Source organism: Neofelis nebulosa, chromosome 7 (assembly GCF_028018385.1).
Source record: "Neofelis nebulosa isolate mNeoNeb1 chromosome 7, mNeoNeb1.pri, whole genome shotgun sequence".
Classification (NCBI taxonomy): Eukaryota; Metazoa; Chordata; class Mammalia; order Carnivora; family Felidae; genus Neofelis; species Neofelis nebulosa.
This window is the reverse complement of record NC_080788.1, coordinates 25,214,864-25,503,221: the sequence shown is the minus strand read 5'-3', so window position 1 is coordinate 25,503,221 and position 288,358 is coordinate 25,214,864. Positions and strand designations below refer to the sequence as shown.

Below are 288,358 nucleotides of genomic sequence, written 5' to 3'. Positions count from 1 at the left end.
TGGCTGCATCAGTTTTATTTGGTACTGTCCTTGGCTGCCAACATTCAACTGCAGTGAAATGTTGCTGCTATAATTTGAGGTATCTCTTGCCTTTTTAGTATTTCACAGCCCCAAACTCCCTGTTTCTGGGTCCCTAGGCAGCACTGTTCACGGGGTGAGGACATTACAAGTTTCAACAGGATGTTACAGTCACGTTTTGACACTCCACCCCACCCCGACCCCACCCCCACCCCCTCCTCTACCACCCTCCACCTTGAACTAGAAAGCAGCCTTGTAAATAAATATTAAAATGAAATGAGATAGTGTTGATAAATAAAAACTTCAAGGGAAATTAAGTGTTAATCAAAGGGAAGGTATGTTATACAAAAATGCCAGCCACATAGTTTCACCATCCCAAGATTATTAATTCCTATAAAGGCTGGCTTGGCTCACAGCTTGCTCTACCCAGCTCTTAACCAGTATGTATAAATATTTTCATTCTAACCTAAACATCTTCCACTTATATTTCTTAATCCTTTATTTCCTTCCCCAACTCAAGAGAAGTAAATTGCAGGTAGCAATTTTAAGCTTCCTTATGGGAATTTCCCATCTAACTCACTTAAAAAAAAAATTTTGGTACCTTATGAATCTGTACACACTTCACTGATGATATAAGAAAAATTCTGGAGACATAATAAAATCTGCTTTCTTTCACCCAGAATCAAAGCTCTTCTAATCAGTGTCAGGACTGTGGTATAGCAGGTAAACTTGGTGGTCACCTGTTCCAACCTCCTGACTGATCCCAAACTCTTAGATGTTGGCTACCTGAGCCTCAGGTTTTCCTCTGCACACACCACTTCTGCAGCTGTCTCTCAGGACAGAATCTGTCTTCAAATTTGGAAGTGACATGATGGGCTTGGAGAGAGAAGAGCATGGGCAAACATTGAAGTATATGACAAATACCTTTCTGATCCTTCCTACTGCAAGTTTCTGACACCTGCCCCATTTTGCCTGGTGCAATAGCTACCCCTTAAATCCTCCCTTCCTTTCCTCTCACCTGGATAATTGTTTTCTGTCTTCCCCCTTTCTGATGTATATTCTACCCTTAATACCTTCCCTTTAATCTACTTTCCACAGTGTCACCAGGAGAGCTCTTAAACAAAGAGCTTCAGGGCACCTGGGTGGCTCAGTGGGTTAAGCATCTGACTCTTGATTTTGGCTCAGATCATGATCTCATGCACATGAACAGTGATCTCATGGTTTCTGGGGCACAGGACTCAGAATAGTGGCTGGGCTCCACCTCACACTGTTGCCCCTCCTATCTTCTTTCTCGCTACAGGCTCCTACCCCAACTCAAGTCTCCTTCTCATTCCAAAAGACCAGGAGGAGTCATGATTCTGTCTTATGAAGTAAAAGTTATACACTGAAGCCAAAGGAGGAGGAGGAGAAGAGGAGGAAGACAGAGAAGAAGAATGGAGATATATATATCTAGATATAGATATATATAGATATAGATATAGATATTCTTTTTATTTTAACGTTTATTTATTTTGAGACAGAGAGAGACAGAGCATGAACAGGGGAGGGTCAGAGAGAGAGGGAGACACAGAATCTGAAACAGGCTCCAGGCTCTGAGCTGTCAGCACAGAGCCCGACGCAGGACTCGAACTCACAGAACGCGAGATCATGACCTGAGCCGGAGTCGGACGCTTAACTGACTGAGCCACCCAGGTGCCCCAATATATATATTCTTTTTAAATGAAAATATAGTGGACTGAGGTTCAAAACTACCAAGTACTGGAATTACCAAGCAGGCATAATGGTTATACAAGAAACCAAAAGAGTGAATCCAGAGGAGAATTCAGGTTTCTAAAACTAGAAATAGCAAACATTAGGAAATGTCTGGCACAAACTAGGAAGTAGGTTGTGTAAGAGAATCTGAGTAATGCATTAAAAAAAATGTACAAAAGCCAAGTTTAAAGCACCAAAAGAAAGAAGTCACTGAGGAATCAATAGTGGGCAAAGCATGAGAGCAGCCAGTACATTCAAGAAAAACAACCATTTGACAAAATTAAGACAACAAAACACAAGTTAATAAGTTAACCAGCATATAACGATGAAATGGCTGGCAAGCCCTATGTAAGCTGGTGCCATGGCATGTACATGTGTAACCCCCATACCCTTTCTCCTATCGCAGAAACACTTCCCCAAGCAAGTCATGAGCTCCAGAATTGCTGGCATGGAAGAGGGTAATTGGGCAAGACTTTAAGTGGGAAGGAAACAGAGACAGACAGAGCCAGGGAGAAGAGGCGTGGGTGACAGGTGGCATTGAACTTCCCATCTCACTGGTCTTTTTCTTTGACACCAACCTCATTGCCTCATGTGTTTCTGTCCCAACCCACCATGTTCTCTGCTTTCCTGATGGATGGAGAAGAACAAACATTTATATCCTAACAAACACTTGCATGGTGAGATAAGACGCTGATAACCAAGGTGTCTTTCCCTATATCCCTCCTCCCATTTCCAGCAACCAGGAAATTCTTGTTTTACCAGCTTAGGAATATTGGCCAGAAGGGTTGCAGAGATCCAGCACTTGGTTTCTCAAAACCGACTTTTAAAACTTTGTGGCAGAGAAAAACAGCTGAGAGAGACCTCAGGAAAGCTCATGATGAGAGTCATTCCTCTCTCTCACTCCCCCCTGATTTCACAAAGATACAGGAGTCCAGAGGGAGAGGAATTAGAGATAGACCCACAGGGCTGGGCCAAAGGAACAGGGACAAACTCTTAACAGTGTTTCTCTCACTGGCTCCTTCTTACCATGGACTTTTTCCCTTTTATTCAGTCTTTTGTCACATCTGTGTTTGTTTTGCTGTCTTTCAGTTCTACTTATGCCCCAAGATCTCCGTTGTCCTTTTCCTCAGATTCATGTATTACTATTATCATTAAGTATTATTTTATGTGTGTTTGTGCACACACACTTATGTGGGTTTATCAGCTTCTTATTCATACCCTTGCCCAAATGTCTCATGTATTCTTTCTTCAAATATTTATTGACAACATATTATGTGTCAGACATTATTCTGGGCACTACAGCTATAGGAGCAAAGCAAACATTTCTATTCTCCTATCATCACAGACTTTCCATTCAGATAAGTTATGGGCAGCATAGAAAGGGCATACAATAAACAAAATCAGCATGTAAATCATAATATCAGTTGGCGATAGGGGCTTTGAAGTAAATCAGAGAGACAGACTAAAGAGGCAGAGAAGAAGATGGGATTTCACATGTGAACAAGCAAATAGAGATCAGGGAAAAGGGACCTCTAGGCTAGGGGAGCAGCATACCGGGGGCTGAGGTGGGAGCAGACTCAGCATGTTCAGTTTGGCCTGTACAGGTGTGAGCAAGAAGGAGAGGAATAACATGGGGCCATGGAGACAACTGAAGACAAACATGCTGGGCTTTTCTGACTATGGAAGGGTCAATAGACGGTTTTGAACAGAGAAGTAACCTCATCTGATATACGTACTCAAAAAGATCACTCAGGCTGCTATGTAAGAAATAGACCAAAGTAGTGGAGTAGAAGCTGTAGGCAGAAGACTATCATAGTACTTTAAGGGAAAGATTGTGACTTTGACTAGGATGGTAGCAATAGACATAGTTACAATGAGGGGGGATGGGTTAAGGTATAAGTGCTGAACGTGTGGGATTAGTTTATATAGTGGATGTAGATAAAAGAAAGTGAACAGTCTTTTCCTGTCTCTGAGCTCTTCTGTTTCGCTTCCTTGAAGTTCCTCCTTTCTCCCTCTCTCTTTTTTTTTTAACTTTTTGAAACCAAAGATCTGAACTAAATGTTGTATATGTATTAGTCTGTCTCGAAAAAGCTTCAGGTCTTAATTTAAATGTGTCTTTTTAATGTTTTATAATTTATTTGAAATAAAAAATAACAAGGGTGCCTGGCGGCTCAGTCAGTGGAGCATGTAACTCTTGATCTCAGAGTTGTAGGTTTGAGTCCCATGTTGGGTGTAGAGATTACTTAAAATTAAAATTTCAAAGGGCATCTGGGTATCTCAGTCATTACGCATCTAACTTCAGCTCAGGTCATGATCTCATGGTTAGTGAGTTCCAGTCCACAGCAGGTGAGCTCAAGCCCCACACTGGGTGCGCTCAAGCCCTGCTTCTGGTGAACATGAGCCCCACTTAGGGTAAAACACGAGTTCTGCTTCAGGTGAGCCTCGTGAGCCCTGCTTCTCTCTCTCTCTCTCTCTCTCCCTCTCTCTCTCTCTCTCTGCCCCTCACTTGTGCCCTCTCTAAATTAATTAATTAGTTAATTAATTAATTAAATATTTAAAAATTAAAATTAAAGGGGCACCTGGGTGGCTCAGTCGGTTAAGTGTCTGACTTTAGCTTGGGTCATGATCTCACAGTTTGTGATTTTGGGACCCGTGTTGGGCTCTGTGCTGACAGCTCAGAGCCTGGAGCCTGCTTCCAATTCTGTGTCTCCCTCTCTCTCTGCTCTCCCCCACTCATGCTGTATCTCTCTCTCCTTCAAAAATTAATAAACATTAAAAAAATATTTTTAATTAAAATTTAAAAAAAATAAAATAATGGGGTGCCTGGGTGGCTAAGTTTGTTAAGCCTCCAACTTCAGCTCAGGTAATGAACTCATGATTTGTGGATTTGAGCCCCACATTGGGCTCTGTGATGACAGCTCAAAGTCTGGAGCCTGCTTTGGATTCTGTGTCTCCCTCTCCTTCTGTTCCTCCCTCACTTGCACTCTCTCTCTCTCTCTCTCTCTCTCTCTCTCTCTCAAAAGTAAATAAAGATTTTAAAAGATCAAATAAGTAAAAAATAATAAACTTACTGATGTTTGGTGATAGGATTGCTTTTTTTTTTAATTTATACATGTTGCTCAATTCCTTTTATTAGTGTGCCAGAAGTCATTTTTCTTACTTTTCATTCCAAGTAAAAATATCTTTTTTCTACATAAAAATATGAAACATTTTTATAGTTGCATATTAAGAAAGTTGCATATAAATGCAATGACCACTGCAGTAGCAATGAATGCCCTATCACCCAGGCTACAGTTTCTAAATATCATTTCCTGTACTAAGTCAGCAGGGATCTTTGGAGAAATGCCTTATTTCAGAGCTAATGTAGGATGGACCTGGGACATCATGTTATCCAAGTTGAGGGAAGCTGTCAAGCACAACTGGAGTTGTATTAAAAAGACTCAGAAACCAGCCTGAACTGATACTCACTGACCAATAACAGGAGAGGTGGAACACCAAAATGCTATCTGCAGAGATTGATAGACATCAAATGTGTTAAAATCCATGAGTTCATTTTGTTACAAAACAAAATACCCAAATTGCTCACCATTGGAAGATACTAGGAACCAATTCATTATTCTGCAAACCAATTAATACAGGAAATAATACAGCATTTTTTATTTTTATCTTTTTTAACAATTTTTTAAATGTGTATTTTTGAGAGAGAGTGAGAGCAGGTGAGAAGCAGAGAGAGAAAGGGAGACAAAGAATCTGAAGCAGGCTCCAGGCTCTGAGATATCAGCACAGAGCCCGATGTGGGGCTTGAATCCATGAACTACAAGATCATAACCTGAGCTGAAGTCGGACTTCAACTTAACCAACTGAGCCACCCAGGCACCCCAATACAGCATTTTTTTTTAAAGACTGACTGGAATGTCAATGTCCTTGGGAAATTTGATTTAGCCTAATGTACTGACAGTGGCAGTTAAACAGCTTGATTGCTAAGACTCATGAGATCCAATGGCAATGCTTACAATTATATATACTGTTATAGGAGAAGAATCTAATGTATTGCATACAACAGCAGCATTTAAAGTAAGGACCAAAAACCGACTCCTAGGAAAGGATCCAGAGAGGTCAGCAGCAGGCTCTTTTGTGCTCCCTCTGACAGGGCTGTGGCCAGGTGCACATTCTCTCTTTAATTAGGAACCACGTGGCTGGAGAGGCAAGTGGTAAGCAGGCTGATAAGACAGAACCAAGATGCAAAGCCAAATTGGGAACGCAAGGTGCAAAGATCCCCAGAGACTAAGACCGGGTAGCAGAGGTTGGATAGTTTTCCATTGTATTAATATACATTGAAGTGGTTTCCAGTTTTTAGCTATTTTCAATCAAGTTGCAATGAATAACACTTTTTATGTATATGTATTGTTGTTTCTCTAGAGTGTATGTCAAGGACTAAAATTGGAACAGATGTTTATTTAGTTAAAAACTATCAACTATGTTTCCAGACTAGTTGTTCCAGTGTTACACTCCCACCAGCAATTCATGAGAGTTCTAGTTGCTCCACATTCTTGCCAACATTGGGTGTTGTCATTCCTTTCCATGTTAGTCATTGTATGTGCATAATAGTACCACCTGGAACGGAAGTTTCCTTCATGGGAAGGATTTTGATTATGAACTTAATATCTTAAATTGATATAGAGGTGTTCATATTTCCTATTCATTTTTTAAGAGTCTTATTTCTTTTTTAAGTATTTATTTTGACAGATAGAGAGCATGTGCATACATTCACATGAATGGATGATGGGCAAGAGAAAGGGGGAGAGGGAATCCCAAGCAGGGTCCATGCTGTCAGCACAGAGCCCCATGTGGGGCTCAACCCCACAAACTGGGAGATCATGACCTGAGCCGAAATCAAGAGTTGGACAGTTAACTGACTGAGTCACCCAGACACCCTAGCTTCTCTTATAATGCATGTCAGTCAGTGACAAATTTATTTTAAACTACCTTTATTTCACTCTCATTTGGACAGATAGTTCTATTGGGTATAGAGTTCTGAATCAAGAGTTTTTTTCTTTCAGTGCTTTAAAGATATTCTTTTACCTGCTATTCTCCATTGTTTATGATACAAGTAGCTGTCGTTTGAGGCACCTGGGTGGCTCAGTTGGTTAAGCATCTGACCTCGGTTCAGGTCATGATCTCACAGCTTGCGGGTTTGAGCCCCACATCAGGCTTTGTGTTGACAGCTCAGGGCCTGGAGCCTGCTTCTGATTCTGTGTCTCCCTCTCTCTCTCTCTGCCCCTGCCCTGATCATGCTCTGTCTCTCTCTTTCTCTCAAAAATAAAATATTTTTTAAAAACTTAAAAAAAAAAGAAGTAGCTGTCATTCATATAATTTCTCTGTATATGTTTTTCTCTGGTTTTCAAATTTTTCTCCTTATCTTTTATTTTTAGCAATTTAACTCTAATGGCCTAGTTCTCTTTTTCTTTTATTCATCCTGCCCAGAAGTTTTCTAAGCCTCTTATAAGCTTATGGAAGCTTATGTTTTTACCAATTTTGAGAAATATTTCCCCTTTATTTTCTCAAACACTTTTCTTGCCCTGTCTCATCGCCTACTGAACTCCAATTATACATATGTTACATGACTGAATATTGTCCTATGGATCAATGACTGTGTACCCAATGTTTTCAACATTGTTTACTTTCTCTTTTTCAGTTTGGTTAATTCATATATACCTATCTCAGTGTGCTTGGAGTATATCTCTGTTACCTTCAATCTACTGTTAAGCCCATCCAGTAAAATTTTCATTTCATATATTGTACTTCTCACTTCTAGAATTTCCATCTGGTTCTTTCAATAGTTTTAATTTTTTTGCTGCTATCCCTTATTTTTTAAATTCATCATGACAATATTTTTCTTTGCACTTAAACATGTACAATAGCTAGTTTAATGTCCTTGCCTTCTCATTTTAAATGTGGGTCATAAAGGCTTGTTTCTATTTTTTGGTTTGGTTTTGATTTTGGTTTTTGATGGTTGTGTATCACATTTTCCTGTTTCATCTCATATTTTGCATGACATTGTGTGTGCTAGGTTGCTAAGAGTTGTTTGTGTTTTGTTTTATTTTTGTCTTCCTGAGACCTGTGTGTTTGATTTTTTTTTTCTGACAGGCAGTTAATTCATTGTTCAATTTCATCCACTTGAGGCTGTTTCTAGGCTTTGATATTGTATACCTACAGTAGCCCTTACTCATGGACTGAAATAGTCTGTCCCTATGGCATGGCCTTTCTGAGGCCATTTGAATGAATATTCAGGGTATCAGCATTGTATCTTTGAAGACAGAAACTTCTGGTGAATGGGAATTCCTATATTTCCCAGACTCTTGAGGATGGTGAAATCTCTCCATTTCTGTTTAACTCAACCGGCAGATCTGAAAATGTGTTCAGTCTACCTTCATCTGAAGTTTGCAAAATACACTCAGGTAGCAATTGAGACAATCTTGGTGTTCATCCCACATTCTCTCCTTCTTCCAGGGGTCACAGTTCAGTGTCTAAAAACAACTGTTTTATGTATTTTGTCCATATGTATAGTTTTTTTATGGTGGAAAATATACTGTCATATCAGTTACTCCATCATGGCTAGAATTGGAAGTTGCCAAGAGACTTCTTCCTTCCTTTAAATTTTTCTCTTTTATTAAAGTTTGTACTTTAATAATTCACAAACATCATCACATATAGGTTATACTTTACATAATTTTCTACAAATTTTAAAATAAGAAAGAAAATTAAACAAATGTAAAGTATGATAGCACGTTTTGAAATAGCTTGATATTAAAAAAAAGATTATTTTGAAGAAATTAGAGTAACAGAGCCCTTCTGCTGACTCTGCTTCAAATGCTACCTTCTGTCATGTCAGTGCATGAGTCTCTGGGTACTGGGGTTTAAAATGCATTTGGGGGGCACTTGTGTGTCTCAGTCTGTTAAGTGTCTAACTCTTGATTTCAGCTCAGGTCATGATCTTATGGTTGTAGTCATGAGATCTAGCCCCACGTGGGGCTCTGCGCTGGGCCTGGAGTCTGCTTGGGATTCTGTCTCTCTGCCATACCCCCCCAACCCTCAAAATACATAAATTAACATTAAAAAAATAAAAATAAAACTCATTTGGCATGGGGCACCTGGCTGGTTCTGTCAGTAGAGCATGTGACTTTTGATCTCAGGGTTATGAGTGCAAACCCCATGTTGGACATGGAACCTCCTTAAAAAAATGCATTTGGCAAAACCAGAAGATAAGTAGATGTATAGGTGTAGTATAAGAATAAATATATTTGGCCTTTAACCCTGGTTTCTGGCAAACAGCTCTTATAACCCTTGGAATTACCTGAGTATTAGCAGTGTATTTTGTCATTCATAAGGAGCCCCTTTTGAGTCCACCTGAGCTTTTGCTAATGAGGTGACATATGCCATCTCAGGATGGGGCTGGTCACTAGGAAAGCCAAGTGATTGGAAGGAACTTTCAGCCCCACCAAGAGACCCTTGGGAAGGGGAGAAAAAGCATTGCAGATCAAGCTCAATAAAAATTCTAAAATGAGATTTGATAAGTTTTCATATTCATGAACATCCACATGCTGGGAGGGTGCTGTACCCTAGATCCACTGGAACAAAGGCTCTTCCAGTTTGGGACCCTTTCTTCCAGACCTTACCCTATGTACCTCTTCATCTGACTAGTCATGTGCATCCTTTATAAGATCTTTTATAACTTGGTAAACCTAAGTAAATATCTTCTAAAGAACAAAAATTTCACCTGAGTAAATTTGAAGATCTAATTGGTTTTATTAATTGATTCTTGACTCAGGAAATATCTCATCTGGCAAGTAGAAGGGAGCTCTGAGGTATTGTACAAAATGGAAGGTTTTTATAGGAAGGATGGTGGGACAAGGAAGTTATTAGCCAAAGAAAAGATTGTTTCAGTCAAGGTCAATTTCTGTCAAGGGGACGGGCAGGGGTTTTTACGAGCTGGATTACCTCATCCTCTTTTGGGGAATGGAGAGGGCTCCTGTGACAAATTAACTCTGGTGCTGACCAGAAAATTCCTGACTGACCATTTAAGACTACACTTCCGTGGGAGGTTGAAACTGCACTTAGGCTAGATATTAAGCCCCTGTTTGGTGACTTGGCCTAAATGACTCCATTTTGGGCCTGTAATTTTCTTTTTTTTTTTTCCTTTTTTCTTTTTCTTTTCACCCACTCTCCCCTCCCTCCCTCCCCCACTTCAATACACATTTTATTCTCAGATTAAGAGTCTCTTATGCCTTTCCTCCTTCCCTCTCTTTAACTTTTTTCCCCTTCCCCCCACCATGATCTTCTGTTAAGTTTCTCAGGATCCACATAACAGTGAAAACATATGGCATCTATCTTTCTCTGTATGACTTATTTCACTTAGCATAACATGCTCCACTTCCACCCACGTTGCTACAAAAGGCCATATTTCATTCTTTCTGATTGCCAAGTAGTATTCTATTGTGCATATAAACTGCAACTTCTTGACCATTCATCAGATGATGGACATTTAGGCTTTTTCCATAATTTGGCTATTGTTGAAAGTGCTGCTATAAACATTGGGGTATAAGTGCCCCTATGCTTCAGCACTCCTGTATCCCTTGGGTAAATTCCTAGCAGTGCTATTGCTGAGTCATAGGGTAGTTCTATTTCTAATTTTTTGAAGAACCTCCATGCTGTTTTCCAGAGTGGGTGCACCAGTTTGCATTCCCACGAACAGTGCAAGAGGGTTCCTATTTCTCCACATCCTCTCCAGCCTCTATAGTCTCTTGATTTGTTCATTTTAGCCACTCTGACTGGCATGACGTGATATCTCAGTGTGGTTTTGATTTGTATTTCCCTGATGAGTAGCGACGTTGAGCATCTTTTCATGTGCTTGTTGGCGATATGGATGTCTTCTTTAGAGATGAGTCTATTCATGTCTTCTGTCCATGTCTTCACTGGATTATTTGTTTTTTGGGTGTGGAGTTTGGTGAGTTCTTTATAGATTTTGGATACTAGCCGTTTGTCTGATATGTCATTTGCAAATATCTTTTCCCATTCCATCAGTTTCCTTTTAGTTTTGTTGATTGTTTCCTTTGCAGTGCAGAAGCTTTTTATCTTCATGAGGTCCCAATAGTTCATTTTTGCTTTTAATTTCCTTGCCTCTGGAGATGGGTCGAGTAAGAAATTGCTGCAGCTGAGATCACAGAGGTTTTTCCTGCTTTCTCCTCTAGGGTTTTGATTGTTTCCTGTCTCACATTCAGGTCCTTCATCCATTTTGCATTTATTTTTGTGAATGGTATAAGAAAGTGGTCTAGTTTCATTCTTCTACATGTTGCTGTCCAGTTCTCCCAGCACCATTTGATAAAGAAACAGTCTTTTTTCCATTGGATATTATTCCTGCTTTTTCAAAAATTAGTTGGCCATAGTTTTGTGGGTCCAACTCTGGAGTTTCTACTTGATTCCATTGGTCTATGTGTCTTTTTTGTGCCATACCATGCTGTCTTGATGACTGCAGCTTTGTAATAGAGGCTAAAGTCTGGGATTGTGATGCCTCCTGCTTTGGTCTTCTTTTTCAATATTACTTTGGCTATTTGGGGTCTTTTGTGGTTCCATACAAATTTTAGGATTGCTTGCTCTAGCTTTGAGAAGAATGCTGGTGCATTTTGATTGGGATTGCATTGAATGTGTAGATAGCTTTGGGTAGTATTGACATTTTAACAATATTTATTCTTCCAATCCATAAGCATGGAATGTTTTCCCATTTCATTGTATCTTCTTCAATTTCCTTCATAAGCTTTCTATAGTTTTCAGTATACAGATCTTCTACATCTTTGGTTACGCTTATTCCTAAGTGTTTTATGATTCTTGGTGCAATTGTGAATGGTATAAGTTTCTTTATTTGTCTTTCTGTTGCTTCATTATTAGTGTATAAGAATGCAACTGATTTCTTTACATTAATTTTGTATCCTGCGACTTTGCTGAATTCATGTATCAGTTCCAGGAGACTTTTGGTGGAGTCTATCAGGTTTTCCATGTATAGTATCATGTCATCTGCAAAAAGTGAAAACTTGATTTCATCTTTGCCAATTTTGATGCCTTTGATTTCCTTTTGTTGTCTGATTGCTGATGCTAGGACTTCCAACACTATGTGAAACAACAGCGGTGAGAGTGGACATCCCTGTTGTGGTCCCGATCTTAGGGGGAAAGCTCTCAGTTTTTCCCCACTGAGGATGATGTTAGCTGTGGGCTTTTCATAAATGGCTTTCATAATGTTTAAGTATGTTCCTTCTATCCCGACTTTCTCGAGAGTTTTTATTAAGAAAGCATGCTGAATTTTGTCAAATGCTTTTTCTGCATCGATTGACAGGATCATATGGTTCTTATCTTTTCTTTTATTAATGTTATGTATCACACTGATTGATTTGTGAATATTGAACCAGCCCTGCATCCCAGGAATGAATCCCACTTGATCATGGTGAATAATTCTTTTTATATGTTGTTGAATTCGATTTGCTAGTATCTTATTGAGAATTTTGCACCCATATTCATTGGGGATATTTGGCCTGTAGTTCTCTTTTTTTGCAGGGTCTCTGACTGGTTTGGGAATCAAAGTAATGCTGGCTTCATAGAATGAGTGTGGAAGTTTTTCTTCCCTTTCTATTTTTGGAACCGCTTGAGAAGGATAGGTATTATCTCTGCTTTAAATGTCTGGTAGAATTCCCCTGGGAAGCCATCTGGTCCTGGACTCTTATTTGTTGGGAGATTTTTGATAACTGATTCAATATCTTCGCTGGTTATGCATCTGTTCAAGGTTTCTATTTCTTCCTGTTTGAGTTTTGGAAGTGTGTGGGTGCTAAGGAATTTGTCCATTTCTTCCAGGTTGTCCAGTTTGTTGGCATATAATTTTTCATGGTATTCCCTGATAATTGCTTGTATTTCTGAGGGATTGGTTATAATAATCCCATTTTCATTCATGATTTTATCTATTTGGGTCATCTCCCTTTTCTTTTTGAGAAGCCTGGCTACGGGTTTATCAATTTTGTTTATTTTTTCAGAAAAGCAACTCTTGGTTTCATTGATCTGCTCTACAGTTTTTTAAATTCTATATTGTTTATTTCTGCTCTGATCTTTATTATGTCTCTTCTTCTGCTGGGGTTGGGGTGTGTTTGCTTTCTGCTTCTATTTCCTTAGGTGTACTGTTAGATTTTGTATTTGGGATTTTTCATGTTTCTGGAGATAGGCCTGGATTGCAATGTATTTTCCTCTCAGGACTGCCTTCGCTTCATCCCAAAGCATTTGGATTGTTGTATTTTCATTTTCATTATTTCCATGTATTTTTTAATTTCTTCTCTAATTGCCTGGTTGACCCATTCATTCTTTACTAGGGTGTCCTTTAACCTCCATGCTTTTGGAGGTTTTCCAGACTTTATCCTGTGGTTGATTTCAAGCTTCATGGCATTGTGGTCTGAAAGTATTCATGGTATGATCTCAATTATTTTATACTTATGAAGGGATGTTTTGTGACCCAGTCAGTATAATGATCTATCTTGGAGAATGTTCCATGTGCACTCAAGAAGAAAGTATATTCTGTTGCTTTGGGATGCAGAGTTCTAAATATATCTGTCAAGTCCATCTGGTCCAATGTATCATTCAGGGCCCTTGTTTCTTTATTGATCCTGTGTCTAGAGGATCTATCCATTGTTGTTAGTAGAGTTTTAAAGTCCCTGCAATTACCACATTCTAATCAATAAGGTTGCTTATGTTTGTGATTGTTTTATATATTTGGGGGCTCCCATCTTCGCATAGACATTTATAATTGTTAGCTCTTCCTGATGGATAGATCCTGTAATTATTATATAATGCCCTTCTTCATCTCTTGGTACAGCCTTTAATTTAAAGTTCAGTTTTTCTGATATAAATATGGCTATTCCAGCTTTCTTTTGACTTCCATTAGCATGATAGATAATTCTCCATCCCCTCACTTCCAATCTGAAGGTGTCCTCAGATCTAAAATGAGTCTCTTGTAGACGACAGATAGATGGACCTTGGTTTTTTATCCATTCTGATACCCTATGTTCTTTAGTTGGAGCATTTAGTACATTTACATTCAGTGTTATTATTGAAAGATATGGGTTTAGAGTCATTGTGATATCTGTAGGTTTCATGCTTGTAGTGATGTCTCTGGTACTTTGTGTTCCTTGAATCATTTCACTCACAGAGTCCCCCTTAGGATCTCTTGTAGGGCTGGTTTAGTGGTGATGAATTCCTTCAGTTTTTGTTTGTTTGGAAAAACCTTTCTCTCTCCTTCTATTCTGAATGACAGACTTGCTGGATAAAGGATTTTTGGCGGCATATATTTTTCTGTTCATCACGTTGAAGATTTCCTGCCGTTCCTTTCTGGCCTGCCAAGTTTCAGCAGATAGGTCTGCTACTACCCTTATGTGTCTACCTTTGTATGTTAGGGCCCATTTACCCTAGCTTCTTTCAGAATTCTCTGTTTATCCTTGTATTTTGCCAGTTTCACTATGAGATGTCATGCAAAAGATCGATTCAAGTTAAGTTTGAAAGGAGTTCTCTGTGCCTCTAGTATTTCAATGCCTTTGTCCTTCTCCAGATCAGGGAAGTTCTCAGCTATGATTTTTTCAAGTTCACCTTCAGCCCCTTTCTCTCTTCCTCTTCGGAATTCCTATTATACAGATATTGTTCCATTTGGTTGCATTACTTAGTTCTCTAATTCTGCCCTCATACGCCTGGATTTTTTTATCTCTCTTTTTCTCAGCTTCCTATTTTTCCGTAATTTTATCTTCTAATTCACCTATTGTCTCTTCTGCCTCTTCAATCCGTGCTATGGCCGCCTCCATTTTATTTTGCACCTCATATAGCATTTTTTTAATTCTTCATGACTATGTTTTAGTCCCTTGATCTCTGTAGCAATATATTCTCTGCTGTCCTCTACACTTTTTTCAAGCCCAGCGATTAATTTTATGACTATTATTCTAAATTCTTGTTCTGTTATATTGCTTATATCAGTTTTGATCAGTTTGTTAGAGTTTGCTACTTCCTGGAGTTTCTTTTGGGGAGAATTCATCCATTTCATCATTTTTGGCTAGTACCTACAATAGCTCCAAACTGCAGGGCACTTCCCTTGTGCTGTCCAGAGAAACTTGTGTTGGTGGGCGGGGCCACAGTCAGACCCAATATCAGCCCCCATCCCACCCCTGGGGCCACAGTCAGCCTGGTGTGTACCTTATCTTCCCCTCTCCAAGGGGCAGGACTCACTGTGGAGTGGTGTGGCTCCTGTCTGGGCTGCTTGCACACTGCAGGGTTGTGGTGCTGTTTCTATGGGATCTGGCCAAAGGTGTATTAGATGGGGTGGATCTGCAAGGTGCACAGGGGTGGGAGGGGCAGGCTTTGAGGTCAGTGGTCCCTTGTGAGAGGAGCCCTGCAGCACCGGGAGGGAGGCAGACATATCGGAGGGATGGATCCACAGAAGCACATAGTTGGCCGTTTGTGTGGTGCAAGCAATTTCCGAGTCGGGAAGTGGTTCCCTTTGGGATTTCGGCTGGGGGATGGGAGAGGGAAATGGCACTTGCCAGAGCTTTGTCCCCCCCCTGCCCCCCAGCCCCAGCTCTGTCCTTCTGGGACTCAACAATTCTCCCTCCCAGAGTCCTGTCACCCTCCATGCTTTCTGAGAACAGAGCTTTTGACTTTTAACATTCCAGATGCTAAGTCCCACTGGCTGTCAGAACTCATGCAGTCCGGCCCCACCACTTTTGCAAGCCAGATTTTGGGGGTCTGCCTTGCCTGGCGGGCTGCCAGTCCACCGCCCCGGCTCCCTCCTGCCAGTCCGTGTAGCATGCACCACCTCTCCACCCTTCCTACCCTCTTCCGTGGGCCTCTTGTCTACGCTTGGCTCCGGAGAGTCGTTCTCTGATTTTCTTTTTCACATAGCTGAGTTCTGTGAGCCATTATAGTGGGGGCAGTCATGTAACCAAACTCAAGGAGTTGAGGACAAACACAACAGTCCTAGTTGAAGTATATGCTTTATTGCTTGTTCAGTCTCAGACCTGGGCAAGTTTAGTTTCCTAAGATGCCCAGAAAAGACCTCCCATACATCAAAGTGGGCTTAGTGCAAGCTTTTTCTTCGGACCTGCCCTAACTCTGGTTAAAGTTATGGGTAGCAGCCTCAACCAGTTTTCCTGAGTTTCTGACAAAACTTAGCTAAAGTTTTCCTTAAAGTTCTGTTATGTCTGGGGCGCCTGGGTGGCTCAGTCGGTTGAGTGTCCGACTTCAGCTCAGGTCACGATCTCACGGTTCGTGAGTTTGGGCCCCGCGTCAGGCTCTGGGCTGATGGCTCAGAGCCTGGAGCCTGTTTCCGATTCTGTGTCTCCCTCTCTCTCTGCCCCTCCCCCATTCATGCTCTGTCTCTGTCTCAAAAATAAATAAACATTAAAAAAAATTTAAAAAAATAAAGTTCTGTTATGTCTCACACTTTCTGGATAACTGTGTTCTCCAGGCAACCTGTAACTCCATTTTATCTCTAGAGCATGGAGCACACCCATGGTTATTTTAGAGGCAATTCTGGTCCATTATCATTTTGTATTGTTTTGGGAAGACCAAACCTAGGAATCACCCCGTTGACAACCTAATTTGCTTTTTCATTTCTACAAGGAGAAGCTTTCATCCATCCAGTTGATGAGGAAGCATAAGGCAAACTGAGGGCAAAAGCACAAGCTAACAATACCACCCCCACCCAGGTGGGATATGTGTGCTATTCTTCAGGCACTCCTGACTGTCCAAGAACAAAGGAAAGGGGAAAACCAATGATTAACTAATAACACAGGACCCCAGTCTCCATTAGTTTACAAATGTCTTAGTAAATTACAAGAAAAAGGCAATCTTATCAATAGCCTAATCTCCAGGAACTCCCTACTGTCTTAATGATAATGCTTTGGTAAAGAGGAAAATAACTGTAGTTTGACAATAGCTAGGCCTCCAGTATCCTGTGAGTCTTCTTTAGCATGTGAAAATCCCTGTAATAAACTTCCTCTTGACTCTATCTCCAACTCCATAGTATATAACTACTAACTCTTCACAGCTCCAGTGCATCTCTTCCTGCCCCCAGGTCCTGTCCTCTTGCTTTAATAAAATCACCCTTTTTGCACCAAATAGGTCTCAAAAATTCTTTCTTGGCCATTGGCTCTGGACCCCACCATCACTCCAAAACCCCATCACAGTGAAAGTATCTATGAAAATCAGGAGGTATTTATATCTTCCAGAGGCAGTAGGCATAACTGAAATCCACATGCCTATCTTTCCCATGTAAAGTTCCTCCAGCTGTATAGCTTTGGCTAGAGGTAGAATCAGCAGGTTAATTTGTATATCTTTTTTTTTTTTTACACAGTACATACATTTTTGTACAGCTTCCTTTATGAGGTCTCTCAATCTTTCTGAGCAGCTCACAGGCATGAAGATTGTATAAAATGTTATGCCCAGAATTCATGATCCCCAAAGACCACCAGGGAGCCGAGTCCGATGTAAAAGCAAAAGAGCCTTTATTTGAGCTAGCTCCAGCTCAATCCCCTACCTGCACCGACACAGCAGTGAGATGGGGGGGGGAGCGAGTTTCAAAAGGACAAAGGTTTTATTGGGGCCTAGGGGCAGTTGGTGAGGTAATGGCTGTGGCCTCAGCCGATTGGCTGGGGAAGGGTCTGAGTCCTGCTAGGCAGGTGAGCGGGAGGTTACTCAAGGGGAGGAGGCGTGGTCAAGGTGAAGGACACAGCACAAGATGGAGTCGGCCGGCGTAGGCCCACCCTTTCATAAACATGGGCTGTTGTGGCAATATTCTCTTAAGTTTACTTCAAGTTGTCTGTTTTCAGATTGCAGGGCTTCAAGAAAAAGGACAGCTCTAGCCCAAGTCAAAGAATGGGAGAAAATTAGAAACCTTAGTTTGGAGAATCATAGCCAGATAATCAGTGAAACCAGAACAATTCAGGATCCAGCCCAGTTTCAAAGGCAAACAACAAACACTCAGATACAATTAATCAGAACTAGAATCTAACATGCACAGAGGTGTGTTACTGAAATGTAATTTTTCTCTCTAAAATCACCCTCATTTCCAACCAAAGATAGACAAATTAAAACTAATTTGTTGTAAAACAAGTACAGTTTTAATGAACTTGGCCTATATATTTACATAGTGAGGCAAGAAATAGTGATTGGACATATAGGCTCTTTTAAATCTACTTTGCTGGAACTTTTCATAACGAATTTCAGATTGAACGGTTAACAGCTTCTCGAGGCTCAGAAGCCAAGCCAAATACTTGCTATCAGATTTGCCAAAATACCTGTAGATTTTGGATACTTCCTCTCTTCTTGAGGTCCTAAAAATATCTTGATGTTCCCAAGTATGACAGGAAGTAACCTTCCTTACTTACCTGGTATGGCTCCCTGGAAACTTGTAAGCAAGGAACCAGGTCAATTTTTTCAAGGGGCTCACTGGCTCCATAAAATCAACCTTAGTTCCTTAAAGCTGTCTGATCATATCTGTGCCTATGCATGTCTCTCCCAAATAGGATATTCCTGTCAAAGCCTTGGTAATATGACCAATGTGTCCAATGGTATTCTGTTACAAGGAGAACAAATTTTTATTGAATTCATGCAAATAACTACAATTGCCATAAAAGTAAGAATACTCACTGAGTTTCCAAATTCTGGAGTGATTAGATAGGGAGAAAAAGATAAATGTTTAATATTTGTTTACAAAGTAATATTTTACCAAATTTTTCTAAGTCATAGGTATCTTAAGAGAAAATGTTTCCCTAATCTGGAAGAGCAAACATTAGAGAACCAACAATGTTTCAAACAAGAGTCATAAAAATTATAATCATCTCAATTAATTCAGTCCCAAGTTACTAATTCTTGTTCTGTTTGAATGCAATTTTTTTTCTGTTAGTTCCAGAAATTCTTACTCGGTTTAGTTTTATGATCTTAACAGTATCAGGAGCAAATACTTTTTGACAGTATTTGTCAAAAATCATTTCCATGAATCTCCTTGAAAATAAAACACATTTGCAAAAGCATCAGGACAATAACTGTAAATGACAAAAGACTCAAAAATAACCATAGTTGAGGATCTGATGAGAGTACATTACAATCCAGTTGACAAGGAAATGTGTGACACATTTCAATAACTAGAATTACAGTTGATGACATTATCTCAGGACATACTAAGACTTTAGAAATTTCGTATAATTTCTGGAATAGTTACAGCATTTACCCACACAACATAACCTTAGAAGATTTATCATTTGTGTCACAATGCTTCCCAATGTAACTTAACATAGAAAAGAAACAAGCCTACTTAGTCCAAAAGACTTTTTAGAATTTGAATTTTGGAGAAGTCAGTTAAAAACCTCAGAAAGTTTTAATGTGCATGCCTAAATGAGATCACAGATATACAAAACTTAATAGTTAATAATCTATTTAACCAATGTGGCAGTGACAGATTCTACAGAAGTTTACATAGTTGTTAGCAAATCGTGGCTCTTTTTATTTAAGTTTTTGTTTTAATTCCAGTTAGTTAACATGCACTTTATATTAGTTTCAGGTGTATAGTATAACTGTCAGCACAGGGCCTGATGCTGAACCCAAACTCACCAACCTGGATATCACAACCTGAGTCCAATTCAGATTCTTAACTGACTGAGCCACCCAGCTGCCCCTAATTTAATTTAAACTTTTAAAATGTGTTTATTTATTTTGAGAGAGAGAGGAAGCATGAGTTGGGGAAGGGCAGAGAGAGAGAGGGAGAGAGAGAATCCCAATCAGGCTCCATTCTGTCAGCACAGACCCCAATGTGGGGCTTGATCTCACAAACCCTGAGATCATGACCTGAGCTGAAATCATGAGTCAGGTGCTTAACTGGCTGAGGCACCCAGATGCTCCTAATTTAAATTTTATTAAAGTAGGCTCTGCACCCAACATGGGGCTTGAATTTACAACCCTGAGATTAAAAGTCACATTCTCTACCGACTGAGCCAGTCAAGTGCCTCAAAACTTAGCTCTTTTAATATTGAGAAGATTCAGTTTTCTTAATTAAAGACCTGATAAAGAGAAAACATAGAAAGTTTGTTTTTACTGGGCATATAAAGAAAAAAATCATTGTTTACAATTTTTTATCAAGAGGAATTCAATAATCTAAGAAAACTTTGTCATTTTAAAGGAGAGAAAAATCGAATTCCAAGCCTATATACCAGTATTCTTTTAATTTTTTTGAAGTTTTTAAATGTTTTTATTTACTTTTGAGAGAGAGACAGAGCAAGTGGGAAAGGGGAGAGAGAGAGAGGGAGACACAGAATCTGAAGCAGTCTCCAGGCTCTGAGCTGTCAGCACAGAGCCCAACCCGGGGCTCAAACTCATGAGCTGTGAGATCATGACCTGAGCTGAAGTCAAACACTTGACTGAGCCATCCAGGCTCCCCTGTATTCTTTTATTTTTTTAATGTATTTATTTTGGGAGAGAGAGAGAGTATGAGCAGGGGAGGGGCAGAGAAAGAGGGAGAGAATCCTAAGCAGGCTCTGTGCTATCAGCACCAAGCCTAACTCACGGGCTCTACCAACTGAGCCAGCCAGGTGCCACTAAACAGTCTCATTTTAGGACAAAATGACTATTTTTTCTCAAAAAGTGTATTCCCAGGGGCACATGCATGGCTCAGTTGGTTAAGCCTCTTACTCTTGATTTTGGCTTAGCTCATAATCTTGTGGTTCCTGAGATCAAACTCCAAGCTGGGCTCTGCTCTGTACTGACATTCTCTCTCCCCCCTCTCTCTGCTCCTTCCCTGTTCACTCTCTCTCTTTTTCTCTCTTAAAATAAGTAAATAAATTTAAAAAGTATTTCTATTCCTCATATCTTTCTTACCCCTTGCATATAGGGTTATTTCCCCTATTTTTTCCAGCGGTCTTAATTACTGGACATTTATTAGAATTCTTAATACTAGTAAAAACTAAGTGGTAAACAATTGTGAACTCTGTGATACCAGGATTCTTTACATAGGCAAATTTATGAATACATCTCATGATTTCTAGGGATATGTATTTCTCCATAGTACAATCTTTCTATAAACATAAAATACATTTACTAACAGACCCAAATCGATCTTTAGTTTCTCTATGACAAAAGTAGATAAACCTATGTTTAATAATCAAAATTTCAGTATTTTATCTCACTTGGAAAAGACTTAGATACCTAGCGAATTCAACTCAATTTATCATTTAAATTTTTAAAGTTCTAAGTTACCAAGGATTTTGGAAACTATTTAAAAGTTTACCTATAGAAACCATTTATCTATTTAACCTACTTGTTCTTAACAAGCACTCATGAAAACGTCATGAGATAGACAAAACCAACCATCATTTTAAGTCATTTTTGCTGACAAATTCAACAGATACAACATGAATTTAATAAACTTAGATAGAATAAAAGTTGAGTATCTGTATTATATTTGATGCTAAGTCCAAAAGACATGCCTATTTTAATTAAACCAACAAGCTTACACTTTACCAGAGATTATCCCAGATCACATCAACCTGAAAACCACTTGAGGTAGTTACTATCTTTCTGAGTTTTAGAATGCCCAATTATAGTTCTTGTCTTCAAGTTAACTAAATAGAGCTCTTTTAGAATTAATTTTAGCAATACCATCTGGAGGTAGAAAATACCTTATATAGACAGACACAACAAAAATGTTACAGTTAAGAGTTGTATTTATCTTTGATAAGTACCTTATGAAATCTGTGGGATAGATTTTGAGCAAGGATGATTTTCTAGGCTGTATTTTAAAAAGGCCTGTTTTGGGGCACTTGGGGGCTCAGTCAGTTAAGCATCCAGTTTCAGCTCAGGTCATGATCTCACAGTTCATGAGTTGGAACCCTGCATCAGGCTCTGTGCTGACAGCTCAGAGCCTGCAGCCTGCTTCAAATTCTGTGTCTTTCTCTCTCTCTGGCCCTCCCCTGCTCATGCTGTCTCTCTCTCTCTCTCTCTCTCTCTCTCTCTCTCTCTCTCTCTCTCTCAAAAATAAGTAAACATTAAAAAAAAATGAAAAGGCCTCTTTTTCCCCTTTTTTTCCTTCAATCTTAGGAATGGGGAATGATCTAGATAAAACTTCCCAGAGAATCTGGGGGACTTTGAATTGTTTCTGAGGCTATATTTCTAGTTTTTGCAAAGATTTGTAAGATAAGGATAGTTGCTTTCAATCCCTCTAGGAATTGGGTTGCAACTCAAATGACATCATAGGTTGATCTACGCATCTGATTACATTTTTCTCAATTTGTTTCTATCCCTCTGGGTACATGTTTCCAATTTGGATTTAGGAGAGAAGGCCTTTAAAAAATTTCCTATCAGGTTCTGATTATCAGCTTCCAGTCTGGTCAACTTTTGACTACAGAGTTATCATTGCATTCCCAATGTAAGGAGGAGAATTTTTATTTTAATGCCTTGTTCTCCAGCATCTCATTTTATGGATAAGAAGAACGTAGAGCAGTAAGAAATACTGCTTCAGGGGGTGATATTTTTAAGCTCAATTTTGTCACTATTCCAGAAAGTTTCAGTTTCTTGCATGAATAGTATCCTGTCAATGTTTTTTTTAATTTTTTTTAATTTTTTTTATTTATTTATTTTTTTTTTAATTTTTTTTTCAACGTTTTTTATTTATTTTTGGGACAGAGAGAGACAGAGCATGAACGGGGGAGGGGCAGAGAGAGAGGGAGACACAGAATCGGAAACAGGCTCCAGGCTCCGAGCCATCAGCCCAGAGCCTGACGCGGGGCTCGAACTCACGGACCGCGAGATCGTGACCTGGCTGAAGTCGGACGCTTAACCGACTGCGCCACCCAGGCGCCCCTTAATTTTTTTTTAAATTTACATCCAAGTTAGTTAGCATATAGTCCTGTCAATGTGTTTTTTTTTTTCAACATTTTTAATTTATTTTGGGACAGAGAGAGACAGAGCATGAACGGGGGAGGGGCAGAGAGAGAGGGAGACACAGAATCGGAAACAGGCTCCAGGCTCCGAGCCATCAGCCCAGAGCCTGACGCGGGGCTCGAACTCACGGACCGTGAGATCGTGACCTGGCTGAAGTCGGACGCTTAACCGACTGCGCCACCCAGGCGCCCCTGTCAATGTGTTTTACAAGCTTCCAAATACCAAACTTTGTATCGTGCTCAGATTGTTTAGTTGATAGGCGGCTTTCTGGAGTTAGGTGTACAAATACACGAATTAGGTATTCCAAAGGATCTTCATTTAGGCCATTTGAGTGTTAAAATAATCTTTAGTATAATCCTAAATTGTTTTCTTTTTTTTTTTTTTTTTTTTTTTTTTTTTTTTTTTTTATCCCAGTAACATGTACCTGGTGCGTGCTTCCAGTAATCCAGGGGGCTCTTGCTTCTTTCACTTGGGGACTTCTAGGTTCCACCTGAATAAGCATTTAATCCACCAGGGCATTCACCTAAGGGGCTCTTTTAAAACAAGAACAATAACAAACAAACAAACAAACAAACAAACAACCTTTCCTCTGATCTGGATATCTGTTGAGGATTTGCCCCCAGCAGCCAAGGTCTATGATAAGGGCTAGTTGGAGACACAGACTCAGCTGTTCTTAGCCTACTGAAAATTTTCTTCTCTAGAGAGTAGACAAGTAAGCTCTTAAAAGCTCTTAAGAATGCCCACTCAGGTTGTTCAGGTATAGCGCCCTGGAACCTCTCTACAGACAATTTCCAGAACATGAGATTTATCTTACTGACGACTCCAATGATCAGGCATCTCCAATCAGCCTCCAGGACTTGCAACTCCTCAGATTCCCTAACAAGACTAGATCAGATAGCTGTGCAGATTCTGAGCCTTCCCCCTCCCATCCATAGAGGCAGAGCCCTAAAGCAGATTTGTGCCAATTACTTGCCACTCATTTCTCCAAAGTGCTCTCCAATTAAAATGTCCTAAGCAGCTACTGAGCCCATTCAGAGATTCAGGGTGTACAAATCTGACAAATCAGGTACCAAGATGGATTCTCCTATGCCCTTCCCTACAGATTCCTCAGCAACATAGATTAGTTCATCCCCCAACCCTCCACCCTCACTATGTAGCCAGCTGGGAGCTGGGGGAACTAAAAGGGGTTAGGTGAGAGGCCTCATTTGGGTCACAAAAATTTGTAAACAGACAAGCAGTTTGGTGCTTGAGTGAAGTAAATTGAACAGAGCCCAATGAAATGTTGAAAGCCCAATAAAATAAAAAGCTTTTTATTACTTGCTAAAAGTAAGAAGACAAGGAGATAGGTCTTAAAGTGTTGGAGAAGTAAATAAAGTATGCCAAAGATGGCCAACGGAGCTAAAACAGACTCTGGTCTCTAGCTTAGAGACCCCTCCTCCAGGTTCTTCTTCCTTTGTTTGCTGTGCATGCGAAAACCCCCACAGATATGGATGCTGACGACTATAAATTACCCTCCCCACTTGCATTCTGGGCTCAGACCTTTGGAGAAACTGTCTCCTCTGAGCCCGCTGGTGTTAAATAAATCTCCAATCCACCAAGACCTCTGAGTGCCACTTGGTTTTTCTGCCAGCGTTCCAGTCTGGTTCTGTAACATACTTGGCTCCCTGACTGGGAAACCCAACCGTGCTGGCCCATTGTTGCCACCGGTTTGGGAGAACAGCGAGATGGTGATGGAGCAAGGGATTGCAAGGGAGAAGGCATGCCCTGCCTGAATTTCAGCAGTCTCCTTCTCGGTTGCCTTGGGGTGGCCCCACTCTGTTGTTCCCGCCGAACTCAAGAGACCTGGTAGGTGAGGACCTGGACCTGACATCAGAACGGGTAAGGCTGGGGCCCCAAAGAAGTCAGGCCCACCCAAAAGGGTGGAAGGGGGACCTGATCAATCCCTGGAGGCCTTAAAAGGTCTCACAGGTAGAGAATTTTGCAGGAGTGAATATAATAGACTCTGGTGTGTGTGTGTGTGTGTGTGTGTGTGTGAATGTGCAGCTCAGCCAGGCTTGCCAGTCAAGTTCGTGGCTCCATGGATGGGCACTCTTAAGGTCCCCAAAAGTCTGCGGAATCTGAATGGGCTCTCCTGTGTCATGGTGAGCATATAAAGTCTAGGGTGGTATTGGATCAGACTCCAATCTCAAGTCACAAAGCTTAGGCTACTACAGCCAAACCTCACCTAAAGTTTCCTTCAGGAATGTGACCAGAGGAGTATCTGATTGGTTCTCTATCCAAGGGGATACTCTCCTTTTGTCTGTCTTTGTGACACCAAACACGAGAAAGAAATTAATAATGGGATCAAAACAGAGTAAGCCTACGATTTTAGAGGTCATGCTCAAAAATTTTAAAAAGGGATTTTCAGGCGAGAACAGGGTGAACATGACACCAAGGAAGTTAAGGACCTTTTGTGAACTAGAATGGCCCATATTCAATGTAGGATGGCCCCCCAGAAGGGACATTAGATGCTCAAATAGTGCAGCGGGTTTTGCTAATAGTCACTGGGAACCCAGGCCACCCTGATCAATTTCCATACATTGACTCCTGGCTTGAAATTGCCAAAAATCCCCCGACTTGGGTTCCATTCATCATTAGCAAGAGGAGCCAGAAAAAGGTTTTAACCACTTTATCTGGAGGCTCACCCAGGGAGCCAAAGAAGCGACCCACCACTCCTCTAATATTTAAAGGGGACGTGGCAGAAGATATTGTTTTTCCGCCTCCTTATGACTCGCCAAGCTCCCTCCCCACTGCTCCTGAGCTTGAAACTCCTCTCCCATCTGTCTCTCCACCACAGCGGTAGTCACTACTGCCACTGCAGTTGCTGCCACAGTTGCCATTGCAGTCACCGCTGCCACCACCACTGCCACCACAGTTGCTGCTGCAGCAATCACCAAGGCAGTGGTGGCCACCGCCTCCGCCACTGCAGTCGGCACCTCCCATCTCCCCAACCCTCTCGGACCAAGAGAACCCTCCCCCACAAGGGCCAGCACCCAGACTGCGCCCCAGACCCAGACCTAATGCTCTTCAAATGCCTGTAAGGGAGATGAGAGAGCCTGAAAGACAGAATGAGGATGAACAGTCCAGCCCAGCTGTTCCATGATGTATTATCAACCTTTCTCTACAACCGACCTCCTCAACTGGAAACACAACACTCCATCATACTTTGAAAAGCCACAAATAATGGTCAACTTGATGGAGTCTCTCTTCCAGACCCACTGACTGACTCTGTTTAATACAGAAGAAAGAAGAAGGAGAGAAACACGACAGTACCTAGAAGATCACGCACCTCCGGGGATTAATGACCCTGCAGTCTGGGCTCAAGCTGCCACACCTGAAGAATGCCCAACATGGGATTTCACCACAGAAGAAGGACAGGCCCACATCTGAGGATTCCAGGAAGCCCTCCTCCGGGGAGTCTGAGCTGGAGCCAGAAAGCCCATGAACATGACTAAAATATCATCAGTCATGCAGCAACCTGGGGAGTCTCCCAGAGACTACTATGAAAGATTATGTGAAGCATACTGTGAATATATCCCGTTTGACCCCGAGGCACCAGAAAGTCAACAGATGGTAAATACCTCTTTTGTGGCACAGGCTGCCCCAGATATCAGAAGAAAACTCCAGAAGTTGGAGGCCTTTGCCGGGATGAATATCACTCAGCTGATAGAGGTCACCAATAAAGTTTTCATGAACAGAGAAGTCACAACTGAAAGAGAAGCAGAGAAAAGACTAAAAAAAGAAGGCCACCCTTCTTCTTGCAGCAGCACTAAAAGAAACATCCACTGAGGAGACAGGACGACCCCAACCACCAAAAGGGGGGGGGGGAAGCCCAGAGCCTCCTTAGCAAGGTATCAATGTGCATACTGCAGAGAAGGGACACTGGAAGAATGAATGTCCGAATCGGAAGGGGCCCTCAAAACCCAGCCAATATGGGCAGGAACCTCAAGGCAAGAATCTCATTGGTCTGGCTGGGGTAGAATCACACTGAGGGGGACTGGGCTCTTTCTCTCTTGGCCCCAGCGAGCCCATGGTCGAAATGAAGGTAGGGGGCTGAACAATAACTTTCATGGTTGACACTGTGGCTGAATACTCTGCTGTTACTTCCCCCGGTGGCACCCTTAAGCCAAAAGAAAGCAACTATACTTGGGGCTACTGGGACACGAACGATGCAACAGCCCTTCTGTCAAGCTCGACAATGTGAACTTGGGGGTCACAAGGTCCGGCATGAGTTCCTCTACTTACCTGACTGCCCAATTCCTCTCCTGGGCTGGGATCTGCTTTCCAAACTTGGGGCCCAGATAACTTTTGAACCCACTGAACACACTAGCCTCCAATTAAACCCAAGGCAGAAGGAAACCCTGGTCTTAGCAATTACCCTGCCAAAGGAGGAAGAATGGAGACTATTCTGCACCCAGGCCCTACCCTATAGCCGCTCAGAATTCAGGCTTACATTCCGCTCCGTTTGGGTTGAAGATAACCCATCTGGACTAGCTTGGAGTCAGGCCCCCATCATTGTTGACCTGATCCCTGGAGCCCAACCTTAGAGACAAAGGCAGTACCCCCTTCTACTCGAGGCTAGATGGGTATACAAGAACACCTGACCAAGCTCAGAGAAGCAGGTATTCTAATTGAGTGCCAATCAGCTTGGAATACCCTGTTCTTGCCAGTCAAGAAGCCAGGAGGAGGATACCGACCAGTAGAGGAATTGAGGGCCATTAACAAAGTGACTGTTTCCTTACACCCAATGGTTCTGAACCTATATACTCTCCTCAGCCAGATTCTGGAGTGAGCCAGATGGTTTACATGCCTTGACCTAAAGGATGCTTTCATCTGCCTCTGCCTGGCTCCTTAAAGTCAACCATTGTTTGCCTTTGAATGGGCTGAGCCCATTACAGGGCGCCAGATGCAGCTGACCTGGACACCACTTCCCCAAGGTTTCAAAAACTCGCCTACTCTTTTTGGGGAAGCACTAGCTGCAGACCTCGCTGATTTTCCGAGGGAAACCACAAGGTGTGTCCTCCTCCAATATGTATACGATCTCCTCCTTGCCAGCAACACCCAAGAAGACTGTATGAAAGTTACCAAGACCCTCCTGCAGCTCTTATCCTACTTGGGGTACCAGGCCTCTTGGAAAAAGGCAGATTTGTCAGCAGCAGGTCTGATACTTAGCCTTACTCCTCACAAAAGGAAAAAGAGAACTAGGACCAGAAAGGAAGAAAGTTATCACCACACTGCCACAGCCCCAAACAAAATGAGGCTTGCATGAATTTTTAGGGGCCACAGGGTTCTGTTGCATTTGGATTCCCAGATTCTCAGCCATAACGAGGCCCCTCTATCATCTGTTTGGAGGGCCAGACTGGGAGCCCCTCACATGGACTGAGGAGGCAAGGGCTGCTTTCACAGAAATAAAGTTGGCTCTGGGACAAGCCCTGGTTTGCCTGACACAGAAAGGCCCTTTAACCTCTTCATATGTGAAAAGGATAAAATAGCCCTTGGAGTGCTGATTCAGAGCATGGGGCCTTGGCAATGGCCAGTGATCTACCTGTAAAAAAAACTTGATCCTGTGGCTGCAGGATGGCCACCATGCCTCAGAGTGCTAGCAGCCACAGTCTTGCTCAAGGAGGCAGAAAAACTCCCACTGGGAAAAACACTTAATGTTAAGGTCTGACATGCAGTCATGTCCCTCATGAGCACCCAAGGATATCATTTTCTCTCCAATTCTTGGCTGACACAATACCAAAGCCTTCTCTATGAAAACCCAAAGGCACTCTCAAAACAGTAAGAACACTAAACCCGGCCACCTTCCTTCCCACAGAGGAGGGAGAACCCGACCATGACTGTTCCGAAGTAGTGAAGTCTACACCAGCCTCCAGGACCTCCAAGACCAGGCTATAACAAGCCCGGAGATCACCCAGTTCAGCAATGGGAGCAGCTATTTACAAGAAGGCAGCTGAAGAGCAAGATATTTGGTAACCACACCACCGAAGTTCTGGAAGCCAAGGCCTTGCCGGAAGGATGGTCGGCACAACGGGCTGAAATGTACACCTTAACCTGAGCCCTGATCCTTAGCAAAGGTAAACGCGTTAACATCTACACTGATTCCCAGTATGTCTTCGCTACTGTGCATGTACATGGGGCCATCTATAAGGAAAGAGGCCTCCTTACTGCTGCAGGGAAAACTATCAAAAACAAAAAAAATACTAAAGCTTCTTGAGGCTGTATGGCTGCCAAACAAGGTAGCTATCCTACACTGTAAGGGACATCAGAAAGGAGACAACCCCATAACTCAAGGAAATCACCTGGTCAACAAAACAGAGCGGCCACCGGTGGTGACCCAGGCAAAGCTCCTACCTACAGTATGACTCTTGCGCCCCAGAGGGAAGCCTCCCTGCTCCAACGAAGAAAGAAGTTGGGCCTCGACAGAAGGGGAACATTAAGCAAAGAGGGATGGTGGGTCATGCCAAATGGGCACATCTTTGTCCTGTTGTCTATGGGAAAATACCTAGTGAAGGAATATCACCAACTCATGCACCTAGGGAAAACTGCACTGGAGGCCCTTCTCAAAAAAACTACTATATCAGCCAGCTGCTGGCATTATGCTGAGCTGTCAGTGAACAATGTGTAACGTGTGCCAGAAAGAATGCTTGGTCTGCCCCATGGGGCCCGCCTGGCATGCAAAGGATCAGGGCCGCCCCTCTCGAAGACTTAGAGGTGGACTTTACTGACATACAACCAAATAAAGGGTTCAGGTATCTTCTTGTAATAATCTGCACATATTTGGGATGGGTCAAAGCATTCCTGACCAGAAGGGAACGAACTTGCGAGGTGGCCAAAGTTCTTCTACGGGAGATTGTGCCTCGGTTTGATCTACCCTTAACCATACACAGTGATAACAGACCTGCATTTGTGGCAGACATTACACAAACCCTGACAAAGTCCCTCAACATACCTGGAACTGCACACTGCTTACTGACCCCAGAGCTCAGGGAAAGTAGAGCGGATGAATCACACCCTCAAGGAAACCCTGGCTAAGTTCCACCAAGAAACTAATCTCCCACCACCAGATTTACTACCACTGGCCCTCCTGCGTGCCCAATGCACGCCTGGGGCACTGGGATTTTCCCCTTTTGAGTTATTATATGGGCGACTTTCCCGTTGCCATGTTTAGGAAAACTCCCAGGAGACCTACACCAGATTGGAGACAAGGGAATAAGAGAACAGCTCCAGTCCTAAACTGGACTGGAGCAGTTAGGGGCAGTCCTAAACAAGTTACAGAAAGACACCAAAGAGAGGGCCCCAATTTCCTTAGGGACCCCATTCACCCCTTTCAGCCAGGAGACTCTGTATGGGTCAAAGATTGGAAGAGGGAACCTCTTAGACCACGATGGACTGGGCCTCATACTGTTATTCTAACCACTCCTACAGCCCTTAAAGTTTCAGGTATCATCCCATGGATCCATCACTCCAGAGTTAAGAAGGCCAACTCAGAAGAACCCACAACCTGGAGAAGTGATCCAGATCCAGTCAACCCGCTTAAACTGACCCTTAAAAGGGAAACTGACCCCTAAGACCTCTATCCTGCTCCAGCCACACCCCAGAAGCTGGCTGGCCTGTGCATGGCAGAAGCCTGGGGAATCAATGCATGAACCTAGCCCAGGGGTTTGGATGCAACTCTGCCAGCCCTTGCCACTTACTGGCGTCATAGCCCTGATCTTACTTCTTACTGTTGGGTTGATAGAGACTGATAGAGACAGATAGAGACTGTCCAACAAGCTGGACATGGGACAAAAGATGCATGCTGGGTCTCTATACATACCTCCTCTGGGTGGGAGGATTATTAAGTATTGCCTGCATATTATGATAACCTCTCTCATCCTCACAAAGGCCGCTTACCTACTTTGCCCCCAGCATTGTTATATGACAATAGGGTGTTAAGGGCGTTCAGCGCCTTCACCTCCCTCCACAAAGACTGCTACAAGGGAAAAACACCCACTCTCTGTCAGTCACCCGGTGCCCCAAGGGCTAAGTATTGGACCATAGAGATAACCCAAAATGTCAGGAACCCATGTCACAACAAGGGCCTCCAGAGAGGGAAGCGAGCTTGCTATACTTACCTTCCTCAGTGGGGGATCTCGGACAGGCGAGGGGTGCAAGACAGGGCCCCTCAAAAAGTTATAAAGATACCCAGGATAGGGTAATACAAGCCATAAAGGCGACCACTCCCCCGACAGCCTACCAAGGTTTGAAACTTTGAGCTCTCAATCAGATGCTTACCAATTCCCCACTACAGCATTGGGCCAACACTACTCTACAAGTCCTCCATAAAATAGATAATCACACCGAAACCTGCTGGATGTGCTTGTCCCTCAGCCGGAGGGCTTACATAGCCACTCCCACCCATTTGACCTGGGAAGCTCCTGAAAATCTCAAAACCAACACCTCTGTCTTAATTGGACCCCTGGCCACTGGGGTCTGTCTCATAAATGCCGACAATCTAATCTGTACAGTTCCTGAAGGTATGAACAGTACTTCTCTATGTGGAAGAAATATAACCTTAAAAAGGAATGCAACCCTGTGTTCAACCCCTGGGGTATTCTATTTGTGTTCTAATTCAGCCTACCAATGCTTAGAGGCCAACTGGACTCAGATATGTTATTCTGTCTTCCTGACCCCAGAGATATCCATGTACACTGAAGATCAGCTCCTAACAGCCTTTAACCCCAAGTCCTGGGCTAAACGGGCAATCTTGGTACCTGTTCTGATAGGCGCAGGAATTGAGACAGGAATAGGAACTGAAATAGGGGGCATAGGTTCATCTGTAGGACTATACCATAAACTATCTCAAGCGATAAATGAAGACATGGAACTGGTGGCAGATTCTCTGGTAACCTTACAAAACCAAATAAACTGTCTGGTGGCAGTGACCCTCCAAAATAGGGGGGCCCTCGACCTCCTCACTTCAGAAAAAGGAGGGACTTGCATCTTTCTGGGGGAGGAATGTTGCTATTTCATAAACCAGTCAGGAATAGTTACAACTAAGGTTAAGGAACTCAAGGAAAGAATTCAAGGTAGAAAACAGGAAAGTATCAGTCAATGGAAAGGATGGGATCTCACGGATTGGGCATCCTGGCTTCCTTCCCTGGCGGGGCCCCTCCTCTCCATAATTTTACTTGTATCCATCGGCCCTTGTATACTGAATGCTATGGTTCATTTTATTGAAAACACTGTTGCTCGCCAAACTACTGCAAGTATCTTAGCCCTCAGAGAGTATCAACCTATAAAAATGAAAGGTGATGCCTACTAAAAGTTGTTTTTAAAGGCATCAAAGCGGGGAATGCTGGAGAAGTAAATAAAGTATGCCAACGATGGCCGATGGAGCTAAAACATACTCTGGTCTCTAGCTTAGAGACCCCTCCTCCGGGTTCTTCTTCCTTTGTTTGCTGTGAGCGTGCGAAAACCCCCACAGATATGGAAGCTGAGGACTATAAATTACCCTCCCCACTTGCATTCTGGGCACAGACCTTTGGAGAAACAGTCTCCTTTGAGCCTGCCAGTGTTAAATAAATCTCCAATCCATCAAGATCTCTGAGTGCCGCCAGGTTTCCAGTCTGGTTCCATAACAAAAGCACTGTCGGCCCCCCACCCCCACCCCATGGGGTTAGTACAGGAAGCTTTTATCCAGTATATTAGAGGGCAGGGTGGGAGCTTGCATATACATTAAGGAATTTATGCATATTCTATTATTTAGGCACTTTGGTTCAATTGTGCATTCCTAGCATGTCAACATGCTAATGCATACACTGTATGTTTTTAAAAAATGGCAGAAAACCCTGCCCATAGGAGAAGATCTTAGTATTATTATCAACTAAAAGAAACTTCAGGACAACTCAGGTGGCTTCTGTGCAGATCCTCTGCTCCAAACCAGTTTGATCAGGCAAGGGGCTATCATGTGAAAACACCTAGCTGGCATCTTCTTGGTGGGAGCTGCTAGCTATACAAAATAAAACACATCCTGTTCCTGCTTTTGTCGTTCCCCTACCCCTCTCCCAGCTCTGCTGATAGATGTTAGCCCTCAGATTTTAGTACCTCTGCTGTATCCTAGCTAACAATCTGGGACTGAGCCCTTAACCTGTGGGATCTAATAACGAATAAATATTCATTTTTCTACACAGATACCTGAATTATACACATGAGGATATGTGTGTGTTGTTTTTAGTCAAAGTTGCTTCTTTGTATGGAAACTATTTCCCTTTATTTAACTGTCCCTAATGAGGCAAGTTTTTGTTATATATGAATTATCTACAGCAAGATGGAGAGGGAATTTAGGATTCAAATCCAGTCAGGAAATAAGTGTAATTTACATTTGATAGGTGAAGTACAGAGGAGGTTGGTGGAATCATGTTGCTCCTCAAGACGTATAAGATAAACAGAACTGCCATACTGACATAACTCAAAGGACACCCTCTTTTACCTGCCCCACCACCGCTGTCCCTAACTCCCACATGTTAAAGAACAAAAATCTCCACTAAGTACCACTGAAGATCTAACTAGCTTTATTAAGTGATTCTTGAATCAGGCAGCATCCCATCTACCAAGTAGAGGGGAGCTCTGAGGAGAAGTACAAAATAGAAGATTTTTATAGGAAGGAAGGTGAGGTGAGGAAGTTATTAGCAAAATAAAAGAAAGGATTGTCTCAGGTGTGGTCAACTTCCCTTAAGGGGAAGAGTAGGAGATTTATCATGCAGATTATCTCATTTTCTTTTGGGTGGGGTGGATAGAGAGGGCCCACGTGACAAATGACCTCACTGATGCTGATCAGAAAATTTCCTGACTGACTGGGTAAGACTACACTTCTGGGGGAGGTTGAAATTGCCCCTAGGTTAGATATTAAGACTGGGTTTGGTGACTCCACCTAAGTTGATGCCATTTTGGGCCTGTGGTTTTCTTTGTAACACAGACATACTTAAGTTCTTGCAGAAAGCCTGTAAATAGCTGGCTATTTTACCCTTTGCTTATACTGCTATCTCTGCTGTGTCCTGTTTTCAGGGTACAAGAGGTGGGCATCAGACCTGGTGCACTATTGTAGAGATGTTGGCATCCTATCTTGTTTCACTCTTAAACAGCTCCTGGAGGCAGCTCCTGAAAACCAGTAGAAGCAGAGTTAGCGCATGCAGGAAGACTACAATTGTCAGGAGTCTCACACGTTGCCTTGGTGCTTTTCTCTTGCCTTGATGTACTACAGCTGGTCATCCACAGTTGTCATCGTGAATTTTCTAGCAGAGTTTTTTCCCCGATATCTTGCTACTATTTTGAGCATTCTCAAAACTGTCCTGATAGACATCCTTTTCTGTTCAATAGAACAGGACACATCTGTGTTTTTCCAAAACAGAGGTGGTGTCCTTGACACCTAGAGGGGCAACAGTGGTGTGGAAAGGAAAACTTAAGCCTTAGCATGTGAATGTGGTTGGACAGAGATGATAAATTGTCATAATACATGTTTGTACCCCCACTCAACATGGGCTTCTGAGGGCAGAGACCAAGACCTATTCTAGTGTTATTCAATTAGCATATCCAACACTATTTGTCATTTGTCTGTAAAAAGAATAGGAACTTGCACCGGAATGTAATGTTAACATACTGCTTCTTTAACTGAGAACATTTTGTCTAATGAGCAGTGCACCAACACTTACACTAGCTATGCATACTTATAATCTTGCTAGTTATTACAGTATGCAATAGTAGGCACTTAATCATTATTTATTCACTTTGTGAAATAGTTTTCTGCATGGATTGATTGATCTTTAGGTTAATCATAAGAGGACCTAGGCCGTCCTGGAAAAGCAGTACTTTTTTCACTAATTACTTTCCTATCTTAACAATTCCTTCATCGGTAAAGTGGCACATAATGTATCTAGTATATATTATCGATATATATCTATTGATCAATATTTTATTTATGATAAAAAATAATATATATTATTGGTCCAAACATGAATTTGGTTATTCTATAAAATTGGATGTTCCTTCTTCTCTCCTTGCTGACTCATCTTCCTATAGCCTAGATATAGCAAGCATCTACTCAATAAATCATTAATTAATTAATCTCTCATGTTAGGGATTGCTATGGGTTGAATTTGAACTCCCCCAAATTTACATGTTGAAGTCCTAACCCCCAGTTCCTCAGAATGTTACCTTATTTGGAAATAGAGTTATTACAGATATAATTCATAAAGTGAAGATGAGGTCATACTGGAGTAGGGTGGGCCCTAATCCATTATAACTGTTGTACTTATAAAAAGGGGAAATTTGGAGACAGATACAAACACAGGGAGAGAATGCCATGTGAAGATGAAGGCAGAGATCTACAAGTCAAGGAATGCCAAACATTGCCAGCAAACCACCAGAAGCTAAGGGAGAAGCCAGGAACATATGCTCCCTGAAGGCCCTCAAATGGAACCAACCTTGCTGACATCTTGATGTTGGATTCCAGCCTTTGAAAGAATGAGGCAATACATATCTACTGTTTTTTTAAAAATTTTTTTTTAATGTGAGAGATTTATATTTACATTTGAGTGGGTCAGAGAGAGCATGAGTGGGGAAGGGGCAGAGAGAGAGAAGGAAACACAGAATCTGAAGCAGGATCCAGTCTCTGAGCTGTCAGCACAGAGCCTGACACGTGCCTTGAACTCGTGAACCGTGAGATCATTACCTGAGCCAAAGTTGGGTGCCTAACTGACTGAGCCACCCAGGCACCCCACATTTCTATTGTTTAAGGCACCCAGTTTGTGGTACTTTCGAATGGCAGCCCTAGAAAACCAATACAGGGATATATTGCTATATACTTTGTTCAAATCCCACAAATAAGATATAATACATATTATTACTGCACATATCATTTTCCAACTTCTCTTTTTCACTCATCAAGGTATGGGTGTCCTTCATGAGCACATTAAATTCTACCTCATTTTTAGAAAATGGCTGCATCGTATGCAAAACTGTGCATGCTTTTCTCTGTTAAAATGTTATTTACCTTTTACATGTTAATATGTTAAGTTTTAATAGTAAAGAAGGATTAAATTATGTAGCTGGTCTTGTCCTTTATGGCTTCTTTTTTTTGTTCTTGTTTAGAAAAATCTTCCCACTCCAGCATTATAAACATAGTACATTTCTATAATATTTTTTCCTTTTTAAAAAATTATATAATTAATCTACCTAGAATTTGTTTTAGTTTATGGTGTGAGATTAGGATTTGATTTTTTCTCTAGTCAATTTTTCCAACATGCTATACTGAATAGTTCTTTCTTTCCTCCATTGATTTAAAACTCCACATTTGAGGGCACCTGGATGGCTCAGTCAGTTAAGCATCTGCCTCTTGACTTTGGCTCAAGTCATGATCTCACAGTTCATTGCATCCAGCCTAGGGCAGAGCCTGCTTAGGATTCTCTCTCCTCTCTCCCTGCCCCTCCCACACTTGCACTTATACTCACTCTCTCTCTCTCTCTGTCTCTCAAAATAAATACACATTAAAAAAAAAACTCCACATTTATCACGGACCAATTCTCCATAAATACAGAAATTTGTTGCTTTTGTCCCAGTTATACATTCCTTCATGAAAACCATCAGGAAAAATAGCTTTAACTGACATGTAATAGGATATAGCCTTTTTTTTTTTTTGAAAGAGGAAATTATAATGTTTCTTTTTCTTTTTTTGGCCCACTATTTATATATTTATGTATGTATGTATGTATGTATTTATTTATTTATTTTTGAGAGAGCATGAGGTGTAGAGGGAGAGAGAGTATCTTAAGCAGGCTCCATGCCCAGTACAGACCAGTGCAGAGCTTGACACAGGGCTCAATTTCACGACCCTGAGATCATGACCTAAGCTGAAATCAAGAGTTGGATGCCTAACTTACTGAGCCACCCAGGTGCCCCGTTTAAACAAATCATTTGATATATAAACATTATATGTTAGATATATTAGTTATAAAGCATGGTAATACACTTGAATAATAGTTACTTATTACTAAAAAACAAATTACCCAAACAAAAATCACTTAAAACAACAACAATTATTTATTCTCTCTCTGTTTCTGTAGGTCAGAAATTCAGGAGCTGCTTAGCTGGTGGTTCTGGCTTGGGATCTTTCATGACCCTAAGATGCATTAAGATGTTGGCCAAGGCTGCAAACTTCTAAATGCTTGGTTAGAGCTAGAGGATCCACTTCAAGGATGACTGGCAGTTGGCAGGAGATCTGAGCTCCTCACCACATGGATCTCCCAGAGGGCTCCTTGGGTGCCCTCCACCATGGTAGCTGGATTTCCCTGGGACAAGGGATCCAGGAAGGTAGGCAGAAACTGCAATGTCTGTGACCAAGCCTTGGAGGTCACACACTGTCATTTCCTCAGTATCCCATTCTTTACATATACCATTCCTATTCAGTGTGAGAAGGGACTACACAAGGACATCAATACCAGGAGATGGGGACCATTGGGAGCCACAACATATAACACCCATGAACTCACCACCAAGACCAAGAAACAGTACACTACTGATAACTTGCATCTACCCATGTGTCCTTTCCTTACCACAGCCCCCTGCTTCCTGTTGGTATCATTCCACTGTTTTTTTTTAATGTCTGCATTTTCAAAAAATGTTTATTTTGAAACAATTGTAGACTCATATGCAATTGTGAGAAATAATAAAAAGAGATCCAGTATATTCTGCACCAAGTGTTCTTTAATGTTAACACCTTATAGAACTATAATACAGTATTACAACCAGAAAATTAACCTTAATGTAATTTGACTTTATTCACATTTCACCATGCACTCATGTTTTACATGCACTCATGTGTATGTATTTGTATGTGAATTTAGTTCTTTTAAAAAATATATTTTATTTTTCCATAATCTCTACACCCAATGTGGGGCTCAAACTCACAACCCTGAGATCAAGAGTCCCATGTTCCTCCAAATGAGCCAGCCAGGTGCTCGGCTGTATGTGAATTTAGTTCTATATGATTGTGTTGCATGTGTAGACTTATGTGCTCACCACTATAGTCAAAATACAGAACACTTCCATCACAAGGACCCCTAGCAATACTATTCTATAGCCATAACCACTTCCCTTCCTTTCTCCTCCCAAACCACCAGCAACCACATTTATTCTCCATCTCTGTTATTTTGTTATCACAAAACTGGAATGGAATCAGACAATATGTAACCTTTTGAGATTGGCTTTGTTTTTTGAGCATAATTCCCTTGAGATCCATCCACACTGTTGTGCATATCCATAGCTCCTTTCTCTCATTGCTGAGTAGTTAATTCCATGATATGAATGTATCACAATCTGTTTATCCATTTACCTGTTACAGTTACTTGATTTCTTTCCTGTTTCTATTATGTATAAAGCTGCTTTTATAAACATTTGTGTGCAAGTTTCGTGTGAATGTAAGTTTTAATTTATCTGGGATAAACATTCAGTAGTTTAGTCACAGAATTGCCTGGTAAGCACATGTATAATTTTGTAACAAACTGCTTTATTGCAGATAAAAGTAGTTGAACGATATTTTGCTCAGTATGTCTAGCATTTGGGATCTGTAAAAACAGTATTGCTATGTATATAGTCTTCTGGGACTTATTTTTTCACCTAAAGTTAGGTTTTTAAGATTCTTCCACATTGCTGCATGTATCTATAGTTCATTAATTTTCATAGCTGCACAAATTTCTCATTTTGTGATTACTGTACACAGTCACAAAATGAGTGTTCATGTGCAAGTTTTCTCTGGTGTATTCTTAGGGACAGGGGTGCTGAGATTTAAGGACTTCAGATGTTCGAACTTAAGATGGAACGCCAAATAATTAACCAAAGTGGCTGCACCCATTCATACTTCCAGTGGCAACGCTTAAAAGTTCTTCTAATCCACATCCTCTAGAGCCTTAAGTATTTGACTTCTTAACTTTTGTCAAATGTAGTGGGTTATTATGACTTCTTAATTTTTGTCAAATGTAGTAGATTATTAATTTCTTATACCCCAAAATTTTTTAACTTATTTATCTTCCTTTATTCTTCTGTTACTTGTATTCAAACTGACAAGTTGAAAACAATAAATCAGGTTGGAATTAGTTTGGAAAATACACAAAATCCACAGGTTAGTTTAAGAAGCAAGCCCACTCAGATAAATGGCAGTTCTATATTTATCCAGATCTTCCTTTACCACCTTTAGCAAAATGTTGGTAGCCATGTGATCACATATTTCTCATCTGTGATATGGGATAAAAATTCTCCTACCTCATGGAATGGCCAGGAGGACGAAGACAATCACTATAAAATGAGTAAGCACATGCCTGACAGGCATTACATTCTCTACAAAGGTTACATTCTCTACAAAGGTTATCACCACTTCTATTGTTGGTTTTTGTTATGATTATTTGCATACATCTTGAACTTACATTTTTGTTCTTCATTAGGCATTTTATATTATTCTAAAAATGAAATCCTTCTGTTGATCCATTATATTTTCTTTTTTTTTTTTTAATTTTTTTTTTCAACATTTATTTATTTTTGGGACAGAGAGAGACAGAGCATGAACGGGGGAGGGGCAGAGAGAGAGGGAGACACAGAATCGGAAACAGGCTCCAGGCTCTGAGCCATCAGCCCAGAGCCTGACGCGGGGCTCGAACTCACGGACTGCGAGATCGTGACCTGGCTGAAGTCGGACGCCCAACCGACTGCGCCACCCGGGCACCCCTGATCCATTATATTTTCTAATTGGCTCTTGCTTATACATGAGAAACTTATAATTGCACATTTTTATCTTATAGTTAGCTATATTACTAACCACTTTCCTAGATAAAAACCATGACATTGCAAACAGTGATAAATTGTGCCTTTTTCTTTTCTAGTATTTATACCAAAAAATATTACTATATGGTAATAATCTATAAATACAGTATAAGCTACCCCTGCAGCTCTATACTTTGATAATTTAATTTAAATGAATGTTAAGGCCTTGTTAATTACTGTACATCTGTGCCTAACTTTACAAATTACAAATTTCAGAATCTCTTATGACCTTTTCTTACAAATTAAGTACACTCACAGGGGACATGGGTGGCTCAGTCAGTTAAGTGTCCAACTCTTGATTTCAGCTCAGGTCATGGTCTTGCAGTTTCTGAGATCGAGCCCCACGTTGGGCTCTGTGCTGACAGCTCAGAGCCTGCTTGGGATGCTCTCTCCCTCTCTCTCTGTTGCATGTGTGCACTCTCTCTCTCTCTCTCTTTGTCAAAATAAATAAACCTAAAATATATATTTTAAAATTAGGGACACTTACAAGAGTAAATATTAAACAAATAATATCAGTTTAAAATATTATAGACTGTGATTTTTACTTATTCCATAAGCATTTATTAAGTAAGCATCACACCACCAAAGTAGTACATGAAAGCTGGAAGCAGTCTTCATGATTCTTTCATCCAACTCCATATATTTTTCAGAGAGAATGTATCATCCAGAGTCTCTTCTATTTACATTCTATCTGTAGGTACAACCTTCTCATCACACAGCTCTAAATCACAGGTATCTCCTGACATGGCCCAGATCTTTACCTCTAGTGCTTGGCTTTTCCTGGCATGTTGATATTTCACTATCCCTCTACCTCCTTGACATCTGTTAGATGTCAAACAGCCATGTCTACTTTAACATGGCATATGTTAGCTTTGTATTTTTTCCCCCAAACCTGTTTTTCTTTGTGGGAGTGGGAAAATTTTCCCTTCTTCCAACCTAGGTTCTTGGCTGTCCTAATAATTAAATTAACAGGAGAAAAACAAATTAATTTCATACTTACAAGGGCCCCATAAAAATATGAGGCTCAAAGAAGTGACCAAAGCAGGAAACTTTTGTACCTTTTAGACAAAAAGATAATAAATAAATTTGTGAAGAATTGACAAGAAAAAGGGGTTTGGGCTTGGGGTAGTAAATTGGTGAAGAGACAGGATCTGTTTATACAGCCTTCTTCGTCTTAAATTTCCTATCTCTGGTGATAAGGATGCCTTCTACTCTCCTGGTACAGGGATGGTACCTTTCACACAGGAGATTTGTTTCCTGCTTTCAGAGAAACAAAAGAGGGTCAGCATATCAGTCTTGCACTAACTGTTTTTCAGGTCACTTTAATTCAAAATAATCAATATGCCAAAGTGGCATATTTGGGGCTAGAGCATTCTACAATCCTTCATCCCCAAGTCATTAACTAGACTCTTGAGGGTTACTCTTGATTCACCTCTTTTCCTCCTCCAAACATCCAAGCTGTTGATCTATGATACTTGTAGTTTTCCACTCTATCCACTGCCTAGAGCCTAAGCCACCTCCTAATTTGTTGCCTTGACTGCTCCCACTGGGCTCAAAATTTAGCTTTCATCTTTTGAAAGGGATAATAATATCTTCTCACCTTATGCCTCTGCTTGGGGCAGTCTACAGCTTCCTATTGCAGTTGGAGCAAATCTAGAGGCCTATCCCTTCCAAAGGCAGCATGGTCCATGCATGCTGGCTCCTCTGTCCCCTTCCCACTACCAGCCACACTCTCTTCCACCCAGACTCACTCTATGACCCCAGACCTGTATCTCTGGCTGGGTCTCTCAGCTGAGCTTGGCTGTGTGCACCTCTGTCAGACCTCCCCTCCAGGGCCTGGTGACCATCCCAGGTCTGCCCCTCCCACTGCCTTCAGGCCCCAGCAACTCAAGATATCAGTTGCTTGGGCCCTCAACTCTTTCCTTATTTCATATCCCACAGCCAGTTCAACACTATATTGTGCATGCTTTAATATGGCCATGTCCCACCCTGCACCATGACCACTCCCACATGAACCACCAACTCCTCTCTCCAGGATTATTGCAATGGCCTCTTACTGTCTCCTTGCTACTGACCTAGCCCTTCTGCATTCTATTCACACAGCTGCTGGTGATCTTTGGAAACCTAAGTTTAGTCATAAGATTCCTATGCTCAAAGCCCTCCAAAACTTCCCTTCTCACTCAGCTAAAAGCCAAAATCCTTACTCTGATTCTTTAGGCCCTATCTGAGCTCACTATGGGTTTATCTCTGCTCAGCCACTTGGCTCTAGACACCTGGACCATCTTACTGGGCCTGGAAACCCACACTCTCCTACACTTGCTCATTTTTCCCCAAGATATCTCTGCAGTTTTTTCCTTAGGCCTCTGCTGAGGGCTGTCCCAGGAGGCCCCCTCTGACAGCCCAAGCTATAGTAGCCCAGGCACACCCTTCCTGCTGGGTTCCCTGTGCCCCTCCACTTCCTACATCCTTCTCGTTGGAATCACCTTAGGAGATATAGCATTCCTGAGAGCAGGGACTTAGTGGTGTTCTCAGGGTGTCTTGTTTAGTTGCTGCCAATTTTAAGGGACACTAATTCTCTTAACATGTGTTGTCTGTGGGGTTTTTCCCCACACCACCAAGCAGTTCCTTGACACCGCTGGGTGTCCTTTAATTCAACTCAATTGACACTACTTGGAGATAGCATCAGATCTCACGGGTTAAGGTCTTAGTTCTGCAAGGCTGCCTCCCAACACACACACACACACACACACACACACACACACACACACACACACTTCAGACACTAGTCACAAGTTCAGGTTGTCAGGTGCTTCTGAACAATTGGCTATCGATCAGATGTTCCAACAACCCCACCTTGGGTTTAATTCATTTGCTAGAGTGGCTTACAGAACTCAGAGAAACATTTTACTTACCTAATTACCAGTTTATTATAAAATGATATAACTCAGGAAGAGTCAGATGGGAGAGATGCACAGGGAAAATATGGGGCTTCCATGCCCCGTCTGGGAGTGCCACTTTCCCTGACTCTCCACATGTTCACAAACCTGGAAACTCTCCAACCCCCATCCTTTTGGGGTTTTATGGAGGCTTCTTACATAGACAAGATTAAAACATGGGCCGTTGACCATTGATTTGACCTCCAGCTCCTCTCTCCCCCTGGAGGTCAGTGGAATGGGGCTGAAAGTTCCAACTCTCTAACCACAGGTGGTTGGTTCCCCTGGCAACCAGCCCCCATGGAAAGTGCTTTCTAAAAGTCACCTCACTGGGGTGCCTGGGTGGCTCAGTCGGTTAAGCGCCTGACTTCAGCTCAGGTCATGATCTCACAGTTTGTGAGTTCAAGCCTCGCATCGGGCTCTGTGCTGACAGCTTAGAGCCTGGAGCCTGCTTCGGATTCTGTGTCTCCCTCTCTCTCTGTTCCTCCCCTGCTCATGCTCTGTCTCTCTCTCTCCTTCAAAAATAAATAAAAACATTAAAAAAAAATGAAAGTCACCTCATTATGATAAACCCAGGTGTGGTGCAAAAAGGTTTGTTATGACTATCAAGATAACTTTATCAGTCTCATCACTTAGGGAACTGGTTTAAGAGCTTTATGCCAGAAATGGGGATGGAAACCAAATATATACTTATTATTATAAACCAGTGTCATACTGTCTCTTCCTACTAGAATGTTAGATCCATAAGAATATCAGTTGTCATCAGCAATTTTTCCAACTTGGTCCCCAGTGCCTAGAACAGTGTGTGGGGAAAAACTGGGTGATGAATAAGTATTTACTGAAGGAGGACAATTAAAGTGACTTGTCTAGAGCCCAGCAGCAGGACCTCATCAGAGCTCAGTGGTCCAGACAGTCAGCTCAGAGTTCACTCAAGCCTGGCCCTGGCCCAGGCCCAGGGAGTCAAGAGTCTGAGAGTTTAACTGGCAGAAGACATCTAAGCTCAAAACCCCTGCAGAGCAATCTAAGGGAGGTTTACATACCAATGCACATAAGTCAGAAGAGAAGTGATTCCATGAAGTTCAATGGATCCTGCAGTGTGGAAACCTTCTGGGAGATGAGTTGAGTGAGGACTTAGCGGAAATACTGAATTTGGATTGGTGAAGAGCAAGTGGGGAAAGATTCTAGGCTTCAGGAGCTGCAGTGTGACTCATGGAATCTTGGAACCTTACAGCGGAATGTAGATGGGAATGAACAAGGCCTGTTCTGAGAAGGGTAAGGAAACCTCTTGCCCTGGGGCTGGGCCTGGGTAGGGAGGGGTGGAGTTAAATCAGTAAGTTGGTGACAGTTCCCCTGAGGGCCTCAAAGGACCTCTGCCTGAGGAGTCAGCATTTGACCTTGTAAGCAACAGGGGACTCCGGTAAGCTCCAGGGTAAAGAAATGAAGTGAAGGGGTCCAGGAGACCAAGGGACCACTTTGTCAACATGTGGATTGGCTGAAGCAAGGAGACTGGGAGGCAGGGAAACCCTCCCAGAGGGTTGGGGCCACACTGGGGATACCTACAGGGATGGAGGCATCTATGGAAATAGAGGCCCTGGGGCCTCACTGGGTTAGGTAATGGAGGAAAAGAAGAGTCCATGATGTCTTAGTCATTGGAAACCAGGGAAGTTGTAGTCCTTCATTTGCTGTTAACACTCATTTTGGGATGCCATTGGTTCATTGTGAGATCTGATTTCTTTCCCTGAAAATGCAGGTACTTTAGCCAAAATCTTTCTCTGACCCAGGCCTCTACACATTAATATTATACCCTAGAAATGGCACAGGGGAGAGGTTTGATATATGGCATGCATCATTTTCTTAGTACCTGTCACTCTACCCTCCTTATGCTGGATTCTGATAAATGCTGTGGTCTTTGGCAAGGCTCCCTGTAGAGATGTGAGACCCTGATATGGCTGGATGGTATTTGACCAGGGTACAGGAGGTAAGAGTATCATGCTGAATAGGTAAATGATTTGAGTAAAGTTTAGGAAGTGACTTGTAGAAGGCCTGGGAGGGATGAACCCAGCACTGGCAGAGGCTGCTGCTAAGGTGGTCTCTTGGGCAATGACTGAGTATCCTAATGCAAGGAGAGAAAGGTGGGGCTGGCCTACAGGAGGAGGCCAACAGCTCTCAGAATCAAAGACAGTGCCCATAATGGCTCTTCTCACCCAAATTCCCAGCCAGAGTCTCCTCAGCAAGAATCTCTGCTTCTTATCTCTGTACTTCCAAAGCAGAAGGCTAACTGTCACAGCTGTGGTATACCTGGGGGAGAGCATTACTGCAGGAGTGGGGACTCCCCCATATCTTCTGCCATACCCAGCATATTCTCCTACACCCATCGTTTACCCGCTCCACTCTCCAATTGCCCATCAGTACTAAGGGTAGACTTTGCCCCAAACTTCTGCCACCGCTGGTCTTCACCTGCCCTCCCAACAGCCACTTTCAATTCCCTGTCTCAGTTTCTCATAAAGGCCACCTCAAAACTGCAGCACACAGGGATATTTTAGCTCTCGGGGTTTTCCAGAGAGGAAAAGAAAAATACTTGCAAACCTGTCTTTCTTTTCCACTGCGAAATAGTCCTCCCTTCAATTAAAAAGAAAGAAAGAAAGAAAGAAAGAAAGAAAGAAAGAAAGAAAGAAAGAAAGAAAGAAAGAAAGAAAGAAAGAAAAGCCTATTTAGGGAAGTAAGGAAAGGCGGCTATGATCAGGGAAAAGAAAAAGTTCACCGAAGAAGTGAATCTGAAAGTAGGTGGAGGTTGAGCAGGGATAGGGAAGGGCGAAGAGGCAACGGAATTCCGACTTCTTGGGCTCTCCCCTAAAGCAGATATTCTCGATAAATAAGATTCAAAAATTGGAGCAGTGGTATGCCATGGCTCATTTTGATTTTGATTCTAGCTGATTCCAGAAGGAGGCTCCTAACCCGGGTCCCCAAACTGTTTCCTCGTCCTGGGCCCAAGAAGCAGGGCTGGCCCAAGAAGAGCCTGGCAGCTGCCAGGGAACTGCGGTGCCTTTTCTCTCAGTCTAGTCTGCAGCTTCCTCTCTCCTACCGGAGACAAGGCGCGTTCCTAACGTTCTTGGACTGAACTGATGCTTCTGGGAAACGAAACCAAACTGCTCTAAGTTTCCAGCTCGGGCTTTTTTTCTTTCCCGCTATCTGCGGTATCTCCAGCCCTGTCGTGGCGCAAGGCGGGGCCAGGAGCTGCGGCGGCGGAAATGGCCGGGAGGGCGCCAGTACAAGGGGGCTCTATTCGGCGCGCGCCCCGCCCCGCTTGCGCCCTGCCGCGACTGCGGACCGGCGGGCTGGGCGGGGCGGGCACTGACCGCCGTCTCCTTGCGTCCCGCAGGCTGGGAGCTCGCGCCGCCGCGCCCGAGCCGCCGGCGATGATCACCTAGGAGGCTGGCGCGGTCAGGCGCGAGCGGCGGAGGAGCCGGGCGCGGCGACACGCGGCCATGGAGCGGGATCTGGCGGCGGCGGCGGCCCAGGAGCCCGGGTCCCCGGGTCGTCGCCGTCGGCGGCGGCGGCGGCGGCGTGGGGACGGCAGGACGCGCGTGGTGCGCTCCAACCTGCTGCCGCCCCCGGGCGTCGAGGACCCCGTGGCGGGCGCGACCAAGGGTGCGCGGCGGCGGCGGCGCGGGGGCAACCAGCACCTGGCAGACAACCGGCTCAAGACCACCAAGTACACTTTACTGTCCTTCCTGCCCAAGAACCTGTTCGAGCAGTTCCACCGCCTGGCAAATGTGTACTTCGTCTTCATAGCGCTGCTCAACTTCGTGCCGGCGGTGAATGCCTTCCAGCCCGGCCTGGCGCTGGCGCCCGTGCTCTTCATCCTGGCTGTCACGGCCTTCAAGGACCTGTGGGAGGACTACAGCCGCCACCGCTCGGACCACGAGATCAACCACCTGGGCTGCCTTGTCTACAGCCGGTGAGTTGGGCGCTCGGAGCAGTGGAGCGCGGGGTCAGTTCAGGGCCACGGCTCTCCGATAACTTGGTGTTGGGCGCTGTGTGAATGGCACCGGGCGGGGTGTGCCCAGAGAGCCGCTCGAGTGGGGGCGAAGGGTCCGACCTCCATTGCTCCTGGGAGCGCGGGGGGTACCCTGTCCCTGATTGCTTGGCACGGAGATGCCGCGTCCGAACCAGAATGATCCCAGGGCTGGAATCCAGCGGCCGCTGGGCGTCCTCATCCCCACCGCTCCCGCCTTTTAAGTAAAAAGGAGGGAAATCCATCCCCCCTCCCTCCCGCCGGCCCCCCCCCCCCCCCCCCGTGCTCTGGTTTGAAGTCCTAGCCCCAGTCTTCCATGAGGCTCTATAGGATAGGTTGTTTAACAAGTTTAGCAACCAACACAGGTACCTAAAGCTCAGGCTTAGGTAACATCTCTTCTTGGAACAACAGTGAAACTGCCACCAAGTTTTGGTGTGACCAGCACAGACATATTAAAAAAGCAGAGGTAATAATAGCAGCTGCCATCCATTGATGTGAGCTGTGAGCAGGCCACCCACTGAGCACCATTCCATAGTTGACTGTTTATTGTTAATTTTCTAAAAATTAGCCCGTTTCTAAACGTAAAGACTGAGGCTTTGAGGGGTTTTCCAGCCCTGCCCATGGTTGGTATTAGGGAATGTCGTTCCATTGGGCTTTTTCTCACTCCCTGCACCTACCCAGAGTTTTGGACCCTCAGGCTCGGAGTGACTGGTGTCTTTTCTCCCTTTAGACTATCCACCCCCAAAGAGCCACTCCAGATCCATCTTGGAGCTGTGCCCAGTAGCTGAGCCCACCTCAACAATCCAACCCCTCAGGAAGGCAGATGGTCTGGACTTCTCTCCAAAGCTCATCCCATCTTTCCCTCCTCTTCACTTTGCTTGAATCCTGGTGTAGGGGGCTGATGTGGGCCGCTGAGTTAAGGACATTAGTCTTGTCTGGCTTCCGTCACATGTGAGGGGCTTCTAGGAAATACCTTGTGCTCTCAGTGGCAGATTGTTCCCCTAAAAGATGGGAGTCATGGTTATTCCTACTTTTTAGGATAACTTAGATGCAGAGTAGTATTTCTGACCCTCCCAGCAACATTGGTTGTGCTTCATACTTATTTTACAAATGAGTAAACTGAGGTTCAGAGAAGTTAAGTAACTTGCCCAAGGCCACACAGCTGCTACGTAGTGAAGTGGTACTGGAATTTAACCCAGGTCTTGTCAGTTTTACAGCTTTTCCAACATTGTGGTGCTTGTGCTTCTTAAATTTATATAAAAGTTACTTGAGGAGTTTGTTAAAAATTACAACTCTCAGGCTCCCATTGCCAGTGTTTCTGACCAAACTCATCTGGGATTGGACCCAGGAATCTGAGTGTTTAATTAGCACAGAAGTGATGCTTATTTAATGATGTCTCATACTTTGAGTAATGCTCTCTTGTTCTCAAGGGGCACCCACTGCCCAGTAGGCAAGCATGATGTGGATAGGGCTGTGGGATTTCCTGGCTCTTGGTCACAAGAAGCCCGAGGTTAAGAAGGGAGGGGGCATCTGTTATACAGACATCCTGTGTCCCTAGTGTGAGGATTCTGGGAGCTGTACATCTGCCTTCTGCAAGACAGAACTCTGGTGGGACTGTCGCAGGTTTGAGTCTTCACACACACCACTTCCTGTTATTAGTGAGCCAGTAGCTCCGGTAGCCTCCTTTTCAGAAATACTTAGGCCTCAGGAAATATAGTATATTTTCAGTTGACAGAGTGTTTTTAATCCATTAAGTCATTTGACCCTTAAAACCACCATCACCCCAAATGTGCAGATGAGAAAATAGAGTGGTACCCAAACGCAATTCTCTTTACTTGACTTCAAAAGGTTTCATAGGATTTTGAAACCTTCATCTTCCCCTTGGACCACACCTGTCCATGTTCTCCTCACCTTCTACCCTGACCAGACTGGGATTCTTAAATAATCAGTACAGCCCTCAGGGGCAGGTCCTCAGAGATAATGGTGCTTTCAGGAGAAGTTGCTAAATGTCTCCCAGCTCCCAAGTTGAATTTCTTGAATGCTTTCCTGGGCAGAGAAGGGGCCCTTTCCTTAGGAAGGTCCCATGTGCAAGAGGGGTGGTAGCTGTTTGTGGAGATGAAGACTATCTGGAGGACAGTCATCCTTGTTCAGAAGCCAAACTCTTCCAGGCCTAGAAAGTCTGTGATTGGTGTTTTTAGGACTGAGCTGTGAGTAATGTGGATTTCTGAGCCCTCCCCTGTCCTCTGAGAATGGTGACTTGTGCACCCATTGCATTCCAGGCTGTGTGTAGCTGCCTTGAAAGTTCTGTGCTTTGACTAAAACCAGTGCCCTGAGTTGCTCCTCACCATGTCAGGCCCTAGCCACACCCTGGGATAGAAGAGGAGGAGGCTGGGTCTTGCCCGGAGCTTACTGTGGGGACTGATTGCACTATGCAGGACGTGTCCATGGGCTGGGGCCAGGACAAGGCTCCTAGCCTAGCATTGCAGGATGCAGGTGAGGAGAGGCCTCCCAGAGGAGGGCATGAGTGAGGACCAGGGAGGATGTGGCCAGACAAGGGGCGGGAAGGGCAGATGCCACAGTTGAGAGAACACAGGATGGTGGTGGTGGTGGTGGGACACGTGACAGGGTCAGGGCAGCCTAAGACTGCAACCAGGCCATAACTTTTTTTTTTTTGGTGGTGGGGGGGGGTAAGGTGCATTCTTGAAGCCCAGGATCTCAGATGCCTGGCATTGGGACCAGCCAGAGTGGCCCAGAAGATGACTTATTTTATGTCAGGCCAAAGTTTGTTCCATGCCTTTGGTTACTAGAGAGACAATGGGAAGCACAGTTGTGAGCAGTCAAGGTCTGTTCTGTGCTGCATCATTGCTCTGGTTGATGTGCAGAGGGGTGTTTAGTCAAAGCATGTGTAAATGCAGAGCATGAGCAAAGTTTAGTTGGGGAAGCCTTATCTGCTGACACTGTCTCTGGATGGTGGCTTCTTTTGGACATGTCTGTGTTCTGACTATAGCCTGCAGTGTGTCAGTTATTTATATGGTGTTTCTCTCAGTAACATAGTCCTAGGGTCCCTTCTTTATGAGAATTCCCATCAGACTTGTGAGAAATGCAACTTCCCCAAGCCCCCACCCCATGCTTTCTAGCCTGTGGAGGTGGGAAAGCTGGTGTCTTCATCAAAGCTTTGTTAACACACAGAAGTTTGAGAAGCAGTCCTTTGCTTCCATGTCCTGAGCCCATTGTATCCTCTCATGGATTTCATACTGTGGTATTTAGAAAAATTCTCCTGAGCCATGCTCAGTGGGATGAGAGAGAGATAGAGAGGTGGGTGATCCTGGGGGTCGGGTCCTATCAGTGGCCTCCCAGCTGGTAGAAATGGTCAGTTTGAGCATCACTCAGTTGTGGTCTAGTGGGTTGGGGAGGGCGTAGAAAGGCCTTCTTGGTCATACAGACCATTTTGGTGCTGGCTGCGGCTGGCCAGAGGGTCCACAGGTGGAAAGAAAGGGGGCTTACTGAGCAGCCATCTGGGACAAGGCTGGTGTCACCAGAGGCCTGGGCTGAGAGGGGAACAAATGGTTGAAGGGTGCAAGATTGGCAGGGCTGAAGGAGGAGAGGACATGGGAACACAGAATCAGCCTGGAGAGTGGTGATGGGGGCAGGAAAGCAGAGAATAGTTGTCTGAGAAGGACATTGATAAGGAAGTTGAAGAAGCAACATTCCGAGAAGGGAATATTGCCCAGGAGAGCCAAAGGGAAGAAGCAGGGACCATGCATGTAAGAAAGCACTCTCATCCTTGTCTTCAATTTTAAGGGAAGTGGGTAATACTTCATTAAACAAGAAAACCTGATCCCTGCTCCCAGAAACAGATCAGGTCTCCTAAGGGTACAACTTGAGGTGGGGGTGCTGCATAAGCCCCCTGTCTCACCTGCACTCTGTTTCCTAAGTTGTCAAGTGGGCTGTTGAACCCAGGTCTGCATTCCCCTTCTGGCTCCCTTGTCCTGTGACCCTCTCTTTGCTCCATACTCTGCCTGAGTCATTGTATAATGTTCCCCTCCCCCCCTTTTGCCTTCATTCCCTTTGTAATGACTTAAATATAGTCTTTTTAAAAATTTTTTTAATTTAATTTTTTAAATTTACATACAAATTAGTTAGCATATAGTGCAACAATGATTTCAGGAGTAGATTCCTTAATGCCACTTACCCATTTAGCCCATCCCCCCTCTGACAACCCCTCTAGTAACCCTCTGTTTGTTCTCCATATTTAAGAGTCTCTTATGTTTTGTCCCCCTCTCTGTTTTTATATTGTTTTTGCTTCCCTTCCATCATGTTCATCTGTTCTGGGTCTTACAGTCCTCATGTGAGTGAAATCATATGATATTTGTCTTTCTCTGACTAATTTCACTTAGCATAATACCCTCCAGTTCCATCCATGTAGTTGCAAGTGGCAAGATTTTATTCTTTTAATTGCTGAGTAATACTCCATTCATCCATTGATGACATTCATCCATCGGTGGACATTCTTCTTTATCCATTCATCCATCGATGGACATTTGGGCTCTTTCCATACTTTGACTATTGTTGATAGTGCAGCTATAAACATTGGGGTGCATGTGCCCCTTCGAAACAGCATACCTGTACCCCTTGGACAAATACCTAGTAGTGCAATTGCTGAGTTGTAGGTTAGTTCTGTTTTTAATTTTTTGAGGAACCTCCATACTATTTTCCAGAGTGGCTGCATGAGCTTGCATTCCCACCAGCAATGCAAAAGAGATCCTCTGTGTCCACATCCTCACCAACATCTACTGTTGCCTGAGTTGTTAATGTTAGCCATTCTGACAGGTGTAAGGCGGTATCTCATTGTGGTTTTGATTTGTATTTCCCTGATGATGAATGATGTGGAGCATTGTTTCATGTATCAGTTGGCCATCGGCATGTCTTCTTTGGAGAAGTGTCTATTCATGTCTTTTGCCCATTTCTTCACTGGATTATTTGTTTTTTGGGTGTTGAGTTTGGTAAGTCCTTTATAGATTTTGGATACTAACCCTTTATCTGATACATCATTTGCAAATATCTTCTCCCATTCCGTCGGTTGCCTTTTAGTTTTGCCGATTGTTTCCTTCACTGTACAGAAGCTTTTTATTCTGATGAGGTCCCAATAGTTCATTTTTGCTTTTATTTCCCTTGCCTCCGGAGATGTGTTGAGTACGAAGTTGCTGTGGCCAAGATCAAAGAGGTTTTTGCCTTTCTCCTCAAGGATTTTAATGGCTTCCTGTCTTACATTTAGGTCTTTCACCATTTTGAGTTTATTTTTGTGTATGGTGTAAGAAAGTGGTCCAGGTTCATTTTTCTGCATGTCGCTGTCCAGTTTTCCCAGCACCACTTGCTGAAGAGACTGTCTTTATTCCATTGGATATTCTTTCCTGCTTTGTCAAAGATTAGTTGGCCATACGTTTGTGGGTCCATTTATGGGTTCTCTATTCTGTTCCATTGATCTGAGTGTGTGTTCTTGTGCCAGTACCATACTGTCTTGATGATTACAGCTTTGTAGTATAGCTTGAAGTCCGGGATTTTGATGCCTCCTGCTTTGGTTTTCTTTTTCAAGATTGCTTTGGCTATTCGGGGTCTTTTCTGGTTCTATACACATTTTAGGATTTTTTGTTCTAGCTTTGTGAAGAATGCTGGTGTTATTTTGATAGGGATTGCATTGAATGTGTAGATTGCTTTGGGTAGTATCTACATTTTAACAATATTTGTTCTTCCTATCCAGGAGCATGGAATATTTTTCCAATTTTTTGTGTCTTCTTCAATTTCTTTCATAAGCTTTCTATAGTTTTCAGTGTATGGGTTTTTCACCTCTTTGGTTAGATTTATTCCTAGGTATTTTATGGTTTTTGGTGCAATTGTAAATGGGATCGATTCCTTGATTTCTCTTTCTGTTGCTTCATTGTTGGTAAATAGGAATACAGCCGATTTATGTGCATTGATTTTATATCCTGCAACTTTGCTGAATTCATGACTCAGTTCTAGCAGCTTTTTGGTGGAATTTTTTGGGTTTTCTGTATAGAGTATCATATCATCTGTGAAGAGTGAAAGTCATAGCAGAGGCTAAGACTTCCAATACTATGTTGAAAAACAGTGGTGAGAGTGGACATCCCTGTCTTGTTCCTGACCTTAGGGGGAAAGTTCTCAGTTTTTCCCCATTGAAGATGATACTAGCGTTGGGTCTTTCTTATATGGCTTTTATGATCTTGAGGTATGATCCTCCTATCGCTACTTTCTTGAGGGTTTTTATCAAGAAAGGATGCTGTATTTTGTCAAATGCTTTCTCTGAATCTATTGAGAGGATCACATGGTTCTTGTCCTTTCTTTTATTGATGTGATGAATCACGTTGTTTTGTGGATATTGAACCAGCCCTGCGTCACAGGTGTAAACCTACTTGGTCATGGTGAATAATTTTTTTAATGTATTGTTGGATTCAGTTGGCTAATATCTTGTTGAAGATTTTTGCATCCATGTTCATCAGGAAAATTGGTCTATACTTCTCCTTTTTAGTGGAGTCTCTGTCTGGTTTGGGAATCAAGGTAATATTGGCTTCATAGAAAGAGTTTGGAAGTTTTCCTTCCATTTCTATTTTTTGGAACAGCTTCAAGAGAATAAGTGTTAACTCTTCCTTAAATGTTTGGTATAATTCCCCTGGAAAGTCATCTGGCCCTGGACTCTTGTTTTTTTGGGAGAGTTTTGGTTACTAATTCGATTTCCTTACTGGTTATGGGTCTGTTCAAGTTTTCTATTTCTTCTGTTTCAGTTTTAGTAGTATATATGTTTCTAGGAATTTGTCCATTTCTTGCAGATTGTCCATTTTATTGGCATATAATTGCTTATAATATTCTCATATTATTGTTTTTATTTCTGCTGTGTTGGTTATGATCTCTCCTCTTTCATTTTGATTTCATTTATTTGGACCTTTCCTTTTTCTTTTTGATCAAACTGGCTAGTGGTTTATCAATTTTGTTAATTCTTTCAAATAACCAGCTTATGGTTTCATTGATCTGTTTTGTGTTTTTGGTTTCAATAGCATTAATTTCTGCTCTAATCTTTATTATTTCCTGTCTTCTGCTGGTTTGGGGTTTTATATGCTGTTCTTTTTCCAGTTCTTTAAGGCGTAAGGTTAGGTTGTGTATCTGAGATCTTTCTTCCTTCTTTAGGAAGGTCTGGATTGGTATGTACTTTCCTCTTATGACTGCCTTTGCTGCGTCCCAGAGGTTTTGGGTTGTGGTGTTATCATTTTCATTAGCTTCCATATACTTTTTCAATTCCTCTTTAACTTCTTGATTAGCCCATTCATTCTTTAGTAGGATGTTCTTTAGTCTCCAAGTATTTGTTACCTTTCCAAATTTTTTCTTGTGGTTGATTTCGAGTTTCATAGTGTTGTGGTCTGAAAATATGCATGGTATGATCTCGATCTTTTTGTACTTGCTGAGGCCTGATTTGTGTCCCATTATGTGGTCTATTCTGGAGAACGCCATGTGCTCTGAAGAATGTATATTCTTAATATATCTGTTAAGTCCATCTGGTCCAGTGTGTCATTCAAAGCCATTGTTTCCTTGTTGATTTTTTCATTAGATGATCTGTCCATTGCTGTGAGTGGGGCATTGAAGTCTCATACTACAATGGTATTACTATCAATGTGTTTCTTTATGTTTGTGATTTATTGATTTATATATTTGGGTGCTCTCACATTTGGTGCATAAATGTTTACAATTGTTAGGTCATCTTGGTGGATAGACCCCTTGATTATGATATAATGCCCTTCTGCATCTCTTGATACATTCTTTATTTTAAAGTCTAGATTGTCTGACATAAGTATGGCTACTCTGGTTTTCTTTTGTTGACCATTAGCATGATAGATGGTTCTCCATCCCCTTAGTTTTAATCTGAAGGTGTCTTTAGGTCAAAGTGGGTCTCTTGTAAACAGCGTATAGATGAATCTTGTTTTCTTATTCATTCTGTTACCCTATGTCTTTTGATTAGAGCATTTAGTCCTTTGACGTTTAGAGTGAGTACTGAAGGATATGAATTTATTGCCATTATGTTGCTTGTAGAGTTGGAGTTTCTGGTGGTGTTCTCTGGTCCTTTCTAGTCTTTGTTGCTTTTGGTCTTCATTTGTCTTTTTTTTTTTTTTTTTTCATCTTTTCTCCCCTCAGAGAGGCCCCTTAAAATTTCTTGCAGGGCTGGTTTAGTGGTCACAAACTTTTTTGATTTTTGTTTGTCTGAGAAACTTTTTATCTCTCCTATTTTGAATGACAACCTTGCTGGATAAAGAATTCTTGGCTGCATATTTTTCTGATTCAGCACATTGAATATATCCTGCCACACTCCTTTGTGGCCTGCCAAGTTTCTGTGGATAGGTCTGCTGCAAAACTGATCTGTCTTCCCTTGTAGGTTAAGGACTTTTTTTTCCCTTGCTGAGTTCATGATTTTCTCCTTGCCTGAGTATTTTGTGATTTTGACTATGATATGCCTTGTTGATAGTTGGTTTTTATTGAATCTAACAGGAGTTGTCTGTGCTTCCTGGATTTTGTGTCTTTCCCCAGGTTAGGAAAGTTTTCTGCCATGATTTGCTCACATAACCCTTCTACCCCTATTTCTCTCTCTTCGTCTTCTGGGACTCCTATGATTCTGATGTTGTTCCTTTATAATGAGTCACTGATTTCTCTTATTCTTAAATCATGCTCTTTTGCCTTAATCTCCCACTTTTTTTTTATGCTTCATTATTCTCCATAAATTTGCCCTCTATATTGCTGATTCTGTGTTCTGCCTCATCCATCCTTGCCGCCGCGGCATCCATTCAAATTGCAGCTCAGTTGTAACATTATTTCATCCTGACCAACTTTTACTTCTTTTGTCTCTGCGCAAAGGGATTTTAATCTGTTTTCAATTCCAGCTAGTATTCTTGTTATCATGATTCTAAATTCTGGTTCAGACATCTTGCTTGTATCTGTGTTAGTTAAGTCTCTGGCTGTCGTTTCTTCCTTCTCTTTCTTTTGGGGTGAATTCCTTCATTTCATCATTTTGAAGGGAGAAAAAGAATGAGGTTAAAAAAATTAAAATTAAAAAATTTAAAATTAAAAAATTAAAAACAAACACACAAAAAGAAATCGAATAAATGATGCTCGATCCTAGGTGTGTTTTGGTCTGGCTGTTGAAAGGGGCTTGATAGATTAGAGAAAAAGGGGAAAGAAAAAAAAAGGAAATTGTTTGAAACTTTGAATAAATGAATACAGTGAAGTAGAGTAAAATGAAATGATGGAGGTAAAATAGAATTTGAAAAAAAATTACACAAAAGTAAAAAATATAGTAGAAAAAAATTAAAGAAAAATATTTTTAATAAAAATAGAAAATAAAAATGAGTCTCTTCTCTTTCTGTATTTAAGAAATGAAAAGAAACAAGAGAAAAAAAAAAGAAATAAAATTGAATAGATCAACCTGCAAACAGACTGAAATATGACTGAAATTACTTTGTTTTCCTCTAGAAGTCAAACTATGAAGTGCTTTATAGTCCATAAACTAAGCAGGCGGAGAGACTTCTGTTCCTGAAGAGTGAGGTTGGCCCAGTTGGGTGGGGCTAGTGTAATGGCTCCATTTTCCACTAGATGGCGCTGCTTAGCTTTCTGGGGTGGATTGTTGTGGCAATTGTAGGTGCGTGTGCGTGGGAACAGTGAAAATGGCATCACCCAGCTACCCAGTTTCTAGTATGGGAACTCTGTTCTCCCGATCATCAGTCGCACACCTGTCTTTTGTCCTTGGCTTCTGTCCACTCCCCACTTTTACACAGTCTGTGACCAAGCCCCAGGCAGATCCTCCCTCCTGAGTTTTGTCTCAGATGCAGCTGTTTTTCCCGACCCCTTACTTCTAAGGGACTGTGTTTTGACCCATTCTGCCCCTCTGCAGGAGGGTCTCACCAAGCAATGGCTGGGCGCGGGCTGCATCCAGGAATGTTTGCAGGACCGTGCTGCTACTGATGCCCAGAGATGGGCTGGCACTCGACCCAGAAAAAGTCCATGAGATAGTGTAGCAGCAGCGTCTTAGGGATTATGGAAAATCACAATACACATCTGGTACCAGGCTTCACCCTGAACGACGTTCCAGCACCAGTGGATGCAGTTGTTCTCCCCGGTCCACTGGGGCCTTGCCTTTGGGGTACCCACACAGCCTCTACCAGGTATTCTCCCATCGGGGGAACTGCCTCTCCCCATGTGGCCAGAAGACACCTGGACTCAACTCTCTTCCTGGGGATTCACCCTTCCCACCAGAGCACTGCCAGGTATTGAAATGAGTAGTTTCAGACTCTGTGCTCCCCCTGTTTATAGTATTAATGGAATTTAAACCCTCTCCTTTCTCCCTTTTTAGTTCAGGCCCTATGGCTGTTTCTACTTTTCCACTTTCTCTCCAGCTGCTTTGCGGGGGGTGGGGGGGTACTTTTTCCAGAGTCTTTACCCCCCTCTCCCCCCGTCGTCTCTCTGCACACAAAAGCAGCTCTGTGCCCTCTGTGGCTTCTCTCCCCCAGTTCTCCTCTACCTGATGCATACCTGCTGAGTTCTGTGGTTCATGTTGTGCAGATCGTTGTATTAATCCTCAGATCAGTTTTCTAGGTGTGTAGGATGGTTCAGTGTTGGTCTAGGTGTATTTCATGCATGCAAGACACAGAAAAAACTTCCATGCTGTTCTGCATCTTGTTTCCTCCCCCCTGTAATGACTTCAATGACTTAGTCTTAATGACACCTTCCAATGTCTGTCTCCAGAATGGTGGAAACAGAGTTTCTGCATGAAATAACCTGAGATGACTTTTTCCAGAATCATTTGGGCTCTGTACTTGTATTTGAGTATGGTGCCTTGGTGTCTTTCCATTATCTTGTGGGAAAACAGGTAGTCAAGGGGTACTCTAATGCTTATCTTGGAATTGCTCTAATTTTGTCTGTTCCCTTTCCTTTGATTCTCACTTCATTTCCCCAGCTCACTGGGTTTATCTGTCCAACCTGCTTACCCTGGTCTTCATGATTTGTTTTTTCAGAAGAGCCTGAAATGAGACCCAGCAAAGTTTTCCTTTTGTTTTCTGTTCATTTATCTTGTCTTCCTTCTCCTTCTTTCCCTTTCCTGGGCAGCCACATGCCTTCATGTCAGCAGCAGAAACATCTTTTCCCTGGAAGGATAGCAACTTTATCTTATTTGGAGTAAAAGATTCACAAAAGCAGACACCAGGATAAGATCCAGTAGACAGGAACATGCTCAGATAATGAATGTCCTCTTTAAGGCCCCTCACCCATGCCAGGCTGGGGGACACTTGGATAATATTTGGACATTGCCATTCACATGGTTTTTAGAAGTTGTTTTTCTTTTGACACCTGCCATGTGTCATTTGTGACTGTGCTCATGGTTGTCAAGTTGTAGAAAAAGACCCTTTCTTTCCCTACAATCTTGTTGCCTTCAGAAGGCAGCCTTGTTCATGGGGCAGTTCTTTTTTACTTGTTGATAGGAGGCAAGTGTTTTATACGTGTAATTCCATCTTAACCTAACAACAGCCATATTTTCACAGCCCCATTTTTCACACATGAGAACACTGAGGCCATAACTTCATCTTGTCTTCCCAATAGCCCCTTTACTTTTTACACCCCCATTTCACAGATGGGGAAACTGAGGCTTTAAGAAATAGATAGCTTGCCTAAGTTCTCCCTCTTAGACAGCAGCGCCATGGCTTAAGCCCACAGTTCTGCTCTGGCTGCACTTTTATTGTTATTTTTGTACTTGCAACCCCTACCTGTAGGAGAAGTAAGCCTCATTTTTTAAAAAATAGTTGAAAATGTTATTCACTTCAAAGTACTTTCTAATTTTCCTTATGATTTCTCCATTGACTCATTAGATATTTAGGAATGTCTTAATTTCTGCATATTTGTGCATTTTCCAAATGTCTTTCTGTTACATATTTCTAATTTCATTCTATTCGCACATATAGAGAATTGCACTTGTAATGAACCATCCTTCAGTTTCAACAGTTAGCAGCTCATGGCCAACATTGGTTTGTTCTACCCACTCCCTCTTTCCCTTTTATTTTGAAGCACATCCCAGATAGTTTATTCTGTAAATGCTTCATTATTTATCTTTAGAAAAGCAATGACTCATTTCATTTCATTTCATTTCATTTCATTTCATTTCATTTCATTTTCAAATGTTTATTTAAAACAGAGAGAGCAAGTGAGAGAGAGCGGCGGGGGGGGGGGGGGTCAGAGAGAGGGAGAGAGAGAATCCCAAACAGGCTCTGCACTGTCAGTACAGAGCCCAGTGTGGGGCTTGATCCCAAATCAAGAGTTGGATGCTTAACCAACTGAGCCATCCAGGTGCCCCTAATTTTTATTATTTTTAAAGATCTTATTTTTAAGTGATCTCTACACCCAATGTGGGGCTTAAACTCACAACCCTGAGATGAAGAGCTGTATGCTCTACTGACTGAGCCAGCCAGGTACCCTGCAATGTTTTTAAAACTAAACTGCAGTATGATTATTATACCTAAACTTATATTCTTTAATACTATTAAGCCTCTAATCTGTGTTCAGATTTTCACTTGTCTCATAAATACCCTATATATTTTTTTTCTATCTGTATGTTTGAATGAGATCCAAATAAGGTCTCACTGTGATTGGCTGATAGATCTTTTAGGTCTCCTTTAATCTGTGGACATCCCCCTCTTAAACTCCATTTCTTTCTCATTTTCCTCCTTGCAATTTATTTTGAAGAAATTCAGTTATTTATACTGTAGATTTTCCCTTGGCCTGAATATTGCCTCTTAGTTTCCTGCGATATCACATGACATGTTCTTTGGGCAGTAATTCCTGTTTAGTGTAGATTGGTCTGGATGCTTTGTCAGAACTTCCTCAGGTACAGATTTGGTTTTCTTTTCTTTTTTTGGTCAAAACCACATTCATAGATGGTGTTGTGCACTTCTATCAAGAGGAACATAATATTCCTTTGTCCCTCTTTTTCTGGTGTTAGCAGCCATTGATGACCATTGCCTACATCCATTAATTTGTTACTGGATGCCAAATGTTGATGATCTAATTCTTTCATTTATTATTGGGAATACTTTTATCAAAAGACCCTTTGCCTCATCAACTACCTGGTTTCCTAGTGGTACAGATCATAGGAAAAGAGAGATAAGTGCTCAGTTTGGATCCCCAGGATCTTCTGATGGGAACCAATTGGCTTTCTAAAAATTTTAACCTTATTTTGATATAATTTGTAGGAAAGTTGCAAAAATAGTGCAGAATTCCTGTATATACCTTATCTACCTTCTTCTAATTATAACATTTTACTTACCTGTACTACAGTGGTAAAAACTAAGAAATGAACATTAGCACAAAGCTATTAATTTTTTTAAAAATTCAGATTTGAACAGTTTTTCCTTTAATGCTTTCTGGAGTGGGTCAGTTCTTTTGCATATTGATCCTGTATCCTGCCACCTTGCTAATTCATTTATCAGTGCTAGTACTTGCTTTGTGGATTCCTTAGGATTTTCTCTAAATAATCATGTCTTGTTCCTGATATGAGAGAGAAGCATTCAGTCTTTTCCCATGAAATATGATGCTAGCTTTGGCTTTTATATAAATGCCTTTATCAGGTTGAGGAAGTTCCCTTCTATTCCTACCTTGCTGAACTTTTTTTTTTTTTTTCTTTTAAATAGAGTGTTAGATTTTGTTAAATGCTGTTTTTCATCTAGTGGCATGATCATGTGGCTTTTGTCCTTTATTAAATTAATACAGTGTATCACACTGATTGATTTTCATATGTTAAAACTGTTTTGCTTCTTGGGATCAGTCCTACATGGTCATGGAGAATATTCTTTTATAATTTGTTGGATTCAGTTTAACAGTATTTGCTGAACCTTTTTGCATCTATATATTATAGGGGATATTGGAGTGTGTGGGTATCTTTGGTTTTGCTCTAAAGAAAACCCTATATTGGCTTCATTGCTACTATTATCATTTTTGGAAGAGTTTGTGAAGAGTTGGTATTAATTTTTCACTAAATGTTTGGAAGAATTCAACATTGAAGAGTACTTTAGGCTTTTCTTTGTGGAGAGTTTGAAAATCACTAGTTCAATCTCAATAATTGTTAGAGGTACATTCAGATGTTCTGTTTCTTAAGTCAGTTGTACTTTTTTATGTTCCTAGGACATCCATTTCATCTAAATTTATTTTATTTGTTGGCATACAACTGTTCATAATCATCCCTTATAATTCTTTTTATATCTGTAAGATTGGTAGTGATGTATCATCTTTAATTACTAATTTTAACAATGTGAGCTTTCTTAATTTTGCTTGGTTATTCTAGCTAAAGATTTTACGATTCTTTTGATCTTGTCAAAGAACCAACTTTTTTGTATTGTTGATTTTTCTCTATTGTTTTTCTATTCTCTATTTCTACTCTAATATTTATTATTTCCTTCCTTCTGTTTGCCTTAGGTTTAGTTTGATCTTTTTATAGGTACTCAAGGTAGGAGGTTAGGCTATTTTTTTTGAGACATTTTTTCTTTGTTAATGTACATATTGACAGCAATAATTTCCCTGTAGGAGCTACTTTAATTGCACTCCCTAACACTGGATATATCATATTTTCATTTTTCTTTGTCTCAATATTTTCCAGTTTCCCTGGTGATTTTTTTCCTTGACCAATTGGTTATTTAGTAATGTCTTGTTAATTTTCACATTTGTGAATTTTTCAAATTTCTTTCTGTTACTCGTTTCTAATTTCATTCGATTGAAATACTTTGTGTGATATCAATCCTTTAAATTTGTTGAGACTTGTTTCATGATCTAATCTCAGAAATGTTCCCTGTGTACTTGAGAAAAATGTATATTCTGTTGTATAGATATCTAGCTGATTTACTGTTCTGTCTAGCTGATTTACTTATTTTAAAAAAATATTTTTAGTGTTTATTTTTGAGAGAGAGAGTGAGCAGGGGTTGAGAGAAGAGGACAAAGGATTCAAAGCTGGCTTTGTGCTGACAGCCGAGTGCTGGATGCAGGGCTTGAACTCATGAACCATGAGATCATGATCTGAGCTGAAGTCCGAGGCGTAACCAACTGAGCCACCCGGGTGCCCTGGTCTAGTTGATTTAAAATGTTATTTACATTTTCTATTTCCTTGTTGATCTTCTGCCTACTGGTGTAGTCATCTTTGAAAGTAGGGTGTTTAAAGTTTCCCAACTCTTGTTGAATTGTTTTTCTCCTTCCACTTCTGTTAGTTTTGCTTCGTGTGTTTTGGGGCTGTCAGATACATAGGTTTCTAAGATTTTTATGTGTTAATGATGGATTGATACTTTTATTATTATAAAATGCATTTCTTTGTCTATACCAATTCTTGTCTTAAAATTTATTTTATCTAAAATTAATATAGCTACTCCAGCTTTCTTGGTTACTGTTTCCATGGTATATCTTTTCTTATTCTTTTACTTTGAACCTATTTTTGTCTTTGAATCTAAAGTGTTTGTCTTGAAGTTGGCATATAATTGAGTTATGTATTTCAAAAATTTTATTCTTGCAATTTTTGCTTTTTGATTGCCTTTTGATTAACATTTGATGTAATTTCTGACAAGGTAGGATTTATGTTTGCCAATTTGCTATGTGATTTCTATACATGTGATTTCTTACATGTTTCTGTTCCATAGACTTCTGTTACTGCTTTCTTTAAGTAAATATATTTTTAGTGTACCATTTTAATTCCTCGTTGTTTCTTTTTTTTTATATTTATGTGCTACAGGAATTATAAGTAGCATCTTAATTTAAAATAATGTAGTTCACATTAATACTAACAGTTTCCTAGTGTTTAGAAAATTTGGTCAGTATAATTCTATTTTCTCCCCCTCCTTGGTGCTATTAGTATCCTATAAATTTACATCTTTATACATTATAAGTCTATCAACACAGATTTATAATTATTGCTCTATGGCATTGTCTTTTAAATCCACATAGGAGAAGAGACAATTATGAAAAAATACATTTGTCTTTTTTGCCTCAACTGGTGTATCACCTTCAGGTAACTGCAATGTTGAACAGTTGCTGCTTATTATTTTTATTTTTATTTATTTATTTTTTTTATTTATTTTTTTTCAACATTTTTAATTTATTTTGGGACAGAGAGAGACAGAGCATGAACGGGGGAGGGGCAGAGAGAGAGGGAGACACAGAATCGGAAACAGGCTCCAGGCTCCGAGCCATCAGCCCAGAGCCTGACGCGGGGCTCGAACTCACGGACCGTGAGATCGTGACCTGGCTGAAGTCGGACGCTTAACCGACTGCGCCACCCAGGCGCCCCTGCTTATTATTTTTAATGGATGCCCTGGGTATAGGGCTTTTCCCATAGAGCGAGGTCCAAATCAGCTCCAGTTACAACACTGCTCTGGGGTTGGGACTTTTTGAGGAACTCTGAACTCCATGTACCTTTTCTGGTGGCATCAGGCCAGGTGATTTTCATAGGTACTGTGGAGCTAGGGAGAGGGGGATGGGAATAGGTCAAGTTAAAATACCACAAATCCTAGTATGGTTATTGAGGTTCAACAGTTTTTCTTGAATAAACTCTGCTCAGCTTGTGGCTAGCCTTACTTGTTAAAATCCAGGCTTCTGAAAAAGTTAGTTTGGAAATTTTGCCAGTGTTGCTCTTATGGAGAAGCAAATTTATATGGAGGTCCTCATTTGCCATTCTGGCATTCCCACCTACTGGTCAGTTATTTTATACAATTTCCCTTAGCTTGTGTTGGTGTGTTTCTCATGATTAGATTGAGACTGGCTTTTTGGCAGGAATACTACTGAAGTGTTGCCTTCTCACTATATGATATCAGGGTGTATATGATGCCCATATATCTTTTATTGATGGCACTAATTTTGATCTCTTAGTTAGGATGGTGTCTGCTGGGTTTCTCCATTGTAGATTTATTATTTTTCCTGTTGTAAAAAATAAGTATCTTAGGGTAGATATTTTGAGACTATGTAGGTATCTTACTTCTCCTCAAAATTTTGCCCTCCAATTTTAGGACCCGGAGGTGGATCTTGCCTGCAGTAATAATTGTGGTGGTGTTCTAATGGTGACTTTCCCCCTGCCTCTTTCCTTCTGTATTTATGAAGTAGAATTCTTGGAAGAGCCATTTTTTTTTCCTTCTTCATTGTTAATTTACTCATTTATTCATATAGGTGCAGACTAGCAGATGTTTATTCTGTAGGTTGTGATTGAATACTGTTGTAATTTTCGTTATTGCTCACTTTGTTCCAGCTTTGGTGATTGGGAGCTCTCTCAGTCTGGCTTTCTGTTCCTTGACATGTCCCTAACCTTTCTTGAGCTCTTTCTTACTTTCTTACTCTATAAGATATTCCAGTTTTATCTTCTATTTTCTTTGCTCTGGTTCTAGAATTAACCACTTTTCCTAAGGGGCATTTAGCTTTTAAAAGTTTGTTATTTACTATGGATTTATTTACTATGGAATTCATAGATTTATTTACTTATTTTTAGTATTTGTTTATTTCTGAGAGAGAGAGAGAGAGAGAATGTGCGCACAAGTGGAGGAGGGGCAGAGGGAGAGAGGGAGACACAGGATCCAAAGCAGACTCTGGGCTCTGAGCTGTTAGCGCAGAGCCTGATGAGGGGCTCGAACTCATGGATTGTGAGATCATGATCTAAGCCCCAATGGGACGCATAACGAACTGAGCCACCCAGGTGCTCCTGGAATTCATAGATTTAAATACAATCTATTCGCTTTGGGCTTATTGTGGTTATTATTGTAATTGATATTCCCTGGTCAATAGGAGCCAATCCAGTTGGCTCTTGAATCTTTTGACATAACTTGCACCCATTTCTTTTGGTCTGTATCCCTGGCTCATATTAAACATCTCCTAGCATACTTCTGGAACCCGAAGGGGCCTTCTTATTTTTTCCCCCAGTTTTATTGAAATATAATTGATATATAGCACTGCATCAATTTAATAGCACAAGGACTTGACTTACATATATTGTGAAACGATTAATGCAGTAAGTTTAGTTAACATCCATCATGTCATATAGATATAAAAGAAAAAAGAAAAAAAAGTTTTTTCTTTCTGATGAGAACTCTTAACAACTTTCAAATTTATACAACACAGTTTTTTTTTTTTTTTTGAGAGTTTGTGGGAGAGCAGGGAAGGGGCAGAGAGAGAGAGGGGGAGAGAGCATCCCAAGCAGGCTCTGTACTGTCAGCTCAGAGCCTGATGTGGGGCCTGAACTCATGAACTCATGAGTTTTTGATTTTTGTTTCCCTAATGATTAGTGATGTTGTACACCTTTACGTGTACCTGTTGACCATTTGTATGTCTTCTTCCAAAAATGTGTGTTAAGATCCTTTGTTCATTTTTTTAATTGGATTGGAAGCCTTGTTGTTTTTTAATGCAATTCTTCTGTAGCTTTCAGTGGTTTCTGAAGCCCAGTGTCCTGGTTTTCCATGCTGTGGTATAGCTGGATCCTCTTCTAATGGTTATTTATTACTGTGATCATGAACTCTGCAAGTTCCATCTTCCTGGAAGGGGTCAGGTATCTCCTGTCTGGGGGCACTGCCTCCAGATGTGCTTGCAAATACTTAGCTATCACAATGACTGCTGGTCTTCCTGGTATTTGGTATTCATGGGCCAGGGTGCCGAATGGTATGTGATATACTTGCTTTGCTCTGGATAGTCCCACCCCATACAGAATTAATTGTCCTGCCACCAAGGCCAGTTTAGGCCCTGGTTGAAAACATTTTTGGGAGACTTTTAAAGTAAGCTCTTATCTGTGTTTCTGGATTACTTGGGAAGATTGAGTAGGGGCTATGTAACTTTAGGATCCTGCCCTTCACAATAGATTGCTCCAGTTGCTTGTTGAATCCCTGAAACAGGGGAGCCCAATGTACTTACTTGTACAAGACTTACCTTGCTATATATACAGTGCATTGAAAAAACTAATAGGAAAAAATGGAAATACTATGTTGATTTTGCTTTTTTAGAATACTCTTAGCTTGGCTTTCCTTGTTAGTTTGTTTTGCATTTTCCCAGAGTACAGTTTGTAGGCATTGCCTTGGATATACACTCTGTGGTTATTTTTTCCCTGGGAATACTGTATTTTGAAATACTTTGCCTACCAAACTATTTTCATTAGGTAACAACAAATTCTTCTGCCCATTTTAAGCCAAAGAGGGATAATTAAAACCCCTTCAGTAAGGTTTGAACCCTTGCCAACAGTTAGATGTGACAATAGTTAGATGCTGGGCAGGCTGCATCTCTCTTCAGCTCAGTGTCCTCATTTAAATAGGAGGGAGATTAAGTGAGATGATGCACAAAAGGTTGGAGCAATGCCAGGCAGGCAGGCAGGTGTTGAAGAGGTTATCCATAACTCATTATTATGATTATTACTACTACTGTTATTTCTATTGTTATTCAGATTTTTTGGTCAAAATGTTTCCTAACATTGTTTGTTACGCTGAAATTGATGTACTTCCAGCCCAAACAAGGAACTTTAAGTGTCATCTAGTCTGTGTGGTTTTATCATGGGTAAATGGGCAGTTTTTGGAAAGCATTTCGAAATATTGAAAGTACCTCATGGACTTCTGATAATCTAGGGACACCCTCGGTTGGCCCAAGTGTCTTCATAGAAATGCACTTCACTGGAAAAGCATTATAGAGAAATAGCAAAATTAAGGCATTATTTGCTTAGTAGAAAGCAGTGTGGTGTATTTTATGCATCTGATTGGATTTGGTAATAATCCAATTTTATTATTGGATTTATTATTTTAAAAAAAGATTTTAAAAAAGCACATCAGAAGCGCCTGGGTGGCTCAGTCATTTGGGTGACTGACTTCTACTCAGGTCATGATCTCGCAGTTTGTGGGTTCGAGGCCTGCGTCAGGCTCTGTGCTGAATGCTTGCTTGGAGCCTGTAGGCTGCTTCACATTGTCTCCTTCTCTCTTTACCCCTCCCCCACTTGTGCTCTGTCTCAGTCTGTCTCTCAAAAATAAATAAATGTAAAAAAAAAATTTAAAAACCCCACATCAGGTAAGTTTAATTCATTGATCCATTTAATGGTATCTTTGAAATTCTCATTTTTGCTTATTAACTGTTAGGAAAATTAAAAAAAAAAAAACCTAAAGTAAGTCTTTGGTTTTCAAAAGGAAAGTAAATCTTGAGCTGCCAGGACGCATTCCTCCAGAGATGTGCCATGCAGGACTCCTCCGAAGACTGCTTTCTGGGTGTTATGATCTGTGGTATTAGAACAGTCAAGACATTAGATCCATGTGGAAATCTGCCTTGGTTTTTACCCCCAATCAGGTTTTCCATCTTTCAGGAACTATAGGACTTTACTAGAAAGGCCCCAGGGTGTGAAACAGACATGAGGGTGGTCTGGGTCTTAAAAGGTTGCCCCTTCCAATGCTCAGTCTCTTCTCCAGTCTCTTCCCGTTTTTCTTCTTCTCCAGTCTCTTCCTGTTTTTCTTCTCCCACCTCCAGTGCTTTTCTGAATGGAACCTTCTGCCCCACAAAGGATCCAGTAACAGAGGGGTTAATGAAATGGAAGGAAACCCAGCTGTCACCAGACCACTGAACTGAGCCCTTTGTTCTTACTTCTCACCACTCTTTTATCCCACCCTTTGTTTTTGTATACTTCTAATAGCAGTTTTTTTGTTTTTGTTTTTTTTTTTTAAATCAAGTTCAGAAGAGTCTGTGTTTGATTCCTCTTTTCCATCCTTTGTCAAAATGTGACCTTGGGATTCTTGACATGTGTAGCAAGCCAGCTGTGGCTGGGGAGGCTAGCATGGCTGATGCTCAGTGGCATCCTGTCTGTGATGTCTGGGCTCATTGTTCCAGCAGCCTCTTTCGGGTGGTCTCACCTAGCAGTTCAGTAAGTTGGGTGGAGGAGGAGGCCCTGGGGCTTACTCCAAGGATGTGGCCATATCCTTTTTCTGTGCTGGGGCAGAGACACAGATGGGGCCTCTCCCCACGCCCTGTGCCAAGTTGGACATCATTCTCATTTCAGTTATAGAATCCATCCACTCTTTCTATCTAGGTCATCTTCAATGCACAGTGGCTCGGGAAATCTATTGACTCCAAAAACTCAGAACAATCTGAGGCAAAAAGGCAGTGCAGGAAGTGAGTGTTATTGGGAGGGGACAGTGGTTTCTCTTGGGATGCTTCAGGACAGGCAAACCATTTTTAAACATAAATCCAAGTGATTCGTTTCAAAATGTCTCCTGTAAACGACAAATAAGGACAAATGTTTCCTGTCCTTTCAAAATTCTCAAGATACACATAGCATTTATTTATTTTCTTAAAAAGAGCACTTTTCTTAAATTGCCTGTTACTAGCTGTGTCTTCTTCCTTGTGGCTAGTTGGTAGAAACCTAGGCAGTGCCATTCCATATTGTAATTGTTATCATCCTCATTCTTTTCTTCATTTTGCCATGACAGACTTCAGTCAAACAGATGTGTGGGACTTTTCCTGGCACTTAACTGGCATTGTGACTTGCATTGTAACATTTTCCATGTACAATTTTTCTTTTTTTGGAAAGAAAATCGTTGCCTTTAAGTGGGATGGAAAGTTTGATTCATTACATTGAAATCTGGTTGCTGCGTTGCCATCTGTAGCACCGTGGTGAGTGTGCTACGGCTGGGATGCCAAGCTTGCAGAGGCCCCTGGTGACTTTTCACATGGAGGAGGTGAGAACCAGAGTCCAGTGCTGTGGCAGGCCCCATGGATAGGAATGTCTTCAGGGGTTCTGTCTGTACTCACTGTTGATCATCGTAAACCTCCCTGCTAATGGTCTTACTTTCTTTTTCCTCTCTTGGTTTCACATCCTGTTAATTCCTCTGTGAAGTGTCTGCGGATATAATGGGAATTCCTTCATAGTAAGGCTGTGGGGCTGGGAGAAGGGTGTGTGGATGGGTGGAGGGCGTATTGTGTCTGTAATTCTTGGCTGTGTTCCCAACTAGTGCATAGCATACAGTGACATCTTAAATCAGTCCCTGCTCCTTTAATTCTATGTTACCTTTGTCTTTTCATTGTCTATATTTGATGATTTGACAACTGGGATCTGGTTGACCCTGGAGGGGCAGCCCCTCCCAAGACCTGCCAGTTCCTAGAGAGAACAAAGGACTTGCCTGTGACTGTGTCTTTTTTTATGCAAACCAACCAATCCATACCCCACACTCACAACACTTCTTTATCAGGCCCACACTCAGGGCCACCATCCCCCTGCCCTAATCCCCCTGCCTTGATCAGCCCAGAGCCAGATGCCAGACAACTAGAGGCAGCCCCTATGCCCCAGAGCTGACTTAAGTTATTCCTAAGCCTGCTTATCCTGCCCTGTTCCTTCCAGTAGAAACCACAATAAAGGGTCTTGCCCATGTTTCCCCCTTGCTCCTAATGGACCCTAGTGCTTCTCTGTGTGACCTCGTGTGGTGTGATGTGCCCTTTCTTCTTGGGACTGTGAATGGCAAACTATATTTTCATTGTCACTCATCTCCTGATCTGTTGGCCTCACTGCACCTAAATAATTATAAACCCTCATTGAAGACACATACCCAGGAGCTACTCCCCTCAGGCCCTCTTCACTCTCTTTGTGTGTCTGACTTCACCTATCTTCACATCTACTCCTACCTTTTTGTTGGTGCCTCACTTCTGGTCCTCCTTCCTCATCATCTCCAGAGCTGTATTTTTCAGTTTATAAATATGTCTTTTTCTTTGAATCTTGGAACCTACCAGTGAATTTAGAAGTCCTCTCCATTGCATGCCAGACTGTAGCCCTGGACCTCCATGCATGGGACCCATGGTTTCAACTGCTCCACACACACCTGTAGTCCCTTTGCACCCTGCCACCCTCAGCCCATCTCCAGCCTTTTTCTCTGAGACCTGGTAAGTTCTCTCTTCCTGCTGCCATCTGTGCTGGGAGCAGAAGTCCCTCCCGGGTACTCTGAGTATTCATGCTGTTCCCTGCTCCAGCTGTTCCTAAAGACATACTGCTCTGTCCTGCTCTCTGGGCCACTCTGGGACCAGCCAGTCTTTACTGTCCCTGTGGTTCTTGTTCTGGAGCAGGGTCTCAGCATCTCTGATTGAGTATATAGATGAGTGAGTGAACTAATCCTCATGATATAGAAGTCATGGCACAGTGAATGCCTGTTGGTGGAATAATGGCCCCCTAGAGATCCTAATCCCCAGAATCTGTGACTGTTAAATTACATGGTACAGGGGAATTAAGATTGGTCATAGATGAAATGGCAGTTGCTAATGAACTGACCTTGAGATGGTGACATTATCTTGGCTTTTAATCAAATCACAAGTTCTTAATGTAGAAGAAGAGAGGGCAGAGAGATGCAATGTGAGAAGGGCTCAAGAGCTCAAGAACTGGCTTCAAGGATGGGAGAGGAGCCACAACCCGAGGAATGTGGGTGGCTTGGAGAAGCTGGAAAAATCAAAGCAACAGGCTTTCTCCTGCATCCTCCAGAAGGAGCACTGTCCTACAGAAAACTTAGTTTTATCTCAGTGAGACCCATGTCTGACTCCTGATCTCCAGAACTATAAGAAAACACATTTGTGTTGTTTCAAGCCACTGGGTTTTAATTTGTTACAGCAGCTATAGGAAACCAACACATTCCTGTTCGTGGGAGGATCTGACAAAACCAAGTGCTTGAACTATAGTTTTTAGTGTGTAACTATTGATTTATATAATTTCAGTTGAAAACATCTGTAGCCATTTGAATTAGCTGAGAATACATGAGGATCCCCATGTTGCTTAGTGTGGGATCATGAAGACATGATATAATGGAAAAGAGGTGGTTTTTTTTCCACTGAAATATTTAATGATAGAACATTACACATTTCTCTAGCACTGTATGCTTTTCAGAATTTTTATGAACTTGTCTGGTGAAGTTGCTGGCCAGCCCTGCAAGGTACTGATAAATTCTTTGTTGATCCTCTTAGGAAATGGTGGCCTAGAGAGAGGTCTCAGCTCAGAAGGTGCAGAGCTGGGGAGCAGACAGGTGGTTCGCGGGCTCTAGGATACCAGGTGATGCTACTCAGAGCCACTGGTCACATGCTGATCATGTGTTACCCTGCATGAGCATCCTGGGCCATTTTCACCTTGGATTTGTATGTAGGTAGGATCCAACTGTTTAAGTATTTCAGGCTTTTGGGAAAGTGTCTAAAGCCAGATAATTATCCTGATACATGGCAGGACCTAGAATTTACCAAGGATAAATGGCAAGGAGGCCACATATATGCTTTTTAGAAAAATTTAAATGTTGTTGTGGACATTGTTTTTAGTGTAGCTGGATCATAGGTGTAAATCTCCAAACTTTTTTGATCTCATACCTTTGTTAGTAAAAAGTACTTGTACATATGTAACTAATGTGTATTTATTGATGTATAAATCATAGGCATACAGTACCTGAATAAATGAAGGAATAAGTAAATAAATTAGAGAAATGGCAGTTACAAATACAAGTTGTGATATTTTTGCATTTCAGTGATAGTTTATTTCTTGTGTATGTTCATTGCTTCAGGGATCGTTGCCCTAGAACATCTTCAAGTAGCTTTATGTTGTGAAGTCATCTCAGACCACTGAGAAAACATTGCATACTTTTAGTTGTACATAAGTTTAGTTATTCTCTTAATTGCCCTTTTATCTCGGGCTACTTAGGAGGTTTTAAAGAACCGTAGGCACCACCAATTCTACCATGTGCACATAAGGGTGGTCTTTCCTTGTGTGCAGTGGGGCAGGTTCTGGTGGTCAGAGCCTGTGAGATGCTGAGTGTCTGACTATATCCACTTTCCAGACCTGGGTGGGTTATTGCTGGTATAGATGGTGAGCCAAGACAGGCTGGTCACTTCACACTGGGCAGCCTGAGCTGTGCTGCACAGGTGCACTGGCCACCTGCCTCTGAGTGCACTCTCTCTTGTGCTTTAAAACTTAAAAAAACATATATATATATATACATGACATTTTCCATTTTAACCACTTGTAAGTGTACAATTCAGTGGCTTTAGTTATATTCACATTGTTATGCAACCATCACCACCATCCATCTCCAGAACTTTTTCATCTTCCCAAAGTGAAACTCTGTACCCCCTGAACACTTCCCCAGCCCTTGACAACCACTGTTCTACTTTCTGTCCCCATGATTTTTACTGCTCTAAGTACCTCATATGAGTGGAGTCATTCATGCAGACTTTATCTTTCTGTGACTGGCTTATACACTTAGCATGATGTGCTCAAGTTTCATCCTCAAGTTGAGGCTGTATAATACTTGAGGATGTATATATGCCCAATTTTACTTACTCATTCATGTGGTGATGGACACTTGGCTTTTGGCTGTTGTGAATAATGTTGCTGTGAATGTTGGTGTGCAGATACCTGCTTGAGTATCTTGTGGTTTACGTTTATGGAGATGTTTTACATGAATTTCTTTTGGATGTGCTTTCCAGGGGCTGTATCCAGGGTGGCACAGTGAGGGATGGTTATTAGGGCAGTGTGAACTATGTATGGGGTCATTTTCCCACTGTTAGCTTCTGTGTTGCTCTTAAGACTCTGAGAAGGTTGCATTAGCCCTTTAACTCCAGGTGATACTGCCAACGGACAGGCCTTTAGAGGTGTTGGCCAGGTGTTTACTCACCACCCTTGTCCGCCTCCATGGACAAGTACACACGGTGAGCTTGGGGGAGTTGCTATCAACAGAGACAGTGTCAAGTGCTCCTCTATGGTCTGTTGCCTGGATATTATCCCACCCTTTATCTTTGAATTTGAGATTTCTTTTGAATCCAGAGGTAGCCCTGCTTGCTGGCTGCATGGGCACAGCAGTGGGCTTGCTTTAGAGTGTGGGGAGCAGCGCTGGTGGCTGAGAGCACACTGCTGGAGGAGTCCAGGCCTGGTCAGCAGCGTCTTCATCACCAAGGTGGCCTCTGCACATACAGATAATAGTCCATGCTGACTGGATGATTTTGAAGCCGTGATGTGGTCTTTGTTGCCTTTCATTCAGATTCTTCCTTAATGGTTATTCATAGTCTGTGTCCTTTGTTCACACTGATTTTTGGCAGCCAAACAGAGTGAGAAGTTGCCCTCTAGTGTATCTTATAGCTCAGGAGAATTTCCAGCTGAGGGGTGTGGGAGCTGAGGTCTTACTTGGTGAGTGGCCACCATGGCACACAAAGGTGCCACTTTCTCCCTGCATTTGGGGGTTTCTCCTGAGTCAGTGCAACCTATTGACAAGGCCCGTGTTCAGGGTTCTGTCCCTTTTGGCTAAATCAGAAGCGTGCAGTGATTGGTGATCAGAGGAGCAGGAAGAGCAGCCATATCTAAAATCTGTCACTAAAGATAGGGAAAAGTTGATATCATCTCGTGTGTCCTTAAAGTGATCACGCCAAGGCTCCCAGCCTTCTAGTGTCTGCCCTATTCTGTGTCTCATATTACAGGTGGGGCTATGCATGTCCCCAGAAGGCAAGTCTGCGTGTCCACGATGCTGGCTGTTTTGCAGCTGGGAGCTGAGCCAGGGTGTGTGGGGCAGGGCAGGGAATTCATGGTGAGGGGACAGGTGAGGCCGCACCCTGTCAGCTGTTTTTCCACTTCACCCATTACTCACTGTGTGCTCATAATGCCCCTTCTGAAAGAGGCTGTTTTTTTTTTTCTTAAAGTTTATTTATTTGTGAGAGGGAGAGGGAGAGAGAGGGAATCCAGCAAGCTCCAAGCTGTCAGCACAGAGCCCAATGCTGAGCTCAAACTGATGAACCTCAAGATGGTGGTCTAAGCTGAAATCAAGAGTTGGACACTCAACCAACTGAGCCACCCAGGTGCCCCTGAAAGAGGCTGTTTTTAACCTCTTTTATGAATGAATGAGTACTTGCTCTACCTGTATTTGAAAAGCTGTCAGGAACACAGAAATTGCTTTTAAAGGAAAACTGTTTCACTTAATTCTCTTTTGATTACCTGAGAACTTAATAGATCTCTTTAAAAATAGGATATCATAAAAATAAATATGTTAGAAACATGGTGATAGGTAGAAAAATATCTCTTAAGCTTCATTACTCTATACAGGATCCTTAGTTTAGGAAAACCTATAAACATTCCTTTTATTTATATCATAATTCACCTTGAAGTTGTAGTTTGTTAATCCTCTCTTTTATGGAAAGAAATGGGATGCAGAGAGAAACCCAAGACTTGTTATCTTGAGGTATTTTCTACTGAATGGCAAATTCTCCTTTTGAAAATGTTTGGTTTGCAATGTTATGACATACAACCGACTGGAAATAATAGATGCTATCAGAGTAAATGACAAAGACAGTTTTAATAAGATGTGCTTTGTGGCCTGACATCATTTGTTTCTGACATTTTAGCTCCTTTATATTTGGTGTGATAGTAAAGTAAGGTGTCATCTCCACTTAATTTGTCTTGAACAAAAGTTTCCCCTGTGGTGGGCTTTGTCACAGTTTTGTCAGAGGATTTTACTGTCATTTTAGGCCAAAACTGACTCCAAAACTGTACATTGAGTCCCTGGGAAGAAGAATTAGGTGAAAAGGAACCTTTTCTGACAGTTGCCTGTTGGGTGTTCTTGTATTTAGAGTTTTGTACGTCGACTGGAAAGAGCATCCAGAAATAGCTTCTAGAATTAGTGGGGTCTATGGGAATAGCTGTGGGCATGGTGTAATTTACCTAGGTAATTCAAATGGTGGGAGTTTCATGTTGGTGGTCATATGTCTGTCTTTTATATTGGTAATGAATTCCCCTTGAGCATCCTCAAGGGATGTTTTTTGTTTTGGATTCTTGGATGAACTCTGAATATGTGGGAATCAGTAAGTTTACAGCTTAGGGAGGGATGTTGAAAGAAGCTGCATTCTGGGGCGCCTGGGTGGCGCAGTTGGTTAAGCGTCTGACTTCAGCCAGGTCACGATCTCGCGGTCCGTGAGTTCGAGCCCCGCGTCAGGCTCTGGGCTGATGGCTCGGAGCCTGGAGCCTGTTTCTGATTCTGTGTCTCCCTCTCTCTTTGCCCCTCCCCCGTTCATGCTCTGTCTCTCTCTGTCCCCAAAATAAATAAAAAACGTTGAAAAAAAAAATTAAAAAAAAAAAAAAAAAAGAAAGAAGCTGCATTCATTCATAGATGTCTAAAAGAACTAATGTGCATGCATGTATGTGTGTGTGTGTGTACACGCAAACCTGTATTTGCTATAATATAATTCAGGATGTTAATGACAAATTCCTGCACAGAGAGGAGTATCTCTTTTCTGCACCACATCTGGACACTGTGTTTGGAAAATTTATTATTGTGTCTATATAGAGGCAAAGTTCAATCAGCTTCTTAGGTAATTTATTATGCTCTCTACAAGTTAGTTTATTTTTTTTATTACATTTTTTAAAAATGTTTATTTATTTATTTTGAGAGAGAGAGAGAGAGGCAGAGAGAGGAGATCCAGGATCCCAAGCAGGCTCCATGTTGTTAGCACAGACCTGGATGCAGGGCTCGAACTCATGAACTGTGAGATCCATAGCATTGTGACCTGAGCCTCAATCAAGAGTTGGATGCTTAACCTAACCGACTGAGCCACCCAGACTGAGCCACCCAGGTGTTCCTGTGCTCTCTACCATTTAAATCACATCTCTCTGGGCACCTGGGTGGCTCAGTCGGTTAAGTGTCCAACCTCTGCTCAGGTCTTGATCTCACAGTTTATGAGTGTAAGCCCCCCCATGATGCTCTCTGATGTCAGTGCAGAGCCTGGAGCTCCTTTCTCTCTGCCCCTCCCCTGCTTAGGCACAGGCTCATCTCAAGAGCCCACTTTCTCTCTCTCTCTCTTTCAAAATAAATAAACATTTATAAAAAAAATAAATCACATCTTTGTCCACTTGAACTGAAGAGAGAGGATTTCCTTCTATTTCTAGTTTTTTGCTTTGAAATTTAGCTTCTGCAGAGCTGTGCTCCCTGAAAGCCTCTGTGTACACTGATGTGGGTTTGGGTGGTGATAAAAGACTTTTGCAGACAATTGCGGTAGGAGTGTGGAGGAGGGACCTACTGCTGTATGGTTCCTGTCAGCTCTCTGGCACCAGGGAGGAGGCTCATGGAGTGATTATATTGGACATGAGTTTGCGAAATTTAGTTTTGTACCCTCCCTCTAACATTAAACTGTTGGCACCTCCTGCAGCTATTTAGAATACTAGGTTGTGAAATTTTGGATAATGGAGGGAGGTAATTATAATATTTAAATAAAACTTTGTGATCATAGAGTCAGACTTTTACAGTGACAAGAGGCCTTGTAAAATCAGAAATGATGTTTAATGACTGGCCTAAAACACTGTGGATGTCAATCATGTATGTAGATGATGTAAATTCTATTAATCACATTCTGTGAGAATCCTATGACTCTCATAGAAATATCTCAGAAAATGCAAGTGAATATAAATTAGTGTTTTGGTTTCTAGCAGTTCCTTTAAATATAGTAAGTAGAGGGGCATCTGGGTGGCTCAGTTGGTTAAGCGTCTGACTTCTGCTCAGGTAATGATCTCACGGTACCCGAGTTTTAGTCCTGTATCGGGCTCTCTGCTGTCAGAATGGAGCCCGCTTCAGATCCTCTGTCCCCATCTCTCTTTGCCCCTCCCCCACCCATTCTCTCTCTCTCTCTCTCTCTCTCTCTCTCTCTCTCTCTCTCTGTCTCTCTCTCTCTGTCTCTCTCTCTCTGTCTCTCTTTCTCTCTCTCTCTCTGTCTTAAAAATAAGTAAGCATTAAAAAAACAAAAGGATTTAGACACAGTAAATAGAAAAATAGAAAACAGAGACTTTTGGTTCCAGAACAAGATGACATAGATTCACTTTTTCCTACTCCTTCATTGTAAGTAAAACCAAATCCTGGAAATAATTCAACAGGCACAATAAAAGGACACTAGAAGTTGGAGAAGAAGGTGGACTGGCTAGGTACCTCAGAAGCTGAGTAATGATAAGATGGTGAATTCTGCAGATTTCCTTTTTTTTAAATGTTTATTTTTGAGAGAGAGAGAGAGAGAGAGAGAGCAAGCACAAGCAGGGGAGGGGCAGAGAGGGAGACACAGAATCTAAAGCAGGCTCCACACTCCGAGCTGTCAGCACAGAGCCTGACACGGAGCTCGAACTCACAGACTGTGAGATCATGACCTGAACTAAAGTCGGACGCTTAACTGACTGAGCCACCCAGGAGCCCCTCCAGGTTTCCTTTTTATCTCTCCTATATACCCAGACTAGACATGGAGAGGTCTGTCACCAGAACTGATACACAAAAACAAAACAAAGCAAGATAAAAAAAAAATGCTGTGGTTGAAGGAGAAGGCCAGCAGAGACCTAGTGAGAGCCCAGAGTCCTGCCCTACACCCTTGATGCTAGCAGGCAGTCTGGTCTTCCTGCAGGGGCCACATCACAGTGCTGTGTCTTCCTGCTCTCCATCCAGTGGCTAAAGGAGACCCTGCCTCATGGGCTTCTGCCCACTCACCCACCCCATAACAGAAGGTAACGCAGGGAGGTACCGTCCATTCCCTTACTAAAAATATTTACAGAAATAATTACAGTTAACAATATACTTCATGATTGAAAGTCTGATGCTTCCCCCTTAAGAATGAAAACAAGACAAGAATGCCTGTTCTCATGACTTTTATGTGATCCAGTATTAGAAATTCTTATCACTCGGGGTGCCTGAGTGGCTCAGTCGGTTAAGTGACACTCTTGGTCATGATCATGAGGTTTGTGAGATTGAGCCCTACATCTGGCCCTGCCCTGACAGTGTGAGGAGCCTGCTTCTAATTCTCTCCGTCTCCTCTCTCTGCCCTTCCCCAGCTCACACTTACTCTGTCTCAAATAAACTTAAAAAAGAAAAAAACAAGAGGCTTAAAAAAAGTTATCACTCAAAAAGGTAAGAAAAAGAAGTAAAATGCATCAGCTTGGGCAAAATAACAAAAACAAAAAAAACCCATCCAAACTTCAATTTGCAGATGACATGATTGCCTATAAAGAAAATTCTTAAGTAATCTACCAGAAAACACCACAATGAGATACCACCTCACACCAGTCGGAATGGCTAACATTCACCACTCAGGCAACAACAGATGTTGGCGAGGATGCAGAGAAAGAAGGTCTCTTTTGCACTGCTGGTGGGAATGAAAACTGGTGCAGCCACTCTAGAAAACAGTATGGAGGTTCCTCAAAAAATTAAAAATAGAACTACCCTACAACCCAGCAATTGCACTACTAGGTATTTATCCAAGGGATACAGGTGTGCTGTTTCAAAGGGACACAGGCACCCCAATGTTTATAGCAGCACTATCAACAATACCCAAAATATGGAAAGAGCCCAAATGTCCATCAATGGATGAATAAAGATGATGTGGTATGTATATACAGTGGAGTATTACTTAGCAATCAAAGAGAATGAAATCTTGCCATTTACAACTACGTGGATGGAACTAGAGGGTATTATGCTAAGTGAAATTAATCAGAGAAAGACAAATATCATATGACTTCATATGTGGAATTTAAGATATAAAACAGATGAACATAAGGGAAGGGAAGCAAAAGTAATATAAAAACAGGGAGGGGAACAAAACATAAGACTCTTAAATATAGAGAATAAACAGAGGGTTGCTGGAGGGGTTGGGGTGGAGGAGAGTGGGTTAAATATGTAAGAGGCATTAAGGAATCTACTCCTGAAATCACTGTTGCACTATATGCTAACTGACTTGGATACTTGGATGTAAATTAAAAAATAAATTAATTAAAAAAATAAAGACAAGAAAAAAAGGACTTAATTATGGGTCCTTATATTTGATGTGGTTATAAGAGGCTCTACATGTGGAAAATTGCATTGAGGTACACACACACAAACACACACACACACACACACACACAAGTGTGCTCAAAGCTGGTGAAATCTGAAGAAGCTCTGTGGGTTGTGCAAATATCAATTTCCTTTTTTTTTTCTTTTTAATGTTTGTTTTTGAGAGAGAGAGAGAAAGAGACAGTGCAAGCAGGGGCAGAGAGAGAGGGAGACAGATTCAAAGCAGGCTCCAGGCTCTGAGCTGTCAGCACAGAGCCCAGTGCGGGGCTTGACCTCACAAACCATGAGATCATGGCCTGAGCTCAAGTCGGATGCTTAACTGACTGAGCCACCCAGGTGTCCCAATTTCTTGGTTTTGCTAATGTACTCTGGTTATGTAGTGTCTTAACATTGGGGAGGGTGAGTGAAGGGTGAACAGGACCTCCCTTGTACATTCCTTTGCAACTTTCTGTGTATCTATGATTAGTTCAAAATAAAAAGTTTAAAAATGCTCATTTTATTATTAAGTACTATAATTATTAAATATGAAAATGAGACAACAGAAACTTATTCCCAGGCAATGGGAATGTGAACTGCCAGGACCACAGCCTCAGAAGCAACCCTTGTTCCACAGGATGCTCGGCCACTTCGAATAAGATTGGGAGAGAAGATGTACATGCTGTTTTTCCTAGGGAGAGGTAGCATCAGAGATTTGCATTCTTTCTAGCAAAGATGAAGCACTTCAGTAACAGCATCTCTCATGGGTATGGGCATAAGCAGGTAAAATTTGTGAATAAATGTAATTAAGGACAAATAGAGGATTCTTACTATTATTTCACACCTCACTTTAAGGAGACTTAGTTCTCTGATTATAAGGGATATAAAATGCTTGGGAATATTAGCTCATTAAATTAATGCCTAGAAATATCCACCAGTATTTTATTTTAATGTACTTTTATTGTTATGAACAATTCAGATAATTACAATTCGAAGGGATGGACTAGTGCACGCACCCTGTTATGTATTATTCCTGTCTGAATCCTAGGAGTGTCACAGCCCTTTGCCTTTTAAACCAGAACTGTAATTGCATGTGAACAGCCAACGTCGTCTAGAAAGAACAGGTATTGGATAGAAAGCATGCTGCTACATTACAGCTGACACCTAAGTAAATATGCAGTTTTGACACATTTATGAGAAGTGGATACTATAGTGGAATACTACACGCCTATGGGTTGTCCCTAAAATAAACAAGCTTGCCATCAGAGATGTTCACTCCCGTGAGATAAGACATAGCATGGGGCAAGTGTCTTGTGCTCATGGAAAAGTGAGGAAGTTCTCAATGGGAAATGCTTCTGAAAACACATTGATTGTTAACTGTAAAAAAAGATTCCTTCTACAACTGAAATAGTATCCTGGAGTAATACCTACACCCTCCCTTTTCTCAGGTTTTAAGGAAATGCATCATGCAGTATTATCAAGAACCATAACTGTCAGTGGGATGCTTCCTATAAAAAGCAGCAAGGGACTCTCTTGCAGAGTTAAAGATACAGAAAATTGAAACTTGATCTGGATTTCAGTAACAGCACCCAGTTGTTGGATTAATGATACATTAGCTATGATAGATCAGAGATTAAAGGGTATTTGAGTATAAAGCCAAGCCCTGAGGCTGCAATTGGGATGCTGTATAATACAGTCTAAGCTGGCAGAGGCCTCTTGGGATTTCCTACTGACACTGTGTCTGGGAAGGTGTTAGCTAGGGGAGGCTTTGCTGAGAGTGTGAACTTGTCACCATTACTGGCTATATGGCACATTTGCTCACAGGCTTGGCTTGTTTGGATCTGACAGTCCCTGTGTCTTCCTTCCTTCCTTCCTTCCTTCCTTCCTTCCTTCCTTCCTTCCTTCCTTCCTTCCTTCCTTTCTTTCTCTTTCTTTCTTTCTTTCTTTCTTTCTTTCTTTCTTTCTTTCTTTCTTTCTTTCTTTCTTTCTTTCTTTCTTGAATGTTTATTTATTTTTGAGAGAGAGACAGAGACAGAACACGAGTGGGGGAGGGGCAGAGAGAGAGGGAGACACAGAATCTGAAACAGGCTCTAGGCTCTGAGCTGTCAGCATAGAGCCCGATGTAGGGCTCAAACCCACCAACTGTGAGGTCATGACCTGAGCCGAGGCTGGCTGCTTAACCGACTGAGCCACCCAGGTGCCCTGCCCCGTGCCTTCTTTCTGTTCCCTGAAGGAAACTGGGGGTTGTGTGGTAGCTTAGCTTGCTTGGTGTCCTGTGCCTGTGTCTTAGGCCTGTGTTATGCAGGCAAATTATCTGAAATGAGATTAAGAGTATGTTCAAAAGTGTTAGTCCTCTGAGCTTCTTATTGCAGAGGGTTGGTTTCACATGGAAAAAGTCAAAGTATCACAGTTTCTGATATGTTTGAATCAGGTCAAACAAGAACCTGCTGAATCTCAGGGAAGTTGAGTCTGAACAAGGTATACACTTCCTAGCAGGGCCTTCCTGTTTGACCAGCCACTTAATGCTTGAGACATCTGATGTAGACCTTCATGGAAACACTGGAACAACTTCCTAAGTTATGGTGAGAACCCCCAAGAACAGTGGTTTTCAAAATGTCCCTGGGCCAACATCATCACATTACTTCGGAACTTGTTAGAGGTGCACATTCTGTCCTCGACCAGCTGAATCAGAGAGTCTGGGGTGGACACCATAATCTGTTTGATGCTGTCATATGCTGAAGTTGGGCTGGGCATTGAAGTTGAAGCTGTCCCTGGGCATTGTAACTATCAGCTCTGTCCCTCCTCTTGTCCCCCACACTGCCAAGGAGCAGTGCCCCCCAGCCAGGGTTTTCCTTCCAGAAGCGTGGTCACCTAGTTTAACCGTGGTCTATGCCTGTCTCTTAACTAAGTCTACTTTTATATTTCTCCTTCAGTTTGTCCTGTCTACCACATGTCCTCGGCCATTTTCTAGGGGCCCTTCCTGCTAACTAGAATCAGGCAGGGGATTTTCACTGAATTTGCTATTTGTGAATGTGCCTGTTTTCCGGTTCATTGTCCATTAGTGGCTATTTGTGTTAAATAATAGTTCTTAGAGCTTAAAGAATATTGAAGTTTATAACTTTCTGCTTTGTTCTTCAAGTCAGTGTCATCATCTACACATAACAAAGCCCAGTTCCAGAACTTTGTGGACAAAGGTGAAAAATTAATCTTTGCCTTTAAGGGACTTACAATGTAGTGAGAGGGACAGACATGCACATCCATGACCTTTCTAGATGTGTGGCTCTTTGCAAGTGACTTTTGCCTTCACTCCCTGTGAGTTAAGGATGATGATAGTACCCACTTCCTAGGTTTGTTATGGGGAATAGTGCACGTGAGCCAATACCTACAATGTTCTTAGGATGGTTCTAGCACATTGTTGGTGTTAATTAAATAGAGGGAAGACTTTCTGGAGAAGGTGGGGCTTATACAGGACCTTGGGGATATCTTAGTGTTTGAATAGATAATTAATTCATTAAATTAATTATGTTTGTACTTGATTGCTTTGTTTCAGTGTTGGCTACAGCAGTTCAGCCCACACCGTGAGCCTTATATGCTTCTCCCTTTGATGTCAGCACTGCCACCTCTGTGATCAGGGAGTGTTTCCTTTGCCATGCCACACTTACAGGGTAGTTGGTTCAAACAACCTTCAGAAAGGAAGTTAGAAAGGGAAGAGAATTAACAAAGCAAAAAGAGTTCAGAGAACGAAATGAATAGTATGTGGGAAAGATGGAGCAGGAAGAGTAGAAGGAACTGAAGGGAAAAAAAGGAGCAACAGATTGGAAGGGAGAGTGGGATGCTCTTGTGCCCAGTGACAAAGCTTCTGGGCCATCTTCATTCAGTATGGACTGCCCTGATTCCTGGAGCCCATAAAACAGCTATAGATACTGTTGAGTGAGTCTGTGTCCCTATGCTCTCTGTGACAAGTAAGGGAGGGATATTGCCCCTGTGGGTATCAGGAGGGCCAATCAGTCATGGAGCATGACTTTTTAAAAAAATCTTTGACACCAAAGTGAAGAGATATAGTTTGGTAGCAGTACACTACTGTCAGACAACTCTTTAAAAAATAAAATTGTGTGTTGTAATGAGAAAGTTAGCATGAAATGGCCTCTAGCCAATCCCATTCTCTTTGGTGCTATAAACTAGGTTTCACTGAGTCTAGATTCCATAGAAACATCAGTATTCCAGTTTAGTGAGGTCTTTTGGGGAGCATGGGTCACATGCATGCATGCTTGTGCTCCTTTAATTTATTTTATTTAGGCAAAGGCTATAGCTCTTGCCTATTTTTGTTTTGTTTTCTGTTTTACACGTAGTATATCAAAGTAGAGTGACTGATGCAAAGGAAATATGTTTGAAAAAAATCTTGGAACCCATTTTAAATAGAACCCATGATTACAAAACAAGAAATGGAATCTGCCTATCAGTAACCCGAGATGTAAAGATGCCAATTTAGAATTCCAGTGATGGATCCAGAGTGTCTCCAGTCTTTGTGACGTCTGTGGCTTGCACAGCACACTCAGTGTAATTGCCCTCCCAGAAATGAGGCCATGTGTTGGCACGGAAAATAGCGTTCAGTTCTCCACCATTACTATAGTAGTCTCCCAGGGCTGCTGTAACAGATTACCACCAACCAGGTGGTTTAAGACAACAGAAATTTATTCTCCCTGTTTCGAGAATTAGAGGTCTGAAATCAAGCTGTCAGTAGGGTCATGCTCTCTCTGTGAAGGCTCAAGGAAGGATCCTTCCTTGCTTCATCCAGCTTCTAGTGGTAGCTAGCAAGCATCTTCCAGCTTGTGGTGGTGACCAGCAAGCTTCTTCCAGCTTCTGGTGGTGGCCAGAAATTGTTATTGCTCCAATTTTTGTCTTCATCTCGACATGGCCGTCTTCTCTCTATGTGAATCTCTTCATTTTCTTTTTTTTTTTTTCAACGTTTTTTTTAATTTTTTTTATTTTTGGGACAGAGAGAGACAGAGCATGAACGGGGGAGGGGCAGAGAGAGAGGGAGACACAGAATCGGAAGCAGGCTCCAGGCTCTGAGCCATCAGCCCAGAGCCTGACGCGGGGCTCGAACTCACGGACCGCGAGATCGTGACCTGGCTGAAGTCGGACGCTTAACCGACTGCGCCACCCAGGCACCCCATCATTTTCTTTTTTTTATAAGGACACCAGTTGTTGGATTAGGCCTCACTCTACTCCAGTACGACCTCATTTTAACTAGACTAATTACATTTGCAAAGACCCTATTTCCAGATAAAGTCGTGTGGTTTTGTTCTGGGTGGACATGACTTTTGGGGGGATGCTATTCATCATAGTATAATTGCCATAGTCGCTTACTGACTTGTAAGTCTCTGTAGGGAGTTTTGTTTCTTTTTCAAAGATTCCATTTTGGTGGTGAAAAATAAGGAGTTACTAAGAGCAGAAGGTTGTATGGCTCTTTGGAAATCCATGACAGTGTTTGTCTTCTGGATGTCTGGATCAGGCAGTGAGATAGCACACACAGGGAGAATGTCACAGTTACCCCTGCCTAGCACAATGCCTTTCACATCATATGAGCTCAGCTAGAGTTTGTGGATAAATAAGAACTCAGAAAACATAGTACATTAATCCATATGGTATTTAGAAAAAAATCCTTGAAGGCTGTCTAATTGATTGCCCCATATTTCAAGGATATTGCTAGTTCAGCTTTACTTTCACATTTCTACACGCTGAATGTGTATTTTTAGAGAACTCCCAAATGTGGTTCCATCCCTTATTAGGAATTACCCACCCACAGCATTTCCCTGGAAAATGTTATCAAGAAGATTAACTGTCCGTGAATAAATCTGGCATTTTTCTGAGGGAGCATAAACACACAGAACCCATTACAGTTATAGTAATTGCCCAACAATGTGTAATTGCAGCATGGGTACCTTGTATAGGAGGAGTCCATGGAGGGCCCAAGCCACACATGGCTTTGGAATGAGCTAGGCTTCCTTAGAAGGGAGAGGGTGTGGGCAGCAATTCCAGACGTCCAGACAAAGTAGAGGGGGTGCTAGGTCAGGCCCGGGGTCTAGCCTATCTGCTGAGGGTAGGACAGGGTGTGGTGGGGAACGTGGGTGGGTGGCCAGGAGTTTTGTTAGTTTTGTTTGCATTCATTGCAGATTCGTCATTCACTCCAAATATAATTTTGGTTTTGAATAATGTGGATGGGCACTCAGCTGAAGGAAAGTCTGGCAGGACATGAAGCTGTGAAGCCAGGGAAGTATTGATACCTCCCTCTAGAAGTACTGCGTGCTCAGCTAATTATTTTTTGGTGTCTTGTAAGTCTGAGGAAATGAGTTCCTTAAGTTTGAAATACTGATTCCCATAAACTATTAGATATTAAAGTCCTCATCAGGTGACAAGTTTTGCAAAACTAATTTTTTTAAGGGTCTAATAGTTAAAATGAAGAGATAGTTTTAAAGTGTCCTATCTTCCTGGGACAGCTCAGGTGTGGAGAAAATGAGTCGCAGTGTTAGAGTTCTGGAGTAAAGATCCCAAACACACAATTAGAGGAGGAGAGGGGTCACACAGAGCAAGCAGTGCTTTAGTAAAGCAGAGGTGTGATGTCTGGGGACACTTTCTGAGTGAGGTGAAGGTGAGGATGTACGTGCAGGGCCCGAGCTGCCCTGTGTACTTTCTTTCCTGCAGTTCACCCCCTGCTATGCCTGTGTGGTGGGGTGGTCCCTCTTCATGCCTTGTTCCCTTTGTAGATTCATCCACAGCTTTCACTGGTTTTCCCTGAGGACCTAGCTGCTTCCCTTCCACTATGACCATGGTGTCCTAGTTGGCCTCCCCGCCTTTACCCTCACCAGCTCTTGCCTTTACCGTTGCCTTAGTACACACTGTGTACCCTCCACTCAGCTGCCATAGTGATGCCTTAAAATATAAAGCAGATCACACACACCTCTGCTCAAAAGCCCCCTTTCCCTACCCGCATACCCTGAAGCCCTTTCCCATGCCTGTAGGTCTTTGTACGTGGCTGGCTGTACCTCCCTCACTTGTATTCTCGCCACTCCACTTTGCACCTGCATTGTACCACACTGGCCTCCTGACTATGCCCTGCCTTAGTCTTCCCTAGCTCCACTGTCATATCCTTAGGGAGTCTTTCCCTGGCCACCTTTGTCCTTACATCGATCTGGTTATCTTGATAGCACTTAACCACCATCTGCCCTCTTACCTGTTTGCCCTTTAGCTGTTTTGCAACCCTGTCTCCTCATTATAATGTAAACTCCAGGGGGGCAATAACTTTTTCCTGTGGCTGCACACCTGGCTCCTCGAGTAGAGTGATGCCTACCTCCTAAATGATGCTTCAGATGCATTTATATGAATATATTTTAAAGAACAAAGAACATCAACACACTCAGTATTTATTGACTCAGTTAAGAAATGCTTTTACTAAAAATAAAATTTATGGGGTTCTCTATTTTAGCACATCTTTAAGATGGAACTGATATTACCTGCTTAGTAGAAGTTTAGGTTAAATAATTGCAAAGACCTGAAGTCACTGCTCATTGGGTGCTGTCAGAGGTTAGCATCATCACTGGTGGTATATCACTACCACGCATGAAGATGTGTGAACCAACACTTTCCACTTAACCCCAGACATACGTGACCAAGCTTTGTAAAAATCTTTTATGACAAAGCATTCTTTGATCTACTTGTGTTATTAAAAGAGAAAATGGAAAAGGAGGGAATACAACTGGTTTCCACTTCCCTCTTCTTACCATGTTGATTCTTGCAGACATATTGGAGTATGATATTTACCACCCATCCTTTCTCCCAAACATTTATATCACTATGTATGATTTGAACATAGTTTTACTAATAAGGTTAACAGATATCACCAGCCATAGAAACACCTGTGTTTAGTGTACATTCCATTTCTACAGATAAAATATGGGGAAAATAATATATATTTTTTAAGTTTATTTGTTTTGAGAGAGACAGAGACAGCACAAGTGGGGTAGGAGCAGAGAGAGAGGGAGAGAGAGAGAATACCAACCAGGCTTCATGCTGCCAGTGCAAAGCTCCATGCAGGGCTTGAACCAATGAAGCCATGAGATCATGACCTGAGCCAAAACCGAGTTGGACACTTAACTGACTGAGCCACCCAGATGCCCCTGGGGAGAAGAATCTTTAATACAAAGATTAAAGTGCTCAAAGACAGTTAATTTTTACAACAGAAAAAATAGAATGTAACTTAATGCTGCCAAATTAGCATAATAGCCAGATATTATGGTATATTCATTTGTTGAGATATTATATATTTGTTAAATTACATTTAAAAATCATTTTAATTGCATGGAAATGCTTATATTTGAAAAAACAGAAATGATATTAAATATAGGATGTTAGATTCCTTCTAGGCACTGTTTTAGCTCTATCCCATACATTTTGGTATGTTGTGTTTTCATTTGCATTTATCCCAAAGTATTTTCTAGTTTTCCTTGTGATTTCCTCTTTGATCCATTGGCTCTTAAAGAGCCACATGTCCACATATTTATGTATTTTCCAAGTTTGCTTCTGTTACTGAATTCTAAATTCATTTCATTGTGGTTGGAGAACACACTTGGTATGATATCAGTCCTTTAAATTTATTAAGTCTTGTTTTATGGCCTAGCATGTGGTCTGTGCTACAGAGCATTCCATGTATACTTGGGAAGAATGTGTATTCTGTTGTTGGGTGACATGTTCTGTAGTTGTCTGATAGATCTAGTTCATTTTCATTGTTTAAGTTTTCTATTGTTTTTCTGATAGTTACATTTATTATCATAAGTGGGTTATTGGAATCTCCAAATATTGTTGAATTGTCGGTTTCATCTTTCAATTCTGTCAGTTTTGGTTTTATGTGTTTTGGAACTCTGTTTTTAGGTGCATTTATGTTTATAATTGTATGACTTCCTGATGGATTCACTCATTTATTATTATAAAACATCTTTTGTTATCACTCTAGTACCAATTTTTATTTTAAATCTGTTTTTTTCTGATATTAATATAGCCAATCAGCTCTCTTTTGGTTACCATTTTCTTATTATATCTTTTTTCATCCTTTTACTTTCAACTTATTTGTGTTTTGAATCTAAAATATGTGTCTTGGAGTGCCTGGGTAGCTCAGTTTGTTGGGTGTCCAACTCTTGATGTCAGCTCAGGCCATGATCCCAGGGCCATGGGATCGAGTCCCATGTTGGGCTCTGTGCTGAGCCTGGAGCCTGCTTAAGACTCTCTCCCAGTCTTTTCCTCTTTTCTTCTCCCCCATTTGTGCATGTGCGTACACTCACTTAAAAAGAATGTTGTCTTGGGGTGCCTGGGTGGCTCAGTTGGTTAAGTGGCCGACTTCAGCTCAGGTCACGATCTCGTGGTCCATGAGTTCCAGCCCCGCGTCGGGCTCTGTGCTGACAGCTCAGAGCCTGGAGCCTGTTTCGGATTCTGTGTCTCCCTCTCTCTGACTCTCCCCCGTTCATGCTCTGTCTCTCTCTGTCTCAAAAATAAATACACGTTAAAAAAAAATCATTAAAAAAAAAAAAGAAATGTCTTATAGACAGCATATAGATAGATCATGTTTTTTAAAGAAGACTTCATTTTGTCAGTCTCTGTCTTTGATTAGAGAGCTTGATCCATTTACATTTAATGTAGTTACTGAGAAAGCAGTATTTAAGTCTGTAATTTTGCTATATTTTTTCAATGTGTCATGTATTTTTCCTCTGTTCCTTCATCACAGCCTTATTTTTTTTGTTAAATAGATACTTCCTATTGTACCATTTTTATCCCCTTGTTTTATTTATTTATTTATTTATTCATTTATTTATTGAGTTAATATCTTATTGGTTGCCCTGAGTATTAAAATTAACATCTTAATTTGTTCCACTCTAGTTTAGATTAATACCACCTTAAAAACAGCATGATAAAATTTTTGCTCCTAATCCCTTCACTTGTTCTCCCTTCCATTGTACTCTTATTATGCAGATTACATACTTCTGTGTCTATCAACATAGATTTGTAAGTATTGCTTTATGCAGGCGTCTTTTAAATCAAAGGGAAAACTACATTTATACTGTCTTTTATGTTTACTTAGTAGATTTTACTTGTGCTTTTTGTTTTTTCATGTGGATTCAAGTTACTGTGCTTTTATTTCAACCTGAAGGATACTGTTTAGTAGTTCTTGTAGGGGAAGTCTGCTAGTGATAAATTTTCCCAGTTTTTGTTTACTTTTGAATGTGAATTCCTCCTTGATTTTTGAAGGATAGTTTTTGCTGGATATGGACTTAGTGGATGGCAGCCTTTCTTTAAGCACTTTGGATACATTTTTCAACTCGATGATTTCTGATGAGAAATCAGCCGTTACACTTATTAGAGATAGCATGTCTGAGATGAGTTGCTTCTCTCTTGCTGCTTTCAAAATTCATCCTTGTTACTCAAATTGGGGCTTTGGGCTTTTGATAATTGGGTTATGATATGTGTAAGTTCAGATATCTTGAGTTTATCCTACTTGGAGTTCATTGAGTATAGGTGTGTATAATAATGTTTTTCATCAAAGTTAGTAAGTTTTTCAGCCATTATTTATTCAAATATACTTACTTCCCCCTTTTTCTCTTTTTCTTCTGACACTTATATTTTGTATGTTTCCATACACTTGGTGTTCCACAGATCTCTTAAGACTGTTGATATTTATTCTTATTTTTTTTTTCTGTTCCTCATATTGAACAATCTAAATTGACTTATTTTCAAGTTTTTTGATATTTCTATCTTCTCAGATCTGTTGAGCCCTCAATTTTTCATATCCAGCATTATACTTTTCAACTCCAGAATTTTTATTTGGTTCTTTTTTTTTTCAATGTTTATTTATTTATTTTGAGAGAGAGAGAGGGTTAGAGAGAGAGAACTGGGGAGAGGCTGAGAGAGAGACAGGGCGAGAGAGAATCCCAAGATGACTCTGTGCTCCCATCTCAGAGCCTGATGTAGGGCTTGAACCCATGAACTGTAACATCATAACCTAAACAGAAACCAAGAATCAAATGCTTACCTGACTGAGTCATCCAGGTACCCCATCTGCTTGGTTCTTTATAATAATTTCTATCTCTTTACTGATATTTTTTATTTGGTGATACTTCATTCTCATATTTTCTTTTAGTTCTTTAGACATGGTTTCTTTGAGTTCTTTGAATATACTTAAAATGGCTGATTTAAAGTCTTTGTCTTGTAAATCCAACACCTGCACTCCCTTGGTGACAGTTTTGCTTGCATATTGTCTGTACTTTCTTGTTTCTTTGCATGTCTCATAATTTTTGTTGTTGAAAATGACATTAAAAGAATATAATGTGGACACTCCAGAAATCTAATTTTCCCTCCTTCCCAGGGTTTGTTGTTGCTCTTTATTGTTTGCTTAGTGACTTTTCTGAACCACTTCTTAAAATCTGTGTTCTTTTTTCTGTTTGTCCACTGAAGACTAGAATACTAACTTAGTGGTCAAATAATGATTGGACAGTCCCCTGGTCTTTGCTGATGGGCTCTTTGTTTATCTTGTGGCATGTCTTCAACACTCAACCAGACAATTTACCCTGTCTTAGCCTACACTTTCTGCTTCTTCAGAACTTCATAGTCAGAAGTGAGAGATTAAGGCCTTTTTAGGTCTCTTTTGAGCATGCACATGGCTCTGGCCATGTGCACATTCCTATGTATCATGTGGTCTTCTAGATTCCTGGGAACATGTTGGAGTTTTTCACAGCTATCTATTATCTCATTCCCCACATTTTCTTTCTTTTTTTTAAGTTTTTGGTCATCCTATTGTTTGCCCTGATTCTTATTCACCATCTGAAGCAGCCTATACAATTGCCTATAATTTTTTTTTGGCAAACACCCCCAGGAAAAAGGCTTTTCACATTGACTGAGGTCCAAATCAGATCAAATAAAGACAGCTTTTTGAGTGGGGTCTCCCTTGAAACAAACTGGTCAAATAATGACAATTCTGTGAGAATGGGGCTTTGAGGAAGCTCCTGTATTTTGCTACCCCCTTGGCTTCCATGCTGTTGGTTTTTACTGTGGTTATGGCTACTATGATGCTAGAATGAGGGGAATAGGAACTAGGGAAAGTTAAAATGCCAGAAAACTCACTTGCTGAGTTTCAGCCATTTTTCTTCAATAAATGTTCCCAGATTATAGCTAGTTTTTGATTAATTTTCAGAGATCTGAAAAAGTTGATTTTGACAATTTTTGCCAGTATTCTCATTGCTAATCTAGAAGAGAGAATTTTCTCTAACATGGTGGAGAAAATGGGGACCTTTACTCTGCCATCTGCATTGACAGTCTAAACATAGAATGTTAAGAATATTTTTTCAAAAATTTGTTGAAATATTAAAAATATAAGAATATTAAAAATATAAGAAAGTGGGGTGCCTGGATGGCTCAGTCAGTTAAGTGTCTGACTCTTGATTTCAGCTCTCAAGGCAGGTCATGATCTCACCGTGAGTTTGAGCCTTGTGTTGGACTCCCCACTATTCTCTCTGCCCCTCCCCCTCTTGCTTACGCTTGGTCTTGGTCTCTCTCTGGCACATACTCTCTCTCTCTCTAAATAAACTTTAAAAAATATGTATATATACATATATATATATATATGTATATATATATATATATATGTATATATATATATATATATATGAAATAATAATTGAGAAATATTTTTTCAGTTACTAGGCTTAGCAAAATTATCTTTTCTCTCTGACAGTAGGAAGTGTTATCTATAAATTTTATGTTCATACACAAATAAGCTGCCTTATAGCAAATTATTGGTAACTGGTGAGTGTGAGCAAACAATGGCCCCTGTGTAAATAAAATTTTATAATACAGCCATACTGTTTGTTTATATATCATTTGTTGGTTGTTTTGTGCTACAGTGGCAGAGTTGAGTTGGTGCAAAGGAGAGCTTATGGCTTATAAAGTTTACTCACTCTTAAGCCCCTTACAGAAAAAATTTTCCAACCTCTGTAATATAGAAAGTAACTATATTAATTTTTTTTTGGTATATTAATGAATTGGGAAAGGTGTTAGCTTAAAGTTTGTTTATTACTATGTGTTATTTTCAAAGCCCTAATTTCAAGAATCCATTAGAATGAATTCATTAGAATATTTTAATTAGGAGCAATGTTATGCTATGGAAATTTTTTTACTTGCTTATAGAAATTGAAGATCAGTGATGTTGAATTAATTCAAGTGATGTTTTGAGCTCTGAATAAATTGTATAGTAACTTCCTTGGAAAATCTTGCACTTATAAACAATTTGGTCCAGTATTTGAAATTCAATATTATGAATTTCTTATTTTAAGAAGAAAGAATACCTGTGTAAGGGCACTAACCATGATATCTGGAAAAAATCCTGAGGCTTTCAGTGACTGTCTGTGTGAACTTGGGAAGGTGACTTTGCCTTCCTGGCTTCAGTTTTGTCCTCCACTAAATGGATATAATACAATTCTTCTGGAGATGCTTTGCAAAAATTAGGTTATGTATGTGAAAATTTCTCATAAACGATAAGAGCTAAACAATTGTCTATGTTATTATTACTAATAATATAGTTATTAATATAGGATAGAGATACAGAAGAGTTTTTCTTTTGCTAATGCATTGAAGCTAGAATTTTTTTTTAAGTTACTAAGTTCTTTATTAACTTAAAAACATACTAGGCTTTTCCAAACTTAAATCACAATTTCTCTTTCACTCTTGAAGTTTCTAAATTTAAAAGTCTACTAGAATATGTAAAAAAATGAGTTTGTTTTTTTTAAATAGTTGGTTAACTTATGAAAGTTTGCACATTGCAGGGGTGTCAAGAGTTCCTATTTAGATTAAATGGTTCATAACTTAATGGTGAAATTTATAACCTTAGATGGAAAATCTAATGTAAGAAAGACATATAGGAATCCAGATTTGTTTTTATTTTAGGTTAGAATTAGCAGTTCAGTTTGGCTTAAACTTTGGTTTACCACAGTTGCAGATTTAAACATTTATTTGCTGTGAATTGGCAGTACCCTGCTTTGTGTAAGGTATAAAAGGAGAGAGGAAATTGTTATACGTAAGACAGTTTTCCCTATTGACATTATTTTCTAAGATGTAGGTTGTGTGTGTGAGAGAGAGACAGTACATAAATTGGTATGCCTTTGGAGTGAAATAGACCTGAATTTTGGTCCCAGCTCTGCTTAGGTGCTAATTAATTTGAGCATACTTAAAGTCCATGTTCTTCTGTAAAATGGGAATATTACCTACCTCATATTGTTATCGTGAGTTATGCAAAGGCATCGTTTGGTCCTTATGACATATCTGGTCAGTAGGGATAGGAGGAGAAATCATAAGCCAGATAATAAAGTTTACACACTGTCCCAAAAATTACATAGCCATGCTAAAATTTTAATATAATACTGAAATAAACATAGATTATTATGTACCATTGTGTTTTGAGAAGTACTACATAACAATTTAGCGCATCATACAATATGTATTAGTAAATAACATTTATTATGATTCTAAAGTGTGTAAGTTAACTGTAAATCATTTGGAACATACAGAATGAAAAAAAAATAATAATTGTGTAACTTTTTCTGCCACTCAGAAATATTTTTACCATCCTGGTATATCTATAGTTTTGTATCCCATGTTGGTTACATCATTATTATGTTTTCTATGTCATGAAATATTCTGAAAACATATGACTTTTAAAGACTGCAAAGTTTCTGCTCTAAAGATTGTCACTATTTACTTCATTATTAACTTTTGAACTGGTTGTATACCCTTGTGCACACTTGTGTTGGTTATGACCTCTAGGTATATTGCTCTGGGCCTCCTGAGACTTGTGGAAAGCCCTTTCCAATATCAGATGCCACAACTGACATGGTTGCCCACAGAGGCCTCCCCTGCTCACGATGCTGGATACCAGTTTAGTCTGTGTCTAAAGACAGGCAAAAATGGTATCTTCTTGTTTTTAATTTGTGTGTCTTTGATATTATTTGACTGCACATTATTTCCTTACGGTTACCAGCTATATGTATTTCAAGTGATTTTTAAATCACTTGTTCCTTTGCTAGTTACAAAAAGCCATGGTGTTTATTTTTCATTAAATTATAAGATATATAGATATATCCCATCATATTAATTAATTTTTATCTGATATATATGTTGCAAGTATTTTTCCCACTTAGTCATTACTTTCTAATATTTTTCTTTTTTTTTTTTAGGGTGAATTTTTTGATACATAAAGGTTGAAAAGTTTCATGTAGTCAAACCTTAGCTTTTAAAAAAAATTTTTTTTTAATGTTTAGTTATTTTTGAGAGAGAGACAGAGCACAAGTAGAGGAGGGGCAGAGAGAGAGGGAGACACAGAACTCAAAGCAGGCTCCAGGCTCCGAGCTGTCAGCGTAGATCCTGATAAAGTGCCCAAACCCACAAACTGTGAGATTATGACCTAAGCTAAAGTTGGACGCTTAACCAGCTGAGCCACCCAGGTGCCCCAATCCTTAGCTTTTTTATACCTTTTAACTTAAAAATTTCTTCTAAACCCTGAAATATGCCAATAGTCACCTATATTCATTTCTATTTTCCTTATGATTTTATGTCTTAATTTCAAAGTTTTACAGAGTAGTGAAAGGGTAGAGGTTTATTTTTCCCAGTCACATAATAAATGTTTTCAGGAAGTATGTTTTGAATTTTTTCTTCCTCACCAATTTAAAATCCTATGTTTATTGTATTAATTTTTACAATCTTCTTACTTCAGACCACTGATCTTACCTTGCACATTACACTGAACATTTGTAAACATTTTAACATGTGGTAGTGAAAAATCACTCCTTAAATAGTTTTCTTGGATATTTTCACCTATTTATTTTTCCATATAAATATTTGAGGTATTTTCAAACCACCCTCTCCCTTCAAAAAAACTCCCTTTGGAGTTTTGGTTAAGATTGCCCTTATGTAAGGAGAGCAGTATTTGATAAGCTATAGAATATTTCCATTTAGGGCAGTGGTGGGTGAGGCTTTGTATTAGCCAAGTTTCCTTTTAAGTAACTCAGAAAGCAGTGCTGTTTTGTCCATACAGATTCTGCACATTAATTTTTAAATTTATTTTCTGACATATTTAATATTTGTGCTGTTGTCAATGGACTGCCTTCCCTGGACAAGCTTCCTTCCCCAGATTTTTGAGCTAGTTTGTGTGAGTCCATAAGTACGGTATTTACAGTTGTATGTGGTTATTTTATTGAAGTTTTTGACTATGATCATGATGGTTCTATTGTATATATTTATCACTGTCATATGACCTATTCATTTAATATATTTTCTTTAAAAATATTTGCTTAGTATTAATTTACTGTCATTAAAATATTTTCTTATATATTCATCCTATATTTTTTCACATTAAAAAATCTTTTTGGTTTCAGTTTGCTTTAAGTGTTATCTCCTATAAATAGTAAATATTTTTCTTTTTATGTATTGTTTGTATAAAAATAAAGTTCAATTGGCAATTTAAAATTATCCCTATGGTTCATTTTAATGGAATTTAAGATAAAATAAATAATGCTATAGGTTAATTATGTTTTTCTGTGTGGCTTTTTATATTTGTGAATTTATCTTGCAGTTGTTTCAAACAAATTCCACAAAAATTAAGTTTACTAGACTATTAAGACTAATTTCATGTGAAAAACAAAAATGAGTATGTTTGTATTCTACCAAAAAGAATGAGGATTTACAAGCCAGATTTTACTTTATCATCATCATAGCATTCTACATTTCATTTTATGTTATTCTTCAAATTCTTTAGTACTCTTCCTCTTTGAGAGAGCTTGATGTGGTCTTGTTTTCATTATATTTATGCATATAAATTTATTTATTTATTTTGAGAGAGAGGGCATGCATGTGAGCATAAGTGGGGGAGGGGCAGAGAGAATCCCAAGCAGGTTCCCGGCTGTTAGCACAGAGCCCAAGGTGGGGAGGTGGTGCTCAATCTCACAAAAGGTGTGAGAGCCAAAATCAAGAGTTATGGATGCCCAATCTACTGAGCTACCCAGATGCCCCTTCTTGTTTCCATTTTAGAGATAAGGAATCTGACCCCAGAAAAGGTTAAATAATGTGTACACAGCTGGATCTGCATCTATTAACAGTTGGACTGATTGTTGAGCCTCACAATCACTTTTTACCCTGCAGAGATTAGTGTCCTTCTACCTAAGATCTGAGTGGATGAGAAAGTTTGGAGAAAAGAAGAGTCAGCAATTTATGTTTATATACATTTGGGCAGTTGTCCTCACCAAGTAAATTATTTTATCAATCATTCTTAGACTCTTTAAAAAAAAAAAAATTAACGCTTCTTATTTTTGAGAGAGTGCAAGCAGGGGAGGGGCAGAGAGAGAGAGGGAGACAGAGGATCTGAAGTGGGCTCTGCACTGACAGCCTGGAGCCAGATGTGGGACTCGAACCCACGAACCATGAGATCATGACCTGAGCCAAAGTTGGGCGCTCAACCGACTGAGCCATCCAGGTGCCCATTCTTAGACTCTTTTGTAAGATGAAGTATGTTACGTCAAATTAAGTTCCCCAAATGAATAGTATTTTCATGTTAATCATTCCATACTATCAAAATTGGGAATTAATCTATTTAAATAAGGGTTTTACTTTCCAGTGGGATGCAGACTGCACTGTTTGTTAAAATAAATAGGAAAAGGGTGCCTCTGTGGCTCACTTGGTTAAGTGTCAGACTCTTGATTTCAGCCCAGTTCATGATCTCCCGTGTGGGATTGAGCCCCACGTGCAGTTCTGTGCTGGGCATGGAGCCTGCTTGAGATTCTCTCTCTCTGCCCGTACCCCACCCGTGTGCATGCTTTTGCAGTCTCTCTCATGCTTTCTCTCTCTCTTTCCCTTACCTGCCGGTGTGCATGCTTGCACACACTTGTGCACACTCAGAAAAAAAAAGAAGAAAAAATCACATTGTAAATAGTCTATTTTATAGACTAGTGAAATTGTAAAATTTGGGCAGAATTTTTTTTCCTACACATTTTCAAATTCCAAGATAGAGACCCACCCTTTTGTAGCCGAGTATAAGCTACAGTAGGAATTCTCACCCATTTTTTTAGTAGGCTTTCCTTTTGTAAGCCTCTCATCTCCCTAATGAGGAGAGTGAATCTTTAAACATGGAGATGTTAGGTCTTTTTACTTCACAGATAGGTCAGACTTCAAAAATTCATATGGGTAAAACAAACAAAAAATCCACATTTTCCCCTCATTTTTAAATTACTCGGAATATTACACTGTCTCAAAACTGTAGTGCAATGGCTGAGATTGCAGGGTTAGGGAGAGAGGTGGCCCAACTTTTAGCATGGTCGATGGTTATCTTTCAATGTGATGTTTAAGGCATAGCAGTATTTTGGAAATATTAAATACATTTATACTCTACAAAAAGCACACGGAATTCTATATTTCATAGATTTTTTTCTGTGTCTGTCACTTAACAGAAATATGAATTTTTACCATATGTAAAACCAATTTTTTTTAAGTTTATTTGAGAGAGAGCAAGAGAATGAGAGAGGGAGGAAGGGGCAGAGAGAGAGGGAGAAAGAATCCCAAGCAGGCCCTGCTCTATCAGTGCATAGCAGGACATGGGTCTCAATCCCATGACCAACCAACAGATCATGACCTGAGCCAAAATCAAGAGTTGGTTGTTTAACCAACTGAGCCACCCAGTCACCTCCCCCCGCCCTGCCCCACAATTTTGTTCTTTAGGCACAGCCAGAAAGGAAGAACTTTGAATTCATTTGGTTTTCCATATTTTTACACTTTTGCTTTAAAAGCAAAGCCAGAAAAGCAACATAAAATTTGTCATTTTATTCACCATAATTTTCATTGTTCCGCAAGTTCTATTTATCAACTTCAGTTTAATTTCTAAATTAAAATTTTACTGATATTGAAAATATCACACTTTTTTTTTTTTTTTTTTTTTAAATTTTTTTTTTTTCAACGTTTATTTTATTTTTTTTTTGGGACAGAGAGAGACAGAGCATGAACGGGGGAGGGACAGAGAGAGAGGGAGACACAGAATCGGAAACAGGCTCCAGGCTCTGAGCCATCAGCCCAGAGCCTGACGCGGGGCTCGAACTCACAGACCGTGAGATCGTGACCTGGCTGAAGTCGGACGCTTAACCGACTGCGCCACCCAGGCGCCCCGAAAATATCACACTTTTAGAAATAGTTTAGTTTTCTCATAAGTTAATTATTACAGGTATTCTACAACGCTGTGGAAATTTCTGGTTAAAAAAGATTTAGGTAATTTTCCTCCCTTCCTTTCTTAAAACTCTTTCATATGACATAGTTGTCAGATTAATCCTCGGGTTATCAGTCTAGAATTGGAAAGATAAAATTTCTTTCCGTGTGCAAGAGTTGGAACTAAAATAACAAACCACTTTGAACCGTAAAGGTATCATCCTATTTAAAACAAAAATGTATTACTTAAGCAAGGAAGCTAGTTGCTTGGTTAAGTTAACATATCTTCTAAAATGGCTAGTAAGTAAAACCAGTCTTGAAAAAAAAAAAACAAAAAAACTAGTCTTGTTTGAACATTTCTAGCACAATCTCATTTTCTTGGGGGAAAGTCACTTTTCACATGTGATGAAAATATAATCATTTAAAAAACTTAATGTTTTTGTAGAATTCATTTCTGAGTTTGGTTTTAGCCCATGTCCTGCAATAACTATTGAAAATTGGAATAGGTGAGCCCTACGATTCTTTACCTTCTAAGATTCTGCAATTTGAAGAACATCTGCTATTGAATAGCAAAAGTGATACATGGAAGTTTTCTTGCTGCCTGGCCACTCCTGACTTTGGAAGTGGGAAGCCTCAGAGAAGGGTGTGTACACCAATAGGTACAGGCCAGGTCCAGCAGGCACCCCATGTACATGGCACTGTGTGGCTATAGAAGCCAGATCGGCCCCAAGAGATGCCCCTTGTTCCCATGCAGTTGCAGTGTTGGCTGGGTTTCACAATAAGCCAGACATGGAGATTTTTATAAATGTCTTTTTATAAACCTTTTTTTCCAACTGAGGGCAGAGGTTATTGTGGACCACTGGTCTGGGACCTCAACACTCCCATGGAACTGACCATCTATCGACTCTCTAGGTACTATTTTAGAAGGGTTCAAAATAGAACCTTGAGACAGAGTGCCACCGTTCCTACTTTATGCAATGAGAATGCATTTATAAAACATACTTAATAAAAAAATCAGAAAACAAGCCTGGAGTATGTGAGAGGCCAGACTGTGGTCACAGTATATTGGCTCTCCTGTTACTTCCCTGTGCCCTCTCCCTAGAATGCTACACAGATTTCTCCTGTTTTGGAATTTGAGGTTATGTGAATCATTTTGAGCACTGATAAATTGCAACTGATCAATAATCTTAACTAATTAGATTGATTGTGCAAACATCTATTCAGATTTTTGTTTTTCTTTTGATGGAGCATACCAGCATGAGTTTTATGGAATTTAACTTGAGTGCCTAGTAGTCTGATGTCAGCTTGGTAGAGGATGCAGGGAGGGACGGATTTCAGTTTAATCAAGCTGATTTCAGCAAACAGCAGGAAGTTCAATTGTAATATCTTTTTTCTTAAAAGGGCCTTCTAGTCTCTTGAGAGAACCTTTGTCCATACATACTCTTCACAATCGACATGAACATTTTATGTTTAGAAGGTATACACCATACATTAAAAAGTACAAATATTTGTGCATTTTCCCATTAATTTTTAAACATTGGTCCCAGACTCTGACATCCTTCAGAATTCCAGCTGACTCTGCCTTTATTGTCTTTCTGTACTCAAATTTCGAAATGTAAAAGATTTTTCATTTTTTATACACAAAATCAGTTCCCAAGCCAGAAATAGTTCCAAGGGAAATCCAAAGTAGCTTAATTTAAATGTAAAAAGACTCATTCATTTATCTTTCCAAATAAGTGACTCCCATCTGCCCAGCTTTAGAACTATGGAAATCTACAAGATCACAAGGAAACATGTATTTTCCAGAGCGACTTTAAGGAAGCACGAAAACAAGGCCTCAGTCAGTATGGAAAGTGTGGGAGAAAGGGCAAATGAGGATTTGGACTCCAGACCCAAAGGTGTGGATCTGCAGGCGTCATCAGTGACAGTAGGCACAGTTGCCTGTTTCTAATACCTCTCATGGCTTTCTTACATACAAGATTTCCCTCTGCCTGAAGGGTTTCCATTTACTTTCCCAGAGTACAGGTCTGCCCAGGATAAATTCTGTTCATTTTTCTGAACCTGAAAAAGTTTTTATTTCTCTTTTGTTTTCAAAATATATTTTAACTAGGTGTAGAGTTATAGGTGGGCAGTTTTTCTTTTAGTACTTTAAACGTGTTGCTCCACTGTCTTTTTACTTCATTGTTTCCAGTGAAAAGTTTCATTCTTATCTTTGCTTCTGTGTACATAATCTTTTTTTTCTGTTTTTATGGTTCTGTCATTGATTTTAAGCAGTTTGAATAGGATGAGCCTGGGTTTATTTTTTCTTGTTTCTTGTGTTTGGGGTTTATTGAGCATTTTGAATCTGTGGCTATTTGGTTTTCATCAAATTTGGAACATTTTTGGTCATTATTTCTTCATCCATTTTTTTCTGCTCCACCCCTCTTCCCAATCTGGTTACAGTTACATTAGCTTACTAGAAGTTGTTCGACAGTTTACTGATGCTCTTCTCATTCTTATTGCCCACGTTTGTTTTTTTTTTTAATCTGTTTCATATTCGTTTTTTTTTTTTTTTTTTAATTTATACCTTTTTTAGTAGTCCCTACACCCAACGTGAGACTCCAACTCACAACCCTGAGATCATGAGTCGCATGCTCATCCGACTGCTGTGTCTTCAGGTTCCCTAATTATTTTTTCTTTTATGATGTCTAATCGACCATTAATCCCATCCAGTGATTTTTTTTCAAATCTTTTGTGTATCTTCTTGAACACATGAATTACAGTTATAACAACTATTTTCATGTCTTTATTATTTTATCTTTTTCATCTCTGATCCTCAGTATGAGTGATATTTTCCAGTTTCTTTGCATGCCTGGTAATTATTATTATTAGAGGTCAAGCATTTTGAATTTTGCCTTATATGGTGTTAGACATTTTTGTGTTCCTTTAAATGTTCTTTTTTTAAAGTTGAAGAATAATTGACGTACAACATTGTATTAGTTACAGGTGTGTAATAGTGGTTCAATATTTATACTGTGAAATGGTCACCACAGTAAGTCTAATTATCATCTGTCACAATATAGAGTTGTCACAATATTACTGAATATAGTCCCTATGCTGTACATTACATCCCCTTGCCTTATTTATTTAACTGAATGATTATACCTCTAAAACTTCTTTATCTGGTTTGTCCTTCCCTCTACCCTTCTTCTCTTGGGCAACCACCACTTTATTCTCAGTACCTGTGAGTCTGTTTGTTTTCTTTTCTGTTTGTTTTACTCTTTAGATTACACACATAAGTGGAATCTTATGGTATTTGTCTTTCTCTGTTTGACTTATTTCACTTAGCATAATGCCCTCTAGGTACATCATGTTCTTGTAAATGGCAAGATCTCATTTTTTATGGCTGAGTAATATTCTATTTTATATCTCTACCTATCTATCTATCTATCTATAAAATGGAATAATACTAGATGGAAATTCATCTGTCAATAGACCTTTAGGTTGCTTTTATATCTTGGCTATTGTAACTAATGCTGCAGTGATCATAGGGGTGTGTATATCTTTGGACATTAGCATTTTTGTTTTCTTCACATAAATACCTACAAGTGTAATTGCTGGATCATGTGATAGTTTTATTTTTAATTTTTTGAGGAAATTCATACTGTTTTGCATAGTGGCTGCACCAGTTTACATTCTCACCAACAGAGCAGTCTCTTTTGTTTTCTATATCCTTGCCAACACTTTGTGTTTTTGATTCTAGTCATTCTGACAGATGTGAGGTGATATCTTATTGTGGTTTTGATTTGTATTTGCCTGATGATGAGTGATGCTGGCATCTTTTCATATGTCTGTTAGTGATTTGTATGTCTTCTTCAGAAAAATGTCTATTCAGATCTCTGCACATTTTTTAATTGGGTTCTTTGGTAGTGAGTTTTATGAGTTCTTTATAATACTTTGTTTTGTTTTAATTTTTTTTTGGAGGGGGGAGAATGCAAGTGGGGGAGGGGCAAAGAGAGTGGGACAGAGGATCTGAAATGGGCTCTGTTCTGACAGGCTGACAGCAGCAAGCCTGATGTGGGGCTTGAACTCACAAACTGTGAGATCATGACCTGAGCAGAAGTCAGATGCTCAGCTGACTGACTGAGCCACCCAGGTGCCTCCAGAGTTCTTTATATATTTTGGATGTTAATTCCTATAAATGTTCTTGAGTTTTGTTCTCAGTGTAAATTACTTAGAAACAGTTTGGTCCTGTAGAGTCTTACCTGTAATCTTTGTGCGACAGGATCAGAGCAGCCTTCAGTCTATGACTCATTTTCTCCCTACTACTGAGATAATACCCATCAGGTTACTCCACCAGGTGCCCTTTGAATTAAGAGATTCTTTACCCTGGCTGGTGACAGCGAGAACTATTCCTGGAGCCCTGTGAGCTCCAGCAATCTTTCCTTTGCTTTTTTTTCAGGTGGCTCTTTCCCTGGCCCTGGGTAGTTTCCTCCCATGCAGCACTGACCAAGACTCTGCTGAAAACTCAAGGAGGACACTCTTTTGACTTCCATTGCCATCTGTCTCTGGGTAGCTTTCCCCTTTCTTGCACTCTGCCCTGCAAACTGCAGCTGCCTTCGTTTCCCTGGGCCCTCAGCTGTATCTCCTGTACTTAGAGAGACCTTGGGCTTTTTCTGGTACCCTGTCCCATCTGCATGCAGACGGCAACTTTCTCCAGACAATAAAGTTGTCTGGAGTAGGACTCACTTTGTGTGTTCCCCTCTCCTTGGGTCCCTGTGGTTCAATGTCAGACACCACTTTCTTTTAATGTATTTTGTTCCAGTCTCTTACTTATTTCACAGAGGAGGGTAAATCCTGTACCTTCATTCCATCTCAGTCAGAAGTGGAAGTTTGTGATCATTTTTGAAAATGGAATTTTACTTTGTCTTCTCTAAAAATCCAACTCAGAGATAAATAATGTTTTTGCTGCCCTTCTATAGTCAAGGGAGAATAAGAGTTCAAGGTTTCAGAATAGTGTATTCCCCTGTGTTCAAAGAAAAATAAAGACAGCCCAGTACCAAAGAAATTAACTTGTTTTAATTTAAAGTGGAACAAAATGATTATTTTTTCCCCTGTGTTTAAGTCGGGTTGATTGTAGATCAATTAAAGGACTTTGATATCATCAGCAAAGCATTCTTGCTAGCCCAGGAACAAATGCAAGTGTTCTTGGAAAAGGTTTGTGGGTGTGCTTTGGGCGTGCTTGTTATTTTCCCTCTTCCCTCGCTTTGAATGAAAAAAGAAACTTATTTATTTTTGTAGTAATGTTTCCTCAAAGTGATTGTGTAGCAACAGGTAGAACATAACACTCTACTTTACAAAGCAGAAACAAACAGAGCTTTGTACTCAGTACAGGGCATGATATCCAAATTACGAAAGTGTTCTTTAACATGGTAAGAATCTGCGTGAGGTTCCTATTTCCTGACTTGTTATGTTTTAAGTGTGATTGATACCATGCTCTTCACCAGAGAATAGTCAGAAACTAAGGAAACTTAAAAAAACAAACAGGCAAACAAAACTAAAACTCAAAGTCATTTTGGCTTTAATTTCTAGGCTTCAGTTTCTTAGAGTGCCAGGCAGGGACCAGAGCTGTCATCTTTGCTCTTATCAGTGTTCATTCTGTCTGTTTCCTACTTGTCTTTTGGTCAATTTCAGAGGCGCCACTTGGGAAGAAACATGGAATATGCTCTGTGTGAGAGCCATCCTCGTGCGCGGTTCCTATGCAATGCTATGCACTGCCAAGGGTTCTGGCATTCTGCTCACTGGCAGCTCCAGCCACATGCCTCAGTTTCCCCTGGCCTTGAGGCAGGGTCTTGTAGAGTGGAGAGCAATGGGGTGCACTCAGGCATGGATAGACACACAGTGGCTGGTGGGGACCACCTGCAGTCCAGCCATACTGAGGAAGTACCTTGAGGCTGGGCTGGTGTGAGCTGGGTCCCCATGGACCAGAGAACTCTGTCTTTGCACTGTCTTTGTACTCCTGACACATGTGGTGTTTCTGAGCCCCTGAATCTTTTCCTTCCCACAATCTCATAAGTGCTTTTTCATTTCCTTTCTTGTAAATTTTCGAATTGCTTTTCCATTTAGGTATGGTCTTGCCACACACACTTAAAAAATAGTGGAGATGACAGTATGCACTGTCTCCATCTGTTTAAAACTAGAGCAACCCTCAGAGGTAGTTTCTTATGGGGTTCTGGGGTGATGGTGGGGTTTGGGGCTAACGGTCAAGAAAGAATTCTTGAAGACGTCTCTGGTGCAAAAAGGTGATTTTCTCAAAGCAAAAAGAGCTGCCCCGGATGCTGAGGAGAGACTAGTTATATACTTGGGAGTTGGGAGAGGTAAAGTCAAGGGGAAGTTTCCAAAGAGATTTTCATATGCTAAAGAAGATCACAGAATACTGGAGGCTTAGCTATCTATTGTCAAGCTAAGGTTGTTTTCCCCTCTAGCAAAGCATTAGCATTAAGATAGTAGAGCGTTCCTGGAGAAATATTATGCGTTGTATTTGCCTCAAGTATTTGTCAATGGGCTGCAGGTTATAAGGAAATTTAATTTTACCTGCTGTTTCCTTCTTGCCTTTGTATCCCACATCACTATGAAGGGGAGAGTGATGTTTGGGGCTCCAGGAAACTGAATCTATAGGTTTCTGGAGGTTAGGCTATTGATAAGATTGCCTTTGCTTATAATTTACCAAGACATTTGTAAACTGATGGAGACTCGTGTCCTGCATGACTGTGATCTCTATCAGTTAACATTTGTTTTCTTTCCTTTCCTTTGTTCTTGGGTAGCCAGGAGTGTCTGAGGAATACCACACATATCCCACCTGTGGCAGGGTGTGTGTGTCTGTTGGAGGGGGGGGGATTGCTAGCTTGTACTTTGCCCTCAGTTTGACTTATGCTCCCTCATCATTCTGATGAAGTTTTGGGGTGATGGGGGTGGTCTGGAGCCAATGGCCAAGAAATAATTCTTAAGGATGTCTTTGGTGCAAAAAAAAGGTGATTTTATTTAAGCATGGGGACAGGACCTGTGGGTAGGAAGAGCTGCGCTGGGATTGTGGTGGGTAACTGATTATATACTCTCAGATTGGAAGGGGGATAGGGATAGAGTCAGTCTCTAAGGAATTTTGGAAGCATGGTTTCCAGGACCTCGAGGGGCTAGCTGTTGCTAGGAAAACACCATTTATTACCGTTTAGTAAAACCTCAGTCATGGGACCCTTCAGATATATACCAGGGGGCCATAAGCTTGGAGTATGATTACCAGCATATATATCTTGGGGAAATTGAGATAAAGGAAGTTTCCAAAGGAATTTTTATATGTTAAAGTACACTTACAGGTTCCTGGTGGGGGTGGGGTGGTCAGGATAATGTTAAGCCAACATTCTCTTTTGCTCCTAGCAAAATGTCATCTTTGAGGCAGCTGAGCTCCTAGAAAGAGGTCACTCTGCCAGTTTCAAGGACTTGTCAATGGGCTGTAGGCAGTAAGGGAATTTAATTTTTAATTTGCCTTAGTTTCCCACATCACCATGGCAAGCACTTAAACCCTTTTCCTTTGTTCTTGCATAGCCAGGAGTATCTGAGGAATATTACACATATTCCACCCTGGTGGAGGGTGCTGTTAGCCTGTACTTTGTCCTCAGCTTGCTCTGTGCTCCCTTATCAATTCCACATGGGGCTGTTGTTCGAGGGCTTCTGGCATGCCCCAAACTATTGATTTTGTTTTTCTTCTCTGTCTTCCCTGTTCATCTATTGTTCCTTTTTCTTAGTTTCTTCCTCTCCTTTCTTCTCTCAGCCCTGCCTTATGTCCTGATGGGATACATCACTATCTTTGTGGCCAGGAACTGGCCAGTCAGCAAAATTTTCTTCTGGCCTTCTTTGTCCTCATAATCACTCAACTCCAGTATCTGTGAAGAGGCTGTAAGAACCACAGACTGTGACATCCTGGCAGCTCCCATCTGGGCCCATGCCCTGTCCTCTGATTCTTTTTCCTGTCTCTTGTGTCCCATCCACACTGACCTATCTAGGGCCTATTTTTGAAGGACCCCATTGTCTGGTAGCTGAAGGTTGTTAATGGGTTGTAATTAATCCAATGAAGTAAAATTCCTGCTAAGGTGCTCCTCAAGGTCTTCTGTGACCCTTGCTGGATAACACAATTCCTCAACCTCATTTAAAGACACAATGGTTGTCATATAACTAGAAGACTTAAGCTGACTCTCCAATCAGGGCATCATTGCTTTTTCTTTGCTTTTGTAAGGTTGCGGTAAAAAAAGAGGCCATTGTATGCCCTCTACTTAGCTTTTAAACATAATTTTTGGTATTTGGGTCTTTGTACCACCTCATCTTACTGGCTTGAGGATGATTCACTGGCCACCTGGTGGTTTCCCACTAGAATCCCAGGAGTGATATTTTGTATAGAAAGCTTATTTACATCAGATCCTGCACAGCTCTTGCCCCCTAAGTTCTGCCGGGACTGTTTGCTGTTTTCAGATTGTGCACAAACATGCCTTGCTGATCTTGCAGGCAGGTGTGAAGCCCTGTTGGACATATATTCCAAGTTCAGTTTGGCTATTATTTTCTTTGGCTATCTTTCATAGTGTATTTTTTATCTTTTTTTTTTTTTTTTTTTTTTTTTTTTTTTTTTTTTTTTTTTTTTTTTTTTTTAAAGTAAGCTCTATGTCCTGCGTGGGGCTTAAACTCATGACCCTGAGACCTAGAGTCTCATGCTCTACTGCTGGAGCCAGTCAGGTGCCCCTCGTGGTGTATTTTTAACTTTTGCAAGGCAGTCTCTTTGCCCAGAACCCTGTTCGCATTGGTACATTTTGAAAACAATTAAATACATAGATGTGCATTTCCTAGGACACCTTCAGATTTAAAGGAACCATAAAACATGCAGACAAGAGGATTAGTTTGCACTTGAACTGCCTATGAGTAGTTGTGATTTCTTAAAAAAAATTTTTTTTTTTTTTTGAGAGAGAGACAGAGTATGAGCAGGCAAGGGGCAGAGAGAGCAGAGACACAGAATCCAAAGCAGGCTCCAGGCTCTGAGCCACCAGCACAGAACCTGATATGGGGCTCGAATTCACGAACCATGAGATCATAACCTGAGCTGAAGTTGGATGCATAACAGACTTCTCCACCTATGCATGGCCCATGACTGGTTGTGATTTCTAAGAGATGAGGGTGTGTCAGGCTCCAGTGAACAGTTGGTAACTCACCCAAGTCTTCCACCACCTTGCTCATGTTTTCCTGGCAACCCCACTGTTTCTGTAGCAGCTATCCTGTTAGATGACCACGGACAGGAAAATTAGGGAAACCTGAACTAGGCTCTGGGGCTTTCTGATGACAGATCTTCTAGAAGGTTTGCGGGAGATGAGGAGCTTGAGAATCGTTATCTTGCTCTGGCCTCCTCATTCTTTGTTCCCCCATCATTGCCATGGATCATTGGGAGTTAGCTGTAAATGATGGGATAAGCTGCCAGCAAGCCTTAGTCTCTGGTTGATGACCCTGATTTTTAAGACTAGGCTCTAAAATACACTCTCATTTTTTTTGGAAAAAAAGTTCTTGTAATTAATTTCTTATGTTCAGATAGTTTATCATATGTGTCCTAGATCTATATGAAGTACTTATGAGTCTGTAGCTAGGTGACTCCAGGACAGACCACTTCCCCATTGGGTGACCAACACGGGTCTTACCTCCCAGGTGGCAGAGCTCCAAAGGTGGAACTGAGAATAAGGGCCATGAGAAAGAGGGTCAAGTATCTTTAGTCCCTTTCTTATTCTCTTTGAGGATTTTTAGTAGCAAGTCCCATGCTTAAATCACAATGTGCTGTCAGAGACCCAATTTATTGCAGTAGTGGAAATATCTTCCTGCCTTTCTAGCATATCCTGGGCCATGAGTATGGTTCTCAGGCACGCTGTACATCTGTGGAACTATGAGTGACTTTGAGGTCTTCCCAAGAATAAATGGGAAATGAATACAAATGAAACGTTTAAAGGAGAAATTTAATTATGTGCTACATTGAAGATCGACTTTACAAAAAAAAAAAAACCCAAAAAACAAAAAACAAAACACCATTCTCATATAAAGTAAATGTGCTGTTTGTTTATTTTTAGCTTATAGTAAATTTATGATGAAGTGAATGGGTTTCTTAAATTAAGGTTTGATGTTCCATTTGATTTTTTTTCCTTGTCTTTGATTTTGAAAGAAAATCCATTCCTTAGAGAAAATCAGAGTAAAATACATTACTCAGCAAAGCTGTAATTGTCTCTGAAGGTTTGGGGAGTGAATGTCCCTGTTTCATGACTCACCTCTTCCCCCCTGTTCACCCCTAGACTCTGGGAAATATGGGAATTCTAGGCTTCCTCCTGTGTCCTAGGAGGAGCTGTCCTCCACCATGATATCTCTCAGGGCCTACACCATCCTAAACAGCTGTGCTCTTTCTGGTACTGGTCCTTCCTCTTCACTTCACAGCAGCCCATCCATGGCCACCAGGGGTGCTCTTACTCAGAATGCAGTTCGTCCCAGTGCTCAGAAAGTTTCTGTGGGGTCCAGGCCTCGGAGAATACAGCAGGGACCCTCTCATTTAGCCTCACAGTGTGGCCCCTCTTCTGTTAGGACCTTAATTGCCTGCATCTGGCCTCTCCACACATCCCCATCTTGCGGCCAGTCAGTGAGCACATCACATCCTCCCAACTACTTTCGTCTTTCCCAATGTCCAGGAAAGCTTGTTCTAATGTTAGCGCTTGTGAATTTCACCATCCTCTAATCCTAAACCCAAGTCCTACCTGATCCAAGAAACTTCTCTAGGTTCCTCCAAAGAATGGATAGCATTTGGTATAACAATACCATAGATCCAGGCTTGTCACCTATTAGGGAGCAATATTGGTGTAAAATCACATGTGTTGGGAATCAGTAGTTACTTAAACAGAATGTTTTCCACCTGAGAAACTAGACACAAATGAGAGAATGTTTTAATGAAAGTTGTTGAGCAATTGTGTTGAAATAATCCTTGTTGTGCATTTAACCATTAATTTATGGCTAGCTGCTTAATCCAAATATCCTGCAAGACGGTAAGGCCATAGTGAAACCTTGAAAAAAAGCAAATGCAAATATGAGAACAAACTTGAGAACTAGGAAGGAACCTTGATATCCAGGGGTGACTCATGGCAATGTTATTTTCAAATTGCAAAATGAAGGGCCTTATTGTACTACAGCATGGGAACAAAGAGTTAAACAGGGTGTGTTCTATCAGCCTGCTGATATATTTGGCACATTTGAAAAGTAAATATAATGTTTAACTTTAAATGTTATTGCTTTTTTTTTCTTACTAGTATGTTCTTCTGTGTTCTTCCTCAAAGAAATCAGACTTTAACTTCACCTCCATTATAAAGACAAGGCAGCTACAAAATTCAGAAAGAAGTCATTTCAGAGTCCTAAATAGTACCAATAAATGTATTTTTCTTTTAAAAACATTTGGTTAATTAGGATTTCTTTTAAAACTATCATCCCACAAGGAATGCTTGACTGTTTTGAGAATTGTCAAAGCGTTCATTCATTCAGCCAGAGTATCTCTGGGAGGCCTGCCATGACTGGGTGTGGGATGGTGCCCTGAAGACCAGCTAGGGCCCTGTGCATTTAGCTGTTGTGGACTCAGTGAATCTAGGGCACTACCTGCCTACCAGCCCCACCTGCTGGTGTACAGGTACTCTGAGACTGGGCATCCGGTCACCTCAAGAATGCAGAGCTATTTGGTGGTAGAGAGAAGAAGGTATTTGAGCCGATTCTTAAAAAATGTGAAGATTCCACCAAATGAAGAAGTGAGTGATGTTTTGCTAGTCTCAACTCAGTATAATCATTCTTTAAAAGTCCTGAGAACCTCTCAACTCTTCCCTTTTGTTCTTTCGTGGCTGACCAAAAAGCATACTCTGAGCTGTGATGGAGACCCATCTGTTTGACAGAAACATGGGTGTGTTGAGGTAGGCTGTGGTCAGAACTGTAATTTAGATGAAGTAGAGAAAAATACGTGCCTGCCCTTCAGTTATTCCTAGGGAAAGAATGAATTATGACTTGGGGAAAGGAAACATTTATGGTGGGGTAGAGGAAAAGAATGTGTTAGGGCAGCTGTTTTGTGTATCCATGGAATGAGTAAAAAATCACTCATTCCATGCATGGCCAAGAGGACATTTAGTCTTCTGTATGGAAATAATCATGTTGAACAGTTTTCATTGCTTCTTCTGAAAGCAGTAAGGGCCACTTGTAATAAGATAAGCATCTTAGGAAGATTATTTGAAATAAATAGCAGATGTGCCTTCCATCTTTGATTCTAAAATACCTTTTCCTCCAGTCTGTTTGGGAATTATGGGAATTACAGGTTTTATTTTTTGTCTTTTATTTTTAGTAAAGGTAGAAACTTGTTTTCATGAAGCAAATTATGAAATGCTTGGCAATCCCTACAGTTAGGTGAATTTGGGGAAGGAAAATAGCCCAGCCTTCATTTTTTACATAAAATGGATTTAATATTTCCTTGTGTTCAGCCCTTTAGAAGAGAAGCATAACCCTTTAATCTGTGGGCCCAGGAAGGTGCTAGAGAGGAACATGACTCACATTTGTTAGGCTATGAGACTTTGACTTTTATCTGGGCTTTACTTGTATGTTAATGCATTAATTTCCTTACCAAAATCTATAAATAGAAAACTGATTACTGTTTGAACTCAGAAATAGTACAAAAGTAAGTGTGAAGTGTGGTGCAGTGGGTAGGTACATTTTTGGTAAATGCTACCACCAAAAAATTGATGATGATCTATCTATCTACTTCTATCTATCTATCTATCTATCTATCTATCTATCTATCTATCTATCTATATTTAATAAAGTCAGTATCTTTTCCCTGGATCATGACTCTTGGGCACAGTAGAAAGAACTTAAAGCCATGTAGGTGGCAGTGTAGTTCCAGTCCCTGTGAGATACTAGCTCTGAGGCCAGTATTAAGGCAGGGCATGACAGATTCCATCTGTATGATGGTCATCTAAAAACAAGCTTGGAAAATCTCATTGAGTGGGTATCCAGCAGGCTCATGTGGGCCCATGTATGGATGTTGGGACTGGCATCTCTTTGTGGACTACCATCTTGGTGGACTACCATCAGTGTCCTGTTTCTGGCAATGTGCCTTATATTTCAGGACAGTTTTTACTTTTCCTCCATTCTTGCCTCCCCATTTTCCAAACCCAGAGTGTCTACCTACCCAGAATTTATTATAATTTAAGCAAATCTAAAAATTCTTAACATTTGTGTAATATTTTACACTTATTTTTTTTAATTTTTAAAAATGCTTGTTTATTTTGAGAGAGACAGAGAGAGAGTGGGGGAGGGACAGAAAGAGAGAGAGAGAGAGAGAGAGAGAGAGAGAGAGAGAGAGAATCCCAAGCAGGCTCCAAGCTGTCAGCACAGAGCCTGACAAGGGTCTCAAGCTCACAAACAACGAGATCATGACTTGAGCTGAAGTTGGACACTTAACTGCCTGAGCCACCCAGGTGCCCCCCTGTAATATTTCATACTTTCAAAAGAAATTTCACATTTACTATTCATTCAACTATTCAGGAAACATTTATTTGAATATATGTGTTAAACATTCAATAAACTTGTAACCTGTGTTGGAAAATTCTGATTTGATTCTCATGGACGGTTCTGAGAGGCAATTCACTTTGCATCATTAGCCATATTTTACAGATAAGATGACTTAACATTCACATGACAGAAGTTGGATGGCATATCCATGCACACTCACACAGTGAATGGCAGAGATGAACTTGAACACTTGCTGTTTGTTTTAGGTCTCATGCTCTTTCTGCTCTATTTTGATGTTTGATGCTTCTCTTGTCAGTTTCCTTTATGTGTATATCTGTGTATACCTCTTTGTGCACGTGTGCACACACACCACATACATGTACGTGCACATGCACACATCTTGGGGGCAGAGCATTGTGAAGACAGACAGTAGCATGTGGGTAGTATTAGAAGTATTAGAGAAGATGCTATTCCCATTCTATACTCAGAGAAGCCAAGGCCCATGGAGGTTTGGGAACTGCCCAATGTGGTTAAAACTGAGTGAGCTTCATTCTTGGGTTTTATGAATCTACTGTTCAGTTCACCTGCTGGCATGTCCACTGTGAGCTGTCTTGGAAGTACAAACAGGATGGCAACACGCTTTGTGGAGTTTGGAGAATGTGTATCCTTGTGGAAGCAGTGCTGGTGACAGAGGCACTTATGAATGGGGATAGATTTAACCTGCCTGAGTATAAATCCAGTTGCACTGGGGCTAAACCCTGGTTCATCCAGATGTACAAAGAGCAGTTCAGGCTGCTTATCTGATTCTTAGAAGAATCTTTGACAGTCAGTGTGAATTGCTCTAGAGACACAGTCCTTGTGGCTGAGAAGCAGAGAAAATGTGCAGATGCCCAGATGCCAAGATGACATTGGCACCCAGCTTGCTTAGCACCTCATGTGTCCTTAGCACCTAGCATGAGCAGAACCAACAGACACTTGATAAATTAATGAATGAAAGAAGGAAGGAGCCTAGCTGGTGAAGAGGCAATAATGTGGTAGACCTATCTGAGAATCTAGAAGAGAGGAGACCAACACGGGCCACAGTATCACTAGCCAGTTACCTCCTTACTAATGATTTGCTTCCCCTCAGATCCCTGAGATTGCTTTGTCCAGGGTGTCAGATGCAGATGTATTGCTGAGACTTGGCTTGCCTTATCAGGAATTATCCCACCTCACTAAGATTTTGGTCATGTAGGCACCAGATGGAAATTGAGTTCTGGGTAAAATCCCAAAAATGGCACACCCCACTTTCCTCATATGTAAAATGCAGTTGTATGTACCAAGTTTTTGGCTATGATTCATTTCAGGGAGAATAATGGCCTCCCCAAAGATGTCCATCACTTAATCCTCAGAACCTGTAAACATTTTAGGTTACATGGCAAAGTAGAATTGAAGTGGTGAAAATCACATGTCCTTAAAATGAGATTATTTTAGATTTTTAGTGAGCCCAGGGTAATCACAGGGGTCCATGAAGTAGAAGAAAGTATCAGAACGGGGGCACCTGGCTGGCTCAGTTGGTTGAGCTATCAGACTTCAGCTCAGGTCATGTTCTCATGGTTCGTGAGTTTGAGCCCCACATTGGGCTCTATGCTAACAGCTCAGAGCCAGGAGCTGCTTCAGATTCTGTGTCTTCCCCTCTCTCTGCCCCTCCCCCACTCATCCTCTCTCTCTCTCTCTCTCTCTCTCTCTCTCTCTCTCTCTCTCTCTCTCTCTGTCTCTCTCTCTCTCAAAAATAAATAAAAAACATTAAAAAAAATCAGAAAGAGAACCAGAAAGATGGCACTCAGTAGAAAAGACTTGGCCTCCATTGTTGGCTTTGAAGATGGAAGAAGAGGCCATGAGCCAAGGAATGTGGGAAGCCTTTTAAAAACTAGTAAAGGCAAGGAAACAGATTCTCTCCTATAATCTTCAGAAACAGATACAGCCTTGCTGACACCTTGATTTTAGCTCAGTGAGACCTATATTGGGATTCTGATCTCTGGAACTAGAAGATAGTAAATTTGTATGGTTTTAAGCTACTGAGTTAGTGGCAATCTGTTACTGCAGCCATAGAAAACAGATTCATGATGCTATTGACCTGACCCAACAGACTGTCTACATAGTCCAGGTTGCAGTGAGGGAGGCTCTCAGGCCTGGAGAATCTGCCTCGACATTTATCAACATATTCATCTCAGTTTTCAGAGAGGAAAGCCCAACTCTGTATTTGCGATGTTAAGACAACACAGTCTGTACTGTGGGGATGGGCATACGCCAGTGTTTCCACAGTGCACTTTGCCCAATTTCTGTTCTGTTCTAAGAAGAAAAGCATCCAGACGGAGAGTTTCCAAATAACATGTTGGCCCAAAAGCAACATTTTACTGACTTAAAACAGGAAAATAATTTTAAAAGTCTCTCTGGTGAACAAAGATGGCTTTGTATACGGTACTGAACCTAAGTAGGCCACATGCCCTCATCATGTGGAGCACATGTTCCCTTTGTTGACATAAAAAATGTAGATGAGATCCTTCCCTTTGGAATACTGGGAGGTTCTCTCAGCCTTTGGCCCAGGGCATGAGGCTAGCTGCTCCCCAACCTGGATCAGTTAGCAATGTGGTGAATCCATAACAGAGGAGATTTGCCACTACAGTGGCTTTTATGTTCTGGCAGACACCTCAGGCTTCAGAGATTAGTGTGGGGGATTTCCTATGGTGGACTGTGATGCCCTTCCTGCTCAATGGTAGGAAAGAAAAGCTGGCCAGGTAAACATTAAGTCCAGTAGTGTCAGGGCCAGGTGCTGTATAGAGCTGGAAAGTGTATTTTTTTGTAAAGCAAGCTGTTCCATGCCAGATGGAGCAGTTTTACCAAAATGAGCAAATTGAGACCCAGGCATTGGCTTCCCTAGGATGTGAATAAGAGTCAGCATTTCAAGGCTGAGTGGTTGTACCTTTCCCCAGAAGCTTGCACCTGAGATGCATTCACAGCCACCCTAAGTACAGAAGAGAGTTTAATGCTGCATTATCCACATTAACACATCCACTCTCCATCACCCATGATGCTGGCAACAGTAACTTTTGTCCTCATTTTACAGATAGGGACAACCGAGGCTCAGAGACATGATGGCTGTGCAGCCTGCAAGTGCCAACTTGGAGGCTTAGCTTGAGGGCATAGTCCTGCCCTGGGCTCTTCTTCTCAGCTCACTTGCCTCATGCTTTGTGCCCAGGTACCACTGAGGGGCACTCAGACAGCCCCATCCGCTGTGCGTGGGCTCCTGTTTGGAGGTCTGGGGAGCTGCTGGCTGAGTAGCCTCCTCAAATCCCAGTGTGTACATGACAACGTGTGGGCAAGCACACATGGGATGAATCCACTAATACAGCCCCATCTCCCTGGAGACATTGTGCACTAACACGCCAAAAGCTTTTCTTCAAGTTAGTTACCTAAAAGGAAACATATTTTCCCTTCACCCAGAGTGACTCACCAAACTTTTGGCCTGCGGCTGAAGCTCTAATCAGGTAAACATAAGGATAGTGCAGTCAGCTAGTTATAAGAATATAAGAATATTTTAAATGCGTTGATTTTACCTCTGTAAAAACACAGTCTCTGGTGTTGTTGAAATACTAGTAACAAAACTGAAGAACAACAACAACAAAAAAGTAAATAAGAAATAGATGGTTAACATCATTACTGTTGAGTATTGGTGTTTGAAATAAAGTGGATCTAATTAGGACAGGTGGGAAGCCTCAGGGAATGTTCCAGAGTGGGCTGCAGGACTGACCTTTCCACACTAAACTAGGCTTAGTTTACATTATTGGGGACTCTAAGAGGAGTGGTGTTATCTGGCTTGTCCACATATGGGTGGCACTGTGTGCATTTTGGAGGGGGAGAAGGGCGATGGCTGGCCAGAGTGGTCAGGCAGCTCCCACAGAATCAGGTTTTGCTCAGTGTTTGTGTGTTGTCCTGTCCACTTTAGCAGTGGGGACCTGGAAGCCATTTCACCAGATTGGAATTTGGCATTTTGCAGGAAGGAGAAAAGAGTCAGCTTGTTTTTTCTCCTGTTGATTTGAATCTTCTCGTTGTTCGGTGCTGCCTTCTAATGTGTCCTTGGTCATTTGCTAGGACATCCACAGGCAGGCTGCAGGAGGTGATCTGACCCTTCCCCCACCAGGCACATTCCAAGAGTCATTGTGATTTCATGTGCACATTCTGTCATCCATGTGAAGCCTACTTAAGGAAAAAAAAAATTTTTTTTCCCAGTGGGTTTCATGACATATGATTCCAGGGTTAAGGAATAAAATGTCTACAGAAATATTTCCAGTAATTCTAGTGCTAATACACTATCTGGCATATTTTGGGAAAATAAATACTACTGATAACACGAATGATAAGGATAATAACACATTGCTAAAGCCAAAACCATAAATCTAATTCAGTTGCATTTAGATTGTTAAAAACATAAGCAGAAATCCAGAAACATTAAAGTAATTTTTTGTTCCTATTCACAAGTTCTTTGAATCCGAAATCACTAGGGAGAATTGAGGGAAGAGTCCGTTATTCCCTCGTCTCAGTAGACTGCAGCAAAGGCCCTAAGTCATCAATATTCGTGTTTAAAATTGGACCAGAGGTAAGAGGTCCGTTGGGGACCTGTGATAGTCATCTGCCTCATGGGGTGGGCTCAGCTGTGCAACAGTGATTTAGTACTGATGTGGTGGGAACCTCCTAGCTGATTCAGTTTGTCAGAAGGGGCATGCTTCTTATCTTTGTATGTTTGTGAGGTGATGGACGACACTGTGTATGTAACCAGTTGTATCCTGCTCCATGTCCCAAAGAAGAGAAATGTTTTGTTCGTTTGTTTTCTAAATAAAACTGGCAAAAACATGTACAATTTAGCAATTCCCATTTTTCAGCATTTCCCCCTGCTAATAATCTAATGTTGGAAAGTGAGAGTTACTTTAGTTTTGGAGCAGGTTTCCTGACTTCTACCTGCAGGTCTTTGGGCACTGACTTACTGACTTAACACCTTCAGACACTCAGTCTCTTCATCCTTAAAATGGGAATGTCACCACTTCAGGGGCACTGCAGAAACAGAATGCAAACCATGACTCTGCAATGGCCATTGTGGGATCCAGCTTGTGTGGCATGGGGGTGATGGTCAGAGTGGGCAGTCTCACCATATTTTTATCCAAAGAGGAAAACTGAATTCTTGCATTATTGATGATTCACAGAAAATGATTGGGTGAAATCATTTTCCCAGGTTACTGCTGCCATTATTGCTTTGCTAGAGAACAATAAGATTTGGCTCTCACCTATGAATACCAAAGGTGTCTTAGGTCACCACACAAACTGCATCAAAAGAAATTGTGTTACCATAGCATAGTTTGATCTATATTTTAACATTCCTTCTATTCAAGGGGCTTCATCTCTGAGAAGAGCAGTGCTTATTTGAGGTCTTTCACTGACCCTGCTTTGTAGGCTGTCATAATTGAAGGACATTTATAATAGTTCTGGAGAAATGTTATTGTACTGATTCTTTTAGAAATGCTTAATATAGAGAAGAGGTTGCTTGCATGATTTGTAGTTCTGCACAGTAGGAAGAAACCCAGGGTGGTGTTGGTCAGGGACTGATCTGGAGGTAAATGCTTTTCAGGAAGACTTCCCAGTGGTTCAGGGAGAGACAATTTGGGTTGCCCTCACCCAGTCTGCCACGCCCATTGAGTAAGAAAACTGATCAGCTTCTCTGGCTTTTAGTCTACTCAAAATATTAAATTAATGGGAGGGATCTTGTCATCAGCAAAACCTTTTCACCTTCAAATTCTGATTCAGAGAAGCAGGGGACTCTGGGGGAAATGGTGGCCTGCATGCAAACCCTTTCACCCTTTAACCTCACATGCCTGAGCTAAGTGGCCACTGGTGCCTAGGTCTCTTTGCATCTGGAGCAGATGCATCTGTCCATCTTCGGTCCATCTGGGTCCTTGGAGAGCACTGGCACAGCTTCCTGACATGGGCTGCTGGCACTGGAGAACAGCATCAGAGAGCCCTGAGGTGAGTTGCACAATGCAGAGCATCTTGGACAACACCTGGGCCTTCAGAAGTCTTTTGGCTTTCAGTGGGGAAGGTGGCTGTCAGTGCATGCAAGGCTAACCAGATGCCCTGGTCCTTGGGATCTTTTCCTGCTCCTGGGGCTGGAAGAGACTGCCAAGGAGGGCTGGGTGAAGGTTTGTGTTCCCCAGTAGATTCTTTAAGCGCTTTACCCATTTAGCCCATCCCCCCTCCCACAACCCCTCCAGCAAACCTCTGTTTGTTCTCCATATTTAAGAATCTTATGCTTTGTCCCCCTCTCTGTTTTTATATTACTTTTGCTTCCCTTCCATTATGTTCATCTGTTTTGTCTCTTAAAGTCCTCATATGAGTGAAGTCATATGGTTTTTGTCTTTCTCTGACTAATTTCACTTAGCATAGTACCCTCCAGTTCCGTCCACATAGTTGCAAATGGCAAGATTTCATTCTTTTTGATTGCCGAGTAATACTTCATTGTATATATATACCACATCGTCTTTATCCATTCATCCATCGATGGACATTTGGGCTCTTTCCATACTTTGGCTATTATTGATAGTGCTGCTATAAACATTGGGGTGCATGTGTCCCTTCAAAACAGCACACCTGTATCCCTTGGATAAATTCTTAATAGTGCAATTGCTTGGTTGTAGGGTAGTTCTATTTTTAGTTTTTTGAGGAACCTCCATACTGTTTTCCAGAGTGGCTGCACCAGCTTGCATTCCCACCAACAATGCAAAAGAGATCCTCTTCTCCCCATCCTTGCCAACATCTATTGTTGCCTGAGTTGCTAATGTTAGCCACAGGTGTGAGGTGGCGTCTCATTGTGGTTTTGATTTGTGTTCCCTGGATGATGAGTGATGTTGAGCATTTTTTCATGTTTCATTTGGCCATCTGGATGTCTTCTTTGGACAAGTGTCTATTCATGTCTTCTGCCTATTTCTTCACTGGATTATTTGTTTTTTGGGTGTTGAGTTTGGTAAGTTCTTCATAGATTTTGTATACTACCCCTTTACCTGATATGGCGTTTGCAGATATCTTCTTCCATTATGTCGGGTTGCCTTTTAGTTTTGCTGATTATTTCCTTTGCTGTGCAGAAGCTTTTATTTTGATGAGGTCCCAGTAGTTCATTTTTGCTTTTGTTTCCCTTGCCTTCAGAGATGTGTTGAGTAAGAAGTTGCTGTAGCCAAGGTCAAAGAGGTTTTTGCCTGCTTTCTCCTCTAGGATTTTGGTGGCTTCCTATCTTACGTTTACGTCTGCCATCCATTTTGAGTTTATTTTTGTGTATGGTGTAAGAAAGTGGTCCAGGTTCATTTTTCTGCATGTCGCTGTCCAGTTTTCCCAGCACCATTTGCTGAAGAGACTGTCTTTATTCCATTGGATATTCTTTCCTGCTTTTTCAAAGATTAGTTGGCCATACATTTCTGGGTCTGTTTCTGGGTTCTCTTTTCTGGCCCATTAATCTGAGTGTCTGTTTTTGTGCCAGTACCATACTGTCTTGATGATTATAGCTTTGTAATACATCTTGAAGTCCATAAATGACCTTAAAAGTTTTATAATGTTCCAGTATAGGCAAGACGTTTTTTAAAAGATGAAGGGAGGGCTTCGTATCAGTTAGTAGAACCAGGGCTGCAGCATGAGGTGCCCTGCAAAGTGGGGGTAGGAACCCATCCAACAGTCGCCTCCATATGCTAAGCCAGCTGCCTGGGGGCTTCTTCCCCCCCAGAGTGGGGCACCCAGTGCTGGAGCTGATCTGATACACTGTGCAATCAAATCAGTAGTACCACGGTATGGACCTGAAAATGACAAGTTGATTGCTTGAACATAATAACTCCCCAATAAAAGATATTGTGTGTGAGAATTTTAGAGTAGGTATTTAAGTTCCATAGGAAAATGATTATTTAGTGAATAGCGTTTATACAGTTGGCTCTGGGGAGGAAACAGCATTGTACCCTTTGGTTGTACCTTGTAAAAATGAGTATCAGTTGGTTTGAACATTTAAATATTAAAAGAACTCTGTACTTCCCCCATCAAAAAAAACAGGAATGCTACATGGTACAGTCCAAAGGCACAGAGGCTCTCTTGGCTAGGCCTGTAAAGGTCAGGAATATTTAACTAAATAAAAAAAATTGTTTTTTAATTTTTTTTTCAACGTTTATTTATTTTTGAGACAGAGAGAGACAGAGCATGAACGGGGGAGGGGCAGAGAGAGAGGGAGACACAGAATCAGAAGCAGGCTCCAGGCTCTGAGCCATCAGCCCAGAGCCTGACGCAGGGCTCGAACTCACGACCGCGAGATTGTGACCTGAGCTGAAGTCGGACGCTTAACCGACTGAGCCACCCAGGCGCCCCCTAAATAAAAATTTTAACTGTTGGGGCACCTGGACGGCTCAGTCAGTAAAGTGTCTCAGACTCTTGATTTCAGCGCAGGTCGTGATCTCACAGTCTGTGAGTTCAAGCCCCATGTCAGGCTTTCTCTCTCTCTCCCCCTGTCTCTCTGTACTTCCTGTTTGTGCTCTCTCTCTCTCTCAAAATAAATAAACTTAAAAAAATTAACTGTGATAAGGCAAAATATGCCACAAATTAACATTATAAAACCATGGTTCTTTAGACAGAAAAAAAATGTTTTCAAGGCAGAAGATAGTAAAGAGGTTAATATTTTTAATATGAAAGTTCTCACAAATTAAGTGGTCAAGAAGGAAGCAAACAATACAGTGGAAAAAATGAGGGGAACATAGGTAGCTAATTCCCAGAAGAACAGGTCAATTGGCCTGGGAGTCAGGGTGATGCAGATGGAAAGGTATAAAGGGTCTTGTCCTGCCTATCAAACTGGCAGGAGGGTTTTAAAGAGAGAAAGAGCAGAAATTGCTTGCAAAAATAAGGGTGCTGGTACTTTTATATACCCATGGAGAGATGTGAATTGTTGCAGCCTATTAGGAAAAATTATTAACAACACAGGACCTTTCCCAGCTTTAGGGAATGCAAGAATGTGGATCATATTATTTCTGCCCATTTTGTGACAATATCATGCCAACAAGTGAATTAATGTAGAAGAAATTACCTTGACAACTCTATAGTGTCCCCAAAGTGTTTGACATGCTTTACAAGTGGTAATGGTATTATGATGAAGAATCTGATCCCCTGGTCTTGATATCTGCTGAGCTATTTTGAGAATGTCCCATGAAATTCAGAAAAGACTGCACTAGAAATGATTTATCAAAAAAAAAAAAAAAGTTTTTATGTCAAAACTCACCAGGGAGTTTCTAAGTGATCTTGTTTTAAGGTATCATTTTGCTAGTATCACAAGCTACTACATTTCCTAGGGAAAATTGTTTCTTCTAGGTGGGCAGTGTTTCATTGTACCAAATAATTATGTGAGAAACTGCACCTCATCTTCATTCTAAAGAAGCCAGAGGCCCTTGTTGTCAGGGAGAGTTCTGCCGGGACAGCTTCAGTACTTTCTGACTTCACCTCAGAGGGCCCAGCATTTTCCTTCATCTTGATTCATGTAAGAAGTCTCCTCCATGCACACATGTGTTTCTCACACATATCTGGAGTGTTTCTTAACTGTGCTTGTAGCTTTTTTTTTTTTTTGATGTTTATTTATTTTTGAGAGGGAGAAAGACAGTGTGACTCGGGGAGGGACAGAGACAGAGGGAGACACAGAATCTGAAGCAGGCTCTAGGCTCTGAGCTGTCAGCACAGAGCCCGACATGTGGCTTGAGCACATGAATTGCGAGATCATGACCTGAGCCAAAGTCAGATGTTTAACCAGCTGAGCCACCCAAGCACCCGAGTGCATGTAGCTCTTAGGAGACATCTGGAATAACACATATTTTAGAAAATACATTTCATGCATATGGGTTAAACTACTGTACTTTTGGTAATTTTACTATTGCAAGATTCACTGCAGAAAAATCACCCCAAATATCTTCTCTCACTGCCTCTGACTTTTAGTATTAGATTCAGAAGTCATTAGCATGTCTCACCAGAGGAGCAGATGTTTCAGTTTAGAGAGGAAAGAAGACACATTCTGGATGTTGCACAATATATTTGGGTCAAGTTCCTGCAGACTTTGCCATTTCTGTTTCAGTGCTGAGTTCTCACGTATGTGATTTTTAAAATATGTTGGTCCTGTAAATGTTTACTTAATAATCCATTTTCCAGAATGTTTGTCCCAGGTGCTTTGAAGCAGTGCTTCTCAACCTGAGATAATCTTGTGCCCCAGGAGGCATTTGGCAACACCTAGAGCCATTTTTTGCTGCTACAATTTGTGGGGAGGGGTGTGCTGCTGGCATTTCTTGGGTGGAGGTCAGGTATGCTGCTTGGCATCCTACAGAGCAGGATGGCCAGCCCTCTACGGTAAAGAATTATCTGGTCCAAATGTCAATTGTGGGAGGTTGAGAACCCCTGCTTTAAAGCCACTGCCTCTCATTCTGGTCTTTCCACTCCTCTGCCTGTTGTGTAATGAGGGTTTATTGAATTGGGAGTAATTTAATGGGTCTTTTTAAAGTGCTGTGAGAATTTTCCTGGTCTCTGTCTCTCTTTGCTCCACACACATGCCTTCATTTGTGCACAATATGAAAAATAAATTCCATGAAGGATTTTCTTATCCCCAAGGCATCAGGCCTTGGCACTGATGATTATTCCACGAGGTTCTTGGATCACTTGCTCTGAACCTCCCATTTAGGGCTTGCCTCACTGCATCCTGGTTTCTTCTTCATTCTGTTTGCCTAAAATGTATTGTGCAGCTTTCTCTTTACTGGGCCTGAGGAGTTCTTCAGCCTGCCCACGCCGGGGAGGCCTCAGTCTAGTTGGTTTGCATGTTAAGTTTGTTCCGTGGTCTTCCTTTTTTCTTAAAAATGTGTTCTGTGGATCTTTCTAGATACTCTGCATTTCAACCTAGCTCAACCCTGAACTATTTAAAAGAGAAGCATATGTATTCCTCTCTTGTCCATTAAGACACATTCTCTGACCAAGTCTGTTTTTGTTGGTTTAGTAAATGAAGCACAAGTTTAGTTGCAGCATGCCTGTCTCATCTATGGGATGTTTTACCAATAGGAAATGTGATAAGCTGGCAGGTCAGAAGCAAACTGATGTTTGGAAAAGAACTTTTCTTTTTACAGGGGTTAGTTGCTCTGTGTTAATGAAATAGTACAGAATGCTGCTAAGCTTATAGTCTTAATGTATGGCTATACATTAAGCTGTACCCATCCAAGTGCTTCACTTAACTGGATGGATAATTTTACCATCTTTCTTTTTTTTTTTTAATCTTTTTTTTCTTTCTTTTTTTTAAATTTTTTTTTTAACATTTATTTATTTTTGAGACAGAGAGAGACAGAGCATGAACGGGGGAGGGTCAGAGAGAGGGAGACACAGAATCTGAAACAGCTCCAGGCTCTGAGCTGTCAGCACAGAGCCTGACGCGGGGCTCGAACTTACGGACCGCGAGATCATGACCTGAGCCGAAGTCGGCCGCTTAACCAACTGAGCCACCCAGGCGCCCCAATTTTACCATCTTTCTAAGTCAATAAAACAAAATAGCAGCTCTTGCTTTAACTCCAAACCACAAATTAAATGTAAGGTGTAACTTGTTCCTTAGTAGTATTTGTGATTTTATTGGTCAAAATCAAATACTTGCTTCAAAAATAATAGTGGGGAAAAATCATGCACAAAAAAAAAAAAAAAAAATGGAAAGTGAAGCCAAAATAGACACTGTGGCCTTGCTCAGTTGGGAGGTCCCGGCGGATGGTCTCTGATGCCCACCTGGAGAGCAGGAAGCCTGTGGGACTAGAATGAAGGGCTGCTGGGGGTTTGGTGTGAACAGTTTCTGTGAGAAGGCAGACCCCCATTTATAAGCCAGGCACCTGAGGTGCTGGAGTTCAGGTGCCTGAGCCCCAAGCCCTCTCCTTCCCCTTCACCTCTTAATGAGGATGAGTCATTAACTTGGCAAGATAATGCCTATACGGGGGCTTGTGACCCTCAGGAGGAGCACTGTCCAGATTCGAGGCATCATCATTAATTATTGATCATTCCAGAGGCAGCTGTGTAGTACTGTTTGTAAATATATTCTGGGGGAGGGATTTTTCAAGAAAGGGTGGGGCAGCTTTGCTTAAAAGTGACTGGATGGAGTGCTTGGGTGGCTCAGTCAGTTGAGTGTCCGACTTCGGGTCAGGTCACAATCTTACGGTTCGTGAGTTCAAGCCCTGCATCAGGCTGTGTGCTGACAGCTTGGAGTCTGGAGCCTGCTTCAGATTCTGTGTCTCCTTTTCTCTCTACCCCTCCCCCGCTTGCTTTCTTTCTCTGTTGCTCTTTCTCAAAAATAAACAACCATTAAAAAAGTTTAAAAAAATAAAAATAAGTGACCTGTAAGATGCCTGCGGTAGGGGAGCTGGAACAGTTTGGTCCATAGCCGTGTCTCCAAAAGTGCCACGTGTGCCCGGCCCAAGTTGGGAGCACTTGTCAAAGCTACCAGGTCATTCCAAAGCCATGAGAATAAACTGCTCTCCTGCTCCACCAACCTTCCTTCAGCCCCAGAGGGAGTCCCCCCAGAGGACTGAGTCAGGTGGTGTCCTTCAGGTTGCTGAAGCTCAGAAGCTCCCAGCCACAGGTGGTCTCAGTGATGAGCTCATCTCTCAATTTGCCAAGGCCCATTTAGGGCACATTTCCCAGTTGGTAGCAGAGACCATGGTTTGGTGACTTCTAACCTTGGACATGGCTCCTTTGGTCGATTGCAAATAGGCAGGCATTTAGGCAAATTGACTGAAATTCATTATTCTGTGTCTGTCAAACACTGCTTATAGGTCTGGAACTGTCTGCCTTTCCACCCTTTTTCAAGCATAGTGCTATTTTATTTTCAGGCTACATTGGTCTCTGGGCTGCATAATTTAAAAGGAAAAAAAATACAGAGTTTCTGGCTTGGAATTTTGGAAAGTTGTCACTAGACAACTCCTTTAGGAGTTTTAGTTGTTCTTCCTTTAGGTCGTTAGATCAGATGTGCTTTCAAAACCACATGGCCCCAAGGATTCATGATTCCCAGAGTCAGAGAGATTTGGTCCTCACCCTGCTACTTCCTGATGTGTGACTTTGGGCAGGTCATTCCATGTCTATTTCTATGTCTGTAAACAGGAATATAGTGTTGGGATTGTGTGAAGACTCCCTGAAATAAAGGCTGTAAAATGCTCTGTGAAGTGCCGGGTTCATAATAAGGATATGGAGGAGGAAAGCTGTATTTATTTTTCTTTTGTTATTATTATTAAGATACTGATGTCTCAGTACTGACAGGGATTTGGTGTCTAGACATCCAGCTGGTATTGCCTGAAAGACTTATCCTAAGACTTGAAGCATTCATGAACCTTTTACAGGAGGTCCATATCTCTTAGTCTTTCCAAAGACTGAACTCTCACTTGAGCTGCACACGAATGTGCTTGAGTGGTGAAAAGGTCTGAAGGGAGAAAAGCACCAGGAATGTTTGGAAAGGGGACCTTTGGTCTTAATGGGTGTGCCATTTTCAAGTGTGCCACTGAAAATTGCCTTTTCAAAATAAGAAATGAAACTATGGTGATTGTGTGCACACATTCCATGACTGCCTTTCCAGATTGGTTCACTTGGCATAGGAAGGGCAAAGGGAGAGGTGTGGAGGCAACGGAAGGTGTGGCACACTGGACTCCTGCCCCTGGTTGCCCTTGGTGATGGGCAGCCACCATGGAACCTTGGCTCCTGGGACTCTGGGCTCTGCTGGTCTCTACCCTGTGCCCACCCTGCCTGCCCAGCCACCCCTGCTGGCTTCCCTACTTCAACCCTTTCCTACCCTTCCTGCTCTCCCAGTCCATTTTCAGTTCTCGTTACTATTTCAGCTCTCATCATTGTGATGTCTCTGGTAATCTCAGTGATGGCATACACAGTAGGGGACTGGTCATCTCCATGCCATGAACCCCAAATTCCTCTTTACCTGCATTTGTCTTCAAAGATGTGGCCATCTCCTACAAGCCCAACCCACATGCCCCACCAGCACCTTGAAGAGATCACAATTGGACTCTGTTCCTTCCCACAGCAGACCCACTCCTGGGTAAGATCAGTGGCACTCACATTTCAGCCACCAGAGCTGGAGATGTGGATACTCGAGTGCCCATTCTCATCTAATCATTCATGGTGTTTGTCCAGTGACATAGATTATATAGTCAAACTTCATGCCCATCATTTCCTCCTGTTTCTATTTCTTTTTTTTTTTTTGTTTATTTATTTTGAGAAAGAGAGACTGCACACAAGCAAGGGAGGGGCAGAGAGAGAGAGAGACAGAGAGAATCCCAAGCAGGCTCTGCACTGTCCACATGGAGCCCTAAATGGGGCTTGATTCTATGAACTGTGAGATCAGGACCTAAACCAAAATCAAGAGTCCAATGCTTAACCTAAAGAGCCACCCAGTGGCCTCTGTTTCTACCCTGTTGCTATTTCTGAGTCTCATGATCTCTCTCTCTCTCTTTTTTAATGTTTATTTTTGAGAGAAAGAGAGAGAAAGAGAACAAGCATGGGAAGGGCAGAGGGGGGGTGGGGATGGAGGACTGGAAGCCAGCTCTGTGCTGATAGCAGCGAGCCCAATGTGGGGCTTGAACTTAGGAACCATGAGATGACCTGAGCCAAAGTGGGATGCTCAACCAACTGAGCCACCCAGGTACCTCTCAGGATCTCTTTTGATCCCGCCCTGCCTTTTCCTTGATTTGGTCACTGCCCTTCCAACCTCTCCCTAAATTGCACTCTTTAGTATAAACAGTCTCCTTGGGGGAGGGTGGAGAATGGCTTAGGCTAAGATTCTTTTCATCCTTTAAGATCTAAATTCAGATGTCTATTCTTCCAGGAATCAGTCCCTGATTGCCTAATCAAAGTAAGTTTTCTTCCTTCAGCATTAAATTGTACTTAAAAATTGTAGTGCTCAAGTATTAAAACCCCAAACCTGCATCTCTTCTTTCTCTTCCTCACTTCCTTTCTTACTCATCTACCCAAGATATTCCTTTGTTGATTAGTCTTATTAAAGGAGAGACATGTTTAAAGGAGAGAAAGCAAGGGACTCAAGTGAGATGTGCCTGTTACCCCTGTATACCCCCACTGCCAGCACCTGAGTAGGGTGTGGGTGTGGTGAATGGTGGGAGGGCAGGAGTGGGGTTCTCTGAGTAGCTGTGACAATAATTTGCAATTGAATTAAAGCTGACATTTTTACAACATGGGAAAGTATACAATAAAATATGGCCATATAAAGATGTTAGATAATGTAAGGGTAAGAAAATCAAATGTGTATGCATGTTACAAACATTTCAGACTTTTCATTCATCTCCTAAATTACCAAAAAACGGAAGACGCAAGCATCTCCAATTGTAAGATGTCCTAGAAGCTGGCAGGTGGCAGCTCTGTGTGTGTGGCATGCAGTATTTTATGGACATGATCAGAAGTGTGGGCACTGTAGCATTGCAGACACCCACTGCTACTTTGTGTTGATTACAGTGTCACTAAACTTGAATGATGATGTCATCTTACAAGTGAGGAGTAACTTGTGTGGAACCAGAAATTGGTGTGCCTCTTTCTGCAGCCCAGGAGGATTCTTAAGAACAGATCCAATTCATTCATGAATTCATAGACCAGGTTGGAGATCAGGGACAATTATTGTTGTGATTGTCCTTGTAGAAGGAATGGCAGTGGGTAACCCGGAATATTGACTGGTTGTGGGCAAATTTGGAATCTGTTGTCACCTTAAATTAAAAAAAAAAATGCTCTTTTACTATGAGGGAAAATCTCAAATATATTTGAAATGCAAATCTACTTGAAAACAACACGGTAAAGATGAAAGTGTAATTCCCTCATTTTCTGCACATGCCTTTTTAAAAAACTCGATCTAAATTTGTTTGGATTTGTGAAATAGATCCAACTTCACCACATTGGAAAGATTTATAAATACATTGTTGAAAACCCTGAGCCATTGCAGAGACACCTTAAACACTGGAGGGGTCAGGGGTCGGTAGGGTTGCAACATTCTAATGCTTTTCAAAAAAATAAAACATTAACGAAACATTTCAGAGCAGTAGTTCTTGAACCCTGTATTCATGAATAGCTACATAAAAGTAATAGTGATCTACAGGAAAAACATGCTTTCAACTACTTAAAGTAATTCCTGTAAACTCTGTAAGTCAGCTGCCTCCTCTTAGGGAATTGTTTACTTAAGAACCTTTTTTTTTTTTTTTTTTTTTTTTTTTGAGAGCGAGAAGGAGAGCAGGTATGAGCATGCAAGTAAGGGAGAAACAGAGAGAGACTCCATCCAAAGCAGGCTCTACACTGTCAGCACAGGGCCCAATTCAGGGCTTGAGCTCACCTACTGTGAGTTGATGACTTGAGCTGAAATCAAGAGTTGTATGCTTAACCGACTGAGCCACCCAGGTGCCCCTACTTAAGAACCTTGAAAACATAACTAGTACAAATAAATAGTTTAACTCAGCCTAAATATTAAATAACCAAAAATGATAAATTAAGGGATCTTAAAATTTTATTTACTGCTTGTCTTTAAATAAAATTTGTCACTTGTCATACTTATGTTTCCTTATTCTTTCACCTGTGCATTATGTTGTTTCGGACAAAAAAAAGGCTCAGATGAGAACTGCAAAGCTCAGCATGACTAATTGTAAAATGTTAGTAATAGATTTTCCCAGAAGAGGAAATCTATTAATCACAGAAGGCTAACATTAGCTTCAGAACAGATTTTCAAGATCGTCTATTTAACATTCTCACTGTTTAGCTGAGGAAACCGCTGGCCTAGAAGTGAGGTGGTTGGTGCAGAGAAAAAGGAGTGGCAGGCTCTTTTAGAAAAAACTGGCTTTTGTCTCTGGCTTCATACGTGGTGCTTTTAAATGTAAGACATTTTTATTCTTTCCCTTTTTAGTGTTTTTCTTTTTCTTTGCCCCCTATTTCAGAAGAATCACACTTTTTTCGCTCATGACCTTTGAAATCTTGGTTTGACACTCTGCTCAGACCTGTCAGGAATCGTGAGCAGAAAATTGCAGCTAAATGCAAGAGCCAGTTGCCATTCCTGTGGAGGAATCATGCACCATGTTTGTAATATTTATAACATAGCCCGTATTTCAAGATTGCACATTTTCAGGGTTTCTCCACATTTTAATATGTTATTCGGGCCCTCTGATGGGCTTCCACTTTATGTGGAGACAGAAAAACACTTTTGGATTATAACCAGTCTTGTTCTATGCATTCTTTTCTCATTAAGTAGTTTTTCCTCAAGTATGCAGACTATAAAACTACCGGCAGAATCTTTAGTTTGTTACACATTGTAGAAGACGAAGCTGCCAGGATGGGAGAAGCATCTAGCTCCTGCTTCTGTACAGAAAATGGAAATGGTGTGTATTAATTTTTTATTGCTGTGCAACAAATCCCTGCAAACTCAGCAACTAAAAACAATGTTGCAACAACATGGATGGACCTGGAGGGTATTACGCTAAGTGAATAAGTCAGAGAAAGACAAATACCATATGATCTCACTTATATGTGGGATCTAAAGAATAAAATAAATGAACAAACAAAACACAACAGAAACAGAGTCATAGATAACAGAGAATAAACTGTTGGTTACCAAAGTGGGGATGGGTTGGAGGGGGGGACATTGGTGAAGGAGATTAAGAGGCACAAACTTCCTGTTATAAAATAAATAGGTCATGGGGATGTAATGTACAGTGTAGAGAATATAATCAATAATATTGTAATCACTTTCTATGGTGACAGATGGTAATTTCACTTATCATGGGGATCATTTTGTAATCTATAAAAATACTGAATCACCATGATGTACACCTGAAACTAATAGGATATTACCTGTCAAAAGAAAGAATCCAGATACATTATCTCACATTTCCTGGAGGTTAGGAATTCAGGCATGGGTTGGCCGGGTCTTCTACCCGATGTCTCACCAGGCTGCGGGTGAGGTGTTGGCTGCAGCTGTGTTCTTGTCTGAGGCTTGCATCTTCTTCCAAGCTCTTTTAGGTTCTTGGTGTAATTCAGCTCCAGTGGTGGTAGGGCTGAGGCCTTGTGCTCTCAGCTCTGGCCATGTGGCCCCTCTGAGTTCCTGTCACTGGCATTAGGCCCAGGTTTATAGGACTCCTGTGGCTCTGTAAGGCCCACTCAGATGATCTCTTTGTTGGTTGGCTCATAGTCTACTGATTGGGTCACCCTAGTTACATCTTCACAAGTGATTTCCTCCACATTCATACTTAGTCCCTACCTCACTCAAGGGAGCTGGCAGGGGTGTGGACACCAGGACTGGGATGGAGATTTGGGAGTCATCTCAGAATCCTATTGCCAGGGGTAGTTGGCACCTGTTCTTAGAAGGAATGTGTGGGCAAACTAAACAGTGCCCCTTCCTAATTGCTATGAAGGAATCCAGAATATTGAGGACTTTGATGATTTCAAACTTGCCACTGTAAAAAATATAATCCGTGTGTTTTAGGGGAGTCCTATGGTCCTGCAGGTGTGCAGGCCCATGCCTGGTTGGGATTAGATTTGGCAGAGAGGCCATGGGGTGGTGAGATTATCTCCTGATATTTGTGCCACAGAGAGGAGGCTCACACATTCTGTCTACCCCGACCTATATCCATACTGACCTGAGGAAATGAAGGGCAGTTCCAAATCATTTACCTGCTGCTTAGAATAGTCTGAAGAAGAGTGTTATTAAGAAGCTAGTGTTTATAGTATTGTGTCAAAGGATTTATTTTTGTCTTCTCTGTGGTGCTTTTCCTGTGCACAGATGTGTGGGGCAGTGTGGGACTCATGCCTATGGATAAATCGCCTGGCACGGTGCCCCTCCACTACCCGCTTCCTCTGCTGTCTCTTCCTCTGTCACTGCAGGCTGGGAGCTGGTCCTTCCAGCAGGAGTCCTGGGACTTGAAGTTGTTAGGTGTTAGTCTGCTCAGGCTGCCATAGCAAAGCACGACAGACCAAGTGTCTAAAACAAGCTTATTGTCTTCTCAGTTCTAGAGGCTGGAAGTCCAAGATCAAGGCGTGTCGGCAGGGTTGCTTTTTCTTGAGGCCTTTCTCTTTGGCTTGCAGATGGCTGTCTTCCCTCTGTGACCACACACAGCCTTTCCTCCATGTGCACACATCCCTGGTGTCTTTTCCTCTTATAAGGACATCATTCACATTGGGTTAGGACCACACTCTGTGACCTCATTTCAACTTTAGACCCTATGTCCAAATACAGTTCCTGGGAAAAAATAAGCATATACCCTCCTCATGAGACAAAGGGCTACTTATATGTAATGTGTTATATGCAGGAGATGTTGTATATACATATATGTGAATATATAATATATAACATAATATAGTATACATATAGCATATAAAAATACATATGATATATATAATATATAGTATTGTTATATAATAAAAATACATATGAGAAAGTAGGCAGGGATATTGCAGGGGTTGATGTAGGGTCCGGACTCAGTGTGGGTCTCCAGCTGGAATCGTTGATGGGACTGTGGGGCTTTGATGGGGAATTTTTGGTCTGTTGGTGTGTCAAAGGGGTTCTGTCATGCTGCTCTTCTTTCACAAATGACTCCCAGGTTTGGGTTTTAAGGGCCCAGCCTCCTGCAGAATTCCCGTGAACTGCAGGGCCTTTTCACAGAAGCCATTATGGAGCTACTCTGTGTCCTGCTCCCTTTGCTTTCCATGGCTCACATGGGTCCTCTCGCGAGGACTGTGACTGAGTGCTCACAGATTGCAGGCACATCAGGGGGATTGAGGGGTTGCTGTGGGGGAATCTCCTGTGTGGCTCAGTGCCTCCACCAAAATTGCTGGTTTAAAAGCAGTGCTCTGATGTAGTGGGCAAGCTAACGTTTTAAGATTTCAAAGCAGGTGGAAACTGCTTTGGCCTTGCCTTGCATTATTTTTGAGGACAGAGCTATATCTAATTTATCTCTGTTGGTCCTAACGTGGCCAAACTATGCTTCGTACATAATCAGTTTGGTGGATCTTGAATTAGAAGAACAAGAAAACAGAGGCTTTAAAATGGACAGGGATGGAGCAGCTGATAGCTGTGAGCTCCTGGAAGTTTTCCATAGGTTTCCTCAAATCCACAGTGTGGAATTAAATAGATGTGTAAAACCTCAATACTTCTCCCAAAGTGGAGGAGTCCATAAGATTTGGCTGACTCGACCTACCTTGAGATCCAGACTTGCTGCCTGAATTCAGGCTTTCTGGGAACTCAGGCAAGGGAGAGGCATTGTATAGGGCAGGAACCAGTAAGAAGGTGATGGTTACATTGAAATGTGTTTTCATGTTTTTCTCCCCCCAACAGTATCACCCAGAGCATTTCTTGATGAGATTTCCTTATAGCATATCATGTTGATCTAAAGTCATGTTTCTATATTTATTTTTATAAATTAAGTGTGCAAAACTGCCATGAAGGAACTATTAAAAATGCCCTTTGTAGGATTAATTGGCCTGTATTTTCAGAGTAGAAAAAAAAAATCTGAAGAAGAAATCTACAATGTTTTCATCTAAATATCTGTTAATAGTAACTATTGGAAGTTGAAAGCTGACCGTGTTGGGTATTGTTCTGGGTGATTGGCATATGCTGTCCACTTCATGTTGAATGATGTGGAGAGGATGCATCTACTGTTATCTCCATTCTGCAGACAGCAGGACAGTGAGATGTAGAGAGGATCTACTCTCTGTGAATTTGCCTGTTGCAGTCACTTCATAAAAGTGCATTCATATAATATTTGTCCTTTTGTGACTGGCTTATTTTACTTAGCATAATGTCTTCAAGTGTCATCCATGTTACAGCATGTAACTTCATTTTCATGTCTGAATAATATTCTCTTGTCTAGATATATACCACATTTTGCTTATCCACTCATTCATCATTGAGCATTAGGGTTGTTTCCACCTTTTGGCTATGGTGACTAATGCTTCTATGAAGACAGATGTACAAGTATCTATATGGGTCCTTGCTATTAATTCTTTGGGGCATATACCTAGAAGTAGACATTTTAACCATTTTAAAGTATATAATTCAGTGGCATTTAGTGCATTTATAATGTGCAACCATCACCACTACCTGGTCCCAGAACATTTTCATCAAATGGAAACCTGTACTCAATAAACACTTTCTCCCCATTTCTCTTACCCCTAGTTGCTGGTAAGCACTAATCTACCTTCTGTCTCCATGGATTTGCCTATCCTGAATATTTCACATAACTGGAGTCACACTATATATGTGGCATTAATGAGTATCCTTTTTAAACACTTTCTTTATGGAAATTTTTAGTAGAAATATTTGTTAAATGTGCCCATCACACAGATTCAGGAATGATCAGCCTCCTGCCAGTTTTGTTAATGACAGTCTCTTTATCAGGGAGGAAAAACAGTATGTGAACCGATTCTGGAAAGAAATCCGTGTGGGAGATTTTGTGCATCTTCGCTGCAATGAGATCATCCCTGCGGACATTCTCCTGCTCTCCTCCAGTGACCCAGATGGCCTGTGCCACATTGAGACTGCCAACCTGGATGGAGAGACCAACCTGAAGCGACGGCAGGTGGTCCGCGGCTTCTCAGAGCTCGTAAGTGACTGGATACATCCAGGGCACCCTTGGCACCACGCCCACACAGTATCTCCCACATTGCCCTCTGGGCATCTGCACCCTATCCCCCAACTCCAGTGGCCAGGCCACTTTTACTAGTAGATAGGTGTGGGACTGAAGGCCTGAGAGGACCCCTGACCTGCCTGAGCCCATGACTGGCCTATGGCTGGGGGGAACAGAACCCAGTTTTTATAACCTTGATTTCCACTCTGTACTTCTGAGTTTCTCAAAACAGTATTTAAAGTTGCAGAGAATGTTTATGACCAGCTGACTGTTGACATTTATCCAGTAGTTGCTCTAGTTTGCTAAATGGCAACACACAGCAGAAGTAATGCCCTATTCTGAGAGTGTAGTTCTGAAACATTTTCTCCTCAAGGCTGTTTCTGAGTTTGGCACCCAATTTTCTGTATCTGAATTCTGCTTTAGAGAGCCTCAGCCACAGCTCAAAAATGCACAGTTGATGGGAAATGAGAAGTAGGAAGGGAAGTCGTGTCTGACTGCCTACATTCACCAACAGCCTTGTGGCCAGAAAATTCAAACCCTTCAGGGGTTTCTAACCTTCTGTTCACTGTCCTCTCTCACATAATGTGTGTCAGTCAATGTCATACTTTGGGGGATTTTCTTCTGTGTCACTGAGAGCTCTCCATGAGCTCCCCCGGGGAAATCGACCTTAGAATCAAGATAAGGTAGGCTTCTCTTGAGCAGTTGGCTTGTTTTACAGCTTATGGATCTCATCCTGAGCATTGTCAGTATTTTGGGTGGGTGTTCATTGGGCAGGATTTATTTGGGGGCTGGCATCCTTGCCTCCCACTCATGACTGAACATGTAATTCACTCTTGGTCACTGTGACAACAAAGGTGCCTCTGTACACTTTCAAAAGCCCAGATAGAATTCCATACATTGGGGCTCCCCACCTTGCCCTGGCTGGTGGGAATTTCTCACACTCCTCCAGCCTACAGTGAGTGTACCTGGACTTCATTACCAGCATCTGCCCTTACTTCTTTCCACATGTTTCCTCATTTACTTTTTTTTTTTTAATGAGAAATAATTGACACGATATTATAATTAGTTTCAAGTATACAATGTTATGATTCAGTATATTGTGAAGTGATCACCACAGTAAGTGTAGTTAACATCCATCACCACATACAGCTACAATTTTGTTTTCCTGTGATGAGAACTTTTAAGATCTACTTTCTTAGCAACTTTCAAATATACAGTGCAGGATTATAGTCACTACTCGTTTACTTTTCTTTAAGCCTTCTTTTGTGTCAGGTGTGTTTTGTTTTGTTTTGGTGAGCTGCCGCAAATATTTCCTGGAATGATACAAAGCTGACGTAAATACTAAAAATAGCAGTTTTTAAAAAATGGAGTGCTGTCATCATCCTAGATCAGGAGAACTGGTGGAATTTAGGGACCTCTGGGGGCACAGTGCTGGAGATTTCCAGCATCTGCATTATTGTGCTCCAGGGTTTGGCAGTAAATGTGGGCTCACCTTCCACTACTAGCCCCTCGGCTCCCGTGCCTATGTGTTCTCCTAAGGTTGACCTTACTTCCGGGCTTTCTCCCATCAGGCCTACCCCAGTCTACAATACTAGAGCCCAGAATTCCAGGGCACAGATTAGTGTGTGGACTATGCCTGAAATCAGTATGGGGGCTGCATTGCCAGCTCAGTTCTTGTGATCTCAGCATGCATAGGATTATGGGGAGGCACTGGCTGCACAAGTTAGAATGTTACCTTCCTGGCAGTGTGCCCAGTGTGCACGGAAGAGGACTGTAACATGAATGAATACACATGAATCTCTAATGGATGAAAATTTGAGAACTGGCAAGCAGAGTGTACATGTTTGTGGTGGTGGCATGGGGAAAGCCACATAGGTGTATCTCCTTGGTCAGCTCTCAGGAATAACGTCCATGTTTCATGTCTTCTAATTTTATTCAATTGTTGTAATCCCAGTAATATTGACAAGCCTCCTCCACCCACTTTTTTCCCAAATAACAACTAGAACACTTCATAGCTCGATAGTGCTTAATATAATTCAGCTGCTTGTAAGTGCTTTTTGTAATTCAGCTGTTTGGGTGTTTAAAATTCAAAGATGGCTACAGATAGACACATCCTATATCACCCTCCTTCAGGCCCAATGAATGCCTGAGGAGGTAAATGGAGTTGAGCCATAATTTAGTCAAAATAGCCAAAATTAACAACCAAAGCAGTCTTTATCAGCACCCAAATTCTTCAGTATACATGCACATTGTCCCTATTATTGGTGTCTTTTTTCACTTTTTCTTTTTTTTAACTTCCCCTCTAAATGTCCAAAGATTTTTTTCTGGTAGCTGAATTCCCATTGATACATTATTATTCTGAAATATAAGAATTGCTCCATGGAGAATAAAGATAGGAAGTCTCTGGCATTTAAAAGCCTGATAATTGGAAAACTAATATAACATATATGTTAATTATACTGGAATTAAAATTAATTCAACTAAACTAAATTTTTTTTTTTAATTTTAAAGTTTATTTTTACTTATTTTGAGAGAGAGACAGAGAGAGAGCAAGGTGAGGGACAGAGAGAGAAGGAGAGCGAGAATCCCAAGCAGGTTCAATGTTGTCAGCACAGAGCTCGACACAGGGCTCTAATCCACGAACCTTGAGATCATGCCCTGAGCTGAAATCAAGAGTGGACACTCAACCAACTGAGCCACCCAGGTGCCCCTAAAATTTTTTTAAAAATTAAAAGCCTGACAGTTGGAAAGCCAAGATTCTGACTACAATGCTGCAATGTCAAGAACATTTTAGTTCTCTGTATTTAAGTGGGTTTTTTCATAGAATGGAGTCAGCTAGTGTACCTCAGACGGGGGAAGAACTAAGAGAGTGATATGTTGCCAGTTTGATGAATGGCCAGTTGGAAGTGGTGGCCCCTAGCAAAACTTAAATTAGAAGCAATTTGCAAAACTGAGGTAAAGAAATGTGAGAGGACCTCAGTGTTCATGCAGGGACTCTGTGTATTGGTCAGGGTCTGGTGAGGAAGCAAAAATTACCCATGACTCAGGGAAAGTTTGATGTTAAGAATTCTAGTGGGGGGTTGTAAAGTAAATAAAGTAAGAACAAAGACTTGCAAGAATATACGGACGTATCTGACATAAAGAGCAGCCACTGGCCCTGGGGCTGAGATAGTGCTCAGGGAAGAGGCTCCCGAGGTTGAGTCTTATTTTCACGTGAGGGCACAGCCATTACTCACATGATGGTAGAAAAGCTTGCGAGGGGCTGTGCCAGCCAGAAGTCAGCCATCCATAGGAAAGTGCCAAGCCAGGGAATGTGGAAGATACCAGGGGCAGCTGCTGGCCACTGGGCACTGCTTGAGCTGGGCTCTAGAGATGCTACCTTCTGCTTGTGGCTCTGGCAGCTGCAGTGGACAAAGGCTGAATGGTGGCTCTCTAGACAGCCAACCCTGCAGAGCCCAGACCTGCACAGGCAGAGGGCCCGGGAAAGGGTAGAGGGAGCAGTAGCTCCCACTGGGGTCAGGGCCCGCCTTTAGGGTCTCTGGTTACCCTGAGCTGAAAGCTGGAGGAAGCATGTGGCTGATCTAGTCCTGGAAAAAAAAAAAAAAAAAACTACACTGCAGGATCCTTGCTTTGGAGAAACCTAGACGGGGGCTGGGCAGTGCAGAGCAAATCCACACACCCCTCCAACTGAATTCCCACTCCTTCTCCTGCAATGTTCCTCCAAACGCCCTCTACCGAGAAGGTAAAAACTTAGCTTCATTTCTAGAAGTCGTTTATGAAGTGATTGTTTGCTTAGGGAAGGGTGCTAAGAAAGAGGGACTTGGGTGGCACTGAGGCTTTCTGGGTGGAAAATAGGAGTGGCAGCTGGGTCCGGGTTTCCAGGATGCTAGGGCAGTCCAGGGCACAGCTAGGAGGTCTATGTCAAGTGGGGAGGACGGCTCAGCTAGCGTGTGGAAGGCCCTCACCTACTTCTTAGTTCTCTCCCATGTGGGAGTGATGATGCTGAACATCTTCTAATGTCGCATCATGGAGAGCATGAGAGACGTCAGTTCATTGCCTACCCCCCATCTCTGAATCAGGTCCAAGCCCTTTCCCTGGGGAGATGTTAATCATACTCTATTCCATAACTCTCAAGTGAGTCCACTTCCAATGGGCTATATAGATGAATAAAGAAAACCTGTACGACTGACCCAGTGGGGAACTACAGAACTGGTTTGGGCCATGACTCTGCACACATATGTGACCCTTAAGCTCACCTTCCTTACTTGTATCAAATGATGACCAGTATACTGATTTTCCATCCCTTTGCTTATGCAGGAGATGTCTTAAATAGCTTAGATTGGTCCATGAGCAAAAAAGCCCAATCCAAAACAAAACAAAAATTAAAACAAAAACAAAAAGAAAGGGACATGGTCCATGTGCTACCGGGTCTAATGATTTAAGGCAATGGGACCAATATCTAGACGAGTCAGGCTTGTTTACTAGCAGACTCCCAGTATCAGAATTGTACAGAATTCATGGACTGGAAGCAGGAAGTCAGCATGCATGGCCTGCCCAGACCCTTGAATCTGAGGATAAGACACTTTGTGATGACCTCAGGACCTTAAATAACATAGCCATTTGGTGTCTGGCAAAAGGAAACAGATAATGGGACTTCAAAATAAACATATAATTTAAAAGTTGGAGCCAAATTGGCATTATCCCAGAAGTAACAGAACCCCAGTGTTTCACACGAAGCTCCCATGGTAACAACTCACCTCTGTTCAGCCTCCCCTGGTGTCAGACCTTACCATGCTTCTCACATTTGTAGTAGCACAGACATTTTAGAAACCACTTCACACATTTTAGAATATAAACCTTGTGAGATAATGATTATCACACCCTTTTATAGACCAGAAATGGAAAATGTGAAGACAAGAGATTCTTCTAAGACACACCAGCCGTGGCTGCCTGAATCAGCATAGAGCTGGGAGGCAGTTCTCAGTTCTCTCACCTCCTGAGTTGACATGGATGGGGGATTCTCCAGCATCCAGGCCTTTTCTTTTGCATTGGGCATCTGTTCTCGCTTTGCATGCTGCCTTTCTCTCTCCCTCCCTCTTACAGACACACACTTGTTCTGACCTGCAGCCCTGCCCTTGAGGCTGCATGCATTTAGTCTCTATACCGGTAGAAATTTCTAGTTCGTCTATAACATTTGCAGTGATTTCTGCAGAATCGGGAGTTCCTTAGGCTGATAATTTTATATAAAAATATTTTAGAGACTAAGTTTTGTGATTTTGCATTATTTTCAGCAAATATTTATTGAGCACCTACTGTACTTCAAATGAAGTTCTAGGCATTGTATTGATCAAAAGAGGCAAACCTCTTCGCTCTCATGATGCTTATGTGACCTGTATAAATAGTGATATGTGCTGAGGGGTAAATGAAAAAGCACAAACAGTGATGTGTAATGTCAGGTGGGTGTTAGAATTTTAGACGGGCATGGGGTGAGGCAGGGCAGGCCTCCCCCAGAACAGCAGGAGAGTACAGACCTGAGATCTTGCTGAACGAGCTATTTCAGTGTCAGGGAGGAACCTTCAGGGAATGACTTCTGTGTTGGTTAATTTACTGAGAAAAAATGTTCCTCCAGTTTCTCTCTTGGGTAGACCTGTGGGGTTATTATACGGGCTACACCCACGGGGCCATCTGCTTAAGGCTGTTTGGAGTAGTGATTGTGAGGCTTTTAGGAAGAGCTGAAATCACAAGCCTGCAGTTGCTAGCTAGCTCTTCCCAGATGTGTGTGGGTGTGTGCATGGGCATGTGCACGTGCATGGGCATGTGCACGGGCATGTGCATGTGTGTCTGCTGACTGCTCTCAATGAGGAAGAAAAAATGAAACTAGTATGGGAACTTTCCTAGGCTGGGGGGAATCTGAGAAGCACTAGTCTAAAAGATGTGCCTAATATCTAGACCTGCACTGATTCCAAGACAATAATGTGGCTTTACCTCCGTTTTGCATATATACTTTTACTAAATTCTCAGCAACATTCTTAAATGCCAGGCACTTCTAGGCAGAGTTTCCTTTACAAGGGAGAGTTAGGCCTCCCCCAAGTTACTTGACAGAATTCAAGGAGCTTAGAGAAAATCACTTTATGTAGGAGGAGACAAAGTTATTATGTAGGAGACAAAATTATTATGTTGTATATTTGTTTGTTTCCTCCCAAATTATCTCTACCATGGGAAAACCAGAGGTGAAAAAGGATGGTTTGCAAGATCTTGTACCAAAGCTGTTTTTCCTTAAGCTTTTCAGGTTGTTAGTCTAACTAAATTAGCTACATGCATTGCTGTGGAATGAAGGAGGAAACAATCTATCATCTAAGTGAAAAACAAAGACAGCTGGCTGGGTGTGTTAATTGAAAAGGTCAATATCAAGTCTTTACAAAAAGATTCATGGTTTTCTTTTACATATTAGTCACTAAGCTCATAATTTATACTGTGGGACATTTTCATTCCCAAACTTAAACCAGATACTTTAGTTGAAGAATATTAAATATGTAACAAGAAAGCCATTAGGAAAGATTACTTTGAGAACACAGCCATATTTAGACTAAAATTTCAATTCCGGCAAGTATGGATATTCAAAGTAATTTGGTTAGGTCAGTAATATAATTATCTGAGATATAGTTTATAAACCATAGTTTATAATATCAGCTGTTTATACTTCATGGGGAACATAAATTTGGATATATAAGATTTTGTTTCTTTGTTTCTAATCCTAGTGACTTTGCCACAGATACTTTGCCTTGAACCTGTGGTCTAGCAAATCCCTGCTCCTAGAGAGTAAAGCACTATGATCTTAAGGAGAAAAACTAAATGCCATGAAGTTGATAAACTAGGCTAACCTGACATGTTAATACAAAAAGATCTTATTACATATGGAAACTTGAACATACTTTTTTTTTAATGTTTGTTTATTTAGAGAGAGAGAGAGAGACAGAGAGACAGAGAGAGAGAGACAGAGAGAGAAACAGAGAGAGAGCAGGGGAGGGGCAGTGAGGGAAAGAGAGAATCCCAAGCATGGGGTGCCATCCCACAAACCATGAGATCACGACCTGAGCTGAAACCAAGAGTTGGACGCTTAACCGACTAAGCCACCCAGGTGCCCTTGGAAACTTGAACATTCTTTGTATACATTTAATTTCACATTTTTATGTGGTTGGAAGTGGTCATGTGTTTATTCCAGGGAAAAGACAACCAAAGCATTAGTAGGTTTTTGTTCTATTTATGGTGGTATGTGATGTGAAATGCTATTTTTCTCTTTGACTATATTTTCATTGAAAAAAAAAGGATAATTCTAGCTTTCCTAATTGTTGTTAAATTGCATCAGCAATTGCAAAGAGTTTGAGCTGTGTGTATCTGTTTCTGAATTAGAAATTTCCTTATGAGATCTATCCAGTTAACACTCATAAGTGGGTATGGATGTGTATGTTTATGGGTGAGAGTGTGTGTGCACACGTGTAAGCATGAGAACGGATGAGTGTGTTCATGTGTGCACACTTGTGAGTGTGTGAGTGTGCATAGGCATGTGTATGTGTGTGAGAGTATATGTGCAGGCATGGCTGTGGGTGTTCAAAGAAGAAAGCAAAACGAAGTGAAATGTCTTGAGTTATCACTTTCTGTTACCTTGAAGAGAGAATAAATACTGTTTCCTGGGCTAAGGCATGATGTCCTGGAAGCAGATTGATCTGTAAAAGCACATTCCTGGAGAATCTGGAATTGTCAGTCTGGTTATGGAGCACCTGCTGTGCACTGTGAGCATTAGGTGGTGGGTGTCCGGACAGTTCACTCTCTGCTCAGTGGACTGGGGAATACTTTGCTCCTTGATAGGGTGTGTGTAGCTGGTGTCATGTCCCTTCCACTTGTTTTGTGAAAAGAACCCCCAATGAAAGGAAAACCCCTATTTCCACAACATGAAACTAGTCACCACACCCTGATTGCTACAGCATTTGAATTCTGTGAGCTATTCTAATTTTGTTGCATGTGTGTTCCTCCAATGAAAACGCAGTACTTTGGTTCTCATTTTGGTATTAGTGCTTCCTAGAATTTCCCCTCTTCACAAGTGGGACACACCATATATACATATGTATACACAGAGATATGTGTATACACATTTGTACTCTCATGATGATATTAACATAAATGACACCTTATAAAAATATCTGTCTTAAACAAGAACGATACTTCATAAAACACTGTTACCTACTTGGATGTGGATGAAGTCATTTCTCCTAACATCTAAATTGGGTTTCAACTGTGATAAAATAAATTCAGGGCTTTTTAACTATTTCTAATGAATAATCTATGTTGTGAAAGGTACCCACAGATGTGACTTAACAGAATTTTAACCGAGCTGAGATGAGACCTCAAGCAAACTTCTTTAATTCGTTAGTTTTCACTGAAGTTATTTTCAATAGTATGTCTATCAGGTTGCTGTATGCTCTCCCTTTCACTTTTATTTACTTTTAAAAAAATTTTAAAGTATATTTATTTTCGAGAGAGAGAGAGAGAGAGAGAGCGCTTGAGCAGGGGAGGGACAGAGGGAGAGGGAGACACAGAATCCGAAGCAGGCTCCAGGCTCTGAGCTGTCAGCATAGAGCCTGATGTGCGGCTCGAACCCATGAACTATGAGATCATGACCTGAGCCTAAGTTGGACACTTAACCAACTGAGCCACCCAGGAGCCCCTATTTTTTATTTTTAAAAATGTTTGTTTGCTTGCCTAGTTATTTATTTATGTATTTATGTATTTGTGTATTTATGTATTTATGTATTTATGTATTTATGTATGTATGTATGTATGTATTTATTTATTTATTTATTTATTTATTTATTTATTTTTGAGAGAGAGAGAGAGAAAGAGAGGGAGAGAGGGAGAGAATGAGAATGAGAATGAGCAGGGGAGGGGCAGAGAAGGAGGGATAGAGTATCCAAAGGGGCCTTTGCACTGACAGTAGCAAGCCCGATGTGGGGCTTGAGCTCATAAACAGTGAGATCATGACCTGAGCCAAAGTCGGATGCTCAACTGACTGAGCCACACAGGTGTCCTCCCCCTGCATTTTTAAAAAGAGTGTCATTTCATTGCCAGTGACAAAAGTCTTCCTCTTCAGTTCCAGAGAGTAAGCACTTAGATACATCTGCATGCGGTTTTTTAAGTTAAGAATTGGGCCAAAGCTTAAATCATTCTTTGTCACATAATACACACACACACACACACACACACACACACACACACACACAACTTACCCAAAGAAAAATGTCTTCATAGGTTTTTGTGTCTTTGAGAGAAAGGGGGAAAAACTTGGTTCTCACTCACCTGTAATGACTCCTTTTCAGCAGTAGTTCCTGCTATAGTCCAAAAATGAGCGTTTTTGTTCAGTTGGTAAAAAAGGCCAACTTCAAAGAATTGTGGATTTTGGTTTATTTTGGATGAGACTTCAAACAGTTGGATTGTTCATCCGGCCTTTTTCAAGTGTTTGGTGTCTTGACCATGAGGCCGGAAATTTTGTTGAGGACAGACTTGTGAGGTTTATGTCTTCACCTTGGCCCAGTGAAGCTGGAGTTGGCCATGGAAATCCCTTCTCTGGTATTCTGCATGTTGGCCTTTCAAAACTAACAGTGGGCAGGGCAGGGGAAGGTTGTGCATGTAAGGCTGGGTTCAGTTGCTGAGACTGGAGGTATGTGATGTGTTCATCTCAAGTATTAAAGTCCAGAGGCTTGGGGACACATGGATATGCAAGGCAGGAGCCCTCTTGCCTGTTCCGAGTATTCCTGCACATCATGCACCCTTGGGAGCCTGGGGTCTTTGTGACAGCCTGCTTGTAAATCACTTGTTGATGAGAGATCCAGGGGCTGGCACCACCTAGAACCTGGGATTGGTGAGAGTTCTGTGTCAGTGTCAGAAAGCTTGTAACTCTTCTGGTAAGAATAACGAGATTCCCCAACCCCCCATATCCTGGGTAATAGTACCAGTTAGTACTCATTCAGTGCCCACTGTGTGTTAGGCCTTCTTCTGAGTCTTCATATGACATTGATTCTTCTAATTTTCTTGATGACTCTGTGAGGGAAGTGCTGTTGTTACTCCCATGTAACAGATGAGTAACTGAGACACAGAAGGACTCAGCCCCTTGGCCCAACATGGGGCAGAGGGAGAGGTGAGCCAGATTTGGGGCAGACTGTTGGGACTCAGTCCCTGGTTGTGAGGCCCACCCAAGGCCACCTCCAGAGACCATTACAACTATTGGTGTTTAGTGTTGGAATTGATATGGGACAAGTTGGGCTAATCCACAGCCACAGGAAAGTCTGGAAGAAATCATAAGCAACTGAAAGTATTTCTGTGAATCAAAATTTTAACTCATGGACTTAGGTAATTCTGACACTGGAACAGCAACACAGGTAGGTCAGTTTGAAAAGTTAGTTTGTAAAGGCAATGGTTGGTCACACCTTGTGCTCGCTGACCTGCCTACATTGGGGGAATGGTATTAACTACGTCCCTGGGTTATCGAGAGCATGTAAGGAGAGCATGTAAGGAGAGCATGCCTCTCCTCTAGTAAGGACATACTGGCCTGTGGTGGTGGCATGTTGGTGGTACTCACCAAGAAGTACCCCCTTGCTGCTGTGGCCAAACCTAGGTGTGCTAGTTCCCTGAAGCTGCAGGCCCTGAGACCCCACACAGCATGGGCCAAGTGCTAGCCATGCCGTCCTAGCATGAGTGCTCAGACTGCCCACTGTCCTGAGCCTTGACGAGGAATCCTCCTGAGGAATGAGGAAGAAGTGCAGACTTACGTCAGGGCTGGAAGGAAGGAAGGGGAAACCTGGTATCAGCTTTGTGATACTCCAGCCCTCAAATCCCAGTTCTGAGGCCTTGGGGCCCAGCACTGCATGGTGGTTCCTGCTCATTTCAGTTTCAGTTTGCAGGAGTTAGTGAGTATACACGCATACCAGCTTACGTTTCAGCATCAAGCTCTAGGCGGGGGGTTGGGGGGGGGTCTCCCAGCTGAAATACTCAGGCAGCGATGGCTCAGGCTTTTCCTGAGGTGATTTTCAATTTCTGTGTAGATGATGTTTTAAATGTGTGTGTATTCATTTGCTGGAGATGCCACAACAAAGTACCATAGACAGAGTGGCTTAAATAACAGAGATTTCTTGTCTTTTATTTCTGGAGACTGGAAGTCTGAGATCAAGGTGTCACAGGGTTGTCTCTTCTGAGGCCTCTCTCCTTGGCTTGTAGATGGCCATCTTCTCCCTATGTTTTCACATGGTCTTCCCTCTGTGCCTGTACACTAATCTACTCTTCTTATAAGGACACTAGTTGAGATTGGGTTAGGGCTGACCCTATAACAATTTTACCTTCATTACCTCAAGATCCATCTCTACATTCTGAGATGCTGGGAATTAGGACTGTAACACAGGAATTTGGAGAGAGGACACAACTCAGCCCATCACAGTGCAGTCTCCTGGTGAAAGTGATGCCATTTCTGCAGGTAGCATTAGCATGCTAATCACCACTGTTGCATTCCGCATCCCTTCTCTTCCACAGCCAGGAGGAGGAAGATGCTTTCTCTTGAAGAACTTTTTTTTTTTAATGTGAAATTTATTGTCAAATTGGTTTCCATACAACACCCAGTGCTCATCCCAACAGGTGCCCTCTTCAATGCCCATCACTCACTTTCTCCTCCCTCCCACCCCCCATCAACCCTCAATTTATTCTGAGTTTTTAAGAGTCTCTTATGGTTTGCCTCCTTCCCTCTCTGTAACTTTTTTTTTCCCCTTCCCCTCCCCCATGGTCATGTTAAGTTTCTTAGGATCCACATAAGAGTGAAAACATATGGCATCTATCTTTCTCTGTATGACTTATTTCACTTAGCGTAACACTCTCCAGTTCCATCCATGTTGCTACAAAAGGTCATATTTCATTCTTTCTCACTGCCAAATAGTATTCCATTGTATATATAAACCACAACTTCTTTATCCATTTATCCAGTTGATGGACATTTAGGCTCTTTCCATAATTTGGCTATTGTTGAAAGTGCTGCTATAGACATTGGGGTACAAGTGCCCCTATGCCTCAGCACTCCTGTATCCCTTGGGTAAATTCCTAGCAGTGCTATTGCTGGGTCATAGGGTACTTCTATTTCTACTTTTTTGAAGAACCTCCACACTGTTTTCCAGAGTGGCTGCACCAGTTTGCATTCCCACCAACAGTGCAAGAGGGTTCCCATTTCTCCACATCCTCTCCAGCATCTATAGTCTCCTGATTTGTTCATTTTAGCCACTCTGACTGGCGTGAGGTGATATCTGAGTGTGGTTTTGATTTGTATTTCCCTGATGAGTAGCGACGTTGAGCATCTCTTCATGTGCCTGTTGGCCATCTGGATGTCTTCTTTAGAGAAGAGTCTATTCATGTCTTCTGCCCATGTCTTCACTGGATTATTTGTTTTTTGGGTGTGGAGTTTGGTGAGTTCTTTATAGATTTTGGATACTAGCCGTTTGTCTGATATGTCATTTGCAAATATCTTTTCCCATTCCATCAGTTGCCTTTTAGTTTTGTTGATTGTTTCCTTTGCAGTGCAGAAGCTTTTTATCTTCATGAGGTCCCAATAGTTCATTTTTGTTTTTAATTCCCTTGCCTTTGGGAATGTGTCAAGTAAGAAATTGCTGCGGCTGAGGTCACAGAGGTTTATCCTGCTTTCTCCTCTAGGGTTTTGATGGTTTCCTGTCTCACATTCAAGTCCTTTATCCATTTTGACTTTATCTTTGTGAATCATGTAAGAAAGTGGTCTAGTTTCATTCTTCTGCGTGTTGCTATCCAATTCTCCACCATTTGTTAAAGAGACTGTCTTTTTTCCATTGGATATTCTTTCCTGCTTTGTCAAAGATTAGTTGGCCATACTTTTGTGGGTCTAATTCTGGAGTCTCTATCCTATTTCATTGGTCTATGTGTCTGTTTTTGTGCCAATACCATGCTGTCTTGATGATTACAGTTTGGTAGTAGAGGCTAAAGTCTGGGATTGTGATGCCTTCCGCTTTGGTCTTCTTCTTTACTATAACGTTGGCTATTTGGGGTCTTTTGTGGTTCCATGCAAATTTTAGGATTGTTTGTTCTAGCTTCTAGGAGAATGCTGGTGCAATTTTGATTGGGATTGCATTGAATGTGTAGATAGCTTTGGGTAGTATTGACATTTTAACAATATTTATTCTTCCAACCCATGAGCATGGAATGTTTTTCCATTTCTTTGTATCTTCTTCATTTTGCTTCACAAGCTTTCTATAGTTTTCAGCATATGGATCTTTTACATCTTTGGTTAGGTTTATTCCTAGGTATTTTGTGATTCTTGGTGCAGTTGTGAATGGGATCAGTTTCTTTGTTTTTCTTTCTCTTTCTTCATTATTAGTGTATAACAATGCAACTGATTTCTTTACATTGATTTTGTATCCTGCGACTTTGATGAATTCATGTATCAGTTCTAGCAGACTTTTGGTGGAGTCTATCGGGTTTTCCATGTATAGTATGATGTCATCTGCAAAAAGTGAAAGCTTGACTTCATCTTTGCCTATTTTGATGCTTTTGATTTCCTTTTGTTTTCTGATTGCTGATGCTAGAACTTCCAACATGATGTTAAACAACAGTGGTGAGAGTGGACATCCCTGTCGTGTTCCTGATCTCAGGGGGAAAGGTCTCAGTTTTTCCCCATTGAGGATGATATTAGCTGTGGGCTTTTCATAAATGGCTTTTATGATGTTGAAGTATGTTCCTTCTATTCCAACTTTCTCAAGGGTTTTTATTAATAAAGGATGCTGAATTTTGTTAAATGCTTTTTCTTCATCAAAAACAATATAAAATCTAAAAAAACAGTAGAGCAGATCAATGAAACCAAGAGTTGGTTTTTTGAAAAAATAAACAAAATTGATACACCTCTAGTCAGGCTTCTCAAAAAGAAAAGGGAGAGGACTCAAATATATAAAATCATGAATGAAAATGGAATTATTGCAACCAATCCCTCAGAAATACAAGCAATTATCAGGGAATACTATGAAAAATTATATGCCAACAAACTGGACAACCTAGAAGAAATGGACAATTCCTAAGCACCCACATACTACCAAAACTCAACAGGAAGAAATAGAAAATTTGAACAGACCCATAACCAGGAAAGAAATTGAATCAGTTATAAAAAATCTCCCAACAAATAAGAGTCCAGGACCAGATGGCTTCCCTGGGGAATTCTACCAGACATTCAAAGCAGAGATAATACCTATCCTTCTCAAGCGGTTCCAAAAAATAGAAAGGGAAGGAAAACTTCCAGACTCATTCTATGAAGCCAGCATTACTTTGATTCCCAAACCAGTCAGAGACCCAGCAAAAAAAAGAGAACTACAGGCCAATACCCTGATGAATATGGATGCAAAAATTCTCAACAAGATACTTGCAAATCAAATTCATCAGCATATAAAAAGAATTATTCACCATGATCAAGTGGGATTCATTGCTGGGCTGCAGGGCTGGTTCAACATTCGCAAATCAATCAATGTGATACATCACATTAATAAAAGAAAAGATAAGAACCATATGATCCTGTCTCTTGTCGAAATTAATGCTAGAATCTTGAGCCCTCATATAGTAGTCCCCCATTATCCATGGGGGATACATTGCAAGACCCCCAGTGGATGTCTGAAACCACAGACAGTACTGAACCCTCTATATACTATGTTTTTTCCTATACATACATTCCTGTGATAAAGTTTAATTTACAAATCAGGCAAAATAATAGATTAACAATAATAGCTAATAATTATATTATAGCAATTATAGCAATATACTATAATAAAAGGTATGTGAATGTGATTTCTCTCTCAAAGTATCTTACTGTAGTCACCCTTCTTATGATGTGAGATGATAAAATGCCTGTGTGATGAGACAAAGTGAAGTGAATGATGTAGGCTTTGTGACATAGTGTTAGGCTGCTATTGACCTTATGATGATAGGTCTGAAGGAGGAATATCAGCTTCCAGACCACGGTTGACTGTGGGTACCTGAAACTCTGGAAAGTGATCAGGGGGGATGAATGGTACTTCCTGCTTAGGCAGGATGGCTTTCTCTGGCTGGCTGCAGCCTGCCAAGAAAATTAATATTATTATGTGTATATTAAATATTAAAAACTCTGTGAATGACAATGGAACAAAAAGAACAAGAATTGTACTATTGGGAAGATTTCAGAAATTTGGTTAGAGTACTTATACGTATTTGTGTATGTGTGTGTGTGTACACAAGTATGCACATGTTTGTTTAAGTCAGTTAATAGTTAATGCCATGCCAGGACATAAACACTTCTTCCTAAGTAATTTGTCTTAGAAATAGTGAGGGAAAAACCTTCCAACTCTTGACTGAAGTCTTTTGATTTTAGAGTTTCCTTCAAGGAAGAGATCATTTCCATTGACAGAATATCTTATATTTTTTGTATTCACCTGTTCATTTTACATTATAAAAGTAATCTCGGGACTTATTTTACACCAGTAGTAAAAAGAGAACTCTTCTGAGGGTCAGTTTTATACACACACACACACACACACACACACACACATATATGATGTTTGTTTTTATTTACTTTTGAGAGAGAGAGAGAGAGAGCTTGCAGGGAGGGACAGAGAAAGGGGGGAACAGAGGATCCCAAACAGGCTCCATGCTGATGGCAGAGAGCTTGATGTGGGCTCAAACTCACAAACCTCGAGATTATGACCTGAGCTGAAGCATATGCTTAACTGACTGAGCCACCCAGGCGCCCTTGAGAGTCAGTTTTGAAAAATGAGGCCTGGCCCCAGGGTGAGGGTGCAGAGGGTGACTCTCTTTGGGGCAAACAGGCGGGAGTCCAAGTCTCTGTGGCCGGCACCACCATGCTTGGCCCCAGTCAAGGCTTCCTGACCAACTCAGAGTTTGTGCTTCTGATTCCACAATCATGACATGAAAGGAGTAGGACACATTTGCTTTTATTCTAAGCAGATGAAACTATTTCACCCCTCATTATACCTTTCACAAAAATAGTCCACAGTTAATGGTATTGAGTTGCCATGGGTGCAGGTAGCCTGGGCACTCCTTTTATTCACCACCCACCACATAGCTTAGGAGGCCCCACTGGCCTGACCATTCCCTTTGTCATGGCTGCCCTTCTCACTTAATCCTATAATGGTCTGCTCATTTCCAAGCCACCCCAGCCCTGCAATTGGAGTTACCACTGTCCTGACCCTGCCTCACTGAGGACAGACAACCAGTTCCCTGGCCTATAGATTTTACCAGGGCAGTACCTGGGAACCAGACTCAAGGGAGGAGGGGAATTTGGGAGGCAGCCCTCCTCAGCCCCACCTCCACCAGGTGTCACCTCATCAGAGACATGCAGGGCCCTTCCATGTACCTGTCAAGGTTGGCACATCAGATTCACCTCAAATCTATGACTTTGAAAGGTTCTCCCAGCCCCGGCCTTGGGGCCATATGGGGGACATCTAATCTTCCTTCCACAGAAGAGTTCTTCAGATCTTTGAAAGCTGCCAGGTGGTTTGCCTGTGGTACTGGTTTCCACAGCTAACATTTGCCAGTACTTACCACTTAGCCTGTTACTAGTATGGTTGGTCTAAATCTACCATGGGAGGTGCACACGATCTTCAGGGGAGCTTTACACATCTTTGAGGGCCTGGCCCACCAGCACTCTGGCTCCCTTGGCGTGGGGTGGGTAGGCACTGGGGTGTTCCAAGCTCCCCATGGCTGTGGACCACCATCCCAAGACAGGTTCAGTTGCTTCCCATTTTAAAGTAAGGTGGCCCAGGTTTGAGAGGTTAGGTACCTTGTATAATAAAATCCTGCAGCTGGTCAGAAAGTGGGGCTGTGACAAATAGGTGTTGTGGCTGCAGAGCCCATTCTTGCAGTGCCCCTCCTCCTGTGCCTTCACTTGCTCCGGCTCACTGGGAGTTCCCTTCAGGGATGCTTGCATTTGTCTTGTGTTTCCCACCCACAGCAGTCTGCTTGGCCCCTCCTTGCACCTTCTCAAGGGCGCTGTACTGGGTCCAGGCAGGGTTTTCTTGCCGCAGTCAGCCTTGCACTCTGGGCAGCAGCTGCCAGGATCCTCCACACGGATCGCAGCACTCCTCTGGGCACTCTCTGGCTCAGAAGCCTGCAGTGGCGGTTGGCGCTGTAGTAAAGTTAAGGAGCAGCAGCCTAGGCTAGAACGGACAGAAAGTAAATTGATTACCATCCAAAAATCTGACTGTAATGGGCAGAACAGCTTGGTCTAGAGAAACTGTTGATGCCAAGAAACAGGGCAGGACAAAACGTGTATGTATGTGGGTATCTCCATGTGTCTCTGTAATATATGCGTGCACAACACATATATGTAAATACACGTATATGCATATAGTAGATACATGCATGTACACAAACTTATGGGTTTCACTTAAGATTTTGTTTGATAAGAGAGTTCCACTCCTTTAAAGTGTTGACAGAACCCTGACTACATTCTTTCTTTAAACATTTTTAAAGATATTTATTTATTTTTGAGAGAGACAGTGTGAGCAGGGAAGGGGCAGAGAGAGAGGGAGACACAGAATCAGAAGCAGGCTCCAGGCTCTGAGCTGTCAGCACAGAGCCAAATGCAGGTCTCCAAACCACGAGCCACAAGGTCATGACCTGAGCTGAAGTCACACCCTTAACTGACTGAGCCACCCAGGCACCTCCTAGATTATTGCTAGGGTACAGTCCAACTGTGTGCCTTTCCAGGTTGTCGTTTTAGTCCATGGATTCATTCCAGAAGGTTTTGCTGCAGTGCAATGGGTGTTCTTCCGGGTGAGCACAGACACTGAGCTCTGGGGTTCTGGGATGGAAAGGCCTTGCCTGGGCCCCTAAGGACCTCTCTTTTACACCTCCCAACTGGTAAGATGGGAGTGATGGGGAACCCTCCTGGGGCTATTGGCAGGTGGGATGACATGATCCATCTAGGCCCATTGCATGTACTCAGCACACGCTCCTGTTACCAGATAGTGAGGATTGGAAATAGTTGCATTTCAGCAAGGGTGCAGCACTGGGTGTCCCTCACATCATGTGTGGCCATGGCAGTGCTACATTTGGGCTTAATTAGTATGACAACTTATCACTTTTAGGGATCTGGCCAAGATGCAGAGAGAACTAAGCCCTCACCATGTCTTTACTTTCTGCCTTCCTTGTGTGAGGAGCAGCCAGAGTGGAGGCAGGGAGGCAGTATTGAGGATTGGGGCCTTGTCCTTCAGAGGATGGCAGTAGCTAGGTTGTGCAGAGGAGGAAACAGGAGGTTCTGAAAGACTGATTCATTGCTCACAGATTTATTAAGCACTTATGTGTGCCAGGCCTTGTAATTAAAACAAAAAAATCCCTTCTCTCAAGGAAGCACTGGCTAAGTAATTTGATCTGTTGAGTGCAGCAGAGCTGGATTCACAGTGAAGCCTGCCTCAAACAGGAGAGAAGGAATAGTCCCAGCCTCCCAGACTGCCCTTACTTGGTGAGGGTGGAGAGGATGCCTGGCCATGTGCTTATGGATGCTGCCCGCTCCATTCCTTCTGAGAATTTCTAGGAGAAAAACTCAGTAGTAGTACAGGAGAGCAGAACTGGGAAAGCTGACTTAATACTGTGCCCTTTAGTTAATACAAAGAAGAAATAAAGCTGTGAAGTGGTATTCAACTTTTTGCTTTCTCAGTTTCTCAACCTGCTGTGGTGGTGGCTGGCTCTTCTCACCCCCTCTTGCTGGCTAAGAGGAAACCCCTATTTTCAGAGGGGACAGGGCCTTGCAAGGGCTTGACAAAAATGATGCAGGTGGACAGTTGGGGGTCTGAGGAGGAGGAGCCTGGGCAGGCATGGTCCCGCTTGAAGTTAGAGACTGGTGGCAGAGCAGTGTGGAGACCAGGCTTTGGTCCTACACTTGCTAGCTTGTGACCTAGGAGTCATATGACTTCTATGGTCCTCAGTTTCAACATCTGCAAAATGGGAACAGTGTTAGAGGCCTTTCTTTCCTGCCAGGCCCACAGTCAGTGGGGGTAGCCATTCTTATCACCAGCGTTTCTCCTGCCCCAGATGCTGTCCTTGAAGGGCTTCTGGAGGGAGGGAGGGAGCAGCTCCTTTGGGCCTCATTACAGGGAGAAGCATTCACCTCTGTGCAGAAGGGCCTGATAGTAAACACAATAGAGCTGTTGCAAGTGGGAGGCTTGCCTTGAGCTCTGAGTCCACAGAATAATGGAGAGGCCTGGAGAGTTTAAGTGTTAGTTGAGAATTGTCCACTGTTCTGGAAAAGAGGAGGCTGCATTATTGACCCCTTGCCTCGGGCTGTGGGAGTCACTGCCTGCCCGTGCCCAAGAGCAGGGCAGCTTTAATACTGCTGTAAGAGCAAGTTCTCCACTGGCAGAGTGCTGGCCTGTGGGATGTGGAATGCCAGGTCTGTAGCTTTAACCTGAGCCCCCCCTGGTATAAAACCAAAGGAACACATACAACAGAAGCAACACTTTGGGGGGCTGCTACTTGCCTTAATCTCAGGGGCAGGACTTTGTACTTTTAAAGGAAAGTTGCGATTTTTTGCAGGAATTCTTTGGTCACATATTGCAGTTATTGGCAGGTATTCCACAGAAGAGGGGAAGATATTGACTTGATGTGCCAATGGCTGTTAGAAAAATCTGTACCTGCAGCCCAGGAGCCTGGGCTACAGTGCTGAGCTCAGCAGATACGTGCCCCATAGTGCTAGCACCAACTTCATTATGAGGGCCCATGTGGCCACCAGGGCTCTTCAGAGATGCTCTGTCTCAAGCTGAAGGACTGTTATAAAAGCCAAGCTTTCAAAGGGAAAATAATCCAGAAGCAAGCCTTAATTTATGTCCAGTGTTTTTCCTGCCTCCTCTTAAGTGTTTACTAGGCACACTGCAGAATTACCCTCTGCAGTTGGCAGGCTGGAGCCCTTAGCTCTTGGCCCCCTTGAATTTGAGGGAAGAGCCTATACAATTTGTACTATCACAGATGGAACCCTCATGGTGATAACCCTTGTGTTTTAGGGAAGTAAGTTAAAGATGGCTGAGATCACCAGGAAGGGAGCATCCTCAGTCCTAGAAACCCATATTGCATCATGGATCTTTGAATAACTATTTACACATAATTCTTTGGTTTTCTAGGTCCTTGTTTCAAAGGGTGGTAAGTTTAGCACCACCATTGCTGTCACCTAAGGCTATTGAGAAATGCAGAGGTCTCAGGTCCCACCCAGACCAACAGAGATAGGATCTGAATTTTGACTTGGTCCCTGTGGGATTTATATTTGAAAAGCCCCTTCCAAGTTTGAGAAGCCATGCAGTGCAGGATTTACACCTGGGTATAAATACTTACTTTTCTATAATTATTTCCTCTGTTTTCCAGACATGAATGGGATAATAATCAGTCTTTATGTTCTTCTTGCCCTCTTAATAGAAGCTGATATTTCCATAATATACTAATTAAGACACTTCTTTTTTTTTTTTTTTTTTGAAAAATCACAAACATTGATCACCTACAAAAGATGTGCTTTTGAAAACCTCAATAAAGTAAAATTAAGTGACATTCTTTCATAGATGTAATTTCAGGGCTGTTTTATTTGCATTACCGTTAGGTTGATTCATGTGGGAGGAGCCTGTGCTAGCTGGCTCTGATCTGTGTAGTAGTTAATTATGAACAGTGCTTCCTGGAGTGAATCCTTTTACAGCAGGTGCTGTGTCCCAGACTTCATTGAACTGGCAGCATGGTCCCACCAGCTTTCCCTAATGAGGATCACTGTCATCTGGCCTCCTAATGAAGTCCCTCTGCCCCCCTGCCACGAAATGCTATTCCACATCTGAACTGTTTTGCTTCATACTGTTGGCTGGCCATTCATTGTCTGCCCTCCCTGACTCTGAAATTATTTCAGTCCACCACCTTGCAGAGTGGACACACTTTTAAGAGACACTAGCATTTTGGAATATCATCGATGCATGTCCCAGACCTCCTTTGCTTGGTATCCCAGGTTTCTGTCTAGGTGTGAACTTGGGCAACCCTGAGGATTTCCTTTGCTCCTGGAGTCTGGCCTCCTTTCAAGTACTGCCTGGTTTTTAAAATTCCAGACACCACACCCTGTCCTTCAAGGCCTCCAGAAATCTTGCAACACAAGATTAAAATATATAACAATTGTTCTTTGTTTTTAAAGTTTAAAATGTAAGGGTAAGCTGCAGGCATACCATCCACTCATGCATCTCACATGAGTGTGCCTGTGTGTGTGTATAGATAGATACATCAAGATACATGTGCAGTTTTCCCATGGGGAGGTGTCTGCCCAAGAATCTTGATTTTTACCAGTTAGGTCAGCTGATACTCAGGAGGCAGAAATCACGAAAGGTGAACCCATTTACAGAAACTGTTCTTCCAAACCTCTGCCTGTTTCATATCTTAGGGCCTTGAGGCTATTTTGGGAAGAGGCCTTAGTTAGGAATCTTGGGGTATCGTGAAAGGGTAAGAGACCCTAAAAGGTTGTTGAGTATTGTATTAAGTTCTCCAGAGAAACAGAGTCATTAAGAGAAATAGATAGGTAGATGTCTCTGTGTCTGTCTCTCCATGTCAATGTCTGTGTGCCATTATCTATAATAAATTTCTCTGTGTGTGTGTGTATGTATGTATATATATATATATATGTATATATATATATGTGTGCATATATATATATGTGTGTGTATATATATATATGTGTGCATATATATATGTGTGTGTATATATATATATATGTGTGTGTATATATATATATGTGTGTGTGTATATATATATATATATGTGTGTGTGTATATATATATATATGTGTGTGTATATATATATATGTGTGTGTGTGTGTATATATATATATGTGTGTGTATATATATATATGTGTGTATATATATATGTGTGTATATATATATATATATATGTATATATATATATATATATATATAGAGAGAGAGAGAGAGAGAGAGAGGGGGGAGAGAGGGAGGGAGAGAGAGAGAGAGAGAGATACAGATATTTATGTACGTGGAGATCTATATGTCTAGAGAGAGATTTGTTATAGAAATTGGCTCATGTGATTTGGAAGGTGAGAAGTCTCATCTGCCATCTGCAAGCTGGAGATGCCAGAAAGCTGGTGGTGTAATTCAGTCTGAGACTGAAAGCCTGAGATCCAGAGGAACCAATGATGTAATCTCAGTCTGAGGGCAGAAGACGATGAGATAAGATATCCTAGCTCAGTCAGTGAGGCTGAAAAAAAGGGGGTGAATGTCTCCTTTCTCCATCTTTGGGTCTATTCAGGTCCCCAGTGGATTGGATGATATGTACCCATGTTGGGGAGGACCATCTACTATTTGATTCCACTGATTTAAATGCTAATCTCATCTGGGAACACCCACACAGACATACCTGGGAACAGTGTTTAATGGAGGGGAGGAGAGGTGGTTGGGAATGGAATCATGGTGAACAGTTTCAGGGGGCAGTGAAGCTGGGCAGAGAGCAGGGAGACCAGCCATGACATGGCCATGGGACCTTGGCCATGTCACTCCTCTCAAAGCCCAGGCTTGTTCCCTATCTGGAAATGGACATTGTTGACCCTTGAGGTCTCAGAGACTCTCCTGTCCCCACTCTGTGGCTGCCTTTTATGGGAAAGGGCAAGGACATAGCATTAGTGTGGAGTGACGGGGCAGCAGCTGCACCCTCTTGTGACAGCATCCAGCCACAGTGCCCACCTGTGCACACACAGTATGCCACGTCTCAGGCAAACCAAAACCTGACAGGTTTTTCTTCTGTCACTGTTCCCATTTTACAACTAAAAATGCAGCATCCAGGACACAGGGAAGTGAAATCTGCTTCTCAGATGAGATGCAATGCAGTAAGTGCTGGCCTCAGGTTTTCAGCTTAAGCCTGCTCTCATCTGCCTCATTATACTGCAGGAGAGGTGCAGCTTTAGAACAGAGAAAGACAGACTTGGGCAGGGAACATTTAAATTAGACATGGAGATAGACTGTCCTGCATTATTAAGACAATTATGTGTCCTGGGGCACCTGGGTCGCTAGTTGGTTAAGCGTCCAACTCTTCATTTCAGCTCAGGTCATGATCTCACAGTCATGAGATCAAGTCCCATGTGGGGCTCTGAGCTGACAGTCCAGAGCCTGCTTGGGATTCTTTCTCTCTCCCTCTCTCTCTGCCCCTCTCCCACTTATGCTTTCTCTCTCTCTTAAAATAAATAAATAAACATTAAAAAAAAAAAAAGACAATTATGTGTCCTAACCTCACGTGGGAGAGGGCAGGGAGACAGAATTCCCTGCAACAGGGGCCTCAGCTTGGGGAAGAAGTTCCTGGCTTTGCTGCATTGTCATCAGCAAGCAGCTGTGCAATGAGGGATGTGCCCATTAGCAGAAGGAGGGGCTGGGATGATATTTAACACAAAGGGTCCTGGTGGCCTAGAGGGTTTATGCTTCAGTTTGGGTGCCTCCTTAGGCTGGACTCTCCACAAGTGACTCATCCCACAGGACCACCGTCATCCCTATTTTACGTGTGGGAATCAGAATTTCAGCAAGATGCAGCAATTTGCTGGCAGGCACAAGGGAGACCTCAATTTTCTGTTTGGCATTGTCTGACTTTGCCCATACCTTTTGTCCTCCCAGTGAGGTTACCAGTTCCAAGACTTGTTCATACACCCTAATTGGTAACCAGTGCCGAAGCACACATATCTTCCCTGCAATGTATGCTTTTTTACTTCCTTGTTATTTAAGTTCTGTGCATTAGATTGAACCATTACTGGTTTTGTGGGTCAAATTACTACTAAACTAATACTTTAGGTATCTTGTAAAATATTTGATAGAAAAGAAACATTACAAGATGGGATTTAAAATGAGTATCAATAGAAGTTCTGTTTTAACTTGTTTCTGCATGGTGGATCTTGTCGGAGGCCATCATGGGTAGAGTGCTTGTGTAAGCATTGGTGTCCACTTGTCACAGGTGGATTATACATGTATATAACAAAAGGAGTGATCAGAAGACTGCTTTTCCTCCCTGGAAAAGATGGATATTTGTCATAGTGCAGTGGGAGCCATAGAGAGACAAAGAGCCAGGGCACCCCTTTCTGTCTTCCTTTTATTCCTTACTTTTCCTCTGCTTTGATCTGGATGAACCAGGACAGTTGCCAAACAGCATGTAAGAGTGAACCTGACAGGGATTAGGTAAACCATACCACCACTGACTTTAAGTCCAGGAGACACGGTGGTGACAGGATCCCCACTCCCAAAGTGCCACCTGCAATGGGGAGGGATATTACTGAAGAGGCTGGCCTGCAAACTTGAATGCCATGGGGCACAGTGGAAAAAACTGTGGTTTAAAGGACAACTAGACTGTCAGTAAAGGAAATCTATTTACTAACCCTAGAGCCTCTGCCAAATGGGCAGGAAACTACTGGAACTCTCTGGGTTGAAGGTGCCAGCAAGAGCCATTTTTTATATTGACTCTCCACCTTGATGAACCCAACAGGAGCAGATTCCAGGGACTCTCACTTGCTAGGGCCACCTCAGCATGCCCAGACCCCTAAGCTTCATCAACTCCAGCTGTCTACCTGAGGGGACCCCAGTACTACACAGCCTGGGCATCACTAGCCTGCACCCACTTCAGCTCCAGCCACTGAGTCAAGGGTGCCCTGATACAGTGAGCTCAGGGACCCCTTCTGGCAGGTGCCCAACCCAGCCATCCTGCTAAGATGCAGTCCCAGTATGTTGTGCTCCAGCACCCCCCCCCACCCCCCCACAGCTGCTCCAGTTCTAGCCAGCCTGCCATAACAGCCCAGTTTGGCATGCCGCGGGACACCCCTGGCATGTGCTCACTCTAGCCCCAGCTGTCTTGCCACACTGGCTTCTATGTAACATGCACTGAGACCACTCCTTGGCCTGCATCTGATACAGCCATCCCATAAAAGAAACCTTGGTGTGGCCTGGGACCATCTTGTCCTGCACCTGCTCCAGCTCCATCTGGCCTGCAGAAGCTGCCAGACACACACAGTTTACACACGGTCTTTGGTTACCAGTGTGGAGAGGAGTTGGGGGCAAGTGAAATAGACAAAGGGGATTAAGAGGTACACACTTCCAGTTATAAACAAATATGCCATGAGGATGTAATACACAGCACTGTAAATATAGACAATAATATTGTAATAACTTTTTGTGGTAACAGACGTAGACTTAAAGTGGGGGTCATTTTATAATGTACAAAAATAATCATATCACTATGATGTACACCTGAAACTAATAAGATATTGTTTGTTGACTATACTTCAATAAAAAAAAAAAAAAACATACAGGAGCAGGGATGGTCTTACGCCATCACCAAAGTGTTAACATTCAGCACATAAAAGAATAATGAGCATAGAGTATTAAAAATAAACAATTTACAAAAGAAAGTACATGGGATTTTGGGTGGCTTCATTGAGATGAAGAAATGAAATTTCTTATCGCTTTGCTTTAACAAAGCAGTAAATTTTATTATTCTAAGTTAGAGACTCCATCAATCCAAATGCAAATCAAAGGAAAAGATGGGCTTTCCAGGCCCCAAATTATTGTTGCCATCTACAATTATAGTTCACTTTGCTTCAACAGATGATCATTCTTTGCCTTTCTTCTTCCCAGTATTGACAAACAGTATTTAAAAAGACTAACATCATATTCTAGATGCCACCTTGGTTAACCTGAATGGCAAACAGAACTTGTAATTTTTTTTTTCTTTTTAATAAAATTTATTGTCAAATTGGTTTCCATACAACACCTAGTTCTCATCCCAACAAGTGCCCTCCTCAATGCCCATCACCCACTTTCCCCTCTCCCCCACCCCCCATCAACCTCAGTTTGTTCTTAATATTTAAGAAGAACTTGTATTTTTTATTAATGAATTTTAAAGACTTTAAATCTCATTTTTCACACAAATTGGAATCTTCTTCTTAATAGCTTCTGACATCTCCGAGCTTAAAAGTGGAGCCAGTAATCTGGCAAGAATTTGATCAACTGTAAATCACTCATTGATTGTTTGTTGCCTCTTTTCTTGTTCTTTCTAGAGGAACAAAACTGATACTCTGTTTTAAATTGTAAAAGAAAAATTGTGATAAAGCTTAGTAAACAGAAAGAAAAAAATAAAAGAAAAAAATTTAAAAAATAAAAGAAAGTTACCAGAAATTCCACCATCCAGAGATAACTACTCTAAATGTTTGGCAGTATCTCCTTTCTGGTATTTCTCATGCCCTAATATATGCTGCCCTATTTTTAGGCATTTGAGCATTACACGTCACTTAAAATACTGCACCATGTCTATGTACATAAAGAAATGTATACATGCTGCCCTATTTTTAGGCATTCGAGCCTTACATGTCACTTAAAATACTGCACCATGTCTCTGGATTTGAAAGAAGCATTCATTAGAATTATAAAGAGGTTTTTTTTTTTAATTTTATTTATTTATGTTGATGGGTGGGGGCATATGTGAGTGCGTGTGTGCTTAAGGGAGGGGCAGAGAGAGAGGGAGAATCTCAAACAGCTGGGCAAGCTGTCAGCACAGAGCCCGATGCTGGGCTTTAAACTCATGAGCCGCCATGAGATCATGGAGCCGAAATCCAGAGTCGGATGCTTAACTGACTGAGCAACCCAGGTGCTCCAGAATTATCAAGAATTAATTGCATTTCCTTTTTTGCTTTCTGAACAAATTTAGCAAACCATGATGGTTTCTGAGTTTTACCTTAGTATTTTATCCTAGATTTGTTTGCTTATAGCACTGAACCAAGCATTGTTAATTTTCCTCTCCTAAATGTGTCTACCCATTCTTCTGCATCGCTGTAGCCACAGGCTTTCACCAGCACCTAGCTAGAATGCTAGGTTTCTCTTTTAATAGTGATCACTCTTGACCTCATTTCATTTTCAAATGAGCCCCCTTGTTTTCTGTTCTTCCTTACTAAGCCCATTAAAGGAGGTGTTTTGGGTTTGTTTTGTTTTGTTTTGTTTTGTTTTTTACTGGCACCTCAAACACAATTCATACAAAATCGAACTTTTGATCTTCCCCCTAAGAGTATTTCATCACAATTTTCCACATTTCAGCTTTGGTCCCTTCATCCTTCAGGTTATTCTTGCCAAAATCCCTGACTCCCATCTTCTTCCTATTTCACTCATGACTGTAAGCAAGTCTTTTTTCTACCTCCTGGACCAAGCCACCATCATCTTTTGCTTGAGTTACTGTAGTAGCCCCATACTAAATACCCTCCTTGCTTCTACCCTTCCCTACCTTCCCTTACTCCAACCCAGCCTCTGCCCCTCCCCCACCCAGTCTCCTCTTCAAGCCTCCATGGCTTCCTATCTCACTCAGAGTCAAAATCAGTAATGGCTCACCAGCCTCTTTATGATCTTTCCCTATCATTTCTGACATAATCTCATTACTTTCCTCCTTGCTTACTTCTCACCAGTCCACACTGGACTTCTCACTGTTTACCCAGAAGCCAGCACATTTCTGCCCCAGAGATTCTACACTTGCTAGTTCTTCTGTCTATGATACTCATTACTCAGTTGTCTGCCTGGCTGACCCCTCACCCTCTTTAGATCTTCACATAAATGTTGTCTTTTCCATGATTATTTCTGTGACTTCCTCATGAAAAGCAGAGTTTACTCCTTTTTCTTGGCCAGGCCCTCCATTTTCTGCCTTATTTTTTCCTCCATAATAATTCTTCTCAAACAACATATCATATATTGTACTTACTTTTTTAATTGTATTCTCCCACTCAAACGTTAGCTCCATGAGAGCAAGAATTTTTGCTTATATTCTCTATGACTTTACAGTGTCTAGAATAATGCCTGATAATTAGGTGCTGAATAAATATTTGTTGAATGAGAAAGGAAGGAGGGAAGGAAGGGAGAGAGGGAGGGAGGAAGGAGAAGGAAGGAAGGAAGGAAGGAAGGAAGGAAGGAAGGAAGGAAGGAAGGAAGGAAGGAAGTTTCTCTTTTCCTAAGGTGAAGGAAGGTATGAAGGAGGGGAGGGAGGGAAGGAAGGAGGGAGGGAGGGAGAGAGAGAGACAGAGAGAGAGAGTTTCTCTTTTCCTAAGGTGAAAATAGCCTTGGAGAAGTCAGGTGACAGTGTACTTCCTAAAGGGCAGTTTATTTAGCAGTTGTTTTTCGCTTCTTTGTAAGACCCACCAAATAATAAAAAGTTAGGGAAAATTAGTGTGCCACTAGGAGGGAGAAAACACTTTTACTAGTTAATTATCAGTTGCAAACTTCATCTGCCCTTTCATTTATAAAACTGCTTCATTGAGGTACAATCGACACACAATGAACTGTACATATTGAAAATGGAGAGTTTGATGAGTTTTACATACGTATACACTAGAGTAACTGTCACCACAGCCAAGTTCATGAACATATCCATCACCCCTAAAAGTTTGTAAAGTTTCTCTCCCACCCTTCTCTGAGCTCCTGGGCAACCATTGATCTTTCAGTCACTTTATTTTGGATTTTCCAGAGATTTGTAGTATGTACTTTTTTCATCTGGCCTTTTTCTCTTGGCACAAACATTTTGAGATTCATCTAGGTTGTTATGTATTAGTAATTTGCTTCTTTTCATTGCTAGTAATACTCCTTTATGTAGCTATATCTCAGCTGTTTATGTCCATAATTCATCCATTGATAGGCATTTGGATTGTTTACAGTTTTTGGCTATTAACAAATAAAGGTGCTATGAAAATTCATGTATAGGTCTTTGTGTGGAAATAGGCTTTAATTTCTCTTAGATAAATAAAATACCCAGGAGTGGAATAGCTGGGTTGTATGATAGGTTAGCTTTCTTTTTTTTTTTTTTTTTTTTTAAGTAGGCTTCACACCTTTGAAGCCCAGTACAGGGGTTGAACTCACAACCCTGAGATCAAGATCTAAAGTGAGATCAAGACACGCTTACCTGACTGAACCACCCAGGTGCTCCCTTTCGGGCATATTTTGTAGTTTTCAATATGTAAGTCTTTCACCTCCTTGGTTAAATTTGTTACCAGATATTTTATCTTTCTAAATGTTATTGTAAATAGAATAGCTTTATTAATTTTCTTTCCAGAATGTTACAAAGTCCAATCTTTGTATTTAATGGATTGAAATAGCTGATTTTTGTGTATTGATCTTGTGTCCTGCAACTTTGCTGAATTTATTAACTCTAGTACCATTCTTGAGGATTCATGAGACTTTCTCTATATAGCATCATATCAAATGTCAATTTCTTAGTAGATATAGAGTGATCAGGTTATCTGTTTCTTCCTCAGTCAACATTGGTAGTTGTGTCTTTTAAGGAATTTTTCCTTTTTCATCCAATTTGTTGAGTTTATTGGCAATGTTTGCTCATAGCCTTAATAGTGGTAATTAGAGCCTTCTCTCTCTCTCTCTCTCTCTCTCTCTCTCTCTCAATCTGTCTCTCTGTCTCCCTCTGTTTTTCCTTTATCAGCCTGGCTAGAGATTTATCAGTTTTATCAATGTTCTCTGAGAGAAGGCTTTTGATTTCATTGATTTTCTCTATTGTTTTTCTGTTTTCTGTGTCATTTATTTCCAATTTGAACTTCATCACCTTGTTTTATGTTGAATTTAGTTTATTCTTTTTTTCTAATTCCTTCATGTTAAATCTGAGGTCATTGACTTGAGACCATTCATTTCTAATGCATGAATTTAGTGCTATAAATTTCCCCCTATGTTCTGCTTTAATGTAATCCCACATATTTGTGTGCTCACTTTCATTCAGTTCAAAACACTTTTTCATTTCCTTTTTGAATTCTTTTTGACCCATAGGTTATTTAGAAATGTGTTATTTCGTTTACAAATATTTGGGTGTTTTCCAGAGATCTTTGTTATTGATTTCTAATTTAATTCCATAGGTCAGAGAATATATTTTATATGACTTGAACTGTGTTAAATTTATTTATACTTATTACCTAGAATATGGTCCCTCTTAATGGCTTTTTTGAGAAGAGTACAAATTTTGCTTTTGTTGGGTAGAATGTTCTATAAATATCAAGCATTTGTTGTTGATGGTATTAAGTCTTTTATGTCCTTGCTAGTTTCTTGTTGATGGTGTTGTTTAAGTCTTCTATGTCCTTACTAATTTTATTCCAGTTTATTCTATGAATTACTGAAAAGGGCTATTGAAACCTCTGAATATAATTGTGGATTTGTCTATTTCTCTTTGCAGATCTATAAATTCTGCTTCATTTATTTTGAAGCTTCATTATTTGGGGCATTATGACTCCTCTATCACTATGATATGACCTTATACCCTGGCAGTATTGTTTGAGCTGAGATTTATTCTGTCTACTCCAGCTTTCTTTGGACTACTTTTAACATCTTCACCTTTTATTTTTAACCTGTGTGACTTTATTTTTGAAGTCTGTTTTTTATAAGCAACAGATAGTTAGGTCTTGCCTCTTTCCCCCCTTAATCCTTTTTGACAATCTCTGCCTTTTACCTGGGATGTTTAAAGCTTTTGCATTTAATGTGATTACTGACATGGTTAAGTTTAGTATAATCTTGATATTTGTTTCCTCATCTTCTCTTTTTCATCTTTTTCTGTTCTCTTCTTTGTCTAATTGGCTACGATTCTTTGTTTTGCTACTTTAGTAGTTCCTTCAGGGTTTATAGTATATATCTTTAACTTACCACAGCCTATCTCAAGTGATATTCAACTTCACCTATAATAAAAGAACTTTGCAGTAGTATACTTCCATTTCTTTTCTTGAAGCCTTACAGCCTTTGTACTGTTTTACATGTGTGTGTTAAACACCACAATGCCTTGCTATCTTTTTGTATTTACACATTTATTAAAGAGATTTATATAATAAAAAAAAAATCTTGGTATTCACCCATGTAATTAACATTTTCTGTGCTCCTCATTATTTTGTCTAGAGCCAGATTTCCAAATGATAACATTTTCCTTCTGTCCAAAGGGCTTTTAATATTTCTTGATAGTGTGGTTATGTTGGTGATGATTTCTTTTTCAGCTTTTGTGTCTATGAAAACATCTTTATTTTGCTTTTATTTTTGAAATGTATCTATACTGTGTATAAATTGTATTTGACAGTATCTTGTCTTTCAGGGCTTTGAAGATGTTGCATCACCTGTCTTTTTGTTTACATTATTTCTAATGAGAAGTCTGTGATCATCCTTATTTTCATACCTGTGTATATAAAACAACTTTTCTTAAGATTTTTTTCTTAAATTGTTGGTTTTGAGCTAATTGATTATGATATGACATTGTAATTTTCTTCATCATTTTGAGGCTTGGAATTCTTGGATCTGCAGGTTTATGGTTTTCATTAAGTTTGGAAGCTTTTTAGCTAGAACTATTCATAATTTTTTTTTCATACCTTTTCTCTCCTTTTCTAACTCCAAGTACTTAAGTATTAAGTTGCCTCTTGAAGTTATCCCACAATTCACTGATGTTCTTTTCCTTTTTTTTTTTTTTTAAGTTTATTTATTTATTTTGAGACAGAGAGGGAGAGATAGTGTGCAAACAGGGGAGGGGCACAGAGATGGGGAGGGGGAGAGAGAGAGAAAGAGAGGGAGAGAGAGAGAATCCGAAGTAGTCTCCACACTGTCAGCACAAGCCCCATGTGGGACTCAAACTCACCAATCATGACATTGTTACCTGAGGTGAAATCAAGAGTCAGACACTTAACATACTGTACCACCCAGGCTCCCTTGTTCTTTTCTTTATTGATTCTTTGCTCTCTGTGTATTTCAGTTTGGATAGTTTCTGTTGCTGTCTTTCAAGTTCACTGTCTTTTCTTTTGCAATTACTACTCTGGTATTCATCTCATCTGGTTTATTTTTCATCTCAGACATCGTAGATTTTATATCTAGAAGTTCAGTTGAGCCCCTTTTTTATAACTTCCCTGTCTCTACTTAAGTTTTGATCATAGGAAATCTAGTTATAATTACTATTTTAATGTCCTTTTCTGATAATTCTAACATCTGTGTCTCTTTTGAATCAATTTTAACTGATTTATTAATTTTTCTCAGGCTCTTATTTTCCTGTCAGATATTTGGATTTTACATTATTGGGTGTTGCCTATTTTCATGTTTCTAAATATTCTGAAACTTGAGCTTCACTTAAGTAACTGAAAATTGTTTGATTTGTTAGGTGTAATCAAAGCAGTGCTCATGTAGAGCTAATTATTCTCCCTTTCTGAGTGCTCTACCAGCGTTCATGGATTATGACTTCTTCTATTCCTGCTTCGAACAGACACTGTTGCAGGATATGTGTGAGCCCAGAATACAGCTCCCTCTAATCCTTTCAGATTGTGCTTTCCTTTCTTCAGTAGCTCTGTCATATGCATATGTCTATCATCTTTGGTGGATACTCGAGGGGGACCTTCTACAGGTTCCCAGGGTTCTCAGTGCACTTCTGTCTTCTCTGGGACTCTATACTGAAAACTCTAGCTCTTGTTCTTGTATTCTCAAGTGAAGCTCCTTCACTGAAAAAAACAACCAGCTGTGTTTCCCCATCCTCTGTCATGGCCTAAAAAGTCTTCCAAAGCAGGATTGTGGGGCAAATGTAGGGCTCACATCCTTTGTTTTCTCTCTTAGGTGTTACTATCCAAATGTTCAGTGTCTTGAATGTCTTTCTTTTATATATTTTGTATGTTTGTTATTTCTCACTGTAGGTTAAGTCCAGTCTCTGTTACTATTTACCAGTAGCAGAAGTCCTGAACTATACATTTTAAAATCTCCCTCCTTGTTGAGGATGCTTTTCCCATGAATATTGTACTTGTCTTTCAACTCACTTAGTTATGCATCCTCAGCCTCTTCTCCTGAACAAGGCACTTAGTTCTGCAAGGAGAATGCTCATCCATGATGAGGATGGCCCCTGCCTTCACAACACTTAGTAACAGGGGAGTGTTAAGATAAGTACATGGACTGCTTTCATCCAAACAGGAGTTAGTAAGACTCTTAGCAGTTTGGTGGACAAGAACTCAGAAGTTAAGGATAGAAGGAAATCATTTCATATAGAAGATGATATTTAAGAGTGATGACTCTTGGTTAGACCCTTACATTAGTATAAAAAAACTTCAAATTTGAATAGTACTTTAAAATTGGTGGAGATTGACACCCACTAATTCTCTTTTTTTTTTTTATGTATTTTTTTAACGTTTAATTATTGAGAGACAGAGAGAGACAGAGCATGAGTATGGTAGGGGCAGAGAGAGGGAGAGACACAGAATCTGAAACAAGCTACAGGCTCTGAGCTGTCAGCACAGAGCCCAGTGCAGAGCTCAGACTCACAAACCGCGAGATCATGACCTTAGTTGAAGTTGGACGCTTAACCAACTGAGCCACCCAGGTGCCCCTCATTATTTCTCTTAAGGAGATAATATGGACTTTGCAACATTTGAAGGAAGCTCCCCTGGTATAGGATACAGCTTGAATTAAGGATAGGGTGTCAAGAAAGCCTTGGATGTGTTCAGAAAAAGTTGAGTTCTCTAGGTGGATTAACATACAGATTCAAGATGGCTGCCAGCAAAAATTCTGGAGAAAAAGTCAGTTGGGGGCCATTTTTTTAAGGTAGTGAATGACAGGTAGAGGCATTTATACTTCCTTTCTTAGGGAACAGGAGTCACTGAAAGAAGCATGGGACCAAAATGATAGAAGCCATGTGTTCTCTAATTACCCTAGAAACCAGAATGGGAGTGCAAAGAGAATCAAAGCGAGGAAACAGAAGTGTATTTCAAAAGCTATCTCTTCTTCCCTCTTCTTGCGCTTTCTTCTTGAACCCCTGTCATTTATCTTTTTGTCTTGAAACACAGAGAAAAGGATTTGAGTGTAAGCAGTCAATACTTCCAAGTGGCAGCCATTACAGTTTCTTTCTATAAAGTAAAAGAAGACAATTGTTGCTCCTGAGGTCATAATTAGTATATATGATCACTCTCCTCTGCCACCTATTTCATATTCCCTTTACCTCAACCAGCTGCTGGTTGGTCTAGGTCTGCTCTGTAGAGTGACCAAGACTTTTGTTTCCAGTGAGCTTCTGGTCACTGGGTCCTTGTTGGCTATGGTTGCTGCAGTTCCACTTTCATTGTCACCAGTTACAGAAGCACCAGTGATGCCGTAGCAAATTCGGTAAATTTCAAACCTGCTTCTCCCTGTCCCAGTGATATACTGGCAACCCTCTCTATTCATGATACTTATGAATGTTCTTTTCCTGTTGGTGTTCTGGCATGAGGAGCCTATGATAGGTAGCAGCCATAGCTTTAGCTTAATTGAATAGTTTTCTTTTTTTTTTGTAATGTTTTATTCATTTTCTGAGAGAGAGAGAGAGAGAGAGAGAGAGAAGGGGAAGGGGCAGAGAGAGAGAGGGAGACACGGACTCCGAAGCAGGCTCTACGGCCCGGAGCCTGACGTGGGGCTTGAACTCATGAACCATGAGATCATGACCTGAACTGTAGTCAGATGTTTAACTGACTGAGCCACCCAGGCACCCCAACGGGATGGTTTTCTGATGGAAAATTATTTCAACCTACCCCTATTCTCTTCTTCCAGGAACCAGGACTTGTCCACTATAGCCTAAAGGTGAAGGGATAAGAAGCACTAATTCCCCATGATAGTCCCTGGGAGTGATAAGAAGAGGGGCTGTTCTACTCCCACATCTTTTTAACTTCAATAGATAATGCCAGTCATCCAAAGTAGTTGAACTCAATAGCAGTGTGTGAGAGTTAACTTAGTACTAGTTCCTCATCAGTACTCGGTACTTTATTTCTTGTAGTCATTCTGATGGGTCAAGGTATCTCACTATGGTTTAATTTGTATTTTTCTTTACCAAGGATATTGAACACCTTTTAATTTTTTTTTCTCACATAGATACATGATACATAGTAACATCCCTATTCAAATCCTTTGTCTAATTTTCTCCTAGGTTAGCTGTCTTTTTATAATTATTTTCTAGGAGTTCTGCATATACAGTCTTACCAAATCCCCAGGCAGATATTTTCTTCCATTCTATGACTTGCCTTTCCACCCTTTTTTATGGTGTCTTTTGATGGAAGTAAGTCATAAATATCTCTATAAGATAATATATTGGTCTTTTTCTTTATGACTAATTCCTCTGAAATTCCATTTAATAAATCTTGCCTTATTCTGGTATCATGAAGATATTCTCCTATAATTTTCTAAAAGCTTTGTTGTTTTACCTTTCACAGTTACGGACACAGTCTATCTGGAATTGATTTTTATAGATGAGAGGTAGGATCAGGTTTCATTCCCTTTTTCCATATGAATGCCCAATTGTCCCAAAATCAGTTACTAAAAAGATATCCTTTTCCTGGAATCATGCCACATTATCGTAAATCAGATGACCATATATTCCTGGCTCTGTTTTGAGGCCCCCTTATTCTGTTCTGTTCATTTGTCTAACCTCACACCAGTACTACAGTTTTAACTATTTTGGATTTCTGATTAACTCTTCATACATGGTAGAGATCTTCCTCTCACTTTGTTCTTCTTTTCAAGAGCATCAACTATTCTTGGCTTTCCATGTTTTTTGGACTGAACTTTTCTAGTTCCCAAAGATGTTGGGATTCATTTTTAATTTTATTTATTTGTTTTGAGAGAGAGAGAGAGAGAGGAGGGACTTAGAGAGAGGAAGAGAGAGAATCTCAAGCAAGCTGGCTCTGTGCTGTCAGTGTGGAGCCCAATGCAGGGCTTATCTCATGAACTATGAGATCATGACCTGAGTCAAAACCAAAAGTCAGATGCTTAACCAACTGAACCACCAGGCTCCCCAAGATGTTGGAATTTTTATTGTGATCACATTGAATATATAAATAAGTTTGGAGAAAAAGTAATTGATAGTTATAATTTTGAGTCCTCTAATTCATAAATATATATTTCTCCCCTTAATTATATATCCTTTAATCTCTCTCAATAATACTTTGTAATTTCAGCATAGAGAACTTGCACATTCGTGTTAGATTTATTTCTACAAAATGATTTTATAAGCTTGTTACAGTGTGTTTATAAATGTAATATGTATGCACATTTACAAAGTAGTAAAGTCAGTACACACACATATGTGTATGTATATGCATATATATGTTTGTGTATGAAATCTGTAGAAATACAGTAGATGATCTTGTATCCAGAAATCTAGACCCAGTTATTAATTCTAACAAATGTTCTGAAGATTATTTTAGATTTTCTATGCATATAATCCTTTTGTTTGCAAGTGATGATAGCATTGTTCTACCTTTTCAATTATTATACTTTTGGTTCTTTTTTCTTACCCAGTTGCAATGGCAAAGGGCTCCAACCCAGTCTTTAATAGAAATAGTGATGACAGATATTCTGTCCCTGATACCAATCTTAAGGAAAAAATTTGAACATTTTACTATTATATGTATTTTATTAGGCTATTGCTGAATACATTTTGCAGACTAAGGATGATCCTTTTTTTCCTCTCTCTCTTTTTTTTTTCTTTTCCCCTAGCAAGGAAGCATAATCATGAACAGATGTTGAATTGTATCGAATGTGTTTTCTGCTTCAGTCGAGATGATTATATGATTTTTTTTCTCCTTTTGGACCAATGTTGATGATTATACTGACTTTTCTAATGCTATTACCAACTTTGATTTCTTGGACTATATGCACTTCTCAGATGTATTATCTTTTAATATATAGTTGGGTTTAGTTGCTAATGTTTTATTAAGAACATTTGTATATATAAGATAGGCTTGTAGTTTTCTGTTTTTATAATGTGTTTGTTGGGTTTTGGTATCAAGCTGATATTGGCTTCATAATATAGGTTAGGAAGTGTTCGTTCTAATCACTAGAAGAGTTTCTTGAGTGTTACTTTTTCCTGAACTATTTAGTAAAGTTCGTGGGTAAAACCATCTGAATTTTCTTTGTGGAAAGATTTAAATGGTCTTTCAGTGTATTTAATATTAAATAAATATAATGTGTATTTTTCTACTATAAATTTTAGTACTTTGTATTTTTCTAGTAATCTGTTCATTTAAATTTTCAAACTTACTGGGGTGCCTGGGTTGCTCAGTCAGTTAAGCATCTGACTCTGCTCAGGTCATGATTTCATGGTTGGTGAGCTCAAGCCCCACTCCAGGTGAGTGCGAACCCTGCTTTGGGTGACCAGGAATCCCGCTTCTCTCTCTCTCCCCCACCCCTCCCCTTGTGGGATTCTCACCCCTCTCTGCCCCTCGCTCACTTGTGCCCACTTTCTCTCTCAAAAAAAAAATTATTTTCCCATTTGTAACTATGTGGATGGAACTAGAGGGTATTATGTTAAATGAAATTAGTCACAGAAAGACAAATATCACATGATTTCACTCATATGAGGACTTTAAGACACAGAACAGATGAACACGAGGGAAGGGAAGCAAAAATAATATAAAAACAGGGAGGGGGACAAAACATAAGAGACTCTTAAATATGGAGAACAAACAGAGGGTTACTTAGAGGGGTTGTGGGAGGGGGGATGGGCTAAATGGGTAAGGGACATTAAGGGATCTACTCTTGAAATCATTGTTGCACTATATGCTAACTAACTCAGATGTAAATTTTAAAAAATGAAATAAAATAAATAAAAGCAAGTTAATATTTAAAAAAATTATTTTCAAATTTATTGTCATATAATTATCCATATAATACTTTTATTGGTAGTGGTATCCTCTTTTTTATTCCAGTTATTCATCATTTGTACTCATTTTTTTCAAGCTCAGTCTTTCTAGGGTGGGTCATTATATTTGAATCTTTTTCTTTTTTTTTGGCTATTCCTTTAACTTTTTTCAGATTTCATTTACTGTTTTCTAATTTTTGAAATGGATGCCTAGCTCATTAAATTTATATTTTAATATTTAATATGTGCAAATAGGCTCTTAATTTTCCTGAAAAGAAACTATCTGACAAATTTTGATACATATTGTATATTTAATACCATTTTGTTAAATATATGTCCCAATTTCTCTTGTGACTTTTTTCTCTGACCGATTGGTCATTTAGAATTATAATCCATAATTTCAAAGCAAATGGGTTTTTTAAAAAGAACTTTCTTCTTATTTTTAATTATGATGTAATTAAATTCTATATGAGCTATGGTTTTGAAATTTATTACTTGCTTTATGGCTCAGAATATGATCCATAGTTTTAAATGTTGTGAGTGCCCTTGAAAAGACTATAGTTGGTGAATACAGTTTTTTATATATGTCCATCAGGATAAATATGTTAATAATGATGTTCAAATTTTCTGTACCTTCCTGGGTTTTTTGACCGTTTGTTCTATCAAATACTGAGAAAGGAATGTTAAAATGCCCTGATTAAGATTGTGGATTTGTTTATGTCTCCTATGTTTCTGTTGATTTTTGCAATATATAATTTGAAATTATGTTATTAGAAATATGTAAATTAAGAATTATTTTTATTTTCCTAATGTATCAAACTTTTTGTCATTTCATATTAACCCTTTTTATATATAGAAAAGCTTTTGGATTTAAAATTACTTTGTCTAATGTTAATACAGCCTTCTTTTTGTTAATCTTTGTCAGATAAGCCCTTTTCATCTTTTCACATTGTTCTCTGGTATCTATATGTTTTTAGGTCTTATTTCTTATATACATATTGTTGAGTTTTGTTTTTTTTTAATTGTGTTGGATAATCTTTTTATTTTCAGTAAATTATTTTACTTTATTTACTTTCAATGTTAATATTGGTATATTTGAGTATGAAGCTTTCATCTTTCATTTTTATTTGTTCTGCCTGGCTTGGTTTCCTTTTGCCCTCCATGTTTGCCTTCTTTTAGATTGAGAGTTTTTATTCTTTCTTCATTTGGTTTGACAGTTATACATTTCTTTATTCTCATTTTAGCTAATGTTAGAGATTACAGCATGCATCTTTGACTTATCAGTATTTAATATGGGTTGATTTTTAATTATTTGCTTGGATGATACAAGGATTTTTATTTTTAAAAATTTCCTGTTATTCCCTCCTAACTTATATACTCTTGTTGTCATGTGTTATAATTATACCTGTTTATGAATCCCCTTAGACATCATCATTTTTCAACGTTTTTTTTTTTTTTTTTTTTTATTTTTGGGACAGAGAGAGACAGAGCATGAACGGGGGAGGGGCAGAGAGAGAGGGAGGCACAGAATCGGAAACAGGCTCCAGGCTCCGAGCCATCAGCCCAGAGCCTGACGCGGGGCTCGAACTCACGGACCGCGAGATCGTGACCTGGCTGAAGTCGGACGCTTAACCGACTGCGCCACCCAGGCGCCCCTAGACATCATCATTTTTCAATACAGTTAACATGCATTCATATTTACCCTGATATATGCCATTTTTGTTGCTCTTCATTCTTTTCTACTTCTTACCCTGTCATTAGGGCCATTTTTTCCTTGTCTTTGGAGAACACTATTTATAGTCTTTTGTTTTTAGCAGTTAGTTCTGGTCTGTCGATAACAAATGCTGTCAATTTCCTTTTAAGATTTTATCTTTTTTTGGTTTTCAGCATTTTCACGTCATGTCCTTAGGTATAATTTTCTTCTATTTATCCAGTTTCAGGTTTTTGGATCTGTGGATAAGTGCTTTTTCATGGGATTCACCTAACTTGTCAGCTGTTATTTCTTCAGATACTGCTCCTGCATAATTCTTTCTCTTCTTTTCTTCTGGGGCTCTAGTAACACGCATTCTAGCCCTTCCTCCCTGTCTTCTCTGTCTCTTATCCTCTCTGCTGTGTTTGCCGCCTTTTGGTTTCCTTGTGCTTTATTCTGAACAATTTTTCTCACCTTTCTTCTGGTATACCAATTTTTTTTCTTCAGGTTACCAAATCTGTTATCAAACGGTTATTCATTGAGCCTTTCGATTGAATTTTTTTTCAGGTCTAATTTTTTTTTTTCTTGTTTGCTTGTTTTCAAATTTGTTAGGTCACATTTTAAGGTTTCTACCTCTTCCAGGTTTCTACCTCTTCCAAAATATCCGTCTCGTCTTTAGTTTCATGATCATGGCAAGCATGGTAACTTAAAAGTTCCTGTGAGCCTATTCCTATCCTTGTTTTTGTTGGTTCTTTTTGCATGATGCCTATCTCCTCTTGTACCTGGTTATCTTTGAGTATGCATATGAAATTATACTTGGAAATTTGCTTTTCATAAATAATTTGAAGCCTAGGATTACATTTTTTTTTTTTTATCAAGAAAGGACTTTTGTTTGCTTTGTCCAGTATTTGAAGGTTCTAGCAATCCAGAATTACTTTAATCCAATTTTAGGGGTTGAGATTTTTCTGGGCCACTCAATTGACTTTAAGCTGGGTGGCAGTTTCTACAAAGGCTCACTTTTCCAGTTCACTCTTTCTTTGGGTTTCAGTTCTTCATGGTCCCATAAAAAGGCATAGCTGTTTATCAGGCCCTTTTGTTGGTAAGTTCAATGGGAAGGAGAATAATAACCTATCAAAGATGTCTGTGTCTTAATTCCTTGAACCTGAGAATGGATAGTGTTATATGACAAAGGGAAATTAAGATTGCAAATATAATTAAGGTGGTTAATCAGCTGTCCTTGAGGTAGAGAGATTATTCCTAATTATCCTGAATTATTAGAGGTGAGTTTAGTGTCATCACAGGGGGCCTTCTAAGTGAAAGAGGGAGGCAGGAGAAAGAGTACACAGTGATGGAGTGTGAGAAGAACTTGGTTTCACTACTGCTGACTTGAAAATGGAAGGAAGCCATGAGTCAAGGAATATGGGCAGCTTCTGGAAGCTGTAAAAAGCATGGCAATGGATTTTCTCCTGAAACCTCCAGAAGAAACACTGCCCTGCTGAAGCTTTGTTTTTAGCTCAGTGATACCTGTTGTTTTTAGCTCAGTGATACCTGTTTCCAGCCTTTGACCTCCAGAACTGTAACATGTTACAGTGTATTGTTTTGAGCTACCAAGTTTGTGGTAACTTGTTATGGCAGCAATAGGAAAGTATTTCAGGTTCTTTTTTTTTTATGTTTATTTATTTGTGAGAGAGACACAGAGTGTGAGTGGGGGAGGGGCAGAGAGAGAGGGAGACACAGAATCTAAAGCAAGCTCCAGGCTCTGAGCTGTCAGCACAGAGCCTGACATGAGGCTCAAACTCACAAACCGTGAGATCATGACCTGGGCCAAAGTCAGACACTTAACCAACTGAGCTACCCAGGTGCCCTATATTTCAGGTTCTAAACTCCAACATTCATTCCTCTAGTTATGCTCAGTTTCTCAACTACCTCTTTAAGAAACTCCTATACAAGAAAAGAGGCCCCAAAGACCAATCTCAAATCCCTGGACTTTTTGTCTTCACTAGATCTTGGTTTGACTATTCTTCACCTTCTTGTAAAATCTCTGGTACAAATCGCTGGTACCTTTGGGCATGTGTTTTTAATATTTCCCTCATGTTTCTTTTTCCCTTCAGCTTGATGTTTGGTCCCAATTGCCTAGTCCTTAATAATGGAGAATTTTCCTTTTGAATCTGATGACTGAGCTAGTCTGGTTGTGCTTCAGAATTCACAATCCTGCTGCCATTTTGGTCTCAGACTCATTCCCAAGTTAGTGCAAGAGTTTCTTCACTGACTTGTTTTTTAAGTCCTCCATCCTGATTTTACTCTAACACTAGAATTATGACTTTTTTCCTACGTGGGTACCATTGGGACCTGACCTCAGAGGCCACTTCATTGTAGATGTCTCTCGTTCTTTCTGTGCCGCCTAGTGAGAAGAGAGCACCTTATCTCCAGCTAGGATATCTGTCCAGTGATCCCCAAAACTTGACAGGTTTATACCCACAGCCCTGTCTTTGCTCACTCCTTCATACCCACCTGTAGTGATGGAAGAGGGAGAAGTTCATGGCTGTGAAGCAGACAGGTTGACTTGTAACCTGGCAGTGCAAATTAACTCAGCAGCATTGCTGTAGACATGTTTCATACAGTGGCACCTTGTTGGATTAAGTACAGATTCTTTACAGAGGGCTATTTTAAAATATAGCTCTCATTTAGGTTTTGAAGTTGGTTTCTATAAAACAACTCGTGTTGCTTTCTGTCTGCATAGCCTGTCCTTATATACTCAACACATTTGATAAAAGAAAAAGCAGGGCTCTGCTGGCAATCACAGCCCATGAAGGCAGCACAACGGAAGGAAAAGCTTTTGATTTTGACAATTTAGGCTCAAACCCAGCACTCTGGGCCTTTGAATTTTGCTACCATTTAAACTAAAGCTTGGAGACTTTTTGACTATGAAACAGCAAGGAGGCAAAGGAACAAAGGATGAAAAGGCAGGGAAACTAAGGGCGGGGTTGCTCCTGCGTTTTCAAGTCTGAGTCAACAGGGCAAGGCTGGCTTTCTATTTTCAAACAAAGAGAGGTCCACCTGATCCTTGTTCTTAGGACAGGAAAATTTGCAATTAGAAAAAGAAGGCACCCACCTAGATACCCCTTGATCAGTTTTTCTATGAGCTGTCAAAGGCTTTGAGCTTCCAAAGCCTCCTGTAAGGCCAGCTAAAGCCCTTATGCCCCTCCCATGGTCCTGGCCAGCTTGGTTTCCCTGGAGATAACTGTGGCATCAGGAAGGAGTGTGGCCCTCACATAAACCATCAGGACTGGACTACATGCCATCCAGTGCCTTGCTGCGGCTGCAGCACCAACATATTTAAGCATTTGTATATTTAGGACACATTAGATAATACAGTCACAGCTATTGCAACTGTAAATTAAATAGTTATTTAAATGTGTTTTCTGATCATTTGTATTTGGGCATAAACTCCCAGTGAGACAAAAGTTTACTTTGATTTAAGGCTCCTTACATGTTTGATGTCTTCTGCAACCAGTACCAGAATGCCTACAATTTCATTCAGGTTTTGACTGATTGATTGATTGATTGATTGAGTACTGACTATGTGTCAGGGGACACCTGGGTGAACAAGGCAGACTGTTTCCTATTTCAGGTTAACTATGAGAAAATACTGATTTGGTAATACAATCTTTGCAGCGAATAAGTAAATTTTCATTTATTTGTTCATTTGCTCATGCAGTATTGGTCTATTTGCCCTTTGAATTCCCACAGCACTAAAAGTCATATGGTAAATACAAATTGGATTAAAAATGCAAAACAGAGGCACCTGGGTGGCTCAGTCGGTTGAGTATCCGACTCTCAATTTCAGCTCAGGTCATGATCTCATGGTTCATGGGATTGACCCCTACCTCGGGCTCTACATTGACAGCGTAGGGCTTGCTTGGGATTCTCTCTCTTCCTCTCTCTCTCTGCCCCTCCCCCACTCTCGCTTTCTCACAAAATAAATAAATAAACTTAAAAAATGCGAAACAAAAGAGTTGGAGTGATTATTCCATTAATTTATGTTAAAATGCTTTGCCTAAATTCAGATATTGTTCACCCTTTGTTAATAAATAAGCAGATAGAGACTGAAGAAATTCTTTTATATTGCTACTAAGTGAAATGCACTTGCACCAAAGAGGGACTATGCTTCTGAAACACAGAGAAACCCCACAGCCCCGTTGACAATCCTATTTGCCTCAGCATCAGGTGAGTAGCACCTGGTAGGCAGAGGTTCTAGGCCCCAAGAGCCTAGCATGGAGCTCTAAGTCTATTTGGAAGCTTGTGGTACATGAGATCCTTGCAGAATAAATACCTGTCACCCCTGGACCATGTGTGCATCAGGCTCTGTCTTGGCCTCGAGGGAATAGAGCTCCTGTCCTCAGGGAACCTGAGGTTTAGTAAAGCATGGATGAAGCCAGCTTCATCCAGGCACATGTACCTGGAGCCCATTCAAGCTCAAAGCAGTGGCACCTGCCTATCCTACCTAGGGTAGTGGGCTGTCACATCTTGAAATGCAGGAGGCAGGTAGCTAGGTAGAGTAGTATGGGAGGGCAAGGGAAGCCATGCAGAAAGGTCTGGGCCTCTCCAGAACATCCCAAGTGACAGGAATAGGAGTTGGGAGGGGCAGCAGCTGACCTGGAGCAGAGTCTGGTCACTGCATTAGGATGTGGATTTCGTCCTGTAAGGCAGCAGCTGGTGTAGGGTGATCAGCCTTTGAAGGCTGATGTGGGGTGGTGATATTGAAGCTGGAGGAGGAGGGGAAACCCCAAGTCCCTTGTGACTGGAGGCATCCTGACACGTGACACAAAGGGCATTTTCTGGACAGGGTCCCAGATGCAGAGGACAGAAGGAGCCATGTGTGTTTTCTCTGTCTTGTTGGTCATTTCTGGGCTCTGTGCATTCTCGTACCAGACTTCGCTGTGACCTTGTCCTCCAGAGACCAAGACACAGCCTTACTCTGAAATCTCTATGTGGAGAGCTCGTGGGGCCTTTGGAAACATATGCTTATCTCGTTTTCAAAACAGTATAAACTGGTTCATTTCACTTCTCTTAAGATAAAAAATAATGGTGTCTACTTTAATGGATTACAGATGTCCTTTTAGACATTATGGCTTTTGTTTTAGGATAGAGGAAGTGTCCTTTGGCTTTTACTAAATAGTTATTAGTAATTCACTTAACACAAATGTGAAATACAAGAATGGTAGCAGAATCTTCCCTGTGAATCAGGTATTCACTCAGTGAACAGTCTGGGCACTGCTAAGTTAGACATCATGCCTCTTCCATGTGGTTGGATCGGGGACACAGTACTTGCGTAGATACCTGTTCTACCTGGAGGGGGTACCTCTGAGGGGGAGGTAGGTGCTGGGGGTCTGAAGGAGGGACCATCTGCTGGAGTGGCTTGGCTCATAAGGCTCTTGGCAGTATCTAACAAAAATGCAAGTTCAAGGACAGAGCTCTCCTGTGTTACTGCCCTGCCTCTTCCTTTTCATCTGATAAGATCAAATCACTTTGTCCAGAGAAGCTGCAGAGGTATTTGGAGTATAGCAACAGAAAGTATGAGTGTAGTACTTGTTTGGACACGTCTGCTCTGCAGTGGGTGTTGTCATCAACTACACTTGGCCCAAGATACTTGGCGTGCTGTGGTGGTGCTATAGAGGGCCAGCAGCTTCAGTTTGAGGGCTGACCAGTGTGAGAGCATCTCATAGGTAACAATGCATCTGCAGCACCTCCCAGTACTGAGCCTGTCACAAGCATAAGGTTGAATTAGAATCACCTGTGCATTCTGTGGAATTGTGCATTCATATGGCTCCAGAGACTTCAGAGATCCAAGTCCAAATGCTCTCTATTCACTTGGTAAAAATCTCACATTGTTTAAGCTGAAGAACTAGGACTAAATCCCAGATCTGATTTTTGGGTAAACTCTGCTAACTCTACATCCACAGGCGTTGCTGAAGATGAGAAGGGGGTGGATATTGACAGTCAGACCAGGATATATTTAATTGAAGCATGTTTTTAAAAACATTAAAACTTAGAGACATATTTAAATATTTTTGAAATTTTCTGTAGAATTAAAAAAAAAAATTTTAATGTTTATTTTTGAGAGTGAGAAAGCACGTGCATGAGTGGGGGGAGGGACAGAGGGGAGGGGGAGGCAGAGGATCCCAAGCTAGCTCTGCACTGTCAGCACAGAGCCCAGTGCGGAGCTCAAACTCACAAACCATGAGATCATGACCTGAGCAGAAGTCAAGCGCTTAACCACCTGATCCACCCAGGTGCCTCTGAAATTTTCTGTAGAATTAATTGTATACATTTTGGCTTATTAAACATAATGTAATCTTTTCCTGTTAAAGCAAGATAGTCTTAGCAAGATGTCAGCGGCTGAGCTGGATGTCTGAGAGGCTGAGGGACTGCTGTCAGTTACTCAAAGACCTCTTGACCTTGGGCATGACCTGGGGCATGGTCTTTAACCATCCTAAATTAAAGGTAGCATGAAAAGCAACCTCATAGTGTTGTCATGAATGGTGGTGAATAGCACTTAGCACAAGGCCTGGCATTTAACAAGCTATCAAAAAATTATAATTGGTGGCAATGATTCAGGTGATATAGTACAGTGGTGCTCTCAATAATTACTTATGCATGTTTTCTATATTTGTATTGAAATCCCTCGGTTTCTGGGCTATGTTCTACTTGATGATGAAGTCATTTCTTCACTGTCAGTTCTCAGTTTATATATACTTTTTTAAAAACTTTTTTTGTCATGGTAAAAATATATATTACACACAATTTACCATTTAACTGTTTTTAAGTGTACAGTTCTGTGGCATTAATTTTATTTACTAACCATTATTACCATCCACTTTCAGATTTTTTTCATCTTCCCCAACTGTGTATCTGCTTTAAAAAAAAATGGAGTTAGCATGTTCAGGATGGAAGGGTGGATTGGGGCCCTCTAAGTCTGTCCATGCTTCAGGGGATGGGGTTGACAGAAATTTGGCTGATGGTGACTATGGTGTGACCTTGAAGCCAGTTTGGAATGAAGCAAACAGATAGATGAGTGGATGGAGAGAAAAATAAATATATTTCTTAAATGGGGTATTATTACATTGCCAATTTATGTAGAAACAATCAATGTAAGTAGAATTTTCCCATCTGAAAGGTGTGCTCTGGATGTGAAACCCTTTTTAAATGAGAAACCAAAAGATGGTCTCTGTATTAGTTTGCTAGGGCTGCCATAACAAAATACCACAGACTAAGTTGCTTATACCACAGAAATTCACTTTCTCACAGTTCTGGAAGCTGGAAGTCTAGGATCAATGAGTCCACAGGGCTGGTTTCTTCTGAACACCCCCTCCATGGCTTGTGGATGGCCATCTCTTCCCTATATCTTTATATAATTGTCCTTTGCTGTATGTGTCCAAATTTCCTCTTATAAGGATACCAGTCAGATTGTATTAGGGCTCCCCCTAATGACCTCATCTTAACTTAATTATCTCTTTAAAGATCCTGTGTCAAACATGGTCACATTCAGAGGTTCTGGGGGGTTAAGACCTCAACATATGAATTCTGGGGTGTGGGGGAGGGGGGTGTGGTGGTTACACAATTCAATTATAACAGTCTCTGAAGATCCCTCTGGTTCTAAAAATCCTCAGAATTCTCCCCAATTCCAGACGAAGTGGATGAAGCCAGGCAACTTGTGCCTTGGACGTGCACATTCCTCAAGGCACATGGTTATTGATAGAACATTATGAATGCAGCGCTGAAGTCCAGAGACAAAATGTCCTACCATTTCTGAGCCATTCACATTACATTTTCATAGAGAGAAAGAATAACAAACAGAGACAGTGTATTTTAAGTGCACCCTCCTTGTCTGCCAAGAATAATCCTGTGTGCTGTGGAACTGAGTCCCTTCATGGCTATCCTGGATGCTGTATCTGCAGATGTCTGCCCTGGAAAAGGCAACCAACTGGCTTCAAGATACTTTGCATGGCTTTAAATGAACACAAGGCAGCTTGAAACATAGCCTCACTCTGGAAATAGAGCCAGAGGCCATTTCAGTCCAAGAAGAGCAGAGCTGATGGCTAATTAAACTTCAAGAAGAGCCTTTTTAAATGGCATTTTAATTTCATCTATTGAATTAAGCTACTGTTATCTAGTGAATTCTCTGTTTAATGTACACGATGCACTGGAAAACAGTAAGAACTGATGTTTGAGTAATTACTGTTACGGCTGTATTTTGTGTCGGAAACTATGTTGTTGTGGTAGAGTAATAATCACATGGGGTGGTGTTAACAGTATTTGTGATTGCTGTGATTTTTAACCACTTGCACTTTTTGTGTGATGATTTACTTGTGTGAGCAAAGAGTTAATTTTTTTTACCATGTTGTGACACTTCGTAGAGAAAAGAGAATGACAAGCCTGAGCAATGAGCTGATTTTTAAAAAATCCATTAACTATCGTCACTTATCCAAAAGACCTATTCCCTGCATTTCCCTCCTTTCTCCCCATTTCCTTCCCACATTCCTCTCCTCATTTGTTTGTATGGTTTATAGCACTGCTGCATCTATCAGTGGCAAAACTACCAATGAGAGACTTTATGGTGAGCTATCGTTTTTTCATCAAGTGGAATAATAAAGAAATTGTGGGTTTACACATTGGTTATTTAATTTTTTTAATGTTTATTTTTGAGAGAGACAGAGACAGAGCACAAGTGGGGGAGGGGCAGAGAAAGAGGGAGACACGGAATCCAAAGCAGGCTCCAGGCTCAGAACTGTCAGCACAGAGCCGAACGTGGGTCTCGAACTCATGAACTGTGACATCATGACCTGAGCCGAAGTCTGACACCCAACCAACTGAGCCACCCAGGCGCCCCACATATTGGTTATTTAGATGTTTTTCATTAAGTATTTGTGCAAAATTTTTAGTGCACATTGAGGAACTCTCCTTTTATTATAAGTTCCTATTTTCCAGATGGAATTTGCTTCTCTAAATCTATATTGGAAGTTGAAAGGTGCTGGTCTGTTTCAAAAAACTCATTCATCCCTTTCAATCATTAGTGGCTTCCTTTGCTGTTTTCTCATGTTCTCTTATTTTCATTAGAGCAGTAATCCTTTCAGCTCACTTACCAGTACTGTTCTACTAATTGCTGTTAGTTCTACAATGATTGGTTATCATTCAGTATAAAAATGAGAAAACATGAGCTAAGTGCTGTGTGTGTATTGGCATTCTGAAGGGGTTACTGGGCAGACTCCTTCCATGAAATTTCCCTGCCCTACATAGATGTTATACAGAAGAGCAAGTGCCTTTTAGAATGGAATGGTCTAAGCCATTTCTCTAATATATGCATGCTGTTATTTTAGGTCTCCGAATTCAATCCTTTGATGTTCACCAGTGTAATCGAGTGTGAGAAGCCAAACAACGACCTGACTAGGTTTCGTGGTTGCATGTGAGTATTGTATATATGCCTGAGCTTTTTCTTCTGTTTGACAAACATATACACATACATACACACACACACACACACACACACACACACACACACACACACGTGTGTATGTGTATGTGTATGTGTGTGTGTGTGTGTGTGTATGTGTATCTGTATATGCATACAGTTCTAAAATATGCATTTAAGATTCTTTACCACCTTTGTAGTCTTTTGGGAATGTTGCCCATACTTGAGCCTCTTTGGTTGCTTATAGGACTTGTTTACAAGATCTTGTCAGCGGTAGAAACTTAGCCACATTGCCTGTGATGAGTAGTTTCTGCTTTTCCTTCCTCTAGTTGGCCCTGGAAAGGTGAGGGGAACAAGGGAAGTATGGTTGACTACACATGGCCCCATTAAATGGAAGCACAGGGGCCACACAAGAGGAGCCTGGGTAGAAGCTCATTCATTCATTCACTTAGGTACTCAGTCATTGATCCAAGTATTTTTTGAGCATCTGCTGCATGATAGACCCTGTTGAAGACTCTGAGAGGAATGCTGTGAACTGCCTTCATGTTTATTTCATTCTAGTTAGGGGAAAAGACCATAAAAAAAAAATACGTATAGTATATACTGTGTCAAATAGTTCTATCCCTTGCTCCAAAAGGGAAAGGCAAAAAGGTGGATAAATGTGTTGGGTGCTTGCTGAAGTTGAGCTATGGGTACATGGGAAGTATGTGCTAGTCTCTCTACTTTCATGTTCATTTGGAAACTTTAATAATAATAACTGTGTGTGTGTGTGTGTGTGTGTGTGTGTGTGTGTGTAGTTGGTTGGCTTGGGGAAAAATAAAATGGGAGAGAAAAGGGAGTGTCAGCATGGAGTTGCTGAGTTGGGTGCCAGAGCAAGTGGGGGCAGCCTCACAGAGAATAAATGAGATATGTGGGCAAGATCCTGAGGACTTCATGTTTGACCTTTTGGACCTTAGTCTGCGCTCTTAGGCTTAGACCTCTTGTGTGACGAACTTGGGGCCTTTTCTCTGCCAGTTTTCCTGCTTGAGATGTGAGGTGACCAGTCGGCCCACTGCTTGGTGGTCCAGGCACAGAGTGGCCCCCCACAAACATGTGGGGGTGAGGCAGGGTGCTCTCTTTTATGGAAGTGAGGTTCCTTTCCATGACCTTTCAGTGTATATTTGAATCTTTGCGTTCACTGGCACATCCAGCATTGTTGCCTCTGCCCACTACTCAGGAGACTTTCTGTCATGCTGCAAGGTGATCAATGAATGAAAAGTGTTAAGTAGTAAAGGCTGAATGAAATGTGTGTGCTGCCAAGAGATGGCATAGTCACCCACTGAGATTGCTGATCCATGCCTGAAGATCAGAGCTTGGAAAATGTTAGATCGTCCCTTAAAGGAACCAACTAAAAGAGGACAAAAGTTAAGAAAAATGTTAAAATGCAGTATGTAAAAGTTAGGGGGAGAATACTCAACTACTCACATATAACTGGTCTGCCATGGATTTTTCCAGCCTCTGTGGCCAGAGGCCCTTTAACCCGTTGTCCCCAGGACTTCATATATGGCACTATTCTTAGCACTACTGTGAATTTCCAGGACCACATCAGCTGAATGGAGCAGATGCTGGGTTTCCAAAGACCCTAAAATAACCATTTTGAAGGGTGTTAGGACATCCTCTAGGGAGAGTATTCTATGTATCTTCTTGTTCATGGGTAATTTTGGGGAGCCAACTCTACCAAGGAAGAAGAGCAGGCATCCTTCACCAAAGACCATCTTGTAGTCTGTCTTCTCTTCTGTGGGATTCCTCCAACACCCCTGAAAGATGCAGTGCTCCTGTGCTCTCATGACTGTTCACACTTTTGTTGCCTGCGCTTGAGTTGGATTAACACTGAAATGGATTCAACCCTAGGTCCGCAGCTCTTAGTCTTGCCCTCCAGGAACTACCTTTGTCATAGGGCTTAAAAAACAAACAAACGAAAAAACCACTTTTATTTTGAGAGACAGCATGAGTGGGGAAGGGACAGAGAGAAAGAGAGAGAATCCCAAGCAGGCTCTGCACTGTCAACGCAGAGCCCAACATGGGCCTAGATCCCATGAACTACAAGATCACTACCTGAGCTGAAACCAAGAGTCAGACACTTAACCGGCTGAACCACCCAGGCACTCCTGTCATAGGGCTATTAAACAAGTCCAGCTTAGTGTTGATGCCGGCAGGCTCTGGAGCCCACACTTTCTAGCTAGATAACCTTGGGCAATCTGCTTAACTTTATTTGTCATATAATGGGGAAGATCACAGGAATCCCCTCAAGTCCTTGGTGCAAAGTTTTAGTCAATCAAATACACACAAATCTTTCAGAAGTGTGCTTAATAAATACTTGCAACTATTGTGGTTGTTGCTGCTGTTGTTAATATTACCGTTATAGATGACACTTTAGAGCAGGGAGATAAAAGAGTCAGAAGAGAGATTTAGGCAAAAACACAAATGTGTCCAGGGGAGGGAGATTTGTCTTCAGTGTGTTTATTAGGAGAAGCCATAGAAGAAAGGAAAATGGGGTTTTGAGATTTCCTGAGTTTGAGGGGCCGGCAAGTGCATAAGGTGCAGTGACATTTTTTGATAGAAAAAAAAAGTGGGCCAGGACTTCAGGGGAGTAGGAGCTAAAGGTCAGGTTTGAAGACCTTCTACCTACAAGTCATGTATGAACTCAGAGAAGAGGCCCAGGAACATGGACAGAAGGCTAGGGAAAAAAGGAAAGGAATAAATACAGAATAACCCCATAGGTAGGAGCAGGTGTCCTTGGGTGTGATAGGGATGTAGTTCCAAGGATGGTACAATGGTGGAGGCATAGCAGGGACACTCAGGAGAAAATCTGCATGCTAGACTCCACAGGCAGCTTAAGAAATGGGAGGGCTACACCATTGGAGTATAGGCCCAGAGGGGCAGAGTCCAGATTGCAGGAGGTAGAAGAGGAATTATATTTTTCCACCACTCTTTCTAGAAATGTGGCTTAAAAAGCAAGAACAGGGCTAGAGCTGAAAGCTTCAAAGAAAAGGGATGGACTCTTAGTAGGAAAAGAGAAGATAACAAAAAGCCAGGCTGGTGGAGATCTACATGGGGGCATGGTAACTTTCAAGTGGGGAGTTGGTGATCAATGAGGGGTAACATCACGCAGTTCCTAACTCACCTCCAGCACTGCATGGCCTCCACACCCTGCCCTTAGCTGACTCGGCACCCCCAAACACTTCTTTCTTTAGAAGATGGCCACTTAGGTGGACATCATTCTGCCCCACGGCCAGCCAGGCTTACTCGGCTTCTCTGGCTGATGCCTACAGCAAATATTCCTAATACAAGGGCCCTTGCTGGCACATCTCCTGAGAAAGTAACGCAAGAAGGGCAGCTCCCTGCTGCATGAATCTTTCCCTGCTCTGCTCTCTAGTTTTGCCATGCTTTCTCCTTACTTTTTCCAACAAATTGTCCTGCACTGAGGCTCGCCTCTGAGTCTGGACACAAATCCCAGTAGTCTAGGTGCTGCACATTCAGGCCTCTGCATACTAGACTGCTGTTTAATTATGATTTGCTATTTCCACCAAGGCAGGCATTTTGGATTGGCTACAGAAAGTTCAGGGTGTGGCTAGCCTCTCTCTCAGCGGACCAACACCCTCTGGACGTAGGACACAGATGACCCTGAGTTAAAAGTTTTTTTCCTCTGGTGACTGTGGTGCAAATAGCATGAGCAGCCCTGCCACAGTCAGGCTGAAGTGCTTCAGGAAGAGTGAGGGGAGAGGAGGACAGGTAAGGTGAGCATCAGGGAAGAGACCTGTTCACACCACTGTGTCCTGTTTGGGGCAGAGAAAAGGGAGACCTCAGTTCCCATATTGGTCCTTATGCTCAGGGGTGGGACTAGCTTGGGTGGTAGATCTGCGGTTTAGGCCCATGGAGCCTATCAGCAGCCAGTTCCTTAGTCTGCTGGTTTGCTAGCTTTCATTATCTGCTGAGGGTGACCTTCCTTCAGTCTTGACTCAGCTGCTGCCCTGTAGCCTCACTCCAGCCGTGAGATCAGGCCAAGCCTAGCCACCATTTATACCAGCAGGTTTCACTCATATTTGGACCATCCAATCTGAACTAAAACTTTAGCTATTTGCACTTGGAGACCTAAGTTTGGATTTACAGCAAGAAGAACCAAGTTTGAATTCCAGCTTTGCCCACTGACTGAGCAAGTTATTCCACATTTCAGAACGTGGCTTCCTCCTAATGCTGGAGATAACAATGGCTGACATGAGAATAGAGAGAAAGAATCTGGGTGAAGCATGAGGTGAATTAGAATACTTCATAAGAGAGGTGTTAGCCTTGGTGTGTGATTCTGCTGGTATGAAATGCCTCCAATAGGAATGTGTTTATGATGTGGAAAGTGTTGGGGTTTGGAGCCGACTGCCAAGAAAGAATTTTTGAGATGTCTTCAGTGCAAAAAGGTGGTTTTATTAAAGCATGAGGATAGGACCCTTGGGCAGAAAGAGCTTTGCTGGAGTTGTGAAGAGCAATTGATTATATATTTGGGAGTTGGGGGAGATAAAGACAGGGGAAGTTTCCAAAAAGATTTTCATATGCTAAAGAAGACTGAGGATCCTGGAGGCCTAGCTGTTGTTTAGCTAAGGTTGTTTTTCCCTCTAGCACAGTATTAACATTAAGACATTTGGGAGTTCCTGGAGAAATGTCATCCTCTACCTGCCTCAAATATTTGTCATTGGGCTACAGGTTATAAGGAAATTTAATATTATCTATATTTTCTTTTTGCATTTGTTTCCCACATCATTTAGATACAGAAAGTGCATTAATGGTTGCCATGATTTGGGAGTGGAAGGCGCATGGAGAGTGACTGCCAGTAGATCTGGGGTTTCTTTTTAGGATGATGGAAATGTTTTAAAATTAGCTGATAGTGATAGCTGTACAACTCTGAATATACAAAAAACAAAACACTCAACCACATACACTTTAAATGAGTGAATTTTATGGTATGTGAAATGTGTCTCAAGCTGTTAAAAAAAAAAGTGTTAGGAGCTTCATTATTCCAGTGTACTTTAATGCTCACTGTTTAAGACATTCCTGTAAGCACTAACCAAATCCTGATTGTTCTCTACCCCTTGGGCTGCCCGATTCCTGCCCCGAGGCATTGCAGCTCAGAGAGGCCCATGGGAATGGGAACCAGCTCAGAGGCCCTATGCCCCAGCAGCTCTGGGCACCCTGCTCAGATGTGCTCAGCCAACTTCATGGCATATGGTGGGTGACTTCTGAGGCCACCAGTCAATCAAATATTTTCACTTACCCTTAGGAATAAAGCAGAGAGGTTGGTTGGTTTAGTCTGGCCTAAAAGTCCATTTCAGGTTGTAAAAAGCCAGGTTCTATTTCTTATCCCAGAGTCCTCCACAGAGTGAGCTCTGAGCTCCCTCCCTATATGGTGCAGAGCCTTATTTGACCATATAGGGCTGGGAACTTGCCATTGCGAGCCTGAGCGTGCTTGTTGGGGTAGAATCCCCACCTTGTAGATGACACACTCCACTACCACTGTCACCCTATAGGAGACATCAGTGATGTGGTTTTGGAGTGGTGGGGATCCAGAGCTGAAGGCCAAGAAAGAATTCTTAAGACATCTTTGGTATAAAAAGGTGATTTTATTAAAGCATGGAGACAGGACCCATGGGCAGAAAGAGCTGCACTGGGGTTGTGAAGAATGACTGGTTATATGCTATGGAGTTAGAGGAAGTAAAGGCAAAAGAGAAGCCTCCAAAAAGACTTCCATATACTAAAGAGGACTCCAAAGATACCAGAGGCCCAGCTGTTGTCAAGCTAAGGTTGTTTTTCCCTCTAGTAAAGTATTAGCATTAAGACAGTAGGGAGTTCCTGGAAATATGTTATACTCTGCCTGCCTCAAGTATTTGTCAATGGGCTGCACATTATAAGGAAATTTTTTTGTGTAATTTTTTTTAATGTTTATTTATTTTTGAGAGAGAGAGAGAGAGCAAGTGAGGGAGGGGCAGAAAGAGAGGGAGACACAGGCTCCAGGCTCTGAGCTGTCAGCACAGAGCCCAACACAGGACTCAAACTCACAATCCTTGAGATCATGACCTGGGCTGAAGTCGGAGGCTTAACAGACTGAGCCACCCAGGAGCCTCATGGAAATTTAATTCTATGTACCATTTCCTTTTTGCCTTTGTTCCCCAACATCATTATGGAGGGGAGGGTGATGCTGGGGCTCCAGGAAACTGAATCTATAGGCTTCTAGAGATTAGGCTATTGATAAATTTGCCTTTTTCTTTTCTTCACTTTTCTTTTTTTTTTTTTTTTTTCAGTTTTTTAAATGTTTAGTTTTTTGGGGGGTGGGGGCAGAGAGAGAGGGAGACACAGAATCCGAAGCAGACGCCAGGCTCTGAGTATAGAGCCTGATGTGGGGCTCAAACCCATGAACCACCACAAGATCATGACCTGAGCCAAAGTCAGAGCTTGACTGACTGAGATTCCCAAGATTGCCTTTTTCTTGTAATTTACTAAGACATTTGTAAACTGATGGGAGACTCCTGTCCTGCATGATTGTGATCTCCTTCAGTTAACCATTGTTTTTTCCCTTTCCTTTGTTCTTGGGCAGCTAGAAGTGCCTGAGGAATGTCACACCTATCCCATGGGAGTGGGGGTGGGGATAGTTGCTAGCTTGTGTATGCCCTCAGCTTGCCTTTGGGTCCTTCATCATCAGGACCATTACTAACAGGAGAGCCCTCATGGTTCCTCACCCCTCCTGCCCAGTGTCTGGATGGAGCTTTGTGTGGGTTTATGTCCAAGATGTTCTCATTACCAATAACCAGGCATTAAGATGAACTATAACTGCACCAACTGAACTCATTAAAACTGGAAAGTTTTCATTTTACCTTGATAACTTTTAATTGACATATTTACATATCAAGAAAATCTAACATTGGCATAAAACACACAATTGAGTTATTTCTACACGTAGATAATTCACATAAGTGGAGATCCTTTGAAGCAGGAGTGAGTACGGCTACAAGAGTTAGTAGCAGCTGAAGTGTCACCCCTGTGAGTCCAGTGGTTCCAGGGAAGGAGTGGCCACCTGGGACTCAAGTCAAGAAGTTACCTGGGGAGTCACACAGCCCTGGTCTAGGGACATACCCGGCCCAATGCTCTCTCCCCAAAAGGTGCCAGGGAATAACCTCCCCATCACTCCCCTGCCCTTTTGACATCACCATTGGATGGATCCAACCTGAAGCCAGGGACAAGGCAGCCTTTGCATTTGCCAGGCACTGAGGTAGGCATCTGGGTTGCAGAACAGAATAAAATTTGAGGAGCTCACATTTAGAAGTGGACACAAAGAAGGAGGCATCAAAGAATACCACACAGTTTCCTGTCTATAGGTCCTGGGGAGCTTAACCCAGATAATCTTCCTGAAGGCTATAAAATGTGAGCCCAGGATAACAGGCCAGACTTGTCCAGGCTAATGGGTTGCCTTGGGATGAGAGGCAGTGTGGGTAGAAGGATGTGCAATGTGAGGTGGCTGGAGCCTTAAGCCTGCATGGGAAGGACCCCTAAAGGTGTTGCAGAGCCAGCTGGCCATGTGTATCAAGCATGAGGAAGTAAGGAGCTCACACGGGATGTGCCCAGGACAATGCAGTGTTCAGATGCACACACTGAAAGGTTGCTTTGGTGACTGTGTGAGAAATGGATAAGAGGGACCAAGGCTGGTGGCATGCTGGCCAGCAAGGGGTGTGTTGCAGGCTCTAAGCAGAGAAATGTGGAAGCCTAAATTAGGGTAGTGAGATACAGAGGGAGCAAGAAGGAGGTGGATTCAAGAAATATCCAGTGAGGAGAGAAAAATTAAGGTTTGGTGTTTGAGTGGGTGTAAAAATGAGGGAGGAGGGGGCAAGAAGGACACCCAAGGATGCTGGTCATGGTGACCAGGGTGAAGGTGGACCACTATCTGGGATGGAGCAGACAGGAGGGCCCAAGTGCTGGAGGTGATTTGACCTAGGGAGGAAGGGAGAGAGCTGCAGGCTGCTGTCCAAGGTTCCTGAACTCTCATGCTACTGCCTGTGACCCTGGACAAGTACACCAGCAGCAAGTATACTTTGCACCTCTGTGTTTGAACCAATGGATTGCTATTTGTTGCTGGTCCTGTTAGCACCTTCACATGCTGGGAGGAACGAGGACTGACGTGCAAGACCCATTACTAACAGCCAGTGCCGGCAGGGAGACATTACAATTCCTGAGAAAGAGCAGCCAGGCAGGTTGTTAATTAGCTAAACTCTGCCATTTCCCAAGGAGCCTGCATATGGTGCTTCCCAGTGCACAGGACATTCTCACCAAACAGCTATCTCATCATCACATTGTACTTTGGGGCAGTTTTGATTTAGAAGAGATTGGTTTGATGAGTCAGGATGCCGGGAGACTTGAACCAGAAAAGCTTTCCTCAGAGGCTCAGATGAAATGTTAAAGAATGTGTCAGTGTGCTCAGGGTCACCATAGACCAGGCAGCTTAAACAATAGAAATAAATTTGTTTGTTTGTTTGTTTGTTTTTAGAGCAAGCAAGCATGCGCAAGCAAGGGGAGGGGCAGAGGGAGAGGGAGAGAAAATTTTAAGCAGGTACCATGTCCAGCACGAAGCCAAACATGGCGCTCAACCTTAGGACCCTGAGATCATGACCTGAGCCACCCAGGCACCCCAACAACAGAAATTTATTATCTCACATTTCTGAAGGCTGGAAACCTGAGAGCAGAGTATCAGTAGGATTGGTTTCTCCTGAAGCCTTTCTCATTGGCTTGCAGAAGGCTGTCTTCTCCCTGTCTTCATGTGGTTTTAACCTCTATGCTTGTCTATCTCTGTGTCCAAATTTCTCTTTATAAGGACACCAGTCATGGGGTTAGAGCCCATCCGTATGATCTTTTTTGAACTTAATTACCTTTTTAAAGACTCTGTGTCCAAATGTGGTCACATTCTATGGTACTGGGGGTTAGGGCTTCAACAAATGAATTACAGGGTAGGGAGCTTACATCAACCCATACCAAAGAAGTGGGTATTGAGGACAACATTATGGGGTGTGTCTTCCTGGAATCAGGCCTCATAGCTGCTTGGCCTTGGGCCTGTTTTGCCTTCGGAGAGTATTTTTCCTCTCAAAAGACCAAGACAGGGCTATAGTCTTCTTTCCCCTTGTTCTTCAGCTATCCTTCTGGAGTTTGGCCTGCCTTCCTCCTGCTTCTAATGCAACGGCCGTTCACTCAAGAAAGGCCATTCATGTCTGTGCACTGCCTGTCCTTGTGGCTGTAGTCTTCACAGGCCTGTGCACCTGCTGGTAACGAGTTCTGTTCTGGCTTGGTCTGATAAGAAAGCACAGTATTGCTGGGGCACCTGGGTGGCTCAGTCGGTTGAGTGGCTGACTCTTGATATCAGCTCAGGTCATGACCTCATGGTTTGTGAGATTGAGCCCCTCATTGGGGTTTGAGATTCTTGAGATTCTGCTTGATATGCTCTTTCCCACCCTGTCTCTCTCCCTCCCCTGCTCACATTCCCTTTCTCTCTCTGTCCTCCTCTACTTGCACGTGAACCTGTGCTCTCTTCCAAAATAAGTAAACATTAAAAAAATTAACCAAAAAAAGAAAGTGCAGTGCTGCTAAAAAGTGTGTCATATCAAAGAAGGCTTAATATAAAATGTTTTCTCTTGTTTTTATTGAGTTTGTCTCTTATTTTGTGTAAGCATGATGGAAACTTTGATTGAAACTGTTTTTTACTACTCTCCCTCAGAAATCGTGTCCATCTCCAGCTGTTACCAAAAGAACTGTGGCCATAGGTATCTTTCATTCCAGAGGTGGGAATGGTGTTTTATATGTACCATCTTATGTATACTGAGGTCTTGATGCATTATCCAACAGTGAGGTTTTCAGTCTTGAATCTTTTTTAAAGCAAAACCTCATTCTGTCCTGGAACTGCCAAATGGGGGCATAGACACACTGTTGTTTGAATACCCCACTGTGTTCCTTTGCATACCTTCTGCAGAAACATTGATGCTGTATCAATTAAGTAACAGGCTTGTGGAAAATGCATCCCCCTAGCATGCATTTTGGCGTTGTCTTTATGATTTAGCCTGTCTTTTTCACCAGAAAATATATTCATTTCCTTGTTGAGAGGAACATGGGTTGTGTCTCAGATTGAATGGCAGCCCTGGCCCATCATTCCAGTGACCAAGGTCTAGATGTGGTAGGAAGTATGGTTTCCCCAGAAACCTTGTATTCTTCCTCTGACCTCGTACCTCCTCGTACCAACTCTATTCTCATGTCAGTGGCACTGTGCTAAGAATTCGTGTGAGGGAAAACACCTTCAGGTGTACTTGGTGAGCTTCAAGAACCACAGAGGAGTTTGGGCTATCCATGTGTGGGAGGGGGAGGCTGTCTACTGATGATGCGAGAAGGTAGCTTTTCTGAAGTCCCCTTTGGAGGCACTGCCTGGTGTAGGCTGGACCCCTACTCTAGTTTCAGAAGCCTCCAAGGCCTCCCCTTGTTCTTCAGACTCCAGGACCATATCTGTCCCACTGTGATCCTAGCATGGGGTGCTCTGGCTGCATGGATGACGAGAGGCCATCCGTAGTGGATCAAGAGGATAAGTTTGAAAACCAGTGGCTTATACTTAGACTGTCTCTCTGAATCAAAACAACAGGGAAACCCATAAAATGGAATGTACCACATTTAAAATTTAATATATTAATGTTTTTAATAACTGTATTACTTTTTATAAGAAAAAAGGATATAGAAAATGTTGCTGAAACCAATACCATTCCCTTTTCTAAATTTGTCACATTTCTATACACCAATAATGAAGCAACAGAAAGAGAAATTAAGGAATCCATCCCATTTACAATTAAACCAAAAACAGTAAGATACTTAGGGATAAACCTAACGAAAGAGGTGAAAGACCTATACACTAAAAATTATAAAACACTTGTGAAAGAAATTGAAGGAGTGCATGGGTGGTTCAGTTGGTTAAGTGTCTGACTCTTGATTTTAGATCAGGATAATTTCATGGTTCTTGGGATCAAGCCCTGCTTTGGGCTCTGTGCTGACAATGTGGAGTCTTCTTGGTATTCTCTCTCCTGCTTTCTGCCCCTCCCCTGCTTGTGCTCTCACATGTTCTCTCCCTCTCCCTCCCCCCACCCTCTCTCTCAAAATAAATAAGTAAATAAATAAATAAATAAACATTAAAAAAACAAATTGGGGCACCTGGGTGGCTCAGTCACTTAAGCGTCTGACTCCTGGTTTTGGCTCAGGTCATGATCTCACGGTTTATGAGTTTGAGGCCTGCGTCAGGCTCTGTACTGTCAGTGCTTGGGATTCTCTCTCTCCTTCTCTGTGCCCCTCCCCTGCTCATGCTCACTCTCTCTCTCTCTCTCAAAATAAATAAAACTTAAAAAAAAAAAGTGACAATGACACAAAGAAATGGAAAGATATCCCATACTCATGGACTGGAAGAACAAATATTGTTAAAATGTCTATACTACCCAAAGCAATCTACACGTTTAATGCAATCCCTATCAAAATACCAACAACATTTTTTGCAGAGCTAGAACAATCAATCCTAATATTTTTATGGAACCACAAAAGATTCCAAGTAGCCAAAGAAATCTTGAAAAAGAAAAGTAAAGCTGGAGGCATCACCATTCTGGACTTCCAAGTTATATGACAAAGCTATAGTGATCAAGACAGTATGGCTCTGGCACAAAAGCAGACACATAGATCAATGGAACAGAATAGAAAACCCAGAAATGAATCTATAACTGTATGGTCAATTAATCTTTGACAAAGCAGGAAATAATATCCAATGGAATACAGTGAAGACAGTGGAATGGAATCCAATGAAGACAGTGTCTTCAACTAATGGTGTTGGGAAAACTAAACAGCAAAATGCAGAAGAATGAAACTGGACCACTTTCTTACACCATATACAAAAAGTAAATTCAAATGGATGCAAGACCTAAATGTGAGACAGGAAGACATTAAAATCCTAGTGGAGAATACAGGCACTAACCTTCTTGACATCAACTGTAGAAACTTCTTACTAGATATGTCTTCTGAGGCAAGGGGAAGAAAGCAAAAATAAACTATTGGGACCTCATAAAGATAAAAATCTGCACAGCAAAGGAAACAGTCAACAAAACTAAAAGGCAGCCTATGGAATGGGAGAAGATATTTGAAAATGACATATCTGATAAAGGGTTAGTGTCCAAAGTACATAAGAACTTATAAAACTCAACACCCAAAAAACAAATAATCCAATTAAAAAATGGGTAGAAGACATTAAGAAACCATTTTCTAAAGAAGACGTACAGGTGGCCAACAGACACATGAAAAGATGCTCAACATCACTGATTATCAGAGAAATACGAATTAAAACTACAATGGGATATCACCTCAACACCTGTCAGAATGGCTACAATCAGCAGCATAAGAAACAAGTGTTGGTGAGGATGTGGGGAAAGGGGAACATTCCTGCACTAGTGGTGGGAATGCATACTGGTGCAGCCAATGTGGAAAACAGTATGGAGGTTCCTCAAAAAGTTAAAAACAGAAATATCCTACAATTCAGCAATTGTACTACTAAGTATTTACCCAAAGAATACAAAAATACTAATCCAAAGGGATGTATGCAACCCAGTGTTTATAGCAGCATTATCTTACAATAGCCACACTATGGGAACAGCCCACATGTCTGTCAATTGATTAATGGATAAAGAATAGTTAGAGTGTATATATAATGAAATATTACTCATCTGTAAAAAAAGAATGAAATATTGCCATTTGCAGTGACATGGATGGAGCTAGAGAGTATTATCATAAATAAAATATGTCAGAGAAAGACAAGTAACTTATGATTTGACTCGTGTAGAATTTAAGAAACAAAACAAATGAACATGGGGGGAAAACAGAAAGAGAGGCAAACTAAGAAACAGACTCATAACTGTAGGAACAAACTGATGGTCACCAGAGGGCAGGAGCCTCGGGAGATGGGCCAAACAGGTGATGGGGATTAAGGGGTGCACTTGTGATGAGCATTGGTATTGTAGGGAATTTTTGAATCACTATATTGTACACCTGAAACTAAGATTATACTCTTTGTTAACTGTAATTTAAATAAAAACTCAAAGAAAAAGAAGGATTTGTGTATTTGTGACAACACAAGGTACTGATGAGGAGCAGTGTTCTCTATGATGAGCAGGAAGTGGGCAGACCACCTGGCAGCCTTCCCTGGCCAACTTCTAACTAGGCCTCACTGCTCCCAGGTCTGCCCTCTCTAGCTGTGGTCTATCCTTGTGATGAAAATAGGCCTGCAGTGCTGACACCAATTCTGACCTGTGGGGTTTTCCTACACATCAAGCAATCCTGTGACACCACCTGGAGATAGTGTCAGTTCCCACAGGTTAAGGGCTCAGGCCCACAAGACTTCCTCACTTCAGATGCCAGTTACAAGTCCACGTTGTTACTTGTCCTTCTGACTGATGTGCTATAAAGCAGAGGTTCCCACAATCCCCTTCTCAGGTTTAGTTAATTTGCTAGAGCATGTCACAGAACTCAGAAGACAATTTCCTTACTGTTTACCAGTTCATTATAAAACAATATCATAAAGGATACAAATGAACAGCCAGATGGAGGAGATGCATAGAGCAAGTGCAAAGGGGTGCAGAGCTTCCATGCCCTGTCTGAGCACCCTGCTCTTCCAGCACCTCCATGCGTTCGCCACCCCAGAAGCTCTCCAAACCCCAACTATTGGGATGTTCCAGAGGCTTCATCACATAGGCATCATCAGTGATTAACTTAATTTCTAGCCCCTCTCCACTCTAGAGAATGGGCGGTAAGGTTGAAAACTCTAAGCTTCTAATCATGGCCTGGTCTTTCTGGTGACTAAACCCCATCCAGGAGTCCACCCAGACTGGCTTCATTAGAACAAAAGACACTGGTCTCACCCAGAAAGTTAAAAGGGATTTAGTATCCTATGCCAGGAAAAACTGGAGTCAGAGACCAAATATAAGAACAAAAGATACTGCTAATGCTCTTACCACTTAGGAAATTACAAGAGTTTTAGGTGCCCTATGCTGGGAACTGGAGTCAAGACTAAGTACTAGAAGAAAAGATCCTCCCAGCACCCCTATTTTCCAGGATTTTAGGAGTCCTGCCCAGTTACTAGTGAGCACCAGCTCCCTCTTGGCTCTTGCAGAGATCCACTGAGACAAGCCACCCACTCTTGGAGTTCCCCGTGCCCCTTCCCAGACCAGTGTCTAGGCCTTCCTTCCCCAAGGTAGTGCTTCTTGAGACATGAGGTGCTTGGAAGCATCCATGTGATGCATGCTACCTTTTCCTCAACAGTATACATGACAATGGGAAAAAGGCTGGGCTGTATAAAGAAAACCTGCTGTTGCGAGGATGCACCATCAGAAACACGGAAGCTGTTGTTGGCATGGTCATCTATGCAGGTAGGCGTGGCTGTGGTACAGGTAGTCTGTGACAATGCTGGCTTGCCGCCTCTGCTGTACGTTGTTGAATGTTGCTCCTTGTTCTTTCTTTTTTTTCCTGATTATAAAAGCAGCATGTATCCATTGTAAAAATTTAGAAAACCAGAAAAAGAGAAGCAAAATTTCTACTAGTATCTTAACCAAAGTGTTCTCTCAGCATTTTAGCTTATTTATTTCCATTGTTTCTCCATGGTGGTTACATATTTAAGATGAATTTTATACCCTGCTTTTTTGACTGAGCCTAGCCTGTAAGTATGATTGGATGGCAGCACTGTACTTCAGTTCACCAGTCAGGGAGCTCCACACTTCACTGTTGGGCATTGATTTACCATGCCCCTCATGCTCCCCTGCAGGACATGAAACCAAGGCTCTGCTGAACAACAGCGGGCCCCGCTACAAGCGCAGCCAACTTGAGAGGCAGATGAACTGCGACGTGCTCTGGTGTGTCCTCCTCCTCGTTTGTATGTCTCTGTTTTCTGCAGTCGGTAAGTCTCCTTCATGGGTCATGAATAAGAGGGCACTGCTGGACAGCCTCCAGGGAGCCTGGTGGGCTACTGACGACTCATTCTGATCCAGAACTCTAAAGTTAAAACACACATTTGTCATCCACTTAGACTGAAGGGCCATTTGTATCAACATGGGCCATGTTAGAGATGCCTAGATGAAAGATCTTGATAAAATGATACTATTTTTCAAACTTGCAGCTTCTTGGATGGAAGAATGGTTTAATCACACCAGTAGTAATGATTCTGGTAGAAGAAGCAGTAGTAACCTGGTGATAAACTGAGAATAATTTATCAGGAGATGCACAAATGCTACTAATGAGAACTCCATGAGAAGAGGGAAAAAAAAGTATTTGGGTGCTAAGAAGGGGTTAGCAGTTAGATTGCACACAGGCTGTGGTACTCTCCAGCCTTTGATGGCCTTCAGACCTGGCATGCTGCCTTTACCTCTGGGTAAATGGTCTTCACCACATCCCCTGCCCCCATCATGAAGCAGACAGGTGTGACGTGGTCGTGGAGCTCAGTGGTAAAAGACATAGGTGTATGGGACATGAAAGGGATTTCTGTTATCAGATGGGTGTGTGACCCACTTAATGAAATATGTGCATTGCCTTTGGCTTCTGGGAGTCTATGACATGTGCATTTTGAATCTGTAGCAAAGGTTAGTAATGGGAAGTATCCAGGGCCAAATGGCAAGACTGATGTTTTCTGAGGCACATGTTGGGAAAATCTTCTTGGGGATTTCCCATTGATAGCTTCCAGCGCATATCCAGTTTCTGCCTTATGACCATTTGCTTTTCAGTACCAGCAATAGGAAATGCCTGATATGAGGAAGAGTCTAAGAACCAGTGCTTCCCAGCAGTCTGCTTGTTGGTGCCACCAGTACTGGTCATGTGTTTTTGCTGTCTTACATGGCAAGGCAGACTAATGAGGCCAAATGTGCCTGTGTCAAGTCTTGAAGTTTTGCTTTCATTTGCAGTAGCAATGTTTTATTTTAACATTTAGATGTATGATGTTTCTTTTTGAACATTGCTATAGGACACGGACTGTGGGTATGGCGGTATCAAGAGAAGAAATCATTATTTGATGTCCCTGAGTCTGATGGCAGCTCTTTATCCCCAGTCACAGCTGCAGTTTACTCATTTTTGACAATGATAATAGTTCTGCAGGTAACAGTACTAAGTACCATATGATAATTGCTTTATTTATCTGGTAAGAATTTAAAGTCATCTTACTCTGCTGATAATTTCCTTATAAATTTTGCATCTGGGAGGACCACAAATATACCTGCCTAATGTATTACATCTTACTTACTTTTCCACCTAATTTTTCTATGGGGTCTTTTTGAGTGCTTTTCAAGTTAACTTTCTCCTTTGCTATTCCTAAAATTCTTAAGCTTTGGGGGGTTGGTTTTTTGATCATTGTGTTCGTTTTATTTTTCCATTCAATTACTTCTTAAAAACCCAAAATTATTATTTTGGAATAATTTTAAGAGTTATAGACAAGTTACAAACAAGAGTACAGAGAGTTTCCATATGTCCCCTTACCCAGAGTCCCCTAATGTGAACATATTATATTACCATGGTGCATTGTCTAAAACAAGAAACTAACTTTGGTACTTTGCCATGAACTAAATCTTAGGCATCATATTCTACTAGTCTTTGTACTAATGTGCTTTTATCTGTTCCAGGATTCAATTCAGGATATCACATTGCATTTTGCAGCATTGGTTTTTATTATCATTATTACTGTTACCATTAGTATCATTAGTTCACATGCCTCGTGAGCAGCTCCTCATCACTAATTAAGAGTCTATGCCCAAAAGGCCTGTTTAAGAGTGGGGAAGGGACAGTGAGTATCATCCTAGGAACGCAAAGTGAACAGAGGTCATTTGCTTAGCCTTTGCCTACGAGAGGAGCTCTGCTGTCTTTTATCACATGTGCTTCATAGAATGGAAACAGACTTATTTAACTTCCCAAATTAGTCTTTTAGTCTGGTTAGTTCAATACTGTTACTCAAAAAAATGTCTTTTAAACATTGATTTCATGAAGATTATTTTTAAATTGTCAAAGTGTAACTGTGAATATTCTCCTCAAAGCCTTCTTCCCTTTGCTCTATATTGTACAAGATCACAGAAATTGTCCCTCAACACAACCAGCCTCTGGAAAGACTGTCTCTTCTGAACTGTGGGGTTCTGTCCATGGGATGGGCAGCTCCTTGTTGCCAGGAGCCCTGGGAGAGCCTGGGGGCCAATTGCCACTGTGGTGCAAGGTGACTTTGCTTATAAGGACTCTGACTGTGCCTTGTGTTTTTTTTCTCTCTTTCTCTTCTTTCCTTTCATAGCTTCTCTCAAGCACAACTTAGTAATATGAAAATGCTTTCTTCTATCCAAGCCATGGTTACCATTCTTCCAGACATGATAGTGGATTTCTACTCTGCAGTGACACCATAGGCTGTCCTAGTTTAAACTCTTTGCCAATCCTAATACTTTTTCATTACTGACTCTAAACCAACCTGGTTAAGCCCTTAAAGGTACAGTATAGTCCCTACTTACTTGTGGTTGTAGTCATTTGTCATTTGAATAGATTGGACTAGTTCTCATCTCCTTGTTCCTCACAGTTGTTCCTGTACGCCTTATGTCTTCTAGGTTTTGATCCCAATTTCCTTATATGTTTCCATTGAAATTGTTAAAGTATGCCAAGTCTACTTCATTAATCAGGATATAGAGTTGTACGATGAAGAAACGGACTCGCAGCTGCAGTGTCGAGCTCTCAACATCACCGAAGACTTAGGACAGATACAGTATATCTTCTCAGATAAAACTGGCACTTTAACTGAGAATAAGATGGTTTTCCGAAGATGCACTGTGTCTGGCATAGAATATTCCCATGATGCAAATGGTGAGTCTCGAGGTAGGAACTCCTAGTCTGGGCTGGACAGGGAGCTGCTGTAGAAAAGCTGCATGCACATGTGCCTGTGTGCACATACATGCACACATGAACATGCACGCGCACACACACACACACACACACACACACACACACACACACACACATAATAAGCTTCAGGGATTGCTGATTTTTGAGAGACTAAAACATAGGCTGTTAGAGCAACCAGGAGACTGAAGCTTAGCAGCATTTATAGAAGCAAATAATGAATTCCATTTACTGACAGTGCCCTACTCACTGCAGTATCTTAGTGTGGTGGGCATCTGCTTAAACACTCATTTTTTGTCAGACAAGAGAACCAAGAAGGGCATTCTTGAGGAACTCACTAGTGAGGTATGTGGTCTCTTTGCCATGCCAAGAATGAAGAGATGTTTTTGTTGTCACCCATCAATCTTCTTGTTATTAACTAAAAATTCTCAGAAGGGCATTGGGCAATTCATGCTGTATTCTTCCCCTTAGAAAATGATGTTCATGGAAGCTGAAGAGAAATGTTACTCCTGTTTGAAGTTTACAGGATGTTACTCTTCCCACTTCTCCTTTCCTTATCCTTTGCTGCCTCTGTCCTCCCTGATCCCATAGAGAAGCTATCCACTTCATAAGTGGAGGGTGTGACTAGAACCAGCCACCCACCCGAGTCGGGAAGGGGCACCACAATAAGGGTCCCTGTGCCACAGTAGTGTTTGTGGAGGTATGGCGCCTCTGAGAGGCACCATCAACTCTGCAACCAGGACTCCCTTTCCTTCCTATAACAGCATCTGAGAACATGAAAGAAGTCTTGCCACAGGAACAGAAGCAAATATAGGAGTCAGCACGTGGTCATCATTAGGAAACTTATTTATTGAGGGGATATGGTAGGAAAGATCTCAAGGAAGCATGGGATTTTTGTGAGTTTCATAAAACAATTATGATACCCACTAAGGCCCTTTATGTAAAATTAATCATATTAAACAGAAGACATAGGAACTTATACACTATGTTTAACTTTATTTGCCACCCAAAGTAAATGGTCAGTGACTGTGCCCACCTGTCCCTTTTCACTCTACCCTTCTGTAACTCCTCAGCCTAGTGCAGAAGAGCTCATTTGCCTGAAGGCAGAGTTCAGCCTAGTTGTAAAGGAACCAGAGACCTGGGTCTGAAGTCATGTCAGAAGCAGCCTTTGAAGGCTGGACCTGAGGCTCTATGGGCAGAATCCCAACTAAGATTACAGAAAAATTTTGATAGTTGTTAGATGCTTGTTATAAAACTAAAGGTTGCATTGCCTCTGGAAGATACAGGAAAACATTTCTGGTGAAGACTAAAACAACCAGGCCTCTCCGTTGCATGTTTGAAAGAAATGCTATGATCAGTCATTGACATGCTCCTGGGGCCAAGAGCATCTTCAGCTGTTACTTTATGTGGTCTGACCTCACAGATCTCATTAGTAAAATGAATTCAGATGACCTTGGCTTTGTATGATGAGCCCAGTTCACATATATCTGAACCAGCCATGGAGACTCTTGGTATGGCCCTCTGACCTTCTGTCCTGGTGACACAGTGTGCCTAGAATAAAGCATCACCTGCTCCTTGCCTTTATCTTCCCCAGGAACACTGAAGGCATTGCTCAGGCCACTGTTGGTCAGAAATTGCTGCATCACTGTAGACCACAGTCATATCAACAGTGGTCTGAAGGATGGCTACATTTAGGCTAACATCTGACTACTACTGCAGGAGCCTGGGATAGGCAGCTATATCCTTTGAGAGGTTGACACCAAGTTCCTAATGCACAAGCCTAGAAGCTTGACAGCACTGTGTCCAGGCTTTGTTCTTCCTTGATGTTCATTCACCACCAAACTGTGACTTATATCAGCAGGAGCAGGTGGGATGTGCAGGAGGAGATTTGCTTCTGGGGTGAGGAGCTCCCTCAGTGGGATCCTGGTGTTGGCAATTACTGAGTTTTGTGACCATAATTGACTTACCTTTCCTTATCTCTGTTTTTCTCATCCCTAAAGAAAAGTCTTAACTAAAGAAAGATATTAAATATAAGGCCACAGGCATTGGAGGGCTCCTCTTTGTCCCTTATGCAGGCCACATTGTGTTAAGATATTTTGTGCTCACACCCAGCACTGAACTTGCCCTCAAAGTTCTTAGCAATTGCTTGTTTTGAATGAGTAATCCTCATGAATAGCCTCCTTGCTCACCTATGATGAAATAAGCTGAACTAAAACTGGGCAAAGCCAGAAAAATGTGTTCAGAGCCATTCATTAGCAAGAAACAGAGCAGATGTACTTCAAGTGATTCACCGAGTGGCTGGCCACATGGCCACAAGGATTTTTGCTGGGCAATGCCCCACTAAGCATTCAAGTGTAACAGTGCAGTCAAGATCATCTAAAATGGATCTTTGCCGGTGGGTCTATACCCTGGTGACATTTGTCCACTCTATGCAATCCCACAAGGACTGTTAGCCTCCCTATTGGGTAGAGCTTCATCCTTACAAGGTGAATGCAGATAATACCCACCCCCTACCTGACCCTGGACAAGGAGCGCCCGTGGGAAAGCACCATCAATACAGACTGAAAACTATTATTTTTGTGTGATTGCAGGGCAGATGTTCAACTTGTGATCTGTCCTAACAGCCCTAGTGAGTCAGGTGGCCCCATGACCCTGGGATAAGGGCAAAGCCTGGAGCCTGGCTACACTGTGGGAGAGGCCTTCATTGCCCTGCCTTCGTCCCCACTGTCTGCTGCCCAAATCACATTCATCACACCTAGGGTCCACCTGAATAGAGGGGCTGTATGTGAATCTGTCTCTGTCCATACCTTACTTGTTTGTGGAGCTCAATGGCCACTGTGCCAAAATGCACAGGATCTTTGCTTTGGCATCACATTGACCTGGGTGTCCTCTCCACCCTCCTGAATCCTGTGTACTTAGCAAGGTCCTTAAGTTTTCTGAGACTCAGTCTTCTCATCTGTGCAGCGGGGTGGAGAATATCAACCTCATGAGGTTGACTGTAGGTGCACATAAAGCCTCCATCTCTCAGTGGAAACTTTTATTAAATGTGGCCTTGCCTTTGGGAAAGTGAGGGTGGTGAGTGCTCTGAATCAGTTTCATTTTCCTAGCCTCCCCATGATGTGTCACCCTGTGTGCCTTTCCCTACAGCCCAGCGTCTGGCCAGGTACCAGGAGGCAGACTCAGAGGAGGAAGAGGCAGTGCCCAGAGGGGGCTCGCTGCCTCAGCGCAGCAGCATTGGGAGCCATCAGAGCATTCGCATCATGCACAGGAGCCAGAGCACCAAGTCACATCGGCGCACAGGCAGCCGGGCCGAGGCCAAGCGGGCCAGCATGCTGTCCAAGCACACAGCTTTCAGCAGCCCTATGGTGAGTCCCACTCAGAGGACAGCAGCTACCCATGCTGGGACAACACCACCTTTCCTTGCCCTGTCATTTCCCTCCATTCATCAGAAGTATCTGTATGTAATAATACAAATGAGCTGTTGCTGGGGGGTTAGCTCTGTTCAGTTAACAGAACTTGTGTGGCCAACACTTTCTTCACCCTACATTGCTGGATCTTTTCTAAAACACTGACATGGCCCCTTTGTCATGGCCTCTAAGGCTGGGGAATTGTTGGTAAACTACTCAGATCAGTGATGGAGAGGAAGTCTGTCCTACCAAATGAAATGAATAAAACATCAGAGCAAGATGACAACTGTGAAAAAGAAGACAGATGGGAAAAAAAAAAAGTTTTAAGTAGATGAGCCCGAATCCAATAAACTTCTTTCTCCATTGCCTTGCCCCAACATTTATGGACCATTCTCATCAGGCAGGGAAATTTCCAGAAGTGAATAAGTGATAGCCTTTAAAAGATCCTTTCACTTCTAAAATGTTTTAAGAACAGAGAGGAAGAATCCATTTTGATCACTCTGTGTTGGCCTCATTCTTCTGTGCCCTTTGAAACCTATATAGGCTGCCATTTAAATTGTGGTTGCTGATTGGTGGTTTTATACAGGGCACTTGGGAGTCAGTCTCTACCACCTGGCAGGAGGAGCACTGTGTTGAAAACAAGCTTTTCTGACATCGATGTAACAATATGGGTCCAAGGGTATTTGAAATATTCAAACTTTCTGACCTAGGAATTTAGTGATTCAGTCAAAAATTTCTGTGCATAGAAGTTTATCAATGAAAAAAATATGTATTCAGTGATAAAAGAATGGCCAAATGAATTATAGTATATCTATTTCTAAGTTGTTAAAAGTTGTATTTTCAAATGATTCTTAAAAGCCTGGAAAAGATCAGACTGCAGTTAGCCCTTGACCATCACAGGTTTGAACTGTGCTGGTCCACTTACATGCAAAATTAAAAAAAAAAGAAATATAGTGCAGTACTGTAATTGTATTTTCCTTATGACTTTCATATTTTATTTTTGCTAACTTACTTTATTGTAAGAATACAGTATATAATACATATAAAATTCAAAATATGGTGTTAGTCCATTGTTCATGTTATCAGTATGGCTTCTGGTCAGTAGTAGGCTAATTTTGGGAGTGTCAGAAGTTATACATGGACTTTTTGATTGCATGGGGGGGTCAGCACCCCAACCCCCTGCATTGTTCAGGGGTCAACTGTGTATAACGTTTTGGGGAACATGAAACTGCCAATTTATGTATATTTTTTTTTATTGAGGTATAATTGACATATAATGTGTAAATTTAAGGTGGGAAATGCAAATCAAAACCATAATAAGATATCATTTCACTCCTGTTAGAATGGTTATCATCAAAAAGACCAGAGATAAGAAGTGTCAGCAAGGATATAGGGAAAAGGGAACCCTCATTCATGCACTATTGGTGAGAATGTAAACTGGTGCAGCCACTAGGGAACACAGTATGGAGTTTCCTTAAAAGCTTATAAATAGAATTACTGTATGATCCAGCAATCCCACTTCTGGGTTTATATCAAAAGAAAATGTATAAAATATTTTATTATATATATAAGGTAAGTGTCTAGAAAAAAGACTGGAAGGAAACAGAAGCACGTGTTTCAAAAAGTGTGTATGTGAGGTGGTGCGATGCAGATTTGTTCCATTTTCCCTTCTCTTTTTCAAATTTTTCTGAGTCAGATATGCTATAATAATCTATATTCTTAGCTGTATTATTATTTTTTTTTTTCAACGTTTTTTTTTTAATTTATTTTTGGGACAGAGAGAGACAGAGCATGAACGGGGGAGGGGCAGAGAGAGAGGGAGACACAGAATCGGAAACAGGCTCCAGGCTCCGAGCCATCAGCCCAGAGCCTGACGCGGGGCTCGAACTCACGGACCGCGAGATCGTGACCTGGCTGAAGTCAGACGCTTAACCGACTGCGCCACCCAGGCGCCCCAGCTGTATTATTTTTTAATGACAACATATATATGTTCTATATAAGAATATATACATTTCATTTCACATATAATGGATATTATATTCTTACACAATTTAAAATTATGCGTAAGTCATCACATGCCATATGCCATAAAATGGCATATGTAGATGAGTCAGATGAAGGGGCCTTTACAACTTAGAATAAAATCAAGGTGCCTTAAATAGTCAAGCACCAGGATGCTTGGCAGGTCACTGGGTCATACTCACCCCTAAGCCTCCATTTTCTTGCAGGAGAAAGACATTACACCTGACCCAAAGCTGTTTGAGAAGGTGAGTGAATGTGACAGGTGTTTGGCCATCGCAAGGCACCAGGAATACCCACTGGCCCACCTCTCACCAGAGCTCTCTGATGTGTTTGACTTTTTCATCGCACTCACCATCTGCAACACAGTAGTAGTCACATCCCCGGATCAACCACGACAAAAGGCAAGTTCTAGAGTCTCCCTGTGAAGCTGATACCTTTGACCTTCAGCATGGCCCCACTGTTGTCAGTCTACCCTTTCCAACAGGACTATTTACACTACCTCTCTCAGGTTTAAGGGGATATATCAGGGGGCTTTATATGGGACAAGCCAGCTCACTGGTTCTGTGGTGCCATTCCTAGGCTACCAGAGGCAGGTGAGGGGTTTGGGTCCAAGTAAGAGAGGACAACTTCCTCCCATGATGGGTGGGGCACATAACAGCCTGGCCTGGAGTGAGGCTGCCCTACACTACCTACACAGAATTTCAGGGCTCCAGATTCTCAGAGAAGAGTGCACAAGACAGGCTTGGGCCCCAGACAAATCACCTGGACTTGAATCCTGACTTTATCACTCAGCTGAGTGGCTTTGGATAAGCCTTCCCCTCCTGTGCCTTATGTGACATGAGGCCAGTGGTGAGGGTTAGGGAAAGGGCTCAGAGTAGGGCTTGGCACACAATAAATGTATTTGATGTTAACAAAGGCTTTTAACATCACCTTTCAAGGAGAAGTGGTCAAGAATCGATGGGAAGTTACTTAAGATGGTGGAAACATAGCAGTAATCCAAGTTGGTTTTTGTTTGGGTTAATAATAAGATTCTTAAAGTTTCATGTGCAAAAAGATCCTCTCTAACCCAGGTGCTTCTGAGAAAGTCCTCCAAGTGGGCTGGATGTATGCTTGTATAGGGTGTACCTAAGGATGGATGTGCATAATGCAGCAAGGCAACTTTAAATGGGTAAAAATAAAAGTGTTCTAGGGCTAGATGCATGCCATAGACCTGCCTCTCAATCCCCTACCCTCCCAGACCTCTTTCCCTCCTCCTGGGTTAGCCCTTTTACCAGGTTCCACTGATGGCGCCATTGGTGTGTGATGTGGCCTGAACAAGAGGTCTCTGCTCTCTCTTGGCAGCAGCCTATCTGGCAGTAATGCAACACCCCCTGTGCCCTTGCTTCTGCGACACTGGCCTGCAAAAGCCCCAGTGGGCCTGGTAGATCCAGAGCGGACAAGATCCCACCACTCAGAGACCACAGGGTTGTACCATCTGCCTTAGTCAGGAGGTGTTTTCTGCTGCAGCTCACCTCTTAGCTGCCTCAGCATCCCTCATCTGGCCTTTGGGTTCTTTCACCACCTAGTATTCAGCCCCTCTGGCATGCATCCCTGCATTCTAGTAGAACCTGTCTGACAAACTCAGGCATTGTTGCAACTACTGAATCACTGAGAAAGACCCCAGCATAATCTGAGGCATGTGATGATGGTGACATAAGCAGTGCATTCCGTATTGGGAGGAGAATATTTAATCACCCACCCTCAGACTGCAAATGAACGGGTCTCTGGATGTGTTCCTCTTCTCACATACTAATGAGTACTAAATCTTCAGTGTATTTGGAGCCGGCCGGAGCTCCAGTGTGGCTGTTTGAATCTCCCCCTTGGATATGTAGCACATTTAAAGTTATTATAGGAACAAAGAAGAAGCACCTTTATCAAAGTTGGTCCTATGGGCCCTGCTTGACCACACACCTGACTTTTCTTGAGGCTATTGTATAATATACAACTTTGGACACACAGGCAAAATTATGAAAATTTAAGGCTAACTATAACTCAGTGTTTTGATTGTTATAACATTTGCTCTAAATCCATTTTCTAGCAGAAAGTTAAAATAGGTATATTATGCCAGCATTAGTGAACAATACTCCTTTAAATAAAATATTGCTGTTGCTCCATCATTGAGCTTTTTGGAGCTCTAGCAAATGTGTATAACTGTTATTTTGTTGTTTTCATTTCTTGTTAGAAGCTATATAATTTATTGTGACTTAAAAAAAGTGAGCTAAATGATTTCAATCCTGAATTTGTCCATGCATTTAGCTGTTTAGAAAAGTTCTTTTGGGTTTGGGAATGTTATTTAAATTTTATATAGACATAATTCAAAGGACTGTATAAACTGGTCTTCTGTTAAATGTTTTTTGCAAGTGGGGAAAAAAAAGGCTGGGTTTTGTGCCAGGCAATGACAGGCATGCTCTTCTGAGCCTTTTCTGCAAAGCAGTGGGACATTGCAGTGTGGAGACAGCCAGCAGAAAGGATAATCTGAAAGCCTGCAGGCACCATTGGCCTGAGTCCCCTGAGTCAGTTCAGGGCCTCCATGTAGCTACCCTGGTGATCACATTCTAAAAGAATATATATTGCGAATCTTTGCTTAAGTGAAGTGTAAGAGGCCAAAGGATGATCTCAAGGAAGATCAGTGCTGGCTCTGGTTGCAGTTTTTAGTGCATGCCCCAAAATCTGGGAAATGGGAATTCTATGCTCCGAGCCCCCACTGGGGAAGTGGTAGTTGGGGTGAGGTCTCTAGACACACCTTCCCTGTCTTCTGACTGCTTCTCTTGCAGGTGAGGGTGAGGTTGGAGGTGAAGTCCCCGGTGAAGACGATAGAAGACTTCCTACGAAGGTTCTCACCCAGCCGCCTGACCTCCGGTTGCAGCAGCATCGGGAGCCTGGCCACCAACAAGACCACCCACAAGTTAGGGTCAAACTTTCTGTCCACCCTGTCCAATGACAGCACACTGCTCAGGCTGGAGGAGAGGCTGGGCCAGCCAGCCCCAGCCATTGCCAGCAATGGCTACAGCAGTGGGGCTGCCAGCTGGGCCCCAGAGCACACTGCCCAGGAGCAGGGGGTGGAGCTGGAGCAGGAGCAGGAGCAGGAGCTGCGCTATGAGGCAGAGAGCCCCGACGAGGCAGCCCTTGTGTATGCTGCACGGGCCTACAACTGCACGCTGGTGGACAGGCTGCATGACCAGGTATCAGTGGAATTGCCCCACCTGGGCAGGCTCACCTTCGAGCTCCTACACACGCTGGGCTTCGACTCCATTCGCAAGAGGATGTCAGTGGTGATCCGGCACCCACTCACCGATGAGATCAATGTCTATACTAAAGGAGCTGACTCAGTGGTCATGGACCTCTTACTGCCTTGCTCCTCAGGTATCCAGCTCCTCTCCACTGGGCAGCACCTCCAGTCCCTTTCCATGAGTAAAGTGATTTTCATTAAGCCTTTTCTAAAGCGGTGCCTATCAGAGATTACCTTTCTGGATCACCCTTTCCCTCCTCTGAGGTATTTGGACTAGAATGCACTGGGGGTGGAGGATGGAGGGCTTCAGTGCCTAAATTCACCTCAGAACAGTGGGGTTGGGGGTTACTTGAGGTGAGGCCTAGCATCGTTTTAAATCTGGCCAATGGAGGTCAAGAACTTTTAGACTAGAAGTTCCTGAAGGTTCATTCCTACTCTGTGATTGCCTGGACCAGGGCGACTGTGAAGCCAGGTCATAGTTTGTAGCCAATTTGTGGAGCTGCCTCAGGTCACAGGCTGCTGGCCTCTCACTCACTGTCATCTGTCCCAACTTCAGGCAGAGCAGCTCTATCTTGGTCTCTTTTGAATACTAGAGTTCCATATAACTTCTGTGTTGAAAAAGAGAAAAATCTAAATCACTGGTGTCGACAGTTAGAACTTTATCCAGCAGAAGGGCTTGTTTGCATCTCCTTCTAGACACATGCTTCTGGGCCTTGGGAGGGGGGTGGCCAAGGTCCCCATCAGTAAACCTGGTCACCCTTCCCTCTGTACTTGGAGGATGAAGGAGTACATATCTAGGTGAGAGAGACTGGGTGGAGGTGAGGGTGCTGCTGGCAGATAGAAGGGTATCTGCTGTGGCTTTGCTGCCTGACCTCCACAGTCTCCTTATCTATTGTATTCTGGAAACAGCTCTAGGTACAACCTGCTGTGAAACCTTGTACACTGGATAGAGCTAGGAAATAATTTACTTCCCGTGGTCCTCTCACCGTAATCTCAGTGCCTCAGAACTGGACTCCTGGCTCTCTAGGCCAGCACCACTCTGTTGTGGGAAAGTGTACTAAGGAATCTCTACAGACAGGAAATCCTTTTCCCACGGGAATACCTCTCAGTTTGCAAACGTGGCTCTGAAAACAGTTTGGATAGCTTTTCATGGGGATAACCTACCAGAGGGCAAGATTTGCCTTTCCACCTCAGGGATTCTGTGCTAGTGTAGACACAGGCTGATTTTGCATTCCCAGAGCCGCCTTCATTCTGCCATTCAGTAGCCTTTTTGTTTTCTTGATGGTTTCCTTCACTGTGCAAAACTTTTTTATTTTGATGTAGTCCTAATAGTTTTCATGCTTTTGTTTTTCTTGCATCAGGAGACATGTCTAGAAAAATGTTGTTACAGCCAGTGTCAGATTACTGCCTGTATTCTCTTCCAGGATTTTCATAGTTTCAGGTCTCACATTTAGATCTTTAATCCATTTTGAGTTTATTTTTGTGTATGGTGTCAGAATAGTTCAATTTCATTCTTTTACATGTAGCTGTCCAGTTTTTCCACCATTTATTGAAAAAAAAATACTGAAAAAAACGCAAACACATGGAGGCTAAACAACAGGATGCTAAGCAACAAAAGAAGAAATCAGAAAGTACATGGAAATAAATGAAAATGAAAATACAATTGTCTGAAACCTATGGGGTACAGTAAAAGTGGTTCTAAGAGGGAAATAAATAGCAATACAGGTTTACCTCAAGAAACAACAAAAAGCTCAAACAATCTAACCTTACTACACCTAAAGGAACTAGAAAAAGAAGAACAAAGACCAAGAGAAGTAGAAAGAAGAAAATAATAAATATCAGAGACTAAAAAAAAAAAAAAATCATTGACCAAGAACTGGTTCTTTGAAAAAGCTAAACAAAATTGCTAAACCTTTAGCCAGGCTCATCAAGAAAAAAGAGAAAGGACCAAACAAGAAAGAAGTTACAGCTGACACCACAGAAATACAAAAGATTATGAGAATACTACTAAAAATTATATGCCAACAAATTGGAAAACCTGGAAGAAGTTGATAAATTCCTAGCAAAGTACAGCCTTCTAAAACAATCAGGAAGAAATAAAAATCCGAGCAGACCAATTAATTGTAATGAAATTGAATTGATCATAAAAAAAAAAAACTACCAAAAAATAAAAATCCAGGACCAAATGGATTCATAGGTGAATTCTGCCTAACATTTAAGGAAGTGTTAATACCTAAATCTCCTCAACCTATTCTAAAAAAGAGAAGAGGAAGGAAAGCTTCCAAATACATTCTTTCAGCCTTCTTCATTCTGAAATTTGATTTTGCATCCACACAAAAGAAAAACAGATATAGCAATTATCTGAGATTTAATTCTACTGTAAAAAAAAAAAAAAATCTTTGTCCTTTTCATTAAAGACAGTTTAATGGACTGCTGTATTTAAGAATTAACCACATACAATGGGTCATGTATAAGGTAAAAGGCCTGGAGTAGCACTAAGAAATGGGTAGGACAGGGTGGTAGGTGGGGCCCACCATAGAGAAAAGGGATCCTGTTGAGCTGTGCAAGTACAGTAGTTGCCACACTTGTACTTTGCTGGCAGGTCACTTTTAAATGAGTACATAGTCTTAAATTTCTAGACAAAGCACAAACAAACAACTCCTACCACTCATAATCAACTTCAAGGTCAGGGGCGTGTGGGGAGACTAAGAGCAGGCTGGGAAGCCTCGTATCCCTCTTCACCTGATCCTTCAGCCCCTGTGTAGCTTTGCTGTTGCACTCACCTCCTCTGCTACTGTCCATCTACTGCAGGTCTCTGGGAGGAAATTACTATCCATATCTAGGTAACTATAGGTGAAAAGAAGCAAAGCCTTCCATCTGTTGCACCATGGATGAGACAAGTAAAAGAGTGACATTGCTATAGTGACACATTGTCCAAACCATGACATTGAAAGGGGCAGATTAAAAATAGACAATTTGTGTAGCTCTCCACCTTACTCAAGGAATTTCCAAGCAGTGTGTGGTTCAGATATGTTTGGAAGATCTACATGTAGACATCCAGCAACTTAAGATTCAGGATGTTCTGAGACCCCATTGCTTTCCCAAGAGAGGAGCTATAGGATGGCTCTGGGGTTACCTTGAAGTTATCCACTGGTAACACCCCGGCATTATGTATAAATCATTCAACTTTTACTTTGTGGGTGGATGGAGTGTGGAGAGCATACTTGAGGAGCACTTACCTGTGCTGAGGAAGTAGAGCATTGTGTTCAAGCTGCTGTACCTGTGCACTGGTGATAAAGTAAGGTGGGCACACAAGTATTATCCTCTGGATTACTTCAGATCTTTAAGATCTTTCTTCAAAGAGATATAACACTTCTACAAAAAAAGGCAAGAGGAGGCTATGATGATGGTTGATGTGACTGTGTTAGAGGGAGTGTGGCATATTCTCAGGACGTGATCAAATCTTAGAAGTTGTGGGGGATCAGGTAGAAAGCAGGGACTGTATCCTACTCTAGTACCTACAGACCTCTGTTCAAATCCCAGGTCTACATTTATGGGCTGGAAGGAGTGACCCTGGAGGAGTCACTTTCTTTGCTTTAGTTTCCCATCTGCACAAAGGAAATCAGGATACTGACCTCATAGGAAGCCCCTGTCCAAACCCCTAGCACAGTGTCTGGTGTTATATAAGCATAAAGTATAAGCTAGCTCCCTTTCCCTTCTCTCTGGTTCCTTCCCCTTATGATTCACTTGCTTGAATCCAGCTGCTACTTGCTTGGTCCAGCTGCTACTTTGTGTGGTGTTTAAGACACAAACCCCCAGATTGCCCCACCTTCTCCAAGAGTGAGGATGGAGAGTAGCCCACCACATAGCATGGGAATCACCCATTGCTGCTATTCAATAAATCAATAAATGCATGAATAAACAAGGGAGGAAATTCACTTTATTTTGCCATCTTACTGAGCTCTTTATAAGAGAAACACATTTGTCAAAAGCATTAAGAAAATGAAAAAAATAAATAGAAGTATCACTAAGCATTTTAAAAGCACATGTTAAAATCATGAATAGGAGTGGAAATTTTCCTCTGAGCGCCTCTTCACAGGGTCCTGAGCATTGCCAGCAGTGCACTGGTGGGGACCTTGCTGCAGTGTCCATGTGCACTACTTGGCCAGAGCTGGGGTAGGGCTCCTCTCAGTCCTATTGCATCTTGAGTGCAGTGACATGGGAGTCTTCTTTACTGACAGGAGCTGTTACTGTCTGACACTGTGCTTGCCCCCCACTCCTTACCTCCAGCACCCAGATGTGGCTGCAGAGACCTTCTTCCTGTGCCCCTCAGGCCACCACCTCCCTCCAGGAGGTGCTGGGTAGCATTGGTTCCACCTCTGGCCATGATGTTGCTCCATTACCAAACTGGCTGTTTTGCAGTGCAACACAGAATTCTTCCTACTACCATAGATATAAAAGCCACAGGGGTTCTGGGTTGCCTGTAAAGTATCAGAAGAGTCAGATACTGCATGAATATCACTGAAAATGCAATGTGAACGTTACGATGCCTGCAGTCTGAGATCAGTGCAGGAGAGCCAGGCTTACCACATAACTCTGGGGGTCCACGGGTGTACTTTCTAGGACAGCACCAAATCCACTCTTCCTAGGTGCCCCCAGCTCTTTGGTGCTTGTCTGCTTTGGGTTTGAGTTCTTTCTACCATCCTGGCCCCTCCATCAGAATGCAGATGTATCGCAGCATTCACAAAGAGCCAATTCCTACAGACCCTGACATTGGTTCTCAGTGACTGTCCAACTACTGGTGTAGTGGGAATCTGTAAGGGAGAAATCATGTAAGAATCAGGAGCAAGGTCTTACCTCAAGTGGCAGAGGAGATGTATGTCTTCAAGTCTAGAGGAGGGAGGGAATGAGGCAGGGCAGTCCCCGCTTCTCTGCAGGGCTGGCTGGGCTCTTCCCAGGCCCTGCGGTGGGTGTTCCCATACAGAAACAGCTCAGTGTGGCCACCTGTGTGATTGCACACTCATCCAGGGCACCCAGAATGCCAAGCTGCCTGGCCTGCCTCTTTTCCATTGATTCTGTTTTGACAAGTGTTTGGGCACAGCCCCTGCATACTGCTCCTTTGCCTTCTTCCCCTCTCCTCTCTGGAGAACTGAAGTTCTTTATGATTATTATTTTAATTCCAAAGCCCCTTAGACAGATGCCTCTGGTCAAGGAACAGCCAGCGTCTGGAATAATGTTGTTATCATGTTCTAAAAATGCTATCATGATATCAGGAGTAAATGGTAGTCACAATTAAGATGTCATTTTTTGAGTGTCTTTTTTCCAGGAAATTTAAATTCCTAAAGCAAAGTCATCTAGGGCAGGATTTTCCTTCTCTCTCTCTCTTTTTTTATTCATTATTGCTCCCTTTAAGGAGCCTTTTTAGACATTTTTTAAATTATTCCCCCATGACATTTTAATGCCACAGATAGGCTCTATATGTATATATATATATATATATATATATATATATATATATATATATGTATATATGCTGTATATATATTTGTGCTTTATGCTATACCTAAATATGTTTTAAATATATAATTAAAATTATGTCTGGGCTTTCTAAATTTTTTTTAACATTTATTCATTTTTGAGAGACAGAGCACAAGTGGGAGAGGGGCAGAGAGAGAGGGAGACACAGAATCGGAAGCAAGTCCAGGCTCTGAGCTGTCAGCACAGAGCCCAACGCAGGGCTCAAACTCACAAACTGTGATATCATGACCCGAGCTGAAGTCGGGCGCTCAACCGACTGAGCCACCCAGGCACCCCATGTCTGGGCTTTTTTTGCCCCACAACCAGTGTTTTAGACCCATGGGGGCGCTATCTTTATGGAGAACACATGTCTAAGAGGTGAAAGTGTTTCTGCCAGGTCCAGTTTGTCCAGGGCCTGATTCAGATAGTAGACAGCCTTCCCCAAACCAGGAGCCTCACCACTGATAAATGGAGTTGCCAGATTTAGCACACAAAATATATTGAATGCCCAGTTAATTTAAGTTTCAGATAAACAACATAATATTTTTAGTAAAAGTATGTATTTTTTTAAGTTTATTTATTTTGAAAGAATATGTGCACACAGTGGGGGAAGGAGCAGAGAAAGAGGGAGAGAGAGAATTCTGAGCCCCATGCGGGGTTCAATCTCATGAACCACTGTGAGATCATGACCTGAGCCAAGATCAAGAATTGGACTTTTAACTGACTGAGCTACTTGGATGCCCCAGTAAAAGTATGTCTTATGTGCTATTTATGCATCTTATATTCTATCTGGTAGTACTACTGGCATTTTGGGGATAGAAACTGCACTTTCTGCTAAAGTACAATTTTTTGCAAACTGGAAGAATATGTACCTTCATTTATGTGTACCTCCTGGACCAAAGGGATACCAGATCACTAATAAAGTTTTGTTTATATGAGCTCATTTCAACAAAGGTCATTAGTAACAGTCAAAAATATGATGTGGTTCTTTTTAAAATAACAAAGCAGCTTTTACCTTAAATTTTATGTGAAAAGTGTATACTATTTACAAGTGAAGAAATAGACATGGGATGAATCTAGTGGTACCGAGGTTTCACAGGAGATTGTTGGAGTAAACCATGGGGTAGGATGCTCTTGTGACATTCCTGCTTAGTGAATTGCAACAAAATGCAATTCCAAATGCAGACAGCTAGAACACTGCATAAAGGTGAAGACAACTTCTTTCTCACTGGCCCTGAAACACAGTCATAATATACTTTTATCATGCACAAACTAAAGTGCTTTATGATTTCCCACTCATAATTGGTGACCCAAGAAAATGTTAAGAGTTACAAAAGTGTGTGTCACCTTGTCATGGATGCCACAAGTTGGGTGAGGCTCAAAGTCAGCACTTCCGTAGTTCAGTAATAAGCAATAAGTATGCTCAGCTGTGTCTACAGGAAACAGAAAAGGGTGGATGTTTGGAGAGGTCTCACATGTAGACAGCTAGTTTCTTAGCTTTTTCTTTTTAACTGTGGTAAAAAACCCCACATAACATAAAATTTACCATCTTAATAAGTATACAGTTCACTAGTGTAAAATAGGTTCACATTGCTCTGCATCCTTTGAACAACCCCTTTGTCTCCTCTATGCTCCTTTCTGTGTCTGTGAACGTGACTACTTTCAGACCTTAAAAATGTGGCCATCTTCATGGGAGGCTTGCCTGGAAGCTGGGTGAGAAGAGCTTCCAGGCTAGAACATCTAGAGTGGTGCTGACCTCTCCTCTGTGTCAGCTATACGTGTAGAGCTGTTTCAACACCGTGCAAAGCTACCTGAGGTTTATGGAGTGGTCCAGGGCAGTCTGCTGGACTCTGTTCTTACTCATCCATGTTTCTGCTTCTATTCCAACTTAGATGACCCCAGAGGAAGGCATCAAAAGAAAATCCGAAGCAAGACTCAGAATTACCTCAACCTGTACGCAGTGGAAGGTCTGCGCACTTTGTGCATTGCCAAAAGGGTGAGTGGGTGCCCCCTCCACAAGTGCACATGCTGACCACTGCCCCAACAGTGCTCAGCACCTGCATTGGATTCATCAGTGTGTCTCATGTAGGTTCTGAGTGAAGAAGAGTATGCCTGTTGGTTGCAAAGTCATTTAGAAGCAGAATCCTCCCTGGACAATCGTGAAGAGCTTCTCTTCCAGTCTGCCATTCGCCTGGAAACAAATTTGCATCTGTTGGGTAATTATGCACATGAGCATGTGTTGCACTGAGCAGTATGAAATTTGCAGAGACAGTTCTGGATGGTGAGGTGACATGGCTCCAGTCTTTGGAAGCTCTTCACATGCTGGCCTTGATTAAGGAATTGCCTGGCCTGATGCTAGCATGGCTCCCAGGACCAACCATCCTTGATTGAACATTCACACCATGTCCCGTTTCTTGATGTTCCATGTACTGTCCCACTAGACACCCAGTGACAACACCTGACTTGCCTTCCCTTAAACACTGCTTTCTCACAGAAATAGAGATGAGGCTTCTCAACAATTAGAGAACAAATAGAGAAATAGAGTTGAGGCTTCTCAACAATTGATGCTTATTGAGTCTACCTCCTACCCCTAAGACAAAAAGAAACTGTTGGACTCCAGAAATGGCTGCACTTTATGTCTTATGAATGTTTCATGGATTCAATTTGGTTGAAAAAGAAAATGAGCTCATTTTTTACTAAAATGTGCTCATATTTGCTACTGTGTTCATATTAGTATTTATAAGAGTATTTATTTTAATATTTAAAATATTTAATATTAAATTTGTATTAAATTAGCTGAGTCTTTGTATACATGCTCTCTGTGACTGCACCATTTGTAATCATGCTGTATATACACACACTACATCCTGTGGTGCTAGTAGTCAGATGGTATACCTGGGGCATGGAGAAACTGGAGTTCATCTCTTCATTCAATACAGAGAGGCTGTAATTCATTTGCCCTTGTTCCCTGGACAAAGGAATTGGGCTACCTACATATCTATATATACATACCTAATATAATATTTAATTAATCTTAATAATATATTTAATAGCATAACATACATACTTTATATAATATTCTTTTTCTGCCTGTGGTATCCTATAAGAGGGCATGCACTGCACAAAAAAGGCCCAAGATCCAGAGGCCCAGAGACATCATGAGCAGTATCCCTGGGAGGGATTAAATGAAAACACTTGGAAACAGTTTTTTTTTTTTTAATTTTTTTTTTATAATGTTTTTTATTTATTTTTGGGACAGAGAGAGACAGAGCATGAACGGGGGAGGGGCAGAGAGAGAGGGAGACACAGAATCGGAAACAGGCTCCAGGCTCCGAGCCATCAGCCCAGAGCCTGACGCGGGGCTCGAACTCACGGACCGCGAGATCGTGACCTGGCTGAAGTCGGACGCTTAACCGACTGCGCCACCCAGGCGCCCCTGGAAACAGTTTTTTCTAGTCTGCCAGGTTTTGATTTACTGAGCTAGGACTGTTCACATCTAGAACATGCTTCTCCAAAAGAGATGAGACCCTTTGGCAAGGCAGGGGATCCTGCTTGTCCTCTTGGCCTGAGGACAGGTGTGCCTGTCTAAGTTCCCTGACCCTTCACTGTGGGACACTCTCCCTGGAGAGCTCTGACTCTTGAGTGGAGTAAAATTTGCCTCCCCAGTTTCTTCTTCCAGTGGACACTTGTCCTACCCTCTGGAGCAACACAGATAAAATCTCTTCCCCTTCCAAGAAGGTAAGACCTTAACTATTTGAGGACTTGGCTGTGAGCCCCTAGTCTGTCCCTTCACCTATACTATTTCACTTCTACCTTTCCTTTTTTCAGAGGCTAGGAGCCTTGGCTTGGTTGTTCAATCCTGGCTTTGTCATTTACTGGCCATGAGAGCCTGGGCATGTGACTCTGTCTTTTGACATCCCAGTTTCCTTCTGCTGGGTGATAATTCTCTGAGGTGAACAGAAGGGCTGCAGTGGAGCACTGAGTGAGAAACAGGCACAGGATCCAGTACTTAGCCGCATGTGGTGATGTGTCTTTAAGTTATTGAATGCTTTTTGTAGTTCAATTATACCTTGACTCCACCCTCCTCGCATCTGCCAACTCATCTGTTTTAGGAAGAGAAAAGGAAGTGGTGTCTATCTTAATCATTTCAAGCTGCCATAACAAAATAACACAGCCTGGACAGCTCAAATAACAGACATTGCTTTCTCATAGTTAGGGAGACTGAAGTCCCATATCAAAGTACTGGCCATTTTGGTTCCTTAAAGGGCTGTCTTGCTGGTTTCCAGATGACTGTCCTCCTTCTGTATCCGTAAATGGTAGAGAGAGATCATCTCTCCTGTGTCCCTTATTATAAGTGCACTAACCCCATTCATGAGTGTTCCACTCTGATGACCTAATCACCTCCCTAAGGCACCACCTCCTAATGCCATCACCCTGAGGGTTAGGGCTTCAACCTATGAGTTTTGGGAGTAGTGGTACACATTCAGCCCATAGCAGCTTCTTATCACAGGGATGAGTATGGCATAAAAGAGAAAGGTAGGGCTGATGAGGGGCCCTCAGTCAACGTTGTACTTTAAGAGGGGAGATAGAGACAATCTCATTATGTTGGCAACAGGAACAAAACTGAGGCTGACCTGGAGAGCATCTTTTGGCACTGAGTAGATTTGTTCCAATATACAGAGGCCTACCTAGGGAAAGGCACCGCTTATTACTTACATTTATGGGGACAGTACCTTCTGGATAAACGTTGCTTTCAAGAAATAATGGCTTGTGTGGTCTGTGTAGACAGATAATGGTAAGCATTGCTGAGAGCAAATATTGTGGATGTCATTCACCAGAAATTTTACATGGAATGGATAATTTTTAAAGCTTTTTCATCCTTCAGAATATGGTCATTATAAACATTTCCCACAAGATTTGTTTCCACGTTATCTATTAAGTTAAAAATTAGCTGCATGTTAGAAAACATTGGAAGTGCTTTGTTGTTGGCAAATGAACAGAGAATTGTGTTTAGTGCCTCAGTTATTCTGACTTATTCTTTTTTTTCAACATTTATTTATTTTTGGGACAGAGAGAGACAGAGCATGAACAGGGGAGGGGCAGAGAGAGAGGGAGACACAGAATCGGAAACAGGCTCCAGGCTCTGAGCCATCAACCCAGAGCCTGACGCGGGGCGCGAACCCACGGACCGCGAGATCGTGACCTGGCTGAAGTCGGACGCCCAACCGACTGCGCCACCCAGGTGCCCCTATTCTGACTTATTCTTGACTGTGTCAATCGAAGGAGTTATTGAAAGGGTTTACCACTGTCCTGAAATGATGAATTATCAAAGACTGCTTCCACATGAGACCAGCCTCAAGCTGCTCCCAGTCTATGGGGTCATGCCAGCATCTTTGGTGTGTTGGTGATGGCATGCATTCGTACCCCATCAGGGTCTGAGGGCATGTGAGGAGGGGGATCACATACACTATTGCACATTTGACCAGGTGCTACTGGGATTGAAGACCGCCTGCAGGATGGAGTCCCAGAGACCATTGCTAAATTGCGTCAAGCAGGCCTGCAGATTTGGGTTCTCACCGGTGACAAACAAGAAACCGCTATTAACATTGCATATGCCTGCAAACTGCTGGACCATGATGAGGAAGTCATCACCCTGAATGCTGAGTCCCAGGTGTGTATGTTTCCAGGAGCCTGTGTTCTACCTGGGACAGCTTCATACCCAACTAGCCCCCGCAGCAACAGGAATGTTTTCAATTTCTGACAACTGCTATGAGAGGCCTTTGCCCTCTACCTCTCTGTTTACACCTGTGTTGTGTTTCTGGCACTTAGAATGTTTTTGTCATTGCCTAGGAAGGTGTGGAATTTGCTGGAATTTCTTAATTTCAAAGGGACATACATCTGGACTTTACAAATGCAAAGTTCAACTTGTTTTCCCTGACCTGTCCATGTCAACAATGTTGGAGAAGTCTTTTATGAGGTCACATGAGCCAGGGAACCAGTCCATTCAGCACTGATGTACTCAGGACAGGATGGGTTGTCTCATTGATGCCCCACTGTGCACTGAGGGTTTTGATCTAATCACATTTATCTATTTAAATCATCAAGTGTGTAGGGATTATCTACTTCTCATAAAGCCCTGGTATGGGCTCTGATTCCTTGAGTGAGATCCCACTTGAAACATCTTTTTGAACTGGATTATGAGGTCCAATTCATCAACTTTTTCTTTAAAAAAATTTTTTTTAATGTTTATTTTTGAGAGACAGAGCATGCACGCACATGAGTGGGAGAGGGGAAGAGAGAGAGAGAGAGAAACAGAATCTGAAGCAGCCTCCAGGCTCTGAGCTGTCAGCACAGAGCCCAGTGTGGGGCTTGAACTCACAAACTGAGATCATGACCTGAGCCAAAGTCTTGTCTCACTCACTTTTCTAAGTACAAGAGTTCCTTAATAAGCACTTACTGAACACAGCTGGATTTTCAGGGTATATTGCAGGAAATCGATTGCTTACCCAGTGGGCTTACTGTCTATAAAGGGCCAAGAACTACTTGCCTTCCCTGGAGTGTGTTTGTTTCTGGAAATAGTTGTCTTTCTTATGTCCCCTGACCCCTCAGGTTCCCCATTAAATGTTCCTATTCTTTCTGGAATTCAGGTACAGTTTTGAAAGGGCATTGTCAGTAAAAGCCTTTTGTATGCTTGTTAAAAAATTTATTTCCCTGGTCAACTGGAGACATTAGGGAAACACTGATAATTACACTTCCTTAGCAGATGATCATAACAAAGACTTTTAAAGGGCTTTGTACCTCAAGAAGAAACAAGAAGGGCTGAGTAAAGGCCTCAGAGAGCCAGGGAGAAGTACATATAAGGCTTCCTCGCCTAACCAGCCAGCAGTTTAGCCACATACATTCAGGCCTTCCAAAATGAAGATATTCTATCTAACCTCCACATAGTACAATGGGAAATAAAGTAGAATCTTATCAAAACCCTACAAGTTCATCCTCTTCAATGTGGAAAGTCTTCATCTTCAACTAACTTCCCAGTTTCAGGAGGGAGGCCTTCTGGGCAGAGCCTGCAGCTTGGTGCCCTTGAGATGATCAGACTCTGAGTGTCAAGGAAGGTAATCTGTGGCGCAGCTGAATGAATTGCACTGTCCTCTCATACCCATTTCAGGAGGCCTGTGAGGCCCTGCTAGACCAGTGCCTACACTACGTGCAGTCCAGGAGCCCCCGCATTGGCCCTGAGAAGACCACAGACAACGTGAGCGTGGGGTTCTCCCCTCTCTGCCCACCCTCCACGTCCACCACCTCTGGCCCCAGCCCGAGCCTCGTGATCGACGGGAGAAGTCTGGCCTATGCCCTTGAGAAAAACCTAGAAGACAAATTTCTCTTTCTCGCTAAGCAGTGCCGGTCAGTCCTTTGCTGTCGCTCGACACCTCTGCAGAAGAGTATGGTGGTGAAACTGGTCAGAAGCAAGCTCAAGGCCATGACCCTGGCCATAGGCAAGTATCCAGGCTAGCCAGGCAGGGCCCTGTGTAAATGAGTAGCCCACATCTTGTGCAGTTGCTTCCTGCATTTTCCACCTCTTCTATGCTCTCCTGTAAGACAGGGAAACACTCCCTTGCTCTTTTTCCTATTCTTAAAATCACACCTAATACAATAAAACAGACATCCTGTTTGAAATACAAAATGTAGATTTGAAAATTACAAACTATGGTAGCAACAGTTATAGCTATATATAGGAAGCCAGTAATACAATGATGGTTTAAGAAGACAGAACTTATATAGTGTTTCCTGCAAGACAGGAAACTAGAGATCAGCCATTCCAGGCAGCCTCGGCCACAGCAGAGCCCTGCATGCTAGCCATTACCCCAGAACACCTTAGAAAGAAGGCCCTGTGCAGGTGTTTCTGGTCACTGTGAGCCAACTGGAGTCCCAAGACTCCATAATGCTACAAGAGCCCAAAGACTTGATGGTGATCATAATTCCCACTGCCTCTTATCCTTTGAATTTTGCTGAATGTTCCAAGACAAGCATGTAATTAAATGAACCCATCATAAGCATGTGAATAGTTGCTAAATCTTACATCCTTTCTTTAAGGACTGTGCATCTAATGGTGGCTTTTCCTTGCAGACTGTTGGCCTGGAGAGCTTTCCAGGCTCCTATCCAGTGCTACCTGGTCCTCCCCTGTCTCCTCCCAGGGCACCATCCCCACCCACATAGGGTTGGGGTCTGGTCTCCAACCAGGTTCAGGGACTCAGCAGCACCACTTGCTGGTGAGGGCTGGGAAAGACTGGGTAGCCTGGGGAAAAGAGTGATCTCCTTGACCCCCAGATCTCAAAAAGTTTGGTCTCCCTGAATATAGAATGCATACCTAGGTGAGATTTAGTTTTGAAATAAAGGGTCCTCACTAATCAATAATATTTATAGTATTTTCTGCAAAAGGTCTGTGACAGCCCCCTTTGTTGATGTGGGGGTTACTACCCTCTCACATTAGGATAGGGTTGAGGTTAGTGTAGAGTCTGGGTCTGAGGTTGCGGGGCCTTAGTGTGGTTGTCATGGAGACAGCTCTGTACATCTTGAGGGCTGTGGTAACCACTAAGGGGAGTGAGATGAGCATAGATGTGTATACATGTTTAGCTATGACTCCCTGGTCCAGGCTGTGGGAAGTCTCCATGGGTAGACCCCTTCCAAAGGAGGCTGTCTCAGTACCACCTTTGCCCCCATGTGTCTGGAGTGGCCTTCAGAGCTCCCTGAGCAAGTTTTGTAGGTGCCAAGGAGTGTGCAGGCTGGGTGCAGGCTTCTCTGAGCAACTCTCAGCGGTGACATGAGGACCATACCTCCTGGTAAGGTTGGTGTAAGACACAAATGAGTAAACCACATTTTCAGAGCTTAATCAGTGCCTGGATCAGTCACTGAATCACTGGTGTATGGTATTCATTTTTGAAAAATGGAGGTAGAGTCTTGGTTGGTTACAAAGAAAATAAAAAACAAAATAGAATCTCAAAAGAGAAAGGGAAAGTAATGACCCATCAGAACTTTGGCTCATTTCTTTGACCATGAGTGAAAGCATTGATGGCACCTAGTCCCAGGTGTCTAGCAGTTAATAATGTAGAGAACATTATTACCTACCATATCTCACTTTGATTGGGACATTGTGTGTGGGAGAAGCTGCAGAGATTGTTACTACTTCACAGAATTTCAGTGTGACAAATATTGACTGATCACTCATGTTGGGCCAGCACAATAAAGAACAGGAAAATCATAGGACACAGATATCCTATAGCCACATTATGAATCACTCCAACTTGTATGTCTGCACTTTTTGCACATTTGAAACATGGGAGGTACTCTGGGATTTGGGCCCTTCTATTGCCCCATTCCAAGAATGGTCATTGTCACTTAGTGACAAAGACTTTAAGTCTCTGCTTGCTTTTCCCTGAAGATGATGAGACCTCTAACCTATGTTTTATGTTCCTAACCATTTTCTAACCATCAGCAGCTTGACTGAACAAATAGAAGTTCTTCTTTATTACATCTTTAAAGGACCTAAGGGCAAGCACAATAGCTAATAAACTTGCTGGTAATCAGTGTACAAAAAGAACTCTACAGTTTGCTGGGCAGAATTTAACCTCCTTTGTTCAGTTCAGAAAGCCACTCCTGTTAGTATGAATTAGAATAGACTTGACTGATATATTCTACATGTGATAAAGGCTAGAGTTCAGTAAGTAATAATAATGGTGATGATACCATCTTTATTGTGCCAGGCACCGTGTTAAGGGCTCTCTGTATAGGTATGTGAGCCAATAATGTAGAGCAAATACTAAGTAAAATGGTTACCATGCGAGCCTGCTTTCTGAAACATCTCTTGATGTGACAGGCAGTTCCAAACCTCACACCATGTTTTTTTCTGACTGCTTAACTCAATTTCCTGGGCAAACTCTGTACTGCCTCTTCCTCACTCATCCCCATGACCCTTTCACAGGACTCAGCCCAATAGGGACCCCATGAAGATCCGTCAAGCCATTTGATTCTGTGCACCTCAACTCAAACGATTCTTCCTGCCTGTGCTGTTTCTAGGAGATGGAGCCAATGATGTCAGCATGATCCAGGTGGCAGATGTGGGTGTGGGAATCTCGGGCCAGGAGGGCATGCAGGTAAAGACCAATCAGGACTGTCCTATGTGTCCAAGTGGCCCACTGACATACCTTGCTATGAACTTTGTCAAGTAAGCTAAAGGGTTGGCCTTTAATAAAACATGATGGTTGTAAGCCAGTAGTAGATGATAAGGTGGAAGATGGCTAGTCCTTCATGTTTATGAAGCAGTAAAAACTTTGCCTATGTCTATAAGTATATTTTTGTGAAGTAAGTGGAACAGAGTAAGGCAAGGTGAGTCATCACCGCTGTGGCTATTTATGGCTCATCCTTGGAGGGCATGTTTTGCTGTTCCTTAACATTAGAGATAACCATTTGAAAAAATGAATCTGCTGTAGGACAGTTGGAACCTGGTATCATTATAAAAATTGAAAGTAGCCATCTTGACTCACATGAAAATTAGTCTCTGCCTTTTTCATTTGTCACTATGGTGGTTCTCAACATGTGATTTTTATGTTGAACAACTGAGTTAATTAAAAATAACTTTCTTCTGGATGTAGTATCACAACAATTTCCAACATTTGATTAACTTTGAATCATGACATTTTTTTTTTAACTTGGTGGAGACTTTAGAGAACAATCTATCGTGTTTTCTTCTCCTAAAAATCCAGATGTTGGTCACCATTTAGTCATTGGTTGATTCATTCATTGATGCAATCAGTAATTATTCATTGAACACTTAATATGTGCCAGGTCTGTGCAGAACTCCTTAATTTCCTTACCTGACATGCAAATAATAGTAAGTTGGAAAGTCCTGAGCTAGAAACATAGTAGTTCCCTCTTGGCCCAATCTCAGCACATGCCTTACTCTCCTGCTCTCATCTGACCTCAGTCACTGTGCTGTTACTTGTGTGGTTTTAATTCTTCCATGAAACTAAAAATGCAGCCCAGGGTTGGTTCCATCCCTGCCTTTTAGTGCTGTGTGCCCAGGGGAAGAGGTTAGGGTGGTGAATTGATAAACATAATCATAATAGTTGGTTCATTTTGATGTTTTCATTATCGCCGCCATTGCATCGGTTTTCTATAGTGAAAAGCTGACCAGGGCAGTGCCCATAAATAGTATATGCAAGAGAAATACACTAAGTAAATACATTTTGTGTGAAAGATGGTCAGGTTTTTGGATGGGGAAGAGACTGAGCTGCCACCACTACTCACTTCCTCAAGGCAGGGGCCAGAGAGATCCATGATTGAAATCATGTGAGAAGTGATGGGAACAGCCAAGCCATAGGGCACATACTGAGACAAAGCTTTGAATGGGCATAACTTCCAGGTAGGGTGTTGCTGGACACTTTTGCATTTATTTAAAGCCACACTTCTTATTAAGGATGCATTAAGTAAGATGACAATAAGTCCTGATACCTTTTCTTACTGTTCTAAGTGCTCAGGTTCCCAGGGAATATTTACCCGCTTTCACTTTAGTCCAGTAAGTAAAGGTGAGCCCTTTGGAAGATAGACTTTGTGGGATGCTGTGGTAACAGTGACACTAGGAATCTGAGCAGATCGAGAATGAGTGAGAGTGTTTGGAGCTTCCCAGATTAGCCAACTGGGCATTTGTCTGGCCCAGTTACTTTAATTATATAGAGCATGATGGGAGAAGCTATCCCAATTGGACAAAGGAGATGCTGCATCTCCAAGAAGCTTGGTCTTCATGCGGTCATCTAGTTCCCCATGTTTATTGATCACTTCATGGGGCTAAGCACTGACTCAGAACTCAGAATTCAGGGTGATCACAACCTCTACTATCCTGGCTCTCATGGAATGTCCAGAAAAAAGCTGGGAAGACAGATACATATTTTAAATGTTCACAAATAGTCACAATTGTAATAAATGCCATCAAAGAGAAACACTAGTTTCTGCATGGAGGATCTAACCTAGCTGGGATCCACCTTGACAGAGGGACAAACAGTGGGTTTGGGGCCTAGATTTGGAGGCAGGAAGGAGTGTCAGAAGTCTGGAGAGGAATACACAAAGCCCTCCAAACCCCAGTGATGACAGAAAGAGGTATAGAAACAGTATTTGCTTTGAAATCCTTAACTTTTGATTCAGAAAGCAGACATTCTAAGGCTTCTCACTTTTCTGTCATGTATAATTACATTATTCTGATCCACAGAAGACCACATCAAGTGTGATCTACTATTTTCTAGGAGTTATTTGACTATAGGGAAATAAATGAAGCAGACTGACATTTTTGTATAGAACAGTCCTTCAAAGATAAGCAGAAATCTATCTTTTCCTGATATTTTCTTTAACTCTTTTTTCCCACATAGAAAAATGCATTATATGGTGGGGTCTAAGTTATTCTGGGTACAAAAGATATAATTTTGATGGCATTTGTCTGGCCCAGTTTAATTGTATAGAGCATGATGCTGAGTGAAGTGAGAGGAAGCTTCCACCCCCAGTCATCTTTCCTGTCCATGGAGGAAACCTGCTTTCCCCCACTGTCTTCTGGGTGGAGTGGACACCCATTGCCCTTTAGCGGCTTTCTGGGACTGGATTATGTGAAGGCCTGCAGAGCCATAGGCTTGGCCTTGCTTATCACCTGTGGCTCCTGAGGAGAAGGACCCAAAACATACCTATCCGGATGGTCAACTGCCAGGATGCATACAAAAGGGGCAGCTTTGGTTCATCTCTGGGTTGAGATCCTAATATGAATAAAACATCAGAGAGTGGAGAATAGCAGAGAAGCTGTGTACATCTCTGGGCTTTTGTTTTTGTTTTTTGCTTGTTAAAAAAAGCATGGGAAAACAAAAACTTGTAAAAATCAATTACATATATTTTAAATCTTAAATGACTTCTATAAAATGATATCCCTGAACTAGAGTGCTTGTTGAGATTGATTTTTTTTTTTTTAACTGAAGGGGATAATAAGGGAAATCCTGGTAAAGTGAGCCTTGGCCAGTCACATGTACATTTGTGTTTGAAACTGGATTTCTCCATGCATGTTTGCCTTGTATTTGAGGAAGATATGACAGACCTTAGGTGGAATAAGGTGTCAACAATAACAGGGACTTCTCTCCCTTTCAAGGCAGTGATGGCCAGTGACTTTGCAGTGCCGAGATTCCGATACCTTGAGAGACTCTTAATTGTTCATGGACATTGGTGCTATTCCCGACTTGCCAACATGGTGCTGTACTTCTTCTACAAAAATACAGTAGGTATTTGACACTTCTTGTTTCTAGAGTTTTTGAATTCAAAAAGCCTTAGCTGAGATTTATTGGACCATCACCTGAATGTGGCCCACTGGCCATCCCAAGGCTTCCTGTCGGTTCCATCCTCCTCAGCCTTTGTGAACTTCCCCCAGGCCTGGCCTGGGCTTGCACCCTATAGGCTCAGGAGTCTAACTCACAGGCACATGAGGGTAACTGCACCTGTAAGGGGGTAAGTTGTGGAAACAGGTGGATCAAACAAGAATGTCCACTTGTTTGCACAAGGTCACACAGCTAGTGAGTAGTCAAGGCAGCATTTAACCCCAGTTCATCTGGCTCCCAACTCTTAACCCCTCTGTTAATGTGTTTCTCAGGAGCAGACTGCTGAGGTGTCCACAGACAGGAGTCCTCTGATCATTGCTCACTCTAGAGCAGTCAGGAAATCCAGTGACAAGTAGGAGTGTATTGGCAGTCCTGGAATCAGAATGACAGGACTTAGTCATGCTGTGATTCCAATATTGAACAGCCTCTGTTAAAACATACCCACACTGGGCCAGTGTGCCAGTCCCCTAGTCAGAATGCAAGCTTAGGGCCCGAGGAACAGGGCCACCAGCAGGGTCTTGCCACACTGTCTTCTGTGCTGGCAGGGCAGACATGCCCCCTTCTGGCCAGCTCAGTCTGTAGTTGACACTCCAGTTGGGTCATACCCAGGCTGGCTGATGACAGTTCTCTCTCCAGAGGCTCTAATCCAGGGCCTTTCTCCATTTCATGTTGATCCTAATGTTTAATTCTTAGTTCTTTTATTACTATGACCTTGGCAGACAAGCGTCTTTCTCCATAGCCCTCCAGAATGGATGCATGGCCATTTCTGAACCCTGCCCTTCTTGTAGGTGAGGGATAGACATTTTGCTAAGAAGTTGCTGAGTGGGTATGTGTTGCTCTTGTCTCTAATAGCTTGTGGCTGAATGTATAAACAGACAAAATAAACTCTTGGTGTAAGTGATCTTTCAGGGTAGTCCCACAAATCTATCACATTGGATACCACAATTCCAATGTCAAGGTCATCCTATACTCTTCTGAAAAAGAATAAAATACACAATAAATGAAAAGATATATTTATTTCTTTCCCATTAATTCCACTTAAAAATCATACTAAGTCTAAACTGCCACCGGTATGCCTCTTGTTCTTGTTTGTTCTGGAGATTTAGACCTACCTATCTTTCCCAACCCTCTTGCCCCCTCACCCTCATCCATTTTCTTTTTTTTTTTTTTTTTTTTTTTTTTAATTTTTTTTTTCAACATTTTTTATTTATTTTTGGGACAGAGAGAGACAGAGCATGAACGGGGGAGGGGCAGAGAGAGAGGGAGACACAGAATCGGAAACAGGCTCCAGGCTCCGAGCCATCAGCCCAGAGCCTGACGCGGGGCTCGAACTCACGGACCGCGAGATCGTGACCTGGCTGAAGTCGGACGCTTAACCGACTGCGCCACCCAGGCGCCCCACCCTCATCCATTTTCAAAATGTCTTCTAGCAAAATGAATACAGATACTCAGGACCAGTCAGGGCATGTCTGATTGGTAGGTTGGGTCCTGGAAATTAATTCAGATTAGGTTCTGCCTAGGATTCTGTCCAAGGAAGTCTGTGCCATGCTAGCATTGCATCCCCAGAGCTGAGGTCTCCATGCATATAGTTGCAAATTTAGAGGTTCTCAGTTCCCAAAGAGGTGAATGGGTGCTTGAGTACAGATGAGTGGGGCTGGGCAGATGGAACCCTAGCTCTCTTTCTGTCATTAATTACTTATGCAATCTTGAGCAAGTTTTTTTGCTTCCTAGGGATTTTTCTGATTGTTTTCTAAAAGCAAAATATGAGAGTTGAGGTCTATTCTCTGTAATTCCTCATGAAAATTTCGCAGACTGAGGGGAAGAAATTCAACATTTTAGTTGCAAATGAGTGCCAGAGTGGCTACCTGAATGAGCACAGCCTCCTGCCTGCCGTAATGAATCTGTCCTCCTGGAGGGAATGAAAGAAGGAGGGGGTACTTGTCTTTATTCCACATACGATGCAGGGCCTCTGTTAACAAGCACTTAATCTAGTTGAGAAGTGCAAGGAAAATCACCCTGCCTCCCAAAGTGAGAAAGTCATTAGTTTTAGGAGAGAAGGAAAGTTTCCATAGCAACAGTAGTTTGGGAAGAAGTCTTTTTGGTACTACAGGGGAAAAAAAAGTCTCAATTATTTAAGTACTTTTCCTCCTCTTTCTCCTGACTCCAGTTGCTCATTGATGACTCATTAGGCTGAGCCTATGGGGGTGGGTGAAAGTCAACAGTCGGAGTGAGAATGGAAGAAAGTCAATGAAAAATCCAAGTTTGTTAGTTTTCAGTGTGGAAGGGAAAAGTTGCATTAGGTAATAGACTGAAACAAGACTTGGAGAAAACGTGTCATTTTTTTCTGATCTTCAGAGCAAGCCATTTTCAGGTCCAGGAACCAAAGCTCAGAGAAGGTAAGTGACTGAGTCAAGGTCAGAAAGAGACAGTGACAGCTCCAGAACTAAAACCCAGGCCATTACCTGTGGTCCCCAGCAGAGAATGTTCTTTCACCATGTTCTGTCCTGGGAGTGTCCATACCCTCCAGGCCCAGACCCACAAGTGGCTGAACAAGTTGGGTTTATTACTCATACAATGACCATAGTTAAGTCATTTAACATGCTGGACTTGAGTTTCCTTTTCTCTAAATGGTGTAAACACGCTGGCCCTGCTTGAGGCTAGGGAAATAACTGTACTGCAAACTGTACAAACCATAAGTGAGTACCTATAGTACTCACAAGGAGCTCTTGTGAGTACTTTAAATGCATAAGTTCATTAATCCTTACAACAACCCATAGCTAAGTACCATTGGGATGCCCATTTCATGGACAAGGACACTGAAGCAGAAAGGGGTTAAATGATCTGTGCCAAATTGATAAGTGTACAACTTATAAGTGTAAATGCTTTGCCATCACTAAACTGCCATGCTCTCATGTAAATACACTCAACCCACTGATGTTCAGTGATAGTGGGAAGAGATCCACCCAACTTCTACTGAGCATGGACTTGAAGAGGCTGTTCAAGCTCCCTGGTCTTCACTTTACTATTCGGCAAAGTGGGGGGTAGCTGTAAGAACCAGTGATAATAACTACAGCCCACCTGCCAGCAGAGTGCCTGGTGGATATCAGGACTTGGTCAAGGCACCAATGTTGGTAGCATTACCGACTTCTGCCATGTTCCTGTGTGTCCTCTTTGCCATGGGAATCAATAATTTCCCACTGTTCTTCATCAGAAAATGTTTGTGACTAAAGACAGCGGCAAGATCTGGGCTGTAACACAAGTAGGTTTAGTTTACTATCACAGAGGAGAGGTGCTAGGGAAGAAGCTGCAATGGGTGAAGAACACAGCTGACCCTTTTGAAATGTGAGCAACCCTAGACCCTGCTGGACCTTTATGAGGAATTCTTCTACTCAGCTGGACTTTATCTCGGCTGGCCTTAGGAACAAGGTATAAGGAATTTGTCCTGTGGAGTTAAGGGACTGTCAGGAAAGGCCTAACCAGCACTTTCATAAGTGCTCAGTAAATGCTTGTTCCATCCAATCTGCATTTCTCACAGGCTGGTACCAGTGTCCTCTCTCCATGGGCTCTGCTTGGGAATTCTCATCTCCCATTGCTGGTCCTTCATACTCAAAGAAATGAGGAGGGAGAGACAGAGCAACAATGTTACGGCTATCTTTGGAGGAAATTGTTGTCAATAAGTTTAATCTTGTTAGTCAAATTTTGCAAAACTCTTAGATCCCTTGGATGAGAATCTGCAGGGACAGTAAGAATTGCTTATCCCCGTTCTTCCTTTCTTGATTTCAGATGTTTGTGGGCCTCCTGTTTTGGTTCCAGTTTTACTGTGGCTTCTCTGCATCTGCTATGATTGACCAGTGGTATCTGATCTTCTTTAATCTGCTCTTCTCGTCACTTCCCCAGCTTGTGACTGGGGTGCTGGACAAGGATGTGCCAGCTGATGTGCTGCTGACTGAACCACAGCTCTACAAGAGTGGTCAGAACATGGAGGTAAGGGACCCTTCCTGAACCCGCTTCCTATCTTGGCCCTCCCACTCCCCATGTTCACCTTACAGAAAGTGCAAGTCTTCACACCTCCCTTTAACTCACCCTGGGAGAAATTGTTAAAATTGTGGAAAATGACCAGTGGGATGAAAAAATGGATTCTATCTACTTGATTGTGCCGTACATTAAGTAGAGTGAAGTTATTGGTTGGAGTGACAGTATACTGGTGTATGCATATGTCCAAACTCATCAAGATGTATATATTAAATGTGTGCAGGTTTTGTGTATCAATTTACCTCAATAAAGCTAAAAAAAAAAAAAAAAAAAAAAGAGGGAGCTTTAAAGAAAAAGTAGAGTGAGGTGAAAACTGTCTCTACACCAAGAATCTCCAGGAACTCAAGGAAAATCCACTTGGAGTTGAAGTCAGGGCCAGGTGGCTGACTCCTGAGCAGGGATTTTTCTTTTTTTTTTTTTTAATCTTTTTTTTTTAAACATTTATTTATCTTTGAGAGAGACAACACAAGCAGGGGAGGGGCAGAGGGAGAGGGAGACACAGAATCTGAAGCAGGCTCCAGGCTCTGAGCTGTCAGCACAGAGCCCAATGAGCTGTCAGCACAGAGCCCAATGCAGGGCTCAAACCCACAAACCATGAGATTGTGACCTAAGGCGAAGTCAGACACTTAACCCACTGAACCACCCAGATGCCCCAGAGCCGGGATTTTTCTAAAACAACCTCCTATCCCCCATCCACAGTGTGATTTATTTTGAATGGGACTTAACCAGAAGATAAACCCATGGAGAAAACATTGAGAGAATAAGTGAATTCAAACAGATATAAATACATGTTTACATCAATACACCACATAGATTGACTGCTAATTACCAGCTAGTCCTCCCAGCATTTAAAGCCCTCTAAAATTATAGAAAGAACCTAAATGTCCATCAACTGACAAATGGATAAAGACGATGTGGTTTATATATACAATGGAATACTACTTGGCAATGAGAAAGAATGAAATCTGGCCATTTGTAGCAATGTGGATGCAACTGGATAGTGTTATGCTAAGTGAAATAAGTCAGGCAGAGAAAGACAGATACCATATGTTTTCATTCATATGTGGGTCCTGAGAAACTCAACCAGGGGAAAGGGGAAGGGGGGGAAAAAGTTACAGAAAGGGAAGGAGGCAAACCATAAGAGACTCTTAAATATTGAGAACAAACTGAGGGTTGATGGGGGTTTGGGGGGAAGGGAAGGTGGGTGATGGGCATTGAGGAGGTCACTTGTTGGGATGAGCACGGGGTGTTGTATGGAAACCAATTTGACAATAAATTTCATATAAAAATAAATAACTCAGGCCCTCTAAGTGCTTCTCTTTGCTAGTTGGAATCATCATATGTATGCATATGTATCCTCCCTATCTCTTACAACTACAACAGTCTCTAATTTAGAATTTGTTTACTTTTGAGTTGACTCCCCTGATCACCCTCATTGACACTGAGTTCCCTCTTAGGCAGCTGTGGGGGCGGGGAGGGGGTGAGGGGGTTGGGCTGCAGGGTAGGAGCTACTGAGGGTCTGGCCAATGAGGAGGGCCTTTGCTAGTTGCCTGTCAGTGGAGAAATTCCTGTGCTCAGCTGGGCCTCTTATCCTCAGCTCAGCCTCAGCTGAGGCTGGCCTAGGGAACCAGACACAGGAAGTTTGTCCTGTGGAACTAGGGAACTGAAGGAAGGGCCTAGCCAGCACTTTCTTAACTGCTCAGTAAATGCTCATTCAGTCCAATCTACATTTCCTGCAGGCCAGTACCAGCCCCAGTTGCTCAGGAACTCAGAGTCCAGTACACATTTTGTTCCCCAGTTAAGGAAAGCTTGATCAGTCCACATCAAGGTCATTTTTGCCCTCAGTGTACAGCTTTTTTTATTTAATTTTTTTAAATGTTTGTTTATTTTTGAGAGAGAAAGAGAGAGACAGCACCAGCAGGGGAGGGGCAGAGAGAGAGGGAGACACAGACTCTAAAGCAGGCTCCAGGCTCTCAGAGCCTGACATGGGGCTCAAACTCACGAACCATGAGATCATGACCTGAGCTGAAGTTGGACGCTTAACTGACTGAGCCACCCAGGTGCCCCAGTGTACAGCTTTTTTATTTTAACATTAAATACATCCATGATCTAATTTTAAAAGACACTTTTAAGAAACATTCTAAGAGACCCACCAACAAAGGGTGCAAAACCCTGACAAAGTAGGAGTAGAAGGACTCAAGTTGGAGCAAGATGTCCAGAATTTGAGCTGCTGTGTCTACCCTAGGAAAATGCTCCCCATAGGCTTTAGAAAATGGTTTTATCTGTCTGTTGTTGGCCTAGAACTACTGTAGCTGGTCTTGTATACAGATGCTCTCAGTGATTGACTCAGTTGGATGCCTCTGCAGATGTTTGCGTTGTGTTTTTTCCTCAGCCCTCTGGGACCTCAAGCACCAAAAGTCCTGAATTAGCAAATTGCCCTAGGGTGATATCTATAGGCCCTGTAGCTACTGGAAAACATCATTTGAAGAGATGTACACTTCCCTGTAATCTGTGCTTGTTTTTGTGTCTCAGGAATATCGGCCACATACCTTCTGGCTAAACATGGCTGATGCTGCCTTCCAGAGCCTGGTTTGCTTTTTCATTCCTTACCTGGTAAGTTGACACCTGGCAGCCTTTCTTATCAGCTTCATCCAGTGACCCACAGACACAGAACACTGCTGTCTTTCAGGCCTACTATGACTCAGACACAGATGTGTTTACCTGGGGGACCCCCATAACAGCAATCGCGCTGTTCACCTTCCTCTTGCACCTTGGTATTGAAACCAAGACCTGGGTAAGTGCTGTGGACATGATCCCAAAGGGTGCTGATGCTGTGGGCCCCACACTCCCAGGCAGATTCCATGACATCTAGAAGGTTTCTGAGCAGACAGGTTACTACAAAGCTAGCCTCACTGTGGAGAAGGAAAACAAATATGTGGGCCTGCCATGTGTGTGGAGCCCCTGGTATGGGAACTGCTGCATCCTGACACAAACACTTTACCTGGGCAGCATTAAGCTCCTTCCTGCCCTCTCTCCCCTCCTCCTCTACCTCATGTCCCACCCCCTTTCCCCCTCTCCTTTCATTCATATCCCTGACTTCCATCTCCCTGTGTCCCAGCTGGTCTATAGATGCTGAAGGCAGCCTCATCAAGGCCTCCTGGTTGTCTGTGCCAAAGACCTGTGTTTTTGCTAAACCCTTAGAACATCTACCCGCTCACAGTTGACCAGTGCATTTTTATTGAAATAAAAGTCCTGTCTTTCTCTTTTCCCTTTAGACCTGGCTCAACTGGATAGCTTGTGGCTTCAGTATCCTTTTATTTTTCACTGTGGCTTTGATTTACAATGCTTCTTGTGCAACGTGTTATCCTCCATCCAATCCTTATTGGACTATGCAGACATTACTGGGCGACCCCGTATTTTACTTGACTTGTCTCATAGCACCTGTTGCTGCATTGCTTCCCAGGTGGGTATAAGGGACAGTGTCCCTCAAGTCCTAAGTGAGCTCTATAGCATCCTCAGGCTTTATATATCTCAGAATATATAAACATTCTCAGTGTTTTTACATTGTGCAAGTCTCAGAAAACTCAAAAGCTCTATCCACGGATAACTGTTTTTTATATGCTCTTTCCAGATTGTTTTTCAAAGCCATGCAGGGGAGCCTTTTCCCCACCCAACTTCAGCTGGGGCGCCAGATGGCCAAGAGGTCCCCCAAGAAACTCATTGCTCCCAAAGAGACCTTTGCTCAGGGACATCTCCCAGGAGAACCCAGAACTGAATCATCTGAACAGAGGAGAATCAGTACCTCTGGATCTCTCTCCCGGGACTGCATCTCACAGGCATCTTGGCATATGCAGCGGCCAGCCTGCTCCCCAGAAGCTCGTGGGGAGCCCAATGTGGTTGACATGAATGTGCCTTTAAGGGAGGACATTCTGCTAGAAGGACTGAGCAGTCAGTCCCCAGGGTCCTCCATGCCAAGGGAGGCTGTCCTGGAAGGGTATCCTGGGGACTCCAAGATGAAACCCACCAACACCAGCAGGGCAGCCTCCCTGTCGTCCATTTTCAACCTGCCCAACTTCAGCTCATTCAACTGGATTTCCCCCCTCTCACTGGTCAATGGGCTAGGAAGTGTCTTACAGTTCTCTCGAAGTAGTTTACAGATGGACAAGAGGGACAGTGAATTTTTGCCTAACCCGCCTCAGCCAGACCAGGATCTGTGTGGCTTAAATGGGCAGACCACCAACTATTTCTAGGAGCATCTTCCAGGGACCACAGCTGATGGCAGTAGCAGTGAAAACCTTGAAATGGCCTCTTTTTATATAACTTAGATGTTAATATTATTTATGTTTATTATTTTGCACAGAAGAGTTCTAGTGAGATGTATTTTATGTTTCCAAGGCTAACACAGGAAATGAAAGGTACCAAAAAGAAAATTTATTTTTTAAAAGTTCTAAGTAGAATATGTTGAAAAGGAAAATAAGAGATTTAACATATATAAAAATTTAAAGAAAAGAAACACTTGAAAAGTGTGTTTAGATTTATTTTTTCATCTCATTTTATAAGAAAATGCAATATGATTGAATTTCTTCAACATGCATGACCTTGGTTTTCCCCACTTGAAAATGTGTGTGTGAGCTCAGTGAATCCCAGGTGGGTATGGCCAGTAGTGAGGGGAGATGATGGGACAAGAATGCAGCTTCTCTGTCTTTGTCCTTGTTCCTTTGCCCTGCCTCCACCAACCTGGGAGAGCTGGGCTCTGCTTCACCCAGAAAAAGGAAAGAAAGAATTCATGCATGGAGTTCATCCTAACATTGAAGTCTACTCAGGCATTCTGTAAAGATCACTTTATAGGTATTGTAGGTATTACAGTCCCTATGTAGGGTTTTGCCTGTCAAAATCATAACAAGCAATAAAAACTTTCACTTTGCAAAGAGAATATGTCCTGTTGCCACTGTCGTGTGAAGTTATGAATATGTGACCTAACAACATGTTCTAAGTACCACAGGACACTTTAGACACCATGCAGGATACAGCAGGGTGTCATGAAAGCTGCACACTGTAACACTAGGTTTACATCATGGCTCCCTGCACCAGGCTATCAGCACCTACCAGATCCTTCCTTCCAAGAAACTAGGCTTTTTAAGTGTGTATCTTTAGGCATTTATCTTACAAGTCATTATTTCTCTTACTCTAAACAGTGGGAAAAGGAGAAAAAAAATTTTAAATATCCAAGACCATTAATGATATATCATTTCCTCTTCAGAGACTTCTCTTTGCACTTTGCCATCAGTTGTGAGTCAGTTGCTCTGTTCAGCCTAGGGATGTGAAGTGAGCATCATGTGACCCTTGCTTAGGTGTCTTGTGGCTGGGTGTCCCTAAGAACAGCAAGGTACAAAAAGTGTGGAGGATCTCTGGAGCAAGCAGTTCCTGAGCACAGCATACCAGGAAGAATGGCTGGTTATCCATTGTGTGTGGCTCATTGAACAAGATAGAAGATGCACCCCATCTAGTTATATAGAAAGAAAAGGCAGGGTTCGATGTCTACAAGGCCAGAGACACATTAGGCTTTAGGACCATTGAACTCAGCACCTCAGACCTGAGGCTTTACACCATTCCTCCTGCCCTGAGCTTTCTGAGGTCAGTTTTGTCTTAAGGCTGACTCTGTTCATATTGATGACATGGCTGGAGCCATCCCACTGTCCAGAAGAGAGGCTGTTGCTCTCCACATTCTCCCAGAGTTCTGGGTTTCTTCAGCTCAAGCTGCACAGGTTGCAGTTGCTGTCAAATTGAGGGGGAATGACTGTAGCTTCTGGCTAGAGCTGGAAGAGAAGTCAGCTTCCTTCCAAGAACCTGAATTGCATGAGTGGACTCTCAGAGGAATATCTGGGTCCTGTTAGAGCGGGGAGAGAGAATGAGGAGTGGAAAGAGTTTCAGCAGCCAGAAGAACGAGAGGTGATACTGTCCCAATCCTCCCCCCTGCATGCCTAAGGGTGCCTCATCTGTTCTCATAGCAACACGTACAAAAGGAACTTAGGAAGATGCACAACACTGTGCTTTCCTGAGTTAGGGTAATGGTTGTTAGCACAAAGCACAAGAAGAACTATATGCACATTCCCCTGATTATCAGAGTTCAGAATGCTCCAGCTTCCAGATTTTCCTGCACTCACAATTGACCTTTCCCAAGGACTTCTCCATAGATAGTTCCTCTTGGAAAATGATATGATCCAGGAAGTGGCTTTGGGAATATGCATACCAAAACCATTTCAGAGAAATAAACATTGTAAAGGGCATTGTCCACTGCTCTGTAGGGTGATGAACATTAATAGAAGCCTACAATGATAATCCATCACAGGCAAGTTTGATCTCAAAATGAACATGGTATAGAGTTGAACTGCATGATTATCTCAAAAAAATCACTGGGAAATATATGTCACCCAATCCTAATTACAAATCTAAATTAAATAAGAAATCTGGCTTTCTAAGGCGACTTCTTCCCCTAATGACAAAATGGCAAGATTAACTATTTGACATTATACACAGTGCCTACTTCAAACCTTAAATCAATTTTAACTTCTTGGAGGCCTCATCTTATGTCCTCTTCACCTTGTATTCTTACCACTAGCATATGGAACCTAGCTCTCAGGGACACCTTGGTGGCTCAGTCGGTTAAAGCCTCCAACTTTGGCTCGGGTCATGATCTCGCAGTTGGTGAGTATGAGCCCTGCATTGGGCTCTGTGCTGACAGCTCAGAGCCTGGAGCCTGCTTTGGATTCTGTGTCTCCTTCTCTCTCTGCCCCAACCCCATTTGCACTCTGTCTCTCTCTCAAAAATAAACATTTAAAAAAAATGTTTTAGAACCTAGCTCTTAGAATGTCTGATGAACCTAAGTAAATGTTAATAGTGAAAATACTGAAGGCATTCTTGTTAAAATCAGAGCTAAAGGAGAGTTGCTTGTTATAAACCATTATTGTTTAATATTTTCTGGAATTTCTGGTTAATGCAATAAGACATGAAGTTTTGAGAAGAATGGGTATTGGAATTAGAGACCAAATTATCATTACCTACTTACACATTATATGGTTATATGCCTAAAAAAATATGAATTAAATAGTGCTCAGGGCTAATAGGAAGCAATAAATTGACTATGAGGAAAACAAACCCTATAGAGCATAACGGGGGAAGGAAAAGATCTAAGTCACCAACACTAACAAAAATTAAAATACCAGGGGTGGGGTCAAGATGACAGAAGAGCATGGAAGTTGTTTTGTTTTGTTTTGTTTTTTTGCCTCTCTCATCCCTGAAATGCAGCTAGATCAACACCAAACCAGCTTGCACACCTAGAAGACTTACCTGAGGGTTAACACAACAATCTGCACAATTTGAACCACAGAACTTGGCAGGTACATGGCACAGAGAACGAAGGAAGAGAGCCACGGAGGGTAGGGAGCTATTTTTTGCTTCCAGAGAGAGGCCAGTGATTGAGGAGAGTGCAGGAAAAGCACTCCCCTGAAAGCAGCTGGAGAGAAAGAAACTGGAAACACCTGTAAGAGACTTAGAAAGGGAGAAAGGAAAAAGGAGAGGGTTTAAATACCATTAAGTCTCCATAAACAGGGGAGCACAGAGTCTGAAACTCCACAGCTCGATACCTGGTGGAGCTCTGATAGGAAGGACAAATCCCCAGGAGCAGACAGTGAGGTTGAGGGGTCCTTGGGCCACACAGTTAGGGACGGTTCCCCTGCTGAAAGGACATTTGGTATAGGCTGTGTGGTCTCCCTACAGTCAAAGGCCCCAGTGATCCCAGAGAACAGCCACATTTGCTGGTGTTAGAATAAGGACATTAAGGGTGAAGCCTGGTGCCAGATGTGTGTTGTGATTTACCATAATCCTGAAATGCTGCTGCTACACAAACACATGAATTTTTCTGGGGCAGGCTGCACCCAGCCACTGTCTCTGGGCATCAGCAGCAGGGTCACATGAACATTCCTAGGGTGGGGCTGGCACCCAGCCATTGCTTGGTGAGACCCTACCCCAAGGGTGTGAGTGGGTCAAAGCTGTAGGGCCCTCAGAAGTTAGGAGTTTGGAAACACAGTCTCATTGGAGATAAAAAGGGAGGTGCCTCCTGGCAGGCATACGGTTTGGTCATAGACAGTATAGAAGCGGGGAGTGGATGGAAGCCAGGTACAAAGGAGGGGTGCTTGATTGCTGGTGGGCAAGAGCACAGAGTTCTGATACAAAAGACTGGGTAGCTGGGTTATGACAGTTTCAGCCCTCTCATGCATGTGCATACATGTGTACACGTGCCACAAAAATCCACCCCAGTAAACTAAGCAGCTCCAACTAGTGGAGAATGGAGCCATTACACCAAGCCCCTCTAACTGTGCCAACCGTGACTAGAGGAACATCAAAAGTCTCTCCACCTGCTTGGTTTGCAGACTATAAAGCATTTCAGAGTTTGATTTCCAGGAGAAACTAGATGTAATTTCAATCATATTTCATTCTGTTCACTAGTCCATCTATTCAATTTTTTTCTTTTTTTTATTCTTGAATACAGTAAGAAAAAAATTTATTTTTATTTTTTTATTTACGTTTTCATAAAAAAGATTTTTAAATTTTTTACTATGTTTTGTACTTCATTGTAAATGTTTTTTTAATTCTATTTACTTTCATTTCATTTTATTCTATTATATTCATTTTTTAAATTTTCAAGTGTTTTTCTTTTTTGTTTCCTTTTTTTCCCTTTTCTTTTCTTTCCCTTTTTACTCTAGTTTATCAAGCTTTTTCAACAAACAGACTAAACAACACCTAGGATCTAGCATCATTTATTTGTTGTGTATGTGTGTGTGTGTGTGTGTTGTTTAAATTTTTAAATATTTATTTATTTATTTTATATTCTTGATTCTTTTTCTTCCTCCAAAATGATGAAATGAAGGAATTCACCCCCCCCCCAAAAAAAAAGAACAGGAAGAAATGAAATCCAGGGACTTAACACAGATACAAGCAATATATCTGAACCAGAATTTAGAATCAAGATAATAAGAATACTAGATGGGGTTGAAAAAGCATAGAATCCCTTTCTGTGGAGACAAAAGAAGTAAAATCTAGTCAGGGTGAAATTTAAAATGCTATAACTGAGATGCAATCTCAAATAGATGCCATAGCGACAAGGATGAATGAAGCAGAACAGAGAATCAGTGATATGGAGGACAAATATATGCAGTATAATGAAGCAGCAAAAGAGAAGGAATCTAAGGCAAAAGAGCACGATATATGAATCAGAGAACTCAATGACTCCTTAAAAAGGAATAACATCCAAATCATAGGGGACACAGAGACAAAAAGGGGTAGAAGGTTTATGTGGGCAAATCACAGCGGAGAACTTTCATAACCTAAGGAAAGACACAGACATCAAAATCCAGGAAGCACAGAGATTCAACAAAACCGTTGAATTAGATTCAACAAAAACCATTAGATTCAACAAAAAATGACCATCAACAAGGCATATCATAGTCAAATTCACAAAATATTCAGGCAAGGAAAGAATCATGAAGGCAGTAAGAAAAAAAGTCCTTAACCTACAAGGGAAGACAGATCAGGTTCACAGCAGACCTATCCACAGAAACTTGGCAGGCCAGAAAGGAGTGGCAGAATATATTCAATTTGCTAAATCAGAAAAATATGCAGCCAAGAATTCTTTATCCAGCAAGACTGTCATTCAAAATAGGAGAGATTAAAAGTTTCCCAGAAAAACAAAAGATAAAGGAGTTTGTGACCACTAAACCAGCCTTGTAAGAAAGTTTAGGCAGAGAAAGACACTATATGTTTTCACTCATGTGGACCCTGAGAAACTTAAAAGAAGATGGGGGAGGGGAAGGGGGGAAAAAGTTACAGAGAGGGAGGGAGGCAAACCATAACAGACACTTAAATACTGAGAACAAACTGAGGGTTGATGAGGGGTGGGGGAGAGGGGAAGGTGGGTGATGGGCATTGAGGAGGGCACCTGTTGGGATGAGCACTGGTGTTGTATGGAAACCAATTTGACAATAAATTATATTTAATATAAAAATAAATTCCTGGGGACAGGGTAAAAAGTTTACTATTTTTCTGTATAAATTACAGATATATATATATATAGATATATAGATATATAGATATATATATAGTAAATAAATATATACACAGTATATATTTGCCATATATATATGGCAAATAAATATATACACAGTGAAAGAAAAAAGAAAGAAAGAAAGAAAGAAAGAAAGAAAGAAAGAAAGAAAGAAAGAAAGAAAGAAAGAAAGAAAAAGTTTAAAGAGGATTCTCTGAGGGGAGAAAAGACAAAACAAAAAAGACCAAAAGCAACAAAGACTAGAAAGGACCAGAGAACACCACCAGAAACTCCAACTCTATAGTCAACATAATGGCAATAAATTCTTATCTTTCTGTACTCACTCTAAATGTCAGTGGACTAAATGCTCCAATCAAAAGACATAAGGTAACAGAATCGATAAGAAAACAAGATCCATCTATATGCTGTTTACAAAAGACCCATTTTAGACCTAAGGACACTTTCAGATTGAAAGTAAAGGGAGGGAGAACCATCTATCATGCGAATGGTAGCCAAAAGAAAGCCGGAGTAACCATACTTATATCAGACAAACTAGATTTTAAAATCAAGACTGTAACAAGAGATGAAGGGCATTATATCATAATTAAGGGGTGTATCCACCAAGAAGATCTAACAATTGTAAACATTTATGCTCCAAATGCAGAAGAACCCAAACATATATATTAATCACAAACATATAGAAATTGATAATACTATACTATAATAGCAGGGGCCTTCAACACCCCACTTACAACAATGGACAGATCATCTAAACATAAAATCAACAACAAAACAATGATTTTGAAAGACACTGGATGGAATGGACTTAACAGATGTATTCAGAACATTTCATCCTAAAGCAGCAGAATACATATTCTTCTCGAGTGTGCATGGAACATTCTCCAGAATAGATCACATAGTGGGACACAAATCAGCCCTCAGCAAGTACGAAAAAATCGAGACCATACTTGCATATTTTCAGACCACAATGCTATGAAACTCAAAATCAACTACAAGGAAAAAAAAATGGAAACACAAAAAATAATTGCAGGCCAAAGAACATCCTACTAAAGAATGAATGGGCTAACCAAGAAGTTAAAGAAGAAATTAAAAACTACATGGAAGTCAATGAAAATAACACCACAGCCCCAAAACTCTGGGATGCAGCAAAAGCAGTCATAAGAGGGAAGTACATAGCAATCCAGGCCTTCCTAAATAAGGAAGAAAGGTCTCAGATACACAACATAACTTTACACCTTAAAGGGCAGGAAAAGGAACAGCAAATAAAACCCCAAACCTGCAGAAGACAGGAAATAATAAAGATTAAAGCAGAAATCAATGCTATTGAAACCAAAATAAACCAGTAGAACAGCTCAATGAAACCAATAGCTAGCTCTTTGAAAGAATTAACAAAATTGATAAACTCTTAGCCAGTTTTATCAAAAAGAAACAAGAATAACCAAATTAAATGAAATCAAGAATGAAAGAGGAGACATGACAACCAACACTGCAAAAATACAAATGATAATAAGAGAATATTATAAGCAATTATATACCAATAATTGGTCAATCTGGAAGAAATGGACAAATTCCTAGAAACATAAACTACCAAATCTGAACCAGGAAGAAATAGAAAATCTAAATATACCCATAACTAGTAAAGAAAGCAAATTAGTAATCAAAAATCTCCCAAAAAATGAGAGTCCGGGGCCAGATGGGTTTCCAGGGGAATTCTACCAAACATTTAAAGAAGAGTCAACACCTACTCTTTTGACAATATTCCAAAACATAGCAATAGAAGGAAAACTTCCAAACTCTTTCTATGAAGCCAGCATTACCTTGATTCCAAATCCACACAAAGACCCCACTAAAAAGGAGAAGTATAGACCAATTTCCCTAATGAACATGGATGCAAAAATCCTCAAAAAGATACTAGCCAAATAGATCCAACAAAACATTAAAAGAATTATTCACCACAACCAAGTGGCATTTATACATGGGATGCAGGGCCAGGTATTGTGGTTCAAAATCCATAAAACAATCAATGTGATACATCACATCAATAAAAGAAAAGACAAGAGCCACATGATTCTCTCAATAGATGCAGAGAAAGCATTTGACAAAATACAGCATCTTTTCTTGATAAAAACCCTCAAGAAAGTAGGGACAAAAGGATAATACCTCAAGATCATAAAACCCATATATGAAAGACCCTCTGTTAAGACCATCCTCAATGGGGAAAAACTGAGAGCTTTTCCCCTAAGGTCAGGAGCAAGACAGGGATGTCCACTCTCACCACTGTTATTGAACATAGTATTCGAAGTCTTAGCCTCAGCAATCAGACAACACAAAGAAATGAAAGGCATCCAAATCAGCCAGGAGGAGGTCAAGCTTTCACTCTTCACAGATGTCATGATATTCTTTATGGAAAACCCAAAAGATTCCAGCAAAAAACTGCTAGAACTGATTCATGAATTCAGCAAAGTTGCAGGATATAAAATCAATGCACAGAAATAAGTTGAATTTCTATACACCAATAATGAAGCAACAGAAAGAGAAATCAATGAATCGATCCCATTTGCAATTGCACCAAAAACCATAAAATATCCATAAATAAACCTAACCAAAGAGGTGAAAAATCTATATAATGAAAACTATAGAAAGTTTATGAAAGAAATTGAAGAAGACTCCCCAAAATGGAAAAATGTTCCATGCTCCTGGATAGGAAGAACAAATATGGTTAAAAAGTCAATACTACCCAAAGCAATCTACATATTCAGTGCAATACCTAACAAAATAACACCCCCAAAAATACCCCGAATAGCCAAAGCAATCTTGAAAAAAGAAAACCAAAGCAGGAGGCATCACAATTGCAGACTTAAAGCTGTATCACAAAGCTGTAATAATCAAAACAGTATGGTACTGGCACAAAAACAGACACTCAGATCAATGGAACAGAATAGAGAACCCAGAAATGGACCCACAAACATATGGCCAACTAATCTTTGCCAAAGCAGGAAAAAAAAATCCAATGGAAAAAAGACAGTCACTTCAGTAAATGGTGCTGGGAAAACTAGACGGGGACATGCAGACAAATGAACATGGACCACTTTCCCACACCATAAACAAAAATAAACTCAAAATGAATGAAAGACCTAAATGTATGACGGGAAGCCATCAAAATCTTCGAGGAGAAAGCAGGCAAAAACCTCTTTGTCTTTGGCCACAGCAACTTCTTACTCAACATGTCTCCAGAGGTGAGGGAAACAAAAGCCAAAATGAACTACTGGGACCTCATCAAAATAAAAATCTTCTGCACAGAGAAGGAAACAATCAGAAAAACTAAAAGGCAACTGACAGAGTGGGAGAAGATATTTGCAAATGAAATATCAGATAAAAGGTTAGTATACAAAATCTATAGAGAAAGTATCAAACTCAACACCCAAAAAACAAATAATCCAGTGAAGAAATGGGCAAAAAAACATGAATAGACACTTTTCCAAAGAAGACATCCAGATGGCCAGGCAACACGTGAAAAAATGCTCAACATCACTCATAATCAGAGAAATCAAAATCAAAATCACGATGAGATATCACCTCACACCTGTCAGAATGGCTAATATTAACAACTCAGGCAACAACAGATGTTGGTGAGGACACAGGGAAAGAGGATTTCTTTTGGACTGCTGGTGGGAATGCAAACTGATGCAGCCACTCTGGAAAACAGTATGGAGGTTCCTCAAAAAACTAAAAATAGAACTACCCTACGACCCAGCAATTGCACTACTAGGTAATTATCCAAGGGATACAGGTGTGCTGTTTTGAAGGAGCACAGGCACCCCAATGTTTATAGCAGCACTATCGACAATAGCCAAAATACGAAAAGAGCCCAAATGTTCATCGATGGATGAATGGATAAAGAAGATGTGCTACACACACACACACACACACACACACACACACACACACAATGGAGTATTACTTGACAATCAAAAAGAATGAAATCTTGACATTTGCAACTATGTGGATGGAACTAGAGGGTATTATGCTAATCGAAATTAGTCAAAGAAAGACAAACATCATATGACTTCACTCATATGAGGACTTTAAGATACAAAACAGATGAACATAAGGGAAGGAAAGCAAAAATAATATAAAAACAGGGAGGGGGACAAAACACAAGAGACTCAAATATGGAAAACAAACTGAGGGTTACGGGAGGGGTTGTGGGAAGGGGGATGGGATAAATGGGTAAAGGTCACTAAGGAATCTACTCCTGAAATCGTTGTTGCACCATATGCTAACTAACTTGGATGTAAATTAAAAAATAAACAAGTTATTAATTTTTTAAAAAGTAACTAAAAAAGAGAAATTATTCGAACTGGAAAAAAAAAAGAATATTTGCCGACTTGGCAACAGAACAAGAGGAAAAAAATAAGTTATTTCCAATATCTCAGAAATCCTATTAGACAACGTATATTTCTGGGGCACCTGGGTGGCTCAATTAAGTAGGCATCTGACTCATGATCTCAGGTCAGGTTTGATCTCAATATCATGAGTTCAAGCCCCACAATGGGGTCCATGGTGGGCATGAAGCCTACTTAAAAAAAAAAAAAAAGTATACTTCCCAGGGATAAGGCTGCAAAGTTGAGTGTCACATTAAATATACCTAGGTTTTACTTGAATTTTTGATAGACTGTTACATATGGATTTTATTAATAACAGTATGGAGTCCATTGAGGGAACATAATAAAAGAGCTCCTTTGTGATGCCAGATTTAGAAACCATTTATTATAGTTTAATTGCAAGTAATCAAGTCCTAGTACAAACTCTGGCACATATTATACTCTAAATACATATTTTCTGAACTAGAATACAAGCCCTGTCACACAGTATATATAGGCCTTGGGGGTAATGGGTACTTTGTGCTATTAAAACCATACTAAAAGAGTCTCTAACTTAATTTGACACTTGTGGACATGTCTATTGGATCCATTGGACCTATTGTTTCATATGTCCATTTCCACTTGTTTTTGGATCCTTATCATTGAAAAACAACATGATATAGCAGTGGAAACTAGATAGAGTATCATAAAATTGGAATTCTTGTCTTGGCTGAGCCACAGAGACCATGGATGCACAAATGTTACCTCCTCTATGGTGTACTTTTCCTGGTTGAAACATAGTCCAAGTAAAATAATTAATAAACTCCTCTTAATTCTAGAATTCTACTCTTTTAGGATAAGCCACCAGTTTTAAAAAAAAAAAAAAGGTAAAAACAATCTGAGCTGCTGTCATAGATGCTATGCCACCAAGACCCTCCAGGTCCTCTTATGATAGCAGCACTTACTCCCCAGCTCCAGGCAGTGTTGGTTCTAACAGCTTTCTGATAGGTACCTCTCCATAAATGCCCTCAGCTAAAAAGACTACCTTCCCAGGCTCATATTTTCTCCCTGGTTTCAACCCACATCTTGTTTTATGTGGATGTACCAAGGCCTGAGCAGATTTGACGAGCCAACCCAGCTCCAAAACTCCCTATGGGATCAGCCAAGACCTCTGTTACAACTTCATCATAATTCACTGATTCCCTCTGCCCAGTCCTTCTTCTTTCATTTCCCAGGAGACCTGCTATCCAGTAATCTCAGTCTCAGATGATTCTGAACTAAAACAGCTCCCAAATTAGGAACTAATTTTCATGGAAATGGTCTACTTAAGCCATTCTTAAGTAAACATCAAAATATTTATATGAAATCACAACTACAGTGGAAGAGTTTAATTGTCTCAGTACACTTCTGTATCATAATTGTCCCCTATTGTCTTGAATTTATTGTCTACAAGCAGAACTAAGCTTCTTTAGTCATAAAAAAAAAAAAAAAAAAAAAAAAAAAAAAAAAAAAACACCAGACTGGCACTTTGGTCTGCCAATCCCCCAAGTGGCCACATTGTGGCTTCTGGGCTTGCAGCACTCCATCATCACTGACCCACATCTGCCAATGTCACCTTTCCTGGATGCCTTTCCTGATGTCTCTTCTCAGCCAGAAGTGCTCTCTCCCCTCTTTCACTCCCAAGACCCAGAGTTTTTCTTTATGATCTGCATCAGTTTTGTCCCTGTGCTCCAACATTACCATAAATGCCTGGTTCTCCTTTCATAGATTATTAGCTCCCTGAGGGTAGCATCTGTAATTCTTCAGAATGACTTGTTCAATAATTACCATTTTTATCAAAAATTAGTTGAGCTGTTTATGTCAGGAATCACTAGAAGAATAAAGTCACTCTTTCTGTTTCACTTTGTCTTTGTAAACTCTATTTGACCTTCTGGTGTACTCTAGCTCTCCTTATAAGAGCTTGCTGTCTCTACATTGGAGATGAGAGTCCCTAGTTTTATTCTCACTTCATATTGAACCTCCTTGACACCATGACAATATTTGCCTAACTAGAAATCAGGGTTCCCCACTCTGGCAGTCCCTAGAACAATACGATATTTGAAATAAGAATTATACAAAAAATCATGCATCCATAGTCCATTGAGAATAAACATAAAACAACTACAATACAAAGAATTTTAACTTTAAAAAAGTAGACAGTAGATTGGAAATATAAAAACTATTTGATTCATACCCCTCTCTATACAAAGCTAAGAGGAACAGACACAAGAACAGATAAACAAATCGAAAACAAGTAACAAGATGATAGACTTAAGTCAACCATATCAATAATTACACAAATGTAAGGGAGCTAAAAACTACAATTAAAAGACAAAGATTTTCAGACTTGATAAAGAATAAGATTCAACTATAGTTATTTGAAGTATAAAGACACAGATAGGTTGAAAATACAAATATGAGGGGCACCTGGGTGGCTCAGTCGGTTGAGTGTCCAACTTCGGCTCATGATTTCATGAGTTCGATCCCCATGTGGGGCTCTGTGTTGACAGTTCAGAGCCTGGAGCCTGCTTCAGATCTTGTGTGTCCCTCTTTGTCTGCCCCTCTCCTGCTCATGCTCTGTCTCTCTCTCAAAAATAATTTAAAAAACACATTAAAAAATTATAAAAGGAGGGGTGCCTGGGTGGCTCAGTTGGTTGGGCGTCTGACTTCAGCTCAGGTCACAATCTCACAGTTCATGGGTTCAAGCCCTGCATCAGGCTCTGTGCTGACAGCTCAGAGCCTGGAGCCTGTTTCAGATTCTGTGTCTCCCTCTCACTCTGCCCCTCCCCTGTTCATGCTCTGTCTCTGTCTCAAGAATAAATAAACATTAAAAAAAATTATAAAAAGAAAATACAAATATGATAACAAAGAATTTTGTTTAAAACAGGAAAGGTGATGTCATTAGATTACTATCAGCAGAGTAGACTTTGAGACATATAAAGGGACATCACATAATGATAAAAAGTCAGTTTCTCAGGAGGATGTAACAATCCTGAATAGTGTACACCTCATAACAGAGCTTTAAAATACATGCAACAAAAATTGTCAGAAAGAGGAAATAGAAAGGTCACAAATATAGCCTGATCCTCTCTCAAAAATGAATAGAATAGATAGCAGGGGGGAAATGGTTATAGGAGCTAAGATATTATAAGCAATTTGTTTCTGTGCTTGTAACTGTGAAATGAGTGGAAAATAAAATTCTGATTATAAGTCTGCAGTGGCCACATGTCTAATTGACAGAGTACCTCTACTTCAGCTGCAAGCAGATTAGGCCAAGAAAGGCCAAAGATGAGCTGGGGGGCAGTAGGCAAAGAGAAAGATGAACAGAGAGAAAAGCAAGGATGAGACTATGGGTAAATAAGTGAGTGCAGAGAAGTCCTAGGATCCCTGACTCTCATTGGGTAGGGAGGCAGGCTGGCTATGCCCTACCCTCACCTCCTTATCTGTATGTCCAAGGAGGGAGAACTCCATGGACCTTTTGCCCAAGCCTCTGGCAGTGTGCTGGCCCCAATTCTACCACACAGTTTCACCTTCATTCTGCATTTTTTGTGTCTCTACTAAATAAACTCTGAATTCGGACTTGTTCTCAAAGATAAAAAGACTTTACTTCAGTGTCCATCCTGCCATTGAAGCAAATCCTATGTCACAGGGCTTCTCACACTTGGGTTCTCACACTGGAGCCCATCCATAGATTATGAAATCAACTTTTTCTCCACTAATTATTTATTTATTTTTGTCTTTAACGAAATGATGGCTTTTGGTCATCTGAGTAAAGCCACAAGGAAGATAACAGTGCCTGGTCACCTCCTTCCCAGACTTTGTGCTTTGATCTTAGAATGGAAAACATCTCCACGAGTGCCACTTCTGTGCTGCCCAGGGTCGGCCTCTCTGTCACATGGACCATTACACAAGTCCTAGTGTCTTTGCCAGAAGGATCTGCATTTTCCAGTTCCTTTTTGATCTCACCCTACCCAGTTTTAACATTATCACAACCTGTTTTTTTCTTTTTTTGTTTAAAAGTACTAAACCTTCTTTGAACAATTTGAACTTAGTTCACATCTAACTTGAAGTGTTTTGGAAAAAACAATAGTGACAGAGTGTTTTCAAGACACTTATAAAAGTGTTGCTTTCCTCCTGTCTTCATTAATAGAAACACAGCTGGAGGCCTCCACAGGAAAGTCTATGACACAATAAAGACACTTGACGGCATAATGAAACCAAAGTAAAGCTCCTTAGCCATGCCCAGTCCTGACTGGTACATGGTGGTCCTCCCACTCTGCCAGGAGGACCATTCACTGTTTAAGCTCTTGAACTTTGTGCCCATTCCACACACAGTGGGTCTTGACATCTCAGAGTGGATGTCAGGTGACTCTTGGGTTTTCTTTGTTATTATGATTTTCAGCTTCTTCAGCTCTTTTTTGTTTGTTTTAATTTTGCCTTACACTACGATTCCATGTATGTTTATATGTCAAGTCTCTCAAATCAACATTTAGGTAAAAAGGTCAAGAACCACCTGTCATCCTCAGTTCTTTTTTTATTTTTTTAAACTTAAAAAAAATGTTTATTTATTTATTTTGAGAGAGATAGAGGAAGAGAGAGAGAATCCTAAGCAGTCTCTGCTTTATCAGTACAGAGATCAACGTGGGACTTGATCTCACGAATGGTGAGATCCTGACCTGAGCCAAAATCTCTTGATTTCAGAGCCACCCTGCCCCCAACCTCACCACTCAGTTCTTATTTAAACCAGTATACAAGCCCCAGATTCTCTACTGAACTGAACACTGGTTCTTACCCTTTTCCACCCATTCTGGCTGGAGGATGGGGTCAACCCTGGCTGAGAGAAGGATGAGAAAAGCTGCTCAGAAAGCGACAAGCTGTCCTGTGGTTTGCCTCCTGTACTTTCAGCAGAGCTGCCTTCTATGTCACTCCAGGCAAAATAGATTTTTTACCACAGAAATTAATATTTCCTAGCCTGTAATTTAATCATGTTAAAGGGATTGATTTTGGGTTTTAGAGATTTTTGACTCCTTTCAAACCTAAATGACAAAAGATTAATACATGACACATAATATACTGCTTGCTTGCTTTAGCAAATAATCCACACACAGAGAAATGGAAAAATGTTCTTGGCAATCTTGGCTGATCCATTACACTTTGGGATACAGCCATGAATTTTAAGAAGACCCATGCAGGGGCACAGAAACTTAATAAAACAGGAGAGGATTATTAGAATATTACTCTAATTTGAGCTCATCAGTCATTTATGTAAACAGAAGTCCATACTTTGGTATGTGCAGCCAAGATAAATAGAGTTGTTTTACCAGCTTCTTTCTCTTCCTGAATTCCACTTTGTATATGAGCTGAGAGCCTGTGATTCCTCGGCTTTGGGTATAAGTGGTTGCAGTGGCTTCTCTGTGGAAAATTATCTGGAATCCTGACCCTGTGTTGGGGACTGCATCTGGCCATGGTGCATAATGGCTCTGTACCCCAGCAGCTCTGAGGGGACATCGAGTGAGTTTCCTGTTTCCTCTCCAGCCTTGCTGATAGGTCAGGGCCCCATGAGGCTCAGGCCTACGTGTACTAACTCTGCAGATTTGACAGAGACTGTCCCACACGGAGAATACATGCCAAGGCTTTTCATCATGTTCTTTTCATCAGTCTAAGAGTGACCATCTGAGGCATGTGAACTCCCTTCTTGTGTCATACTTTCCAGGCCCCCCAAGTCCCCCAAAACAAACAAATAAAATAAACAGTGCTGCTGGAGCTGCAAAACATCCACCAAGTGAATGCCCAAGATGGCCACGTGGGTCATCACACCCATGGCATACAGGTGACTTCAAAATGGCTCCTATCAGATGAAGCAGGGCTGAGGATCCCAATAGAAAGGGTGTACTTCACATAAGGACACACAGAGGAGTATTGCTGTCTACCTCCTTTCTTTAAATACAAGGAAAAGAGATTTCAATATTTTAAGCACTTACTATTCTTGAGTATTTTAAATTTGGCAACCCCAAGAATGAGCCAAGGCAGACAAGGGAGGGTATGCCATGCCTTCCTTGCTGACTGTCGAAGCAGGCTCTTGAAAACCCACTTGCAAGTCTCACCTTGTTACAGAGCCACACCAGGAAGTCATGGTCCTTCTTCAGATGCAGAGTTCAGAGAATGCCTGTTTCTGAAAGTCTGGTATGTAGTGAGATCTGAGGAGACATTAGAGTTGTTTGGAACCAAAGAGCAAATTGACTGCCAAACGAGGGCAATTCTGACAGGGATTTATTTATTTTCTTTCTAATGTTTAGCTATGACCCGCTGGTGTTCCCAAAAGTGGAAGTCTGGTAATACACTCAGGAAGCTCTATCCCTTCTCCATTCTTGCTTGTAATTTTATGTAAGGAGTTCCTGTTAAAATGTGTAGTATGGTTGGCTCCCCACCTATGCCTAGCATGATTGTCAGTACCTGCCTCACTCAGGGGAGCAGGCTGCCCCTCTGCAACCCATCCTCCATGAACTGGGATTAGGGGTCCTTCTTGTGGCTGATTGCTATGGCAGATAGCTTACCATAAATACGTGCAGGTCCTGGGTGTGGGCCTTCTCTTCTGCTAACTGGCAACTGTCCCTGTGGACCCTCATTTTGTCTTTCCTGCACTATGGGTATTATGCTTGGAGTGTAACTGAGCATGTGCTCCTGTTCCTGTGTGTCAGGAGTCACAACCATAGATTAGTTCTTAAGCCTGTTATCTCTCTGCACAAAACATCTAGCAGTATCTCATCCTGCCCTAGGAATACCTTCTTCTTCTTCCTAAATACCATGTTTTTGCTTATCCTCCACCTACATTTCAAAAAATAACCTATGAGAGCTCTTTTCATAGTGTTAGTAATCACTTATTAAAATTTTATAATGTTGGGGTGCATGGGTAACTCACTTGGTGAGCCTCTGACTCTTGATTTCAGCTCAGGTCGTGATCTCATGGTCATGAGATTGAACCCCATGTCAGGCTCTGTGCTGGGCATAGATCCGGCTTGGAATATCTTTATCCCTATCTTCCCATCCCTGGCTTGCTCTCTCTCTCTGTCTCTCTCTCCCTCTCTCTCACACACTGTCTCTCTCTCCCCCTCAATAAATAAATAAATAAACATAAAAAATTAAAAAAAAACAAAGACTCAAACAGATATTTGCGTACCCATGTTCATAGCAGCATTACTCACAATTGTCAAAATGTGAAAGCAACCCAAGTGTCTACCAACAGATGAATGGATGAACAAAATGTGGTCTATACATACAGTGGAATATTAGCAACCATAGAAAGGAAAAAAAAATTCTGACATATGCTACAACATAGATAAACTTTGATAACATTAAGCTAAGTGAAGCAAGCCACTCACAAAAGGACAAATACTGTATGATTTCACTATATATGAGGTCCCTGGAGTTGTCAACTTCATAGAAACAGAAAGGAGAATTGTGGTTGCCAGGCGCTGGGGGGAGGGGAAAAGGGGCAGTTATAATTTAATGGATGGAGAGTTTTAGTTCAGGATACTGAAAAAGCTCTGTGGATAGATGATGGTGATGGCTGCAAAATAAGGTCTTAATGCCATTAAACTGTGTACTTAAAATGGCCACGTAATGGTAAGTTTTACACTTGTGCATGTTACCACTAAAAAGTAAGTTAAGAAAAATTTTAAACACAGTCAAGAGCACCTTGGAAAATATGATTTTAGATTAAAATGTTTTGAAACATGATCTTCTGACACAGTCCAGAGAGACTGCACTGGCCTGCTCTCCTGCTGGCTCAGCAGTTGGGCCTGCCTAATCCCACTTCACTGTCTGATGGTGTGAGAGTTTATCTGTTTATACAAGAAACATGACAGTAAATGTGTCTACTCTGAGTCAGAAACTCTAAATAACTTGTTGGAACCAGGTGGCCATGAATCGCTGCTGTGAGCTGTGTGTGGCCCACAGAAGCAGGAAACACATTGGCCATGGGAATCCAGGTGGAGTCTTTCTGCTGTTTTCAGCTCCCACCTTCTTTCAGAGGAAATGAGGGTCAGCGCACACTGAGAGGCTGTGTGGAGATCTCCCTGAGGGATCACCTGTGCCCAAGTCCTGGCAGAGTGCTCTGCCCACCTTCTCAGGACAGCTCTCATGGGGCACCTAGCCTCTGCAAGGGGTAACCCTAAGAGACCTTCCTAGAACCCCAAACAGACATCCTCTGTCTGTCATACACTTTATTTCCTTTGTAGCAATTATCACCCCATAACATTATCTTGCCTACTTTTTACTTGTTTATTTCCTATCTCCCCCTTCTCAATCCTTCCCACCAAGGGAGGAAGTTCCCTTTTCCAGTATCCCATACAAGAAAGAAAGATTGAGGGAGTGTGGGGAGGAGAGGAAGTGGGGGAGGGGACATAAAGAGAAAGAGAGGGAAGGAGAGATGTGAGAGACAGAAATTATCTGATAGATGAGTCAGTATTTTTCATAGTTAATTGAGGACAATTTTTATAATTGACTATGTCATTTTTATCTTTGTTATATCAGCTCCATCTCACAACAGGAAGCACAGATATGTTCCTCAGGTTTTTAGCTTTTCTTTAGAAATAAATGCACAAATTCCATCAGTTCCCTGATGCTGAAAATGCCAGCTTTTCCAAACACACAAAATTTGGTTGAGCATTTATAAGCAGATTCAATAAAAGGACATTCCATATGGGGTATACCTTGAATGTTTTCAGAAATTACGCCAAACTCCCTTTCTTTGATCTCTTTTTGTTGAATCACAAAAAAATAGGAGCAACAATGTAATTTTATTGCTGGAGAAAACATTTTTTTTTTAAATACAAAGTGTAATATTAGATTCCACTGTGTGAAAAAAGAATGTGATTCTTGGCTATACCTAACAATGGAGCTGCATAGTTTTTTCTTAAAAGAGAGCCCATGTGACACATCCTAAGACATGTAACCCTTCTGCTAGAGGCTCCTGTGTACAGAGCCTGGTTACCTTCCCAGGCTTAGGAAATGGGTTCTCACAACCTCAAACTTTGGGAGATGCTCCCTTGGGTAGCCTGGCATCCCTTACTTACACACTCCAGATTGCATCAGAAGATACTGGAGTAAAAAAAACAAAAACAAAAAAAAACAAAAAAAAAGATCCCTAGGCATTCAATGTTTTCCAGTGTGCAGATTAAAATAAACCAAAGCCTCTGATGTCTGCAATTTCTTTTGTGCTGTGCACAGAGCCCTCCTAAGGCCACTTAGGACCCTGGATGAAAAATTGTGCCTTCCTGAGTGTGAGGCTGCACTATTTTCAGCTTGAATTTCTCACGTGGACTGGCCACGAGCATCTGCTGCTGCATGGTGCAGAAAAGCAATCAGGATAGCCTGTTCTTTCTCTCCAGTGTTTGCCCCCCTGATTTCCCTCTGCTCTGACAGGGATTTCCAAAGCTGGTCAGGACCAGGAACCATCACAGATAACCCAACCCAGAACTACAGAAGTATCTCTTTAAGGTTTTTTTTTTTAATGTTTATTTATTTTTTGAGAAAGAGAGAGAAAGACAGATCATGAGTGGGGGAGGGGAGAGAGGGAGACACAGAATCTGAAGCAGGCTCCAGGCTCTAAGCTGTCAGCACATGAACCGTTGAGATCATGACTTGAGTCGACACTTAACCAACTGAGCCATCCAGGTGCCCCTACAGAGAGATCTCTTTAAATGAGGATGTAGTCCTTAAAAAAATTGTCCCATATTTTCGTGAATATATACATGATGCTACAGATAATAATCACCTCTTTAAAAAGTGTCAATGGATTTTTAATTTATTAAGTGCAGCAGATTATTAAGCATATATCAGGAAAGTGATACAGAGGGGGTACCTGAGGGGAGAAGATACGTGTAAGTAACCCCTGGGAAACTTTTTCTTCTCTCTCTCCCACCCCAACACACACACACATACACACACATGCACACACACACGCACACAGCAGTATGTGCTCTATAATGTGGCTTTAATTGAGTTATTTAAAATGGAGATGATATTAATTTATTTTCTTGAAACAAAGGCACAAAAGTATGTAGGGCAATCTGAATCTTCCCATTAGGCATAAGTGAGAAGTAGCATACTGTATCCCGGATCTAAATGAATTTTTTTTTAACTTCTTTTTTTTTTCTTAAACATTTATTCATTTTTGAGAGAGACAGGGCTCGAGCTGGGGAAGGACAGAGAAAGAGGGAGACACAGAATCTGAAGCAGGCTCCAGGCTCTGAGCTGTCAGCACAGAGACTGATGGGGGCTTGAGCCCATGGACCATGATATCATTACCTGAGCTGAAGTCAGATGCTTTACCAACTTAGCCACGGAGGCTCCCTCCAGACCTAAATGTATTTTACATACTTGTTTTGCATTACTTGCTCATCCCTTTAATCATACTTGTTTTCATCTACATATTTAAGCTTTGGAGTCAACCAACTGGTTTAAGTGATTTCTACAGACAATACCTTTACCTCTCACAAAAGCTTGTAAGGTATATTCTAATTTTACCCATTTTTCAGATGGGGAAAGGTGAGGCCCAATAAGGGTAATTTGTGCTCAGGTTGCACAAAAGTAAGTGGTAGAGCTGAAATTTGAACCCAGGCAGGCTAGCATATGAGTCTTAACTCACATCATGGTATCTGTATTAAAGAGAGAAAAGTTCAATAAACATTAACTTCTACATATAAGTTCAGAAAAAGAATTTTACTCCTGGAGTCCAGTTCCAGCAGGTCCAGGGGTTCCCTAAGGATGAACGACGTCGGCGAAAAGGTGAAAATAAAACTAAAACAAAAATAAAAATGGACACAGACAACAGCAATGTGTTGAACTGGCTGATTTATTGTAGCAAACGTGGCATTATATATGCTAGTGCTTTCCTTGTAACATACGTCATCTATGTTTTTCTAGCATTACCTAATTTTGAAAATGTTCCTATGTGTAATCAACCTTTTAGAAATAATGATTTTCTCGTAATGTTCCCGCATACCCTTTGATTATTAATTTCTTACATTCTTCCATTATGCATCTGCGTTTATCTATAATCTATAAAGCGCTTAATTTGCTGTTCTCATGAAAGGCCCTCCATTTCTCAACACCTCAAGTGGAACAGTTACAGGGACATGACCTCCTAACCACATGAGGCCAGAAGAACAATGTGTTTGCCTCGGTCCGAGGTGCCAGGAAGGGGCGGAAAAAGCCTTAGAAACCCATGCCTCATACATTCTCAGAGAGACAATGCATCTAGGAACTAATGAACCATTCTGTACCTTAACTGACTAGGTTCAGTCATCCTCTGGAATGCCTCCTGGAGGCCAGGTGGGCCTAGGGGTTGAAGTCACCTGTGCCCAGAGACACACTGCTTAGTTGCCGGAGTGAGGCTTTCAAATCCATATATCTCTCCTTTACAGGCCTTCTTTGCTGGCAAATGGTGAGGCTATCCTTACTGTAAGTAGAGGAGTCTCCATAGGGGATGGCAAGAGCAGCACAATTTCTTGTGAAACCTTATTTTCTTTCCTAATGGTTCTTTTCCCAGGGGACCTGTGGAGGGCAATTCCCCAACAGACAATCCCCCAAGTACTTAAGGCCAAATTACCTAAAAGAGGGAGTACAAGAAGCTTCACTGTCAGTGGGCCACCTTGCAGTCAACAATCCGTCCACAGCCCGGGCCTTGCCACTCAGGCTGGGACAGCTCGGCTTCCAGTATTTTACTAATATATAGACATACCAGTTGTCATTTTCAGCATGGATAAAGTAAATTAAAACAGCTTCAGTACTTTAAATATAATTCTGCTGGGACACACATTATTTCTAAGTTTCATGTGACACCTACTATTTAATTCAATTCCTTCATCCATTCCTTCACTCATTCAACAAATCTGCATTGAGCACAAAGGATGTGCCAGGTTGCGGGGGCTCCCCTGTTTAGCACATGGCTTCATTGTTGAGCCCTGTCCCAGAAAAGTTGAGAATGTTACCCACCCCAAGTGTCAAAGAATCAAGATAGGGATGTGACTGATGTCAGATGTGTCACCCACATCAAGAGCTGTGAAGGAGCCAGACTGGGGAAAGGTTAGATGGGCCAGGAGGAGGCAAGCTGAGGGACAAGAGAAGTTCAGCCAGAGTGGGTGCACATGTGCACAGAGGCACTGGGTAAAGAAGATTCCAGCTTTGACCCAAAACAAAGAAATAGAAAGGGGTGTGGCAGGTTGGAGTTGGACATGGAGGCAGGGGTTTGCCACAAGATTCTAGATCCCCCATGTACACCTGAACACAGGGTATATGCCACTATAACACAAGCATACTTAGTAAATAAGGTTGATTTTTTTCTAGAATAATCTGGTCTTTCCATCCACCGCAAATTAGCTTTTATCCTGTGCCATAAAAGTAGTCCTTTAGGGGGATGCTCAGTCTTTAGGGGTCCTTGCTCCTCAGTTTCATTGTCACCTCCAGCCTCTAAGATGCCTCTAGCTCTAGGAGAGGGGTCTCTCAGGAGTGGTGGGGCTTCCCAGACCCACATGGCAGTGTGCTGGGACTCTTGTGCTTGCATGAGAGGCTGAAATCAGAGCTCTCAGACTTATGCTCTGGGCTTTATGTGTTTAGGCCAAACATGGCAGCCTGTCAGCAGAGTTGTTGAACTGCACAGTGGTCCTGGCCTCAGGAGCACATGGGGGCTGCCATCAGGCCCATGCCTACTGGGAGCGCTGGGAATGCTGCAGTGCTAGGACTCCAGCCTCTTTATGCCATGGGTCTCTTTGGCTGTCTGGTGAAGACCATGGACTCCCCAGACTCATATTGCTAAGCTTGTAGAAAGAAAAAAATAATGATAAAGGAGACCAATTACACTGAATAGGATAAAGGTTGTTTTTGGGTTTTTTTGTTTGTTTTTCATTTTTAATTTAGCTCTATGTGAGATAATAGAAAATACATATGCAGTTGATCCTTGAACAACCTGGTTTGAACTGCATGGATCCACTTATACATGGATTTTTGACAGTATAGTACTGTCAAGACATTTTCTCTTCCTTGGTGCCAGGCCTGGTGAGAGCCTGACTGGTTGAGGTGAGCCCTTCCACACCTAGAGGCAGGCTTTGGTCCTGCACAGAGGGGCAGTATCCCTGAGCCTGGCTTGCCCTCCTGCTGCTTTTATATGTTATGGAATGTTATTCTAAAACAGACTGTGAAAAAGCATATCACTTTTTAGAATTTTTTTTTAATGTTCATTTATTATTTTTGAGAGAGAGACAGAGTATTAGCAGGGAGGGGCAGAAAGAGAGGGAGACACAGAATCCGAATGAAGCAGGCTCCAGGCTCTGAGCTGTCAGCACAGAGCCTGATGGGGGTGGGGAGTGGGGGGGGGGGTTGTTGAACTGACTGCCAGATCATGACCTGAGCTGAAGTTGACGCTTAACAGACTGAGCCACCCAGGCGCCCCATGAAGCGTATCACTTTAGAAGAGTATTTATAATAAGGCTGTCAGATAAAATACAGGATACTTGGCTAAAATGAATTTCATAAATACAGAATAATCTATGTATGAAATAATTGTTTTGATAATTAATGAATGTTGTTTTAATACAAGTATGTCCTATGTAATATTTGAGACATACTTACACTTAAAAAGTATTGTTTTTATCTGAATTCAAAAAATAAAAATAAAAATACAACATTCTGTGAAACATTAGGGGACAAACAATATGGTTCCCACACCTTATACAAAGTAAAAGTGTTTGGTGAACATTTTCAATTAACCTGGAAACAAGTAAAAGAAAACCCCATTACATACTTTCTTATTGTGATGTGGCATGCTCACCCTGTCCTCCAGTTTCACATTAGTCTTAGTTCTGTTCCTCAGCTGATGGCATCTCTGAGATCAGTCTTCCAAGGCAGTGGAAATGGCCATTTCATCACATATGAGGCATTTCCATCCCTACCCTCCACCCACAATACCGCCTCCAGGGCTATTATTTACAACGGGTGCTGGTACAAGTGCCAAAAGGTGGAAACAACCTAATGTCCATCTACAGATGAATGGATACTGAAAATGTGGTGTATGTATACACTCTTTGTGATGGTTAATTTTGTGTCAGCTTGACTGGGCTAAAGGATGACAGAATAGCTTGTAAAACTATTTCTGGCAGTGTCTGTGATAGTGTTTCTGGAAGAGATTAGCATTTGAATCAACAGACTGAGTAAAAACATCCACACTCACCAGTGCTGGTGGGTGATGAGGGAGCATGAGGCAGGCTGAGCACAAGCTAGCACCACCGCCCACCCCAGGTGGGATCTGTGTGATATTGCTCAGGCACTCCTGGCTACCCAAGAACAAAGGAAAGGGGGTTAAGTGCTTGCCTTGGTAATGTGAGAAATTAAGGCAAATGAAAAATTAAATTCCCTTACTTTCTACGCCCATTGTGAGTGACCTTCCTCTAGGAGCTCAGCTGCCTGGATGATGATACTTTGCTAGGGGCTAAAGACAACCTTAGCTTAACATGATCCCAACCTTGAGAATCCTGAGGGTCTACTTTATCAAAACTGCCCCAAGAGTATGCTGGCAGTCATACTCTAAGCTTATTAAATGGTAATGAATGACATTTCCCTATCAACAGCTAGTCCCTCAAGGTCCTGGAAACTTGCTTCCAAAATACCTTAGAGTCTTACTCTATCCCTGAGCCCCTCCCAACCTGAGGGTATATAACTTACCTGTCAGGACCCCAGTGCAGGCTCTTCCTGTCCATGGGTCCTGTCCCCATACTTTAATAAAATCACCTTTTTGCACCAAAGATGTCTTCAATAATTCTTTCTTGGCTATCAGCACTGGACCCCATGAAGCCCCCCCACCCATCACCCCAGAACTTCATCAGTGGACATCACACAATCGATTGAGGGCCTGAATAGAACAAAGAAGCAAAAGAAGGGTGAATTCTCTCTGTTCTTGGGATAGGATATTCATCTTTTCCTGCCCTCAGACATTAGAGCTCCTGGTTCTTGGGTTTTTGGACTTGGACTGAATTACACCACCAGTTTACCTTGTTCTTCAGCTGCAGACAGCAGTTTGTGGGATTCTCAGCCTCCATAACTGCATGAGCTAACTCCTATAATAGATCTCCTTTTAAATATATCTATATGTATCCCACTGACTCTCTTTCCCTGGAAAACCATAACTAATAGAAGGGAATATTTTTCAGCATTGAAAAGGAAGGAAATTCTGACAACTGTTACATACAACATGGATGAACCTTGAAGACATTATGTTAAGTGAACTTAGTCACAAAAGGGCAAAATGTGTATGATTCTAATGAGGACCATAACGCAAGCTGGGGCAAAGCACAAGCTAGCACACCTGATGTGGGAAACAAAGGCAAAGGGAAATGGCAGATAAGATTAAATTGCCTTATAACCTTTAGCTCATTGGCAAATACTTGAGGCTGGCAGAGTAAAATGTTTCTCCAGGAACTCCCTACTGTCTTAATACTAATGCTTTGCTAGAGGGAAAAACAACCTTACCTTGACAATAGCTAGGTCTCCAGCATCCTGTGAATCGTCTTTAATGTATGAAAATCTCATTGGAAACTTCCCTTGGACTTTACCTCCTCCAACTCCATAGTATGTAACCAATCTCTCCTCATGGTCCCAGGGCAGCTCTTTCTGCCCATGGGTCCTGTCCTCCTGCCTTAATAAAATCACCTTTTTGCCCAAAAGACATCTTCAAGAATTCTTTCTTGGCCGCCAGGTCCGGACCCCACTAATCCCACTCTCATCCTTAAACCTCATTGTACCCACACCCCTCAAGATGGGATATGTGTGATATCCCTCAGGCACTCCTGGCTTCCCAAAAACAAAGGAAAGGAAACAAATTGTTAATTGATAGACATCTCAGTCATACAAGACATGAGTCTCCATCAGTTTATAAATACCTTAGTAAATTACAGGAAAAAGGCAATCTTATCAATAGCCTAAACTCCAGAAACCTGTAGATTCAATTTCCTGGAGCCCCAACATCACCCTTACCTCCATAGTGATATGGGGAACAAAGGCAAGAAGAAAATGGCTGGTAAAATTAAATTTCCTTATAACCTTCAGCCCACTGGTAAATACTTCAGGCAAATACAGAGTATAACATCTCTCCAGGAACTCCATACTGTCTTAATGTTAATGCTTTGCTAGAAGGAAGAACTACCTTAGCTTGACAATAGCTAGGCCCCCAGTATCCAGTGAATCTTCTTTAGCATATGAAAATCCCATTGGAAACTTCAGATTTGCCTTTACTTCCCCAAGTCCATAGTATATATCCAGTGGTTCTTCACAACTCAAGCACAACTCTTTCTACCCACAGATCCCGTCACTGTGCTTTAATAAAATCACCTTTTTGCACCAAAGACATCTTCAGGAGTTCTTTCTTGACTGTCAGCTCCAAACCACCCCCCCCCCACTCCAAAACCTCATCAATTCCACTTATATGAAGCCCCTAGAGTAATTAAATTCATAAAGACAGAAAGTAGAATGGAGGCTGCAAGGGGCTAGGGGAGGTGAAATGGGGAGGTTAGTGTTTAATGGGTACGGTTTCTGTTTGGAATGATGAAAGAGTTCGGAAGATAGATAGTGGTGATGGTTGCACAATAATGTAAATGTACTTACTGCTACCGAACTTTGCACTTAAAAATAAATAAAATGGTAAAATTTGTTATATGTATTTTACCACAGATACATATGTTATGCCCAGAATTCGTGATCCCCATGACGACCAGGGAGCTGAGTCCGATGCAAAAGCAAAAGAGCCTTTATTCGAGCTAGTTCGAGCTCAATCCCTTACCTGCAGCGACGCAGCAGTGAGATACCAGGGAGAGAGAGCGAGTTTCAAAAGGACAGAGGTTTTATTGGGGCCTAGGGGCAGTTGGTGAGGTAATGGCTGTGGCCTCAGCCGATTGGCTGGGGAAGGGTCTGAGTCCTGTTAGGCAGGTGATCGGGAGGTTACTCAAGGGGAGGAGGCGTGGTCAAGGTGAAGGACACAGAACAAGATGGAGTCGGCTGGTATAGGCCCGCCTTTTCATTCCCCCCTTGTCATGTAGCTTCTGGACCCAATCATGGGACCAGCTGCATTTATGGTGACAAGGGGAACAGAGTTTGGAGGTTTACGCAAAGTTCTGGGAACCAAGTGTCCCTGGGGTGGCTCTGGAAGGTCTGATTAAGTATTGTCCCCAAGCTAGTGTCTATGATCTGCCAGGTGATGTTTTGGGGGTGTGGGGACTCTCGGCAGCATGAGCAGTGACATGCAGAGTTAACAGAGTTACCAATATTAGGTGGGTGAGCTTGAGCAGGTTGTGTTGGTCCTGATTGACGGCCCATCGCATGACGAAGTCCTACCGGATCATGGAGGGGTCCACTGGCCGAACATGGGTGTGGTGGACCCAGGTCGCGATGCCATCTACTTTGAGAGCGGTGGGGGTTGTCAGCACCACGATGTAGGGTCCCTTCCAGCGCAGTTTGAGGGTCTCTCAGTGGTGCCTCTTGACGTAGACCCAGTCTCCCAGCCTGTATTGATGAGGTGTCGGGGTCGGGCCAGCCTCGTAGATGGCACGGAGGCACAGCCAAATGTCCTCGTGCACCCTCTGGAGCCCTCTCAAGGAAAGAAAATGTTCTTGATCTTTAAACTCAGCAAGAAGTTCAGCTCGAAGGCTGGGAATAATAGGGGGTGGCCTGCCAAACATGATCTCGTAGGGAGTAAAACCCAGAGAGTAAGGAGTGTTCCTAACCCGGTAAAGGGCATATGGTAGGAGAGTCACCCAGTCCCTGCCAGTCTCCATGGTTAATTTGGTAAGGGTCTCTTTTAGGGTTCTATTCATTCTTTCTACCTGTCCTGAGCTCTGGGGCCTGTAAGCACAATGTAATTTCCAGTTTGCCCCCACTGCCTTGGCTACTGCCTGCGTTACCTTCGAGATAAAAGCTGGTCCATTGTCTGATCCTATCGTGGCAGGAAAACCATACCTGGGTAAGATATCTTCTAGCAGCTTCTTAGCCACCGTCTGAGCTGTTTCATGCTTGGTTGGGTATGTCTCCACCCAGCCAGAGAAGGTGTCTGTAAATACTAAAAGATATTTATAACCATAATTTCCTGGTTTGACTTCAGTGAAGTTGAACTCCCATTGGGCTCCCAGTCTGGTGCCTCTGAGCCTGGTTCCTTTTTTATTTGATGTGGCTCTCGCATTGGTGAGTTGGCAGGTCTTGCAGGCAGATACGACTTGCTCTATTTTGGTGTCCTGTTGGTGAATCTTGATTCTGGCATGTCGGATTAAGTCTTTTAATTTTCAGGCCCCCATGTGAGTAGACCGATACATGTGCTCTAATACTGAGACTCCGAGCCGGTCTGGCAGCACGAGCTCCTTGTTAGGTGTATACCACCATCCATTTATCTCCTGGGCCGTGGGGAGTTTCTTGATCCGCTGTAACTCCTCCTGGGGGTATTTGGGCTTGTCTGGTAAAACTGGGTCTCCTGGGTCTGGTAGTTGTATGGTCATGGTGGGGACTGAAGTAAGGGTTACTGCCTTGGCTTCCTGGTCAGCCTTTTGATTACCTCTAGCTACTGGGTTATCAGTTTTCTGGTGCCCTTGGCAGTGGATAATGGCTAGCTTGGCAGGAAGCCATAAGGCCGTAAGCAGGTCAAGTATCTCCTGTTTATTTTTTATAGTCCGTCTTTCTGCCGTCAGTAACCCCCTCTCCTGATAAATTGCCCCATGAACATGAGCTGTGGCAAACGCATAATTGCTGTCTGTGTAGATGTTAAGCCATTTTCCAGCTCCCAGCATCAGCGCCTTGGTGAGGGCGACGAGCTCTGCTCACTGGGCTGACGTTCTGGAGGGTAGAGCCTCCGCCCATACGGTATCCGTTTCAGTGACCACCGCTGCACCTGCATACCTGTGTCCGTCCCGCACAAAGCTGCTGCCATCAGTGAACCAAGTAGCCTTGGCATCGGGGAGGGGCCGGTCAGTCAGGTCCGTCCGGAATCCATGTACTTGCTCCAGGATCCCCACACAGTCATGTAGTGGAGCACCTAGGTCAGGGTCGGGCAGCAGGGTTGCAGGATTGAGGGCCACACTGGGGTGGAACTGCACCCGTGGAGGGTTGAGTAGGAGGCTCTGGTAATGAGTCATACGTGTGTTGCTCATCCATCTATCAGGAGGCTGTTTCAGGACCCCTTCAATGGCGTGTGGGTCGTGATCCAGATCTCCTGTCCTAGGGTCAGTTTGTCTGCGTCCTTGACTAGGAGTGCTGTCGCCACAATAATTCTTAGGCATGGCGGCCAGCTGGCAGCCACTGGGTCTAGTTTCTTGGACAGGTAAGCCACTGGGTGGTTCCAGGGGCCTAAGGCTTGAGTTAGAACCCCTTTTGCTCTTCCCTCATGTTCGTCTACAAAGAGGTGGAAGGGCTTCGTAATGTCTGGCAGGCCCAGGGCTGGGGCACTTAGGAGGGCCTTTTTTAACTGATTAAAGGCAGTTTCTTCTTTTTCAGCCCATTTAAATGTTTTCCCCTCTTTGGTAGCTTCATATAGGGGCCTGGCCATCTCAGCAAAACCTAGAACCCAGAGGCGGCAGTAGCTGGCTGATCCTAAGAATTCCCTTACTTCTCTTCGGGAGGTGGGAGTAGGGATCTTTAGGACAGTTTCTCTTCTGGCATCTGATAACCGCTGCTGTCCGCCCTCCAGGATATATCCCAGGTAACTTACCTTCTCCCTGCATATCTGAGCCTTCTTCGGGGATGCCCGGTACCCTAAGGCCCCCAGGGTAGCCAGCAGGTCCTGGGTCCCTCGCTCACAGTCTTTGGCCTTGTCGGCAGCAATCAGGATGTCATCTACATACTGTAGGAGGGTGAGGCCAGGGTGCTCCTTTCTGTACTCACCCAGGTCCTCGTGTAGTGCCTCGTCGAAGATGGTGGGCAAATTTTTGAATCCCTGAGGTAGCCGTGTCCAGGTGAGTTGCCCACTGTAGCCCTCCTCCGGATCATACCACTCAAAGGCGAACAAGGGTTGGCTCTGGGGTGCCAGCAGCAGACTGAAGAAGGCGTCCTTTAAATCTAGTACAGTATACCAGACCCCGGAGGGCGCCAAGGAGCTCAAGAGAGTATATGGGTTGGGAACAGTTGGGTGTATGTCCGTGACCCTCTTATTTACTTCCTGGAGGTCTTGTACCCATTGGTAGTCATTTGTATGAGGCTTTTTGACTGGTAGTAGGGGGGTGTTCCAGGCAGACTGGCAAGGAACTAGTACCCCTATGCTTCATAGTCTCCAGATGTGTGGCTGGATCCCGTTCTGGGCCTCCTGAGACATGGGGTATTGTTTGATCCTTACCGGACTTTCTCCTGGCTTGCGCTCTACCAGGACCAGGGTCCTGTGAGCAGCTAGTCCTATCCCCCCTGTCTCTGCCCAAACCGAGGGCAATTCTTGTAGCCATCTGTCTATATTATTCTCTCTTGGGAGCGCCTCCTGGTGGAGGCGGTATTCATCCTCCAGTTTCATGGTCAGGACCTGAATGGGGTGGTCCTTGCCATCGGTGACCTAAGGCCCCCCTTGTCTGAAAGTTATCTAAGCTCCAATCTTGGTCAGTAAGTCTTGTCCTAACAGTGGGTAGGGGCATTCTGGTATTACCATAAAGGAGTGGGATACCCGACCTGTCCCAAATCTACAGTTCTTCGGGTAGTCCATGAATACTGGCTCATACCAGTTGCCTCTTGTACCCAGGACTTCTTGCTGGCTAGTTTTCCTTGTGGGGTGTGGAGGACCGAATGTTGCACTCCGGTGTTGACAAGGAAGTCAACGGGGATCCCCTCCACTTTAAAAGTTACCCTGGGCTCGGGGAGAGGGTCTGACTCCCGACTCCCCTAATCACTCAGTTCATCTAGCTCTAAGACTTTCCTCGATCAGTCTTGCTTCCCTTCCCACCGGCCTTTTTCGGACAATCTTGGGCCCAATGCCCTATCTCCTTGCAGTATGTGCAGCCTTTCTGCAGCCTCTGCTTCCCCCCCACCCCCCTGGGTGGTTCCTTTACCTTTTCTTGCATCGTCCTCCAGCTGCTGGAGACGGCGGTCTCATTCCTTGGGGAAGTCAGCAGTGGTAGCTAGTAGTATTCTGGCCAGGTCTCGAGTCTGCTTACTGCTGGCAGCTGCCATGGTGCGAGCCTGCTTGTCCTCAGGAGGCTTCCAGTTATTATATACCTTTTCGGCTACCACCAGTAAGTCATGCAGACTTTTTTCTCCTAGTCTATCTATTTTCTGTAATTTTCTCCTAATGTCTATGGCCAATTGGTTTACAAAGGCTATGATAACAGCTGCCTTGCTTTCCGGAGCCTCTGGATCCATGGGGATATAGGTACGGAATGCCTCCATGATCCGTTCTAAAAAGGCAGCTGGAGATTCATCTTTTCCCTGTTGTACATTTCCTACCTTGGCCAAATTGGTTGGCTTCCTAGCAGCCATTTGGAGGCCACCCATTAGAGTCTGGCGGTAGACCCGGAGTCTCTCCTTACCTTCTGCCGTGTTGAAAGCCCACTGGGGCCGAGTTAAGGGGAAGGAAGCATCTATCTGAGCCTGGTTGGTGGTGGGATTCCCGTCTGCACCCGGAACTAGTTTTCGGGCCTCATTGAGGATTCTTTCCCTTTCCTCAGTCGTGAACAGAACCTGAAAAAGCTGCTGGCAATCGTCCCATGTGGGCTGATGAGTAAAAAGAACAGAGTCTAATAAATCAGTAAGCCCTGCTGGTTTCTTGGAAAACTTAGGATTCTGAGCTTTCCAATTGTAGAGGTCACTAATGGCGAAAGGCCAATAGTGATGGGGCTGATTCCCCTCCATGTCTGGGGGTCTGGTGGCTCACAGGGGCAGAATAGTGGAGTCGGTGGCGGAGGTGGATTGCTCCCATGAGCCCTTTGTCTGGTAAAGGGCAGGCTTCCCACTGGAGTGTTTCCACCTCCTGCTCTTGGAACAACATCTGCCTCCCCCGGAAGGGGAGGATGGTGTTCTTCCGGCATCCTAGGGGGGTTATACAGGGAGGAAAAATTAATTCTTCTTCAGTCCCCCCCCCCGTAGGACAGGGTAGAGGGGTGCTGAAGGCTGGGTAAGACTTTTCTTGTTTTCCTTCTTCTTTGTCCCCTGCAAAGCAAGAATGGGTTTTGGCTCCAGAGGGAGTGGGGCTAGGAAGGGCTTAAGCCAAGAGGGTGGGTAGAGGGGTAGTCTGAGTCTGTCCCATAACGTCTGTCCATTAAGTCCACAGAACAAAACAGAGAAACACAGAAACAGACAAACAGAAGGCCCTTAGAAAGTCTTCCAACTCCATGGAAGCAAAACTGAAAGCTAGCTTAGACATTTGAGGGGATTCCACATCCCTCCAAAACCGATGAGGGGATTCCACGTCCCTCCAAAAGGGAGGATCGGAATGTCTTCCGAAACTTCCGGCCCGTGGTCCTCCAGTGTGTCCATTTAGACCGCGTCGGGCACTACCAGAATTTCAGAAATGAGCTCACACAGAAAAGATGGAATGAACAGACACTAACCGTGGCCAGTCAAGCTCTCCGGGTCGGGGGTCCCGGGGATCCCGGGCCGAGCCCCCAAATGTTATGCCCAGAATTTGTGATCCCCAAAGGCCACCAGGGAGCTGAGTCCGATGCAAAAGCAAAAGAGTCTTTATTCGAGCTAGCTCGAGCTCAATCCCCTACCTGCACCGATGCAGCGGTGAGATACTGGGGAGAGAGAGCGAGTTTCAAAAGGACAAAGGTTTTATTGGGGCCTAGGGGCAGTTGGTGAGGTAATGGCTGTGGCCTCAGCCGATTGGCTGGGGAAGGGTCTGAGTCCTGTTAGGCAGGTGATCGGGAGGTTACTCAAGGGGAGGAGGCGTGGTCAAGGTGAAGGACACAGAACAAGATGGAGTCAGCAGGCGTAGGCCCGCCTTTGCACATAAAAGAAAAAGAAAAAAAGAAATGTGTAAGTCATCAGAGTGGTTACAAACCTTGAAGAATTACCAAGGGAGCATGTGAAAATTTTCTCTCAAAGCCCTCTCAGAGCAGAGAGTTGTCATATTCCACCCTGTGACTGACTGCCTCTATGTCTCCTGCCCATTCCTAAGGTAGAATGTGGGAAACAAAGGCAAGAGGAAATGGTGATAAAATTAAATTTCCTGATAACCTGGAGCCCTTTGACAAATACTTGAGGCAGACAGAGTAAAACATTTCTCCATGAACTCCCTACCTTTTTAATGTTAATGCTTTTCTAGAGGGAAAAACAACCTCAGCTTGACAAAAGTTCGGCCTCCAGTATCCTGTGAGTCTTCTCCAGCATATGAAACTCTCAATGGAAACTTCCCCTGGACTTTACCTCCATCAACTCCCAACTATATAACCAGTCTCTCCTCAGGGGCCCATAACTGGGGCAGTTATTCCTGCCCAAGGTCACCTTTTGCACCAAAGACTTCTGAAGAATTCTGTCTTGGCCATCAGCTCCGGACCGCACCCCCACTCCAAAACTCCATCAAGGTATGCATTGCCTTCAAATATCAATCTTTGTAATTACAAGGAAAAACCTGTCATAAGATGGCTTACAGGACTGATAGGGGAATTCCAGTCCCTGCCTGAAGCCTCCCCCTCTGGGTTCTTCTTCCCACCCTGCTTGCCCCTTGCACCAAATTACTACTAATGGGGAATGCAGAAGTAGCAGACTATAAATTGTCCCCTCTGTTGATGCTCTGAGCTCAGACATCTGGAGAATGATCTCCTCTGAGCCCACCAGTGTAAAATAATCCTGCTTGCAAGATCTCCAAGTGCCACTTGGTGCTTCTGCCGGATGATCCAGACCAGTTTCCATAACAATATCTACCTAAGGAATACATGTTTATGGATTAAAAAGCCAGAGTACTAAAAACAGATTTTAACAAGACAGTCCCCAGCACCTTCCTCCTTACTCCAGGGTTGTATTCCAGGAAGGTGACCACTTTGAACATTTTATCTTCTAAATTTCAAGTGAAAATGCTTATACCGCTCTCTATCAATTTTTTCCTTTAAGCATTATCCACTGGCTGGTATGAAATGAGTAGTTATCATTTAAACACCTTTTACCTTCTCTTCCCCATTCTTCCAATCTATTGCCATTTTTGTGAAATCACTTTTCATTGTTTACATCCTATTTTTAATACGAAGGCCAATATGCTACCCAGCTAATTACACTTATTCTTATATTTGTTTTTAAAAGTATTTTCTTGGAATTAATAATTTCTTGTTTTTTTTTACCTTATCTCATTTGTATAGCTCTGGCCCAAGTCCATCCTGTCCTATCCTACAGGACAGTGAAATGTCTCTGAATGCTATTTCCCACATAGTCAAACACATAGGTGATTTATTAATCCATTGGTGTACTGACCTCAGCTTCTACCAGCTGGGGAGAGTTAATTGTTAAATATTCAGGAATTTTGTAAGCAGAGTGTTAAGTTGTTGAGAGCTTAACATCAGCATAATAGGATATTTTATGTTATAGGAATTGGTAAACATCACGAGTCAGAGCTTGTTGTTTGGTTATGTTTTTCCAAACAGTCTGTTTCCCCTTAGACCACGTTACCAGTTTCATTTTGTTCCCTAGAGGCAAGTCTTCCAGAGCATCTGCAGTTGCAGGCAGCAAGGCTGCCCTCCTTCCTTAGAGGGCATCATGTCCCAGAGGGCTTCCTTTGTCTCCCTCCTGCATTGTTTTCCTTTTGCTGGGTCAAGTGTCTATTTCTTTTTTATTTATTCCATTTGAAATGAAAAGCTAGACAAAACAAGATAAAAGGGGCCAGCCAGATGTCCGAGGCTGGAAACTCCCCTTTCAAACTATTGGCTTTTGTAACCTTGCTTGCTGCCTGCCTCCACCAATGGCCCAGAGAGCACCACTGGTAAGTGCCCCCTCCCCTTTTTGTTTTGTCTCTCAACCCCCTACCATCCCAACCATTAAAGGAGGCTGATGCCCAGGTTCAGTGCTCAGCCTATGGTGGTGACTCTGCTGGGCTGGCACTGGTGCATAATAAATAGTATTTTCCTTATTCCCCTGAGTGTGTGTGGCTTATCTCTTCCTGGGCGGCAAGTATTTGCTGTAACACATTTGAGGTGGATTCTTCCCACTAGTTTTCCTGCAAAGATGTACAGAAGGTAAATTGTTTAATTCTGCACATGCTTTTATTCTCACTGATAATTGATAGTTTGAACACGAAATTCAAGATTGGAAATATTTTCCCTTGAAATTTTGAAGGCACTGCCCCATTGGTTTCCAGCTTTTGATGTTGCTGTTCAGAAGTTTGAGGCTATCTTTGATAAGATTCTATTGATTCTTCTTTTATTGAAATTCTTCTCTTCCTTTTTCTCACTTCCTTTTAGGTATTTTACTTTGTGCATTTATACTCTGGCTTTCTTCTCTTTTCTCTCCTATTTTCATCTTTGTCTTTCTAAACATATAAATAATTTCTAGGATTTTATTGACTTTACATATCATACTTTTTATTTCTTAAAAATTTTTTTAATGTTTATTCATTTTTGAGAGACAGGAAGAGAAAGATCATGAGCAGGGGAGGGGCAGAGACAGAGGGAAACATAGCATTGTTGGAGAAATGGACAAAATACGCCAAAGATGGCTGGTGGGGCTAAAACAAACTCTGGTCTTTAGCTTAGAGACCCCTCCTCTGGGTTCTTCTTCCTTTGTTTGCTGTGCATGCAAAACCCCCACAGATATGAAAACTGATGACTATAAATTACCCTCCCCACTTGCATTCGCTGCTCATATCTTTGGAGAAACAGTCTCCTCTGAGCCCACTGGTATTAAATAAATCTCTGGTCCACCAAGATCTCCGAGTGCCGTTTGGTTTTTCCACCAGTGTTCCAGCCTGGTTCTGTAACAGCATCTGAAGCAATCTCCAGGCTCCGAGCTGTCAGCACAGAGCCCAACGTGGGGCTCAAACTCACAAACCATGAGATCATGACCTGAGCCAAAGTCGGACACTTAACCAACTGAGCCACCCAGGCACCCCATTCTTTTTATTTCTAAAAGCGCTTTCTTGTTCCTCATTCTTACTTTTTGTGATAGCCTGTTATTTTTTTTCTTAGATGGACTATGTCTTTGAGGATATTATGCTTTTCTCTCTTTGCTTTGAGCTCTAACTTTCATATGAGAGACTTTCTCAAGTGTTTGATGATTCTTTGTACTTATTTAAAAGTAAAGGACTGGACACATAACTGGAGGTAACAAGGTTCCTCTTAAGCTTGGGACTCAATTGTCTGGGGGTGGGGAACCCCCAAATTATAGAAGGTATAGGTGATTAGTTAGGGCTGTTAAGTTTCTCTAGAAATGAAGAGCCAGTCTATAGCTTGAGGTGGTGAATATGGATTGGAGCTCTGTGAGGTAACATCTGCCATGGGCACTACCATCCATTTGTTCTATTTTTACACCAGTTCATTGACCCTTCTCACTTTCCCAGAGTCCACAGATTCCTGGATCTATTATTGAGGGATGGAGGGGATGTGCCTTCTGTAGTCATTGCACGCCTCCCAGTCTTCTGAAGTCCCTGGAACCCCAGCCTCTCAATGCCTGCTGGAGACTTAGCTTGTTGCATTTCCCAGTGGCAACTTCCTCTCGCTTCTGGCTTCTGACTTCTCACTTCCTCTGAACATTCATTAACCACTCTGGTCAGCCACTAAATCAGTCCTTTCTCTCCTTGTCCTTATGGCTCTATACATTTTTATTCCTTCACTATAATTTGACTGGGGTTCAGGAGGGAGCTGAGATGTGTTAACTGGTCATCTTTAACTAGAAGTGGATTTAGCCCTTACTTTTCCTGCTCTTTTTGTCTTCCATTACGTCCCTGATAAGTGGGTCCCTATTACTTTGCAACTAAAATATTTTTTTTTCCTGGATTCATGCCCCATCCTGTGTCTAGTACCTTAGTTTTTTCTTTTTATGTTAAATTTCTCTTTATTGACTTCTCTTCTGCCTGTGAATATGCTCTTCCCCTCCCTCCATTTATAAAAATGGTGAATGCTCCTCAACCACTTCTTGCCTCTTTCTCTCTTTTTTATGTGCAAAAAATATTACAGAAATTAATGTAAACAGACTTGCAACACAGGAGGTTTAATAAATTATTGTTTTGCTCAGTTAACTCTAAAGAGCAAGTAGGTGGATTAAAAGAGTTGGTACAGTTTTCCAATATGCCTAATACAATCTCTTAATTTATATATTTTAATGAATGTTCATTCAAATACAAGAATTTAGAAATCCATTACTCACGTAGTGTACTGAAAAAGTGTCTATGATCAATGTGATGATAGTGCACATTTTATCAGCATGTTATGACCCTAGTGGATTCCCTAAAAAACATTGCAGCAATGTCCAAAAAAGTAAATTTCATTTTTTGACAACTTACTCTCGAATTTTTAATTATTCTGCTTCTTTATAAATCATTCATTATATCATATTTTTTGATTAATTCTTCCTTAATGTGATTTAAAAAAATAGATGAATGGCATGATTCTTTTGTAAGAGACTCTTAAAAACTGAGAATAAACTGAGGGTTTATGGGGGTGGGAGGGAGGGGAAAGTGGGTGATGGGCATTGAGGAGGGCACCTGTTGGGATGAGCACTGGGTGTTGTATCGAAACCAATTTGACAATAAATTTCATATTAAAAAAATGAAATGGATCTGGTAACTACCATTACTAAAATGACTTAAAATTTTGTATTTCCAACATGATGTGTAGTAAAATCTTGTCATATAATGTTCAAGCATTTTTCAGATTATGAGTGATGCACCAAGAGGGCTGCTTGGTATTTTTTAAAGAAATAGGGGCACCTGGGTGGCTCAGTCGGTTGAGCACCCGACTTCAGCTCAGGTCACGATCTCACTGTCCGTGAGTTCGAGCCCCACGTCGGGCTCTGGGCTGATGGCTCAGAGCCTGGAGCCCGCTTCCGATTCTGTGTCTCCCTCTCTCTCTGCCCCTCCCCCGTTCATGCTCTGTCTCTCTCTGTCTCAAAAATAAATAAACGTTAAAAAAAATTAAAAAAAAAAAGAAATAGGAAACAGGAGTGCTTGGGTGGCTCAGTTGGTTATGCATCCGATTCTTGATTTGGGCTCAGGTCATGATCTCAGGGTCATGAGATTGAGTCCTGCATCGGGCTTTGTTCTGAATGTGGAACCTGCTTAAGATTCTTTCTCCCTCTCTTTCTCTTTCTCTCTCTCTGCCCCTCCCCTGCTCATGTTTTCTCTCTCTTTCTAAAAAAGAATAGAAATAGGAAATAGGAAACAAATTGTGTTCTTGTGGTACAAAGCATAAGAAGCTGGATGGCAAGAGACAGAATATTAATATATCCAAGAAAATATGTATAGTTTGCAAAAAAAATTATCAACTCATAATGCAAACTTCAAAAAATAAAGCTTGACAAGATACTAGTGTTTGTGGAGACTATGAGGAGTGAGTCAAATGCCATATAGGGATCAAGATTTTTTTTAAACATGAGAAATGCTAATGTGAAGTTTGACTTTAAAATTTTCCCTAGGACAGATAGATGGTTAACGTAAGTCTAAGCTATATCCCTTTCCACTCCTTTACCATAATTCTGAAATATGAGCCCCTCTGAATTACCTTTCTGGTCCTAATAAGGAGACTTCCTCCCCTCTAAGTGTTAGTATCATAAAAGTAAAACCTTGTAACCCAAAACATGGTGTGTGAACCAGCAGCACCTGGGAGCTTGATATAAATGCAGAATCATAGGCCCTGCCTTAAGCTTACTGAATAACAATATGCATTTCCAAGTGCTCTGTATGCACCGTAAGGCAGTATCTCACAATCCAGGAACTTAAACCACAATACCAAATAAACTAAAACCAAAACAAAAAATTACCAACAGCAAAAACAAACAAACAAACAAACAAACAAACACCCAAAACCAAAACCAAAGCACAAGCAAACAAACAAACAAAAACAAAGAAAAAAACTAATGTTCAGATCCCCCCAGAACAATTAATTTAACTACAATTTAATCAGTCTGGGGATGTGTTCCATCCATCTAAGTATTTTAAAGTTATCCCAGGTAATTTTGATGGGCAGAAGTGTTGTGAGTACCTGTTCATGATCTGCTAGGTACAAAACTCTACACTTCCCTCTTAGAGAATGAATTCCTGCACCTGAATCACAGTCCAAGAGTTAGAATCCCCTTACTATACAGATATCTTAGACACTAACTACCTGCTTGAACTTCAAATACTAACTTTCCTAAGGGCTTTCCTTTGCCCTATTTTCTTGTCTTTCAGGACCTAAGTTATTTTGTATCCCTGAAATTAACTGCTGTCCGGAAATATCATCATATATTTCTGGACACTGCCTCTGCCATATATTTTCTCCCACAATCTGTAAACAATGTAAAGGAAGAACTCCAGGCTCTGGCCTTTCCCAGACCCTTCTCATGCCTTTCAGTAACTAGCTCAGACATTTATTCCATGGGCTGGATGATGACCATGTACTTTGTACTTCTCCTCCTCTGTGTTTTTGGTCTTTTATACTGTTATGTTAAATTGCTGCATATTTTTTATTTATGAATTGCATCACTGTCATTTACTTTACATGTCTTAATCAGTTTATTAATCTGTACAACAAAGGTCTATTCATTACTGGTACTGGTTTGGAATACAAGGCCTAATCATGAAAATTGATAATCCTTCATTGATCATCAAGAATTAACTATTTTATACTAATTTTTTTCATCATGGTAAGTGTACTCTTTAATCTCCACCACCTATTTTAACCATCCTTCCACCCACCTCCCCTCTGGTAACACTTTCTTTCACCATACACAAAAATAAACTTAAAATGGATTAAAGACTTAAATGTGAAACCAGAAACCATAAAAATCCTTGATGAAAACACAAGCAGTAATTTTTCTGACATCAGCTGTAGCACCATTTCTCTAGTTATGTCTCCTGAGGCAAGGCAAATAAAAGAAAAAATAAACTATTGGGACTATATTAAAATAAAAGGCTTCTGAACAACAAAGGAAACAACTGACAAGACTAAAAGGCAACCTATGGAATGGGAGAAGATATTTGCAAATGACATATCCAATAAAGGGTTAGTCTTCAAAATAGATAAAAAACTAATACAACTCAATACCCCAGAACCAAATAATCCAATTAAAAACGGGCAGAAGACACGAATACATTTCTTCAAAGAAGAAATTTCTCAAAAGAAGACATCCAGGTGGCCAACACATACTTTAAAACATGCTTAACATCACTGATCATCAAGGAAATGCAAATCAAAAATAAAATGAGATATCACCTCACACTTGTCAGAAATGGCTAAAATAAAAAAAATACAAGAAACAACAAATGTTGGCAGTGATATGGAGAAAAAAAACACTACTGCACTGTTTTTAGACTGCAAACTGGTGCATCCTCTGTGGAAAACAGTATGGAGATTCCTCAAAAAATTAAAAATAGAACTACCCTACAATTCAGTAATCACACTTTTGGATATTTGCCAAATATGAAAACACTAATTCAAATGGATACATGCACACCCTATGTTAATTACAACATTATTTACAAATTATATATATATATATATATATGTGTGTGTGTGTGTGTGTATGTGTGTGTATACATATATATGTGTGTGTATATATACATATATATAATGGAATAATATTCAGCCATGAAAAAGAATTAAATACTACCATTTGCAACATGGATAGAGCTAGAGAGTATAATGCTAAGTGAAACAAGTCAGTCAGAGAAAGACAAATACCATATGATCTCTTTGTATGTGGATTTTAAGAAATAAATGAGCAAAGGAAAAAAGAGAGAGAGAGAAACAAACCAAGGAACAAACTCCTAACTATAGAGAACAAAGTGATGCTTACCTCTTTCTCTTCATTACATTAAATTGCTAAAATTTAATTTCTAAAATTTTCCCATGAGATACTAAGTTTGCAAAGACGAATACAACACATCCCCTATTCATGGCCCAGGACAGGAACCAGACATAAAGAAATAGTTCCAGAGCAGTGTAAAAGTGCCTGGTGCAGATGATGCATGCAAGTCCCCAGAAGAAACTAGCTGAGGGAAAGGGGATGGTGGGAGTGTCCTGGAGAGAAGAACATTGAAGAAAATTTTAGAGAGAGTTTATCCCTGAGCTGATTTTGAAGAATAAGGAAACAAGGGAATTTCTGAGGAGAGAAAAGAACATGTACAAAGTTCTTTGAGGAATCTTCAAACTTTGGCAATGTCTTACCTCATCTCCAGACTGAAATTGCTCTCATAAGTATACTAAACAATTCTTAACTGTCCAAATGGACGTCTCCTTTTCAGGTTCATCTTACCTGCCTCCTCAGAATTTGCCAGGGTTGACTGAACCCTATTTCTTAGAAGCCTTGTTCCGCTCAGCATCCTGTCAAGTCCCTGCCCCTGATCTTCCACTGTGTCTCCCCCTCTCTTCCATCTTCCTTCCTGAGTTTTCTCTCATCCTGTTCCCTCTTGCTGGGGCTTCTCATCTACTGACAACACTTTGGCATCCTTCTAAAGTAGGTAACTCTCATTCTGTTGCTTGATCCGGACATGATGTCAGAAGAGGTATGATATCCCTGATGCTGCCAGACATTTTAAACCCAAAATGTACCAGATTGTGCTAATCTCCTCCAAAACCTGCTCATCTCAGCTCTACTGTTGATCTAAGTCATGATATCAACCACTTCAATTCCCACCTTAAACTCCACACTATCCTGGAGTCCTCTCTCTCTCTCTCAACTCACAGGCAAGCCTTTCACTAAATTCCATTACTTTTACCTTAGAGATATTTCTCAAATTCATATTACTTCTCCACTTCTGCTTAGCCCCACAATTAATACAGTAGCTTCTTACTCTGTCTGCTGTCACCAAGACCTTCTCCACATCACCACCAGAATTATCTTTCTGAAACCCAAAATGCCTCATGTCTTTTTCCGACTCAAAAGAAGCATTCTGTAGCTCAGAGTCCAAACTTTTTATTGTGGCCAACAAGGCTCTTCATAATTTCACCTTCATCAGTTTTGAGTCCCCCTTGCTACATAAAACATATATAAAGTGTCAGTAAACTTCAGGGTTTCTCCTCCTGACTATATGGTGGCACTGCATAACCCCACTCCTTTGAAGATAGGTATGACTATGTGACTGCTTTGGACAATGAAATGTGAGTGAAAGGGACATGAGTCACTCATGCAAAGAAGTCCTTTAAGAGCAGTATGTGAGGCATCATGTTCTTCTCCTTAAGGATGGTGACCACAATGCTAGAGACTGAGGTGTCATCCTGAGACCATGAGGGACACATCATGCAGCAGAACCTTCTGTCAGTAAAAATGAACATTAACATGAGTGATAATAAACCTTGTTTTTAGCCCTTGAAATCTTAGCATTGTTTGTTACTTGGCATAGCCTAACCTGTCTGACAGATAATGTCAAAGACACACTGGAGCTGAAAAGAAATTAAAGGGGTAAAAACAGATTTTACTAAGGAATTATTGCAATAGGGGAAATGACACCTCAGTATAGAACCATACTCACTTCGGAATACAGCATGGGCATGTGGGCATCTATAGCCAAGCATCCTGGTGGGGGTCATTATGTAGAAGTTTCTAAGAGGAAATAACAGCAGGGGTAAAAAGAGACTCTTGCCAGACTGACCTCACAGGATCCTTGTTGAAGGCAGGCCAGAGTGATCAGACATCACCTGGGGGATGGCAGGAGTGAGGAATTTGGTCACATATTGAGGGTGATCAGATATCAGAAGTTGTTGGCAGAAGATTCCAGCTAAACTAACTTAGCTCAGTTCATACTAAAGTTGGGCTCTTATGGACATGCCCAAGGATGGGAACTTGTTGAAAAAGAGCTCAGAGTTTCCTGACTAGAGTTTGGTTCAGGAAAGTATCTTTGTCAAAGAATCACTCATGTCTCTCAGTCTCAGTTCATGTGTCTGGAAGGCATGTTAGTCTCATCCTCTTCCCCTTTTTCAAAGTGCCTCTCATCCTTTACATGTCGTCTCCCTTTGAGGTTCCACAATTCCCTTTGAGGGACAGTTGTGCCCTTCCTCACGCTCCCACAATTCCTTGTGCACACCTAATATGGTACTTTTCATTTTGTATTGTATCATATTCAATTGTATGAAATATTTCCTGAGTGTGACCTCTTCTCAGATGTAACTTCCCCAAGATCAGTGTCTTTAGACCATCAGCACACAAAGAACTTGCCAAGTGCAAAAGGATTCCCTCATAAGCACCATCTTGAATCATCTTCTCAAAGTTTTTTATTCCATCCAATTTTGCTGACTGACTTCTGAAGCCTTCCTAAATTACTTCCAGAAATCAGCAATCTAAGACTCCACTAAATGGATTGTTTCTACTTTTAAACAAATTAAACATATAAAGATCTGGATTTATATAATGGATCTATTGGGAGGAGAAAACATGATGAACATACAATTATTTTCTTCACCATAAGCTCATTCTAAAAACTTTCAAAGCTATTGTGACATACCAACCTGACAGCTCTAAGAGGTAATGAAATATATTTTATTCCTTTTTGTTTCCCAGAAGCTAGAAAGGTGCCCAAGATAGAGTAGTTGACATTCATGGGCCATAGAGAATTCAGTTGACATTCTCTGAATTGAATTTAATGACTAGGAAAATAAATGCCTATGAAGTAAATATAAGTCCTTTTTCCTTTATCATACTAACTGTTCTGTCTTGTACAAAGTATTTTTCACTCTTTAGCTTTGGAACCAAATCCAGGTACAGCACTATTTATTTGTTTTACAAAAATGATATGCTGAATGCCTCTGGAAGCTACAATTAAAGAAGAAAGACAAAGGAGGCAGAAGAACAAGAGGAGGAGGAGAGGGGAAGAAGGTAGATGAGAGTGAGTGAGAGGAGGAAGGAAGAGGGAGGTAGAGAATGAGCCAGGAGAAGAGGAGAGAGAGAGAGAGAGAGAGAGAGAGAAAGAAAGAAAGAAAGAAGAAGAAGAAGAAGAAGAAGGAGATGTTGACAAATACGACAGAGTAGAAAACGGAGGGAAAACTCTGCAAAAACAAAAACAAACAACAAAAACACTGCCCAGCACTAACAAAAGCTGTATTGTATTGCCTTGAGCTCTGTGGGGTATTTTATCTGGTTATCCACAACCCTACACCAGCCCTTGAAGGTGAGGACTCCCCCTCCACAGTGTAGTGAAGAAGGGGATAGGAGGCAGTATCTAGTCAGCTGAGGCTCAGAGTGGGAGCAAGGGCAGCCTGGCTTTAGAGCTTGCACTCCATCCGCTCTAATACTTCCTCTGCTTCTGGCAGCTGAGTTGTAATTCCTGGGTTCTGGCTTCTAACTGGAAGTCTAGTTCTCAGTTGGAGAAGTCACTAGGAAGTTTCACCTAGAGTGAAAACTAGCTCACCCCCCTGGCTTCGTTCTGACCAACCCCCTGGCTTGGTTCTGAGGTTAGTGGAATGCTTTTTATTATTTTTTTTAACATTTTATTTATTTGTGTGTGTGTGTGTGTGAGAGAGAGAGAGAGAGAGACGGACAGACAGACAGACAGAATATGAGTGGGGAGGGGCAGAGAGAGAGGGAGACAAAATCCACGAAGCAGGCTCCAGGTTCTGAACTGTCAGCATGGAGCCTGACGCAAGGCTCAAACCCATGAAGCATGAGATCATGACTTGAGCCGAAGTCAGACGCTTAACCAACTGAGCCACCGAGGTGCCCCAGTGGAATGCTCTTTTTAAACTTCCTCGCCTGTGTCTGCCCTTCCTAGGCAAACTGCTGAGGGTCTTGCCCCCTTGTCTCCCTGCTGGTCTTGGAGCAGAGATGCAAGTCCTGTTGCTGTCCATGGAATCAGGGAGGAGCTAAATTGTCACCTCCAACTTTTATTTTACTAAGATATAATTTTCATACAATGAAATACACAGATTTTAAATGCTTCATTCATTTTTTAAATATATATCATTTATATATTTATATGTTATGTATATTTTTTAAAACCATGTAACCAGTCTAATCAAGACAGAACATATCCAGCAACACAAAAGGTCCTGGCTTGTCCATTTCAATTCCACTCTCCACCCCTATTACTGATCTGATTTCTGTCACTGTAGATTAGTTTCATCTGTTCTTGAACTCTGGAATTATATTTACTATTTGATGTCTGGCTTCTTCTCATCCTTGTTAATGTGTATCAGTAATTATTTTTTTTAATGTTTATTTATTTTCTTGAAAGAGAGAAAGAGAGATAGAGAGAGCTCAAATGATCAGGGGAGAGGCAGGGAGAGAATCCCAAACAGGCTCTGCACTGTCAGCACCAAACCTGACATGGAGCTTGAACTCATGAACCGTGAGATCATGACCTGAGTGGAAATCAAGAGTCAGGAGCTCAACCAACTGAGCCACACACGTGCCCCTGTATCAGTAATTCTATTTTTATTGCTGATTTGTATTCCATTACATCACTGTGTCACAATGTGTTTATTGATTTTCTCCCACTGATGAATATTTAAGATTTTTGCAGTTTGTGGCCATTACAGAATAACATTGCTGTAAATATTTATTTACAACTGTAACTGCGAATGTATATTTTTTACTTCTTTTGAATCAATACCTGGAAGTGAAACTGCTGAGTCATAGGTAGGTGTATATTTAACTTTTTAATAAAGCGCGGAACTGTTTTTCAAAGTGGTTGCACCATTTCACACACCTACCAGAAGAATCTGTTTTCAGAATGCTCCAAATCCTTGTTAACTTTTAAAGATCTCAGTCTTTTTAATTTTAGCTATTCTAGTGAGTGTGAACTAGTACTTCATTGAGGTTTAATTGACATATTATAGATAAAGTGATATTGACTACTTATTTTTATATTCACTGGTCATTTGTTTAGTCTCTTTTGTATACTGTTGGTTCAAGTTTTTCCATTTGCAAAAAGAGAAATTAGGTTTTTTGTCTATTATTGAGTTGTAGTAGTTATATATTCTGGATATAAGTGCTTTGTCAAATATGTGTATTTTAAATATTTTATCTCAGTTTGTGTCTTTTCATTTTTTTTACCTTTTGTGTAAGGTGTAAGGTAGAGATGTTACCCCAGGGAATGGAGTGGGCATGGGTGAAATTATCAATGCTTCAGCACAGTTAAATTCCTGGAAATTCTCATGTTAGAATTAAGTGCCATTTAACTCATTTTTCCTGGTTTACTAAACTCAGTTGGCACTTGTTGTCTCAGAATCTTAGATAATGTTTATATTCATGACATACTGGTATTCCAGAAAGACAGAAATCATTTGGCACCCACATTTCCCACACAGTCATTGACTTAACACAAAGAGTATTAGAATTGTATACACCAGTGCTTTGATTTTACAGAGGAAAGACTGAAGTTCAAAGAGATTAAGTGTCTTGCCTGTAGTCACAAGACGTTGCAAATAGCAGAATCAGGTCTAGAAACAAAAATTTAGACTCCTAGTATACCTTTTCTTTTCTTTTTTTTTATTTATTTACTTTGAACTAGAGACAGAGAACACACAGGAGACGCATAGAGGAAGAGAGAGACTCCCAAGCAGGCTCCACACTGTCAGTGCAAAGCCTGACTTGGGGCTCAATCTTACAAACCATGATATCATGACCTGAGCCAAAATCAAGAGTTGGATGCTTAACTGAGCCACTTAGGTGCCCCACTTTTTTTTTTAAAGAGGGGTGGAAAAACATGAAAACAGAGAGAGACAGACAAAAAATATCTCATAAAGCAATCCCTATCAAAGTAACACAAGGAGTGCTGTTTCAAAGGAACACATGCACCCCAATATCAGCACTATTGACAACACCCAAAGTATGGAAAAATCCCAAATGTCCATGGGCAGATGAATGGATAGAGAAGATGTGTTATATATATATATATATATACACACACAATGGAGTATTACTCGGCAATCAAAAAGAATGAAATCTTGCCATTTGCAACAAGGTGGATGGAACTAGAGTGTATTATGCTAAGCAAAATAAGTCAGTCAGAGAAAGACAGGTATCACATGACTTCACTCATATGTGGAATTTAAGATACAAAACATATGAACATAAGGGAAAGGAAGCAAAAAAATAAAAATAAAAACAAGGAGGGGGACAAAAAATAAGAGACTCTTAAATACAGAGAACAAACTGAGGGTTGCTGGAGGGTGGGCTAAATGAGTAAGGGGAATTAAGGAAGACTTTTTTTTTTTTTTGGAATGAGCACTGGGTGTTATACATAGGGGATGAATCACTGGAATCTATTCTTAAAATCATTATTGCACTATATGCTAACTAATTTGGATGTAAATTAAAGACAGATGATAGATAGATGATAGATAGATTAGATAGATAGATAAATTAAGTTAAATTAAAGATAGATATATAGATAGATAATAAATAAATATTTAAGGAAAAGAAATCAATTCAATAACCCCCGCCCCCAAAAAATAACACCAGCATTCTTCACAGAGCTAAAACACACAATCCTAAAATTTTTATGGAACTAGTTAAGACCCTAAATAACTAAAGCAATCCTGAAAAAGAAAACCAAAGCTGGATACAACACAATTCCAGACTTAAAGTCGTATTACAAACTGTAATCATCAAGACAGTATGGTACTGGCACAAGAATGGACACATAGATCAATGAAACAGAATAAAGAACCCAGAAATGGACCCACAAATGTATAGCCAACCAATCTTTGACAAAGCAGGAAAGACTATCCAATGGAAAAAAGACAGTCTGTTCAGCAAATGGTGCTGGGAAAGCTGGACAGCAATATGCATAAGAATGATTCTGAACCACTTTCTTACACCATACACAAAAATAAACTCAAAATGTACAAAAGACCTAAATGTGTGACAGGAAACCATCAAAATCCTAGAGAAGAAAACAGGCAACAATCTCTTTGACCTCTACCACAGCAACTTCTTACTTGATATGTCTCCAGAGGTAAGGGAAACAAAAGCAAAAATGAACTACTGGGACTTCATCAAGATAAAAACCTTCTGCACAGTGAAGGAAACAATCAGAAAAACTAAAAGGCAACCAACAGAATGAGAGAAAGTATTTGCAAATGACATCAGATAAAGAGTTCATGTCCAAAATCTACAAAGAACTTATCAAACTCAACACCCAAAAAAACAAATAATCCATTTAAGAAATGGGCAAAAGACATGAAGACACTTTTCCAAAGAAGACATCCAGATGGCTAACAAACAAATGAAAAAAATTCTCAACATCATTCATCATCAGGGAAATACAGACCAAAACCACAATGAGATACCACCTCACACCTGCCAGAATGGCTAAAATTAACAACCTAGGCAACGACAGATGTTGGCAAGGATGTGAAGAAAGAGGAACTCTTTTACATTGCTGGTGGGAATGAAAACTGGTGCAGCCACTCCAGAAAACAGTATGGATGTTTCTCAAAAAAAAAAAAAAAAAGAACTACTCTATGACCCAGCAATTGCATTACTAGGTATTTATCCAAAGGATACAAAAATGCTGATTCAAAGGTGCACATGCACCCCGATGTTTATAACAACACTATCAACAATAGCTAAAGTATGGAAAGAGCCCAAATGTCCATCGACTTATTAATGGGTAAAGAAGATGTGACATATATACACAATGGGATATTACTCAGCGATCAAAAAGAATTAAATCTTGCCATTTGCAACAAGGTGGATGGAACTAGAGGGTATTATGCTAAGTGAAATAAGTCAGTCAGAGAAAGACAAGTATCATATGATTTCACTCACATGTGGAATTTAAGATAAAAAACTGATGAGCACAAGGGAAGGGAAGCAAAAATAATATAAAAACAGAGAGGGAGACAAACCAGAAGATATTTTTTTAATGTTTATTTATTTTTGAGAGAGAGAGAGAGAGAGAGAGAGAGAGAGAGAGAGAGAGAGAGGATGTGCAGTGGAGGGCCAGAGAGAGAGGGAGACACAGAGTCCAAAGCAGACTCCAGGCTCTGAGCTGTCAGCACAGAGCCCAATGCAGGGCTTGAACTCATGAACTGTGAGATCATGACCTGAGCTGAAGTCAGACACTTAACCGACTGAGCTACCCAGGTTCCCCTGGAGACTCTTAAATACAGAGAGCAAACAGGGCTGCTGGAAGGGTATTGTTTGTGGGGAGGTGGAGGTGGGAAGGGCTAAAGGGTGAGGAGCATTAAGGAGGACACTTGTTGGGATGAGCACTGGATATTGTATGTAAGTGATGAGTCACTAAATTCTATTCCTGAAATTATTGTTACACTATATGTTAACCAACTTGGATTTAAATGTGAAGGAAGGAAGGAAGGAAGGAAGGAAGGAAGGAAGGAAGGAAGGAAGGAAGGAAAGAAGAAAGAAAGAAAGAAAGAAAGAAAGAAAGAAAGAAAGAAAGAAAGAAAGAAAGAAAGAAAGAAAGAAAGAAAAGAAAGAAAGAAAAGAAAGAAAGAAAGAAAAAAGAAGAAAGAAAAATCCCATAAAGCTACACCATATATGGTAAATGGCTGGAACACTGGTGGGTCAAAAAAATCTGGAAAAGTATATGTAAAATGAAGTTACCTGAAATTCTCCCTCAGGACACTGACCCCATATGACTGCAGAAATCCACTGGGAAAGTCTGAGCAGTCTTATTTCTTAGCCTCTGAAACAAATTTATATTTATATTCCGAGGGCTTGCAACATTTGTCACCTGTAATACTTCTCTAAACTGTACATACCATAACCTTGCATTGCCAATGACTCCACAGAGCCCTACTCAAGAGCAATCTTGGACATTTCAGAGGCATATTATGAGGGAATCTACCCTCTGAAAGGTTGAATAGTGTCAATGAGGAGCTGTTCTTCAAGAGCTGGCTTTATTTTGGAGTCCACCTGTGGCCAGATCTACTTCCTGAGAATGCTAGGCATGAATTAGAAAAGCATGCATTGATGCCAGGTGCATTGCCACTGACATGGACAACAATGACCTCGAGCCTGGGTATATAGCCTTTGGGTATATAGACATGCTGAATGTTGACACTTCAGTCCTTATAAAACAAAATCACACGGGAAGACTTGATGGCAGAGCACAGAATGCAGGGTTTAAGTGATCTCCTCTCAAAGTTTTGAATCCTTGAGCTCATTCATCACTATCCCCTGGTATACCAACATGCCAAGCTTTAGCAACTTCTTAGGCAGTTTTCAGACTGCTTCAGCAGGCCTAGGGTTCCTTCTCACCTGGGGATCAGCAACAACATGCACAATGTTAGGTGTGCCTGCAGGCAGGAGCCTTCTTCACACCTTGCATGCTGAGTCTGGGCGGTGGGACCAAAGCAGCTCTTATGAGTGACTTCTTTTAGGGGATATGGTACTCTCTGGCTCCTTAGGACATCACCCAGGTCAAAGGCCAGGGTGTGTGAGCTGAGGTACCCCCGCTGCTGCTGCTGCTACTGGCAACTGAGCAGAAATAAATGCTCACCTTCAAGGTAAGTGGCACCCTAAGTAATTTGACTTACACATACAAAAGGGTGTTATGGCACATATATGATATCTATGGTATCTGTGAGATATATATTATACACATGCTATAGTTTGAAATGTTGAAATCCCAACTTCCTCTGTGATATTGGGAGGTAGGGCCTTTGGAAAATGATTAGATCACAAGGGTGGAGTCCTCATGAATGGAGTTAGTGTTCTTATAAAAGAGACTTCACAGAGCTCCCTAGCCTCTTCTACCATGTGAGGAACACAGTAAAAAGTTGGTAGTCTGCAGCTGAAAGAAAGTTTTCTCCAGAACCCGAGCATCCTGATCTTGGACTTCAAGCTTCCAGAACTATGAGAAGTAAATTTCTGTTGTTTATATACCACCAAGTCTGTGGTATTTTGTTATAAAATCTCAGATGGACTAAGACAATACATATATCATCATATATACAGTTTTAAAAAAATAATGATGAAATAAATGGCTGTGTCTCCAAACTTCATGCTTATGACAGAAAACATCACTGATACTATTGACCCCTGCACCAAGTGTCCTCCTTTGACTACCTCCTTCCCCTTCCCCCACAACAAGCACTCTGAAATTTGCTGCTTATTCCCGTGGCTTTCTTGGTAGGCATGCCTGACATGTGCATATTCCCAGATAATGTAATGTTCAGATTTGTCCATTTTTGAACTCTTTATAAACCAGATCTCATTGTGCATCTCTGCAGCCAGTTCTTTCCACCTGATCTTGTTGGTGAGATTCGTCTGGGCTAATGCCTTAAGACATGGTTTGTTAATTTTCTCTGATATACAGTGTCCCTTATATGAATGCATCTCATTGCATCTACCCATTCTACTGTTATTGGATTTTGGGGTCTTGGCAGTTGGGGATTGTGGGTAGCAGTGCTGCTGTGAGCATTCTAGTACCTATCCTGGGTCATATGCACAGGCATTTCTCAAAGGCATATAAAGGGTTAGCATTTGCAAGGTAGCGGTGTATGTGTGTTTTTAACTTTTCTAGTTGTTATGGACTGAATTGTGCCTCCCAATCCATATTTTGAAGCCCTAATCCCCAGTGGAATGGTATTTGGAGGGGGGGCTTTGGAAATCATTAGGTAGAGCCCTCATGAGTGGGATTAGCACCCTCAAAGGGTGAGACACCAAAGAGCTTGCTCTTTGTCTTCTCCACCACCCCATTGTCATGTGAGGACAGAGCAAGAAGACAGCCCTCTGCAATTTAGGAAGAGAGTCCTCACCAGGAACCTACCATACTGGCACCTTGATATTGGACTTGCAGTCCCCAAAGCTGCAAGAAAATAAATATTTATCATTTAAACTACCCAAGGTATGCTATTTTGTTATGATAGCCAGAGCAGAGTAAGACACTGGGTCATACCATATTGTCTTCCAACTTACATTAGAAGAATACTTAATGTTAAAAAAAAGTTTTTTAAATAGCTATTTTAGTAGAGTCCCCTGTCCCATCTTGATTGGCAATTGCTCTGGTCTGGAGGTGTCTTTCCTCTCTTATTTGATCCTCTCTGTTGCTGCCCCTCTCAACAGTCAGGCCTCTTTATTTTTGTTTTCATTTCATAGTCTCCCCATGATGAGGCTTAGAGGATATAACACCTAGCTCACTTTCAGCACAGCCTCCAGGAAAGTGCAACAAAGCCCTGCTTACTTATGGCTAACATCTACTGTATTCACCTCAGGGGCTTTAGCACAGATACATTTATGATTCCAATAAAAGCAATAATCCCTGTCCCTAGGAAAATATACATATACACACAACTTTCATATCATTTCAGAAGGTTCATAACCTCCCAACCCCATCCCAAGTGAATAAGCTG

At 41.7% G+C, this 288,358-nt stretch overlaps 1 protein-coding gene and 1 long non-coding RNA gene across 4 annotated transcripts; one reads left to right on the top strand and one right to left on the bottom strand.

Moving 5' to 3' along the window:
* The first annotated feature begins 45,840 nt into the window (after positions 1 to 45,840).
* ATP10A (ATPase phospholipid transporting 10A (putative)) lies at positions 45,841 to 236,391 on the top strand. Of its 3 annotated transcripts, none has more exons than XM_058736898.1 (22): positions 45,841 to 46,548; positions 132,760 to 132,964; positions 181,760 to 181,845; positions 196,234 to 196,340; positions 196,733 to 196,864; positions 197,921 to 198,051; positions 199,530 to 199,782; positions 202,966 to 203,183; positions 205,454 to 205,648; positions 208,061 to 208,649; positions 215,925 to 216,028; positions 216,122 to 216,248; positions 219,519 to 219,703; positions 221,198 to 221,525; positions 224,104 to 224,180; positions 227,204 to 227,329; positions 231,210 to 231,410; positions 233,991 to 234,071; positions 234,148 to 234,252; positions 234,734 to 234,764; positions 234,897 to 234,921; positions 235,090 to 236,391. In XM_058736898.1, the coding sequence occupies exons 1-22, from the start codon at positions 46,076 to 46,078 to the stop codon at positions 235,706 to 235,708; spliced, it is 4,398 nt and encodes a 1,465-aa protein (XP_058592881.1). In that variant the 5' UTR covers positions 45,841 to 46,075; the 3' UTR covers positions 235,709 to 236,391. The 3 variants fall into 3 exon arrangements, with proteins under 3 accessions (XP_058592881.1, XP_058592882.1, XP_058592880.1); XM_058736899.1 differs by having other exon boundaries at positions 45,843 to 46,548; positions 221,198 to 221,284; positions 221,429 to 221,525; positions 234,734 to 234,921; XM_058736897.1 differs by having other exon boundaries at positions 45,843 to 46,548; positions 234,734 to 234,921.
* On the bottom strand, positions 158,546 to 175,608 carry LOC131516191 (uncharacterized). Its single transcript, XR_009263936.1, has 3 exons — positions 175,495 to 175,608; positions 174,894 to 175,009; positions 158,546 to 158,759 (listed from the first exon to the last, which is right to left on the bottom strand). It is a non-coding gene; the product is annotated as an uncharacterized LOC131516191 (long non-coding RNA).
* Positions 236,392 to 288,358: the final 51,967 nt, after the last annotated feature.

Coding starts and splice junctions, on each gene's coding strand:
- ATP10A (XM_058736897.1), top strand. CDS start 46,076: ATGGAGCGGGATCTGGCGGCGGCGGCGGCCCAGGAGCCCGGGTCCCCG. Junction 216,249..219,518: donor AACAAATTTGCATCTGTTGG/GTAATTATGCAC, acceptor ACATTTGACCAG/GTGCTACTGGGATTGAAGAC. Junction 227,330..231,209: donor ACTTCTTCTACAAAAATACA/GTAGGTATTTGA, acceptor TCTTGATTTCAG/ATGTTTGTGGGCCTCCTGTT.